General features: G+C 43.8%; 2 protein-coding genes and 1 long non-coding RNA gene across 7 annotated transcripts; 1 reads left to right on the top strand and 2 right to left on the bottom strand.

Moving 5' to 3' along the window:
* Positions 1–511: 511 nt before the first annotated feature.
* PPIL1 (peptidylprolyl isomerase like 1) lies at positions 512–19,322 on the bottom strand. Its single transcript, XM_040337766.1, has 4 exons — positions 19,141–19,322; positions 18,905–19,059; positions 8,688–8,759; positions 512–1,871 (listed from the first exon to the last, which is right to left on the bottom strand). Exons 1-4 carry the CDS (start codon positions 19,194–19,196, stop codon positions 1,654–1,656), a joined length of 501 nt encoding a protein of 166 aa, XP_040193700.1. The 5' UTR covers positions 19,197–19,322; the 3' UTR covers positions 512–1,653.
* A 38,719-nt stretch (positions 19,323–58,041) lies between these two features.
* Positions 58,042–238,190, bottom strand: LOC120927225 (cadherin EGF LAG seven-pass G-type receptor 2-like). Of its 5 annotated transcripts, none has more exons than XM_040337761.1 (36): positions 234,166–238,189; positions 181,946–182,217; positions 174,610–174,994; positions 172,731–172,953; positions 163,378–163,493; positions 156,616–156,704; positions 153,691–153,848; positions 148,489–148,652; positions 145,367–145,492; positions 135,087–135,253; positions 129,902–130,084; positions 128,404–128,517; positions 126,709–126,868; positions 119,418–119,550; positions 119,218–119,338; positions 117,859–118,042; positions 115,099–115,200; positions 114,804–114,898; positions 110,503–110,712; positions 108,839–109,022; positions 102,470–102,613; positions 91,117–91,288; positions 90,873–91,028; positions 89,437–89,566; positions 85,422–85,622; positions 84,227–84,401; positions 82,054–82,166; positions 77,560–77,639; positions 77,091–77,217; positions 76,896–77,012; positions 76,651–76,775; positions 72,035–72,108; positions 69,975–70,148; positions 63,943–64,044; positions 63,704–63,866; positions 58,042–58,389 (listed from the first exon to the last, which is right to left on the bottom strand). In XM_040337761.1, the coding sequence occupies exons 1-36, from the start codon at positions 237,647–237,649 to the stop codon at positions 58,362–58,364; spliced, it is 8,751 nt and encodes a 2,916-aa protein (XP_040193695.1). In that variant the 5' UTR covers positions 237,650–238,189; the 3' UTR covers positions 58,042–58,361. The 5 variants fall into 5 exon arrangements, with proteins under 5 accessions (XP_040193695.1, XP_040193696.1, XP_040193698.1 ...); XM_040337762.1 differs by having other exon boundaries at positions 58,042–58,259; XM_040337763.1 differs by having other exon boundaries at positions 58,166–58,389; positions 63,700–63,866.
* On the top strand, positions 238,122–275,050 carry LOC120927226. Its single transcript, XR_005747055.1, has 3 exons — positions 238,122–238,196; positions 273,964–274,021; positions 274,881–275,050. It is a non-coding gene; the product is annotated as an uncharacterized LOC120927226 (long non-coding RNA).
* Positions 275,051–288,358: the final 13,308 nt, after the last annotated feature.

Below are 288,358 nucleotides of genomic sequence, written 5' to 3'. Positions count from 1 at the left end.
CGGGAACGATATACACATCCCTCCTTACCGCTCCAAAGATGCGGCTAGCAGGACTTTTTTTTTACCATCCTGCTAGCACACCGCTCCAGTGTGAAAGCCCTCGGGGCTTAGGGTCGGTTTGCAGGCGCCATTTTTAGCGCAATAGCGCCTGCAAAACGACCCAGTGTGAAAGGGGTCTTAAGGAAATTTTCCTCCCCCCCCCCCTCAGTAAATATACAATCTTTTTTAGTGCATACAAACAAGATAATCTCCAAACGTCCTATATAACATCGAAATTGGATTTTGTAGTTGCATTAAACCCTTTTCTTGGGGTCCATTAAGAGCACTAGCAAAAACACACACACACACACACACGCACACGCACACACACGCGCGCGCACACACACGCGCGCGCTTGCGGGCACAGTAGGATGGATTATCCTGGTCTGCCCTACAATTTGTTTTTTGGTTGCCAGTGTCCCGTTCTCCTGTAGGCAGTAGTATAACTTGAAGGTGAAGACTTCCCATGGTCCCCAGTTTACAAGAAAGACAAATTTATTTATTTTTTTATATATAACATATTACATGAAGCTGAAAAAACTAAAAATAGCCAAAACTGTAAACAGTCAAAACAAATGGATCCTTTTAGATATGAACCCTGAAGTACTCGCCAGTCTCACGCAAAAGCAAGGAGAGTACCTAGCCAGGAACGGCTTCCATCTTGTTATGTAAAAGGTGATCAGGTGGCTTTACAGTTCCTAAATTACTTCTACCAAATATAGGAAAGTGCAATTAATTTTAAAAACAAGTTCATCCTTGTTTTCAGCTTTTGACTGCCTGCCAAAAAAGTAAAGATCCTGTGTCGCAGTGGTTTTGCACTCCTATACTAGTCTAAAGTAAAATGTAGGGCAGCTGCAGGTCACATACACCCATCAATAAATTCTGAATGATAAATGTCTCAAACTGATGCCAACAAGTTTAAAATTCATCAAATGGTCCCTTACACAGTGGTGGTACTTTAATGGTGCAGGCATTGAGGCTATTTAAGGCATGAACTGTTAAAGGCCTGACCTGAAATGAATATGCAGCCGGTGAAGATGTAAAAGTCTGAGCCTTGCATGTTTGTTCTAGGTCAATCAATAAGTGTCCAACTCGTCTTCAAGGGCCACATAAAAACCAGGATTGTCAAATAAACAGTAACTTCCTAGCTCCTGTTATAGGAATATAAATGTGTGTGGATCCTGACCCTGAAGGACTAGACTTGGTCCTTTGGACTAGCTTCTGAAGCAAAGATGCAGATCCTGCGACTACAGACATTGGCCTGAAAAAAAAAAAAATCCATCTTGACTGACCAACTTTCCTCTGAAGAGCCTCAGCCAATTAACACTAGCCAAGGTCATGGAGGGACAGACATGTTCCCCAAACCCAGCTATAGAAATCAGGGTTGGGGAAAATGTTGCGTCTGCATGAACCTTCAGAACAAAAAATAAATAAAAAGTTAACTACCAGTGCTGCTTGGAGCTTTGGCTGTGGACTAGTAAAAGTCACTGTGACCGATTCTAAAAGAAAAGGTTTAAACTTGGTTAGAAATATAAAAATGTCTGCCTGAATATTTGGCGCACACATATTTCAGTCAGTCTTAACGTAGTTCATAACAGCCGTGTTGTGAGGTTCTTATAACGAAGAAGCCCGGAGGATTTTGACTTCATCAAGTGCTCTGTCCTGGTTGTCCGTTTCCACCATGCCTAGTCTGTTCAGTGTTCCAAGGCCCTGGCAAACACGTCCAAAAATAGTGTGCTTCCCATCCAACCACTGGGTAGGGGCCAATGTCAAGAAAAACTGACTTCCATTTGTATCTGGTCCAGCATTTGCCATGGCGAGAATGCCTGCCCCTGTGAGGATAAAAAAAAAATATTATTATATTACTACACTCAAATCTACTGTAAAATGTTAAACAATACACAAAAGGTTTTCAATTTGGCTCAAACCACCCATCAGAGTGGTTCTTAAGCCACATCCTATGATGACAGAGCAGGGGGCAGGGCTGTGGCTATGAACACAGGCAGCAAAGCTTTGGCGTGAGCATGCACAAGTACCCCCTTTAGCAAGTGGCTTGGGGGGGGGGGGGGAATGATCACCTGCAGGGGGCCCAAAAAGAGGAGGATCAAGGCTGCTCTGTGCAAAACCACCTGCTCAACAGGTGGAAAAATAAAAAGAACATGAATGCAGTCATCACATCTAAGAATTGGGGTAAGCTGCAAAAAAAAACAAACAAAAGGTTTCCGGGTAAAAATATAAAAATCCTAACAGCTTACCTGTAAAATCCTTTTCTTGCAGTACATCACGGGACACAGAGAAGCATAGTAATTACTATGTGGGTTATAGAGTCTACCTTCAGGTGATGGACACTGGCACGCCCTTAAGGCAGGAAGTTCCCTCCCTTATATAACCCCTCCCATACCGGGAGTGCCTCAGTTTTTTCGTCAGTGTCTAAGGTGTTGGTCACGAGTGAACATGTGCTCTGAGGAGCTCCACTGGAGGGATTCAGTGCCTCAGTTTTGTAGAAAAGCAATAAGTGTCCCAATATCCCCATCAAGAGGGGCGGCAGCTCTGTGTCCCGTGACGTACTCCAAGAAAAGGATTTTACAGGTAAGCGGTTATAAAAATCCTATTTTCTTTATCATACATCACGGGACATAGAAGCATAGTAATTACTATGTGGGACGTCCCAAAGCAATGCCAAATGAGGGGAGGGAGACACCAAAGCCCACCGAGCACCATCAGATATGAGGAATCAAACTGCAGCCTGCAGCACACTGCGCCCAAAGGCGCTTTCCTCACTCTTTCGTATATCCAATTGGTAAAATTTTGTGAAAGTGTGGACTGACGACCAGGTCGCGGCCTTACAGACCTGAGCCATGGAGGCATGATGATGCACTGCCCAGGAAGTGCCAACCGCTCTAGTGGAGTGCTCTTTAACCTTAAGCAGAGGAATCTTTCCTTTCAAGCCATAGGCTTGAGTAATGACCTGTCGAATCCACTTTGAAATAGTGGAATTAGACGCTGCCTGTCCGCTTCTGGGACCATCTGGCAGAACGAATAAAATGTCCGATTTCCGAATCTGAGCAGTAGCTTTTAGATTTCTAGTGGAAAAATGGATATTACCGCGCTTATCAAAGGAGGGGAAACAGAGAGGGGAAGAAAGGGGGAGGGGAAATGAAAGTGATGAGAAGTGGAGGTACAGCTGCGGCACTGGAAGGTGTATCAAACCATAAGCAATTGAAAATGGGGAGGGTAGTGCTGCGCTAATCAGTGGTGAATGGATAAGTGAATAAACAGGTGGGGGAGGGGAATGAAAGTAGGTGTAATTGAAATGAGGAGCAATATAGCCCAAATGGCATCAGCATAAAAATAAATATAAATGATCAGTGAACAATAACAGTAATGGTGCAAATCATATAACTACACAGGTTCCTCTTAATGTGATGAAATACACTATAAGTAATGGTGCAAAAAAAATCCCAGGTAACTGTGCTAAGTGACACTCCTATACTGGTGATAAACAGTCCATCAACAGAGTTTGAAAAATATTAGCAAAAAATATAAGTAAAATTTCAAAAGTCCAAGAAAGCAAAAGTGCAAGTGTAGGTCCGCAATATGGAGTGAGAGGAAAATGGGTATCCAGTGATCCTTTTAGGGTAAGTAGGAAGGAAGTCACATGATAGTGACGAATGCGCATGAGTCCACTGAGAGGTATCGGAGGTGACGTTGGCGACAGATTGCCCCTCTTTTTTACATGCTCAATTGTATTTTGGATTATGTGAGTACCCCTGTCTATTTTCTTTGAGAATTAAAACTTTTAAAACGGTATCACACCATCGATGCTTTATTTCTTTGGGGCGAGAAACTGACCAATCTGGGACGAGAACTCCAAGGAGGACCTGCCGTTGTTGGATCAGAGCCCATCGAGTGAACCATCTAATGTGGTTGGATCTATATGCTGTTACCTTACAGCAGTAAGGTAAGGGGACATCCTTACTTACCCTAAAAGGATCACTGGATACCCATTTTCCTCTCACTCCATATTGCGGACCTACACTTGCACTTTTGCTTTCTTGGACTTTTGAAATTTTACTTATATTTTTTGCTAATATTTTTCAAACTCTGTTGATGGACTGTTTATCACCAGTATAGGAGTGTCACTTAGCACAGTTACCTGGGATTTTTTTTGCACCATTACTTATAGTGTATTTCATCACATTAAGAGGAACCTGTGTAGTTATATGATTTGCACCATTACTGTTATTGTTCACTGATCATTTATATTTATTTTTATGCTGATGCCATTTGGGCTATATTGCTCCTCATTTCAATTACACCTACTTTCATTCCCCTCCCCCACCTGTTTATTCACTTATCCATTCACCACTGATTAGCGCAGCACTACCCTCCCCATTTTCAATAGCTTTTAGATTTCTACTGCTCTCAGTACATCCAGAGTATGAAAACGATCTTTGTTGCAGAACTAGGTTCTAGAAAAAAAAGAAGGGAGAACCAGATCCTGGTTCAGATGGAAGTTTGAAACTACCTTGGGGAGGAAGGCCGGATGAGGCCGCAGGACCACTCTGTCCTTATGAAGAATTAGGTATGGCTCTTTACATGAAAGGGCCGCCAACTCCGATACCCTCCTAGCAGAGGCTATGGCTACCAAGAACACCACCTTCCTGGTCAAGAGGACCAAGGGAATGTGAGCCAGAGGCTAAAAGGGTTGCTTCTGTAGGGCAGAGAGAACCAGATTCAGGTCCCACGGGCACAAGGGGGTTTTAATTGGAGGATTAATAAGAATCACCCCCTGTAAGAAGGTCTTAACCAGAGAAGGTGTAGTCAGTGGCCTTTGAAAAAATATTGATAAGGCCAAGACCTGGCCCTTGATGTAACTCAAGGCTAATCTCATGTCTGCCCCTAACTGCAGAAACTCCAGTATTCTGCCAATGAGATACCTGCGAGGATGCCACCCTTTGGCTTCGCACCAGGCCACATATGCCTTCCAAACTCTGTAATAAATAAGCCTAGAAGCTGGCTTTCTGGCATTAATTAGCATAGACACTACAGAATTAGAGAAACCCCTCCTCTTTAGGATATGGGTTTCAACAGCCAGACCGTTAAATATAGAGACCTTAAGGAAGGGTGGAATATTGGCCCCGGTGAGAGCAGGTCTGGACGGAGCGGAAGAATCCTTACAATCTCTGTGTACCAAGCCCTTCTGGGCCAAACTGGAGTGACCAGAACTACTGGTTTTCCTTCCGACTTTATCCTGCGAAGGAGACGGGGTAACAATTGCAGTGGAGGAAGCGCGTAGATCAGGGAGAACCGATCCCACGGAAACACCAGCGCATCTATTCCCGCAAGCGAGCGGATCCCTCGTTCAGGACAGAAAATTGTCCACCTTCGTGTTGAACCTTGATGCAAAGAGATCCACATCTGGTGTTCCCCACCTCTGACAAATTCCCCGGAAGATGCCTGGGTGAAGAGCCCACTCTCCTGAGTCGCCATGCCAATTGTCTATTCCCGGAATGAAAAATAAAAAAATAAAAATCGCCGATATGCACGGGACATGCTTTTCTGCCCAAATCAGGATCTGATCCACTTCTTTTTGGGCCGCACGACTCATCGTGCCACCCTGGTGATTTATGTATGCCACAGCTGTGGCATTGTCGGATTGTATCCTGACTGGATACCCCCGCAACTTGCCTGTCCATGCTGATAGAGATTCGGGCAGCTCGTCTAGCCCTAACAGGTTGATGGGTAGAGATTTCTCTGAGACCGACTACTTTCCCCAGAGAGATAGCTGCTCCAGGACTGCACCCCAGCCTAGCAGGACTGGCATCTGTAGTCACAACCCACCAAAATATTGGAACAAAGGACATCCCTTAGCAAATTCTGGGGAACCGGACACCAGCAAAGGCTCTGGCGAACTGTAGGGGAGAGCAACATAGGGAAGTCTAAGGCTTGGGCTTTCTTGTTCCAAGCGGATAAGATGGCGTGTTGTAGTCTCCTTGATTGGAACTGGGCAAATGGGACGGCCGCAAATGGAAGGCTGACGCTTTGAACTGACCAACTGGGCTAGTTCCCTTAAAGAATCAACCTTCATTTGAGGCAAAGATATCTTACTCTGATCTGTGTCTATGAGCAGACCTAAATATTCTAGCCTCTTTACAGGAACTAAGGCGGACTTGTCCAGGTTGAGAATCCAACCCATGGACTCCAGGTACCTCATGGTCCTGCGTATTGCTTGATTCAGATCGGTAATTGAGCGATCTACCAGCAACAGATCATCCAGATAGGCTACTATAGAAATGCCGTGAGACCTTAGATTGGCCAACAGGGGGGCCCAGCACCTTCGTGAACACCCGAGGTGCCGTGGCTAGTCCGAAGGGTAAAGCCACGAACTGAAAATGGCGCTGATTTATCGCAAACCATAACAGCTTCTGATGGCCGAGAAGATAGGTATGTGTAGGTATGCGTCCTTGATATCTGTGGACGCTAATAGTTCCCCTCCTTGCAGGGAGGCGGTCACTGACCGAATTGATTCCATCCGAAAGGATTGGACATTTAGGAACTGGTTTAGGCCTTGAGATCCAGAATGGGTCTTGCGTCTCCGTTTGGCTTGGGGACGGTAAAAGGATTTGAATAGAAACCCAAACCTTGCTCTCAACCGGTAGTTCTATAATCACCCCTTGGGGGTTGATGGGTAGAGAAGAGCAGATGATCCAATGCCAACGCTAGAGACTTTTTTTCCCCCGGGTCTTTCGGGACGCTTGAGGCCAGGAAGCAGGGTGGAGGAAACTCTCGTAACTCCAGCCTGTACCCCTTGGAAACCGTAGAGAGGACCCAATTGTCTTGGATCCTTTCTTGCCAGGTCCCTGCAAACAGCTGAAATCTTCCCCCCACCCGGCTGAGTGGGGGTGAACCTTCATAATACTGACTTAGATGCAGGCTTGGCCGGCTTATGGCTCCAGGGTTTCTTGGGGGCCTGAGATTGCCCTTGAGGTTTTCCTCCTGCATTAAACCTTCTGGGAGGCCGTCAGGACTGCCTGGAGGCAGAAGGCCCAGGAACTGGAGAGGAGGACCCCTAAACCTCTTTTTAACTGGCAACGGCGTGCTTTTGCCACTGGAAATTTTCTGGATATCCCTATCCAAATCTTGCCCAAACAAACGCTCTCCGTGGAAGGGAAACACGGCTAGAAGCTTCTTGCAAGGGGTTTCAGCAGACCAGTTTTTCAACCAGAGCAGCCAACGCATATGTACTAGAAAGTAGCGTAAGCCGGGAGTACTGTTGTATAGAGTCCTTGATGGCATCTACTGCAAAGCATAATGCCTTGGGAAAGTCAGCCAACTCCTGAGCCGGGACATCTTTCAAGACCTGCTTCATCTAGACTTTTAAGGCTTGGCAGATACCAATAGCTGCTACTGCAGGTTGGGTTACCCCTCTGGCTGTAGCGGATGATGTTTTTAACAATGTCTCCAGTCGCTTATCTGTCGGGTCTTTAAACATCTGCACGTTGTCCACCGGACAGGTCAGAGTCTTGTTCACACAGGAGATGGCTGCGTCCACTGCAGGGACACTCCATTTTTTAGTGAACTTCTCCTCCATGGGAAAATTATATATATTTTTTTTTTTTTTTAGGAGGCAGAAACAATCTATGTGGATGTTCCCAATCCTGATACATAAGACCTTCTAGTAGCAGATGACCTGGAAAGGAATAACCCGCCTGAGGGGCTTTCAAAGAGCCCAAAGAATAGACCGAGCTAGAAGCTGGCTCTAATAGAGGTAACTTGAAGGCCGAACGGACCATCTCAGTAAGGGACTGTATTAACAACCTTTCGGACTAAGAAGACGAAAACGGTTCCTCCAGGGTAGAATCCTCAGAGTCAGACAACTGACTGACCCCCTGAGGGTAAATCAACTTCTTCCGGGGATAGTTGTTCTGTCAAAAGGAACTCTGCAGGGGGAGAGGGAGACCTGGTGCGTTTATCTCTTGAAAGAGAAGATGCAATTAAAGTCGCCAATCTTTTCTCCAGTCCACCCATGGATGAAGGCAACCCTTATTGTGGAACTTTTTTCCCTGAAACCCAAGTGGAGCACCAGGCTTTGGTTTTTTCCCATTGACTTGGTGTTTTTTTCTGCATTTATGGGCCAAAATGTATACTACTACATAGCAGTGGCAAAAATATTTTCTAAGAGCATAAAATTACACATCTCATTTCCTGACAACCTATCACACCTTTGAAGGCCCTGGAGTACAGGACAATGAAAACACCCACAAAACTAACCAATTTTGACAAGCAAACACAGGCACTGTACTTCACACCTCACCCCCGATCACAATGCTGCACACCGAGACTCAGCAGATGTCATGTGATTTCCACCCGGAGGGACGGAGTGTTCCTGCCGGTGTTATTTTACAATGGCCCGGTATGGAACTGGATAAGAAAGCAGTTAATTATTATTTTTTAATTTATAGACAGTCCATTACATATAAAAGGATAGTCCTGGAGACAGTAGCATAACCCGTTTCATAATTCTGTGTCCCTCAACGGGCAATGGAGAAACTTTTATCAAGATAAAAGCAGAAGAAAAAACAAAGGAGGGAGCAAAAGAACCCATTTAGCAACAGCACTGAAAAAGGAAAAAAAAAAGTACAAACCTGTAAATTTAAGGTCAGGATGTAATTCATCTGCAAAATGTTTGCCATCATATATAGAGCCTCCACCACGTCCTAAATGAGACGAGAACATTATCAATAAAAGCATTTGGGAATCCACAATATTAACTGTTACTTTAACCACTTAAGGACTGAGCCTTTTTCAGACTCTGTGTTTAGAAGTTAAAAACATGTTTTTTTGCTAACACCCTAGAAAATAAAATGGTAGTCATTGCAAAAAAAAATACTTTTTTGAATTACAAAATAAGACACCAGTAAAGTTAGCCCAATTTTTTTTTTATATTGTGAAAGATAATGTTACACCGAATAATTGATACCCAACATGTCACGCTTCAAAATAGCGCCCGCTCGTAGAATGGTGTCAAACTTTTACCCTTAAAAATCTCCATAGGCGACATTTAAAAAATTCTACCTCATGTGTGGTTTGAACACCAGTTTCATATGCAGGCGCTACTCATGCATTCTGCGTGGCAGGGTGCTTTAAAAAAAAATATATATAAAAATGATTTCACTTTATTTTATACATTTTTGCACCGTTTTTAAAAAAAAATAATTTTGGGTCACTTTTATTCCTATTACAAGGAATGTAAACCCATCCCTTGTAACAGAAAAAAAAAAGCATGACGGTCCTCTTAAATATGAGATCTGGGGTCAAAAAGACCTCAGATCTCATATTTAGACTTGAATGCAAAAAAATAAATAAAAACGGCCCTTTAAGATCTATGGGCGGAAGTGACGTTTTGACATTGCTACCGCCCTGCTATGAAGATGGGTGGGGAACATCTTGCCCTCACACGTATCCATACCCAACCACAGACAGGACCCGATCGCCTCTGCCGCTAACGACAACTCCGGTAAGCGGCGGAGGGCGCGGGAGAGTGGGGGGCCCTCTAGCGCCGCCGATAACTGTCATCTTGCACTGAATCAGCTGCAGATACCACCATCATCGTAAACCGGACCGCCGCCTGAAGAGATGATACCTCAAGTATCCAGCTGCTGCCATAACCGAGATATCCCTTCAAAGTGCCAACGTATATAGTCGTTCAGCAATCCAGAAGTGGTTAACTGCCAATTACATGGTCATGCAATGCTGTACCCAAATAAAATGTCCTTTTCCCCCCACAAATGGAGCTTTCTTTTGTTATTATTTGATCGCCTGTGCATTTAAATTTTTTGCAATACACCCAAGGAACGAGTACACGCCGCCCCCGTCTCTGACTCACAGGATGCCAGACATAATTCCTGGTGTCCCCGCTGTGTACTAGTTCCTTGGGTGTTTGGTTCACTTCCTCCCCGTAGGCGTTCATGTAGTCTTCTGCACCTGCTATCCATCACGGGTTGCTGTGTGTTGTCACTGCACATTGTGATATTTTCTTCCCACATCATGCTGCTATCAGCCTACTAAGGGTGTCCCCTATCAATACATTTTTAAGGAGTCACTGATTACAGCCACTGAACAAGTGTTTGTGGTAATATATAATTAATGAAAACATATATAGTTTGTGACATTATAGGTTCTGCTTTACTTATATATTTACATTTTTATTTTTCCTTGTATGTGGAGATATTTTCTATATATTAGGCTGGACATTTTTAAATGAATATCAATAATGTTTGATGGATATGAGCATGTATGACATTACTTCCTGTATCACGTCATTTCCTGTCTCCTCCCACAAGGGGGGGTGGCTTTAGTTTGTTGTATTTAAAAGCCAGCAGTATGGGGGTGCGGTGATATGCCCCTGTTGATGGCTTTTTAAGCCGAAACGTGTCGTTTTTTTTGCCATTTCAGCACCCCATACTGCTTTTATTATATGCTCACGTGATTTTATGCATTTTTACAAATAAAACATGTCATGGTTTAATTTGACCTGCACCATCTGGAGCACTCTTTATTTTTATGTTCACTTATGTTCTGCCTGCCAATTGAGGCACCCCTACATGACCAGCATCGGAAGTCGCATCTGTTTGGTTCCTGGTAGTATTCGTCTGATCGGATTGATACAGCCATCGCCGCCCCGAGTGACCATCTGTGCAGAGATCCAGGTCTGCTGAGACCATCACACAGTTTAGACTTGCTGTTAGTAGTAATAATGTGTGAGTCCACACCTGTCGGTAAGAGTACCCATTTCGTTTACTTTTCCAGTTGATACTTTGGATGATTGCTTCAGACAGCTATACACCTCATGTGGCTACACCCACCTATCACTCATTTATTGAACTGTGAATGCATCTACCTGCCGGAGTGATTCATTTACTTTCATCATTCTTTGAGATTTTATTTGGACTTTATTCACTAATTTTTTCACATATTGATTGTGGTGTTTAATTTACATGGATCATTATTTACCAGCGCTGCACTTTTTGTTTCACTATTGCTTTGTACTTTGTTCGTGTGCTAGCTGCTTTTCTACTTAATTGTGTTTGGTTTAGCGCAGTTTTTTCCCTTTCTTTCACGTAGCCTATCTGGTAGACATCTCATAAAAGGTTCTTTAATTAAAAGAGCTTGCAACTCACTTATTCTTCGAGCAGAAGTTACTGTTACCAGCAGAATAGTTTTGAGTGTCAAAAATTTTAATGAAGACTCTTCTAAAGGTTCAAATGGAGATATGACAGGGTTTTTTCCCCAAAAAAACTGATAAGGCAGCTACCTGCATCTTGGGGGTACTTGCTGCTAAACCTCTCTCCAATCCTTCTTGAAGAAATTCTAGAAATAGTATTACTAAAATTAAAGTTCTTGCTGGAACACCAGGTATTATAGACTTTCCAGACTTTAAAGTATATAGCTCTGGAGACTTCTTTTCTACTTGCCAGGAGGGTATTAATACGTTTTTCTGATAATCCCTTTCGTCTTAATATTTGTTCTTCAGAAACCAGGCTGTTAGATTGAGATAGCCTGGATCTGGATGAAGAATCTGATTCTGAGACAACAGATCTGCCCTGATCGGAAACCTCCAGGGTGGGTTTTGCTGAAAGGTTCATCAGGGTGGCAAACTAAGGCCTCTTTGGCCAGAAGGGGGCTATCAAGATTAGCTCCGTGGATTCCACTCTGAATTTTGCCAGTACCCTTGGTACCAGTTGGAACGGGGGGAAATGCGTAAGACAAAGGGAAGTCCTACTTGTGGACCAAACGCATTTATCCCGATAGCTTGATCCTGCCTCTGAAGAGAGAAGAAAGCCGGTGTCTTTGCATTTTCTTGTTTTGCAAAGAGGTCCACCTGAAGAAACCCCCACATTACTTGGATTTTCTCGAACACCTCCTGGTTCAGAGACCACTCGGTTTCTCTTACTTCTTTCCGGCTGAGGAAATCTGCTAGAGTGTTTTCCGTACCCTTCAGATGGACTGCCGATATTGAGGGCAAGTTGTTTTCTGCCCATCTCAGAATTTGATGAGCTAGGTCCATCAGTGTCCTGCTTCTTGTACCCCCCCTTGTTTTGTTAAATATATTACCGCCGTCATGTTGTCCGATAATATTTGTACATATTGATTCTTTAGGGTTACCTGAAAAGAGAGAAGACCTAGATGTGTAGCCTTCATTTCCCTCCAATTTGAGGATCTCCTTGCCTCCAACTTTGACCAGACTCCCTGAGTTGTCTGTTCTTCCAGGTGGGCTCCCCACCCCCATGCACTCGCGTCCGTTGTTACTCTAAGTTACTGGAAAGTTTCAAAGCAGTCCTTTTGAGATGTTTCTTTGGTTTCTCCACCACCAAACTGATCTTTTTGTCTTTTGTCCTATTTTGAACCTTATTTCTAGGGATTCCTGATAGGACCAATTCTTCGGGAATGTCTGCCTGCAGAGGACGGGCATAAAATCTGGCCCACTGAACTGAAGGAATTGCCGCTGTCAAGAGACAGAGAGTGGACATAGCTTGCCTTACCGAGATCTCTGGACCGCACTGAAGGGCTTTCAGAGCTGACTGCATTTTTTCTATCTTTTCCTGTGGAAGAAAAATTCTCTGTTTTACTGAGTCTATCTCGTAGCCCAAGAACCTCACCCTTTGAGATGGTAGAAGATTGGACTTTGAGGTTGAGAAGCCAACCCAAACCCCTTAGGTGTTCTTGGGTTATGTGCAGATTGACCTCCACCTGATCTCTTGAATCTGCAAACAGTAGTAAATCGTCCAGGTAAGGTATCATTGGAATTCCCTTCAGTCTCAGGGGTTCTAGAGACTCTGCCATCACTCTGGGAGAAGAGGAAGCTTTTTTCTTATCAGCTGTCCTGTCAAGGACCGACTAACTCTGGGCCAAACATCAGGTCTCCTGAAAAAGGAATTCCACATAATTTTACTTTGGAGTCCCCTGACCAGGTTTTTAGCCAGATGGCTCTTCTTGCTGAATTAACCAGCGCAGAGGATCTGGCCGTCATCCTGATAGATTCTGCTGAAGCGTCTGCCATATATTTGACTGCTTTTAGCAAAGTGGGAAAGGATTCCAATAGATCCTTCCTGGAAGTGCCTGCTATCACATGGTTTTTGAGTTGCTCCAACCAACACTCCATGTTCCTGGCCACAACTGTGGCCGCCATTGCAGGTTTCAGATTGGACAATACTGAGTCCCAGGATTTCTTCAGTAGCCCATCTGCCCTTTTGTCCATAGCATCTTTAAGAATGCCCATATCCTCAAAGGCTAAATCAGTCTTTCTGGATACTTGTGAGAAAGCGGCATCTATTTTTGTTTTTTATTCCAAACCAATTCTTCCTTTTCCTCAAAAGGAAATCGTCTTTTGAGGGCTTTGGAAAAGAACTGTCCTTTTTCTGGATCCTTCCACTCTCTTAATCGTATCTGTTAGGATCTTATGAACTGGGAAGACTATGTTTAACTTCTTCCATACCTTGGTACATTTTGTCATGTACCGACAGCTGAGGCTTTCCCTCTTGAATTTCCAAAGTGGTATATATTGCTTTGAGTAATTCTTCCACCTCTTCAAGCGATAGTTTATACCTAGAGGATCTAGCCTCATCCTCGGAATCAACAGTTGAGGGGGGGAACACTTTCTCTTTCATCCTCAGACTCACTCTCCACTGGTCTGGAAGTGGACGGAAGGAGATTGGATTGAGAACACTGTTCCTGGTTGTGACTCTGGCCTTTTTTCTCTACCAGGGAACGCACAGTCCCTAGGGTCTCTGCTAACTCTTTTCTTACAGGGGATAAGAGATCTTTACACTCCTGTGTAGATTCTTCCCTCACTAGGTCCGCAATGCAGGATCTGCACAGTGGTTTTGGCCAAGAATCTCTTAAAGGGTTTTTGCATGAGGTACATTTTCTTCCTGTTACTCTCTGATTTAGCTGTGGCTTTCTGAAACAACAATAAAACAGAAAAAACCCAGACCCTTTTTTAGGGTTAAATAAATCACCAATTAAGAGAACACACAGCACCCTTTAGCCGACACCCTATGTGCCACAGAGTCTCACTCCTTGCTGAACTGCTATTGGAGCATTAGAACTAAAGCAGACAGCTGCAGGTTTTAGTTAATAACACCAACACAAAAGAAAACACCCAGTGTCATAAACAAAAGGAAAGAGGTACCACTGTACCTTTCCTACCTGGGCCTGGCCGGGAACCTGGGTGCCTGCATCCGCCATTGCTGCTGAAGGTTCAGCTTCCTCCATTATGAACCACTGCTGCTGCCGCCACTGAGATTTAAACAGCTTCTTTTTTCCTTTGCTTAGCTCCTCCTTATGAGCGAAAGGAAGTCCCGGCCAGATGACCCGCCTCTTCCTCCTGCGTTCCAGCAGCTGGAACCAATTGCTGCTACGCCCTGCCGGAAGTCTCCCCCCACCGGAACCGACGTCACCCGCCGTCCGGGATTCGGCGCCGCCATGCAGAGACCTGGCATGGACGCTCAAACTGAGCACAACCGCGGCCCCCCCAACACTTTGGGTGGACAACCCCCGACCAACCATTACTTCTGTGAGCCGGCGAAGGAAGAGACATCGGAGAACCCCCCTCACGTACGGGAAGGAGCTGGGTTGGTCTAGGACAACAAAGCGAATGAAGGTACTGCCAAAACCCTCCTGGAGAGAGCGCAGCCCCTCTGGTTCCCCAGCAGTGCTTCCATGGCAGAGGAAACACTGAAACTGAAGGCATGGTGGAAGCAGCTGATTTTTAAAGGGGCGTTATCACGTAGTGTTTCCTGTGAAGGGGTGGAGCTGCGCTCTCTCCAAGGTGCTGTCCTGAAAGGCGAAGGGAGAAAAATGTCTTCATAAATTTAGGCCAATATGTATTCTTCTACATATTTTTGGTAAATAAGCATATATTGATTAGTTAGCGCAAAAATGTATATCGTCTACAAAAGATAGGATTTTTTTATTTATTTATTTATTTTATAAGCAACTTATAGCGGGACTGCGACATTGTGGCGGACAATCTGACACGGACACTTTTTGGGGACCAGTGACACGAATACAATGATCAGTGCTAGAAAATATGCACTGTCACTGTTCTAATGACACTGGCTGGGAAGGGGTTAACATCAGGGGCGATCAAATGGTTAATTGTGGAGGATGCTTTTACTAAGGGATGTAATTAAATTTATTCCCAGCTTGACAGGGACACAAATTCCATGCCTTCCCTCCTGTCAGAAAAGCGATCTGCTTGTTTACATAGATCGCTGTTCTGCCTCTCTGCCGAACAATCAGCAACACACGTGTGCTACCCGGAAATGTCAGATCACACATGATCTAGCGCACAGGTGCCGCCCTGTAGCAGTAAAATTGCTATAGGGCAGACCTTAAAGTGGAAGTAAACCCATCCATAAAAAATAAAAAAAATTCTGGTCACGTGCCGGAAATGTAACACTCCCATTGGTTGTGCTCTCAACCCAACAATCCAATGGCTGTTGCCATAACTGATCAAATGTGCAGCATCATGGAAGTTGTAGATTAAACAGGGGAAAAGATGGCATCTTCCTTGGCTGAAAACGATGGGAGGGGGGGGGGTGTTTACTTACACATTAATCACCTGCCGGTTTCCCGACTGGCTCACATTGAAATAGTGCGGCACAATGGCACCGCTGGGCGAAACCCCATATGGGTTACGGGGTCCTCTTTATGAGCCGCTAGAGGACGCGTGCCACTACCTTGCCGGGGATCAATGTGCGTGGCCGGCGGGTGCGATCGCGTGCAGGAGAGCCAGCATGGGGATTTGTGTGTGTAAAACACACAAATCCCTGTTGTGTCAAGGGAAGAGAAGACATATCGTTAGTTCCTACTAATCACTGATTGCCCCCATTGCTCAGAAAAAAAAGTCCCTAAATCTAGCCCATAGTTTGTAGATGGGATAACTTTTGCGCAAACCAATCAACATACGCTTATTGAGATATTTTTTTTTCCCCAAAAATATGTAGCAGAATACAAATCGTCCTAAACTGATAAATAAATTTGATTGTTTACATATTTTTATTGGATAGATTTGGTTTTATAGCAGAAAGTAAAATAAATAAAAATTCTCAAAATCGTTGCTTTCTTTTTTGTTAATAGCACAAAAAATAAAAACCGCATGGGTGATCCAATGCGACCAAAAAAAAAGCTCTATTTGTGAGGGGGGGGAGACAGCAATGTTATTTGGGCACAATGTTGCACAACCGCGCAATTGTCATTTAACCACTTAAGGACCCCCTTCACGAAGATATACGTCAGCAGAATGGCACGGCTGAGCACATCCACGTACATGTACCTTTAAGCCCAGGGGGCACGTGCACGCGACCCGGTCCGAAGCTCCGTGACCACGGCCGCGGGACCCGATCGCTGCTGGAGTCCGGCGATCGCGCGCCGGAGCTGAAGAACGGGGAGAGCTGTGTGTAAACACAGCTTCCCCGTTCTTCACTGTGGCGCCGTCATTGAAAATCGTGTGTTCCCTTTCATATGGAAACACAATCAATGACATCACACCTACAGCCACACTCCCCTACAGTTAGAAACACAGATGAGGTCACACTTAACCCCTTCAGCGCCCCCTTGTGGTTAACTCCCAAACTGCAATTGTCATTTCACAGTAAACAATGCATTTTTTGCTGTGAAAATTACAATGGTCCCAAAAATGAGTCAAAATTGTCCGAAGTGTCCACCATAATGTCGCAGTCACAAAAAAAAAAAAAAAAATTGCTGATCGCCGCCATTAGTAGTAAAAAAAAAAAAATTATAAAAATGCAATAAAACTATCCCCTATTTTGTAAACGCTATAAATTTTGCGCAAACCAATCGATAAACGCTTATTGCGATTTTTTTTACCAATAATAGGTAGACTACGTATCGGCCTAAACTGAGGAAAAAAATGTTTTTATATATTTTCGGGGGATATTTATTATAGTAAAAAGTAAAAAATATTGCATTTTTCTCAAAAATTTGTTTATAGCGCAAAAAATAAAAACCGCAGAGGTGATCAAATACCACCAAAAGAAAGCTCTATTTGTGGGGAAAAAAAGGACGCCTATTTTGCTTGGGAGCCACGCCGCACAATTGTCAGTTAAAGCGACGCAGTGCCGAATTGCAAAAACTGGCCAGGTCCTTTAGCTGCCTAAGGGTCCTTTCACACTAGCGGACCGTTCGTCCGCTCATTACAAGTCCGTTAACGGACTTGTAATGAATCCCTATGGGAACACGTCCGTTAGCGGATGGAGCATCCGCTAGCGTCCGCGTCAGTCGGGTTCCGCTTTTCCGAACAGAAGAAACCCTATTTTTCTTCCGTTCGGCGGAGCGGAACTGATGCAGACGGACAGAAGGTCCGTCTGCATCAGGTTCCCCATAGGGGACAGCGGAGCAGAGACAGGGCGGTCCCTGCACTGTGTGCGGGGACAGCCCTATCCGCCGACAGCTGAGCGGGGATCCCCGCTGAGCCGACGGAGACACACGGAGCGGACCCAGAAACGGTCCGCTCCGTGTGAAAGAGCCCTAAAGGTCCAGGTCGTAAGTGGTTAAAGTAATGCAGTGTCATACAGCAAAAAAAATTGGGCTGGTCATTAACCAATTAAACCCCGGACCATTTTGCTGGTCAAAGACGGGCCACTTTTTGAGGTTCGGAACTGTGTCGCTTTAACTGACAATTACACGGTCGTGCGACGTGGCTCATGAACAAAATGTACGTCCTTTTTTTCCCCACAAATAGAGCTTTATTTTGGTGGTATTTGATCAAAACTGCGGTTTTTAGTTTTTGCGCTATAAACAAAAATAGAACTAATAATAATAATAAATATCCCCCAAAAATATATTAAAAAACAGGCCGATGCGTATTCTTCTACATATTTTTGTTAAAAAAAAAAAAAAAATTGCAATAAGCGTTTATTGATCGGTTTGCGCACAAGTTATAGCGTCTACAAAACAGGGGATAGTTTTAAGGCATTTTTATTATTTTTTTTTTACTAGTAATGGCAGTGATCAGCGATTTTTATCGTGACTGCGACATTATGGCGGACACATCGGACACTTGACACATTTTTGGGACCAATGTCATTTTTACAGCGATCAGTGCTATAAAAATGCACCGATTACTGTGAAAATGACACTGGCAGTGAAGGGGTTAACCACTAGGTGGCATTGTAGGGGTTAAGTGTGCCCTAGTGAGTGATTTTTACTGTAGGGGGGATGGGCTGTGTGTGACAAGACAGTGATCACCGCTTCCGATTACAGGAAGCGGTGATCACTGTCATTGTCACTAGGCAGAGCAGGGAGATGCTTGTTTACATCAGCATCTCCCCATTCTTCCTCACCGTGAGACGATCGCGAGTACCCCCGCGGCGATCGGGCTCATGGAGCGCACGCACGTCTACAATGCCGATCTTAAAGGGGACATATATATATATATATATATATATATATATATATATATATATATATGTCCTTCTGCCTGTCCGTGCCACGCTGTCGACGTATATAGTCGTGCGCTCGTCGGCAAGCAGTTAAGGGGGTAAATCCTTACGGGCTGATCTCTTGGTGCCGGCTGCACGCATATATGCAGCGGTGTGTGGACCTTAACGGCGAGCGTGCTGAGAGCACACTACCTTTATGGTAAACAGTAGAGATTGGTAAGTTTCCGATGCTACTTGCAATTGGGAACTTTGCGACCACTGTGGCAGCCAATCGTAGCAGTCACATGACTCCCAGAACTCTGAAAATTACCAGGAGGCAGTCAGCACAAATGGGGTTAACAATGATGGGAACTGAAGTTCCTCTGTATCAAGGCCAGCTGACAAGAGCACCATACCAGTCCCTGTGGGGTCTCCTCCTTGAACCATGAAGTCTTTGATGATGCGATGAAACTTGGTTCCATTATAATATCCTCTCCGGGCCAGCTCTGCGAAGTTCGTACACGTTCTGGGGGCGTGGTTCCAGTACAGCTCCACCGTGATAGAGCCCATGCTGCGGAAAGACAATTAACAACATCACCCGTGAGCAACCTACCGACATCGCAACGCCCGAATCTCCCTTCCCAATACTCACCTGGTCTCCAAGCAGACATTGCTCGGGCGCCAATTATCCCCGGGAATCACCGACATTGTTTGAATGGCTCACGAGGGTTTCACCACACGCTGCAGAACACGTCACTTCCGCCTTCCGTCCGTGGAAGGGAAACTCTGAGCTCAGTGTAAAGAGCGACATCTAGAGGCGAGCGCATATCCCTTCTAGCAGCACGGTGCCTGTACCCGTCACACACACCCGCCGTTTGGGAAAAGCTGTGCTGCTGCGCGGAGATAAAGTCACATAAGTGACAGTGGCCTCAGTGCCATAGCGATGTCAGCTGCGGACTAATGTGTAGAAGAGTCTGAGCTGACTGCAACTGGTTGTGATACCTGCCTAAGTGCATCCTCCTCACCATAAAATTGGCGGGCATTGAGCATTAACAAGTCTGTTCAGGGCAGGGGTCATGTGACAAGGATGCTATAGAAAGTGCCAGGGGCGTACATAGAGCATTTGGCACCCGGGGCAGATCATGTTAAACACCCTCTGAAAAGTGATCCACTGTTCACTCTTAAGAGAGCAACACTGGTGTACCCTAATCTACAGAAATGCCCCTTGCAGAACTGATCCTGGGTGCAGAAGTATTTCTTGTGCCCCCGCATGGGTATGTATGGTCATGTTACTCACCAGTGGTATGGCTAGGTGGGGGCGGGGGTTGACACCTGCCAGAGGGGTGACACCCGTGGGTAGTGGCATGCACCGCTAACACTTCCCGCTGCCCTGATCTGCGCCTCAGATCTTGCTCTGTGTCCCTCAGCGGAGTAGACTGAAGCCGCCGCATTCCTCGGGTGGGGGGACGTCTTTGTGAATTTGCGACCCGGTGGACATCTCGGGTCTCCGACCGGTGGGTTCACGAGGTAGTCTCATCAGGGCACAAGATAGAGTTCCTATCTTGCCCACCAAACAGATTTTTTCCCTCAGACCTCCAGCTACAACCGGCTTGTCGGGAAGCCCTAGATGGGGCAGTTCAGGACCTGCTGGAACGCGGGGTGGTTATCCCTGTCCCAGTACAGGATCGGTTTCAGGGGTATTACTCCAATCTGTTCATAGTACCAAAGAAGGAGGGCAATCGTCCTATCCTGGACCTCAGGGCCCTCAATTGCTCACAAGGTCCCATACTGCAACCTACTTTACAGTCGCTGGCTTTAACGGCATGGCCATTGAAAGCCAGGTACTAAGAGACCGGGGCCTATCGGATTCGGTAATTTCTACCATGAGAAGGGCTAGGAAGTTATCCTCTAGGAGGATTTACTATCGCACCTGGAGGGCTTACTTAGCGCTTTGCGAAGAGATGAGGTGGAATCCACAGACTTATTTGTGTCCAGGGTGCTGCTGTTCCTACAGCGCGGGGTGGACAAAAGGCTTGCCTTAAGCACGATTAAGGAGCAGATATCTGCCCTGGCTGTTTTCTTTTAACGACCCCTGGCGACTTACTCTCTAGTGAGAACATTTGTACAGGGGGTTCGGCATGTGGCCCCTCTGGTCCGTCCTCCACTACCTCCGTGGGACTTAAACGTGGTTCTCTCGGTGCTTCAGAAGGCACTATTTGAAGAAATTAGTGAGATTCCCTTATTGACACTTTCTCAGAAGGTGGTCTTTTTGGTGGCGGTCACGTCAGTTAGACAAGTCTCTGAGCTGGCCCCCTTATCATGTAGGGCTCCCTACCTAATTTTCCACAAGGATAAGGTGGTGCTGCGTCCGCAGCCATCTTTTCTACCTAAGGTCGTCTCGGCCTTCCATCTCAATGAGGACATTGTACTTCCATCCTTGTGTCCTAATCCGTTGCACCCTAGGGAGACGACGTTGCATTCCTTGGATGTTGTCCGAGCGCTGAGAGTATACTTAGCTACCACTTCTCCATTCCGGAGGTCAGACTCACTGTTTGTTTCGGTGGCTGGTCCCAAGAAAGGCCTAACGGTGTCATCGGCCACCATCTCTAGGTGGATCCGACAGACAGTAATTCAGGCTTACGCCATAAGGGGTCAGGCGCCCCCCTTTCCTATCACGGCGCATTCGACCAGGGCAATAGGTGCCTCCTGGGCTTTCCGACATCAAGCGTCTGTTTCCCAGGTGTGTAAGGCGGCGACTTGGTCGTCCGCTCACACTTTCACCAAATTCTATAAGGTTGATGTGAGTGCATCTTCGGATGCTTCTTTCGGTCGCAATGTTTTGCAGGCAGCTGTTTAGAGTTGCAACTCCTCAGTGGAGGAGCTCTGTTTGTTTTGGGGTGAAGTTTAATTTTTTGCTGTTCCTACCCCTCTTTTTTTGACACTGCTTTGGGACGTCCCACTAAGTCAAGATTAAGGCTGTGTCCATCCATGAACGAGAGAGAAAATGGGATTTTATGCTCACCGTAAAATCTCTTTCTCTGAGTTCCCCTCCTTTTTATGTTTGTACTACTTTTTGACAAACTGATCTGCGAGATGCAGAGAGAGGGATTATACCCAGAGGGCCCACCCCCGGACGGGGTTATAGGGTGTGTATGATAAGTTAACCTTTTATATATAAGTTTCTGCCTAGTCACTCCTAAAGGAAGGCTAATACCCACTAAGTCAAGATTAAGGCTGTGTCCATCCATGAACTCGGAGAGAGAGATTTTACGGTGAGCATAGAATCCTATTTTTTCGGGAGCAGTGATTTTAATAATGCTTTAAGTGAAACAATAAAAGTGAAATATTCCTTTAAATTTCATACCTGGGGGGGGGGGTGTATAGTATGCATGTGAACTGTTTCCCATGTTTAGAACTGTCCCTGCACAAAGTGTCATTTCTGAAGGAAAAAAACATGCGGCTATAATGAATTGTCGACTCCCGGTAATACAGAGAAAAGTCATTCATAAAAAAAAAGCGTGGGGGTCCCCCAAAATTCAATTACCAGGCCCTTCAGGTCTGGTATAGATATTAAGGGGAACCCTGTGTCAAATTTGAAAAAAAAAATGGTGCGAAGTTCCCCCCAAAAATCCACACCAGACCCTTTATCCGAGCATGCAACCTGACAGTCCGCAGCAAAAGAGGGGGGGACAAGAGAGCGCCCCCTCTCCTGAACCGTAACAGGCCACATGCCCTCAACATTGGGAGGATGCTTTGGGGGTCTGTGACCCCTCAAAGCACCATGTCCCCATGTTGATGGGGACAAGGGCCTCATCCCCACAGCCCTTGCTCGTTGGTTGTGGGGGTCTGCGGACGGGGGCTTATCGGAATCTGGAAGGCCCCTTTACCAAAGGGGACCCCCAGATCCCGGCCCCCCATGTGAATTGGTAATGGGCTACATTAAACCTCTACCATTTAACAAAGAAAGTGTAAATAATAAAAAAGCAATGATAAGATCTCTTCTTCATCCAGTATCTAGCAATGAGATGTCCATCCAGCGCACGCATTACCTGTCTCCACTGGAGACAGCCCGGCGAATGACGCTTCTTCAGCAGTGACAGCTCTTATGTAGGTGACGGTGGGGCCACCCGTCACGTGACCCCGTTTCCCTCTGACGCAAGGAAAGCCCAGGCCCTGTTTATTTATTTTAAAAATAAATGCGGTTTTAGTGCAATAGGATTGCTAGACAATGGTACTGAAACACTCCTATTACTATAGTTTCTTCATTGCAGGTCAGAAACATTGCGGTATCTCCTTTTCCAGTCGGAATGGAGGCTTGATGTTCTGACCGGCGAGGGTGTGACCTTTTGGAAACAGTTATTTTTCTGCCCTCTATAGCAATCCTGTTACTAGTCAGCCCTGACAAACATGCTCATGCATCCTCTCTCTGCAAAGATATTAGCTGTGTGGCCTGCTCTCTGCCTCGTCTTTCTACCACACATGGTGGCGTCTCCAGCTTTCATATTTAGGGGGAGCACATGGGGGGACAGGGACAAAAGTAGGGGGGGCAACTATAAAATGCAAATATATATATATATATATATATATATATATATATATATATATATATATCCTGGGGCCCTTTACTACAATCCCACAACGGGCCCTTTCACATGTTCTGCAGTGAGCTCCCTCCAGGGTGGCAGAAAACAAGAGATATATGTCACCAGCACACCAAGAAAATATAAGGGTCCAAAGCAGTAGGAGAACTATCGGGGTTGCAAAGGTTGTCTTGCCACCGGGCCCTGGTGTTCTGCCACTGTGGGGTTCCCCTGCTTTCCTGTCCCTGCTATCGACAGCACTGGTCTGGCATTTGTCTCCTTGGCAGTGGCGGCAGTCTATTAGGACATAGTGCTGGTGACATTATGGGTACATGCAGGGGAAGGCTGGCACTATTGGTTATAGAGAGTCGAGCCCCCAGCTGGTCACCTAGCAGCAAGAATGCTGTATAATCTTCTCTGACATGCTGATCAGGATGTGATCCAGGTTCCCAGTCAGATCTAATAAACACAGTGGGCCTGATTTACTAAGCTATGTGCGCTGCGCTGGTTCATGCATTAATTAGTACTCCGGGTGGAGGCTTAATCAGGCGCATGAACCAGCGTAGCAGCCGGCGCATTGAAACTAATATGTAAAGCCGCGCCGAACTCCCTATAGAAGTCTATGGGAGAAATCAAAAGTGTTCATTTTAAAGGCTAATCTGCAAGTTTTGTCCTAAAAAGTGTTTGGGGACCTCAGTCCTGCCCCAGGGAACATGTATCAATGCTTTTTTTATTTTTTAAAACGGCCGTTTTTTCGGGAGCAGTGAAATTAATAATTCTTAAAGTGAAACAATAAAAGTGAAATATTCCTTTAAATTTCGTACCTAGGGGGGGTGTAATGTCAGCATGTGAAATAGCGCATTTTTCCCGCACTTAGAACTCCCCCTGCACAAAGTGACATTCTGAAGGAAAAAAGTCATTTAAAAATTCACACGCGGCTATAATGAATTGTCGGCTCTGACAATTCTAAAGGGATTGATTCATAAAAAAAACCAAAAAATTTGTAGGGGTTCCCCCAAATTAAATTACCAGGCCCTTCAGGTCTGGAATGGATATTAAGGGGAACCCCGCCGTAAAAACCAAAAAAAAAAAAGACGTGCGGTTCCCGGCAAATATCCATTCCAGACCCTTCAGGTCTGGTGTGGATTTTAAGGGGAACTCCACCCCAAATTGAAAAAAAAAATGGCGTGGAGTCCCCCTAAAAATCCACACCAGACCCTTATCCGAGCACGTTGACCTGGCCGGCCGCAGAAAAGAGGGGGGGACAGAGTGCGGCCCCCCCCCCTCTCCTGAACCGCACCAGGCCACATGCCCTCAACATGGGGAGGATGTCCCCATGTTGATGGGGACAAGGGTCTCATCCCCACAACCCTTGCCCGGTGGTTGTGGGGGTATGCGGGCGGGAGGTTTATCAGAATCTGGAAGACCCCTTTAACAAAGGGGACCCCCAGATCCTGACCCCCCCCCTGTGTGAAATGGTAATGGGGTACATTGTACCTCTACCATTTCACCCCAAAAAAATGTCAAAGTGTTAAAAATGACAGTAGCCGGTTTTTGACAAATCTTTTAATAAAATCTTCTTTTCTTCTTTCCTTCGGGCTTCTTCCGCTGCTTCTTTCTTCTCGTCAACATCTTGCCCGACGTGTTCTTCTATCTTCTCCGTCCGTCCTTCCGCCTTCTGGTCCCGCATCTTGCCCGTTGTCTTCTCCGTCCGCCTCCTCGTCCGCATCTTGGGTCTTCTGCGGTCTTCTTCTCGGTCCGCCACCTTCTCGTCCCCTGCGTTTGAATTGTAATTGGCCGCCGTTTTCCCGCTCCTGGGACCCGCCCCCCTCTGACGCCACAAGTAAACTCCTTAGAAGGTCATGTGCGTCAGAGGGGGGCGGGGTCACATGAGTGTGACACGGCGGGAACTTCTTCTCCGGGCGGCGCGATTGAAATTGAATTCCCCCGCTGTGTGACGCTCTGCGACCCCGCCCCCCTCTGACGCACATGACCTTCTAAGGAGTTTACTTGTGGCGTCAGAGGGGGGCGGGTCCCAGGAGCGGGAAAACGGCGGCCAATTACAATTCAAACGCAGGGGACGAGAAGGTGGCGGACCGAGAAGAAGACCGCAGAAGACCCAAGATGCGGACGAGGAGGCGGACGGAGAAGACAACGGGCAAGATGCGGGACCAGAAGGCGGAAGGACGGACGGAGAAGATAGAAGAACACGTCGGGCAAGATGTTGACGAGAAGAAAGAAGCAGCGGAAGAAGCCCGAAGGAAAGAAGAAAAGAAGATTTTATTAAAAGATTTGTCAAAAACCGGCTACTGTCATTTTTAACACTTTGACATTTTTTTGGGGTGAAATGGTAGAGGTACAATGTACCCCATTACCATTTCACACAGGGGGGGGGTCAGGATCTGGGGGTCCCCTTTGTTAAAGGGGTCTTCCAGATTCTGATAAACCTCCCGCCCGCATACCCCCACAACCACCGGGCAAGGGTTGTGGGGATGAGACCCTTGTCCCCATCAACATGGGGACATCCTCCCCATGTTGAGGGCATGTGGCCTGGTGCGGTTCAGGAGAGGGGGGGGGGCCGCACTCTGTCCCCCCCTCTTTTCTGCGGCCGGCCAGGTCAACGTGCTCGGATAAGGGTCTGGTGTGGATTTTTAGGGGGACTCCACGCCATTTTTTTTTTCAATTTGGGGTGGAGTTCCCCTTAAAATCCACACCAGACCTGAAGGGTCTGGAATGGATATTTGCCGGGAACCGCACGTCTTTTTTTTTTGGGGTTTTTACGGCGGGGTTCCCCTTAATATCCATTCCAGACCTGAAGGGCCTGGTAATTTAATTTGGAGGGACCCCCTTTTTTTTTTTTTTTTTTTAATGAGCAATGACTCTATTCTTTATAGCCATGAGTACTTTAACCACTTGCCCACCGGGTTAATTCTGGCACTTCTCTCCTTCATGTGAAAATCACAATTTTGTGGCTAGAAAATTAATCAGAACCCCCAAACATTATATATTTTTTTTTAGCAGACATCCTAGGGAATAAAATGGCAGTCATTGCAATACTTTTTGTCACACCGTATTTGCGCAGCGGTCTTACAAGCGCACTTTTTTTGGATAAAAATCACTTTTTTGAATTAAAAAATAAGACAACAATACATTTTGCCCAATTTTTTTCTATATTGTGAAAGATAATGTTACGCCGAGTAAAATGATACCCAACATGTCACGCTTAAAAATTGCGCCCGCTCGTGGCATGGCGTCAAACTTTTACCCTTTAAAAAACTCGATAGGCGACGTTTAAAAAATTCTACAGGTTGCATTTTTTGAGTTGCAGAGTAGGTCTAGGGCTAGAATTATTGCTCTCACTCTAACGATCGCGGCGGTACCTCACTTGTGTGGTTTGAATACTGTTTTCATATGCGGGCGCTACTCGCGTATGCGTTTGCTTCTGTGCGCGAGCTCGTCGCGACGGGGCGCTTTAAAATTTATTTTTGGGGTTTTCTTATTTATTTTTATTTAGTTTTATAATGTTTTACACTGAAATAAAAAAATAAAAAAAAAATGATCAGTTTTCTTCCTATTACAAGGAATGTAAACATCCCTTGTAATAGGACTAGTGTGTGACAGGTCCTCTTTATGGAGAGAGGCGGGGTCAATAAGGCTGGAAAGCATGGTATTGAAAAAAAAAAAAAAAGATCTCATGCTTTCAGCTGCAATCATGTTCGTTCACCACAGTGGTGTAGTGTATAGCACTTTGACCTAGCAGCAAAAGAGTCGTTGGTTCGAATCCCGCCCGTGACAGCATCTGCATGGAGTTTGCATGTTCTCCCTGTGCCTGCGTGGGTTTCCTCCCACAATATAAAAACACGCTGTAAATCGGTTCCGGTCTAAATAAGCCCTAATATGCAGTAGTATATTAAGGTTTGGTTCTGCCCTAGGCCTGACTACATATCTGCACCTCCTAATAGAAAAATGACCCACCCCTTCCTGTCAAGGTCACACCCTGTTTTTGTATAACCCCGCCCAGTAATTTTCAGGGGACCCACACACTAGTTCTGGGGGGGCACTGGATTCCCTTAACCACTTCCATACCAGGCACTTACGCACCTTCCCGCCCAAGCCAATTTTCAGCTTTCAACACTGTCGCACTTTGAATGGCAATTGCGCGGTCATACAACACTGTACCCAAACAAAATTGGCGTCCTTTTTTCCCCACAAATAGAGCTTTCTTTTGTTGTTATTTGATCACCTCTGCGTTTTTTTTTTTGCGCAACAACTAAAAAAAGACTGCAAATTTTGAAACAAAAAAACCTTTTTCTTTTTTTAGGTTAATTTTTTTGTAAATAAGTTTTTCTCTTTCAATTACGGGCACTGATATGGCGGCACTGATGGGCCCCGATGAGATGGCACTGATGGACATCGATGAGGTAGTACTGACGGCACAGATGAGGTGGCATTGATTGGCGGCGCTGCTATGCGGCACTGATGGGCACTCATAGGCGGCACTGATGGGCACTCATGGGCGGCACAGATGGGCGGCACTTATGGGTGGCACTGATGGATACTTATGGGCGGCACTTATGGGTGGCACTGATGGATACTTATGGGTGGCACAGGTGGGCACTGATAGGTGGGCACTGTGCATGGATGGGCACTGTGGGGTGGCACTGATTTTCCCAGTCAGTGCCCATTTGTGGGCACTGATTGGCATCTTTTTTCTTATTTTTTAATGCTTTTTGTTTTTTTGTTCTATTTTTTTTTTGTTTTTGCACACCCTGGTGGTCCAGGGTGGGCATCCCTGGTGGTCCAGTGTGGTGATCCGAGGGGGGGCTGCGCTGATAAACAATCAGCGCGAACGCCCCCTGTCAGGAGAGCCGCCGATCGGCTCTCCTATACTCGCGTCTGTAAGACGCGAGTGAGGAAGAGCCATCGATGGCTCTTCCTGTTTACATCGTGATCAGCCGTGATTGGACACGGCTGATCACGTGGTAAAGAGTCTCCGTCTCCGTGAGAGACTCTTTACCGAGATCGGAGATGCAGGGTGTCAGACTGACACCCCGCATCACCGATCGCCGCGCTGCGTGCCCCCACAGGCGCGTGCGGCATGAAATCCTGCAGGACGTCCTGTCAGGATTGTGTAACCACTTCCCGGACGTAAATCGGCCATAGGCTGGGCGGGAAGTGGTTAATTTGCATAGTTTTTCTCTCACTTCCTGTTTGGCTATGGGGCAGGAAGTGAAGGCAAATCTCCCCAATTGGACACAGATAATACAAAATAAACTGACAGGGCCTATAACCCTCCCTCACTCTATCCAAAATGAAAGAAAATAAAACTTGTTGATTATAGTTCTTGTCAGGGGCGGACTGACCATTGAGTCACTCGGGCACTGCCCGAGGGCCCCATGCCACTAGGGGGCCCCATCCGGGTTGCCAGGCTCAGTAAAACCAGGGACAGTATGTAAAAATCTGTGTTTTTTTTAGATCTGTCCCTGATATGTCCAAAAATGACATGCTTTTAATGTGAATATCCCAAGATTTTAGCTGCCCGCCTCTGCACTACCTCCTGGCGTGGTGGTCATCTGTAAGCCAGAGGGGCCCCATAATCTTCTATTGCCCGGGGGCCCCATGAGTTGTCAGTCCGCCCCTGGTTCTAGTTTAAGCACAAATTTCATAGAGTTTTATTGAGAGCCCTAAGAAAATATAACCATGCCAATAGGCCAGGATAGAGCGTTGCTAATATGTAGGAATGTGTGTGTTAGAGCACCCCACCCAATGTTAACTAAAAAATTATTAATTTGCAAATAAGTATTATCTGCTCATTTTTTTGGGGATGTCTGCACCCCTGATAGTGACAACATTTGTGAGGTGTCTTCACCCTTTCTAATTCATTCACTTCCTGTCACATAGCCAAACAGGAAGTGAGGGTAAAACCTTACTAATATATTTTCTTGTGGACACAGAGATCAATCTAAATAGTTTCCCATTATGTAAATTGCACTCTAGCATTTTGCTGTGTACACCCCAAATTATTAGGGATCTTGGACTTTGGGGTCCATTTACTAAAGGCAAATCCACTCCTACAAGTGCAAAGTAAGGAAGAAAACAAAACAACTTTGCTTCTACAGGATTGGATGTTAAAACCATCAGTGCTTCCTCTCAGATTTTCAGCAACTATGCTTGTACTGCAGAGTGGCTTTGCCTTTACTAAACCCCAAACTAAATAATCATTTGGGGCAGGGATCCTCAAACTACGGCCCTCCAGCTGTTGTAGAACTACACATCCCATGAGGCCTTGTAATGCACTGACATTCACAGACATGACTAGGCATGATGGGAATTGTAGTTCCTGAACAACTGGAGGGCCGTAGTTTGAAGACCCATGATTTGGGGTGTACACAGCAGTGCTGGAGTGCAATTTGCTTAATGGGGACACTAGTTAGATTGACCGGTGTCCCCAAGAAATGACACTGGTAGGGTTTTAACCTCACTTCCTGTTCAGCTGTGTGACAGGAAGTGAAGCCAATTTTAAGAAAAGGGACACAAAGCTCAACACAAAAATAAAAAAACACAAAGCAGGGGTTCTAACACTCACTTGGCTTCCCTCAAACACCCACAATTTGAATAGGATTGCCTTGCGCTAGATTTAAGCACAGTGCTGTAAATCAGCACGTCAAGCCTGTCCACCAATAGCAAACCCCCCCCCCCCCACAGGCCATGTTTGCAGGTTTTCCTTCATCTTGCACATGTGCTTTAAAATAGTCTGGACAGCAATTCTTGATAAGAGAAATCCCCAAAACATGTCCTGTCGGGGGTACTTGAGGGCTGAGGACCACTGCAGAACAAATAAAATACTTACCAGTTTTTGTCTTTAAAGTCAGGGAGAATAAACATGGCAAACATTTCATGATTACACACCAGGAAAGAAGCTTAGACAAAAATCACACATAATTTGTTAGGCCCAAACCTAGTTCAGCTGCAGCTGTCAACATATGTAGCATGAAAAAGTAACAAAAGACAAACTTAACAATTTTAAAGTAATTTTTATTGGTCAACAAAACAAGGAAAGCAAAAAAAGACAAACAAAAATACATTTCAAAATTCTAATTAACCATAGCTTTACACATTTTTCATAAAATAAGGCCACATAGACAAATACATCAAAGTGAACATTATTTAAAAATAAACCAAAACCATTGGCAAAATAAAACAAAACCCATGCAACAAACCACATTTGTGTTTAGCAACAGCATTTCTGCCAGCCTGCCCCTTCTGAGGGCAGCTGAGGACTGATCGATCCAAGCTTTTTATAACAGTGCTAGTAATGAAGCAATTGAAATCACATGAACAAATTGCAGTCTCTAGTTTGGGTGAGCTTGTAATTGGGCACACCTGCAATTAACCCAAACCACGCTCTATGAGCATCCAATGAGTGTTTTTCACCTTTTAAAAAGAAAGGATATTTTTTTTCTAAGTGTTTGAGCATGCTCAGTTCATCACACATGTAGGAACCAAGCTGCAATGGAATGAGAGCTTTTTTTTTTTGTTTCCCCTGATCTGATGCTTTCCAGCCTGAAGGGGAGGTGTTAAAGACAGAAGTAAACACGCACATTTAATAATCTATTTGTGTGAAAAAAAAGGTTGCCAATTTTGTTTGGGAGCCACGTCGCACGACTGCGCAATTGTCAGTTAAAGCGACGCCGCGCCGAATCACAAAAACTTGCCCGGTCATTGACCAGAAATATGGTCCGGGCTCAAGTGGTTAAAAATTAACAAAACACAAAAGTGAGCCCAATTTTTGGGGATAATGTGAAAGATGATGTTACACTGAGTAAATAGATACCTTACATGTCACGCTTTACTATTGGAAACACTCCTGCAATGGGGCCAAAATGAATTCCGTGAATATCCCCATAGGCGACCTTTTATTTTTTTTTCCAGGTTACCAGTTTATAGTTACAAAGAAAGTCTAGTGGTAAAAGTATTGCTCTCGCTCTAACGCACGCGTCAATACCTCACATGTGTGGTTTGAACGATGTTTATATATGTGGGCGGGACTTGCGTAAGTCCCGCCCACATATGTAAAAATTATTTTTACTTTTTGCTATAATAAATATCCCCAAAAATATATATTCAAAAAACTAAAAAACCCCTCAGTTTAGGCCGATACGTATTCTACATCTTTTTGGTTCCAAAAAATCGCAAATAGCGTTTAGTGTTTGGTTTTTGCAAAAGGTATAGCGTCTACAAATTTTTTTTTTTTGTTGTTTTAACTAGTTATTGGGGCGATCAGCGATTTTTATCGGTACTGCGACATTATGGCGGACACATCGAACACTTTTTTGGAACCATTGGCATTTTTCTAGCGATCAGTGCTGTAAAAAATGCATTGCTTACTCAAAAAATGCCACTGGCAGGGAAGGGGTTAACACTAGGTGCGAGGGAGGGGTTAAATATGTTCCCTGGGTGTGTTCTAACTGTAGGGGGGGGGATGGGACTGACATGTGTAAATGACAGATCGCTGTTCATGAAGGGGAACTCCAGACCCCCCAAAAAAAATAAGGTGGGTTCCCTCCAGGTGCATACCAGGCTCTTAGGCTTGGTCTGGAACATAAGGGGTTAAACCGGGGCCCAAAAAAATAGCGTGGGCCCCCCCCCCCCCCCCGACCCAAACCAAGCCCTTATCCCAGGCACGCAGTCTGGTCAGACAGGAATGGGGGTGGGGGACGAGCGAGCGCCCCCCTCCCTCCTGAGCCATACCAGACCACATGCCCTCAACATGGGGGAGTGTGTGCTGTGGGGGAGGGGGGCACTGCCCCCCCACCCCAAAGCACTCTTGCCCCCATGTCGATAGGGACAAGAGCCTCTTCCCGACAACCCTGGCCGTTGGTTGTCGGGGTATGCGGGCGGAGAGCTTATCAGAATCTGAGAGACCCCTTTAATAAAGGGGTCCCCAGATTCCGGCCCCCCACCCTATGTGAATGAGTATGGGGTACATCGTACCTCTACCCATTCACATGGGGGAAATGTAAAGTAAAAAAAACACACCACACAGAATAAAATATTTTATTAATCTGCTCCGGAGCCCCCCCTTTCTTCTTTAGCTCTCTTAGAAGGGGGGGTTTCTTCTCTCCCGATCTTCCGCCGGGACCCTGGGCTTCGGTGATTTCTGCCGGGGGAGGGCGCCATCCCTCGGTCCTCTCCGGAGCCTTCCGCCGGATGCCCCCACCCCATTTAAGCTCTTTTTCATTAGGGAGGGGCATCCGGACTTCGGGGTCTTCTGCCGGGGGATGGCGCCTATCCCCCGGTCTTTCCGGTGCCTTCCGCCAGGGTTCCGGTCTTCCTGGTCTTCTGCCGGGGGTGCGCCAACTCCCCGGTCTTTTCTCTTCTGTCTTCTCTGCTCCCTCTTCTGCCTGGCTCCCCCGCGGAGCCAGGGCTTTCTTCCGTCTTCTTTCTTCTCTCTTCCTTCTTCTGCCTGTCTCCTCCGGGAGCCCAGGGCTTGTCTCCGCTGTCTTCTTCCTTCTCTTCCATTCGATGTTGACACGACGAGGTTCCGCGCTGACATGCCGTGTCAGCGGCGGGCATGGACTTATATAGGGTAATGCCACCATGTGACCTCAACCCATGTGACATCACATTCCCTGGGCATGATGGGAATGTGATGTCACATGGGTTGAGGTCACATGGTGGCATTGCCCTATATAAGTCCATGCCCACTGCTCAGACGGCATTCCAGCGCCGGACCTCGTCGTGTCAACATCCAATGGAAGAGAAGGGAGAAGACAGCGGAGACAAGCCCTGTGCTCCGCGGAGGAGACAGGCAGAAGAAGGAAGGGAGAATAAAGAAGACGGAAGAAAGCCCTGGCTCCGCGGGGGAGCCAGGCAGAAGAGGGAGCAGAGAAGACAGAAGAGAAAAGACCGGGGAGTTGGCGCACCCCCGGCAGAAGACCAGGAAGACCGGAACCCTGGCGGAAGGCACCGGAAAGACCGGGGGATAGGCGCCATCCCCCGGCAGAAGACCCCGAAGTCCGGATGCCCCTCCCTAATGAAAAAGAGCTTAAATGGGGTGGGGGCATCCGGCGGAAGGCTCCGGAGAGGACCGAGGGATGGCGCCCTCCCCCGGCAGAAATCACCGAAGCCCAGGGTCCCGGCGGAAGATCGGGAGAGAAGAAACCCCCCCTTCTAAGAGAGCTAAAGAAGAAAGGGGGGGCTCCGGAGCAGATTAATAAAATATTTTATTCTGTGTGGTGTTTTTTTTTTACTTTACATTTCCCCCATGTGAATGGGTAGAGGTACGATGTACCCCATACTCATTCACATAGGGTGGGGGGCCGGCATCTGGGGGCCCCCTTATTAAAGGGAGCTCACAGATTCCGATTAGCCCCGCCCGCATACCCCGACAACCAATGGCAAGGGTTGTCGGGAAGAGGCTCTTGTCCCTATCGACATGGGGGCAAGAGTGCTGTGGGGTGGGGGGGCAGTGCCCCCCTCCCCCACAGCACACACTCCCCCATGTTGAGGGCATGCGGTCTGGTACGGCTCAGGAGGGGGGGGGCCGCTCGCTCGTCCCCTCCCCCATTCCTGTCCGGGCCAGACTGCATGCTTGGGATGAGGGCTTGGTTTGGATCTGGGGGGGACACCCGCGCCGAATCGGCGCGGGTTTAACCCCTCACGTTCCGGACCAAGCCTAAGAGCCTAATGTAGCCCTGAAGGGGGACCCGCGCCGATTTCAAGTTTGAAATTTGGCGCCGAGTTCCCCTTCAGGGCTGAAAACAGCTCGGAGATTCCCGTGCGCCGCGTCACGCAGCGCATTCACGGGTACGCCGCTTGGTATTTACCAAGATTTTCACGGCGTACTGACAGGGCGCACGGGAATCCCTGACTTTTCTCTCTGCGCATGCCCAGTATGCAAATGAACCTCCCGAGGTTCAGGCGCACTGTGCAAGCGTACGGGGATCTGTTTTCAAAAAACACTTTCCCTTTCAATTCGGCCCGCCAAACACTTCAAAACACATGTCACTTCACTTCCCCTGCATTCCCCCACCTCCCCCCTTAATAAACCCCCGCAATTTATAGTTTAATGTGCCGTGCGCCAGGTCTGTACTGGTGCACAATGCACCCTCTCCTGGGCGCACGGAGCACATTAGTAACTAGGGAAATACACTGCACTAGCAGCGTATTTCTTTAGTAAATGGCCAAACGGCTGCTACTCCTGCTTTTACTCCATGAGTCATGGAGTAAAGGCTTGGTAAATCAGGCCCAGTATTTATTAGCATCAAGAGTACAACCACATATATATACTGTATTTATTGGCGTATAACACTCACTTTTTTACCCTGAAAATAGAGGGTAAACCGTGCCTGCGTGTTATACACAGGGGGCTGTGGAATGTTTTTTCCCTGAAACTTCCCTCTTAAAGTTAGGGTGCGTGTTATATGCCTGTGCGTGCTATACGCCAATAAATACGGGTAATCAACCATATGTTCAGCAGCCATGTGGGCTCTATGCCTGTAAAGTGTGGGCTTTGATCAATAAAATCTCTGATATTTAACACTTATTTGACTAGGAGCATCACCTGGATTGCATCCCAATCATCATGTCAGAGAAAGCTCCACTGCTGCTAAGCAACTTACAGGGAGCTCAACTGTCTACCACCAATAGAGATGGGCTCGGGTGTGTTTGAAATCCCACATGCTCGATCCCGCCAGGAAGCCGACACTCCATAATGCTAATCACAGCCAGTGAGACATTTCCTGATCTGTGCCGCTGCGGACCGGGAAATGTCTCACTGCCTGTGATTAGCGCTGTGCAGTGTGGGCTTCCTGGCAGGCTCTGGCATGTGAAATTTTGAACATGCCCAGCCCATTTCTAACAACAAATTGTGCTGGCCCTCCTGTACATCGGCGCCATAAAGTAACCAGCACTGTGTTCCAATGTGCTGCCGCTGCTGCCATGGGGACAAAGACCAGTGCTGTGAATAGCTGGGACAGGAAAGCAACTCTGGTTGTTCCCGCACTAGTCCACACTGGGAGGATTCCCCCATCCATCTATAATGTGTAGATGGGGCAATTGGATCTTTTTTTTTTTTTCATTCAACCTAATAGTTGAATGAAAAAAGTGATCAATCATTGATCACTTTTTTTCATACATTAATCATCAATGTATGGGCTGCCTAAGAGCTAAGACCAGCCGTAGACAGTTTAAATCTCAGCTGGTTCAGCAGGAACTGGCTGAGATTTGAACCATTAATGAGCAGATTCTCTTATGATTATCACTAGTGGTTGCTGTATAGTCACTAGTGATAATCACTGTTTGTCGGGAGAATACAATTGCTGGGCAGGAGGGATATTCCCGTCACCACTGTCTGTGTTGATGGGGGAATCATGCAAGTTTCTTTCCTGCAATCTGTGGATGCAGGAAAGAAATTTGCACCGTATATTATATGCCTAACTGAAAGTAAATTGTGAATGTCTTGAAAGAACAGGAGAGGGGGAGGGAGACAGATGGTGGATAGAAGGGATGGAGATAATGCAGTTCAGTGATTACACTGTACTGCAGTGCACACACTTACCCACGGTCCAGGTGTAAGGGATTAGCTCTGTAGCGGGGGGGTGTGACCCCCTGGATGGGTTCACTACACACTGAACGATACAGAGAAACAGCCGAAGACGGTTGAAAACAGAGAATTTGGTTTATTCTTCCATCTTGCTGGAAACAATTGCAAGCATCCAAACAGCATAAACAAAATCAAACATAAAATAAACCCTGGCCACTTGGGGCGTCTACCTTCACCACACAGGAACCTATCTATGGAGTCTGGCACAGCCTACTGCTGAGCAGACACTGCTGGTCATACAGCAGAAAAACAAATAGTATTTTTGATTTTTATCACACAGACAAAATCAACAGCACCTCACCTCTTCAGAAGTATTTCTGTTCACTGCTCTCCCTAACTCAAAAAGCCTCAGGATGCAGCAATTAGTAGTAATCCTCTGGATTACTTATAGAGGCCTTAATTGCCTCATTCTGAACAGCTGAAGTTTTCCAATGCCCTTAAACCTTTCTGGCAACTTCTGCAGACGACACCCGATAATAATTGGTGTATTGTCTAAACAAGGCAGAAATTTATCTCCCGTCTGTGACAACACCCACAGATTTACCTGACTTCCTGTCACATACCTCCCCCTCTTGTTTCAACCCTAGGGTTGGGACACAGGTTGCCAGGCAGGCATGCACTCTGGACAACCCATCTGCATTCCCCATTTTAGCACCAGGGCGATGCGTTACCACAAAACTAAAGTCCTGGAGGGACAGGAACCACCTATTTATTCTCCTATTGGTCTCTTTGTTTTGTGCCATCCACTTCAATGGGGCATGATCCGTCACCAGTTCAAATTGTCTACCCACGAGGTAGTACCGGAGAGAATCCAAAGCCCATTTCACCGCCAAGCACTCTTTCTCAATGGTGGCATAATTCTCCTCATGGGCCTTCAACTTTCGACTGAGGTACATAACAGGGTGTTCCTCCCCCTTGATAATCTGGGACAGTACAGCTCCTAACCCCACATTTGACGCATCTGTCTGAACCACGAAGTCCTGTGAAAAATCAGGCGAATTTAAAACTGGCTGACTACATAAGGCCTGTTTTAAAGCATGAAAAGCTGTTTCTGCTTCGAGAGTCCATTTGGTCATGACAGACTCCTTCCCTTTGGTCAAATTGGTCAGGAGAGCAGCCTGTGAGGCAAAATGGGGGATAAAGCGGCGATAATAGCCCGCGATCCCCAAAAATGCACAAACCTGTTTCTTGTTGGTGGGACGTGGCCAATCCTGAATAGCCTCAACTTTGTTTATTTGGGGCTTGATTAGACCTCTTCCAATGGTATACCCCAGATACTTCGCCTCTTCTAGCCCAAGGGTACATGTTTTTGGATTGGCTGTAAACCCGGCTTTCCAGATGGAATCCAACACAGCCTGAACTGTTGGTAAGTGTGAGTCCCAATCCTCACTGTGGATGACAACGTCATCGAGGTATGCAGCAGCATAGGCTCGATGAGGCCGAAGGGTCTTATCCATGGTGCGTTGAAATGTGGCGGGAGCATTCTGTAACCCAAAAGGCATCCTCCGATATTGGAAAGATCCGTCTGGAGTTACAAATGCTGTTTTTTCCCTGGCCGACTCTGAGAGAGGAATTTGCCAATAACCCTTGGTCAGGTCTAACGTCGTCATGTACCGGGCAGTACCTAGGCAATCAATCAGTTCATCTATGCGGGGCATAGTATAGGTGTCAAACTTAGTGATTTGATTCAGGTGGCGAAAGTCATTACAAAACCGCCAACTTCCATCTGGTTTGGGCACTAAGACAATGGGACTGGACCAATCACTATTTGACTCTTCTATCACCCCCAGCTCAAGCATTTTTTTTACTTCCTGGCTAATTGCCTCTCGCCGGGCTTCAGGAATTCTATAAGGCTTCAACTTGACCTTATCCCCTGGTGTGGTGATAATGTCATTTTCAACTCCGGAGACCCAACCTGGCAGGTCTGAAAACTTCTCCTTATTACGGAAGCACAAATTCTTTAACCTCCTGTTGCTGAGTTTTGGATAGAGTCTCCGCTATCCCAACTTCAGGGACAGCCAGGTTAAATGGAGCAGTAAATCGGGTAGTCTTCACGACCAAGGACTCTCTATCCTTCCAGGGTTTCAGCAAGTTCACGTGATAGAGCTGCTCAGGTTTTCTTCTTCCCAGGTTGGCTAATTTTATAATTCACCACCCCCATTTTCTCCAACACTTCATAGGGACCCTGCCATTTGGCTAGGAATTTACTTTTGACCGTGGGGACCAGCACCAACACCCTATTACCAGGTGCAAAGGAACGGACCTGGGCCCCACGATTGTAAATCCTTTGTTGAGCCAATTGGGCTTGGGCTAAATGTTCCTTCACAATCGGCATCATTTGTACAATTCTATCTTGCATTTGGGCCACATGTTCAATCACACTTCGATGAGGGGAACTCTCACTCTCCCATGTTTCCCTGGCAATGTCCAGTAGGCCCCGGGGGTGCCTCCCATACAGTAGCTCAAACGGAGAGAACCCTGTGGACGATTGGGGAACCTCTCTTATGGCAAACATCAGATAAGGGAGCAGATAATCCCAATTCTTTCCGTCTTTATCCACCACCTTCCTCAACATTTGTTTTAAGGTTTTATTAAACCTTTCCCCTAACCCATCTGTTTGAGGGTGATATACTGATGTACATAATTGGGTCACTTTCAGAAGTTTACAAAGTTCTTTGGTCACCCTAGATATAAACAGGGTGCCCTGGTCAGTTAGGACTTCCTTGGGAAGAGCCACACGGCTGAAAACCTGAAATAACTCTTTGGCAATGGTTTTAGCAGAGGTGTTTCGGAGACGAATCGCTTCTGAGTAATGGGTGGCATAGTCCATTATTACCAACATGTGCTGGTGCCCTCTAGTGGACTTCAGTAAGGGGCCAACCAAATCCATGGCGATCCTCTCAAAACGGTGTTTAGTATTTTTGATTTTTATCACACAGACAAAATCAACAGCACCTCACCTCTTCAGAAGTATTTCTGTTCACTGCTCTCCCTAACTCAAAAAGCCCCAGGATGCAGCAATTAGTAGTAATTCTCTGGATTACTTATAGAGGCCTTAATTGCCTCATTCTAAACAGCTGAAGTTTTCCAACGCCCTTAAACCTTTCTGGCTATTTCTGCAGCCGACACCCGATAATAATTGGTGTATTGTCTAAACAAGGCAGAAATGTATCTCCCGTCTGTGACAACACCCACAGATTTATCTGACTTCCTGTCACACAGGCTAGAATTTCAGGCATCATTCACCCACAGCCAGAAATGCTGCTCATTTTTATATTTCCTGCCCACACATCCCCTCTCTTCAGATACAGCACGCCGGGATAGTGTGGGTGGGACTGGAAGGAGGAGGAGCTGTATTCCTCCCTGCTCATATGTGAGGAGAGTGGGGGGGGGTGGCTGGACTCACTGGGCTGTGAAAGAGTGTCATAGACAGACACTTGGCTCAGCTTGCAGTCACCACTCTCGGAATTTACAGGATGGTTCTCCTGTTCTAAGGTAACTTTTCAGTGACTGAGATGAAGGCTTGCCCCCCCCCCCCCGACAGTGCTCGTGGAGTCCTTCCTGCAACTCGCTCTTCTCTGTGCCAATGAGGATGCAGGGGAAGGAGCAGATCGGGCGGCTGTGGTTGTGTGAGCGCTCACATTATGCAGTGTCAGCGAGCAGAGGGAGGGGGGAATTCCCACAGAGCTGACTGAGGACGCTCTCCCTCTCATGAGAGACTGTGTTACTCCAGCGGTGGGGGGGGGCACATGGTGGGACACAGAATAATGTTGCCCCCTCTGGCCCCCCCTTGACGCCATTGACCACACATGCTCACCATAATCTCAAATTTTCTTTCTTCGTAAGGTACTGATTTTGACTATGCAGACAAGTTTATGACTGTTTCAGTATGGTAACAATTCTTTCTCTGCAAACATGTTTATGACTGTGGTCGGTTTACAGATTCTGTCTCTGCAGATATGCTGTTGATAGGATGACACCGATTTACTGTCACCAGATATATTTCTCCAGGTATTTCTAGTTGTGACAGTAGGGTACTAATTTAATTTCTTTGTGAAGGTTTCTTAATGTGACAGTCAATATGGAACTAATTCTGTCCCATTGTACGATTCAGTGGTAAGCGGTATAAGGTAACTGGACTAAGGGAGAAAAACTATAAAGCTGACCCTAATGGCATCAGGCAGGTACGTGCCAAATAACTAGCAAGTACTGGAAGGCATACCATTTTGAGGGACTGTCCCTCTGTCCCCCTTTCCTCCTCATTTGTCCCTCATTTTGGTCTGATGTATATACCTATAATAAAAATGCACTTTTAATCTACCAAAAAGTGTTTTACAGTGTTAAACCTTTAATGCAATTTCTAAACTGTTGCATTTCAAAAGCCAATATTAAAGATTAAGTGATAAAAAGCACTTGTGGGTTTGACCAATATTTTTTTGCATATTTAATCCCTTGTAAGGGGCCATGGCAGGGGATGTGTCCCAGTGGCGTCCCGTCCATTAGGGGCACCCGAGAAAGAGACAGAGATTGCCGCTCCAGGCAGGTCTTATTGGGTGTAATCTTCTTCTCAGGAACTGAGGGTGCTAGCAATGCACATGGCAAATAAGAACAAATTAATTAACACTGAAGTTAGTGTGAAACGCGTCAGATGTCCTAGGTTCCTATGCTGTGACTTGTGGTGCCTGTTTCCAGTTTTTTTACATTAAAGTTACGTTGGATTGGAGTGCGGCTGTCCTGATCATCTTTTGTTCTCATTAGGGGCACCCCCTCTCTCTTCGCCACCCCCTACATGCCTACATTCACAGCTGGCCCCTATTTATGTGTCCTTTCAGGGCACCGGGCACACGAATTACAGCGGCCAGTTTTTTTTTAAAGCACCTGATTAGAGCCAGAGACTCTAATAGGCTTCAAAGTAGGATGGGCTCGGGTCACAGAGGATGCGTCTGGAGCCCACCCAGGTGGGTTGCAACAGCAAATGAATATTCACTTTTTCAACACTGATCCTCCTCCTGACCAATCGAGAAGCATGTATGAAACCCATTTCCTGATTGGCCAATTTGTCAGGCGAGCCTGTTGGACGCCTAGCTCCGGGAGGAGCAGAGAGGAGAGGACACCGGAGCAGCCTTTCCTGAGCCCACCACTCTGGAAGATGGCCGCATAAGCTCCAACCGCTGCTCTCACCGCTCGCATTCAGGGTAAGGACATTGGGTGGTGGGGGTGTTAGTGCCATGCCGCGCGGGGGGTGTAGGTGGTAGTTGTGCTAGTGCTGCTCCACTGGCGGCCGGGGGGGTTGTTTGCCGCCCTCCCAAAAAAAACACCAGCGCCACTGGTGTGGCCTAAGAATACATACTTTTGCTTATAGGTGTCCCTCGTTCCCACCTCAGAGAGTTGTGAGGTATGCTGGAGGGCAGTAAGATTGTGTTTGCATATCTGGCCATTTTCCTGGGATGCTAAGCACCATAAGGTTTCCAGGAAATTTTTTAATGTTTTGATAGCACAGAGTAGATGAGTTTCCCAATGTCTTATAACCTTCAGCCGGATCCAGTCATGCATCACATTAAAGGACACCTATAGTTAGTTGCCGACTAGTATTTAAAACTGTACTCTGGAGCTGCCATGCTTTACAACCTTGTAAGTCATTGACCTAGAACAAGTTAAGACTTTTCTGGCTTCATGGGTTTCCAATTCAGTAGTTCAGAAGAAAGTAAAGCCAGGATCAAGGTAACAAGTCATTCATCTTTAAAATCAAATAAACAGAGACAGGTTTGTCTATTCTAATGGATACATTTTCAAGTCATATTGGCAGAGGCTGCTCTCAGGGTCAGTTACATGAAGCCAGACTGAAGAATGCTTTCACTTCGGGCTAGTTTACACTTTCTTCAAAACATGGCTCCTGACACGCTTTGTTAAAACCCTCTGAACGCCAGTCAAAACTCCTGTCACTAAATAAAATGGTTAGCTTACAGTCCTGTTTACACCTGCTTTTGCTTGGTGCTTCGATGAGGCTTCAGTGGAGCTTTGATGGAGCTTCGGTGGGGCTTCAGTGGGGCTTCAAGCAAGCTTTACCATAGATTTCTATGAAGGCTTTGAAGATGCTTTGAATCTACATAGGGTATGATTTTTGAACCAAAGACAAAATAAAGCAAAAGCAGGTGTAAACAGGACTGAAAGTTACCATTTAATTTAGTGACAGGAGCTTTGATTAGCGTTCAGAGAGCTTTAAAAAAGCCTGTCCGAAGCCTTGTTGAAGCAGAAGCAAGTGTAAATGAGCCCTTTCCTGGGAGGTTCAGGAGCTGCCTATGTGATGGCATTGTTTTTCATGTCAAAATATTATCAAGCCATGCGCAAATAACTCTTATGCCTCGTACACACGGCCAGACTTTCCGTGAATAAAAGTCTGACTAGCTTTTTTCCTCAGAAAGTCCGGCCGTGTGTAACCTCCATCTGACTTGGACGGACCTCAGATAAAAAACCTGTTTTCTATCTCCCGATCAGACTTCCGACAGATTAATGGCGGACTTTTGCATGGTCAAAAGTCCAACCATGTGTACGAGGCATAAGGATGCAAAATAAATCCAAGAAGCTTTTATTGAAATCACCATTAGGCCCCTTTCACACTGGGGCATTTTTCGAGCGTTATTCAAGTGTTTTTTGAGCGTTATTACAGAGTTTTCCGAGCGTTATTACAGCGAAGCCTCATCTGCAATCCCAATGTGTTGGTAAAGCACCGCTAAGACCCTAAAGTTTTAGGGCGTTTTTGCAGTGCCTCAGTGTGGGCGTTTTTACAGCGCTTTTCAATTCATTTCAATGGAGAGGGGCGTTTTTGGAGCGTTTTTTTCAGCGCTCAAAAGCTGCTCCAAAGATGCTGCTTGCTGGACTCAGTGTGAAAGGGTTCATTGAGATGCATGGAGAGCATTTTATTAGCGTTTTAAGAGCGCTATTTTTAACGCTAAAACGCTGTAAAAACGCTTCAGTGTGAAAGGGGTCCTAGAGGTACAGTACGTTTCCACAGTCATGATTGTACTGTTTCAACTGAAATAGTTGTACAGACTTCAGTGGGGTTGAGTACTCCAAACGAATGCCCCGTACACACCATCACTTTATGTGATGAAAACAAACGACATTTTCTGTGAAGTAAAAAATGACGTTTTTGAAACTTCAATTTTCAAATACGAAGTTGCCTACACACCATCGTTTTTCTCACAATGTTCTAGCAAAGCGAGGTTACGTTCCACCACGTTTTTCCATTGAAGCTCGCTTCATAAGTAGCTTCTGGGCATGCGCGGGTAAAAAAACGTTGTTTTAAACAACGTTTTTTACTACACACGGTCAATTTCTGTGAAGTAAAAAATGACGTTTTGAAAAACAACACATAAAATTGAAGCATGCTTCAATTTTTTTTGGTCGTTTTTTACAAGACATAAAATGACGTTTTCCCCCACACACGGTCAATTAAAGTGACGTTTTTAAAAACGTCGTTTTTTTTCATCACATAAAGTGATGGTGTGTACGGGTCATTAGATTTGTGGTGGTGGTGAGAGTTAAAGCAGAACTCCATGAATATAACAATTGTTTCCCCCGAGTTCTCCTTTACGTTTTTAGAGCTCTAGCTCTTACAATAGGCATCCTTGGAGGTAGCTGCAATGTAATGTAATCCCTTACCTCTGACAGCACTTTCAAATACTGCTTTTTGTCTAGATAAAACCTAAATTGCAGAAGTTGTACCAAATAAAGAGTAAAACAAGGCAAGCACAGATCAAAGGACTAGTTATCAGTATTGCCTGTAGGCTCCCTGCAGCTTATATTTTCCTGATTACTGATTTACAATACCCTGTAATGCGTCTCTATGTGGAGGCGACCATCATAGTAGAGGCGAGGCTTTACTTCATTATGGAGAAGATAGAAAAACTGCACTAATAGTGTAAAAAATATATTATATTATGTGCAATGAACAAGTGTGAAACCAATTGGTGCAACAAAGTCATGGAACTAATAAAATGCATACAAATAAATGGCAAAATGTAAAGTCTATCAACAAAAAAATGGATTGGTAAAATCAGAGCTGTGATTAATACCACTAAAAATGAATGCATGAACATTCAATAACTTCAAAATAAAAGTTCAAATAAAAGATAGTTCACCAAGAAATTGAAATCCTTGAAGTGAAGATGAAGATACCCATGTGAAAGCACAATAGGAAAAATACTGGTTTGTGCGATCCACCAATATAAAGTAAAAATGGGCACGCTTACCAGAGTATGGACTCATACTGGTTTGTAATCAGTCAAACAGGCATGTGTGGGGTAATACCTCAACCTTATCAAGCTGTATCGGATGGATAGTCTATGGACACCCTGTCACCAATTGTATGGAGAAGTTCCACTTAAAAAGAACAGGCTCCCAATATACAGCAAACTTCAGCAAGGAAGGCCACTCCCGAACATATACAGTACAGACCAAAAGTTTGGACACACCTTCTCATTCAAAGAGTTTTCTTTATTTTCATGACTATGAAAATTGTAGATTCACACTGAAGGCATCAAACTATGAATTAACACATGTGGAATTATACATAACAAAAAAGTGTGAAACAACTGAAAATATATTTCATATTCTAGGTTCTTCAAAGTAGCCACCTTTTGCTTTGATTACTGCTTTGCACACTCTTGGCACTCTCTTGATGAGCTTCAAGAGTTTTGATGCCTTCAGTGTGAATCTACAATTTTCATAGTCATGAAAATAAAGAAAACTCTTTGAATGAGAAGGTGTGTCCAAACTTTTGATCTGTACTGTATGTAGGGAATAAATGGCCGCACATAGTGTAAAACTGTATAAAATGTGTTTTATTGTAAAAACAGGTGTACACTTACACAAATCCACTTGAAAAGCTCTAAAAAGTCTAGAGATGAATCAGAAAAGGATTGCAATGACATCACGCGCGTCACCCGACATGTTTTGTCCTATTGGACATCATCTGGGGTGTGAGGGTCATGTACAATCATTGTTGCAGTATGTAGGTAAGCAATCCAATAAGAAATGGCCCCAAATTAGCAAATGGGGAAACCTGAACGCAGAACTTCATGACGTTCTAAGAAGGCGTCGGAGTGCGTTCCACACCTCGGCATCATTCTCCATTGTGATATAGGAAAAAGAAAACGTTGCATTCCAAGCCTCATTATCAGAATGTAAAACAGACAGGAAGGAGCCCGTGATCAAAACCGGAAACAACACATTCACAGGCCCCCTATGGTCACAGGAAGGAATAACACAGAAATAAACCATGTCATCCAAGCCTCGTTGTGGACACAGGCATTTCATACATTATATTAAAAATGATCTCTTAAGGCCCCTTTTACACTACTGCGACTTCAAAGTCACGAGATTTTGCCTCTAGAGGTCCAATTAAAAATATATTTTTTCAAAAGGGATACTCCCATGTTGATCTTGACCAAGAGATCCATAAAGTACGCAACTTAGACAGGCGTGAACTGTTCCAACCTAATCCCCGGAATCGCAATTCTATTGACCCTAAATGGTCCTTTTTTACATCCTTTTATATTCAACATTGGCAAATAAAAAATATCTTTAATAAACACTGGGAAGTTTTGAAGAACGACTGTATTATACGGCCATTTATACCTGAAAGAGCTGGCATCATTTATAGAAGTGCGCCATCATTACAGATGAGAGTTGCTCCCAATGTTATCAACCCTCCCTCTAAACCTAGCTTCTTTCACAACCTTATAGGCTATTATCCATGCAAAAAGTGTAATGTGTATCTTCATAACACACATGGTAGACGGAAAACAGAATAATTCACATCCAATATCACTCATCGTTCTTATCCTATTAAACAGTTTGTTACTTGTGGAAGGTCATGGAGTTCCACATTCAGGATTGCTTACCTACATATACTACAGTGATTGTACACAACCCTCACACCCCAGATGGCGTCCAATAGGACAAAACACATTGGGTGACGCGTGTGATGTCATTGCAATTCTTTTCTGATTTATCTCTGGACTTTTTAGCACTTTTAAAGTGGATTTGTGTAAGTGTACAACTGTTTCTACAATAAAACAAGTTTTATACAGTTTTACACTATGTGCGGCCGTTTATTCCCTACATATATGTTCGGGAGTGGCCTTCTTTGCTGACGTTTGCTGTATATTGGGAGCCTGTTCATTCAAAGTGGAACTTCTCTATACAATTGGTGATGGGGTGTCCATCCATTCGATACAGCTGGGTAAGGTTGAGGTATTACCTCACACATGCCTGTTTGACTCATTACAAACCAGTATATGAGTCCACATTCTCTGTCAAGCGTGTCCATTTTTTGCTCTTTGTTGGTGGATCACACAAATCAGTGACAAGTATTTTTCCTATTGTGCTTTCACATGGGTATCTTCATCTTCACTTCAAGAATTTCAATTTCCAGGTGGAATAGCTTCTATTTGAACTTTTATTTTATGTTTCAATAGTTTTTATTTAATATTTACAATACAAGGAACAAAGATCTTGACTTTTCGTTGTGCCGAATACAACGTGTTTAGGGAGCCATACATTGAATATTCTAATATACTTGATGATTCCTCCTCTTATAGCATACATGGACCATTATCAGCTCCTTATGTTTACTGTAACTTATTTGCTTGGATAAGCGTGGTATATATGCCTTTCTCACCTAAGAATGTTATACTGTACACAGTACCACAGCATCTATGACCTAAAGCAAATTTCCAATCCTAGGCCCTAACGTATGTTCCACCCACTAGGAAGAACCAGCTCCCCATCCGACTATCAGGGGAGTCTGGTTCCTCTGGTCAAGTGGGTATCTCCCTCCATAGCCCAAGTAGACAATGGTCTGCAAAGGGTGGATGAGAGAAACAACATAACTAATAAAACAAAAATTGAAACCCAATAATTAAAAATTATTAAAAGAGGGGGGTAAACAAGGTAGAGAAAAAGTGCAGAGAAGGGAAAGTTGAGGGGGGGGGGGCGTCACCGTGCCAAGAGATGCATTTCTCGAGAATAGGTCTAGTTTGTGACTATCCTGGGGTCATTTGTCAGGTATCTAATCCATGGATCCCATACTTTGTGAAACAACTTAATCTTATCTTGTACTATAGTTAACACCTTTCATTCAACATAAGCAATGACATTTTGTGTTTAAGCTGACCAAATGGCAGGGCAGCGGACCTCCAATTTCTGGCTATAGTTATTTTGGCTGAAATAAATATGAATGTAAGAAGTCGTCTTTGGAATGTGGAGACTTCCGCTATCCTGCCACCCAAGAGTGCGTGTTTTGCTAATTTCGTCAGGTTAATCAGGGTAAGGGTATATATAAAATTGTGAAACCTTGATCCAAAATCTTCTAACCTTGGGGCATGTCCACCATATGTGATAGGTGGATCCCACTAAATCACCCTTACGAGCTACAGTGTGTACATAATGGTGTATTTGAGTATATCTATAGCATTCTTGCGGATGGCATTTGATATTTGTCTATCAGAGATCGTTTGAATAGCATACCTTTGTGGTCGCAAAGATCGGCTATTCATATTAGGCCCTTGTTGGTCCACCATTCGAATATGAGGGGAGTGAGGCCCGGGGTGAGCTCTCTACTTTTCAATATAGGTTCTAGTGGATTGTGGGGTGACTTAAATTTCTGAGTCCTTGAGAGTCTGTCCCATATTTCTAACGAGGAGAGAGTAGGGCATAATATAATCGGTCTCTCTTTCATTGGGAGCCACATAATGTGAGAGATTGGTTCAGGGTGACAGGAATAAGATTCCATAGTCATCCATATTGCATGGGGTTTTTGGGAGTGAAACCTGGAGAGTTGGGCCAACTGGGCTGCGTAAAAGTATTTCTGTAGATCAGGCAGGCCAATTCCCCCTTTCTGTTTTGGAGTGTACATTGTACCTTTGTTCACCCTAGGCCTCTTATCTCCCCAGATGAACTGGAGGATTTTATTTTGAATTCTTTGGAGGTCCTTTCGAACCAATGTCACAGGTATGGTGCAAAATAAATATAGTACCCCCTGTAACATGCTCATTTTTAGCGAGTGTAGTCTGCCGCAACACGATGGGGGGTGAATCTGCCATCTAGCTAGATCCTCAGTCAACCGCTTGAACAGGGCAGGGTAATTTATTTTATATAGCATTTGAATTGATGAGGTCAATTGTATCCCAAGGTATGAAAGACCCTCCGGCTCCCATAGAAATTGGTAGGACTGTTCTAGCGTTTTCTGGGTGGAACTCTGCTATGAGAGATTCAATGCCCTGGATTTGCTATGGTTAATTTTTAGCCCAGAGATATGAGAGAATGGTTATAATATTGCATATAAATTGGGGAGGGAAGTGATCGGTGATGACAGAGTCAGCAGTAGGTCATCAACAAAGAGTAGGCATTTATGTTCATAGTCTCCACAAGCGATCCCCCTGATATCCTGGCATGTGCGAATCCTGATAGCCAGGGGCTCTATCGCTAGAGCGAATAATAGTGGGGACAATGGGCATCCCTGCCTAGTTCCCCTCCTAATAGCAAGGGGTTGGGAAGAGTACCCTCTAAGCATTAAAGAAGCCGATGGAGTGTCATACAGCGTCCGAAGGAGGGCCAGAAAGTGCTTGCCAAATTCAAAGCGACGTAATACGTTAAACAAATAATCCCAGGAGAGGGAATCAAACGCTTTCTGGATGTCCAACAAAAGCAGCATTCCCTGTCTAGGTCCCTTGCAGTCCCAGTCAAACTGGACCGGTGAAATTAGGTCTATTATCCTGCGGGTTTGATCTGATGCCTGTCGGTTCGGGACAAAACCAGCCTGGTCTGGGTGAATATAGTGTGGGCGGAAAGTATTTAATCTAAAGGCCAGTACTTTTTAAGTTCATGTTTATTAAGGTAATCGGGCAGTAATTGGCACAATCCCCATGATCCTACCCTGGTTTCTGTATTACATTTAGGTAAGCTGCATTCTCGTATCTGGGTATTTTATTTCCCCGCCTAAGGTCATTAAAATAAGAACATGTGTGGGGAGCAAGAATTTCTATAGTAGTGGGCAGAAAAGCCATCTGGTCCTGGGGCCTTAGAGGGGTGGATGGTCTTGATAGCCATCTTAATCTCTAATTCTGTAAAATCTTTGTCCATCAGTTCCATGTGAGCTTGTGTCAGTTTGGGCAGTTGGATATCGTGAAAGAACATTTCCGCTTTAGGTGGCTCGGTGGGCTATACAGTCTGGCGTAAAATTTATGGAATTCCTTGAGAATGAGTTTGGGGTTTTGAGTGGGGTGCCCAGTGGGGTAGTCGTAATTTAGGTAAAGTCGGCGTGTATGGACGGGGTACTAGCTTCCTGGCTAACATTGTCGTTGGTTTGTCTCCCATTATGTAATACTTATGCTTGGACCAGCTAATATGTTTCTCCGCTTGGGTGGTCAGACTTAGGTTGAGTGCCAGTCTTGCTTCATCTATTTTATGCCTAATGTCAATCTGAGGGATCCTATGCTGTTCCTCCATTAACGAGTCTAGATTCGCTTCCAATTGTTTAATTGTTTGTTCTTAGGACTGTTTCGCTCTGGCCGCTAGTTGAATCAATTTACCCGGGATCGTAGCTTTATGGGCTACCCAATTGATTGCGGGGATGTGTCCGACGACTTATTGTTTCTAAAATACGTGTCAGAGAAACAATCTTGCCAGCCATCGTCCTGCACGCATGCACGGTGCAATGGCACTTCGGCGCATGTGCGTGCGTGGGTCGGTAGAACGGCGTTCACACATGCGCGGTCCGGCGGCACGGCGTGCGCGCGCATGAGCGCACCAATCAGAATCCTGGCAGGCCTGTATAAGTCATCCCAGGCCCCATGACAGGTTGCTGGTTTGTTGTCAGCTCCGTCTTTACCTGACTTCCTGTTACCTGTACCTGAACTTGTTGTGACCCGGATCGGCTTGACTACTCTGCTCGCTCTCTCCTGGACCTGACCCCTGGTTTGTCTCTCAGATTTGCTGCTTATTTCCAGCCCCTGATCTTTGGCCTGTACCTGGGACCTGCTACTCTCTCCAGCCCCTGACCTCCTGCTTGCACCTCGGATCTGCCCATCTGTCTCAGCCCTTGATCTCCTGTTTTGGACTTATTGAACTGTCTTCCTGTCTCTGGTATCTGACCCACGGCCTGCCCTTAAGTGAACTCCCTCCAGATTTGCTCCCACAGTTCAGCGCTACCTGATCTTCTAGCAAGCTTCACCTTCCCTGCTGGTAGCCAGTGCCTCTTCGTGCCATCCTCCCTCTGTCTCACCTCCAGGGGGTGGAGTGTGCCAAGTCACAAGGGTGAGCCGCTCTCTGCATCTCGGCCTCGGTGAGTACATACCTGACAATACCCCTGTATTTATTTCTCAATTTCGGTATAGAGTATAGGGTCGTTCAGTAAGCTTGCATTAAGTCACCATGGAGAGGGGCTAGATTTCGTCCAGAGTCCCGTTGTGGAGAGTTTGATTGGGGAATGATCAGACCAGAGAGTGGACGGTATTTTAACCAAAGTTAGGTATGGAAGTAAGGGGGTACACACTAAGAGATGATCTATCCTAGGTGTGATGTACCTGTGAAAAATGTGTGTAGTCCCTGGCAGTGGGGTTACTCTCCCGCCAGGCATCAATTAGATCGTAGAAGTGAAATAGGCGTGCTACCTTACTGCTTCCGGTTGGTGGTTGTTTAAGAATTGGTTTGGTAGGGTCTGATTTGTCCATAATCCTATATAGCGGGATGTTGCTGTCTCCCCCATGATCACCTGTCCCTGCACTTTGGGCATCAGTATCCTGAGCATTTTACTAAAAAACTCTATCTGTCTCGTGTTCGGGGCATAGTATGATTGCAATGCCTTAGTTATTTTGGTTGGGGAGTTGAAACCGTGTACATTATGGGTAATTACCGAATAGTCAGTGGAGTATGTCTTAGCCATCGTGATAGGGCAGAGCACTCTTACCTTGTGTCACAGAAGGAGTGGGTGAGACTGCTGGGGCGGATGTAGTCTGCTTCTGTATCTACCAGGACCAGATGTGGTGGGGCACGGAACCAGAGCTCGGAAGGAAAGGAGGGAAGGGGGAGTGGGAAGAGAGTAAGGAACAGATGATTAAACAAAGAAAAAATATCCGGCCCTAGGCCTAAATGTACACACTTAATAATACTGAGTAAGTTAGCAACATTGTGGGGAATAACCCCTACCGGATGCAATGTCCGGAACTGCGTGAGCAAGGGTACCATCTTCCTCAGAGGAAAAGTAGTCTCACAGATGGGTGTCTTGTATTGCCGCCCTGACCCAAGAAACTAAAACTATGAAGCAGGTCAACCAGGGTTGAACTTAGACTAATATAGCCAAATAATCATTTAACACTGTGTAGGCGGTCTGCACCAACCCCTACCACCCAAGGGCCGCGACACCAGGACAGGCGGGTTCCCCATCGGTTACACCTCTCCCGAAGCTGCCGGCTCAGGGGGACTTAATTATCCCCCATGCTGAGGTGGCCAATGCAGCGACGTACTATATTAAAAAATAGACTATAACAAACGGTTAGCGATCAGATAATTGTTCAGATAGACAGGGAACTACACTGTACTTGTGCAACCAGGGTGACTGTGTGAAAACCACAGTCATTCATGGACTTGAACCAGTTCATCATGGCGGGACTTCAGTGATCCCCGCACGGGAAAAGTAGCGACTTCCATGTTCAGGTCATGCGAGAACTTCTGGCCTGTGAGTGCTTCCGGTCTTGCCACAGTGGGGAGAGGGGACGATAAGCTTGACATGAGGGGGAGGGGACTGGAGAGTCTCGTGTGATGATTCCCAAGTCCAGCAGCAGGTCCTCATCATCTTAAAACATTGAAAAGGAGTGGGATCTTCCTTTGTATGTGAAAGACAACTTAAAGTGAAATGCCCATCAGTATTTTATTTGTTTGTTAACAAGCTGTTGTAGCAAGGGCCTCAGGTTTCTAAGTTTTTGCACCATGGAAGGGGCTAGATCGGTAAAGAGTTGAATCGGTGCTCCAAATAATGACAACTCCTGTCTGTTGCGGGCTGCCAACATCAACCTCTCCTTTATGCGATAATAATGCGGCTTGACTATGATATCACGTGGCAGGCCATCCGTCCTTGGGGCTGTTAGGGCCCGATGGATGCAATCGAACTCCATTTGGTGCGAGTTAATGTCAGGAATCAGTTCTTTCATCAGCTCTCTCATGGCACCCTCCAAATCAGTGTGTGTTTCAGGGAGGCCGCGTATGCTCACGTTATACCTGCGAGAGCGGTTTTCTAAATCTTCAATTTTAGTATAGGCCTCCTCCAGCCTATTTTGGAGGTCAGTAATCATATTGGAATTCTGATTGACATTTTTAACAGTGCTGTCCACCTTAGTTTCTATTAGCTCAAATCTCTCTCTTTTTTTTTCTACCTCAGAGAACTCTGTAGGGAGACGTATTCAGTTTTGCGTTCATTCGCTGTGGTATTTCTTTGACACCTTTTTTTTAAATAAATATATATATCTTTATTACTTTATTCATTTTCCACTTGCACATCTCTTGGATACCTAATGCCCGACTTATCAAAAAAGATTACTAATACAAATGTGTCTCAGTAAAAAGTATCCCACGATTCCCCCCCCCCAGACCTCTCCCTTCCCATATATCACCGGCTTTCCAACTTCTCTCTTTAGTACGTACTCTTTCTAACCTCCCTACCTTCTCTTTCTTTCTTTTTTTCCCGGATTAATTTACAGTGTCCTGTCCTGTACTCCATCAAAAACGAACCGGTCGAACACGAGATAAAATACCCTATGTTATCCCTCCGAAACGCTACCTCATGCCATTAAATAATGAATTAAGTTATGTTAAGCACCCATCACTTCTGCATAGCCCATTGAATGCTTGTACCCCATCAATTCCTTCCACTTCTCTTCAAACTCCTCCTGTTTTTCCCCTTCCCTAAATCTCAGATATTCCATGTTGTAATATTCTACTTTTTTTGCACCACCCTATCAATGAGGGACTCTCCAGTTCTTGCCAGTTACGGGATATTTGGTTCTTTGCAGCGTTCGAGAGCTGTGGGAGTAATGTCTTCAAGTAGTGTTTAGTTGGCATTCGAGACCCATGTAACACGCATACCCACGGGTCGTCTGGGAGTTCATCGTTTGTTATTTCTCTAATTTTTTGTCTTATCTCCCCCCAGTATTTTCTAATTTTGGAGCAGGTCCACCAAATGTGTGCCATAGTTCCTACTTCATTGCAGCCCCTCCAACATAACTGTGTATTTATTTACCTTATCCGGGGTAAGGTACCGACGCACCAGGCATTTATAATTCAATCATATTACAGTTTATCGACATAGCATGTACCCTCTTTATTATTTGACTGATCTCGTACTCATTTACACAAGCCCAACTCCTCCTCCCATTTCTTGATGTATGGCGGGATGCCCCGCGATTTTGACTCATTCAAGATCTTATATATCTTAGAGATTGTCCCCTTTTCAGCCTTTCCCTCGCATAATTTTTCAAGGGGCCGAAGATTTACTTCTGATCGAATAGGCTGGGGGAGTCTTTCGAAAAAAAATATTTTATTGCGCGTACCGCCATTCATCAATCAAAATCATTTCCTTTTTATTTTTTAATTCCTGAAAAGTTAACAGGTTGTTTTGCTCCATAACATCTTTTAATTGAATGTTATCTTGAATTATCCATTTACCAAACATTTTTTTTCCCCTGGTAGAAATAATTTTGTATCAGTTAAAGGTATAAAGGGTGGGGGGCGTGGTCTGGACATGCTGCTGTGAGGACGAGTTTGCCTCGAGCTCCGGCGCCGACACATCTTTTAACTTACTTTTCATCAGCACAGCCGCTGTTTTTCCCTGTGAATCATGCGCAAGAGGACTGGCAAGTCTCTCCCCAAGGCTGGGACACAATCGGGCTCCATTAAAAGATTCCTGGCCACGGATCCAGACGAGGGTGAGGACTTGGATGGCTTAGGCCGCTCTCCACGTGGCACGAGCTCCGGCACTGGCTCCGCCTCCCGCCGCAAATCGGATCTCAGGCGCCATTCTCCTGTCTCGTCGGCTTGCTCGGATGGCGAAGGCAGCCCTTCCCGTCGCTCGGAGATACGGGTGGATGACCTGCCTACCAAATCTGAACTGACATCTATGTTCCAGGGCCTCGAGCGGTCCATCAAGAAAGAACTCTCTGCTGTGAGGGCGGACCTATCCCAGGTACTGGGTCGGGTTGAGGAGACTGAGCTCCGACTCGATCGCCATGCGACCGCTATCTGGAACCTGCAGGCCTCTACTCGTAGCCTCACTATTGCTCACAGAATGGCCCTCTACAAAATCAAGGACCAAGAGAACTGCAACAGGAGGAATAACATCCGCATTAGAGGCCTTCCGGAAGCGATGCGTGATGATGACCTCCTCCCTTCTGTCCGCGGTATCTTTTAAGCACTGAAGAGCCTGCTCCCATTTGTGCACACTTGCTTGCCCCATGTAACTACTGAACAGCTGGACACTAAAATTGGGACCTTGAGATGTACATACAGGGGTGAGCGTAACAAGGTCCTGGCTTCTCAGAGGTCTGGAGCAGCAGCAGGAAAGGTATATGTACCGTTGTTGTGGTACTACAGCAGAATGTTCTTTCTTGACGACCACCTTGAATCAAGGGCATCACTTTCCAGCCTTCCCCCCCAGAGTTCGCACCAGAAAAAGCTCCAGACTTTCCTCCAGCCAAGCCTCCAGCCTTCCCTGCAGCCAAGCTGATCCTTCTCAGGAGCAAGGTGAGCCTTCTCAGGAGCAAGAGGAGCCTTCCATCCTGGAGGAAGACCCGAATTTGGCTGTCTGGAGCCAGGTATAGTATTTTTAATTTATTTATTGTGGAAAAAAATTCTGTGACATAGATGTTAATATGTAAAAAATATCTAATGTTTGATCTATAAGTGTTTTCCATATCAATAGACAGTAGTGGTCCAAAAAGTTGGGTAGAAAAGAATGAAAACTGCTGGGGTCAGAATGATTGTCTTTTCTATTTATTTATTTTTAATCAATTTGCAACAGTCATGAGCTGAAAATTTTGTGTGATTGATGAACCCAAAACTCAAACTGTCCCTTTTTTAAACACAGGAGGACATCAGCCTGGACAAGGGTCTGGAAAGTGTCAGGCAGGAGGAGGCCAGGGTGAGTGGCAGAGAGGAGGTGGCAGGAGTGAGTGGCACAGAGGAGGGGGCAGGAGTGAGTGGCACAGAGGAGGTGGCAGGGCCAAGTGGCAGCACAAGGTGCCAGGTGCCTCCCATCTGCCTTCCTACAAGAAGGGCCAGGAGGGATATGAGGGTGAGTGAGGCAGCACTGGCCCTGATTAGAGAGGCACAGGCCACCCTCCAGCAACCTACCACCCCTGAAGAGGGCTATGGCACCCTTGTAATGGCCAAAATGAGCCAAATGTCCGTGGGACAACGCCTCATATTTGAGCCACTACTAAGTTTGATGAATAAGGGGGTGAGGGGGGTACTTACCGAGGACACGGTCATTTGTAGCCACGGCCATCCTCCCCCAAACAGCTTATTCTCAACCTCCTCCTCCACCTTCTTCTTCTCAACCTCCTCCGCCTTCATCTCCTCCACCTTCATCTTCTTCACCTTTATCTCCTCCACCTTCTTCTCCTCCACCTTCATCTCCTTCACCTTCTTCTCCTCCACCTTCATCTCCTCCACCTCCTTCACCTTCATTTCCTTCACCTTCATCTCCTCCACCTTCTTCTCCTCCTCCACCTTCTTCTCCTCCTCCTGGCACGAGTAAACCTTCAGAGGCACAGGCTCCAGCCAAGCGGAGAAGGAAGGCTGCAGAGAAAGCAGCAAGGAAGGCTGCAGGGAAGGCTACCAGGAAGACCAGAAAGTGATGGCCTTGCTTCAAGGTGGTCTGACAGAAGGCAGCCTGCTGTAGTACCACAGACTTGGGACATATTTCTGACCTGCTGCTGTTCATGACCTCTGGGAGTCCAGGACCAGATTGGCTCCCTCCTGTATGTGCTTCTCAATGCCCCAATTTTAGTGTTCACATAGAGTTGCACAAATGGCAGCCGGTTCTTCAGTGCTGCCTTGTATTTATTTTATTTCTATTCTTTACCAGAATAAATGGTCATTTTTTATTACAGTTCATACTTGACTATGTTTTTAATCAACCCAAAAATTTAGCTTGTGAGCAGGCAGGTTAACTTTAAAAAAAATACAAAAGGTCTAATTATAAAGGGACAGATCAGATAAGACCAAACAATAATGTTAAAATTGTGGTAACTTGACACAACAAAATTAAAAAATAAATCATGGAAATGACTAGAAATTAAATAATAATTAAAAATTAAGATCTGTATTTAAAAAAAAAAATCTTTCTTTATAAATTATTCAAAAATATTCATGAGATCAGCATGAAAAATGTTACAAAAAGTTAGTCAGAACTCTGTGTGAATATCAGCAGCAAAAGAAGATCATTTTTGTACCATTCTAAAGATGATTTAAATGCGCAGCATTTAAACAATGCAATATTTACAGCGTGACAAATGTGCTATCTCCATTACGAACGCTACTTTTACCGAAGGTGCGCTCCCATCCCATATTTTATTCTGAGCATGCGTGGGTTTCTAAGCATACACGCGAACGTGTTTCTCGTCGTAAACCAGCCCGACGAGAAACACGAAGAGGAAATTGAGACTCCCGACGAGAAAAAACATACGACAGTTTTCTCGACGAAAAACATACACACGACGGTTTTCCTCTGCAAAAAAAAGCTCTGCCACCAATTTTCTTGATGGATTTTGTCGAGGAAAACGGTCGTGTATACGAGGCCCAAGATGTAAAAAAAACTGTCATTCTGTTCTGCAAATATAGCCAACATTTCTTTGATAGATACAAACATACTGCAGTGAATCGCCCATATATTCTATAGTGGTAGTGCTAGGCACGCCAGGCATTAAAATGCTACATAAAGTAGTTTTCCAGCTTTATATTTCATTTATTTCATGCAACCTATGTAATTTTATCATTAGCGTGCCTATTATTATTAAAAAAGGCAGACACAAGGGAAGGTTACTGTACAGAGATACACTATTGTAGTACAGTTATATTGTCTGAGAAAATATTTTTTTACTGATAGTCTTAATAAAAACCATCAGGAAAAGCAGGGAGTTGCCCAGGAGGCTTTAGACCAAGAAGCATTGGAGATCACATTTTTGTTTTACAGTGGAACCTTGGATTACGAGCATAATCCGTTCCAGGAGAAGGCCTGTAATCCAAAGCACTCGCATATGAAAGCGAGTTTCCACCATAGAAGCCAATGTAAATGAAGATAATTCGTTCCACATTGACTTCTATTGCATGCAATACTGCATGTGGCCAGAGGTGGTGGGGGTGCCGGAGAGCCTCCGAAATACTCGGGACAGTTCGGGGGAACTCAGAAACCCACGGAAAGACTCGGGGACAGCGTTTTTCAGAGTGATTCTGAGTATTTCTGAACTGCTCCGAAACCGTTCCGAGTGTCGCCGGCTCCCCCACACCTCTGGCCAAATGCAGTACTGCACACCACATTAGCTTGAATTCTGCTCGTTTTGCAAGACAACAATCGCAAACTGAGTCAGATTTTTTTTTTTAAAGTTGTTCATCTTTCAAAAGGCTCGTTAACCACATTACTCATTAACCAAGGTTCCACTGTATATATTGTACTTCCACAATTTGTTGGAAGTTGTATTGGAGGCAGCTGTTGGACTGTGAATGTTTGCTTTCCCTCTTTAAGTTGCTTGAAATATATGTGGACTTCTTAATTGAAGATACTAACAGATTTAAAAAAAAGGAATATTAAAACTGGTATGTGAAGAGTCTGTCTTCTGTGTCTTAACAAAAAATAAAGGAAATACACCAGATCGCAACATCTCTATGTACAATCTCAACACCCGATGAATTCTGCCAGGGCTTAAATGGTGCACTGAGCCAATCGCCTTGAATATGACAGTTTAGTAAAGCATTTACCTCCAGACATTGATGCTGAAGCACCAAAAATATAAATGGCGCTAAACAGGCTATACCTCCTGCTGTGAAAGGCCACAGAGCCACTGGTACTGCCATTTAATGTTGTGAAATGAATCTTATGAAGTACATCTTTCACAGGTTCAGAACTGCATAAAAAAACACAAGGTGGTGGCACCCACCCACCATCTTAAAGCAACATTCATGGCATCTTCTTTGGGTTTAGCCTCATATGTTTACAGTGCCAATGAAACGTACATCCACTTTGGAAAACTTGATATCAGTTAATCTGTACTCAGTTACTTTGTATGGGTTAAATGCAGAAAAAAAAGCCATCAAGAACAACAAAAATATGTATTTTATTTCCATACAAACAGCAATAGCATTTTACAGCACAGTGCAAAAAACTGTAAATATTAATGGAAGTTGAAATCCTCCTTTTGTTGAGTAAGGATTAAAAGTCTTAGTCCGTTTTGGATTCTAGAACCCCAGTTGTTACTTCTTCTAGTAGAGAATAGGCTATTGTAGGCAGTGGATCAAATAGTTGTTTCGTTGCTCCTGAAGGTGATGGAAGGTAGGGGAAAACAACATAAAAAGTAGAATAAAAAAAAATATATATATAAAAAAAAAAAAAATCAGTTGTGGTTATTACAGAATGGATTAATGGGGAGAATCAGGGAAGACAAACCTGAATAGAAAAAGAGAGAGAAATTGAAATTAGATTAATCATATTGCAATTATAATAAACTATTAAATTGAAAGATCTACAATGTATGCATACAAATACAGGGCCAGATTCACATACAATTGCGGCAGGGTAACGTATCCCATTTACGTTACACCGCCGCAAGTTTTTAAGCGCAAGTGCTTGATTCACAAAGCACTTGCCTGTAAACTTGCGGCGGCGTAGCGTACATCCGTCCGGCGCAAGCCCGCCTAATTCAAATGGGGCGTGTATCATTTAAATTAGGCGCGTTCCCGCGCCGAACGTACTGCGCATGCTCCGTTTTGAAATTTCCCGCCGTGCTTTGTGTGAAATGACGTTGCACCGACGTAATCTTTTGAACGGCGACATGCGTTACGTCCTTTCCTATTCACGGACGACTTACGCAAAAAAAAAAATGTAAAATTCGACGCGGGAATGACGGCCATACTTTAACATGGGCAGTCTAAATATAAGCCACGAAATAGCAGCTGTAACTTTACGCCGGGAAAAGCCGACTAGCGACGACGTAAGAGAATGCGACGAACGCGCGTACCTTCGTGAATCGCCGTAAACAGCTAATTAGCATACCCAATGCGGAAACCTACGATCCGAAGGCGTACGAAGCTGTACGCCTGTCGGATCGAAGGCAGAAGCCGTCGTATCTTGGTTTGAGAATTCAAACTAAAGATACGACGCGGCAAATTTGGTGTTACTGCTATATTTAAAATGATTGTAAAGTCTGTTATTAAAAAAAAAAAAAATATATATATATATATATATATATATATATATATATATACACAAATATATACTTACCTGCTCTGTGCAGTGGCTTTGCACATAGCAGCTCAAATCCTCCTCTTCTCTGGTCCCTCTCTGGGGCTCCTGGACCCTCCCTCCTTTTAAGTGCCCCCACAGCAAGCCGCTTGCTATGGGGTCACCTGAGCCAAGCCACAGGTCCCTGTGTCCATTCAGACATAGATCCAGGGCCCAGCCATTCCTCACTCTTATTCTCATTGGCTGGCTGACTTTGATTGACAGCAGCGGGAAGCCAATGGCATCGTGCCGCTGTCTCAGCCAATGAGAAGGGGAGTCTTGGGCAGCTGAGACATTCCTACAACATCACTAAATCTAGATGGGGCTCAGGCAAGTATTATGGGGGCTGCTGCACACGCATTAAGAATGCGTTAAGCTAAAAAGACCTTCTACCTTTATAATCACTTTAACAATCACAGTTCGACCACCCATAATGGAGGGTCCTACTAGGGTTGCCACCTGTCCGGGATTCACCCGGACAGTCCTGGTTATGAATCATGTGTCCAGGTTTTAGGCAGGCTGAAACCGGACACATTATTCAGAACGGACTGTGGCTCCCCAAGTAACAAAGATAATTACACACAAATCTATTGCTGTTCGGGAGCTGCAGGCAGCTGTCTGGGGGCAGGTTTGGCATCACTAGGGGCAGGGTGATGATGTCAACAAGAGCAATTTGGCCACACCCACTGTTTGCTGCGGCACGCTATGCGCACCACATTACTACACTCCTTGGGGCGCCAAAAGCTGTCCCTGGCTGCTAAAGTGTTCGGGGTTTAGATTGAAGAAAATGTGGCAACCCTAGGTCCTACCCTTTCAGCAAACGTTCACATTTGGCACATGTGTTGGATTGAGTAGTGGAGCCAATTAGGAAGATTTCCCCCTGTGATGGATGGAGTCACATGAGGACTTTTTTCACTTTGAACACAGAGTTTGTCACAGTGGGGTAGATTTACTAAAACTGGTGTACCCAGAATCTGGTGTGCATGGTAGCCAATCAGCTTTTAACTTCAGCTTGTTCAATTAAGCTTTCACAATAAAACCTGGAAGTTACACCAGATTTTGCATCATGAAGTTTTAGTAAATAACCCCCAGAGGGACACCATTCACTTTGCTGCAATTTATCACATTGCTTATTTCTATTATTGTTCACCACATTGTTTTGTTCCATTAGAGATTAGTGCAGCACTTGTGTTTATGTTATATTCAATAATGTGCAAGCTGCTTTTCTGCTTTTCACACTCTTTTTTGTATTCTCATTTGCTTGAACCATAAGCGTGATTTCATTTTGAAGTTTATTTCTTTATAAGATTTGAAAATGATCATTACTACACCAAGACATGTTTTTAAACATGTTGTTAGGCCCCTTTCACACGGGGCGGATAGGTAATGATCTGTCTCTGTATGTCCGTAAGCTCAGCGGGGATCGTTCCGTAAATCCCCGCTGAGCCGGAGGCTGACAGGGCAGTCCCCGCACACTGTGCAGGTACCGCCCTGTCTTTTCTCCACTCTCCCCTATGGGGGTATCGGATGAACACGGACCGCGTGTCCGTGTTCATCCAATCAGGTCCGCAGACGGAAGAAAAAATAGGATCTTCTTCCGCCTGCAAAATCGGATCTTTGCAGAGGCGGGTGATTACGGGTGTCAGCGGATGTTTATCCGCTGACACCCGCAATCACATAGGGACCAATGTATGTCCCCTTTTCATCCGCAAACGGATGGATGAAAAAGCAGACATACGGTCCGTACGTCTGAAAGGGGCCTAAGAGTACACAACTATAATAAAACATCACTACCTGATTAAAGGTTTTGGTTGACATGGGACATTTCTTGGTCAGAGTAAAGTAAAAGCAAAGACGTGCCACTTAGAAAGAGAATCTATCCAGTGACTAGGCCTAAAGTGATATTAAAAGGTATAAGCTAGATTCTGGTAGGTCGCCGCATCTTTGCGGCGGCGTGGCGTAGCGTATCGTATTTACACTACGCCGCCGTAAGTTAGCTAGGCAAGTACTGTATTCACAAAGTACTTGCCTGCTAAGTTACGGCGGCGTAGCGTGAATAGGCCGGCGTAAGCGCGCTGAATTCAAATGAGGGTGTGGGGGGCGTGTTTTATGTAGATTAACTGTGACCCGACGTGATTGACGTTTCTTACGAACGGCGCATGCGCGGTCCATGTACATATCCCAGTGTGCATTGCGGCAAAGTACGCCGCAAGGACGTATTGGTTTCGACGTGGACGTAAATTACGTCCAGCCCTATTCACGGACGACTTACGCAAACAACGTAAAATTTTCAAATTTCGACGCGGGAACAACGGCCATACTTAACATTACTAGTCCAGCTATTTGATGGAATAACTTTACGTCTGAAAATGCCTTACGTAAACGGCGTATCTTTACTGCGACGGGAGCACGTACGTTCGTGAATAGGCGTATCTAGTCATTTACATATTTTATGCCGAACGCAATGGAAGCGCCACCTAGCGGCCAGCCTAAATATTGCACCCTAAGATTCCGAGTTAGGTCGGCGTATCTACTGATACGCCGACCTAACTCTTTGTGAATCTAGCTATATGTTTTTAAAATAAAAAACATGTTATACTTACCTGCTCTGTTTTTGCAGAGAGCAGCCCTATCTTCCTCTTCTCAGGTCCTCCCACCAGCATTCCTGGGCCCCTCCTCCTCTCCGAATGCCCCTATAGCAAGCAGGTACTTGTGCATGCTCGCTTCTGAGTGCCGCTCTATGTGCCCATAAGGCCCCTTTCACACAGACGGATAGAATGGTGCTTTTAGCTGCAGACTTTACCGCAGCTAGAAGCACACAATGCTTTCCTATGACATCATTCACATACTACGGTTACCTGCGGTTTTTGTTACCCGCGGTTTTGTGTGGATAGTAAAAATAGAACTGGATGCGTCCAGCTGCGAAATCCCGCAGCTATTGGCACATAACCGCAGGCAATCGCAGTGCACTGTGTCAGCTGTGTTTGGTATGAATCTTGAGGGGGAACTCCACGCCAAATTTCAAATAAAAAAACCGCATTGGTTCCCCCTACAGGAGCATACCAGGCCCTTGGGTCTGCTATGGATTCTAAGGGGAAACCCCGTACACAAAAAAAACGGCGTGGGGTTCCCCCAAAATCCATACCAGACCCGTATCTGAGCAGCAGCCCGGCCGCTCAGGAAAGGGGGTGGGGACAAACTAGCCCCCCCTTCTTAACTGTGCCAGGCCGCATGCCCTCAACATGGGGGGGGGGGGGGGAGGTGCTTTGGAGCAGGGGGGCGCCATGTGTCCCCCCCACCCCAAAGCACCTGTCCCCATGTTGATGAGGACAGGGCCTCTTCCCGACAACCCTGGCCGTTGGTTGTCGGGATCTGCGGGAGGGGAGCTTTTTCTGAATCCGGGCGCCTCCTTTTATAAGGGGGCACCCAGATGCCGGCCCCACCCTAGATGAATGAGTATGGGGGTGGGGGGCCGGCATCTGGGTGCCCCCTTATTAAAGGAGGCACCCGGATTCCGATAAGTTCCCCTCCCGCAGACCCCGACAACCAACAGCCAGGGTTGTCGGGAAGAGGCCCTGTCCTCATCAACATGGGGTCAGGTGCTTTGGGGTGGGGGGGCCACACGGCGCCCCCCTGCCCCAAAGCACCTATCCAACCCCCCATGTTGAGGGCATGCGGCCTGGCACGGTTAAGGAGGGGGGGCGCTCGTCCCCACCCCCTTTCCTGACCGGCCGTGCTGCTGCTCGCATATGGGTCTGGTATGGATTTTGAGGGAACCCCACGCCATTTTTCCTGCGTACGGGGGTTCCCCTTAAAATCCATAGCAGACCCAAGAGCCTGGTATGCTCCTGTAGGGGGAACCCATGCCGTTTTTTTATTTGAAATTTGGCGTGGAGTTCCCCCTCAAGATTCAAACCAAACACAGTGCTTGGTATTGGCAGGGATCGAAGCCGGATCCCCGTTCAATATCGCGCCGCAGCTAAACGCAACCGCAGCTAAAAGCACTGTACAAATACAGCTGACCACTGTGCCTGGAGTCTTGAATTCTAGCAAAACATAAACATGCTTTTAGCTGCGGCAAAACATCCGTTCGTGTGAAAGGGGCCTAAGACACACAGAATGTGGCTTGGCCCCTCCTCACTGGCTGTGAGCTGTGATAAAAAGCAGCAGGAGCCATTGGCTCTCTCAGCCAATCAGGAGGCAGAGACCTGGGAGAGCAGCCGCTCTCATGCCCATTGCTAGATCGTATTGGGGGAGCTGCATACTTTAACCTTTAAAACCACTTTAGCTGGCTGTCTGGTAATGGCAGTGCGGAGCAAAATATATTGTGGTGCCTGACAATTTATAACTGCAAACATAAATATTTACGTTGTACAAGTATTTTATTACAGAAGCATTCTGTCTTTTTTTTTTTTTTTTAACACCCCAGTTTATTTCTTGATTTGTTTCAAAATGCTCATGTCTTTGAATATTCACCTACTCCGATTCAGAGGACTCTTTCCTGCCTGTGTCAGTGACACTCATAGGTATGTTTGTGCCCCCATTTACTTGTCCCTGTATGCTTTGTTTTTCTCTACCAGAAGGCTTCTGTCCAAGTTCGTTATGGATCTGATTAATAACAGAACGCTGCTTCTTCAGAATTCCTGTAACAAGCAAGCACAAACGTAAGCATTTGGTGTCTGAATATAAAGTACCCCAGCTCCGTTTAGTTTTTCTTACCTTTCTGTGGCTGAAGTGCTGCTGGTTTAGGTGATGTGTCAGGTGGGGCCATTGGAAGTATCTCTCCATTAGCTATTATAGTCTTTTCAGGTGCAGGGTTATCTGTAGCATTTGAGGGAATAACAAGATCTTAAAACCAAAATGCCAAAGTGCATTTTTTTTATCAATAGATTTTTATTGAAAGTATTTAAATAACAATACATAATGTCATTGTCACGTTTAGTCATTTGTAACCAACTTAATTACACTGGTTCATAAGGTTGTTCGTAAAATAATACAATATTTGATAGTCCATACCAGCCTACACCTAATTGGTTCAAAATTCAAATATTTTAAGCAACAGACAGCATGGGTTCATTAAAGCGGAGCTCCACCCTAAAGTGGAACTTCTGCTCATCGGATTCCCCCCCTCCCCTCCGGTGCCACAATTTGTACCTTTCGGGGGGAATGGGGACAGGATACCTGTCTTTGACAGGTATAATTTCCCACTCCCGGGAGTCCGGGCGCGATGCGGCAGTGACATCACCGCGGGGCTCCCTCCTCCCCTGGCCACCGGGTTAATAGGAGAGAGGAGCGGGGCCTCGCGCATGCGCAGTAGGGTTCCCGGTTTGAAGCTGAAAGGCTACACTGCTGGGTTCCCTTACCCGCAATGGCAGCGGCAGTGTTGCCTTTCGGCTTCATGCCCTGAACCCTACTACCGACATTGAGGGGCAGCAGGACAGGTAAGTGTCCATTTATTAAAAGCCAGCAGCTGCAGTATGTGTAATTTTTTTTCCCCCCGGACCTCCTCTTTAACTTCTTGGGCCCAGATTCTCAAAGGAGATACGATAGCGTATCTCCAGATATATAGCAGGGGTAACTTTACGCCGGGAAAACCCTTACGTAAACGGCGTATCTGTACTGCGTCGGCCGGGCGTACGTTCGTGAATTTGCGTATCTAGCTGATTTAAATATTTCTTGGCGTAAATCAGCGTACACGCCCCTAGCGGCCAGCGTAAATATGCAGTTAAGATCCGACGGCGTAAGAGACTTATGCCGGTCGGATCTAATACAAATCTATGCGTAACTGATTCTATGAATCAAGCGCATAGATACGACCGCTCAGACTCAGAGATACGACGACGTATCTGGAGATACGCTATCGTATCTCCTTTGAGAATCTGGGCCCAAGAAGTTAAAGAGGAGGTCCGGGGGAAAAAAAAAGTACACATACTGCAGCTGCTGGCTTTTAATAAATGGACACTTACCTGTCCTGCTGCCCCTCAATGTCGGTAGTAGGGTTCACGGCGTGAAGCCGAAAGGCAACACTGCCGCTGCCATTGCGGGTAAGGGAACCCGGCAGTGTAGCCTTTCAGCTTCAAGCCGAGAACCCTACTGCGCATGCGCGAGGCCCCGCTCCTCTCTCCTATTAACCCGGCGGCCAGGGGAGGAGGGAGCCCCGCGGTGATGTCACTGCCGCATCTCGCCCGGACTCCCGGGAGTGGGAAATGATACCTGTCAAAGACAGGTATCCTGTCCCCCATCCCCCCGAAAGGTGCAAATTGTGGCACCCGTACTTGGGTAAATGGGAGGAGGAAATAGGCCCCCTACAGGGAGATAAACATAGGTATACGATTTTGAAGATAGCCTGTTGCGCCTCTAGTGATATTAGGACAGTAGAAATGTGCTACAAATTAATAGCAAGATGGTACATTACTCCACAGAGAGCACATAAATTGAATATAGAGGCCCCCCCCCCCAACTTGCTGGAGGGGCTGCGGCACCCCTGGGACTTTTGCACACCTATGGTGGGAGTGTGAGAAGATTCAGGTATATTGGGGGAGAATAATAGACAATATTTATCAAATAACAGGGGAATGGATTCCGAAAGAGCCGTGGAAATGTTTGTTCCACGATACAGATAAAAGGATAGCCCAATATAGGAACACCTTGGTCCCCCATATTTTGAACGCTGCTAAAAGTCTGATCCCAAGACTATGGCGAACTCCAGAAGCTCCTATTATGAAGGAATGGGCATTAAAAATTGATTGGCTGAGCTCAATCGAAGAAACAATACACAGAATGGAAGACTCTCTAGTAGCACATAACCATATATGGGAGAAGTGGGCTGAGTTAAAAAATCACGAATATGTGTTGTTGATGGAGGGTTAAAGGCATAAGGTACTGGGGGAAACTAGGGAGGGGGATGAGATAGGAATGATTAAGTCCAGGATGGATGGACGCGTGAAGGGGGGGGGGGGAGAGAGGGGGGGGGGTAGGACTTTATAATTGTTTTTATTAGGAGAGGGGGAGGAAATATATGCTTTGAATTATCCTGGAATTGAAAGGTGGAGACACCTATTGTACAATCTGTTATATTAAAACATTGATAAGTAAAAAGATAATATACATGTGGGTGCGGTGTGGGGAATTCTGAGATTGGAATGCATTAGTGTCTCACTGACACTTCCCTGCGCTGCTCTGCTCATGGGGGAGGGAGTCAAGTGCCGGCAAACGAGGCTTCGAGTGCCGCTTGCGGCACCAGTGTGGGGGGTTGCCTACCCCTGGCCTACAGGCTTGGAAAGATCAATTTGTAAATTGATAGAAAACTGGCTAAAATACAGAATTTGGAGAGTAGTGATTACTGATTCATACTCTGAATGATCTAGGGTTGTTAGAGGGGGTACCCCAAGGTTCAATGTTGGGACCCTTACTTTTTAATATATATATATTATATATTGGATCTGAGATTAAGAGCTCATTTACACTAGCTTTGGCTTCAACACACATTAATGGCTAGTTTAAACTTGCTTCAAAACAAGGCTTCGGACAGGCTTTGTTAAAGCTCTCTGAACACCAGTCAAAGCCCCTGTCACTAAATAAAATCTTTAGCTTACAGTCCTGTTTACACCTGCTTTTGCTTTGCTTTACTTCACAAATTATACCCCATGTAGCTTTAGTGGTGCTTCAAAGCGTCTTCAAAGCCTCCATAGAAGTCTATGGCAAAGCTCGCTTTAAGCCCCACCGAAGCTCCATAAAAGCCCTACCAAAGCCTTATCGAAGCCCAAGTGAAACCTCATCAAAGTACCAAGCAAAAGCAAGGTGTAAACAGGACTGTTAACTAACAATTTTATTTAGTAAAGGAGCTTTGACTGGCGTTCAGAAAGCTTTAACAAATATGCAGTTCAGTTTTGGGAACCAATTCACGGAAAATACATCTGGGAACTGGAGAAAGTGCAGAGCAAGGCTGTTTTTTTTGCCTTACTCTGGTTTAACTGTGGGTAGGGGACTGTGCACAGTAAAACCTTGGTTTGAGAGTAACTTGGTTTGAGAACGTTTTGTAAGACAAGCAAAATTTGTTAATAAATCTTGACTTGCTATACAAGCAATGTCTTGATATAAGAGTAGCGTCATGTCACAACTGAGTATAAAATAGAAGCGAGGCGCCTCTAAGCGTAGCAATATGGTTACATTTAATGAAGGTACAACATTTAGCAACTCACATGGTTGATAATTAAAACAGGCACATCTAAGTATGCAGGCATCCAGGGTGAAGCCGTCTACATAGACCATTCTCCTTACCGCCATTGATGTCGGATCTTCCACTAGCGGTTCAAGCCTCGCTTTCAGATCGCTGTACTGCAGGGTAGTCTTCCCGGTCACGATTGCAGACTGATAGCGGTGAGGAGGACAGTCTATGTGAACAGCTTTACCCCGTATGCCTGCATACTTAGATATGCCTCTTTTAGTTATCAACCATGTGAGTTGCTACCTTCATTAAATGTAACCATATTGCTACACTTAGAGGCGCCTCTCTTTTCTTATATACTCTGTAGCTCCTGCTGGATTTTGCTTCTATTCCCCTTTGGGAGGCTTCCATTTGTGGATATTTTATGGTTACACAACTTATCACATTGCTATAATCTTTTTATATGGACTATAAACTGAAGGACTTATGAATAAATGTTTGTGGAATGAATCGTTTAAGTTTCCATTATTTCCTATGGGAAAATTTGCTTTGATATACAAGTGCTTTGGATTACAAGCATGCTTCTGGAACAAATTATGCTTGCAATCCAAGGTTTTACTGTATATGGGATTGTACTAGATAGACTTGTTTTTTTTTCAACAGACTTATGCCGCGTACACACGATCAGAAATTCCTACAACAGAACCGTGGATTTTTTTCTGACGGAATGTTGGCTCAAACTTGTGTTGCATACACACGGTCACACAAATGTTGTCGCAAGAACCGTCAAGAATGCAGTGACCTACAACACTACAACGAGCCAAGAAAAATGAAGTTCAATGTTTGCATACAGACGATTGGAATTTCCGACAAGAACTTTTGTTGTCGGAAAATTTGAGAACCAGCTCTCAAATTTTTGTGGTCGGAAATTCTGACAGCAAATGTCCGATGGAGCCTACACATGGTCGGAATTTCCGACCAAAAGCTCACATCGAACATTTGTTGTTGGAATTTGCGATCGTGTGTACGTGTAAGTAACTATGGGCCAGATCCACAAAAGGGATACGCCGGCGTATCTACTGATACGCCGTCGTATCCCTGTTTCTATCTATGGAACTGATCCACAGAATCAGTTTCTCATAGATAGGCAGAAGATCCAACATGTGTAAGGGACTTACACTGTCGGATCTTAGGATGCAGTACCTCGGCCGCTGCTGGGGGCATTTCTCGTCGAAATGCCGCGTCGGGTATGCAAATTAGCACTTACGGAGATCCACAAAGCGGTTTCCCTTTGTGAAGTCTCCGTAAGTTGTTAGTTTGCAATCGCAAAATTAGGGCTACTTTTACATAGTGTAAAGTTAGTACACCATGTAAAAGTAGACCCTTCTTTCCCGCGACGCTGTCCAATTTTTTTTTACATTTTTTTTTTCCCGCCGCATCTCTTTTTTTCCCCGACGCAACTTTTTTTACCCGGCGTGATTCACAAAACTCGGCGTAACGTAATTTCGCGCAATGCACGTCGGGAAAATCGCGTCGGGAGCATGCGCAGTACGTCCGGCGCGGGAGCGCGCCTAATTTAAATGGGTCTCGCCCCATTAGATTGGGCACGCCTTGCGCCGGCCGGATTTAAGTTACATCGCAGAAAATTTCTAGGTAAGTGCTTTGTGGATCGGGCACTTAGGTAGAAATTTTCCGGCGGTGTAACTTAAATCCGAATATTTAAGTTACACCCGCTGGCTGTGGATCTGGCCCTATGTATTCAAACTGATTAGAGGCATGGAGGCAAAGTCAGCAGACAAATACTGTAGCTGCTGACTTTTAGTATAAGGACACTTACCTGTCCAGGGATCCTGCAATGTCGGCACCCTAAGCTGATTCGTCAATCGGCTTCGGGTGCAGGCACCGGCATTATAAGTAACGGAAACCAGCAGTAAAGCCTTCTGGCTTCACAGCCTGTTTCCAACTGCGCATGTGCAAGTCGCGCTGTTTTTTCTAAATGGTCCTGCTGTCTTCTGGGACCTGTGTGTGTCCCAGAAGGCAGCGAGGGAAGGAGGAGGGGCCAGAAATGTCATAGATCACCGATCAACTATCTTACCTGGAAGTGAGAGCGGGTACATGCCAAGTACCCGCTCCCCCCCAAAAAGTGCCAAATGTGGCAGTGGAGGGGGAGTGGGTGCTAACAAGCAGAACTTCCCTTTTTGGGCAGAGCTCCACTTTAAGGTCACCACAGAGGACAAGAGGGCACTCTTTACATCTGGAGGAAGAGAGATTCAATCTCCAAATACGCAGAGGTTTCTTCACAGCTGTGAAAATGTGGAATAGACTCCCCTCAAGAGCTGGTTCTGGCCAGTAGATTGCTTTAACCACTTCAATACCAGACACTTTCTCCACTTCCTGCCCAAGCCAATTTTCAGCTTTCACTTTTTAAATGACAATTGTGTGGTCATGCTGCACCGTACCCAAACACATTTTTTTATCATTTTGTTCCCACAAACTTCTTTCTTTCTGTTGGTGGTATTTGATCATCTCTGCGTTTTTTTGCTAAACAAATAAAAAAGACTGAAAACTTCTAACATAATTGTACCTTTTTGAGAATTTTGAAAATGTTTCTCATTGTTGAGGTTTGTTAAAATATCCCAACTTGGGACCCTTGGACTATCATCTTCTTCATCGCTGTCTGAGGACTGAGTGGATGCAAAGGAGCAGCTGTGGTCATCATCATCATCATCCACTGAGAAGTCACTTTCTGAGTCAGAATCTAAAAAAATACAAAGGACACATTAAACACTGCTTAAACTACTCCAGGACAGCTTTAGAGCTAAATCAGGTTTTTTTGTTACCCCCTCTTCAAACAAACTGTATATAGCTGGTTGCTAAGGAGGGGGCCAGAAAGCCAGGCGCGTGGCCTTAACAACCGATGAGTCATCAGCTGTTGCTGGCAAGAAAAATAATAAAATATAAAAAAATCGCGAAAAAAACGGTGTGCCCCCCCCCAGGTAAATATCAGGACCTGTGGGTCTAGTATGGATTTGGAGGGGATCCACCCACTTTTTTAAAAAAAAGTAAGAAAAATCCATACCAGACCCTTATTCGAGCATGCAGACCGGAAGGTCAGCAAATGGAGGGGACGAGCGAGCCACCCTCCCCCTCCTGAACCATATCAGGCCGCTTTCCCTCAACATGGGGAGGGGGGTGGGTGCTTTGGGGGACAAGGGCCTCTTCCCGACAACCCTGGCCGGTGGTTTCCGGGGCTGTGGGCGGGGAGCTTATCTGAATCTGGAATGCCTCAGATCCCGCCCCCCATGTTGAGGTCCCCTCTGAATCCATGCTAGACCCGAAGGGCTTGGGGGGGGCAATCAACGCCTTTTTTTGCCGCCTATTATGACATTTTTACATTCAGCTATCAGCGGGGAAGCCCTCCGTTATACGTTGGCTCTTTGAAGTGGAATATCTTTATGGCAGCAGCTAGCTGCCATAACCTCAGTATCCACTTATTCAGCAGGCGGTCGGCTTTCAGATAAAAGTGGTCTCAGTGGCAGATTCGCCACAAGATCACTTTTATTGGCCACGCTCCGTTGCCCTCCGCTGCTTACTGGAGCTGATGGAGGCGATCGGAACCTTCTCCCTGTGTTATATGGAGCTGAGTGAGGTGAAGATGGCCCCCAGCCAGTTCCATACCACTGCAGGGCAGAAGCGACGGCAAAAAAATCACTTCCATCTATCGCTCTTAAAGGGACATTTTTTTTTTTTTTGCATTTTAGTGTAAATATGAGATTGTCTTTTTGACCCCAGATCTCATATTTAAGAGTCATGCTGTCATGTCCTGTCATGCTTTTTTTCTATGCAATAGGAAAAAATTAACTCATTTTTATTTTATTTAAAAAGAACAGTTTAAAAAAAAAAATTAAAAAAAATAAGAAACAAGCAAACGCGTACGTGAGCAGCACCCACATATAAAAACGGTGTTCAAATCACACAAAAGTGTATTTTTTCCAAAAAGACCGCTGCGCAAATACGGTGTGACAAAGTATTGCAACGATCGCCATTTTATTCTCTAGTCTAGGGTGTTAGAAAAAAAGATATAATGTTTGGGGGTTAAAGTAATTTTCTAGCAAAAAAAATAAAGCTCTGTCCTTAAGTGGTTAAACAAGAAAGCCTCCGTGATGTCTATAGCTAAAGAGGTGAACGGGGGGTTGTTTTATGTTGTTTTAAAGTGTTTTAATTGTTCATTCAGCATGTAAATACTTTAGTTAGGGTTGCCACCTTTTCTTCAAGCAAAACCCGAACACTTTAGTGGCCTGGGACACCTTTGGGTGCCCCAAGGAGAGTAGTAATGCGGTGCGCATAGCCTGCCGCAGCGAATAGTGGGTGCAGCCAAATTTTTCTTGCTGACATCATTGCCCTGCCCCCTCCAGTAATGCCGAACCTGCCCCCAGACAGACAGCCACCCGCAGGCGCACGGACAGAAACAGATGTGTGTAACTATCTGGGTTACATGGGAAGCCACAGCCCAGTCTAAATAATGTGTCCAGGTTTCAGTCTGCCTGACACATGATTCAAAACCTGAACTGTCCAGGTGAATCCCGGACAGGTGGCAATCCTAACTTTAGTGTGCATAGTCAGATGAAAGCGTATATGTATTACCGTCTTGGTCATCCTTTCCATTAGGATCCTTTAACTCCAAAAGTGAATGACCATTCTTGAGTCCAGCTTCAGTTCTAAAGGTGAACAACATGGTTACAGTCAAATATCCAGATAAATATGTATTAATAACTAACTACTACACAAATAAATATCTGGGGAAGTATACTCTGTAGAGCTACAAAGTTGTAATAAGATTTTTGTACTCTAAAATATTTTTCTTGTAATCCACTGAGGGGCACAGAAGTCATTCATCTTCAGGTTAGACTGCCACCTACAGGGGCACTTGACAATGCCAAACAAAGAAAAAAAAACTGTAGGTCAGCTCAGAATAACCCCTCCTGGTAATTTCATGCTTCGGTTTTGTAGCAAAGCAGTACTAATGCCGCATACACACGATTGGAAATTCCGAAAGGAAAACCGTGGATTTTTTCTGACGAAATGTTTGCTCAAACTTGTGTTGTGCAACACACGGTCACACAATCTTGTCGGAGATTCCGACTGTCAAGAACGCGGTGACGTACAAGACGTACTACGAGCCGAGATCAATGAAGTTCAATAGTCAGGTCGGCTCTTCTGCTTGATTCTGAGCATGCGTGTTTTTTTGCTCGTTGGAATTACATACAGACGAGCGGATTTTCTGATAGGAACTTTTTCCGTCTGAAAAATAGAGAACCTATTCTCAATCTTTTGTTGGCAGAAATTCCGACAGCAAAAGTCCGATGGAGCATACACACGGTTGGAATTTCCAACCAAAAGCTCACATCGGACTTTTCTTGTCGGAATTTCTGATCGTGTGTATGCGGCATAAGAGCATGGTCATAAACACAAATGAGAGGGGCTGTGTCCTTCAATGGTTGCCAAAATTGCTGCTGCCTGTTCACTTCTTGGATTTACACAGACACACACCTCCAGCTCTGCAGCCCTGCAGCTCTCATTGGCCCTCTTATGACTTATCCCCCCTCCCTTCCAGCCAAACTCTGACAAGTGTGAGAGAGAGCTATGCATGATATCCATAAGCCTAGGCTAATGACCAGAGAAGAAACAGGAAATTGGCAGTATAAGGTATTTACTGGCAGAAAAAAAATGTTTTACTAGCCAAAGTTAAAACAAGGGCAAAAGATTAATAGATGGAAAATTAAAAAAATGACTGAAGGTCCGCTTTAAGGAAGTTAAAAAATCCTGACGACGTGGCAATCACGAAACGTACGTCGAGGCGCACTGGTCACACACAATCAACGTACTTCCGGTCACGCCTGCTCTCCTTCCTTGAGAGGTGGAACGCACGCTGCACGCTGCTCTGCAGGCTTCCAGAAGCGTGGGACCATCTCTCCACCTGTATCCAACGCCATTCAGCCTCAGTGCCGGTGAAAGGCACTATTCAAGTAAGGGGCCACTTGGCGTTGTTTGCTTTTAATCATTTTAAAATAAACGTTATTATTCTTTGGCAATCTCCTTCTTTGATTTACTTCATGTGGTGTGGAGTGTGGCGGTATCAAGATAGCAAGAATCAAGCCTGGAATCTATGGTTATGTCTTACGCCTTATTTGACCTCTTTTTAATTAAATTGGTCAACATCTTGCGGTAAGGTGCCATCCATGAGCACTTTTGCAGTGATTTTACCCTTTTTCTGGTGGAGGTGGAAACCTGTATTAATTAAGTGGAATCATCTTTTAAACATTTGTTGTTTATTTACTTCAATTTATGGACTTTTTTCTGCACATTATTTGTTTTAGTTATCTCCCATTTGGGAGCTTGCACTTTAATGGACAATAATGTATTGTTGTTGCAATTTTAATATTTACATTTGCATTATATTCACCACTTAAACTAATCACTTTTGCTGACATAATTATCTACTTGTTCACACCTAGGCCCCGTACACACGACCGGATCTATCCGCTGGGATTGATCCGCGGATCAGTTCCAGCAGATAGATCCGGTCGTGTGTACATCCGAGCGGACATTTCCCAGCGGATAAAAATCCAGCCGAAGGATTCCCAGCGGATAAAAATTTCTTAGCATGCTAAGAAATCTATCCGCTGGAATCCAGTCCAGCAGACTGATCCGGTCGTCTGTACAGACTCACCGGATCAGTCCTTCCGCTCCCATCCCTCGCATGCGTCGTAATGATTCGACGCATGCGTGGAAGTATTTACCTTCCAGGGTTGCGCACGTCACCGCGTCATCGTTGCCGCGACGGCGCGGCACATCACCGCGGATGTATTCCGCGGGGATTTCGATCTGATGGTGTGTACAGCCATCAGATCCAAATCCGCCAGAGGATTTATCCGCTGGAAACGGTCCGGTGGACCGTTTCCAGCGGATATCCTCTCGTCTGTACGAGGCCTTAGATGGTTAATATCTGCTAGCGCTCCCTTTCTTTCAATTATTTTCTTTCTTGCCCATTGAAGGACACAGAAATTCATATGCTTTTGAGGCATCCAAAAGCAGTCCAATTGAGAGGTTGGCAACACAGCAAAAAACACTAACAGGCCCAACGAAGAACTGCAGACTTGCCATAAGTTGCCTGACAGACCAATGTCCGAATCTGCAATCGGATGAGGCCAAGCCCCCTAGCAGATAGATGAATCTCTCTGTCTACTTTACACAGTCAGAGGGAAGGCACAGCAAATAAACCTGATGTTCAAGACCTAGATGGGGAGGTCATCCCGGAAGAGAGTAACCACAGAGAATCGACCAACCTCCCTTCTGTGTCTATGTGCAGACATATTGCACAGCATAGCAGTGTGTAACTACACCCAAAATGTGAAGTAGAACCTCAGGTTCTCTCAAACCTAGGCAGCTAATGAGGATTGAGCATCTGGATGTGTCCAGGTAGGGAAGGCAGCAGCAACAGAGTGGAGATCAGAGCAGCAGACTAGTGCTTTCTCTACACCGAATAGCAGGAATGAGAACATGTGACACTTTACCCAGCAGGTGACATCAGCACTCAGCTCCCCAGCATTAATGCATACCACAGTGAAACCAGCAGTGGTGGGAAATTTGAAACGTTCCCAATAGTGCAATATGGTATGGTGGTAGTTTCTGCCACTTCAAAATAACCAGCCTTACTTAATAAAAGTGAGTCTTCAGAAACAGGGTCATTGCCTGTGGAAATGACACAGCCCTGCGCAAAAAAAGTGCTCTGATGATTATTTTTTTCCAGTATACAAAGGTCTGGAACGCACCACAATGCAGAGCCGAGTGTGTTAAGGTCACATTCCAGGTTAGCTATACAAGTCCAGGCCAGCGGGAGTCTGGGTATAGCACTCCTAGGTGGAAAAGGCAGATTTGAAACAGCTAAAGCATCGATGTAGTGAGAAACCTTGACTGAAGTCAATGGAAGAATCCAAGGAAAAATGGGTGGAGAAAAGTGAAGACAAAAAGGCTAGCAAGGCTGGTTAGACCATTCTCAGCAGAACAGAAATAAATCTCACTCACCTTGCACGCTAGTAAAAAATTAGGCATACTGGAAAAAAGAGTGGTAACCCAGGGCTAGCTTACAATTTGTAATGCCAGGGCTGCCTACAGGGTACCAGTCCTCCTGTAGGCAACAGTATAACCTGACATTATCAGAATGTTTGCGTCCCTTCATGGACAAGAAAGAAAAATAGATTTCTTATAAGGAATGACTTGTGGACATGATGCCTTTAAAGAAAACAAAATGCTGAACTTGATTATATGCATTATGATTTAGTTTGTAGGGGACTATTTCTTCTGACTATAAGTAGCTCTATGCAATACAACACATTGGGGGCATTTATAAATTCTATTGCACAGCTATTGGATTCTAAACAGGAGCAATAAGGCAAATCTGAGACAGATGTATTATAATTAGACAACATCATTTATAAATCTTCCCTCAGCTGCTCTAAAATGGCACTGTGACAAAAAACAAACTGCTCCTGACCACTTCTTGTGTGCTTGTTTTAAATGAAAATATCTTGATAAACATCTGTGTCACCTCCAATGTTAAACCTGTCACAGACCTGCGCAAGTGCTGGCTGCCCCCCCCCCCCCCCAAAAAAAGACATAGTGGTCTCAAAACCATTACAATTAAGAGGCAGCCGGATTTGCATCTAAACGCATTGTTAACCGGAATTTTTTTCCCCCTAAATAGCTTCCTTTACCTTAGTGCAGTCCTCCTTCACTTACCTCATCCTTCGATTTTGCTTTTAAATGTCCTTATTTCTTCTGAGAAATGCTCACTTCCTGTTCTTCTGTCTGTAACTCACCACCGTAATGCGAGGCTTTCTCCCTGGTGGGAGGAGGCGAGCAGGAGTGTCAGGACGCCCACTAACACATAGCTCCTTTCTCTATCTGCAAAGTAGAGAGTGTCCCGACTTGTCTGCTCGCCCCCTCCCCCCTCAAGAGGCTTTCTCCACACCAGGAAGAAAGCCTTGCATTACGGTGGTGAGTTACAGACAGAAGAACAGAAAGTGAGGATTTCTCAGAAGAAATACGGACATTTAAAAGCAAAATCGAAGGATGGGGTAAGTGAAGGAGGACTGCACTAAGGTAAAGGAAGCTATTTAGGGAAAAATAAAAATTCCTTTACAACCCCTTTAAGTCTACAAGGCTTTACATGCTTGCCTTATGATATAACAGGGTCTCACCTGAGCAGGATTGGCAAGTAACAATGACTCCCTCTTGAAGGTATAGAACTGTGCAAAGAGCCAGTTGAAGAACCAAATGGCATATGATAGAGCTGACCATCCGCATAACTGTTATGTGGATGCGACTGTAAGAGACAATTCATTGTATCATTAGATGCATAATATACAGGGAATTACAAAAAACACACATACCACAGAGCAGAACAGAACTTAAAAAGGGAACAGAATCATAATGCAGCAGTTACCGAGGTTAGGGTGGACTTTGTGGTGACACTAGGTTCATTCATCTTACGAACGCTGTGTTTAAGTGACCTGTGTACATCTTTGCTGAATATCACACTGATCAAAAAGATGAGAGGACCCTGCCAAGAGACACCGTTATTAGATGAATAGTCACCAGGCCTTGAAATGCACCTAGTTACAAGAAAAATCTTAATTACCTGAGCACAGACAACGCCAGCATAAGTGTAGTGTAGGAACAGTAGATCGCTGTTAACCGACAACAGAGCAAGAATCCAGGACACACTAACAAGAAGAAGCAGGAATATGGAACATCGGAGTCCAGACCTACGAACAAACAACAGCAGATAAAAAATGTAATGTTTAATAATTTGCCATACTGTTGGATACATGACCACAGTCATAAAAAAAATCTTGAAAAAACATTTTCTATCATGTACAGAAGTAAACCAAGTCTTGGCCACGTGGGCCTGTGGCATTGTCCAGATTTTGCAAGGCTGAACCACTAAATAAGGAGAACAGGTTTAGCAACTAAATACAGATATAGGTATGCTTTGGTTAGTGTACACTGTTGTATATGGAGACAAAATCTGTCCACCAAGGGGAATGAAGAGTAAATAGAAGACAATACTGTCAATGGATAGTGAGATAATAGGAAGTGGGACTTACGCTGTCCCTTTCTTTTGGAATCCTTTCCTCTGTGCTGCACAGGATGCACGCCCAGAAACAATGCAAAGAAACAGTCCAGTCTGTAAAAAACACAAATATTTAAAGTTAAATCATTTTTTTTATTTAATATTTATTAACAAAACTGCAGCACAGATATATTTTTCCTTAGCATGGCAAGAAGTATTTTTTAATTTAAATTTACTATGAGAATCGTTAAAAAATATATATACATATATACTGTATATATATATATATATATATATATATACACACACACACACACACAGTCATGCTCGAAATTGTTGGCACCCCAGGAATTTTTCCAGAAAATCAAGTATTTCTCACAGAAAAGTATTGCAGTGACACATGTTTTGCTATACACATGTTTATTCCCTTTGTGTGTATTGGAACAAAACAAAAAAAGGGAGGAAAAAAGCTAATTGGACATAATGTCACACAAAACTACAAAAATGGGCCGCTCAAAATTCTTGGCACACTTAACCTAATATTTGGTTGCACACCCTTTGGAAAAAATAACTGAAATCAGTCGCTTCCTATAACCATCAATAGGCTTCTTATGCCCTGTACACACGATCAGTCCATCCGATGAAAACTGTCTGATGGACCGTTTTCATCGGTTAACCGATGAAGCTGACTGATGGTCAGTCGTGCCTACACACCATCGGTTAAAAAACTGATCGTGTCAGAACGCGGTGACGTAAAACACAACGACGTGCTGAAAAAAACCTCTCACCCTGAATTTTGGACCACTCTTCCTTTGCAAACTGCTCCAGGTCTCTGTTATTGGAAGGGCGCATTTTACCAACAGTAATTTTAAGATCTTTCAACAGGTGATCATGGGATTTAGATCTGGACTCACTGCTGGCCACTTTAGAACTCTCCAGCGCTTTGTTGCCATCCATTTCTGGGTGCTTTTTGACTTATGTTTGGGGTCATTGTCCTGCTGGAAGACCCAAGTTCTCGGACGCAAACCCAGCTTTCTGACACTGCTCTACAGTGCGACCCAAAATCCTTTGGTAATCCTCAGATTTCATGATGCCTTGCACTTTCAAGGCACCCAGTGCCAGAGGCGGCAAAACAACCCCAAAACATCATTGAACCTCCACCATATTTCACTGCAGGTACTGTGTTCTTTTCTTTGTAGGCCTCATTCTGTTTTCAGTTAACAGTAGAATGATGTGCTTTACCAAAAAGCTCTATCCTGGTCTCATCTGTCCACAAGACGTTTTCCCAGAAGGATTTTGGCTTACTCAAGTAAATTTTAGCAAACTGTGGTCTTACTTTTTTGTGTCAGCAGTGGGGTCCTCTTGGGTCTCCTGCCATAGCGTTTCATTTCATTTAAATGTCGTCAGATAGTTCGTGCTGACACTGATGCTCTCTGAGCCTGCAGGACAGCTTGAATTTCTTTGGAACTTGTTTGGGGCTGCTTATCCACCATCCGGACTATCCTGCGTTGCAACCTTTCATCAATTTTTCTCTTCCGTACACGCCCAGAGAGATTAGGTACAGTGCCATGGGTTGCAAACTTCTTGATAATGTTGTGCACTGTGGACAAAGGCAAATCTAGATCTCTGGAGATGGACTTGTAACCTTGAGATTGTTGATATTTTTCCACAATTTTGGTTCTCAAGTCCTCAGACAGTTCTCTTCTCCTCTTTCTGTTGTCCATGCTTAGTGTGGCACACACAGACACACAATGCAAAGAACTTCTCTCCTTTTTATCTGCTTTCAGGTGTGATTTTTATATTGCCCACACTTGTTACTTGCCCCGGGTGAGTTTAAAGGAGCATCACATGCTTGAAACAATCTTATTTATCCACAATATTGAAAGGGTGCCAAGAATTTTGAGCAGCCCATTTTTTGAGTTTTGTGTGACATTATGTCAAATTTGCTTTTGTTCCTCTTTTTTTTTTGTTTTGTTCCAATACAGACAAAGGGAATAAACATGTGTATAGCAAAACACGTGTTACTGCAATACTTTTCTGTGAGAAATACTTGATTTTCTGAAAAAAATCCTGGGGTGCCAACAATTTCGAGCATGACTGTATATATATATATATATATATATATATATATATATATATATATATATATAAGAATGTATATACACACACAGGGCTTTTTTTCAGCAGGGATGCGGGGGGAACACAGTTGTGGCACCTCCCGAACTGAATGTATGTAATGGAAAGAGGTCCTGGGGTGTGCTGGAGAGTCTATTGATGCTGGCTGCTGGGGGATCTATTGTTGCTGGAGGGGATCTATTTTTCAAAGGAAGGGAGTCTATTGTTGCTGGGAGTTTATTTTGTTGCTCGTGGGGGATCTATAGTTGCTGGGGGTCAGTCATTGCTAGAAGGGATGTACTGTTGAGGGAGGGTTTTTTGTTGCTGGCTGCTAGAGGGTCTATTGATGCTGGCTACTGGGGAATCTATTGTTGCTGGAGGGGATCTATTTTTGAAGGGGGTCTATTGTTGCTGGTGGGGGATATATTGTTGCTGGATGTGGGTCTTATGTTGCAGGAGGTCAATCGTTTCTGGGAGAGATTTGCTAGCGGCTGGAGGGTCTATTGATGCTGGCTACTGGGGAATCTATTTTTGCTGGAGGAGATCTATTTTTGCATCGGGGGCTATTGCTGCTGGTGGGGAATCTATTGTTGACAGGGTTGGGTCTTATGTTGCAGGGGGTCAATCGTTGCTGGGAGGGATCTGCTGGCTGCTGGATGGTCTAATGATGCTGGCTGTTGGGAGTCCATTGTTGCCGGTTGGATCTATTGTCGCAGGGGTGCCCATTGTTGCCAGATCTATTTTACTGCCTTTCTTGTTATCATGAACAAATTCACCACAAAATTATACTTGTTTCTGTATTCTCTAAAAGGGGTGGTACTGGGAGGTGGGTAAGGGGTGGAACCAAGGAAGGTGCTTGGAGGTGGGTAGGGGGTGGAGTCAAGGGTGACTTGGAAGAGAGGAGTTTGTGCACCTTTTCTCTGAGAAAAAAAGCCCTGTGTATTTATATATATATTTATTTTTGAAGGCAAAAAGATTTTCAGTTTATCCGATTACTCCCCCTCTCCTGTGCCACATTTGGCACCTTTCGGGGGGGAGCGGGGTACCTGTTTTTGACAGGTACCCTGTCCCCACTTCCATCGGATCTTTTGCCACTGTGAGGTCCGTCAGAAGTCTGGCCTTCCTCTTCCTTCCCCTGCTGCCGGGCCAGTAAGAGAGTGTAGCGCTCTTCGCGTATGCGCAATAGGGTCCCGGCTGTGAAGCCGGTAGCAGTACCCAACAGCTGGGGTGCCGACAGTAATGGATTCCAGGACAGGTAAGTGTCCTAATATTAAAAATCAGCAGCTACAGTATGTGCAGCTGCTGACTTTGAATTTTTGAAGGGGGAGGCCAGAACACCGATTTCAGAAAGTACAGAAAATATCCGGTGACCTTCCAGTGAGCTGAATTAAAAGCACAATCATCTGTAAACTATTTAGTCTACCCCCCCCCCCCCCATGTAATAAGATATACTGTATATATCTATTTATACAGTACTTTAAAAGAGAAGTATGGTCAATGATTTTTTGGCCATGCTTCCCCTATGGATCACAGAAGTACAGTTCATTCTGCGCTCCTGTGACCCGTTTTCAGCAGACAGTGGGCTAAGGTCTGCTGATGTCACTCAGTCAGCCCAAGCTCAAGAAATATCCTGACCATATGGTCAGTATCTGCCCAGAACCCTGGAACAGGACCTGGCCCAGCCTCTCGTGATCCGCTGAGAACCTGGGCCAGACCCCTCCTCCCCAGCCCAGAGCTACAGTGAGCGCAGCTCTCACAGCTCTCTGCTCAGAGTGGAGGGGAGAACCAAGTGATCAGCGCCTTTGATCACTCAGTTCTACCATTTTTTTTTTATCCTGAACTTCTCTTTTTCATTATATTTAGAAGTCAACATTTATTATTTAGTTTAAGCTTCACTCACTCAGACTTTCTCTTCTGCCTTCTCCTTTCTTGTACTCAATGTGGATAAAGACACCACAACCCACATACTGTATTAAATGAACATACTGCCGATCACAGCACTCGCTCCTGAAGAAACAGTACGGGCGGCCTTTTCTTCAGAGCGCATGCGCCGATGACATAGTTTAGGAGATGTTTACAGTTTCTATAGCTAAGCCTTATTCTAGGCTTACCTATAGGTACAAGTTACCCAGGGAGGTTTACAGCCTCTTTAAGAAATTTGCTAGAAGCAATCTTCTTTATACAGGTCATGTTCGTAAAAAGGCTACTATGTCACAAAACTATATATACTGGTTTACCAGAATACATTCTAATAGCTGGACAACAGTACTACAAGAAAATAAAATAAAAAGGTAGCTAGGTTGGTAGTGATGGGGTACAGTCAATGCTAGGATAATTCACCACAGCTTAATTATAGTGTCTCACTGAATCAAATGAGAAAACAGCTAATTTAATATGAAGTCGTTTTCCTTACTGATATGACAAAGCCAGCAGGCCCTGCAAAGCTCCAGATTAATGTGTCAGATACAGAAAGCCAACAGAAATCAGGGTTGCCATAACCTTCAGGGTCAAGCCCCACTGCCAGACCTAGGGGAATGAAGCATACAAAAAGGTGATATATGAACAAAACAGCAAAGCATATTCAAAATAAACCTTTATTCATAGGAAGAAGACATATTTAAATTCTAAACTCCAGGAATTATATGTATTGCATACTTACATTGGTCCAGCTTGGCACAATATAAGCATGCATTATTCATACCTGCTGGACAACTGGGGAAGTTGGAAATCACTGTAGTAGTCAGCACAACTACAATGATACTACAATCTTTCAGGTTTTATTCTTTATTGCATATAAGTGTAAATGTGAGATCTGAGGTCTTTTTGACCCTAGATCTCACATTAAAGAGGTCCTGTCATGCTTTTTTTCAAGGGATCTTTACATTCCTTGTAATAGAAATAAAAGTGATACAATTTATGTCCTCCACATGGAAAGTGAAGTCTTGTTAGGATAGAAAATGACTGGATCAACTACAGGGATAGACCAATTCCTAAGAAATCCCTCCTCAATAGGATAGAGCCAAGTCCTGGGAGTAAGAAACACTTGTCTGAATTAGGCCAAACGCCATACTCCACAGGGTGCAACAGGATAAACACCAGGAAGGTTTTTGCTGGCTCCAGGCTCCTAACGGAAACCAAACTGGTAAACTTAGAGAAAGATGACACAGACTGCTCCATGTCCAGATTGAGACTCCTCTGTTATGTAGAAGAGATAGACTCTAATAACGTGCAGGGGGATTGGGGATAGGATAAATTAGCCCATTTGCGACCCCATCATAGCTATCATGGCAGAAACCCTCGCTTATACACAGCGGCGAAGAGCTCCTCTCTAGATAAAGAAGCTTTGCCAGATGAAGTTAAAAGGGGGGCCTGATGGTGGGGACTCAAGCAGGGGGCAAATATCTGGGACACCAGCATCAGTTTTGCTAGAAGGTACACTCAAGGCTGTTAGTGGAACGCAAACTGGCAAGGCCCACGAAACCACACACCATTATAAAACTAAAACAAACAGAAAAATGTATTTTATTCTGAAAGACAAATAGAAAGAGAGAGGTATTGGTAGAGATGAGGAAAAGTGATGAGGGCAGCTGGATACATGTTGATCTCAGATGGCTTTAAGCAGTGCCAAAACTCTTAAGCACTATAGTATTTGCCTCCTGAACACCATTTTGCACAACGGATCATCTATTTTCTAGCAATGAATGACCAGCTTTAGATATACGGGGCCAGATTCATGTACAATGGTGCAGATTTGCACCGGCGTGGTGCATCATTTTTAGACTACACCGGTCCAGCGCGGAGCGGCAGTTAGGTGATTCAAGAAACTTTTTTTGTCTACGATGCCCCAGCTGGGCGGATTTTAGACGGCGTAAGGCGGGGTAAGGCCAAATGGGAGTCACCCTATGCTAATGAAGTGCCGACCATGGCGCAGGGGTCACGCCGGGGCGCATCTTAGACCGCACATGCTCAGTGACATCCAGGGGTAAATGCCCCAATGTGCACATGCTCAGAACTGCGCCCTGGCGTGACCCCTGAGCTACGCCGGCCCACTACCAACGCCCTGTCCATAAATCAGCCCAGACTTCCGCCCTGCAGGTGCAAATGTACTGAAGCTTTTTTTTTCCAAGCTAGGTCACTTGATGTGTTGTCCAGCAAGTGTTGTTGCTCAGCTCGTCTGTAACGCTGCTGCTTTAGCTGCTCTCCAGCTGACCTGTGCAAGTCTGGTGCAAAGTTACCCCTGCTTTTATGAGGGGTAACTTGGCGCCGGAAATTTCAGTTCCGCGCACCGGGAGTAGCCTGCGCCGATCAAGCTTAGGTTGATGAATCGGCCCAAAAAAACTCATTTGCATATTTAAAACACAAAAACCATGGCCGCGCCAGATCGGACCAGCGTAAATCTGTGCCAACGCCGCGCCGGAGGCGATGAAGTCTATTTGGAGGCGTAATCTGGGTCTCTGGGTACGGCGCAGCGATCCGCCGGCGCAAATCTGCACTTACGCCGCGCATCTCCCAAAAAAACGGTGTAAGTGCTACATGAATCTGCCCCACTGTATGTAGCCAAGCCCGTACAAGTGTTGTAGACTTACCAGTGATAAAGGCGGGTACACCCCAACCCAGAGCATAGTAGAATCTCATTGGACCAGTGTTGACATCTCGAACTTCACTCAGTCTGCGATATATGTGCAGAACTTCAAGAAAAACCCAAGAAAAGCAACACAGAGAGAGAAAATGGAGGAGGATAGCAATGATAGTGCATGAAAACTGAAACAGATGGATAATTTATAAACAAGAAGACAATGTACATGAAGCAAGTGTGTAGGGCAAGAGCAGACATGAAAAAATAAATATAGTGGGAAAAAATAACACGTCAGGGAGAAAAAGAAAAAAAGAAAATAGTTTAGTTAGTTTGTGTGTTGAAAATGTATATTAAACTAAAGCATTTGTGCATCAGTAACTGAGGCAGTTATTTTTTCAGCCTGTAAAAGCACCGCTATGTAAGCCTGTGTGTCCATGCACACATAGGCAATTACAGGCGTATTAGAAGAGGAACTTGCCTAAATGTAAGACACGTCTAATGTTTGAGCGTTAATGAATTCCAATGACCAGAATAAATAAATAGTCTGGCAACTGGAGTACAATGTCTAAACACCTGTGCAATACACAGTTTTTACCTCATTTTTCTAAGCAGCTTTTCTCCTGCCAGGAGTGTCTGCGGTCAAAAGGGCTAAACAGAAGCCATATGTGCACAAGGCCTAAAAGGTCCAAATGCAAAAACAGCTACTGTTATACAATGGTAAAGGTCAGGCCATACTCCAAGCACGTACAAGCTTTTGCAGATAATTACTTATGCCTCCATTATTCTGGTTGGTATTTGTGGAACACTTAAATTGTGGTGTGGTCTACAGCAAAGACTCTCAACCACTGGCACAGGTGACACTTCTTATAGGTTAAAACAGTTCTGTCTGGGTAACTAGAAGCAACTTGATGTCCAATGGGAATCGCAAACTGAAAACTTGAACCTAATAAAGTGATGGACCAAACAATATAGCCGACCTGCATAACTAAATGTAATTGTTAATGTTTAGCATCATCTATCTGCCCTAGCTTACTTGAAGCAAGCTAATTTCTTACTGTTATTATGACTAAACTTTTTTTATATTAAAGCTGAACTCCAGTCAGGAGGCAAAATGAGCCATGTTATGCTTGACCCATACTGTATATACATATCTTTGTCTTATAAGTGTACACAATTTTAAAAATGAGAACATATGCAATAGTTACCTCCAGGTCAGCCTGGTTGATACCCAGTATGAAGCTGAGCTGAGACAGGAAGAGAGCCAGTAGTAGGTTCCGATGGATGCTGTGTTGATTGAAACGCAGGGAACGTGGGATACACAGAAAAAGTAAAGTGAGAAGCAAAAAGCCCAGGGTTACACCTATGCAAGAGTATGTAATGATGCGCAAAGGAAGCACTTCTCCATTCTGTAAACAGATAAAAAAAAACATTTTAAGATCAAATCCTAGACATTTTTTCACAGGCTATTCATATGCAGAACATCATAATGGTCACTGAAAGTAAACATATTTATTGCTTTTTAATGCATTGGTTGGCTTACAGACTTGAACTGAATGAAGGAGCAGTTAAGCATAAATGTAAAGCAGGGAACCTAAGGCCCCTTTCAGACGTACAGGTCCTGTGAGGATCCGTACCTTTCTTGTCCGCTTGCTCAGCGGGGATCGCTCCGTTGATCCCCGCTGAGCCGGCAGATGACAGGGCTCTGTCCGTGTTCACCCGATCCGCTCTGCAGACGGTTGAAAAAATAGGATTTTCCTCCGTCTGCAGAATCATTGCATAGCGGACACCGATGAGATCGGGTGTCAGCGGATGTTCATCCGCTGGCACCCGCTATCCAATAGGGATAGTAAACGGATGGATGAAAAAACTGACATACGGTCTGCTGGTGTGAAGGGGCCCTAAGTGTGTAACAGACAGACATGCCTGCACCTGTACATACACTGTATAATTACATGCATAATCCATGGAAACAAATGTTAAAACATTGGCACACACTAGTAAAATTATTGACATAATTTTCCAATTACAGTGGTTTATGCAGCAGGTCACCATCCCAGCCTACATAACATAGTAGTCCTTTATTTATTTTTTCATTCTTCCACTAAGGGAAATAATTACTCTGTTTTCCTAGAGTTTGTAGACCTTATTATGACAAAATGCTCACTTTCACATCAAACATAACTAGGTGGGCCCATCACTAAAAAACTGAATTTGTATACTCCTCAAAAAATAAATTTTGTAGAAAGGCATTTGGGACTTGCACAAGGGAACTGAAAACATTATTATAAACACAGAGCTGTGGGATTTGCTTCCCTCAGTGGACACCAAGAAAAGGATTCCTATTTTCATTCTTGTTCATTAAGGGACACGGGAAGTCTTTAACCCTTCGGATGTCTGAAAGTAATGCAATTGAGGGATGCCAACACAGCTAGCAGGCCCTAAAAAGCAACAGAGAACTAGGAGCTGCTAGCAACTTAAAGGAGTTGTAAAGTCTTATGATTTTTCACCTTAATGCATTCTATGTTGTTCTATGTTCTATGTTGTAAACCTCTGAAAAACAAAACAACCTGCAAGACAAAGGCATAATGAGCTAGTATGCATCACATACTAGCTCATTATGAAATACTTACTTTAGAACGATGCACTGCAGTGCCACCTGCACTCTGCTTCCACAGCCGTCATCTTTTTTTACCGTAGTGGCTTCCAGGTTCGTGGGCTCCAGCACTGTGATTGACTGGAGCAGCGATGACGTGGTGCGGACACATGAGCCGGCGGTCATAGCACGCGCCGATGATGTCGGCAGCAGCGCATATAGTGACTATCTCCTAAAATGTGCAAGTTTAGGAGATATTTACAGTACCTACAGGTAAGCCATATTATAGGCGTTCCTGTAGGTTCAAGTGGTATAACAGAGTTTACAACCACTTTAAGGTGAAAAACATTTTGTGCCTCATCTCCCCAGTAAACCATGACCATGAAGGAGGATAGAAAATTGGTCGTTTGAGCAGAAATCCTAATGATGTTGAGTCATCCAAGCAACATCTGCCAGGAGACTTACTAGGTCAGTGTAACACATCTGCCGCGGCCAGTATGGAACAATGAGAATCAACAGAATGGCCCTAATCTAGATCCTGTAAAGCAGACAAGGGAGGAATCTCAGGGCAGAAAAGGTATAGACCAGGGTATACTGATCCCATGGAGCCATCACAACATCCATCTGCCTGAGTCTCCCTGTACCTCGAGACAAACCTGTCAAGTCTGCTATTGAACCTGATGTACGGACCACTCCACTGGGTCCAGGCATTGCTGGCTGAGAAAAAACTGCCTACCAAGTTTCTGAGTCTTATGCCTCGTACACACAATCAAAATTTCCGATTAAAAAAGTCTGACGGAACGTCAGTTGATATTTCGACCGTGTGTATGCCCCATTGGACTTTTTTCATCCGAAATTCCAACGGAATTAGAAAGAGAGCCGTAATTTCCGTTCGTCTGTATGGAACTCTGACGGAGAAGAAAACAGGCATGCTCGGAAACAAGTCGACGCATGCTCGTAAGCATTGAACTTAATTTTTCTCGGCTTGTCATAGTGTTGTACGTCACTTTTTTGGGCGGTCGGAATTTGATGTGTCTTTGTGTATGCAAGAGAGGTTGAGCGGAGTTCCGTCGGAAAAAACAGTCAAAGTTTATGACGACTGAAAAAAACGATCGTGTGTATATGACTGAGGGGCCTTTATAATGTCATCACGCTGGGAGGAGCTATGAGACACCTATGCAAGAGCTGTAGAGCATTTCTATGAAACAAGGATGCTGCTGTTTCTGTTGCTTGAGTTACAAGAGTGCTGTTGGCCACCTTGAGAAATTAAGGGGTCCCCTGCATCAAGTGAGGAAACACCCGATTGAGTACGTGGGTGACACTTTCGGTGGCATTGAATGGTGGAAGATATCAGATGGCGTGGAAGGATTTGCTTTGTGGCACATGAAGTTTGGTGATTGCTTATGGACACCCAATAAATTGGATTATGTATGGGACTATCTTTCATGTTTAGGAATACTTTACTTATAAATGGATTGAGTATTTGAGACTTTTTTCACTATTTACTTCAGTATTACACGATATATATTACTATGTGATTTGATGACATTATTCACATTTTAAGCTAATAAGTGCTGTTTGTTATCAAGGAGTGCTTCACTGTTGTTGTAATATATATTTTTATGTCCATTTTAAAAAACATGATTTTTTTTTAAGTTTAAAGTTTTAGGGCCAGATCCTCAAAAGGGATACGCCAGCGTATCTACTGACACGCCGTCGTATCCCTGTTTCTATCTTTGGAACTGATCCACAGAATCAGTTTCCAAGAGATAGACAGAAGATCCGACATGTGTAAGGGACTTACACTGCCGGATCTTAGGATGCAGTACCGCATCCGCCGCTGGGGGCATTTCGCGTCTAAATGCCGCTTCGGGTATGCAAATTAGCACTTACGGAGATCCACGAAGCTTTTACGCTTCGTTTTTTCTCCGTAAGTATTAAGTTGCATGTGTAAAATTAGGGCTGCTTTTACAAAGTGTAAACTGTTTACACCTTGTAAAAGTAGACCTTTCTGTCCAGCGACGCGTTTTTTTTTGTTTTAAAAATTTTTTTTTTTGCCGTATCTTTTTTTTTTTCGCCGCAACTTTATTGACCCGACGCGATCCACAAAGCTTGGCGTAACGTAATTTCGCGCTATGCACGTCGGGAAAATGACGTCACGAGCATGCGCAGTACGGCCGGCGCGGGAGCGCGCCTAATTTAAATGGGAATCGCCCCCATTTGAAGAGGAACGCCTTGCGCCGGCGGAATTTAAGTTACACAGCCGAAAATTTCTAGGTAAGTGCTTTGTGGATCGGGCACTTAGGTAGAAATTTTAAGGCAGTGTAACTTAAATGGGAAATGTTATGTTACGCCGGCTCTTTGTGGATCTGGCCCTCAATTTTCGTATGGTCTTTCGTTGTGTGTAAATTTAAGCTTGAGCTACTCAGCTGTGTGAACAGACCTTTTAACAATAAGCAAAAACTGGAAAACTGCCTAAATCACCCCCTTTTGGCCACGTGCAAAATACTATGCATTCATATACAATGTAAGTAAAACAATCTTTGTATGGTTTGGACCAAAACAAATAGAGGCAATGTACACTAAACTGCAATACAATCCCCTTAAAACAAACCTAACTCACTCACCTCTCTTCGTGACATATCCATTAACACTGCAAAACTGGTCATGTGATTGCACTGGCAGCTAATGTGTGTTTCGTTGCGAAAAACCAGCTCACAGCCCCGAGCTGACCAGCCACCCCCTGGTGTTGGTAACCTGAAAAATTATCATAGATATTTTAAAATCCTATAAAATGAAAATGAAGTCTGCACATTTAAAGTACAAGTACATGTATTATAAAATACAAATTTGGGTGGCCATAGCCTGAATCCATGATCTAAGCAAATGATCAAACACGGCCTTTCCCTAGAGGAAATAATGAGAATTTCCACTTGTTTTAAATGAGACATCTCTACATTAGTGGCCGGCTTAAAGTGTATTTGCACTTTAAAAGCCAAATTCGGATAACACCTACATTTATATTTAATACATGTTTATATACACATAACATAACTTTAAAAAAAATATTAAAAAAAATTGCAATTTTAATTTTAAATGTTTTTTTCTGGAAACTCTAACACTGAAAAATTCTACTATTTGTCATTGTTTATGAGGGGGGCATGGAGCTGTGCTTGCCATAATAAACCCTATCTATGATGTGCTAGCAGATTTCATATCATCCATTGTAAACGAGATTTGAACATTGTCTGTCCCAACAAAGGGTTAAATATTTCCAAACTGGGCTTGTATGTTAAGAGGGAGTTCATACCACTCCTAAGCCTTTCTATTGGGAAAAGTAACACTGAAATTGTTAAGAAATGCTTGCAAACAACCATGACACCTTCTAAGAGACATCTAAAAAGTAAGAAATATAGAAAAATAAATAAAGTCGAATTGAAGACAAAATAAATGTTTTTTTACAGATACTCTTGTTTACCGACTTATCTGTTTAACGACCGCTCAGACTTACAACCAGCTCTCCCCACCCGAACGACGCACTGTACATCATTGTATTGTACAGTACAGAATTTTCGTTGTTTATATTTTTGTGTTCTGTACTTATACCAATTAAAACAAGAATGCTTAATATAATAAACTAATTGAATATTAGTTTAACGACCCAGTCGCTGGAACGGAACGTGGTCGTTAAGTGAGGAGAGCATGTATTTTGGATAGAGCAAGGGAGGGTTATAATCCTTGTCAGATTTATTTTTGTCATATGTTTTTCCATTCCTGTGTCCCATAAACAGTTATAATGGTAAACTGGACAAATAGAGAGGGTGAATCTCCCCAACGTGGGCACAGACAGCGATAAAACCTGACAGGGATTCTAATCCCCCTTCACTCTGTCCGAAAACGAGAAAAGTTTTGCCTTTAGTTATAATTTAAGGTATGCTGAATGGGAACACATAAAAATATGGTGGATATACTGCAAACGTGAACGTGGAAATACACTTTAAGCCAATTTATTCGCAAAGGGAAACTTTATAAAACTGACAAATTGTGAAAAATATTTACTTACTGGAGAGAGTGATTCCAATGCACACAAATTGGTTTGGAACGTTCTTGTGTTTCTCGAAGTCTGAACTGCACTGTAATTGGTTGATCCAGTGCCCCATCTGCTTCATGAATATAAATGCTCACCACTGGAGAATTTATTACAGGACGTTTAGGCACCCTAATTAAAAATAAAATGAACATGGAAAGGTAAAGGTAAAATCGCACGGCATAAAAGCTACTCTACTGGTTATATTTAATGTCTGTACCTGAGACTTCTTTTGTCTGGATCCCATCTTTCAGGTAGTAAAGTCCCGAGGCCATGATATATTATAACAGTTACCACAGCTTCAAAATCCCTTTGTGCACCTTCTTTCCATGAAACTTTGTCCCTCTTTGCTCTGTTTTGATGTGAACGATCCATATGTAGTTTGTCAGTGCCTTGTTCAAAAAAAATAAAAAATGTATTACACTTAAGCATTAAATTTAGCAAGAGTGTAACAATTAATGAGCAATTATTAACATACTTTATTCTTATAATATAAAAATACATAAAGAAGTGAAGAAAAGCATGCAGGTCAAATAAAACCAAACTATAAATCTCATCTGCTTTACAGCAATGCTGACCCTCTGCCTCCAATGCTTTGACCCAGAACTAGCGTTTAGATCAGCAGACCCTGACTTTATCAGGTTCATAATTGTTCCAGGTCAGTAACTCAGGAGATCAGTGTAACAGCCAGGCAGCTAACAAGTTAAAAAGAAGCTCAGCTATGGCAGCCAAAATATTTTTTATGGGCCAGGTTTCCTTTATAAAGTAGAAAACAAAAAGCTTTTTTCCTGCACATATTGTAATGTGAGCACACACATGTCAAACAAAGGAGAGCAGAAGCTTGAAGTGCAACTTGGGTCCAAGGGACCATATGGGCTTAATGACAGCAGCAGCTTTTGTTTGGTCTGACGTTCTAGATTCCCAGTAGGACGCTAGACCTGCAGTGGCATCTTTACCACACTATCATCAAGGTTGAGATTAAAGTGTACTTTAAATAATATGTAATTTCAAATTACCCACAACATGTACAGAAACTAAAGTATTTTAGGATACTGCACAAGAACCGTATAGTACATGTTTGGTCCTTCATCAGTTAGGACTAATGCAAAGTAAGAGCGGTTCACACTGGGGCGGCACGACTTCGGGGACGACTCGGCAAGGCATCCTGAAGACGACTTCAGAGGCGACTTGCAAAATGACTTCTGTATAGAAGTCAATGCAAGTCGCCCCGAGTCGCCCCTAAAGTCGTACAAGAACCTTTTTCTAAGTCGGAGCGACTTGCGTCGCTCCTATTAGAACGTTTCTATTGAATAGAATGGGACGCGACTTGTCAGGCGGCTGAGTCGCCTGACGAGTCGCCCCAGTGTGAACCGGCTCTTAATGATTAATATTGATTCCTGGAAAGGTGTTTATTCACTATGTGAACACATAAACAATGTGTCGAGGTGACCAGACATGACACAATTATCTTATGTTTTAATCAATGATTTATAACTAACTAGCCAAAAATGATGTAAGATTTGAGAAGTTGGTCAAAAATCTAACAGGTTCAATGGAAGAAAATGACAAAATAATGGGGAAACAGCAATATAAACTGCCTAGAGTTTATATACTTCTACCTGCTCAACCCACAACTACAATACAAGTTTGGCTTATTTCCACTCTAATTTCCCATTCAAGTGACAGTCAGAGAAGTCAGGTGGTAAAAATGCTAACCTCAGAATTGTAATGGCTAAGATAAGCCACAGATTATGCAATTTTCTTTCCTTCTAACAGGAGTCAACGGGTGGTTTTCCTGCTGTCAGAATACAATGTTTACTGATTGCTTGAAAAAAAAAAAAAAAAGGTTGGTTGTACTGAATTCCAATGATAGATTGTTATCAGTAAACCAGCCTGCCCATAGATTGATTGAAATTTGGTTCCTGCTGAACTTGCCATATTTTGATCTATGGCCGGCTTAAACCTCCATGAATAACAAAAGCATGAAGGTGTGGAGCAAAAAAGGAGCTCTCAGTGTGGATAGAGTAGATAAAATGATGTGGGCTGAGGATGAATCCATAGGTGCAAAAAATGTTCTTATTGGCATCATCCCATATACATATTGTGGAAAAAACGTATGTGTGACTTCAATAAAAGTGTGTAACTCACACCTGAATCCTAGTAGTAAAAACATAGAAATGATGATGTAGATGGCATGTATATGTGTACACATATATATATACTGCTGAGTTCCAGGTCTGTATATATGCTCCCATTAGCCCATGGGAGCACTACACCAAAATAATGTAAATATGGGGTATATGTCCAAGAGATCAGGACTCAATTCCCATCTTATTAGGGTACTGCTCTAAATGACCAGTGCCCACATCATACTAAGGTCAGTCATCCTTAGAATGATGTGGACACCGGTCGTTTAGAGCAGTACTCTAATAAGATGGGGATTGTGTCCTAAGACTTACCAGTTACAAATAAGATCTCTTGGACATATACACTATCTTTAAATTATTTTGCTGTTGTGCTCCCATGGGCCGGTAGGCGCATATATACAGATCCGGGACTTGGCAGTATATATTGTGACAGGAAGTCAGGTAAATCTGTGGGTGTTGTCACAGACGGGACATACATTTCTGCCTTGTTTAGACGATACGCCAATTGTTATATTAAGCGTTGGCTGCAAAAAGTAGCCAGAAAAGGTCTAAGGGCGTTGAAAAACTTCAGCTGTTCAGAATGAGGCAATTAAAGCCTCTATAAGTAGTCCAGAGGATTACCACTAATTGGCTGCATGCTGAGGCTTTCTGAGTGAAAGAGAGCAGTAGCTGAAGGTCTTCTGAGGAGGTGAGGAGGGAATTGATTTTTCTGTGTGATAAAAATCAAAGGACTATTGTTTTTCTGCTGTATGACCAGCACTGTCTACCCAGCACTAGGCTGAGCCAGACTCCATAGATAGGTTCCTGTGTGGAAGGTAGACGCCCAAAGTGGCCAGGGTTTATTTTATGTTTGATTTTGTTTATGCTGTTTGGATGCTTGCACTTGTTTCCAGCATGAAAGAATAAACCAAAATCTTTGTTTTCAACCGTCTTCGACTGCCTGTCTGTATAAATTCAGTGTGTGGTGAACCCATCCAAGGGGTCACACACCCCGCTACCGAGCTAACCCCTTACAATATATTCATACACACATACACACACACACATATACATACCATCTACATCACCAGTTCTATGTTTTTACTACTAGGATTCAGGTGTGAGCAGAGCTTTTTTTCTCAGAAAATAGGTGCAGGAACCACGACCCCATTCAGATTTAAAAAACAGTAGAAGGGTCTTAAAGTGGCATTAAATACCAGGATTGCATTACATACAGAGTGCAGAGTTCAGGGGGTTACACACAGAGTGCAGAGCTGTCACTTGTAAACACAGAAACCAGACTTCTGTGTTTACAAGTGAATGTGGTGAGCAGGCAACAAAGGGTTTGAGCCAGAGGTGATGGAACTGAGTTCCCCCAAGTTCCCCCTGAAAAATGCCCTATGTGTGAGTAATACACTTTTATTGAAGTTACACATAAGTTTTGCTTGTATGGTCTCTGAAGAAGCGGAATTCCACAAAACGCGTCACCAGATCAAGCATATCTAAAAAATATATACTACCATGTGATTGTAAAGTTTGTACTATGCACAACTATGTGTTTTTTTTTCTATTGGGTATTTTTTAGCCATGTAGCAATTCAATATAATGTATATTTTTTTACCATAACAGAATTTTTTGGCATTCTATGTTCTTGGAGGCATATTTAAAGTCCCGCACTGCTTTTTCGCTGTATTTTTCTCATTTTTTTAGCTCTCATTGTGGACTTGATTTTAACCATTCCGAACCGGCTCATGCTGATATACCTCAGCACTTTGAAGAAAGATATCGTTGTTATAGCAGCAGCTAGCTACCATAACCCTGGCATCCTCTTCTTCAGTGAGTGGCCTGGTTTCCGATAAAAGTGGTCTCTGCAGCAGATTCGCCGCAAAATCACTTTTATCGGCGGCGGGAGAGGCTTACCGGAGCTGCTGGCAGCAGCAGAGGAGATCGGAAGTATGGAGACGAGTGAGAGGAAGATGGCCCTCACCCATCTCCATACCACTGCAGGGCGGAAGTGATGTCAAAACATCACTTCTGCCAAATGCTCTTAAAAAAAGGGACTTTTTTTTCTTCTTGTTATTGTATTTTAGTGTAAATATGAGATCGGAGGTCTTTTTGACCCCAGATCTCATATTTAAGAGGTCCTGTCATGCTTTTTTCTATTACAAGGGATGTTTACATTCCTTGTAATAGGAATAAAAGTGACACCATTTTTTTTAAAGAACAGTGAAAAAAAATAAAATAAAAAGTAAAATAAATAAAAAAAAATATATTTTTTTTTAATGCTCCCCATCCCGTTGAGCTCACGTGCAGAAGCAAACGCATACGTGAGCAGAGTCCACATATGAAAACGCACATGTGATGTATCACTGCGATCGTTAGAGTCAGGCCCCATACACACGAGAGGATTTATCCGCAGATACGGTCCAGCGGACCGTATCCGCGGATAAATCCTCTCGAGGATTTCAGAGGATTTCTATGCGATGGCGTGTACACACCATCGCATTGAAATCCGCGCTGAAATCCTCTGCCGATGACGTGTCGCGCCGTCGCCGCTATTATGACGCGGCGACGGGCGCGACGCTGTCATATAAGGAATTCCACGCATGCGTCAAATCATTACGACGCGTGCGGGGAATCCCTTTAGACGGATGGATCCGGTAAGTCTGTACAGACGAGCGGATCCATCCGTTGGAATGGATTCCAGCAGATGGATTTGTTGTGCATGTCAGCAAATATCCATCTGCTGGAAATCCATCCCAGGGGAGATTTCTCTGCGGATAAATATCCGTTGGCGTGTACACACCATAGAATCTATCCGCAGAAACCCATTTGATGGGATTTATCTGCGGATAGATTCTATGGTGTGTATGGGGCCTTAGAGTAATAATTATAGCCCTAGACCTCCTCTGTAACTCAAAACATTGGGCCAAATCCTCAAAAGGGATACGCAGGCGGAACTGCTGTTCAGCCTGCGTATCCCTGTGCCTATCTTTGGAACTGATCCTCAGAAGCAGTTTTCCAAAGATAGGCAGAAGATCTGACATCTGTAAGACACTTACACTGTCAGATCTTAGGATGCAGTACCGCATCCGCCGCTGGGGGCATTTCGCATTGAAATGTCGCTTTGCGTATGCAAATGAGGACTTACGGAGATCCACAAAGCTTTTCAGCTTTGTTTTTTCTGCGTAAGTTTACGTTTGCATACGTAAAATTAGGGCTGCTTTTACAAGGTGTAAACTGTTTACACCTTGTAAAAACAGACCTTTTTTTCGATCGCCGCGATTTTTTTTTAAATTTTTTTTTTTCGCCGTATCTTTTTTTTAACCCGTCGCAATTTTTTAACCCGGCGCGATCCTCAAAACTCGGCGTATCGTAAAAACACGCGATGCACGTCGGGAAAAATGACGTCACGGGCATGCGCAGTACGTCCGGCGCGGGAGCGCGCCTCATTTAAATTGTAATCGCCCCCTGGAGAAGAGGACCGCCTTGCGCCGGGAGAATTTAAGTTACACGGCCTGAAATTTCTAGGTAAGTGCTTTGTGGATCAGGCACTTAGGTAGAAATTTTAAGGCTGTGTAACTTAGATGGGAAAAGATAAGTTAGGCAGGATCTTTGAGGATTTGGCCCATTGAACCTGTAGAATTTTTTAAACGTCGCCTATGGACATTTTTAAGAGTAAAACTTTGACTCCATTCCAGGAGCGGGCGCAATTTTGAAGCGTGACATGTTGGGTGTCAATTTACTCGGCGTAACATTATCTTTCACAATATAAAAAAAATTGGGCTAACTTTAAAGTTGTCTTATTTTTTTATGCAAAAAAGTGTATTTTTTTAAAAAAAAGTGAGCTTATAAGAACGCTGCGCAAATACGGTGTGACAGAAAGTATTGCAACGACCGCCATTTTTTCTCTAGGGCGTTAGAAAAAATATATAATATGTTTGGGGGTTCTAAGTAATTTTCAACAAAAAAAAACTGTTTTTAACTTGTAAACACCAAATCTCAGAAAGAGCCTCGGTCCTTAAGTGGTTAAAAGGTACAGTATACATTTGTGAGTCTCATTTTGACCCTAATTGAGTTGTAAAATTAAAGCAATCATAACAGATTCAGACCCTGAGCACGTACTGTTAATAAGAAGTCATTGTTACCAACTCCCATAATTCTGTCCTCGCAGTAATCAATATTTCCATCAAAACTAAGCACTAATTTGGTTTTTATCTGATCTGTGCTAGAACAATATAAGTAAAATAACCTGACAATCAATGAACAGAGCTGCTATGTAAGAAAGGGATGAATTGTATCTGTAATTGTTTGCAGATATAAGAAAGAAAATAAAAAGCATCTGATGGTATGGCAAAACATTTCTTGGCCCTTATGACTTAAAGTGGATGTAAACCCCATGTGGATGTCACAATATAGAGAATAAGATTTCTTATCATCTGTGCCCAGTCTTGTCACACAGAGTTAATCCAGCTCTGAGCAATCCTCTTTTTATTCTTCAGGGAAATAAGTCCTTGCTTGAGTGACAGGTTATTTACATATCTCGTGCACTGCTTGCAGACATACACAGCTTCTGTAAAAAGCGCTCAATTCACATCCCCCTCCCCTCTTCCCTCCAGCTCTATGTATATTCTGATGGCTGTTGCATTTTCTCATGGCACTGAACTGTGACTCACCCCATATTTTGAAAACATTTAATCAAAACACAGGGGAGGGGATGAGAAGCAAGGACTTTGGTTTTTATCTGGAAGTCTGTTGTATTTCACTGAACAATAAAAGAGGATTGCTCAGAGCTGGATTAACTCTGTGTGGCAAGACTGGGCACAGATGATAGGAAATCTTATACTGTACATTGTGACATTAAAAAAAAAGATATATTTTTTTGGGGGGTTACATCCACTTTAATAATAGATATGTGTTACCTACATACCAGTCAGTCAGTCTCCAGTTATAGGACTTTCATTAACCTTGCAATGGTAAAATATATTTTCCTTCCTAAATAAAAAATAGGATAACCATTATTTACTCTTTTTATTATTTTTCTGTACATTTTCTCAATGCAGAATTGCCACTGAATAAAGTCCTTTGTAATTCTTTGCCACTGAGATCTCTGGTTTAAATAGACTTAGGTAATGCTTCACTTCTCACTCGCCTTGATAGCTGTCCTATGACAGCCTGAACTACAAACAAGGAAATGCAAGGCTTTTCAGTTTTACAATCAGACCATGACATTGTTTATTTTATTTTTTACTTTTTTTTTTTTTAACAAGCCACGAAGCACCATCCTAAGAACAAACCTATTCAACTGTATGTATAATTAGGAATTAGTTATGTATTATGTAAGGATCAGTACACTATGGACTCACACTAGGTGTGTTGAGTTGCCTTGCCCTGAATTGATCGACGCAGGCTCAGTGCAAGGACACTAAGAAAACTACTGTACTCCATGTTCACAAAATACAGATGCATTGGGGTGCGTTGCAAAAAAAGCAGCATATCTGCATTTTTATGAAGTACAGCACACAACGCCATGTTCAAAAGCACATCAACGTATCACAACGCACTATTGTGCATGGATGTAAAAATGCTTGCGGCAAGCATGCACAAGGTACACCAGTGCGCACTATGTGCATCATAACACACACCTAATGGTGTTTTATAAGGCCCTAATCTATAACCAGGGCTCTATTCACCAAAATTGCACTCATAGGCCAGTGCCTAGAATAGTTTTAGAATGAGCAGGACCAAGCTTCGATAACTTTTTCCTTATTGCTTGGCTTCTTATGTCCAGATGTGTTCTATGCATGCAGGAATGACTGTTCAGATCTTCCCAACTTCAGCCCTGCAGCCAGGCACACAACAGGCTCATTCACTTTTTCTCCGAAGATCAGTCTAGGGCACAGGTGTCAAACACAAGGCCCGTGGGCCGAATTCGGCCCTCCAGGCCATTTCATGTGGCCCTGTCCGCCTCCAGACCTTTCTGCTTTCAAGCAATGCATCTAGCTTCTTCCCAGCAGCAGCATAAAGAAAGGGGGGTGCTCTGTGATGTAAGGGAGAGTGGGGGACTCGACTTCTGATGGTGGAGGGGCTCTTGACATCTAATCTTACAGATACAACCGGCCCTTTTGAGGACAATCATAATGCTGATGTGGCCCACGTTGAAATTGAGTTTGACACCCCTAGACTCTACGGAATGTTGTTTTTGTTTTTATTTTTGGAGAACTTGGACAGTAATGAGGGTGGTGGTGGGATTCTCCAAGAATAAGAACTATGTACAACTGAGGACTTAGGGCCAAATCCTCAAAAGAGATACGACGGAGTAACTGCTGTTACTCCGTCGTATCCCTGGTCCTAACTATGGAACTGATCCACAGAATCAGTTTCCTATAGTTAGGACGAAGATCCGACATGTGTAATTGAATTACACTGTCGGATCTTAGGATGCAGTACAGCATCCGCCGCTGGGGGAATTTCGCGTCGAAATGCCGCCTCGGGTACGCAAAATTAGGGCTGCTTTTACAAGGTGTAAACTGTTTACACCTTGTAAAAACAGACCTTTCTTGCTCACGACGCGATTTTTTTTAAAATTTAAATTTTTTTTGGCGCCGTATCTTTTTTTTTACCCGACGCAACTTTATTGTCCCGTCGCAATCCACAAAGCCCGACGTAACGTAATTTCGCGCTATGCACGTCGGGAAAATGACGTCACGAGCATGCGCAGTACGGCCCGCGCGGGAGCGCGCATCATTTAAATGGTAATCGCCCCCTGGAGAAGAGGAACGCCTTGCGCCGGCCGGATTTAAGTTACACCGCTCAAAATTTCTAGGTAAGTGCTTTGTGGATCGGGCACTTAGTTAGAGATTTTGCGGCGGTGTAACTTAAATGGAAAAAGTTACGTTGCGCCGGGTTTTTGAGGATTAGGCCCTAAATCTTCCTTTTAGTGTAAGTAGTATTAGAGCCAGTAGAGCAAAGCCCCTTTAAGTAGTAAAGTAGCTGGACAGAGCTCTTCAGGACACCAGCCGGTGTCCTTTTTAATTGGCTAGAACCCAAGATTCAGCAATGTCTGTACTCACAAGGCCCAAGGACAAATGGATGGCTCCTTCTAATCTTACAAGCAATGCCCTCTAGTGATACCAGATAGATCTGTGGAAGACAGTTCCCCTCGGCTTCTTCTAAGCACCCGAGTCTCTGAATTTCTCCCTCAGGTCACTCACCTGACACATGGCAGCCTGTGCCTGAGAGGGCAGTGTGCCTCCCTCAGGCTGAACTCTTCCACACTGGGACAAGACCCAGAGCTCTGTGTGCTCTAAAAATAAATACAGTCTCCCAGCCTACCTTCAGAGCCTGGGATAGGCTGGGACTGTATCAATATTCATGTGCTCCACACCTATCATCCAGAAACTTCTCAAGTCGCCTGTAACAGAGGGAGCTATCCAGCAGACTAACAGCAGCACAGCACACAGATTAGGCCTGACTATTGCAGCTCCCTGAGCACAGTGAGCTAAACTATGCTTTTACCTCAATCAAAATTACAGCAATACTGACGACAGTGTGGCAACTAAATTTACCTGTCAAAAACAACTCTAATGCCGCGTACACACGATCATTTTTGGGCTTGTAAAAAACGAAGTTTTTCAGCCTCTAGAAAAAACGATTTAACATTTTTAAATTTTTAATGATCGTTAAAAAAAATGCTCTATTAAAGCGCGGTGACGTACAACGGCACTATAAAGGGGAAGTTCCATGCGGATGGCGCCACCCTTTGGGTTGCTTTAGCTGATTCCGTGTTAGTAAAAGACGATTCGCGATTTTCTGTCTGTTACAGCGTGATGAATGTGCTTACTCCATTCTGAACGCTAGTTTTACCAGAACGAGCGCTCCCGTCTCATAACTTGCTTCTGAGCATGCGCAGGTTTTTCACGTAATTTTAGCCCATACACAATCATTTTTTACAACCCGAAAAACGGCATTGTTTAAAACGTCGTTAAAAAATGCAGCATCGAATTTTTTTTTGTCGTTTTTCAGAACCCGAAAAATGATGCGACGCCCCCACACGATCATTTTAAATATATTTTTTTTTAAAAAGTTTTTACAAGTCGAAAAATGATCGTGTGTACGCGGCATAACACTTATCTAACTACCCTAGCACCTCGGAGGGTGCAACATACTAGGGGTACTGGAGGATAAGCTGTGTATACTGGAAAGCCAATCTCTCTTCTGATAAACTGTATGTACAGGGTGTACGAGCGCAGAACTTCTGCAATTGGCAAATACATGTACATGCCTGTGACATCCCGGGTGCAGAAAAATGAAACGGTTTGTACACTAGAGCAGATTTGTGCTGCAAACTGTGTGCTACATAGTTTTGTTTTGACTTACAGCAAACAATAATTTTAGCATAGACAACCACTATGTTTTGTAAGTCATAAACGATGAACAAAAGGTACTTCTGTAAAAAAACATCTTCTCTTTGAAGCTGAACTCTGGACACAAAAACTTTCTCTTAAATATATACCAAATTAATCTGTTACCCTATAAATGTAGCAGTGACATCATAATTTTGCAGACGCACCCACTTCAGGCTTCCTGCAGAAAATTTAAGGGGGGCGAATACAAGACCGGTCACCCTGCACAAGGAAAGAAAGCAGCAGTGACCTACTGTATCTATACCAGTGGTCTCCAAACTACAGCCCTTTGCTTGCCTTTATCCGACCCCTGGGGCACTAATAGGACACATTATTCCTGCCAGTGACAGCAACAAAGGGGCATAATTCCTACGACTGGACACCAAAAATGGGGCACTATTCCTCGCCCTAATTTCAATGATGGGGCATGGTTTACTCCCACTGATGCCAGGACAATTTCCCACTGGCCACAGTCTGCCCCCCCCTAAAGTCTGAAAGACAGTTTACTGGCACTTTGTTTAGAAAGTTTGGAGACCCTTGATCTATACCACAAGAAATTCCTGCGTAGAGGCAAAGCACAGAAACTGTTTTATGCTGAATTACTGCACAGATCTGAAAGATATAGGCAAATGAGAGGAAAATTCAAATAAGTGTGCTTATCTCTTGGCATTTTTTGTTTTAACCCAAATTTCAACTTGTGGCTCATTCACATGGGCGCAGAGCATATCGCGTGAAGAGCCATTTGTTTTTGGACTAGCAGAGAGCTGCATGCAGGCAGTCTATATAAGCAAATTAAGACGCAGTGGCTGTACGGACTCACCCGCACATGCCTAGTTTGACAGGTACACAGGAATGGGTGCACAGCCCCCGACACCTGTGCATGACCCTGGACAAAAAATACATAAAATAAGCTTTGCACCATATGCAATGCAAATTAACAAGTGTCCCTTAGTTGTTAAAGGGCATTCTACTGCTGCACAGTTTTCTCCTGGAGCATATAGTTTCACTTTAGTATTTTTTTTGTTATGTTATCACTTCTTACCATTGGTATTCTGGGACATGAAATTTGTGATTGGAAGAATAAGTGCAGTCTCCTGGTCACTCGGCTTTTCTCCACGTAGTGTCTCATACTGTGGTAGTGTGACACCAGCATAGTTTTCCTTATCTAAACGCGTCACTGACACAACTGTTGGGAAAGGAATACAATCATTAATTGAAAGGAAGCATATAGTCACTTTAGTGTTTTTTTTTTCTTAAAATATACTGTACGTAAGGCAACTTTATGTATATAACAACAAAACCTAGGGAATGCCCAGGGAAAAACCAAGCCTCCTTACTGACCAGCCTGCAGAACAACCAATTAACCTGTCTAACAGTATGCGTTAAAAACAGGGGTTTTGTCCGCACGCATTTGCAAACGCATGCGTAAGCCACAGAGCCGCGCCAAGGCACCTTGTAATCTGTGGTCCTAACACTAAACAATGAGTGGAGGCACATGCATTCTAATGGATAGATAGGGGCATGTGGACTGAAGGGGAGCTACCCCTCCTTAAAGGTACAGGAGCACACCAAACACCCAGCATATAGCACAATGGCTGAAAAGGTGTTGGTGCGCTGCTGGACCAATATAAGCACCACAGGTGAAACATAAACGTGTCCACCGCCCCCATCTATAGCTGGCAATCGCAGTAAGTGGCATAGGAAGGCTAAAGGAGATAACAACAAAACCTGGGGAATGCCCAGGGAAAAACCAAGCCAACTTTATGTATATCTCTTCAGTGTGAATTTTTTTGACCACCTCAATACCAGTATGTTATACCAAATTCCTTCCCAGGACATATTTAAATTTTGAGTGCTGTGTTAGTTTGACTGACAATTACTTAGTTCCCAGGACCCTTTTTTGCCACAATTGTAAATATCACCCACTGAAACCCAGTGCAAGTCTTCCAGTGGAAGAAAGTACTCTGAAGGATGAAATTGCATTGCACTGAAATTGTATTTTGTGCAATGGCTAGATGCCATGGATAAACCTAAACACAGTCCCGCCTCCTGTACCGGCTCCTATGATAGACAGCACACTGGACCAATGCTGTGAAATTGAAGTAGTGTGACGTCTATCATAGCAGCCGGGTTCAAGGGGAGGGACTTTGTTTGACAGCGGCTGGCATTTCAGATCCAAGCTGTGTCACAGAAGGAGATCCCCTCTTTGTGTAATCCGGCTGGCTCTCCCCTTCCTATCCTCTCCCTTTCCCACAGTTTCCTGGCCAATCACTGAGAAGAGAATCGGCTCCCATGAGGGTGCATTGATGGGCACTGATATTCTGCATTGATGAGGATGCGCTGATGGGCACTGATATGCTGCACTGATGGCCACTGACACGCTGCATTGATGGGCACAGATGAGGCTACACCGATGGGCACAGATGAGGCTGCACTGATAAAGTTGTTGTTGTTGTTAATATTTATTTTTGTAACTTAATTCTGCATTAAACTTTTAAACAGTGTCATTTTATGAGATCATTTACATGGGCGTGTTTAGGGCCAGAATTAGGGGTGGGGTAGGGGTTGGCTGGGGTAACTAGTGGAAAGCAACTCTTAAGGCCTGGCTAGTAGCTCAGGACTTACAATTTTGAGCCCTGGTATAGTGGTTTAAATAGTCATGACCTGACAATAATGTCTTCCTTGTGTACCATGCATGTATGAGTTAATGCAACATTTTGCTTTGGAGGAGAAATTTGATTTGGTCGGGGGAGTCTTAGATATTTTAAACATTTTAGGGAAATGGGCTTGGTGGGAAGGGAGTCATATATGGGAACTGGTGAGGGGGGGTGAATTATACTGGAGGGAGAGAGGGTTGTCCTGGGAGGGGCAACTAGATCTTTACACTGCTACAGGGGAGTACAACTGGGAGTGAGGGCAAGAAATAAAAAGAAGAGAAAGTAACAAAGGGGGGGATGCCTGTGATGTTCACACAAAAATACTAAAAGATGTTATGGATTGGGGAGTTTATGGTGGAAGAAATCAGGTTGGAGATGAAACATTTGTACTCTTCCGTGAAGAAGCAGGTTATCCAATAGTTCTAAGTGGCATGGAATTTTAAATCAGTATCTTTAAATAGAGCTGGTCCTCTAAGGTCTTTTATATTATTGATATGGTGGAATCATTGTTGTATTATAGGTGTGGTTGGGATTTTTTTTTTTTATAACGCAGGGATGTAGGAGCATGCAACATCGATCAGGTGGCTTACAATGGAATTGTGTATGTTTTAAATTGAGTGTATTATGCTGGAGTGGAAAGAAGGTGGGTTCCTTAGGCTTGATACAGTCAGTGAATTTGTGGGCGATGAGTGAAAAAAAATATATAGAAATGGGTAGGTCCAAAAATGTGGAGCATGTCTCTAGTTGAGGAACCATACAAGCAGCAGTTCCCAGGAACTGTTGGATAAATCAAGTGTAGCATACTAGGAGTTCTGTACCAGCGCGTAACAAGTTTGTAGCCTGATTCTTGATACTTGTTAAAAATGGAGGACTTCTATGAAAGGGTCAAGATTTTGGAACTCGCACATGGCTTATTCAAGGTTTCTTTGCCTTTGCCCTTGCCTGAAGGTAGGCCTGAGTGTTTTTTTTATTAAACGATTTAATAGGCGAAGGAAAATATGTGTCTTATTAAGCCAGTGAAGTGAATTTGAATTCAAACTGTGTCTTGGACCCTTTAAATAGAGGTCCCAAAAGGTAGGGGTTTGAGGTGCTGTGAGAGTTTAAGGTAGGCCTAAGCGGTTTTTTTTTTAAACGATTTTATAGGTGATAGAAAATATGTGTCTTATTGGGGCAGTGAAGTAATTTGAATTCAAACTGTGTCTTGGACCTTTTAAATAGAGGTGCCAAAAGGTAGGGGTTTGATGTGCTGTGAGAGTTGAAGGAAGCCTGGGTTATGGAGCATTTGGCCAGTTGTCAGCCAGAAGGAGTTCCTGATAAAAGGCGGGGCTCGAGATTTTTTGTTACATCGCAAAAGATTGAATGATTTGTTTTGTAGCCTGGGCATGGAAGCTGGCTCTTGCAAGATAAAAAGAAGGGAGATATTCCATGCACCAGGGATATTGCACTAGTCAGTTCCATGGACCAGGGAATTTGTTCAGTGAAGGATGGGGAGGCAGATTTCTCAATAGTGGTCCATAGTTTCAAGGTGCCAACTAATTGTAAGATGGGAGGCAATTTGGTACAGTTTAGCTGGTTTGCAGGACCAGCCAAAATTGTTAAATATAGATTGGATGGATTTGAAGTAGGACTGAGGAATATGAAACTGCTTGAAGAAGGGGTAGGATGTTTTGTTTGACTATATTGCATCTTTCCATCCAAGAAAAGCTCCTTTTCGCTCAGATCGCTAGGTTATTTTTACATGTTGCTAGAAGGCCAGCAAAGTTACCTGTGAAAAGTTGTTATAAGTCTTTGGGCAGTTCAATGCCCAGATATTTATTATAGGAGGAGGCCCACTTGAAAGTGAAATTGGTCTCAAGATGTTTTGGGGTGGCTGCTAACAAAGTGAAATTAATTTCTTAAATTTTCTGGCAGTTATACAGATATCAGACAGTTTCCCCAAATGTTAGGAAACCAGAAATAAGTAAATGTCAGGGTTAATCACAAAGAATGAGATGACAGGAATACTCAAAAAATGAGTCAGGCCTTGTACACACGATCAGTCCAAACTGATGAAAACAGACTGAGGTTCAGTTTCATCAGTCCAAACCTACCATGTGTATGGCCCATCAGACTTTTGTCCTTCAGTCCAAAGTTTTAGAACTTGCTTTAAAATCGGACTGATGGACGCCTGACCGATCGGTCAAAACCGATGGTTAGTACGCAAAAGCATCGGTTCAAAACCCGCGCATGCTCAGAATCAAGTCGACGCATGCTTGGAAGCATTGAACTTCGTTTTTTTCAGCACGTCGTTGTGTTTTACGTCACCGCGTTGGACTCGATCGGATTTTGAACTGATGGTGTGTAGGCACATCAGACCATCAGACTTCAGTCCGTTTTCATCGGATGGACTGATCGTGTGTACAGGGCCTCAGTGCAGGGGACAGCCTTGATGTTTTCTATTTCTAATCTGGAAGGGCTTGTACAGACCTCATGCTTACTCAGACATGGGCTGATAGTGAGGTGTACAGAGAGCCCATCAAAGATCATATGTTGGGGCCCAATCCTATGGTCATGAGTCTACCTGATCAAGGACCAGGGATTGACTGGCCATTGGGACCACAGGGAGTTTCCCGGTGGGCCGATGGCTCAGTGGGCCGGCTTCAGTGACAGCGGACCGCTGCCCCCCTCCGCTCCTCTGTCTCTCCCTCCCCGCAGCGCTCACCTCCGCTCCCTCCCCGCAGCGCTCACCTGGGGGGAACAAAGAAGCAGGGGGGAAGACAGAGGAGCATGGGGGGAGGGGACAGACAGCTGACTCAACAGCTATGGCCTGGGAGTTTCTCACTTCTGCCTAATCTTGTCCCATAAGGGGGGCACCGAACTGATTCTTTCCCCCGGGTGAAATAATATCTAGCTTCCCCACTGGTACTGCCTATAAGAGTACCAGTACCAGCCGTTCTACTCGGCTAGTGAAGGGGTAGAGGGGGCTTGAGTGGCCGGGGGGGGGGGTGCGGGAGTTGTCCGGCCGCCATGGGAGAGACCTGTCAAAGTGGGCCAGTCTGGATGAAGTCCAGGGCCAAATTTCTGTCCCAGTCCATCCCTGTCAAGGACCTTTTCGGCATCAACTGAGAATAAAGCCTAGAGTGGTCCATGACAGGGCTGAGTAAATAATGTTCATGGGCATGTTAGTGGGTATGGAGTAGAGGTCGACCGATATGGGTTTTTCTCTGGCCGATACCGATGCCGATATTTCAAAATTGGGGCGGCCGATGGCCGATATTTTAGGCCGATATTTTTTTTTTATTTTTATTATCTCAGAAAATCTAGGTAGGGGAGGAGGTTATTGTTTAGGGTGGAGAGGTGGAGTGCAGCCTATCAGTGTCCATCAGTGCCCACCAATGCAGCTCACCAGTGTAGCCTATCAGTGTCCATCAGTGCCACCTCATTAGTGCCCACCAGTGCAGCCCATCAGTGCCACCTCATAATTATTAAAAAAGAAAAAAAATACAATCTTAGTCATTTTAAGGAGGGGGGTACAGAGAGGTGGTTGTGGAGCAGGGGGGTACAGAGAGGTGGTTGTGGAGCAGGGGGGTACAGAGAGGGGGTTGTGGAGAGGGGTGGGTGGTGCTGGGCATGGGTGGGGATGCATTGTGGAGAGGGGTGGGTGGTGCTGGGCGTGGGTGGGGATGCATTGTGGAGAGGGGTGGGTGGTGCTGGGCATGGGTGGGGATGCATTGTGGAGAGGGGTGGGGATGCATTGTGGAGTGGGATGGATGGTGCTGGGCGTGGGTGGGGATGCGTTGTGGTGATGCATTGTGGAGAGGGGTGGATGGGAATGCGTTGTGGAGAGGGATGGATGGTGCTGGACGCGGGTGGGGATGTGTTGTGGAAAGGGATGGATGGTGCAGGGGATGCGTTGGAGTGGGGTGGATGGTGCTGGGTGGGGATGAAGATGATTGTGTTGCATTGTGAAGATGGATGAGGATGACTCTGTGTGGGGATGAGAGTTACATTGTGAGAAGGATCTCCACAATGTAACTCTCATTTCCACCCAAAGTCATCCTCATCCATCTTCTCAATGCCAGCCTCAGCCAGGTTTCCCTTTTAAAAGGAGTTTTAATAAATTCTGCAGGGGGGGCACAGTAGCACATAATTTGGGCAACTTACCCTCCATACATGCTGGTATCATAATCCAATTCTATCTGCATGCACCTAATAGGCTAGGTGCATGCTGATGAGCTGATCAGCCAATCATTGTTTAGAACTTGGTGTCATGCCAGCAGGGAAGGAAGACATTCCCGCTGGGGAGAGTTACATTAGTCAGGCAGCAGTTGTAAGCCAATGATTGTTTGTTTTTTCCCTGTCCCTAATACAGCAAGCCGAGGGAGGGGGCGGGGCACGGCTGGCGGCGCGATGCCAGTGAAATCTATGTCCCTTCTGTGGTGGCCGTGCAGATGGAGGAATCGGATACATGGGAGTGGGGTCAGTACTGCAGGGCAGGCGGCCATGCGGGCCGGACACTTTAGCCGCTAATCGGCCGATTCTTTCACAAAAATCGGCCGATGCCGATTTCACAAAAACGGCCAAATATCGGCCGATATATCGGCCGACCGATATATCGGTCTACCTCTAGTATGGAGTGCTGAAAGCATTGGAATTCCTTTCTATAGATCTGTCAATACTGTTTCAATAGCACTGACCACTGTGTCTCTAGATAAAATTATTTATTTTTTACATATATATACGGTATATCCACACACACGAATCACCATACGTACCAATGTTTGGTGTATTAATAGTAAAAGGGTTCAAATACGTATGCTTCATATTACGAGCCACATTCTTCATGTAGGTTTCATAATGTTTTAACAGGAGTGCGGTGCCAGCTTCTGAAGCCTGGATGAGGGCCCAGTGTTCTTTGGTATCAAGATCAAGAAGAAAACTCCCAATTTTAACAACATTCTGGTAAAAGAAGGCATGAAAAATATGAATGAAGTCATGCTTTAAAATGATTATAGAATGAAATACTGTGATAAAAATTCTTACACCTACCAGACATACAAATGAATAAACCTGCACTTTTATCTGGAAATTGATAAATAATTTTCTGATAATGCCTTAAATTTCAGAAGGTAAAAACTTTTTTTTTCTTTTTTTGGTGTGGGGTGTCCTGATATGAATATTACAACCAGCTTTCCTATTTGAGTGCCTGGCCTTTCTGTCAAGGTACACAGAGCCTAAAACTAGTGGTGTTCAGTTAAATAACGTCCATCACTATAGCACCTCTACAATATAGCGGCCCCTCTCCCAAAACACAACAATTTTTTTTTGTTTTAAGGTGGACATAAAATCACGAAGTTACCAGTTATAGATCCACAAAATAGCCAAACATGCAGATTGGGTCCTCTTAGTTACAAACAGACTAGACAACCTTCTGCCTGCTCAATGCATTTTGGGAGATTAAAGTCCAACTCCAGCTTTCGGAGTTTGTTACATCCATATTTACGGTAGTTCATTCTTTCACAGAGATCGGAGAATGAATGAACTACAAGTCACATCTACACTGCCATAGGTCTCACTGAAACACAAATGTGTTGATCAGTATATTTATAGACCGTTGACACTACCTCCAGCTCTCATACTACAAGCCAATACAAGGGTACAGACAAAGAGCTGGAATCTCTTGATCCATCCAGTGCAATCTTTTTCATAGAGATACACCAGTGGCCACCAAACTCTTTGCTTTCTTTTATCTGGCCCATGGGGCACTATAATTCCTGCCACTGACACCAACAATGGAAAACTATTCCTCCCACTGACATCAACAATGGGGCATAATTTCTGTCGCTGACACCAACAGTGGGGGCACTATTTCTCCCACGGTCACCAACGATGGGGCACTATTCCTCCCACTGATACCAAAGATGGAGCACTATTCTTCCCACTGATACCAACATTTGGGGACTATGCCTCCCACCGACACCAAAAACTGGGTACCATTCCTCCCACTGATACCACCAATTGGACACTATTCCTCCAAATGATATCAACAATGGTGCACTATTCCTCCCACTGACACCAACAAATGGGCACTATTTCTCCCACTGAAACCAAATGATGGGGCTCTATTCTCCCCCACTCATATCAATAATGGAACACTATTCCTCCCACTGATACCAAAGATGCATTGTTTACTTCCACTGGACACCAGGACCAGACCACAGTCTGGTCCCCCTAAAGTCCTAAGCACCGTAAACTGGCCCTTTGTATAGAAAGTTTGGAGACCCCACCCTACTTTTGCTTGAGAAAACACCGTTCTGCTTCATTGAATTATTGACAACATTGTCTTGTCAGATTTTGTGTAAATTTTTGTAATGCAAATAACAACGTACAAAAAAAGAAAGCAATCAGGAAGATAATATTGTATAGAATAAAGTGTCACCTCTGTAAAATGTACATCCTGGGTTGCGGCAAGATTGAAGCCACTTTCCTGGCTCTGTTTTTGTAGAATGGCATTAAGAAGTTGGTATGATATGAGCACATCACTGCCCAAAAAAGCATCTGCTTCTTGGGTGATATTCAGTAGATCATGTGCAGCGCTTTGGGCAACTGCAGGACTCAGCGTTGACATGTTACTTTTCAGAACATCCAACTAAAAAGCAAAGCAGAACAAACAGAACATATTTACATTCAAAACAAGTACATTAAAGACCCCCTCTAAAGAACACAAATAAAAAAGACTGCAGAATGCGTTTGGAGTGTACAAAACAAAAATAATAACTGTAGAAACCCAAAAAAAATAAAAATAAGATGGACATGTATGGAATGTAATCTTTGCTTGTGTGCTCTTATATATTAAATAATATGAATAAATACAGTTATATATAGTGTAACCCAGACACACTGAGGAAAAACTGTCAGGCCCCGTACACACGACCGAGTTTCTCGTCAGAATTCAGCCAGAAACTCGATCGGAGCCGTATTCTGCCGAGAAACCCGGTGGTGTGTACAATTTCGGCTAAGGAAGCCGACGGGGATCTCGTCGGGCCAAATAGAGAACATGTTCTCTATTTCCTCGTTGTTCAATGAGGAAAGTTGGCTCGCCGAGATCCTCGGCGGCTTCACAAGGAACTCAACGAGCAAAACGATGAGTTTTGCCCGTCGAGTTCCTCGGACGTGTGTACGGGGCCTCAGTGGTGTGTATATTTCACTGCAGCTACTTGCTTCTAGGCTCTCTCTCTCTTCAGTAATAGGTAAGGTGGTAAATTACAAGAAGCAGGCAAGTTATAAGAGTCCCAAAAGCTAGGATCTTTGAATAACACAGAAATATAAGTCCAAAAATCCTAACAACATCTACCATAATAAGGCCATTTCACACTTATGCGACTTGTTCTGAGACTTGGGACTGCAAAGTAGCATGACAAGACATACCCCATGATTTCCAATGAAGAAAAAGAGCGGTCTAAATACTGCCTCTTAATATGACACACCTCCATCCCTGAATACATATAATACAAAAAAGCTTAGCCCATGGGACTTTAAATGATTTGATCATAGAGGTCATAACAAGTGGATGGAATGAATTAATTCGAATTTATTGAAATTCCAAAAACATGATCATAAGATTAGCATAAAAACATCATGAAGCATATAGCCATGTTTGGTACAGTACTGGAGATACATAATATACATGTATATCTTTTATATTCAATGCGTTTCGCAAGCTCTGCTCAGTTCCTCAGGAGTTGATGCAAGATATCTAGAAAATAGTAAATATCAGTAAGATATATATTCAATGATGGTTAAGGTTAGAAAGGAAGCATGGAGCCTCTGTGGGGCACCCCATATTTACATTATGGTCAACTGGTCCAAAGGACTGATCCCCTGGTGAAGGGCCCTCGATTGGTTTCTGTGGGTCACACATTTTCAGCTCCCCGTTGGAGCATTTTCAGTTGTCATCTTTGGGGATCAGTCCTTTAGACCAATTGACCATAATGTAAGTATGGGGTGCCCCACAGAGGCCCCATGCTTTCTTTCTAACCTTAACCATCATTGAATGTTATATCTTACTGATATTTACTATTTTCTAGATATCTTGCACATACATCAACTCCTGAGGAACCGAGCAGAGCTCGCGAAACGTGTCGAATATAAAAGATGTATATGTATATTATGAATCTCCAGTACTGTACCGAACATGTCTATGGTTGTTTCATGATGTTTTTATGCTCATGTTTTTTGGAATTTCAATAAATTCTAATTATTTCATTCCATTCACTTGTTATGACCTCTATGATCAACTCATTTAAAGTCCCATGGGCTAAGCATTTTTGTATTACATGATTTCCAATTAATACCTTTCAACTACGACTTCAAGTCGCAGCGAATTCAAAGTAGTCCCTGCACTACTTTGGTCCGACTTTGATGTAACTTGAGATTTGAGACCTCAAGATTACACAGCATTGTTTTAAGTTGTGTCAAAGACGCATCAAAATCGCGGCAAAGTCACACGCCTTTCAGGCCGCCTAAGTGTGAAAGGGGCCTAAAAGGCATCTCCACTATTAGAATTATGCATCATAATATTATTGCCAACTATCATCTTGATAATAAATCAATCACAATGTATCTTTCTGCACCAAAGTATTATCAGCAAACACCATAAAATTCCCAAGCAATAAATCTGTAAGGAACATAATAATATCTCCCAGCACTATAACAGCTATACCACTGACACCATAATAAAATCACACCGCATTAGCACCTTAATATTATTCGGGGCTAAAAGAATCTCCTCCACAAAACTTTTATACAACCAGAACAATAATTAAATCCTCTGGCAATATATTATCTCTCACCCATAATAGAATATTATTTCAATGAACTGTCTAAATGTGCTGCATTATCATACTGGTACTAATTACTCACAGTCAACTAGACTTGTACTGTAATGTTACCGTCTAAGAACAGGATAGGAGGTATAAACATTGTGGAACCAACCTGTTCTAGTCACATAATCCCATCCTTGTTCTACTGCTTCCCCATTTTTCACACTTATCATCAGTGGCGGTTCGTCCATAGAGGGCGCTGGAGCGCCGCCCCCTCTGGCTCTCACCGCCACTGAAATAACATAGATTCATGCATTGGCTCATGTCCGGCCATCTGAATAACGCCAGCTGGTTGGCTGTACGGAAATGTCTATCAAAGCCAACAGCTCTGAGGCTTTCCCAATACAGCCCTCGGGTCCCGGAAGCTTATTCTCGGATGGCAAAAAAGACTGTACGCCCCTTGGATAAGATGACAGGCGTCTCAGCCAATCAGGTTGGCCAGTTCTGGCTACCGGTAACCTGATTGGCTGAGACGCCTGTCAGTCATCGAGGGCGGGAGAAGACATCGTGGGACGTGGATGCCTGACTCCAGTAAAGGTAAGTGCCGGGCGGAGGGGGGAGAAAGCAATTTACAGGGCACAGTGGGGACAATTGGCACAGCGGCGACCATTAAAGGGCACAGTGGTGACAATTGATGACACAGTGGCTGCGTTTAATGGCATGGCACAGTGGTGACAATGGATGGCACAGTGGCTGCATTTAATGGCATGGCACAGTGGTGACAATGGATGGCACAGTGGCTGCGTTTAATGGCATGGCACAGTGGTGACAATGGATGGCACAGTGGCTGCGTTTAATGGCATGGCACAGTGTTTACAATGGATGACACAGTGGCTGCGTTTAATGGCTTGGCACAGTGGTGACAATGGATGGCACAGTGGCTGCGTTTAATGGCATGGCACAGTGGTGACAATGGATGGCACAGTGACTGCGTTTAATGGCATGGCACAGTGGTGCGAATTGATGGCACAGTGAGTGCATTTGATTGCATGGCACAGTGACTGCGTTTAATGGAATGGCACAGTGGTGACAATGGATGGCACAGTGACTGCGTTTAATGGCATGGCACAGTGGTGCGAATTGATGACACAGTGGCTGCATTTGATGGCATGGCACAGTGGTGCAAATTGATGGCACAGTGGCTGCGTTTGATGGCATGGCACAGTGGTGCAAATTGATGGCACAGTGGCTGCGTTTGATGGCATGGAACAGTGGCTGCGTTTGGGCACAGTGAGACTGCAATTTTTTTTTTCCTTTGCGCCCCCCCAAAAATTTTGAGCACCAGCCGCCACTGCTTATCATCCTGTTTACGGACAAGGACATCTGCCTGATGATTGAATTAAGATATCTGTGCTGGGGTATTTTCCTGAACCGAATAAGTGGCTTGGATAATCTAAACAATGGGGGTTATTTCCTAAAGGCAAATCCACTTTGCACTACAAGTGCACTTGGAAGTGCAGTCGGTGTAGATCCGAGGGCGACATGCAAGGAAAATAAAAAAACAGCATTTTAGCTTTCACATGATTTGATAATAAAATCAGCAGAGCTTCCCCTCATTTCAGATCTACCCCTCAGATTTACAGCGACTGCACTTCCAAGTGCCCTTGAAGTGCAATTTCAAGTGCACTTTGCACTTGTAGTTTGCGCTTGTAGTGCAAAGTGGATTTGCCTTTCGTAAATAACCCCTTCAACATTCAAACCTTCAACATTACAGAACAAGCCCAGTTGAATGTTATTAACTACTACTAGCTATACCATGACCTGGATAAGTGAGAATGCTCACAAACCTATAATTTCAAACTCTTAAATAAAAAAGAAATGCAGATATTTATGAGAATGTCATGGATACATAACATACCAGTCCTTTCAGCGGTATGAGTGACCGGGAGGTGCAGTTTGACAAGTTTGAAGGTAGCCAGCCTCGGTGTTCATCGCAGTGACGAATAGCAGTACCTGTATGAAGAAGCAAATATGTAATATCTATATCACAAAATGATTGATAACATTGCTTCAAGTACCAAACTTTTAAAATGATACAGTGTTTTAAAGCGGACATTATAACCACATTTTTGTTTTATTGTAATCATTTTTTTGTTTCCAGATAACTGATGTACAATAATGTCTATATTTGACGTAGAGAGCATATGCTTTACCTACAGAACCTTTTGGACATGACACAGCTGTTGGCAATCCAAAACGTGTTCTTGGCCACCAAATCTCAGCTTCCACAGCTCTGGGGCAGCTGTCATAGTTTACTGTGAAAAGAAGGAAGGAGAAAAATAAAGTGCTTTTCATAGAAATTAAAAAATACAGTACACAAAACAATTAATGTGCTCATGCAGACCTCTGCACTGAGAACTGCTTGTCGAAAAGACCAAGGGGCAGATCCACAAAGAAATTACGCCGGCGTATCTATTGATACACAGTCGTAATTTCAAAATTCCTGCATCGTAGCTCTGTTTTGAATCCTCAAAACAAGATACAATGGCATCGCGGCTAGATCCGACAAGCGTACGTCTTCGTACGCCTTCGGATCTTAGATGCAATTTTTCGGCGGCCGCTAGGTGGCGTTTCCGTCGTAATCTGCGTTGAGTATGCAAATTAGCTATTTACGGCGATTCACGAACGCACGTCGGCCCGGCGCATTTTTTTCCGTTGTTTGCGTTCGGCTTTTTCCGGCGTATAGTAAAAGCTACTATATGGTGGCGTACTCAATGTTAAGTATGGCCGTCCTTCCCACGTACAATTTTGAATTTTTTGCGTCGTTTGTGTAAGTCGTTTGCGAATAGGAATTTGCGCAGAATGACGTCACCGTCGTAAGCATTGGCTGGTTCCGGTTTAATTTCGAGCATGCGCACTGGGATAACCCCAGGGACGGCGCATGCGCAGTTCAAAAAACTTTGTTTATGTCGGGTCACGACGTATTAACATAAAACACGCCCCCATCACTTCCATTTAAATTCCGCGCCCTTACGCCGCAAAAGATACGCTACGCCGCCGTAACTTACGGCGCGGATTCGTTGTGGATTCAAACAAAAGAAAAGTAAGTTACAGCGGCGTAGCGTATCTTAGATACGCTGCGCCCGGCGCAGATGTATGTGGATCTGGCCCCAACTGTTTTTAGAAGAACAATTTGGTGCAGTAATGGTAGAGGACAACTGGTGTGGTCTTTTAGGAACACAATTATTGCATCTTCAACACAGCACCTCAAAAAACAACTTGTGGAAGTTTGGAAAACACTACATAATATAATGAACACAGCATTTGTAGAAGTTTATCCCAAAGGTAACCACTCATATCTGTGCGACTTCAAGTCGCACAGTCTTCAAAGTAGTCCCTGTACTACTTTGGTCCGACTTTGATGCAAGTTTACACAGGCATTAAACAACCATTTTGTTTTTGAAAAAAAAAGTAAAGGAGTACAAACTGCCAACCCACCATGGTCACAATTATCATACATAGAATGTGCTAGATGCTATGGGCCAGATTCTCAAAGAGTTACGCCGGCGTATCAGCAGATACGCCGACGTAACTCCGAATCTAAGCCCGTCGTATGTTTAAGTGTATTCTCAAACTGAGATACACTTAAACATGCCTAAGATACGACGGCCTGCGCCGTCGTATCTTAGGGTGCAATATTTACGCTGGCCGCTGGCGCTTCCATTGCGGTCGGAGTAGAATATGCAAATGAGTCGTTACGCCGATTCACGAACGTACGCTTGCCCGTCGCAGTAAATTTACCCGGTTTCCGTAAGAGATACGCGGCGTAAAGATAAAGCTGCCCCCTAGGTGGCGTAGCCAATGTTAAGTATGGCCGTCGTTCCCGCGTCAAAATTTTACGTTGTTTGCGTAACTGGTCCGTGAATGGGGCTGGACGCCATTTACGTTCACGTCGAAACCAATGATGTCCTTGCGACGTTATTTAGCGCAATGAACGTCAGGAAAATTTAGGGACGGCGCAGTACGTTTGGCGCGGGAACGCGACTAATTTAAATGATCCATGCCCCCTACCCGGATCATTTGAATTAGGCGGGCTTGCGCCAGGGGGGATTTACGCTACACCGCCGCAACTTTACAGGCAAGTGCTTTGTGAATCAAGCACTTGCCCGTAAAACTTGCGGCGGCGTAACGTAAATGCGATACGTTACGCCGCCGCAGATCTACGTGAATCTGCCCCTATGGATTCAAAAATACAGGCCAGTGGAACAATGTGTGTGTGACCACATTATCTGTGAAAATAAATTAGACTAATAATGCGCTAATACCAACATTTGTTGCTGTAAGTACAATAGACAACTTGCCGCAAGATACCAAAAAAAAACTCCAAGGGAGGGGGTAAGGGTATCAATAAAGTGCAAATTAAACATGTGCAATGTGACTAAAGAAATATATATAATATGCATATATGGATAACAGAGCATAAGAAAGATGTCCTTGATAATGCAAAGGAGGACCTCCCCCCTTCCAAACACAGATCAGTGCGGATAAGGCCAGGAAGGAGTAATCCTATGGTATACTAGGACTGATCACAATGCTTGATTCAGCTCCAGCTGGTGCTCAATGCTTCAAGATGACACAGCTCATGTAAACAAGAAAGAAACAAGATATGGTGCAAATTTTGTAGGGCAAAAGGAAGAACACATAGGCGGTGTCTGCAGATGCACTCACGTAACCCCCTGATCAAAGACAGCTTCAAATGCAGCCTTGTTTGCTGCTCAGTGTAGCGATCTTCTCTAGGCTCCTCCCCCACGCGTTGCGTCACTCGGCACGTGACTTAGTCATGGGTATATCATATTTGACCACATTATCTGACCACAATCCATGCAATATTTCGTAACCTAGAGGTGCTCCTTTATAGTATTAAAATATCACTAAGGAAAGAAAACATGCACAATTATTACAGAAAACGATACCTTCACATCCATTGGCTGTGACTTCTGCAAAAGGATTGTCGCATCGATCACACTGGCGCCCTATGACTCCAGATTTACAAGGGCACTGTCCTGTGATTGGATCACATGTTCGACTAAGGGAACCAGTGGCATAGCAATCACACTGTATACAGGCCTCAGCTCCAGGTGGATGGAAATGATTATCCTTAAAAAGGCAAAGAGGGGAAAAAATTTAGAATTAAAAGTCTTAATTAAGATGGTAATAAACTAGATCAGTGTTTCTCAACTCCAGTCCTCGAGGCGCCCCAACAGGTCATGTTTTCAGGATTTCCCTCAGATGAATTGGCTGGGGTAATTACTAAGGCAGTGAAACTGATCAAATCACCTGTGCAAAAAAATGGAAAGCCTGAAAACATGACCTGTTGGGGCGCCTCGAGGACTGGAGTTGAGAAACCCTGAACTAGATAACTATTATTATTATTATTATATAGGATATATATAGCGCCAACAGTTTATGCAGTGCTTTAAAACATAAAAGGGAGACAATACAATAAAATACAAGAGGATTAAGAGGGCCCTGCTCAGAAGAGCTTACAGTCTAATAGGGTGGGGCAGGCGGTACAAAAGGTTGTAACTGTGGGGAATGAGCTGATGGAAGTAGTAAAAGATTAGTTGGAGATGTGATAGGCTTCCCTGAAGAGGTGAGTTTTCAGCTATCGCCTGAAGGTAGCAAGAGTAGGGGATAGCCGGATAGGTTGAGGTAGTGAGTTCCAGAGGATGGGAGAGGCTCTGGAGAAATCCTGGAGACGAGCATGGGAGGAGGAGACGAGAGAGCTTGACAGTAGGAGGTCTTGAGAAGAGCGGAGAGGACGGTTTGGGATATGTTTGGAGACAAGATTGGTGATGTAGCTCGGGGCAGAGTTGTGGATGGCTTTGTAGGTTGTGGTTAGTATTTTGAATTTAATTCGCTGGGTGATTGGGAGCCAGTGCAGGGATTGGAGGAGAGGTTTGGCAGACACTGAGCAGTTGATAAGGTGGATAAGTCTGGCAGCAGCATTCATGATAGACTGAAGAGGGGATAGCCAATAGAGAGGCAGGCCAATAAGAAGGGAGTTGCAACTAGAAGTAAAATCAGTGCATTCCTGTTACCGAACTGAATTTCTCACTAACACTTTTTTTTTACGGTCAGGTAAATATTCATTATCTTCATATTGCCTATCCCTATCAGAGACAAGGCAGACCTGATGAGAAATCTTTCAGAGTTCCCTATCAGGTGCAGCGGCCGGGGGATTGAGTCATTGGGTGGGAGGAGCATGATCATTCAGTGAACGCTAGTCTTTGTCTGTTCTAAACATAATGTTAAATCAATATATTCCCTACCTTGCAATGACATTCTCCTGTTGTTTTGTTACATTCTGTATCAAATCCTTTGCTTGCATCACAGTGACATGGACCGCAGACAGGGTGACCCCACCAACCCCGTGCACACGGCTGATCAAGCCTGTAAAATATAATTCAGTCACATAGGATGCTTGCGGAATTTATCTCAAGTGAAAAACAGGTGCAAATAGTCATTTTACCTGCTCTCACAGTGTGGACCGTAGTATCCTGAAGAACATTCACATATATATCCATTTACTTGCATTACACATGTAGACTGGTGCTTACATGGATTCAGGTCACATGCACTGATACAGCTATTACCATAATATCCTGCAGTAAAAAAAAAGTTCATAATTAATGTCAACCTAAAATCACATTTGTATGTACAAAACAAAAAAATGCTCTTTTGTGTATGAGGAACATTTAAAGCTGTAATCAAAATAACTAAGCAGAATGAGTAATTCCAAAATATTACACTTCACGTTTCTGCCTACAAAGAGGGAAAATGGTATTTGATCCCCTGCTGATTTTGTACGTTTGCCCACTGACAAAGAAATGATCAGTCTATAATTTTAATGGTAGGTTTATTTTAACAGTGAGAGACAGAATAACAACAAAAATATCCCCAAAAAACGCATTTAAAAAAAAGTTATAAATTGATTTGCATTTTAATGAGTGAAATAAGTATTTAACCCCTTTGCAAAACATGACTTATGCCTCGTACACATGGCCGGGAAAAGATCTGTCGGAAATCCTGGGGGAAAACCGAGAACCTGCTCTAACTTTTCCCCCGTACACACAAGAGGTTTTCCCGTCAGGAAAACTCAGATGAGAGCTTTGGTCGGGAATCCCGACCGTGTGTATGCTCCATCGCAGTTTTTCCCCATAGGAAAACTGCCAAAAATTTCTGGGAAAAAGTCGGCCGGGAAAAAAAAGAGCAGGTTCTCTTTTTTTGTCCATCGGTTTTTGGGCAGTTTTCCCATCTGAAAAACTGCGAGGAGCATACACACGGCCGGGATTCCCATGCATTGCGCTAAATGACGTCGCAAGGACGTCATTGGTTTCGACGTTAATGTAAATGGCGTCCAGCGACATTCACGGACGACTTACACAAACGATGTTAAATTTTCAAATTTCGACGCTGGAACGACGGCCATACTTAACATTGGCTACGCCACCTAGGGGGCAGCTTTATCTTTACGCTGCGTATCTCTTATGGAAACGGCGTAAATTTACTGCGACGGGCAAGCGTACGTTTGTGAATCGGCGTAACGATTCATTTGCATATTCTACACCAACCGCAATGGAATCGCCACCTAGCGGCCGGCCTAGAATTGCAGCCTAAGATCCGACGGTGAAAGTCACTTACACCTGTCGGATCTTAGGGAGATCTATGCGTAACCTGATTCTATGAATCAGGCGCATAGATACGACCGTCGGATCTCAGAGACACGACGGCGTATCAGGAGATACGCCGTCGTATCTCTTTTTGAATCCGGCCCTTGGTTTGCACACATCTCAGGAGGGATTTTGTCCCACTCTCCTTTGCAGATCCTCTCCAAGTCATTAAAAGATGTTTTTAAATGCATTCTATGCATTCAAATATAAATCCTTTTTTGTGTAGCAGCCTCCCCAGCATCCCCTAATACTTACCTGAACCACATGTCTCTCCAGCGATGTCCATGAAGGTCTGATTGATGAGACACAGCAGCTGCACCGGCGTCTGACAATCAAAGTCAGTCAGCCAATCAGGGGAGAGGGGGGGCCGGGTCGGGGCTCCATGTCTGAATGGACACACTCCAGTGCCCCCCATAGGATGCTGCTGACTGTGGGGGCATGTGATAGGAGGGAGGGGCCAGGAGCAGCAAAGAGGGACTCGAGAAAAGGAGGATCCAGGCTGCTCTGTGCAAAACCAATTGCACAGAGGAGGCAAGTATAACATGTTTGTTATTTTATTACATTTTTTTAAACAAGAGTTTATAATCACTTTATGGTTTGAAAAGGCTGACGTTTTGTAACTTGAACCTTCAGCTCCCACCCCATATTTTCTATGGGATTAAAGTCTGGAGACTGGCTAGGCCACTCCAGAACCTTAATGTGCTTCTTCTTGAGCCACTCCTTTGTTGCCTTGGTCGTGTGCTTTGGGTCATTGTCATGCTGGAATACCCATCTACGACCCATTTTCAATGCCCTGGCTGAGGGAAGGAGGTTCTCACCCAAGATTTGATAGTACATGGCCCCGTCCATCGTCCCTTTGATGTGGTAAAGTTGTCCTGTGCCCTGAGCCGAAAAACACCCCTAAAGCATAATGTTTCCACCTCCATGTTTGATGGTTGGGATGGTGTTCTTGGGGTTATAAGCAGCATTCCTCCTTCCCCAAACATAGCGATTTAAGTTGATGCCAAACGGCTCGATTTTGGTCTCGTCTGACCACAGTACTTTCACCCTGTTTTCCTCTGAATCATTCAGATGTTCATTAGCAAACTTCAGAGGCCTGTACATGTACTTTCTTGAGCAGGGGGACCTTGCAGCGCTGCAGGATTTAAGTTCTTCACAAAGTAGTGTGTTACCGATTGCTTTCTTGGTGACTATGGTCCCAGCTGCCTTGAGATCATTGACAAGATTCTCCCGTGTAGTTCTGGGCCGATTTTTCACTTGTCTCATGATCATTGAAACTCCACTAGGTGAGATCTTGCATGGAGCAAAAGACTGAGGGAGATTGACAGTTATTTTGTGTTTCTTCCATTTGCAAATAATCGCACCAACTGTTGTCACCCTCTCACCAAGTTGCTTGGCGATGGTCATGTAGCCCATTCCAACCTTGTGTAGGTCTACAAACTTTCCTCTGACATCCTTGGACAGCTTTTTGGAAACGGGGGAGAAATTGGAATCTGATTGATTGAAAAGACTGCTTCTGTGGACAGGTGTCTTTTATACAGGTAACAAATTGAGATTAGGTGTACTTCCCTTGAGGGAGTACTCCTAGGGCTCTTTCACACGGAGTGGACCGTTTCTGGGTCCGCTCCGTGTGTCTCCGTCGGCTCAGCGGGGTCCCCGCTGAGCTGTCGGCGGATAGGGCGGTCCCCGCACACAGTGCAGGGACCGCCCTGTCTCAGCTCCGCTCTGCCCTATGGGGAACCTGATGCAGACGGACCGTCTGTCCGTCTGCATCAGTTCCGCTCCGCCGGACGGAAGAAAAATAGGGTTTTCTTCCGTCCGAAAACCGGATCCCGACGGACGCGGATGCTCCATCCGCTAAAGGACGCGATCCCATAGGGATGTATTACAAGTCCGTTAACGGACTTGTAATACACGGACGAGCGGAACTGACGTCTGAAAGGGGCCCTAATCTCCACTTCTTACCTCTATAGAAGACACCTGGGAGGCAGAAATCTTGCAGATGGGGAATCAAATACTTATTTCATTTATTAAAATGCAAATCAATGTATAACTTTTTTGAAATGCCGTTTTCTGGATATTTTTGTTGTTATTCTGTCTTTCACTGGTAAAACAAACCTACCATTAAAATTAAAGTCAGAAATTAAAGGGAAAGCAGGGGAAAGGAAAAGGGGAAGGGGACCAAGGGAAGGGGAATTTTCGGCCAGCTTTGAGCAACACTATAATGATCGAGAAGGAAAACAATGATACAATTGATTTAGTTTATTAGTATCAAAAGGTAAAAAGTGAGCATTATGGTGTTAGAACTACATGAAAAATAGGTGGCCGTAAATGTGGTATGGCTACCTTATGTTAAAAAAGACAGCACATTGACAAAAAAATATATAACAAGACACAGACAAACATTAAACGATTAGCGTGATCCGGACACGTTTGTGTTCAGCCTAGACATGTATCATACACTCATGTTAATACATATAGAAAATTTAATGCAGCAGTCAATTGGCTATAAGAGTAGGGACAAGTATAGTCCCTGCAAATGTTGCAATATGTGTTGAGCTAAATGAAAAGGCTGGACACTGGCTAGATAAGAAGTGGTAGGGAGTGGAGGGGATGGGAGGGTTGGATGGATGGCATGGATCCATGCAAGAGTAGTTGATCAAATAGTTCTCAACGTAACAAGTAACTCACTGAAAATTCCATAAATAACCGAAACTATCTAGTCATGGCAAAGTACTGTATTTTTAGAAATTGATTGGCATATGGAGTTCATAGGAGCACTGGTAACTTGCAAGATACTTTTATGATGCACTGGTATTATGATCACAGTGATATTCAGTTGAGAAGGGTGATGACTAAACAGCATTAACTGTATTCAGGTCCACCATCAAATTGCTGAAATCAATAGCATTTGAAAACGAATATCAAGCATTAAAATTATAGGCTGATCATTTCTTTGTCAGTGGGCAAATGTACAAAACCAACAAGGGATCAAATACTATTTTCCTTCACTTTGTATGTACCATAGGATTACCCACATTAAAAGTAAAACTCTAGGTAAAAAGTTGAATACATGCTGTATATATGTAGTGTTTTACCTGCAAACATTTTTTTATTTACCCAGTCCTGCCTATGATATGCACACCTTTGCTATTCAAAACAGTTAGGCCCCATACACACGACCGAGTTTCTCGGCAGAATTCAGCCAGAAACTCGATCGGAGCTGGATTCTGCCGAGAAACCCGGCCGTGTGTACACTTTCGGCCGAGGAAACCGACGAGGATCTCGTCGGGCCAAATAGAGAACATGTTCTCTATTTCCTCGTTAGTCAACGGGGAAACTTGGCTCGCCGAGATCCTCGGCGGCTTCACAAGGAACTCGACGAGCAAAACGATGTGTTTTGCTCGTCGAGTTTCTCGGCCGTGTGTACGGGGCCTTAGTCTGGCCATAGATGATTCGAATCTCAGCAGGTTCAGCAGGGACCATCTGAGATACGATCCATGTATGGGCAGGCTGATTGTATCCAAACGATTTGGGTACAACCAGCATGTTGCATTTCTAGCAGCTGCTAGCAATAATAACTGAGTTGTCCTGGCAGGGATGGCACTCCGACCCCCCTCACCGGGCAAACACAAAAGCTCTGCAGGAGGGGGAATCCTGATGGCCTGCCTAAAGGCTAGTACACACTAGTAGTTTTTTTTTCAATCCAGCAGGATCGAACGAAAGAAAAAAAATGACAGCTCAGAAGGAGCCGCTGTACTTACTATCCGTTAGCGTAGTGATCTCCCCTGCTGTGCTATTGTGTTCTGACGGGGATGGCCCCCCTACCAGAAAACCCTCCTTTGTACTATACTCATGCAGCTGGACAGAATGAGAACTGCATCATTTGCAAGATTTATGATATTGAAATGTAAGTAAGGCTGGCCTTCAATATACCAAAACAATATACAATTAGGTCAAACCGAAATACTTTGCATGCAAATTGAATCAGGCAGGTCCTTACACAACATAGTTGAAGGTAAACCTAAAGGGAATTGAACAATTGTATAATTTATGGCCAGCTTTAGCTGCATAGGGTCAATACTCCTGCTGCATTTTGAAATTTTTACAGAACGGTACAGATCTGCTGTAAGGGGGAACTATAGTCAAATATGAAAAGCTTATGAGCATGCATGCTATTTATTGCAGAAGAAAAATGCAATGTCCCTTCTGCAATAAAATTAGCTTACTTGACTGCTTACAATGTACTGCGAATGGGCAGCTCAGTTTTCATTTCCAGCACAGTGCCTGAGCTCTGGGATGACTGAACTCCTGAGTAAGCATTGGAGCTACATCATCCTGTGCCCGCCAATCAAGGACAGACACCCGGAAAAAGCAAGGAAGAAGATGCCGACGCCAGAGAGGAACCTTGTGGAGGTAAGTGTAAGTTTGGTTCTGCTTTAAAGGGTTTGTAAATCCTTGTTTTTTTTTCACCTTAATTTCCTAGTGCATTAAGGTGAAAAAACACCTGGCAGTCACTGACCCCCCAGCCCCCCCGTTTTACTTACCTGAGCCCCAAATTTCCCTCAGCGGGGATGCGATGTCCCTCTCTCCACGGGGACCCGGCTCTTGATTGGATAGATTGATAGCAGCACAGCCATTGGCTCCCGCTGCTGTCAATCAAATCCAATGACGCAGGCGCTGGGTGGCCGGCAATGGACGCCAAATGAATGACTTGGTAGCGCACCTGAAAGCTAACCCCCCTGGGAGAGCGCTTCTCCAAGGGGGTTATCTGATGTGGGGAGGAGCCACGAGAGCCACCAAGGGACCCCAGAAGATGGTGTTTGGGGCCACTCTGTGCAAAACGAACTGCACAGTGAAGGTAAGTATGACATGTTCGTTATTTTTTTTTTTTTTTAAGCTTTACAACCCCTTTAAGTAAGTGCAGCAGAAAGAATGAGCTAAGGTACAGCTAAGTAAGGCCCCGTACACACCATAGAATCTATCCGCAGATAAATCCCATCGAATGGGTTTCAGCGGATAGATTCTATGGTGTGTACACTCCGGCGGATATTTATCCGCGGATATTTCCGAATTCCAGCAGATAAATATTTGTCGACATGCACAGAATATCTATCCGCTGGAATCGGATCCCACGGATGGATCCGCTGGTCTGTACAGACTCACCGAATCCATCCGTCCGAAGGGATCCCCCGCATGCGTCGTAATGATTTGACGCATGCGTGGAATTCCTTATATGACAGCGTCGCGCACGTCGCCGCGTCATAATCGCGGCGACGGCGCGACACGTCATCGCAAGAGGATTTCGGCGCGGATTTCAATGCGATGGTGTGTACACACCATCGCATGAAAATCCGCCGAAATCCACAAGAGGATTTATCCGCGGAAACGGTCCGCTGGACCGTATTCGCGGATAAATTCTATCGTGTGTATGGGGCCTAAGAGTTCGATTCTAGGGCTAAGTTAAAGCTGCACTCCGGGATAGGCAAATAATGTCTAAAGACAAAGGGCATGTGTATTTCTACCTGAGTCTTGGTGTACTTTGTGTATTTATTTCAGATATGTGCAGTAATCCAGAGTAAAAATGTAACTTTGTGCAGGAGCTTCCTGTAATAAAGACCAGTCACTGCTGCTCTCTCTTCTTGTGCAGGGTGACTGGTCTTGTATCCTCCCCTCCTGTAGTTTTCTGCAGGCAGCCTGCAGTGGGTGGAGCCTACTGGGCCCCTCCCACAGCTCTGCTCTTTGCACAAGCTATGTACAGCAGTGATGATGTCACTTCTAATTTTCAAGTTAATATCTGGGTTTACAGAGGGATTTGGCGCACACAAAGTGGATTTACAGCCTTGGCCACTATTGGGGGAATATATTTGAAAGAAAGTTTTTGTGTCTGGAGTTCAAAGATTAATTAAAAAGTTTATACATTTATTTCTTCACATATACATTCTAAAAGTTCATATGTCTTACCCAGATTTTAGATGTAACTTATCCAGGTTAAAATATTATTTTGTTTTTAGTCATACAGGCCTTCAAAAGTGTGTCTATTATTAGTATCATTGTTGTGAATTCACTGTTATGTGTGAAAATCCTTACCTGGGTGACAAGCACAAGAGTAGTTGTCCCAGTCATCCCTACAGTAGCTGTGAGCAGGACATGGGCTGGAGTCACATGGGTCTGGAAAACTACAGCCTGGCTCTATATTCAAAAGCAACGCACTGTCTATAGGCAGTGGAGAGGCACCAACCCGCACACCCTGCAGGAGAAAAATAATTCACGAATAACAATTCAAAGATAAAAATGGTTTAAATAGAAATTACTGGGTTCATAAGACAACATTTTAGGGACATGCGACAAAATCTCCCTTTCCTGTGAAGCCAGATCGGCTCACGCTCCAGAGGCTATGAGGAAATCATGCGACGCCTCCTCACCACCTGTTTTAACCCCATTTTTACCGACCAACATGCTGCAACCATGTGCATTGCACGTAGTTGTGGGGCGTTTGCTGCGCTTACTTAAATGTGTAACATTTGGCGGGCTGAACTTGAACACAAAATACAGGGATGTGGGAAATGATTATCGACACTGAAACACGTACACCTACACAGGTGGAACTGGATGGACTATTGTCTTTATTCAACCTTACCTATTATGAAACGATGTAACTTTGCCGGGGGTGTGAAGCGAAGCATGGCAACCACGGCATGTAAACACCCCCGTCCGCTGCCTATTGCAGCTTAATGGGGTGCGGTTGGCAGATGGCAAAAAAAAATAATGGTTCAACCGTGCATGTTTGCCGCTCCCCCCCTAAAAGACAATTACACCAGCAAGACCCGAGACAGAGAACTGCAGCATACAGGTAAGTAAAAAAGGTAATTAAACTGTACAGATAGACATTTGATTTAATTATTTATTTTATATTTTGATTTGTTTACCGTATTTTCCGGCGTATAAGACGACCTTTTGCATCTAAAATAATGCCCCAAAAGTCAGGGGTTGTCTTATACGCCGGGTACCTGTGTGTCAGATGGCGGCCATCCATTTTTTCAAAAACCGCGCCTCCTCCTCAGACTGTTCCGTGATAGGCGGAACACTAATTTTCCCAGCAGAGCTTCTGTTCAGTGTTCCGCCTATCACAGATGCCTTCTCATCCTCGGCCTCGGACGAGAGGACATCCGTGATAGGCGGAACACTGAACAGATGCTCTGCTGGGAAAATTAGTGTTCCGCCTATCACGGATGCCTTCTCATCCTCGGCCTCGGACGAGAGGACATCCGTTATAGGCGGAACACTGAACAGAGGCTCTGCTGGGAAAATTAGTGTTCCGCCTATCACGGAACAGCCTGAGGAGGCGCGTTTTTTGAATAATGGATGACCGCCGTCTGACACACTCTGTAAACAGGAGAAGGTAGGGAGATTGTCGAGGCAGGCAATGGAATGGTACAGTGAGGTCGGGAATGGCACAGTGAGGCATGTAATAATGGCACAGTGAGGCATGTAATAATGGCACAGTGAGGTATGTAATAATTGCACAGTGAGGCATGTAATAATGGCACAGTGAGGCATGTAATAATTGCACAGTAAGGCATGTATAATGGCACAGTGAGGGGTTGTCTTATACGATGAGTATATCCCAAAACCAACATTTCAGCTGGAAAATTAGGGGGTCGTCTTATACGCCCAGTCGTCTTATACGCCAGCAAATACGGTATTACAAATGTGTAGAATTAGTAGTAGTTAGGTTCTTTACTCTTTTACTGGCTATAAAAATTTGAGCACAGGACTGCTCACCTGTAAACAACCACGGAAACCTTGTAAAATGATGTCTCCATTACTTGCTGCAGCACCGATACTAAGATTACTCAGTGTTGTGCCTATGAGATCCTTGGGAAATTCACCTTTAACCTTCAAAAGAGGAATACCACAATATGCATCAGTCATTTTTCTCTATTAAAATACAGAAACCAAACATCTATTGAATTATAAACTCCATTTTTCTTTTTCATACATATAATAAAAAGATAATAAAAGATGCATCTAAGCTGTTTAGAACCTAAAATACATGGCAGAAAACCAGGAAACTAAACTGTAACTAAACGGATAAAGCTTGAAATTCCAAATCAAATATAAGAAGCCAATTCAGATATTGGTAGAAAGAAAAAGCAGTTTTGTAAAAAACAGATACATTGCTTTATATATTGCTTTTGTAGTAGTCATATTATGGGCAGGCATTCCAGTTTTGCACTAAGGCCCATTTAAAATGGGGTTAATTTACTAAAACTGGAGTGCAAAATCTGGTGAAGCTGTGGCCAATCAGCGTCTAACTTCAGCTTGTTCAATTAAACTTTGACAAATAAAATTCTGGAAGCCGATTGGTTTTCATGAAGAGCTGAACCAGATTTTGCACACTACAGTTTTAGTAAAACCAGTTTTTGCACAATGTCAGAAGTCACACATGTGTGTTTTTTTTTTACTGTGCTGTTGCTTGTCACACCTACGGCAAACAATTCACTTCAATGTGCTGTCTCATGCACGACAAACATGTCAAAGAAGCTCACACAACCTTTTTGTCTTTATGTTTTTTTTTCATGCAAAAATCATTTCTTGCTTGCCAAATTTGGGGCGCCATTAACACCACAAGCCCAAAATGCGTTTTTAGTGCATTTTGTGAACTATAGTGTGAATACTGAAGGGATACTAAAGTCTTGTTTTTTTTGTTAAAAATAACAAACACGTCATACTTACCTGCTCTGTGCAGTGGTTTTGCACAGAGCAGCCCAGATCCTCATCTTGGGTCCCTCTTTGGTGCTCCTAGCCACTCCCTTCTGTTGAGTACCCCCACAGCAAGCAGCTTTCTATGGGGGCACCCAAGCCCATCTGCAGATCCCTGTGTCCATTCAGACACGGAGCCGGGGCCTGGCCTCGCCCCCTCTCTCTCTCCTTATTGACTCACTGACTTTGATTGGCAGCAACGGGAGCCAATGGCCTATCGCTACTGTCTCAGCCAATGGGGAGGGAGAGTCTCCTGTGCAACATCGCTGGATCTAGATGGGCTCAGGTAAGTATTAGGGGGCTGAGGGGGGCTTCGGCACACAGAAGGTTTTTAAGAAAAAAACCTTCTGCCTTTACAACCACTTTAAGAGATTCATTTTTGGTAAAATACTTAAAAACACGCTACACATATAACACAAAATATTGTTGTACAGCATTGCTTTATCTCATTCATTGTACAGTATCCCATTTTAACACATGGCAAAATTCAATGCAACACAAATTAAGAATGCAATACCTCCTCTTGGCCGTAGTCAATCTGAAAGAGCAGAAGGTGGTTCTCAGTCAACTTAGGGTCACTTTGAAGCTCTAGAGAAATGTGATGCCACACCCCGTCATTTAATTTTACATGAGGTAGATAAAACAAGGCATGGATGCCAGATGGGCCACGGAGGGACAGCAATGGGGAAGCTTCGCTCATCTGAAATTCATGAATAATATACTTCACATAATGCCAAACTATACAGAAAGACAGGGAAATGCAGTGCAAAAAATGAAATGCAGCTCTTTGAATTTAACAACACAAAAAGTGGGGAGGATCTAAGAAGACAGATAATGTACAACGGAATAAATACAGAAATATACTGCAAGTGTACAGATTTGATAATCCTTATAGTACAGTAGCTGCAAAGATAATGCAACTTTCATGTACAAAAACTACTATGAGGAGTTAAAGTGACACTAAAAACAAATACAAATGAATGCAATGGCCCAGATTCACAAAGCACTTACGCCGACGTATCTCGAGATACGCCGCGTAAGTGTAAATATGCGCTGTCGTATCTATGCGCCGGACTCTGAAACCAAGATACGCCTGAAAATAGGCTTCATCCGACCGACGTAACTTTCCTACACCAGCGTATCTTGGTCGCATATCTATGCTGGCCGCAAGTGGCACTCCCATTGATTTCCTATTCACATATGCTAATGAGGGAGATACGTCGATTAACAAACGTAAATGCGCCCGGCGCATAATATACGCGGTTTACGTAAGTCGTACGCCCGGCGTAAAGTTATTCCCCATATATGAGGTGCAACTCATGCAAACGTATGGACCAGGGAATACAGCCGTTGTATTTTACGTCGTTTACGTAGTACGTGAATAGGGCTGGGCGAAGGTTACGTTCACGTCGTAGGCAGTGATCCGTCGTATCTTAGGGAGTAGTTTTGACGTGATTCTGAAAATGCGTACTGGGATACGTCCACGGGACGGCGCATGCGCCGTTCGTTTTAAGTACTTCTATGACGCTTGGCCCATCATTTGCATGGGGTCACGCTTCATTAGCATGGCTCACGCCCACTTCCACCAACGCCGGCTTACGCCGAGGAAACCCAGCGTAGATTTAAGAGCGAGTGGGAGCAAGTGTTTTGTGAATACTGTGCTTGCCTCTCTGCGCTGCATCGGCGTAGCGTATATTAGATAAGCTATGCCGGCATAAATATGCGCCAATGTATGTGAATCCGGGCCAATATGTTTAAATATAAGTAGAATGTACCTCATATCTCTCTATTTCTTTATTTCATCTGTGAAATACAACACAACCTTCCTGGCTCACCTCAAGATGGACTACCCATCTACAGTGCATGCAGATGCATTCGGTGCTATGGGAGTTGTAGTCTGCATAGAGCAGTGACCGGAAATTATGGGCACTGCTCACTCTACAATAGTTAAAGTGAAGTGCATCAGCGGAGGATTGGGAGCGTGCACAGGACTAAACACAGCGGCTACTTGATATCTTAGGCAGGGGCAGACTGACCATTGGGATTTTCGGCCAATGCCCGAGGGCCCCATGCCACTAGGGGGCCCAATCAGGGTTGCCAGGCTCAAAAAAAAAAACAGGGACAGTATGTAAAAATCTGTGTCTTTTTTACATCTGTCCCTGCTATGTCTTAAACCGACATGCTTTTGATGTGAAAATCCTGAGATTTTAGCTGCCCTGCCTCTGAACTGCCTCCTGGCGTTGTGGCCATCTGTAAGCCCAGGGGCCCCATAATCTTCTATTGCCCGGGGGCCCCATGGGTTGTCAGTCCACCCCTGATCTTAGGACAACTGATGTAATTATCCAAGCATGTTAAAGCAGAGGCAAAGAATGAAAATCTGTCAACAGGCCGATATGCAAGGTCACTTATGCAATAACATATAATAATAATAATAATAATAATAAAATTTATTTGCGCGCATATGCGTTCGCACACGAAAACATATTTTAGCGTTTTTTGTTCTGCACAATATGTAAATGGACATTTGAACACATGTTGAGTGCAATCACGCACTCGCACAATTTGTGCACAATCGCGTGTATTTGCACGCATGAGGCGTAAATTACTGACCAAAAATGAGTTTTCTATGCATTTATTTTTACTGAAGAATGCACAGCTCTTGTTTACACGTCTGTGTGCATAGGCACATTACAATTAATGGGCTGCATTTAAGCTCAGTAAAAAAAAGCTGTACTGAGCTTTTTCAAGCTGCAGTGTGCAAAAGGCCTAAAACATATCCTAAGCCAAACCTTTGTTTGTTTTTTTACGCTGGATAGATTAGGAAATGTTTGAACTCCCTTATGTTTCCCATTGGATCTCGGTCTTCACTTCCTGTTTCAAAGACACAACAGGAAGTAAGATGAAATCTCCCTAACGTGAAGACTTTAGAACAAGTGCCTCCATTGAAAGACTTCTTGTTTTCTATTCTGGATTTTCAATTCTTTTTAGGGCCACCTATACAAATAAAGATAAATCTCCACAGTGGGGACATAACCAGCAATAAAAACCTCACAGCGGTTCTATCCCCTCCCTACTCTATTTAAAATGTTTTTTCATTTTAATTATTATACAGGATTTATATAGCGCCAACAGTTTGCGCTTTACAACATGAGGGCAGACAGTACTGTTACAATACCATTTAATACAGGATGAATTAGAGGGCCCTGTTTTAATGCCAATTCGCTGCTACCAAAGTAATAATTAACCACTTGCCGCCCGCCAATGACAAATTGACGTCGGCAAAGTGGTTGTAGAATCCTGACTGGACGTCATATGACGTCCTCAGGATTCTGAGCCGCTGCGCGCCCCCGGGGGCGCGCATCGCGGCGATCGTTGTTGCAGGGTGTCAGTCTGACACCCCGCAACACCGATCTCGGTAAAGAGTCTCTCACGGAGACTCTTTACCACGTGATCAGCCGTGTCCAACCACGGCTGATCACGATGTAAACAGGAAGAGCCGTTGATGGCTCTTCCTCACTGGCGTCTGACAGACGCGAGTAGAGGAGAGCCGATCGGCGGCTCTCCTGACAGGGGGGGTTCGCGCTAATTGTTTATCAGCGCAGCCCCTCCTCGGATCGCCACATGGACCACCAGGAAAGCCCACCAGGGAAGGGCAAAAAAATTAAAAACAAAAAGTTTGGGGGAAAAAAAAAGATGCCAAAAAAAAGATGCCAATCAGTGCCCACAAATGGGCACTGACTGGCAACATAAGTAAATCAGTGCCGCCCCACAGTGTCCATCAGTGCCACCCCACAGTGTCCATCAGTGCCACCCCACAGTGCCCATCAGTGCCACCCCACAGTGCCCATCTGTGCCACCCATAAGTGCCAACCCACAGTGCCCATCTGTGCCACCCATAAGTGCCGCCTATGAGTGCCCAGTGCCACCCATGAGTGCCCATCAGTGCCGCCCATGAGTGCCCATCAGTGCCGCCTATGTGTGCCCATCAGTGCCGCCTATGTGTGCCCATCAGTGTCGCCTATGAGTGCCCATCAGTGCCGCATAACAGCGCCGCCAATCAGTGCCACCTCATCTGTGCCTGTCAGTACTACCTCATCGATGTCCATCAGTGCCATCTCATCTGTGCCCATCAGTGCCACCATATCAGTGCCCGTAATTGAAAGAGAAAACTTACTTATTTACAAAAAAAATTACAGAAAAAAATAAAAACTTAATTTTTTTTCAAAATTTTCAGTCTTTTTTTAGTTGTTGCGCAAAAAAAAAAAATCGCAGAGGTGATCAAATACCACCAAAAGAAAGCTTTATTTGTGGGGAAAAAAGGACGCCAATTTTGTTTGGGTACAGTGTAGCATGACCGCGCAATTGCCATTCAAAGTGCGACAGTGCTGAAAGCTGAAAATTGGCTTGGGCGGGAAGGTGCGTAAGTGCCCTGTATGGAAGTGGTTAAGGGCAATAATAAAGTAAAACAATATGAGCAAAAATAGTACCAGTATTATATCAGTTGATTTGATCAATATAAAATTAAACACATTTCATCCAAAAAACGGTAGTACCCTAAATTACCATTACAAAAAAAAATTTAAAACCTCATTAGAAAGTGCCCTTCTTCAGTCAGTAACGGAACCACATTTTTTATTTTTTACCAATAATAAATCACCAATTTAGGTGTAGCCTAATTCTGGTAAAATTGGTGTCCTTACCAAGGCATTCCTGGCATTATATTTTACAAAACTAAAGAGCCTACATTGTCAAACAAGATCATCACACTGTTTATTAAGGAAACCCTGACCACATTGGGCTGTTATTCAGAGATATATTCCTCTGTATAGTAAAGGAAGGTGCTAACGTCTTCTCCTCTGTTGGCACATCCTTTTTCAGGGGGTTAGGGGCACAGACTATTGACCTAAACATTTACAGATAAAGGGGCAGATCCACATACATTTGCGGCGGCCGCAGCGTATGCAAGATACGCTACGCCGCTGTAACTTACTTTGATTTTGTTTGAATCCTCAACGAATCCGCGCCATAAGTTACGGCGGCGTATCGTATCTCTCGCAGCGTAAGGGCGCGGAATTCAAATTCGGGGAGTAGGGGGCGTGTTTCATTTAAATGATGCGCGTCCCCACGCTGAACGAACTGCGCATGCGCCGTCTGTAAAAACTCCCAGGGTGCATTGCTCCAAATGACGTTGCAAGGACGTCATTGTTTTCGACGTGAACGTAAATGGCGTCCATCCCCATTCACGGACGACTTACGCAAACGACGTAAAATTTTCAAAATTAGACGCGGGAACGACGGCCATACTTAACATTGAGTACGCCACCATATAGCAGCTTTAACTATACGCCGAAAAAAGCCGAACGGAAACAACGTAAAAAAATGCGACGGCCGCTCGTACGTTCGTGGATCGTCAGAAATAGCAAATTTGCATACTCGACGCAAAAAACGACTGAAACGCCACCTAGCGGCCGCCAGAAAATTGCATCTAAGATCCGACGGCGTACTAAGATGTACCAAAACATAGATACGACGCGGGAAATTTTAAATTACACGCCGTATCAAGAGATACGCCGGCGTAATTTCTTTGAGGATCTGCCCCACAATATGCAGGAAACCAATTGCCTAATCACCTTCAGTTATCATATATTAGTGCCCCAATAAACATTTTGTATATAAGACAAGCATAAATGTCTTCTAGATACCTGCAGTGTGACAGAACAATTCTGTTCACCTTCTGCTTGCAGTAAAAGGGCATCTGACTGCTGTGTACGAATCATGAGGCTCAAATGCCAGGGCAGATTTAGAGGTAGTGACAAGCTTCTCCATAATATTTCGCCATCTCCCAGAAAACGAAAGGTGGATTGCATATCTAGAAGATAAAAATAAGGTCAGAGCAAAAACAAAGACAGGCAGCTTTGATTAAAACATACAAAAAGTTAAAACATAGTAAGTAGAAAAATACATCATCAGCAAAATATTAACGTACTTTGTAAAATTTTATGTAAAATTCAAAAAAATTTATGTAAAATTCAAAAAATTTCCCTACGGTTTCACTATATGGGCTAACACACTAGGAATGTTATAATGCACAGTATTCAGCCAACTAAGGCCCATTTTTTTTAGAAACCACTGCAGCAGAAACATAGCGGCACTGACCACTCATTTTCTAACCTGCTTACAAAGAATGGAAACTAAAATCCAAATTATTACAAAAGGCAGCAATTTCACTTTTTACATCTTTTTAGACCTTTTTGGCTAGATTCAAAGAGATGGCCGCAACTTTGCGGCGGCGTAGCTTAGCGTGTTTAGGCTACGCCGCCGTAAGTTAGCGAGGCAAGTACTTGATTCTCAAAGTACTTGCCTGCTAAGTTACGGCGGGATAGCCTAAAGCGGGAGGGCGTAAGGGCGCCTAATTCAAATTTGTCTGAGGGGGCGTGTTTTATGATAATGAGGCTTGACCCGACGTGATTGACGTTTTTTTTTGACTGCGCATGTGCCGGGCGCCTACATTTCCCAGTGTGCATTGCGGTTAAGTCCGCCGCACGGGCCTATTGATTTCGACGTGGACGTAAACGACATAAATCCCTATTCACGGACGACTTACGCAAACAACGTAAAATTTTCGAATTTCGAATCGGGAACGGCGGCCATACTTTAACATTACTATTCCATCTATTAGATGGAATAACTTTAGGCCTGATAATGCGTTACGGAAACTGCGTAAATGTACTGCGGCGGCCGGGCGTACATTCGTGAATAGGCGTATCTACTGATTTACATATTCTACGCCGACCGCAATGGAAGCGCCACCTAGCGGCCAGCCTAAATATGGCAACCTAAGATAGGACGGCGAAAGCCGTCGTATCTTAGATATGTTTAAGCGTATCTCTGTTTGAGAATACACTTAAACATAGGTCGGCGCAGATTCTGAGTTAGGTCGGCGTATCTACCGATACGCCGGCCTAACTCTCTCTGAATCTAGCTATTTGTGTTTATCAAACTGACCACATTTCCCTGCAACCAAACAAAAAAGGAAACTCTATGCTAAGAATCTAAGAAATGTATTAAAATTGGCACAACTACCAGTATATTTACTTTTTATCTAGAATTGCTTCTCATATGTCAAGCAATCAAGCTATTCTTAAAGCGGAGGTTCCGTGGGTTGTGGATTTTTTCTTAATATCTGAAATGCTTATTAATGTAAATTGCAATCTACCACTCACCTGCTAGCCGCTTGTACGTCTATCCGTTCTTTTTCCGTGATAAATAGTAACTTTTAAAAACAAATCCAGGGCTTTTCCATCTTGCTTGTGGGCAGTGTGAAGCCCACAAGCAAATACTTCCTGGATTCCGTGATGCGATGACCCCACCATGCACCGCAGGATCTCGCGCATGCGCGGTGTTGACGGTGAGCAGCGTGAGGCTCGCCGTCAACACTTCCTGATTAACATCATTACTATGCCAACGGGTGACGTCATTTAGGATACACGCCCCGTACTCCCAGGAGACCTTGCGCACAGCTCCCATTACGCCTCGAGTCGTCGGGGAAAAGGAGCGACACGCCCACTCCCCGCAGGGAAGAAGACCCGGAAGTCATGCTGTATACAGACAGGTAAGGGTACAGATGCAGAAAAAAATTAAAACGCTACAGGCATTTATTAAGGCAGAAGAAATGATAGATAGAAAGTTCTGTTTGAGGGTGAACCTCCGCTTTAAAGTTGCATTACACAGGTGGAATATAGAACTAGCTGCATTTATTAAATCAGAAAATAGATTTTTCGGTTGTTGTGAATAGAAGTGAATAATCTCTACTGCCTTAAAGAAATCTGCACTGAGAAAAAACAGGGGCTACTATTGCTGACCTTCATTTAAAAATTATAGTTACCTTGCTTTCTCTCTCCTCAATACTTTAGGGCCAGTATCAATCGACTTTGGGCTTATGTTGATGGCATTAGTTTGAGAAGTTATTCAGGATTCAATGACAGGCAGGGTGGATAAAAATCAATGATTGAAAAAAAAAAAAAAAATCTGATTTTTTTAATTGAAATCATATTTTGGGGATTTTTTATCAAACTTAGTTTAATAAAATGCTTTTGGAGTAAAAATCTATATTTTCTATTTAAGATACATTATTAATTTAGTTTTCAGCATATATTTACATTCTTGATAAACGATTCAATGAATCCAAGCTCTGCAAGCTGAGATAACATGCACTGCATTGATGCATTCACACAGTTACACAGTAACCATGAGATAAAACAAAGTTCAGGAATATTCCTTTATCCCATTGTACACTACAAACTGTATGATTGAATCAGTTCTAATATCCCTGTTTTACTAACCTGACAGCTTATTATTCTAAATAATTTTATTTTAAAATATTAAAGTTTTTAACTACTAGCAAGAATAAGTCCTTACATTTAAATAGCAGCTGTCATTTCAGATCCATCATGGCTGCGCCTGTTACCTCACCTTGATGTGTCACTGCCGCATTACCAGCCGTCCCATTAAAGTGAATAGGACTGTCGGTGAGTCAACAGCGGGTCAGAGGAGGAGCTGCTGCAGGATAACGATGACAGTTGCTCTTTAACCACTTACGATTTACGTCCGGGAAGTGATTCTGAAATCCTGACTGGACGTCTATGGGCGTCCTGCAGGATTTAATGCCGCACGCGCCCGTGGGGGCGCGCAGCGTGGCGATCGGTGATGCGGGGTGTCAGTCTGACACCCTGCATCTCCGATCTTGGTAAAGGCGAAGGCTCTTTACCACGTGATCAGCCGTGTCCAACTACGGCAGATCACGATGTAAACAGGAAGAGCCGTTAATCTGCCCTTCCTCACTCGCGTCTGACAGACATGAGGAGAGCTGATTGGCGGCTCTCCTGACAGGGGGGGTTCGCGCTGATTGTTTATCAGCGCAGCCCCTCTCGGATCGCCACACTGGACCACCAGGGAAGCCCACACTGGACCACCAGGGAAGGGCAAAAGAAAAGGGGCAAAAAAAAAGGCAGTAAAAAAAAGATGCCAATCAGTGCCCACAAATGGGCACTGACTGGCAACATGGATACATCAGTGCCACCCCACAGTGTCAATCAGTGCCACCCCACAGTGCCCATCCATGCCCAGTGCCCATCTGTGCCACCCATAAGTACCCATCAGTGCCACCCATAAGTGCTGCCCATGAGTGCCCATCTGTGCCGCCTATGAGTGCCCATCAGTGCCGCCCATGAGTGCCCATCAGTGCTGCCTATGAGTGCCCATCAGTGCCGCCTATGAGTGCCCATCAGTGCCGCCTATGAGTGCCCATCAGTGCCACCTATGAGTGCCCATCAGTGCCGCATACCAGCGCCGCCAATCAGTGCCCATCAGTGCCACCTCATCGGTGCCCATCAGTACTACCTCATCGATGTCCATCAGTGCCATCTCATCAGTGCTGCCATATCAGTGCCCGTAATTGAAAGAGAAAACGTACTTATTTACAAAAAAAATAACAGAAATTTTTTTTTTTTCAAAATTTTCATAATTTTTTTAGTTGTTGCGCAAAAAATAATAATCGCAGAGGTGATCAAATACCACCAAAAGAAATCTCTATTTGTGGGGAAAAAAGGACGCCAATTTTGTTTGGGTACAGTGTAGCATGACCAATTGCCATTCAAAGTGCGACAGTGCTGAAAGCTGAAAATTGGCTTGGGCGGGAAGGTGCGTAAGTGCCTGGTATGGAAGTGGTTAAAAATGATTATTTAAATCGAGTTGATTTAAATCAAGCATTTTTACTAGTGATCAAATCCACCCTGATGACAGGTACATCTAACCTGCAGTTGACCTTCTTCAAGCAGTTTTTGCATCCCCACAGACGTGGGCCCCTTTCACACAGGCACTGTACGTTTTGCAGGCGGACCCAATCAAACACTCTCTTGTCTTTTATGAAGCGGCGGATGTAAACAGACATGTGTCCATTTATAACTGCCAACAAAAAAATGGGGATCCGTCCCCCATCAGTATGGTGGATCGGATTGGATGGCAGTCAGATGTAAACGGACAGGCGGTCCGTTTACATCTGACCACTCATAGAGGAGAGCGGGCTGTGTCTGGGTCCACTCTGCATAAGCGGAGCAGACACGGACCAATCATCCGCCTGCTCAGTAGGGATCAGCAGCCAGAGTCCACCCCATGTGAAAGGGGCCTTATTTGGGAATGCAAAACTTGTTGAAAAGCAAACAAAAGCAATCAACACAAATCCTTTGTCAGACCACCAGGGTAATGCAGCTTAGTGAAGGCACAGGAAAGGCAGAATTTATTTACTTACATGCATGTTCCAGGTCAGTGACTCAGAAACCTACCCCCAAATCTTCCCTGATCCCACGGGACTGTCTCAGAATTTGAATAAAATTCCGGAGCTCCGAAGAAAGAAAAGTATATTCTATGGTAGTCTATTTTTTCCTGATTTAAAAAAAAATGATCCATTCCCCTAAGGTTTTATGCATTTCTGACACTTGTGGTGCAGAAATTGGTGTGTATAAGGGCTGCAGCATATATGTGTGCAGTGTAAACCTGCAAGCAGGCTCAGACATAATTTATATAATCATACTTCTTATATACTTCAATATTAAAGCGGTATTACACTCAAAAGCAAACATTAATTCTATTGTATGGCTGCATTCGTTTTCTTTTTTAGGCTTTCTTTTCACCTGGTGATCCGGTCATTAAATATGTTGTTTTTCAACAGAACAAAGCTTTTCTAAAAATGTAACAGTTTAGTGTGTTGAGACAAACAATTTACCACTGGCAGGGGTGTTTAAAAAAAATCATTTATTCATATTAAACCTTTATCCCAAAAGAAAAACTCCATAACTTAAGTGTGAAATGGAATTTGGCTTACATTTTTTAGTGTATCTAAATCTGCTAGTACATCTAACACTCCCCTCCCCACAGACTGAAAGGTGCCCCATGTTCATTCATCCAGAGTGGAGACACTAAAACATAAGGGGCCAGATTCACAAAGAGATACGACGGTGTATCTCCTGATACGCCGTCGTATCTCTGAGTTCTGCCGGTCGTATCTATGCGACTGATTCAGAGAATCAGTTACGCATAAATATTCCTAAGATCCGACAGGTGTAACTGTGTTACACCGTCGGATCTTAGGCTGCAATTCCAGGCCGGCCGCTATGTGGCGTTTCGTTTTTTTTACGCGACGAATATGCAAATGAGGAGATACGCCGATTCAAAAACGAACGACCACCCGGCGCTTTTTTTTTACGTCGTTTGCGTTCGGCCTTTTCCGGCATATAGTTACCCCTGGGTCTATGAGGCGCAGCCAATGTTAAGTATGGCCATCGTTCCCGCGCCGAAATTTTAATTTTTTACGTCGTTTGCGTAAGTCGTTCGCGAATACGGATGGACGTAATTTACGAAAACGTCGAAACCAATGACGTCCTTGCGACGTCATTCGGAGCAATGCACGCTGGGAAAATTTCCGGACGGCGCATGCGCTGTTCGATCGGCGCGGGGATGCGCCTGATTTGAATAGTACACTCCCCCTAGCCGCGGAATTTGAATTACGCCGGGGGGTTTACGATACGCCGCCGCAAGTTTTGAGGTAAGTGCTTTGTGAATAAAGCACTCGCCTCAAAAACTTGCGGCGGCAAATCGTAAATCAGATAGGTTACGCGGATCTAAAGATCCGCTAACCTATCTGAATCTAGCCCAAGATGTGTTACTGGTCAGATCATCAGGTGAAAACAGGGAAAAAAGCCTAAAAAAAGAAAACAGATGAAACCACCACATCTAAGGCCTCGTACACACGACCGAGGAACTCGTCGGAAAAGACACATCGTTTTCCTCGACGAGTTCCTTGTCAGGCTTGTGGAGAAACTTGACAACCTTCCTTTGCGTACACACGGCCAAGACCAAATCTCCTCGTTCTCAAACGCGGTGACGTAGAACACATACAACGGCTGGGGAAGTTCGATTCCACTGGCACAACCCTTGGGGCTGCTTTTGCTAATCTCATGTTACTGCGTGTTAAGTAAAAGTTTGGTAAGAGACGATTCGCGCTTTTCAGTCTGTTACAGCGTGACAAATGTGCTATCTCCATTACAAACGCTACTTTTACTGAAGGTGCGCTCCCGTCTTATACTTTATTCTGAGCATGCACGGGTTTCTTAGCATACACACGAATGTGTTTCTCGTCGAAAACCAGCCCGACGAGGACATTTTTTTTTCTCATCGAGTTCCTTGACAGTTTCCTCGATGAAAAACATACACATGACCGTTTTCCTTGGCAAAAAAGCTCTGCCACCAAGTTTCTTGATGGATTCTGTCCAGGAAAACGGTCGTGTGTACGAGGCCTAAGGATTGTAATCTGCAATATATAACATTTTTGGTTTTGGGTTTAATACCGCCTTAAGCACAATGTATTGTAGCTATAAACATTTTCCATTGTTCCACACTCCATATGCCACATATCATACCCATGCCAAAAATCTCCTCTTTCTCCTATTTTGGATCAGTTTATTAGCCAGATAATAAGCATTTTTAGATAATAGCAGCCTACATACTTTCTAAGTAAAATAATACAGTACATCTTCATTATCTTTAGTTTTGGATAGGGGGAAGGAACGATTTTTAAGCTATGACCTTTTTGGCAAGACTTCCGCTGTTTTGAAGGCAAATGGTGATCACACCAAATATTGATTTGATTTGGATTTCCCTTCTGTTCATTTACTTTCCATTTTGTTAATTGATAAAAATAAACTATTAAAGGAGCAGTTTTAAAAAAAAGAATCAATCAATCATACTCACTAGATGGCCGTAGCACCAATCCCAAATGCAGTTGTCCCCCGCTGGCTCTAGACCATGAAGTGAGCATTTAAAGGCCACTGATCACTCAGTTTCTTTTATTCAGTCTGCAGAGAGTAGCCAGATCTCTGCTCTGCCCCTCCAGCGCTCACTGGAGCACCCGGCTGTAGAGGAGACGGAAGCGTCTGGTCCAGGTCACAGTGGCCTGTGAAGGCTGAGCCAGCTGGCAGTCCAGGCAACTGGGTGGATCTCGACTGTAAAATCAGGATCTTTCCAGAGCCTGGATCAACTGAGTGACGTCAGCCAATGGCAGGCTTTAGCCCACTGACAGCTGAAAACGGGTCACAGGAGTGCAGAATGAATAGCACTCCTGTTATCCATTGGAGAAGTAGGGCCAAAAGAGCTTTGGCCCTACTTCTCCTTTAAAACGTAAATTTCTGAAAGCATTCTTAATTCACAGCATTTTTTCACACTTTGCTAAACTTCTTGCATAGTACTGTACAGTATCTCACAAAAGTGAGTAATTTTTGTAAATATTTTATTCTATCTTTTCATGTGACAACACTGAAGAAATTACACTTTGCTACACTGTAAAGTAGTGAGTGTACAGCTTGTGTAACAGTGTAAATTTGCTGTCCCCTCAAAATAACTCAATACACAGCCATTAATGTCTAAACCATTGGCAACAAAAATGAGTACACCCCTAAGTAAAAATTTCCAAATTGGGCCCAAAGTGTCAATATTTTGTGTGGCCACCATTATTTTCCCGCACTGTCTTAACTCTCTTGGGCATGGAGTTTACCAGAGCTTCACAGGTTGCCACTGGAGTCCTCTTCCACTCCTCCATGTTGACATCACGGAGCTGGTGGCTGTTGTAGACCTTGCGCTCCTCCGCTTTCCATTTGAGGATGCCCTACAGATGCTCAATATGGTTTAGGTCTGGAGACATGCTTGGCCAGTCCATCACCTTTACCCTGCGGCCCAATCTCCGAAGAGAGGAGATCATGCTCTGCTTAAAGGGGTTGTTTTTTATTTTCTAAATAGGTTCCTTTAAGCTAGTGCATTGTTGGTTCACTTACCTTTTCCTTCGATTTCTCTTCTAAATGTTTTTTTTTGCTTGACTGCAGGCAAGACACACTTGTCTTCGAACTCCTCACCTGGTTGTCACCACACATGCTTGACACCATCGGAACCAAATAAGTTTGTCTTGGTCTCATCAGACCACAGGACATGGTTCCAGCAATCCATGTGCTTAGTCTGCTTGTCTTCAGCAAACTGTTTGTAGGATTTCTTGTGCATAATCGTTAGAAGAGGCTTCCTTCTGGGACGACAGCCATGCAGACCAATTTGATGCAGTGTGCCGCGTATGGTCTGAGCACTGACAGGCTGACCCCCCACCCCTTCAGCCTCTGCAGCAATGCTGGCAGAACTCATATGTCTATTTCCCAAAGACAACCTCTGGCTATGACGCTGAGCATGTGCACTCAACATCTTTGGTTGACCATGGCGAGGTGGAACCTGTCCTGTTAAACCACTCTATGATCTTGGCCACCATGCTGCAGCTCAGATTTAGGGTCTCGGCAATCTTCATATAGCCTAGGCTATCTTTATGATTTTTTCAGATCCTCAGAGTTCTTTGCCATGAGGTGCCATGTTGAACGTCCAGTGACCAGTATGAGAGAGCGATAACACCAAATTTAACACACCTGCTCCCTATTCACAGCTGAGACCTTGTAACAAGTCACATGTGGGAGGGTAAATGGCCAATAGGGCCCAATTTGTACATTTTCACTTAGGGGCGTACTCACTTTTGTTGACAGCGGTATAGACATTAGTGTCCAGTTATTTTGAGGGGACAGCAAATTTACACTGTTATACAAGCTGTACACTCACTACTTTACATTGTAGCAAAGTGTCATTTCTTTAGTGTTGTCACATTAAAATATATAATAAAATATTTACAAAAATGTAAAGGGTGTACTCACTTTTGTGAGATACTGCATGTACAAACTGAGTGCATCTCCTCTGAATTACTATGTAAAGAGGCCTTAAAGCATACTGGCATTCATAATATAAAAATAAAAAAAATCACCTTGTTGTATGGCTTATAACTATAATATTGCATCTTATTTGTTACACTCTTTGGCATCTTACATGGAAAGAAAACAACAGTCTAAAAGTTGGTTTTAAGGCATGATCACCATATTTAAAAACAACTGTGCATTTTTGGCATACGGAATTGTATTACAATTGGTAAAGAATCATTCACAATGTATACATTTCAGTATTTCGGTCAATGTTGTAAGTACAAGATCTTATAATGGACACTATTTTATATGCAGCTTAGAACTTCACATATGGCCTGCAGGGGGTGTGACATAATCATACCACAATTATTCAATTAGTCATATGCAGTAATGAAATTACTTTTACTGCATACTGGACAAACTTTTATCTATACTTTTAAAAGAAAAAATATCCCAGGCCTTTCTTAATTTCTATTCAGGTATGCACATATGCACTTTGATGGCATCATTTAATCCAAAGCATTTGACTTAATTAATATTTTCGGTAATAATAATAATAATCGACAGCTACTTGCATGTAAATATGCTCAGATAGCCATGTGTCTATTACTTTGGGTGGTAACTTCATAAAATTTACTGTTCTCATTTTTCTGTTTTTCTTATTAAGTGTTCTTCAATTAGGGAAAATATATGTTAATGGCATAAGCATGATATATTTTAATGGCATAGTTTTAAATAAATTCTGTCCTTTGCATATTTTTCATATTATCATTACATTTCTGATGGATGTGTGTGTGATCATGTGAGACGCAGATGCACTGACAGAACTGAGATTGCTAAAGCAGCATGGAAAGAGCAGTGACAGATGTGTGTGGGCTGGCAAAAACAATAATTGGAAGGTGGGAGCTGCCATAAAACAACGTGCTTATGCTTAAAGAAAACCTGTCCTCAAAGAATCACGAAGGCTGCATTTGCCGACTTCTCTTTAGTCTTCTGCTTGCCTTGTTCTGAGGTTGCCAATGGGTTCCCTCTCTCAAGACAGGTGTATTTTAAAATAACCATTTTCTATGGGTTAATGACAGATGGTTAAAATAATACATAAAAAGCAGGGATAAAATGTGTGCAAAACTATGTGCATATCATTAATTTCTTACCCTTTTCACAGTTTTTGCCTCCATACCCCAATGGGCATTCACACGAATAACCATTCCATCGGTTAACACATGTTCCTCCATGCTGGCACCTTTCTCCTTCACAGTGATTTCTTTTAGCAGGACAACCTGCAAAAAGGCATTAAAGGTTACAACATTATACCGGTAATTAGTTTCGTATAGGTTCTAATCATAATCTCCCAGATTTTCCCCACTGGGATTAATTCCTGAAAATTGTGGTGGCCAAAAAAAAGAACACGTTCCAAAAGTACAAATCAGTAGTAATGGCTCGTTTATTGTACTCACAATAGAAATCAAAACCCTGGTGAAACATAAACACACCAGATTCCATCCAACTCTGAATTTTTATCACTATGAGCACCACTGAATCCAGTTATGCATTACATATCATTTTACATACAAGTAGCAATAATTACCTAAATGCCTCTTGATACCACCCTTATATGATCTTCTGTAAAGACTGGGCGAGAAAGGGGCAATGCTAAGGGCACTACACTTATGCCTTGCACACACGATCGGAATTTCCGATGGAAAAAGTCAGACAGAATTTTTTCATCGGATAATCCGATCGTGTGTGTGCCCCATCTGAGTATTTCCATTGGAAATTCCGACAGACTTAGAAAGAGAACATGTTCTCTTTTTTCCTGATGAAAAAAAATTCTAGCGGAAATTCCGTTTGTTTGTATGGAACTCCGACGGAGAAAAAAAACATGCATGCTCAGAATCAAGTCGACGCACGCTCGGAAGCATTGAACTTAATTTTTCTCGGCTCGTCGTAGTGTTGTACATCATCGCGTTTTGGACGGTTGGAATTTGGTGTGACCGTGTGTATGCAAGACAGCTTGAACGGAATTCCATCAGAAAAATCCCTCAGAGTTTATCCCGATGGATATTCTGATCGTGTATATGGGGCATAACTGTATATAAAATACATGTTCATAAGGGGGTCGATTTACTAAAATTGGAGAATGCTAAATCTGGTATAGCTGTTCTTGGTAGCCAATCAGCTTCAAACTTCACCTTGTTTAATGAAAGTGTTACTAAACCCTGGACCCTGCATTTACTATATATGGTCTCTCGCGGTACACAGAACATGGAAATGCAATTGTTTTAGTAAATATAAACTGCTAAATACCTTTTCTCATTAGCACTATATAACAGTCTTGTGGCTTCTATCAGTTTTTGATAAAACTTGTAGGAGGAGTTTTTATACTGCACTGAGCTGTCCTATCAGGATGCAGGACCCCTGACCCTCTGTCTGGACAGTGCTGATAGCATACACTCTTCCAAGAAAAAAAAAATCTCCCTACAAATGCACACCAAACTGAGCATGTGCAGCCTGACTCCAAAGATTCTGTATTAGATGGACATGTTCTGGAGTCAGTGGAAGAAGGAGAGAATCAGAGACTTTTTAAACAATGCAGAGGATTACCCCTTAGGTTCCACAGTGAGTATAACAAGCATGCTTTTCTGCATATACAGACTGATTTTACTGTTGTGGGTTTAGTAACACTTTAAGTTTTGGCAAAAAACCTGGAAGCTGATTCACAGAGAGTTGGGGGTATAGGAGGCAGAAAGGAGGCTAACCGCCAACCATGATGTAAGGAAGAGGGGCACAATGGCACTGTACTAGTTGTGGGTAGAAAAATATGTATGCCAACCAGTTGTCGGGCAACATCTGACAATGGAACACTCAGAAGCAGAGAAGGCATGGTGGTAGCTGATCAGTAAAAAAGTAAGAGAGGGAGAGCATGAGCTGCCTGAATACTGGAAACCCTGAGAGAAGACAGAGGGTAGATGTTTATAGACTGGTGACAAAGAGAAAAGATAACCTAGGGGCCAATCGAGGACAGGGGGAAATGAAGGAGTTGAGGAAAAGAGGAAGGGCAGTGTGATCTGATAGCAGAAAGGGAACTGATTTTAGACAGGGGATAGAAGCTGAACATGATCTGCTCAATGATCAATAGAAGAGTACATACATTGGGCGTGAACATGGTTGGGGCACAGAGGAAATGATGATTGGGGGACAGGAAGTAGGGACATTAAGCTGACATGGATTATGGACAGAGGAGAAAGGGGGCAGGGAGAGAACTGATTCTGATACTGATACTGAGGGGTGGAGGGAAAAGAGGAACAGCAGTTGAACATGTCCCACTGGTAGATGATGCAGAAGAGAACGTGACCATAAACTGGAGCATGAAGAGAGAAGATACAGTATGAACTGTCAATGAGTGGACATTGGTTAGAGACAATTTATGACAGAAAAGACAACATTTTGGAGAAAGGGGGGTGCAGAGCACCAGGGACCTTGGAAAACAAAAGTGTTGACAAGGCAAATGTCTTAGGCCCCGTACACACGGCCGAGGAACTCGACGTGCCAAACACATCGAGTTCCTCGGCCAGTTCAGCCCTGAAGCCGCCGAGGAGCTCGGCGGGCCGAGAGCTCCCATAGAACAACGAGGAAATAGAGAACATGTTCTCTATTTCCTCGTCGAGCTCCTCGTCGGCTTCCTCGGCGAAATTGTACACACGGCCGGGTTTCTCGGCAGAATTCAGCCAGAAACTCGGTCGGAAGCTGAATTCTGCCGAGGAAACTGGTCGTGTGTACGGGGCTTTACAGTTGAGGTACATAATATACACCCAGGATCTGAGAGTCTGTGCGGCTGAATGCAGATAATATAATTAAGGTGAGAGATCAGGTTGGGGCAGAGATGATTATATGTGATGTGGCAATGAAAGGACAGTTGTCTTAGAACAGGGGTCTCCATACTTTTAAAGCTAAGGGCCAGTTTACAGTCTTTCCGACTTGAGGGGGGCCGGATTCTGACCCCAGGGCCAAGCATCAGTGAGAATAAACGTGGCCCCAGTGTTGGTGGGCAATAGGAGGAGGAATAGTGCTCCATCATTGCTATTAGTCTAAAAAATATTGCCCCATTGTTGGTGCTATTGGGAGGAATAGTGCATCATATCATTGGGAGACATACTGCCCCAAAGGGCCAGATGAAGGCTAGCAAAGGGCCACATCCGGCCCTTGGGCCGCAGTTTGGAGACCCCTGTCTTAGAACATAGTGTGGATGGTTATGGATGCAGCTTTTATTACTTACCTGGAACGGTTCCGTTGTTTGCAATGTACTCCCCAAGGTCTACTGCTTTGTTATCTATAATAAGGTCTTTCATGCAGCCCACAAAGTACTTGTGCCTCACAGGAAAATCCTCAGGTAGATTAGGAATTCCCCCCAGTAAAAGGGGGCCTGTAAGATCCAGGGACCTGTGATAGAAATTTTTTTTTTTTAAGAAAATCATGTTTTGCACACCAATTATTAATCACTATGCTAATAAATGATTTCATAGGTGCTTAAACCCTAACAGACCTTCCCTAGTCTTAAAGTGGAGTTCCACCCATTTTTTTATGTTTGTCTGTGCTGCATGCTCTAATCTCATAGTGTTCAGAATGGACAATTTTTATTTAATTTGTTGCTTGTAAATACCTTTATTTTGTAGTCCTTCATTACTTCCTCCTCCTTATTTGCCTAGGCTATTTGCAAGGGTTTCTGGGATAGGCATCATGTTTCCCAGTAGTCCTTGCAAACCTGACTGAAACCTATTACATTGCTTGTGCACTGAGCATGTGCGAGATATGCAAAGCTGAAATCCAGGAAGTCATACAGTCTGGCTTCATGATGCCCACACTTAAGATGGCCACGGTCTATTTCTAGATTATAAACTATTTAAATGCTGTGACTACCTAACAAAACGGACCTTAGTTTACAGACTAACTTTACTAGAATACATTAAGCTTGTGTATTACAGGGGTATTTATATTTAAAAAGTGAAATTGTGGGTGGAACTCCACTTTAAATACGGGAGGTCCGGATTCACTATGGGACACAGTAGGCCGTGTCTATAAACAGAAGAGGGAACAAGTGGCTTTCCACTGTATGAACATTTGCCACAAATGTATCCCAATTAAAAGCAATACAGATATCTCATATAATATTATTTACATAATGTCACCATATTCTTTAGAATTGTAGAATAAGAAAATTTTCTGTTGATAATTGTAGCACAGAACTGCTTTGGCTACCACAGACTGCCTACCTACAGTCTCTAGACACAGAAATGTGTCCCTGTGAATAACCTAAGATTATTACATAAGCAAGCATTACCAAACAAATTCTTTGCTCCACTTTGTATAATATTAAAAAGATGTAGTTTAATAAATCCAATCAGAGGTAAAACTAGACATTATTTCACCTGGGGCAAAGACTAAGTTCAGTGCCCCCCACATGCCACACACTTCCAGCGCCCTGCCCCGAGAGGGAAGTGTAATATATACACAGATAAGCCATAGGATGGCAATAGTAGTTTATTGGTTGTTCTTCCTTCCCGGAGGTGCGCTTCCAATATGCCTTGGGGTGAGGCTTGAAATCTCCACATAAAGTGCATAAAGCGCTGCTCTGCTTTCCTTTTGGCATTGTGACTAGGGTTGCCGCCTTTTCTTTATTTTATATTTTTGTAGTATACACTATAGGATTGTAAAAGACCTGGGACACCTTTGGTTACCCCAAGGAGAGCAGCAATGTGGCCCACGTAGCGTGCCACAATAAACAGAGGGTCTTGACAAAGGGGCTTAAAGAAGCATGGTTATATAAAACAAAAGCATTCTTGCACCCCTAAAATATACCAAGACTACTAAAAAAAATGCCTACCTTGTAAGTTGACAGTATCAGTCAGTAAAGCATTGAACAGTGTGAGGACAGTGTCAGTAGAGTAGTGGACAGTGTGTGGACTTTGAGCAGACAGTGTCAGTAGAGCAGTGGATGGTGTGTGGACAGTGTCAGTAGGGAAGTGGATAGTGTGTGGAAAGTGTCAGTAGGGCAGAGATTGGTATCAGTAGGGCAGTGGACAGTATCAATAAAGCAGTGGATTGTGTCAGTGGAGCAGTGGAAGGCGTCAGTAGGTGAAAGGTTGGTGTAAGTAGGGCAGTGGATGGTGTCAGTAGAGCAGCAGAAGGGGTCGATAGGGGAGAAGTTAGTGTCAGCAGGGAAGTGGATGGTGTCAGTAGATAAGTGGACATTGTCAGTAGAGCAGTGGAAGGGGTTATTAGTGGAGAGGTGGGTGTCAGTATATCAGTGGACAGTGTCAGTAGAGCAGTGAAGGGTGTCAGTAGGGCAGAGGCTGGTGTCAGTAGGGGAGAATTTGGTGTTAGTGGGGCAGTGGACAGTGTCAGTAGGGGAGAGGTTGGTGGCAGTAGGGCAGTGGACAGTGTCACTAGGGCAGTGGATGGTGTCAGTTGGGCAGTGGACAGTGTCAGTAGGGCAGTGGATGGTGTAAGTAGGGCAGTGGACATTGTCAGTAGGGCAGTGGACAATGTCAGTAGGGCAGTGGACAATGTCAGTAGGATAGTGGACAATGTCAGTAGGGCAATGGATGGTGTCAGTAGGGCAGAGGTCGGCGTCAGTAGGGCAGAGGTTGGAGTCAGTACGACAGTGGACAGTGTCAGAAGGGGAGAGTTTTGTGTCAGTAGGGCAGTGGACAGTGTCAGTAGGGGAGAGTTTTGTGTCAGTAGGGAAGTGGACAGTGTCAGTAGGGAGAGGTTGGTATCAGTAAGGCAGTGGACAGTGTCAGTATGGCAGAGGTTGGCATCAGTAGGGCAGTGGATTGTGTCAGTCATTAGAGCAGCGGATGGTGTAAGTAAGGCAGTGGATGGTGTCTGTAGGGCAGAGGACAGTATCAGTATTTTAATTTATTTTTAACAATTTTTAGGTGCCTGTTTTGGTGAATTATCAAGGGTCTAAATAGGACCCTGATGTCTCACGGCCAGCGTAAGAATGCACCCTAAGATACGACGGCGTAAGGTACTTATGCCAGTCGTATCTTAGGCTGATGTCGGCGTATATTGCTTTCTGAATACAGAAAGAAGATACGCCGGCGCAGATTTGAATTTACGCGGCGTATCTATAGATACATCGGCGTTAATTCTTTCTGAATCTACCCCAATAACTTTTTCAAACTTGGTAAAGTAATAGGAAAGTGTACATTTACATAAAACAGTTTGCATTAAAGAAATTTCTTTTTTTATGACCTTATTTTGGCAATTGTGCTATGACACTTCTGGTTTCTGTTTACTTTATTTCTCACCAGCACTGGTTGCTTTTATCACTTCATCACCTTCTGCTATTTACACTTTGTTTCTACTTTCAACAGTTCCCTGTAATAATTTTCACTGAAAAAACAGCTACAGTGTCCAACAGTTTTCAATGGATACTATTGTATTTGTCACCTATATACCATGTCAGAAAATAAAGCGGCCCATAGATGAGTCACTTTTTTGAGCAAAAAAAAAAAAAGTTAAACTGTGGATGGGGGAATCTTCTCAAATGTGCCATTGTATTCTGACATCGGGGAGACTTCCCTGCCGTCAGAATTCACTGATCAGCGCTGATCAAGTGAGGAACGGTACGGTAGATGGATATTTGTACAACCACCCTGCCCATAGATGGTTCGAAATTTGTCACTGAACCGGCCGAACTTCAATCCATATATGGCCAGCTTTATAAATTGTAGCACAGATACCAAACTTTAAAGCTGAACTCCAGCTTTTGATACACATTTACATTGTTCATTTGGGCCAAGCTAGTCCAAATAAACCATGTCCCTCACTAACATGTGAGGCCGCTGGATGTGCGGTAAAAACTGTATGTAGCTGAGGTTACATACAGCACTGTGTTCCAGGTTCAAGCCGAGACTTCCTGTCTCATACCCGGAACACAATAGTCTATCTGATCGTTGCTCAGCCATTCAGAGAAAGTGATGTATTCTACCAATTAATACAAAGCTTTCTCTGATTGGCTGAGTCAGAGGTTGTGACATCATCAGCCTGCCTCTCTGACTCTCTGTGACCAATTAGAGGAAGCTTTGTATTCATTGCTAGAATACATCCCTTTCTCTGAATGGCAGCGCGACGATCGGATAGACTCTACTGTGTTCCGGGTATGAGACAGGAAGTCTTGGCTCACACCCAGAACACAGTGCTGTGTGCTGTATGTAGCCTCAGCTACATACAGTTTTATGCGGCACATCCAGCGGCCTTACATGTTAGGGGAACATATTTCATTTGTGCCAAGCTGGCCCAAACTATGTAAAGTAGGGTGACCAGACATCCCCAGTTTCAGGGGACAGTCCCCTGATTGAGGACACTGTCTCCGACCAAGTCTGTCCCTGGTTTTGTCCCCAGATTGGATTTAATAGGGGACAGGGGCAATTTCAAAGACAGTCAGTGCAGAATTAAAATAAAAAAATTAGAATTACACCGCCATGCCTACTAGCATAGGTGGGGTTGTATTTTTCCCATTATCTGTGCACCCTGATGATCATGTGATGGTCTGAGCAGAGGCAATAGTTCTTCAGTTTCGGGCGCATGCCCATTTAGCTCCGCTTGCTTGTTCTTCTGTCTTGGCTCAAATCCTGGCCAGCCACTTGTCTATCTCCTTGCCTTCCTTGGCGGAGTAATCTTCCTCCGCTCCCCATCCAGTAGTAGCCGAGGCCCGGAGAGTAAAACTTGAGAGGCTGTGAGGCGGGCGGGGACGGGCAGAGAGTTGCTGATTCTTGCCATTACTAGTAAAGAAAAAATGTCCCCGGTTTTCATTTAAAAAATCTGGTCACCTTAATGTAAAGGGTACCAAAAGCTGGAGTTCGGCTTTAAACTTTTAATAGTGTAAATAGTAAATTCTAAGTACTATTTCTCATTAAAGACTAAAATTGATAAATGGCAGACCTCTCAGTTTTTAAATGCAGCATACTCAAATGTTGGTTTTCTGTATCTGTGAAGGCCATCAAAATGCATATGTGCCTCCCTCCTTATAAATACAACTAAAATAATCTGAGCCTGCCAACAGCTATCAAATTTTATACACATATTTCCTAGGTGTCCAAAAATTACTAAACTACTCAAACAGAAGCATCTGTTACACAGTAAATTCGTTTTTGCAAACGTATAGTACATCATTACATGTATTAAAAAAAACACCTGTGTCCGCAGAAATCAACCTTACAAAAAAAAAAGAAGAAATCCCAGGACTATATAAACAGACAATTTTCTGTTCAGATGATACTTGCACAGTTTTAAATGAGTGATAACATGCTAAGTAGCAAAAACCATGCCCCTTTTAACGAACTGACAAAATCACATTCTCCTATCGCGTGCTTTCTTTGCATGGAGTCATTCTATTTTATTACCATGAGTTCTCTCGTTAAAAATTGTTTTATATTGTTAATGCATTAATAAAAATTTATATGCAACTCACTTTTTTGTTCCTGATTGCATCCCTTGTGCAGCACAAGTGTAGTTTTCCAAGACATCTCCAAAACGCAAGGACATTTCAGTGTTACAGTTGTCAACAGTTATCACGGCCACCTTCTGTTCTGAGGGTCCAAGCAAATCCCCAGATTTGGCTACAACTGGCTAAATAAAAATAGACATGAACATCATATCACTACATCACTACATATTCCCTTCTACAAGACTATCACCTTGATTTACCATTAAGAACTGTGCTAATGCAAATCTAGAAAATTTCAGTCTTATATTATTATACTTCTATAGGTTTACGAATGAAATATGTGCACTTGCTACCTTATTTAACTTATTCCGTCTAAACCCGACTCTCCAGCTTGCTAGTTTACATTTGATTCAAAACAAGTCTTCGGACACGCTTTGTTAAAGCTTTCTGAACACCAGTCAAAGCTCCTGTCACTAAATAAAATGGTTAGCTTTTAGTCCTGTTTACACCTGCTTTTGCTTGGTGCTTAGATGAGGCTTCGGTGGAGCTTCGGTGGGGCTTTGGGCGAGCTTTGCCATAGACTTCTATGGAGGCTTTAAATATGCTTTGAAGCACCACTGAAGCTGCATGGGGTATAATTTTTTACGCAAAGCCGATGTAAAAGCAAAAGCAAGATGTTAACAGGACTGTAAGCTAGCCATTTTATTTAGTGACAGGAGCTTTGACTAGTGTTCATAGAGCTTTAGCAAAGCCTGTCCGAAGCCTTGTTGAAGCCTTAACAAGTGTAAATGAGCCCTTAGGGGATAAAGGCCATGTGAAGTTTACAGCCACTGGCCCATCAACACCAACCTCACACAGTTAACTTTAAGGCCGGGTTCACACCGCTGTCGCAAGTGGCGCACAGCGGGGGTCCAGTGCGTGCTGGTTCACCGGTTCAGATCCGATTTCAGCCCGAATTTTGAGCTGAAATCGAACTGAAAACGCAGCAAAAAAGGTACACGTTTTTCTGGCGCCCACTGCGGAGATATGTGAACCGCCTCCATAGGGAGCCAGTCACATTCTCCTGCTATGCAAATTGAATGTGGGGAAACGCATGGCTGGCTTTTAATTGTATTATTTTTTTGGCTGGAACACCGCTTTAATAAAATGGGGCTGATTTATGAATGCAGCTGTGCATGGTAGCCAATCAGCTTCTGATTTCAGCTTGTTCAATTAAATCCTGGAAGCAGATTGCATTCTATGCAGCTGAACCAGATTTTGCACGCTCCAGTTTTAGTAAATCAACCCCAATGCACCAAAAGGAGTAGGAGTGAATGGGCTCTGTGTGAAGTAAGATTTGACTGTTCACCCTTTTAAGCTGAAGAATCAAAGCCACCAATCAAATTCAAAACTTTCATTCTGCACCTGTCATTTTTCAGTGCAGGTTTCTTCAAGTCTCTTCTGCAATGAAAAAAAACCGACCTGCCTGCTTGCAGTCTTCTTTGGCATGTACACTGAGCTGTACAAGCGCAACTCAGTTTACATTCGGACACAGCGTATGTGCAGGAGTGAAGCCATCCTAAGCCGGCCAATGAGAAAAGCTGCAGCCCGACACCCGAAAGAAGCCAGTTAGAAGCTGCTGGTGCTGGCAAGGAAAGCTGAAATGTTGAAGGGAGGTAAATATCCCTAAGTTTACCTTGGCATTAAAATTGACCTGCAGCTGTGGAGAAACAGGGATTGCTTCTTAAATGCTAGGTTAACTTTTTCCAGAAAATAGGCTATGTAGCCAATTGTGCCGCTTTGTAAAATGTTCATTAATTTTACTGTCAAGTCTGTAGGATGTTTGGGCCCGCCTGGAAGCCTGGCCAAAAAACTCCTAGTTAGTCATCTCAAGATCCTTCAATTTTTCTAGGTCATTGCTTTTCACTCTTGCAACGCTGGGAGTGAGTGTTCAACAGTTTTCACATACTAGGGCAGGATGTGGGGATTGCTAAATGATTTTTTCCACTAGGCTTCCAGACAGGTCCAAATTGCCTACACAGGTATGAATTAATGAACATTTACAAAGCTGTTGTATTTTAACACCCAACGAGGCCCCTTGACAGCATAGGCAATTTTTCTGGAAAAATGTAACTTAGCTTTTAATAAAACTAACCAAAATAAAGACTATACTTTGATGTGTTTATTATATGCAAATCAAATATTTAATACATTATTTTTTTATTATTATTTCAAGCGTCTTTACTTATATTTTTCTTTCCATTACATGCAGTCCTAATCATTTGTTCTCCCTTGCAAATGCTTTCACGCAGGAACAATAAATAGCATGAATTCGACCATCCAATCTAGCAGAAAATAGCTGGATTAGATGTTTAATATCTCTTATCTATAGCTACTGTAGCTTTAAGATTTCCAAGCTTTGAGGTGGGAGCAGGAGACACTGCTAGTAATGGCTTATCTATGGGGAACAATATTGATTATGCAAGGTGTTCAAACCTGTCCAATCACCTGTACCTTCTGAAAAATTGTTTGTTCATACAGTATATATATGAGCCTGAAGGCACTTTTAAACAGAAAGCTTGTATAAGTAATGAGTAAATCTCTAAGGCCTCGTACACACAACCGAGTTTCTCGGCAAAAACCAGCAAGAAACTTGCTGGGAGATATTTTTTTGCAGAGGAAACCGGTCGTGTGTACATTTTCGTTGAGGAAACTGTCGAGAAACTCGACGAGCCAAAAAGAGAACATGTTCTCTATTTACTTGACGGGAATGGAGAAAATTGGCTTGTCGAGTTTCTCGACAGCCTAACAAGGAACTCGACGAGGAAAACGATGTGTTTCGCTTGTCGAGTTCCTCGGTCGTGTGTACGAGGCTTCATAATTATGAACTATGCACAAAAACAAGGTTTAACACAAACACTAAAATATTTGATAGTAAATAAGGCTTGCAGCTATACCCTGCTGTCTCACCTTGTTAAAATAATGAAGATGGACTGTGTGCCACTGTCCATCACTTACTCCACCAGGAATAAAAGGGGAAACTGTTGTAGTAAATTCACCTAGACAAAAAAAAAAAACACATCTTACTGGTATTCTAAAATACTAGGAATCAAGTCCTTTATTTTAAACATAAGTATATGAGAAGCAGCCAGACTTCTTCTCCTGTAGCCCGATGTAACCACACCATTTTCCAAATATGGAGAAGAGTTATAAAAAAAAAAAATCATTGCCTCCACTATTTGTTAAAACCTGAAGTTCCAGTACTATACAACATGTTACCACAAATTTGGGCAGAAAGTAGCTTTAGGGAGTTCCCATTTAATTAATTTCTAGTAGAGAGCTGGATAATTATCTACTGCACATTCACAGCTTCTAACTTTTCCAATAAAAAAATAAAGGCCCAGATTCAAGTAGAATTGCGCGATATTTGCGGGGGAGCAGGGCAACGATTTTGCCCTGCGCCCCCGCAAATATTTTGCGCTGCCCTCGATTCACGGAGCAGTAGCTCCGTGAATTGCGAGGGCGCGCCGGCAAATTTGCCCGGCGTAAGCGCGCGCAAGTTAAATCATTTAAATTAGGCGCGCTCCCGCGCCGAGCGTACAGCGCATGCTCCGTCGGGAAACTTTCCCGACGTGCATTGCGGCAAATGACGTCGCAAGGACGTCATTTGCTTCTAAGTGAACGTGAATGGCGTCCAGCGCCATTCACGTTTCACTTACGCAAACGCCGTTAAATTCAAATTTCACGGCGCGGGAAGGCCGGCTATACTTTAGCATTGGCTGCCCCTACTATTAGAAGGGGCAGCCTTGCGCTAAATGTAGCCGTACGGAAACTCCGTACCTGGCTTGCGCGGGGCCCGCGCAAGCTTGTGAATCAGTGGTAGTATGCAATTTGCATACTACACGCTGATACACAATGGGAGCGCCCCCTAGCGGCCCCCGCAAGAATGCAGCCTAAAATCTGCGAGGCATAAGAGCCTTATGCCGCACAGATTTTAGCCTGCAGTCGGTGTAACGAGGTTCCTGAATCAGGAGCACTCGTTACACCGGAGCAAGTAAGCACTTGCGCTGCGTAACCTATGGTTGCGTGGGCGCAAGTGCTTCTTGAATCTGGGCCTAGAGTGGAAAGGGAAGGAAGATACTGTGGGTCTTCTGCTGCACACACTGAACACATTTATTTTTATTCCACATCTGACCATACTGTATATCCGAAATTAATACAGCCCATTCAATCATCAGATCACTATGTATCAATGTTCTACGACCAAATAATTTGCCAAATATTTAACTGCAGATTGTATGTGATCTGATTTCATAAGGGAGATTAGAGGAAGTCATATGATGCCCATTTAATACAATTTAAAATGTTGCCCTATGCAAAAAAAAGAAGGGAAAGTAAAAAGTTAGAGGAAAGGGTAATGAGGAGATGTGTCAAGAAATGCAGAGCAAAAAGAAGGCAAAGAAAAGAGGAAACCATGAAAATACTAAGGGTGGTGGATGGATCATAGGTGGGGTACAAATCTTTTACCAAGTCAATAAAATACTAAAATAACAGTGTTGTCCAGAGCTGGGTCATCAACAAGGTAACCTGGGCAGGAGCCTAAGGTCCGTTTGAAGTCCAAGAAGCCCGGAACAATTATTTTCCTGCAATACACCTAGACGCAGGGATAAGCAATTAGCGGACCTCCAGCTGTTGCCAAACTACAAGTCCCATCATGCCTCTGCCTCTGGGTGTCATGCTTGATGCTGTCAGAGTCTCGCTATGCCTCATGGGACTTGTAGTTTGGCAACATCTGGAGGTCCGCTAATTGCTTATCCCTGACCTAGAGGATAGCGCATCTGGTAAAAGCTTTGCCTCTGCCTGTCACTTGTAGGGAGGATTTACTTGTAGGTTGCAGGCTGCTGTTGTTCAAACACTTAAAGATTTAAAGGGTATGTAAACCTGAACAATGAACTTCTCTTATTTAGGTCTGTTAACTATACCACTGAAAGTGTTTTGTTACATCTGTTCAAAAAGTGCAAAATATACCTGTTAATTCCCTAAGAAACCTTGTGAGCTTACAATTTTCTCTCCTCTATGCCTGTGAATAAGTAAAGATCAATGGAGATGAATAGAGGAGGAAGAGAAGAGGAGAGGTCTTTGTGCTTTCTAATTTACCAGAAAATGTAAGTGGTTTTAAAGGCTGAAGGTTTTTTTATCTTAATACATTCTCTGCAATAAAGTGTTACTAAACCCACAACAGTAAATTCAGTTTGTATATGCAGTAAAGCATGGGTGCTCAACTAGTGGGCCTCTAGCTGTTGCCAAACTACAATTCACATTATGCCTTTGGGTGTCATGCCTGTAACTATCAGCTTTGCAATGCCTCATGGGACTTGTAGATCTGCAACATCTGGAGGGTTGAGCACCCATGCAGTAAAGCATGCTTGTTATGCTCACTGTGGAACCTAAGGGGTTAATCATCAGCATTGTGTAAGAAGGCTGTTCGATCCTGTCTTCTCTGATCCTCCCAAATCTATCTGTTTATAGAACAAACCCTTAGGAGGCAAGCTGAACATGCTCAGTTTAGTGTGTATTGCTAGAGAGTTTTTAATTTTCTTGGAAGAGTGCACTGTGATCAGCAAAGGGCTAATCAGCTTTATCCAGACTGAGGGTCAGGGGTCCTGCAGCCTCATAGGACAATTGGGAGAGAATGAAAACTCTTAAGTCCCGTACACACGATCGAATAAACTCAGACGGGTTTTACAGACGGAATTCCGCTCAAGCTGCCTTGCATACACATGGACACACCAATTTCCGACCGTCAAAAAAAAAGCGGTGACGTACATCACTACGACGAGCCTAGAAAAATTAAGTTCAATGCTTCTGAGCTGCGTCGACTTGTTTCCGAGCATGCGTGTCTTTTCTCCGTCTGAGTTCAATACAGACGAACGGAATTTCCGATGGGGCATACACCCGGTCAGAATATCCGATAAAAAAATTCCGTCTGACTTTTTTCATCGGAAATTCCGATCATGTGTACGAGGCACTACAAGCTTTAACCAGACACTGATAGAAGTCACAAGACTGCTCTAACTGCTGATGAGAAAGGTATTTAGCAGTATATATTTACTAAAAGAATTGCATTTCCATGTTCTGTGTACTGTGGGAGATCAGATATAGTGAATGCAGGGTCCTGGGTTTAGAAAAACTTTAAGGGTAAAAAAAAAAAAAATAGATTTACCATGTTTCAACTCTCAGGCCTTCACAAACTGAGAGAAAAGAGAGAATATGTTTGGAAGAGAAGTATGTTTAAGTATGTGGTGCAGAAAGACACATCGGCATGTCATCATAATTCTTCACTGTCCATTCTAGGCATTTTATATTAGTGTATTGTCTCAGGGAGATCACCTAAGTGCCGGTTCACACAGCGGCAGCGTCAAAGTCGTCCGACTCTGAAGCTGCCCTGAACAGCGCAACTTCAGCGCGGCTTGCAAAACGACTTCTGTACAAAAGTCAATGCAAGCCGCTCTAAAGTCACCCCAAAGTAGTACAGGAACCTTTCTCTAAGTGGTAGTGACTTGAGTCGCTCCTATTAAAACGGTTCTATTGCAATGCATGGAGTGCGACTTGTCAAGTCACCTGAGAGGTAGTCCCTGTGTGAACCGGCACTAAGGCTCCAGCATGACTAGGGGGAGTGGGAAACCTTGCCTAGTACCTAACTTTATAGGGAAAGTGATTCTAACTTTTATATAGGCCATCATTGGGGTAAAATAGAGGGCAAATAACCAAAAAAGGAATGTATACATAAGGCACCCTTTGCAAAGGATGTAATGTAGGTAAACCTACAAGTACAGACTGCCCTTAAAATCTCTGTCCCAGAATCATCTCTACGACATCTGAAAACCAATCTTCCATTCAAATGGGCATTTCCATTCAAAATTACATGGTGGCATGGAGTTATCCGATGTTTTAAATTATTGGCGCTCTTGCCATTTAAATAGGATAATTGACTGGTACCGACTTTGTGATCTCAAAACAATGTGTGTCAATGGAGCAGGCTGCTTCAATTGTTCCGTTATCCAGCCTCCTATGATGCTCGGAAGGAGTATCTCAAAACCTTAGGTCACATCCCACGATTGGGGAGACTTGGCACATTTGCTTCAAGGTCTTTAAAGATAACGTGATCTCTCCATGTCCTTCTGAGTTTTTTTCTTATTTTTGTCAATCAATCCTTCAGCCCGGTCTAATTGACCCATGGTTCATATCAAAATGTACTACAGACTAGGCACTGCAATTGCCTTCTGTGGCTCAGATGTCCTTACATCAGACTCTGTCTGATGTGATTTTTTGGTCCAAACTACAAGTATCGCTTTTTTTCCCTCCCGCTCACCGGCTTGTTACGATGCAAATGGAACAACTTTGTGACTCTACACCACCCTTACGTTATTCTATATCTCTGACACATTGTCTACTCAATTCTTCTTCAGCATTTATATTGCCATATATTTCTTGGTGGGAACAAGACCTCAGGGTTGAGCTGGAGCCCATGCTGAGTCCTATGTTCATGCCTGCATTACACATACTTCTGGTAAGGAGATTGAAGTGACACTGTGGTGTGCTTTGCAGTTCACACTGAAGCTGGTGAAGGGATTTCATCTTTTCCTCCTACAAAGACTGTTTGCTATATTTCCATTTCAGCGCCGCATGTGGACATTTTATTGTAATGTAATTGATGACCTGATGGCTACAGAGAGGGGTATGCGTGATAAATTCTTAAAAAAAAAATGTATTACTGGCATGAGTTTTCCTATTCATTTGCATATACCCTTTCTCTTTTAGTATTTTTTTAAAATAAAATACTGATTAAAAAGTACAGACTGCCCTAAGATTTATTGTCAGCTTATCTATGTAGTAAAAAGCCAACCTGATCTTTATGGACCAAAAAACAATGTCGGGTTGTCAGAATGTTTTCATAAAGCTTATTGTCCATGTTGATAAAAGAAATAGTATGATATTAGACTAGGTTTGTGTGTCTGTATCAAGTCATTACAATGCTGACCTCAAACTATACCTCTCGTGAAAGAAGTACAAGTCTGCAATTTCTGGTATGCTAAGGTATGAGCTAAGGTATGTGGGCTACTGTATCTAATATTTTTTATTGTAAAAAAGCAGGATCCCATTTGGGCCTAATCGCTTCCTTTGGGTTTTTAGGTATTTTATACATTTTTAAGTTGCTCATAAAATGAAGGCGACAAACTTTAGCTGTATAATTTAACCACTTAACGCCCACCGCACGACTATTTCAAAATGGCACGGACAGGCAGATGGGCGTATATATACGTCCTTGCCTTTCCACGGGTCGGGGGTCCGGTCGGGTCGGGACCCCCTCCGCTGCGTGTGGCATGCGGCTTACCTCGGGGAGCGAACCGGGACGACGGCGTGGCTATTCGTTTATAGCCGCTCCGTCGCGATTTCTCCCCGGAGCTGAAGAACGGGGAGAGCCGTATGTAAACACGGCTTCCCCGTGCTTCACTGTGGCGGCGCATCGATCGTGTCATCTCCTTTATAGGGGAGACACAATCGATGACATCAGACCTACAGCCACACCCCCCTACTGTTGTAAACACACACTAGGTGAAGCCTAACACATTCAGCGCCCCCTGTGGTTAACTACCAAACTGCAACTGTCATTTTCACAATAAAGAATGCAATTTAAATGCATTTTTTGCTGTGAAAATGACAATGGTCCCAAAAATGTGTAAAAATTGTCCAAAGTGTCCGCCATAATGTCGCAGTCACGAAAAAAATCGCTGATCACCGCCATTAGTAGTAAAAAAAAAAAATTAATAAAAATGCAATAAAAATATCCCCTATTTTGTAAACGCTATACATTTTGCGCAAACCAATCGATAAACGCTTATTGCGTTTTTTTTTTTACCAAAAATAGGTAGAAGAATATGTATCGGCCTAAACTGAGGAAAAAAAATGTTTTATATATGTTTTTGGGGGATATTTATTACAGTAAAAAATATTGCATTTTTTTCAAAATTGTCGCTCTATTTTTGTTTATAGCGCAAAAAATAAAAACCGCAGAGGTGATCAAATACCACCAAAAGAAAGCTCTATTTGTGGGGAAAAAAGCACGTCAATTTTGTTTGGGAGCCACGTCGCACGACCGCGCAATTGTCTGTTAAAGTGACGCAGTGCCGAATCGCAAAACCTGGCTTGGGCATTTAGCTGCCTAAAGGTGCGGGGCTTAAGTGGTTAAATTATACCCACAGAATTCCTACTAGATGTAGCTGATTCACAAATATATGTATATTTTATGATCCTCGCCTACCTATCAGCAACTATACAAAAAGAGTCAATATTGTTGATTGCATCTACCATACTATATTTTTTTGAACTAAGGTTTGATCAGACAACGATAAAATAAAGTTTAATAAGGGTGTTGTGTATATTTGGTTCACCAAACAAAAAACTTTTTACTTAGTTTACCCAAGACATCAATATTTGGGAGTTTATTGCCTATACATCTGTAGGTAACCTTTTAAAAACATACTTAAACTAGGCAGATACATAAATAATGTATTATTATAGCCACATTTATTTTTAATTCTTGAATTTTCCTTGGGAATAACAAAATATTATGTAAGGAATTGTATAAAACCAATGTGTGCAGAATCCATAATCAAGACATTTGCTTGTACAAGTGGAGAATGGGTTTAATTAAAAAAAAATTGTATTTACCTGCTGAGAAAGTCAACTGAACCTGTTCATCTTTCACTTCCAACACAATGAAGTCATGTCTTCCGTTAAACCTCCCGTTATACATGAGAAGACCATTCTGCTCCCGAGTAGCAAAGCTGATAAAAAAAGTTTGTGTTTTAGGTTTGTAAAATGTACATGATTTATTGAAGCTCACTGTAGAAGAAATTCATACAACTAAGATGACAAAGTAAACAACTAAAACTGGCCATTGACACCTATCATGTAGCTAGATATAACATCTGCTAACCCCTATTTTGATTGCCTGATTACCTAGCATTATGTGCACATATTCTTAGGCAGACCATATATGTTGCAATTTTTTTTTCTTGCAACCACAGGTTGCAGGAAAGAACTCTGCTTGATTCTCCCTATCAACACAGACAGTGTTGATGCAGGAATCTCTCGTGCCAAGCCATTGTCTGCCTGAGGAAGCTGTAACTATTGACAAAGCTGTGACAAAAACACAACGCACATGCTCAGCTCAGTGTACATAAATGTTGACAAGCAGGGAGAAGGAACTATGACTAAAGGGACTAACAGGCTCTCTTCTGTCTTAAAAATCCTGTCGTGTGTACGCTTTCCCCGACTTGTTCATTCCCCAACTTGTTCATTCTCCGACTTAGTTGGGGTAGGCGGTACACTTTGGTGGGGGTGGGTCAGCCATGCCCTGTGACCTTTGACCTCTGGGAACCCGCCTTCTGACCTTTGGGGGAGGTCCCTGTTCCAATTCCTGAATCCTAGCCATATTCTTCAATGGCAAACCCTAACCCTAACCCCTAACCATAACCCATCTAACAATAACCCTAACCCTAACCCCAACCCCTAACCCTAACCCCTTTTCTTGTGGGAAAAAAAAAATCCTGTCAGACGTCTTCTATTCTTCTTTACTTCTATATAACACTGAAAGCATTTTGTTAGCTGTAGCAGTCATAGAAGTATAAGTTCCCTGTTGAAGAAATTCACACCTGTCTTGTGCTCTATGTCTATATTATCACAAAAAAAATCTTGTCTTCCCAGTTCTTATCCTAGACTACAAGTTAATTAGTCCCTCTATAGAGATAGATGCAGGGCTGATACCACTCGGTCCACAAAAATACTGTGTGTTGTTACCCAGCAAGAGTACATTTCAGGCACATCAACAGGTATTTCTCAGTGTTTACTGCAAAGGGAAGGGGGAGGCATTTGCAAATACACTGAGACCTCGTACACACGACCAGTTTCCTCGGCAGAATCCATCAAGTTTTTTTGCCGAGGAAACTGGTCGTGTGTACATTTTTCATCGAGGAAACTGTCGAGGAACTCGTCGAGCCAAAAAGAGAGCATGTCCTCTTTTTCCTCGACGGGAATGGAGAAAATTGGCTCGTCGAGTTCCTCGGCAAGCCTAACAAGAACTCGACGAGGAAAACGATGTGTTTCGCACGCCGAGTTCCTCGGTCGTGTGTATGAGGCCTGATACTTCTTCATGGGCAAGCCGACATTGGGGATGATTTACTAATGGCAAATAGACAGTGTACATTGCAAGCGCAGTTATGCTCCGCAAGGGCATTTGCTCCAGAGCATAGTAAATGAGGTCAAGCTCTGCTAACTTCTATCATCCAATCATGTGCAAGCAAAATGCTGTTTTTTTTAGTTTTCCTAGCATGTGATTGGATATTCTTTGCAAAGTGAAGCTTCGCCTCATTTATTAAGTTCTGGAGAAAATGACTTTGCAGATTCAACTAATTAGGTAATTCCTTGTTAATTGTTAACAATGCATGCTTTCCCCAATGTACTGTGCATACCATCAGAACTGGAAAAATGTTCATGCTTGTTCGTTCCTTCACTAATTCATATATATAAATATATACACAGTATATTCATGTTTTTTCCTCAAAATCCTACTGCAGACTTATTTGTGAAACAAATATATACAAATAGCTAGATTCAGGTAGAGTTAGGTCGGCGTATCAGTAGATACGCCGACCTAACTCGGAATCTACGCCCACCTAAGTTTAAGTGTTTTCTCAAACAGAGATACACTTAAACCTATCTAAGATAGGACGGCTTGCGCCGTCCTATCTTAGGGTGCAATATTTAGGCTGGCCGCTAGGTGGCGCTTCCATTGCGGTCGGCGTAGAATATGTAAATCACTAGATACGCCTATTCACGAATGTACGCCCGGCCGACGCAGTACAGATACGCCGTTTCCGTAAGAGATAGGCCGCCTAAAGTTATTCCATCAAATAGATGGAATAGTAATGTTAAGTATGGCCGCCGTTCCCGCGTCGAAATTCGAAAATTTTACGTCGTTTGCGTAAGTCGTCCGTGAATAGGGATTTACGTTGTTTACGTCCATGTCGAAATCAATAGGCCCGTGCGGCGGACTTAGCCGCAATGCACACTGGGAAATGTAGGCGCCCGGCGCATGCGCAATTCAAAAAAACGTCAATCATGTCGGGTCAAGCCTCATTATCATAAAACACTCCCTCTCAGACAAATTTGAATTAGGCGCCCTTACGTCCGCCCGCTTTAGGCTACGCCGCCGTAACTTAGCAGGCAAGTACTTTGAGAATCAAGTACTTGCCTCGCTAACTTACGGCGACGTAGCCTAAACACGCTAAGCTACGCCTCCGCAAAGTTAGGACAGGGTACATGAATCTAGCTAAAACTGATTATACAAGTGCATCATATAATCAGGCAGAGCATGGAGTGTTTCACCTAAGACCCCTCTATGTGGGCTCCGGTGAAGCAAGGTGCCTTATCAGCAATGAGATCTGATACACTGACTCCTTAAAACAGTTTTTTTGCAATCCAGATATTTTTACCATCTTTCTGAACAATGGTAGACATAAATCCACCTCCAGGTTCTGCCAAGTTATAACACGCACTGGGCACTGTGTAATAAGCATAAAAGTTTATGCTGAGCACTTCCCTTTATTGCAACACAGTTTTCCAAATGTAGCTTTCTTTACCATTGCTTACTGAGCATATAAGAAAATACACGCTTATTACACATTTACACCCATCCCTGTAAATTTTATGTAGATAATCTCTTTGGGAATGCCATGTATATTGCGTGACAATATAAGGTCCTAACTGCTTGTTTTGTATGTTCTGAGAAAGGTAATTGGCACAGCAAAGCAGAATGTGCACATAACCGGACAATTTTGCCTCTGGTCCAGGTGTGGTTGTCGCACAACATGCTTTTGCTACCGGCTGGATTTGCCTCACAGTAGGAGATAAAGTAGCTCTCTCGGGAATTAACATATATCCTGGTAAAGAAGACTTTAGGCTTCAGTAAAAAGCCTTTTGGATCAAGTAAGGTAATTGGAATACCATTCGCTTTAACTAAATGCTTGTTGTGTAACAAAGTAATAAATAGGGGCAAACACAGAAGTGTTGCGTTTATAATTTTGCTCAGTGTGTGTATATATATATATTAGGGTTGTCCAGATACCGATACCAGTATCGGTATCGGGACCGATACCGAGTATTTGCAGGAGTACTCGTGCAAATACCCCCGATACCTAAATAGAATACTTCCCCCCCCTTCCCCCCCCGCCGCTGCATCGAGGGACATGGCTAGAGGGACATTGCTGCATATGTGAGGGACATGGCTAGAGGGACATTGCTGCATATGTGAGGGACATGGCTGCATATGTGAGGGACATGGCTAGAGGGACATGGCTGCATATGTGAGGGACATGGCTAGAGGGACATTGCTGCATATGTGAGGGACATGGCTAGAGGGACATTGCTGCATATGTGAGGGACATGGCTAGAGGGACATTGCTGCATATGTGAGGGACATGGCTAGAGGGACATGGCTGCATATATGAGGGACATGGCTAGGAGGGACATGGCTGCATATGTGAGGGACATGGCTGCATATGTGAGGGACATGGCTACATATGTGAGGGACATGGCTAGTGGGACATTGCTGCATATGTGAGGGACATGGCTAGAGGGACATGGCTGCATATATGAGGGACATGGCTAGGAGGGACATGGCTGCATATGTGAGGGACATGGCTAGAGGGACATGGCTGCATATGTGAGGGACATGGCTGCATATGTGAGGGACATGGCTAGAGGGACATGGCTGCATATGTGAGGGACATGGCTAGGAGGGACATGGCTGCATATGTGAGGGACATGGCTAGAGGGACATGGCTGCATATGTGAGGGACATGGCTGCATATGTGAGGGACATGGCTAGAGGGACATGGCTGCATATATGAGGGACATGGCTGCATATGTGGGGGACATGGCTGCATATGGGGGGACATGGCTGCATTTGGGGACACATTTAAAAAAAGTATCGGTATTCAGTATCGGCGACTACTTGAAAAAAAGTATCGGTACTTGTACTCGGTCCTAAAAAAGTGGTATCGGGACAACCCTAATATATATATATATATATATATATATATATATATATATACATACAGGGCTCAAAATTTCAAGTCCTGAGCTACTAGCCAGGCCTCAAGGCGTACTCGCCACCAGTTGCCCCGCCCAACCCCTATCATGTCCCACCCCCTAATCCCGCCCCCATAAATCTCATGAAATGACACTTAATATTTATTTTTATAACTTAATTCTGCATAAAACATTTAACAACAACTTTATCCGTGCCCAAAAATGCAGCCTGCCCATGCAGCATGTGTCCCCAGTGCAGCAAAATGTCCCCACTTTGCAGCCAGAGTTCCCCCACATTGCTGCCAGGCCCCCCCCCACATTGCAGTCAGAGTCCCCCCATATTGCAGCCAGAGTCCCCTCCCCCACATTGCAGCCAGAGTCCCCCCCCCCACATTGCAGCCAGAGTCCCCTTCCCACATTGCAGCCAGAGTCCGTCCCCCCCACATTGCAGCCAGAGTCCCCCCACATTGCAGCCTACCTGTGCTGGGTAGGAGAGGAGTTGGAGCCGCTGTGTTGTTTTTAAAGCGCGGGAAACATTACAGCTTTGATAGATAGATCACCCATCCAATCCTTGGGGTGATCTGTCTATCAAAGTGCCCGGACAAGGGGGAGGGGCTGTATATGACGCGCACGGCGCGGAAAACAGCTATTGAATTGAAAGCTGTAATGTTCCCCGCGCTCTGAACAACCAGACGGTGGTGGCGACAGCAGCTGCAGCGGCGACTCTGCTCTCCTTGCTCGCACCCCCCTGCTCCCAGGCAGTCCACACTCTCCAGCCCTCAAAATTTACTCGCAAAATGCGAGCAGGCGAGTGTAAATTTTGAGGGCTGTATAAATATATATATATATCTCCAAATCTGTCTACTTTTAGACAATTCCTGAAAACTTTTCTCTTTGGAGAAGCCTACCCTGCCTCCACCCAACAACTGTTCTTCTATTTTCTTCATCAGCTCATGCCCCACAGTTATTACCCTTTCGTATCACTTGACCCTCCCTCCTAGACTGTAAGCTCTAATGAGCAGGACCCTCTGATTCCTCCTGTATTGAATTGTATTGTAATTGTACTGTCTGCACTACTGTTGTAAAGCGCAGGGCAAATTGTTGGTGCTATATAAATTCTGTGTAATAATAATAAATCTCACACACACACATGGGTTAGTTTACTAAAATTGGAGAGTGTCTCCATAAAAATTAATCAGGTTTTTTGTCAAAACTTGAACAAGCTGATTGTCCACAATGCTCAGCTGCACCAGATTTTGCACTCTCCAGTTTTAGTAAATAAACCCCACAGAGTGAGTTTGTGTAATATTTTTAAAATGTATTGCAAACACCAATGCAAGGTAAAATATGCGCATGCAGTCATGCATTCTTTCTTTTCCGTGCTACCTTTTGCATTATCCAAATGATCAATATTGCCTAGTCACTTCCTCTGTATTGAAAGGGGGTGATGAGGGCATTGCTACCGCATGAGAGAAGTGATGTAATCATTCTCTCACAGGATATACATATGCTGCAGGTCATAGGCACCTTAAAATGTGAGTTGATTTACCTTTGTTCTTGTACTTACCTGTAAATAAATCCTACAGTTTTAGGCCTCGTACACACGACCGAGTTTCTCGGCAAAAACCAGCAAGAAACTTGCTGGGAGAATTTTTTTTGCTGAGGAAACCGGTCGTGTGTACATTTTCGTCGAGGAAACTGTCGAGAAACTCGACAAGCCAAAAAGAGAGCATGTTCTCTATTTCCTTGACGGGAATGGAGAAAATTGGCTTGTCGAGTTCCTCGACAGCCTAACAAGGAACTCGACGAGGAAAACGATGTGTTTCGCCCATTGAGTTTCTCAGTCGTGTGTACAAGGCTTAACACTGTGTTGTATCCCTCCACTGTTTCTTTCCCCATCCCTATCTCAGGAGCAACCCAGGAGCCTACCACCACAGTTTTAAAACATGTTCTATTTTTTTTCACCGATGGAAAACAAACCGATAGGGCCCACACACGATCGGTTTGTCTGATGAAAACGGTCCATTTTCATCAGACAAACTGATCGTGTGTACAGGGCTTTAGAGACACTTGACCTTTAATTAATTTCATTGGCCAGAATTAATGATTTATTCTGGCCGTTGAAATTAATTAACACTCAAGCGCTAAACATGCCTAGCGCTAACATGCGTTTAGATGAATTTACAAGCGTCATTTTTTTCCCTACCTCTAAACTCTCCTGCCACTAAACGCTGCTAAAAGTCTACGTGTGCATGGATACATAGGCCAACATGCAGGGGAGTTTATAGGCAAGAAGAAAAAAGCACAAGGCCCCTAGGACCCTAAATCTTCAGTATACATGAGGACTTAGAACACGTAGCAGGTAAGAATGGGCTCGGGCGTGCTCAAATCGAACCCGCCAAGAAGCCGACACTGCACACTGCAAATCATAGGCAGCATGTGTATGTGTATGTGCAGCTGCCGGTCAAAAAATGCCTCACTGCCTATGATTGGTAATGTGCGGTGACGACTTCCTGGCGTGTTTGATTTGAACATGCCCGAGCCCATCACTAATAGCAGGTTTTTCAATGCTGCTGGGAAAACACACCGTTCCCTACTCGTTTTGGTCATCATTGTTCCTGGGATAGAAAGTGATGGAAAATCGAAAAATGTTCCATTCGGGACAAATGTTCCAATCACAACTATATCCTTTTTCACTATGGAAAGCTTTGCTCTAAATATCAGTTGCATTTCTGGGGCAGGAAGCAAAGGAAAAACCTCAATGGGAGTGGAAAAAAATGTCAGGGTGTTAAACCAACCATTCTCTGTTCTATCCAAAACTACAAAGAAACATTTTATCTATAGATACACTTTAACGCTGCACATCACTGATGTCCCTCAATACATTGGGGTAGATTCAGGTAGGGGTGCGCACTACTACGGAGGCGCAGCGTACCGTTTTTACGCTACGCCTCCGGAAATTACATGCGCTACGCTTCATTCATTCATGCGCTCCGTAAAACTGGCCGGCGTAAGCGCGCGTAATTTAAGTGATCCCGTAGGGGGCGTGGATCATTTAAATTAGGCGCGTTCCCGCGCCGAACGTAGTGCGCATGCTCCGTCGGGAAACTTTCCCGACGTGCATTGCGGTAAATGACGTCGCAAGGACGTCATTTGCTTCAACGTGAACGTAAATGGTGTCCAGCGCCATTCACGATTCACTTACGCAAACAACATAATATTCAAAAATCGCGACGCGGGAACGACGGGTATACTTAGCATTGGCTGCCCTTGCTAATAGCATGAGCAGCCTTACGCAGAAACCGACGAACGCAAACGACGTAAAATGCGAACGCCGGGCGCGCGTACGGTTGTGAATCGGCGTGAGTATGCAATTTGCATACTCTACGCTGACCACTACGGGAACGCCACCTAGCGGCCAGCGTAAGAATGCAGCCTACGATACGACGGCATAAGAGCCTTATGCCAGTCATATCTTAGGCTGCAGTCGGCGTATCAAGCTTTCTGAATCAGGAGAAGTCGATACGCCGGCGCAACTAAGCAATTACGCTGCGTATCTATGGATACGCAGACGCAATTGCTTTCTGAATCTACCCCACTGTATTCTATTGACACTGCCTCTATATTTGGCATTAAGGCAAATGGACTGATATATTTTAATTTTTTTAAGTAGTAGTGGAAATAAAAGCGGACATTAAAAAGACAGAACAAAGACCAAGGCTACAAAAATATGTATACATTTTTGCAGGTTGGCAATAATATTATTATTTGCCACCAATAACCAAATTATTCATCTATGTGGGAAATAACATTTTAATACAGTACGATCAATAGGATCTAGAACATAGACATGTCAAAGTATGTGGTTGTATTTAGGGTATTTGTAAATTATAACAAAAAAAACTACAGTATACATCAAAAAATTGAGTTTTCATATTAGTTACGTATTGAATAGAAGTACACAAGCACTTCTGAAAACGACAGTATATTAAAACCATACAATTCCGAAAAATTTCAGAATTAGCAGTTTTATTCAGATTGTCATCAGTTATTAGTCCAAAGATTAGTGACAGCGTTGGGAGGGATTCACTAAAACTGGAGCACACAGAATCTGGTGCAGTTGTGCACAGTAACCAACCAGCTTCTAAATTCAGCTTGTTCAATTAAAGGGCTTGTAAAGGTAAAAAAAAATCCCCTAAATAGCTTCCTTTACCTTAGTGCAGTCCTCTTCACTTACCTCATCCTTCGATTTTGCTTTTAAATGTCCTTATTTCTTCTGAGAAATCCTCACTTCCTGCTGTGTATCGCTTCCGCCAGCGTGCGTTCCACGCCTCCGTAGCCGTGCGGATCAAAGGCAGGAGGTGACGTATGACGTATTATGTCCAACGTGCTACCCTCTACGCGTTTCGTCATCACCTTTGCGAAACGCGTAGAGGCTTCTGGGTAGCACATTGGACATAATACATCATACGTCATCTCCTGCCGTTTATCCACACGGCTACGAAGGCGTGTAATACACGCCAGCGGAAGAGATACACACACTGGTGAGCGTCTTTCGCTCGGCACTGCTGAAAGGACTTGGTGCCGGTCTGGAGGCACCGAACTTTGTGAGTGAGACCTTATATTTTTTACTTTTATAATAAACTGAAGACAACATTAAACATAAAGTCCAGTTAAATGTGACTAACTGCTAGCTTTATATGGCTTCCCAACTCACCTGCAATATCAGTGATCAACGGCTAAGAGAAAGTGGCATTGTAATTCTAAACATCATAAGAGGTTGAAGTGACCTGCATTGTTCTTTTGTTACATTATTGCATATTTATTAGTTTATTAAGAAAAAACACACTCAAGCTACCAAGCTTTTTACATGGTCTTGTCCATTACAAATAGTCAATTAGCAACCCATTATACGAAAGGTTGTACCTTACCTCAGTGACAGCTTAAAATGGAACCTCTGTCTTAGGCCACGGAAAGTAATAAACGATTCTCCATCAAAAGCCCGTGTGGTGACCATGCAGTATGGTGCTTCATATTCCCCAGGAGGACACTCACAATGAAAGCCACCCAGCAAAAGATTAACACACACTGCTCCATTTCGGCAAAGCCCAGCAGAGCAACGGGCAGATCGCAAAGAAATCTCACAGTGTGGACCTGAAATCAGGCAATGAAAGAAGTGGATTTAGACATTATAAACCAAACAGAGTCATCTATGTGTATATTTAAAGGTTAAAGTGGATGTAAACCCGAAATTGTTTTCTTGCTGTCACAATGTAGAGTATAATAAGATTTCCTGTGCCCAGTCTTGCCAGTTAATCCAGCTCTGAGCAATCTATTTTTTTGTGAGATAAAGGACAAACAGAAGAAAACTTTTGTCAATTCTTCCCCCTTGCTGTGAATGACAGGTTATTTACATATCTCATGCACTAGCCTGAGACAGGCATTATTTTTTAATTCCCACCCCCACTCCTTTTCTGAAGTCATGTGGTTACTTTTCTGGATTTTGACTGGATGTTAGTGATCATAGCAGAATTTAATGTAAGAAATACACAGGAGAAAATGCATGTTGACAAGGGGAGTGTAGAGGTGGGCAGGGAGTCTGACAGCACAACTCCACCCACCGAGCTCCAGACATCAGACCCACCCACAGAATCTGCAGTTTTTCAGTTCTCATAATAAATGAATGAAAAAAATTGTATAGCGCTACATATGCAAACTTAATCGATTCAAGGCGCTTGGTATCCATTTTCCTTCTAATTTTTTCCCCATAACAGACAGAGGGGAGACATTTGACAGGTAAGGATACATGCAGGAGGCATGTATATCCTTATAGATCAGCACTATGGCAGTTGTTTAGAAAGGATGAGAGTGGGTTTACATCCGCTTTAAGGAAATAATTATGGCTATACAAGGAGAAGAAGAAACCAATTCCAAGCATCTGAACAGTTGTTACTGCTGCCCTTATAGTGTCTAGAATAAACACAGAATACTATTTAATATATTGGACCTTCCAGATATCTGTACGTGAATGCTCCAACTACAAACAAGTGCAGGGTAGTAAACTTTCTATAATCTACTAATTAACTACTTCAGAAAGTCAACCAGGGATGGACTGGCCATTGGGACTACAGGGAGTTTCCCGGTGGGCCGATGGCTTAGTGGGCCGGCTTCAGTGACAGCGGACCGCCGCCCCCCTCCATTCCTCTGTCTCTCCCTCCCTGCAGTGCTCATCTGGGGGGGGGGGGGAACAGAGAAACAGGGGGGAGGACCAGAGGAGCAGGGGGGATGACAGAGGAGCATGGGGGGGGATCAGAAGGAGCACAGGGGAGGGGACAGACAGCTAAATTAACAGCTATGGCCTTGGAGTTTCTCACTTCTGTCTAATCTTGTTCCATGGGGGGTGGGGCACCAAACTGATTCTTTGCCCGGGTGAAATAATGTCTAGCTTCCCCACTGGTACTGCCTATAAGAGTACCAGTACCAGCCGTTTTACTCTAATAAACTAGAACGGCTAGTGGCTAGTGAAGGGGGAGTGGGGGCTTGGGTGGCTGGGGGGGGGGCATGAGTTGTCCGGCTGCCATAGGAGAGACCTGTCAAAGTGGGCCAGTCTGGATGAAGTCCAGGGCCAAATTTGTGTCCCAGTCCAGCCCTGAAGTCAACCGTGGGGGCCAGGTGGTTACGTACGTGGAGACACCTGCATAACTCATTTGCATTACGCTTTTTGTTTATTCCAGTCATTAAATATATTCCTGTACATACATTCCATTACCCAAATATTGTACTTAAGTTGCACAAATGGTTTATTCTCACCTGAATACTCTTCATTGCACTGACAGGTATAACCACCTTCATGACTAAGGCAAATGCCATGTTCTCCGCAGGGCCCAGTGTAACACAAGTCTACCTCTGTTTCACAAAATTCACCAGCAAAGCCTGTTGGGCATCGACAACGTAGCCCTCCTACAGGCATAATCGGACGAAAGAGCAATGTATCTGAGGCCAAGAATGGAGCAGAACTGTCAAAGCGTAGGGCAGACACACACAGCATATAATTGGGGCAGGGCTCTCGAAGGCAAACGTTGTCATCAAATGGCAACACCTTTTGTTGGGCCAATATGGCCAGCAAAGTGCGGTTCAAGTACAGTAACTCACGCAAGATCTCAGAAGGCAAAAATATCCCTTCAGGGCTATGGACCTGTGAGAATGATAAAAATTAATTAAGGAGTTTAAAAACTGTTTTAAAATAGAATGATAAACAGCTGGCAGATTAACTGCATAAACCATAGACATAAACATAGACATAAACAATATGGTCAATCCATATATATATATATATATATATATATATATATATATATATATATACAGGGCTTTTTTTCAGCGGGAACGCGGGGGAACGCAGTTCCGGCACCTCTAGCACTGAATGTATGTGATGTCATAGGGTGCTGGGTTGTGCTACAGTGTCGATTGCTGCTGGGGGATATAGTGTTGCTGGAAGGGATCTATTTTTGCAGGGAGAGGGTCCATTGTTGCGGAGGAGGTATATTTTTGCTGACGGGGCAGCTATCGTTGCTGGGGTGGGTCTTATGTTGCTGGGAGAGTCAGTTGTTGCCTGAAGGGATCTACTGTTGAGGGGGAATTCTATTGTAGCTGGCTGCTGGATGGTCTATCAATACTGTCTGCGGGGAGATCTTTTGTTGCTGCTGGTGGTCTGTTGCTAGGGGGGTTTATTTTGTTGAGGGTGGACTATTGTTGCCGGGGGATCTATTGTTGCTGGGGGGTCTTATGTTATTGGCTGCAGGGAATCTATTTTACTGTTTTTCTTGTTATCATTAAAGGGGCAGTACTAGGAGGTGGGTAGGAGGTGGGACCAAGGAACGGTGCTCAGAGGTAGATAGTGGTGAAGACGTGGTAACTCCAAAAGGGAGAGTTCCTGCACCTATTCTCTGAGAAAAAAAGCCCTGTATATATATATATATATATATATATATATATATATATATATATATATATATATATATATATATATATATATATATATATACACACATACACATACACACAGCGGGTAAAATAAGCATTGAACTCGTTCGGTAAATATATTTCTAAAAGGTGCTATTGACATGATATTTTTACCACATGTTGGTAACAACTCATGCAATCCATACATACAAAGAAAACAAAACAAGTTTTGTGTAAAAAAATGGAATGACACGGGGAAAAGGTATTGAACACGCTTATTTATTTTATACAGGGCTTGACAAATTGCTTTGAATTTAGGAGGCGGTTTGTGCACATGCATGGCAATATGTAACATCTGTACACAGCATTGGGTGCTGGAGTGTAACATTTTTACTTCACTTTTTTTTGGCTTCGAAGCTTTCACGGCATAGGTAGGGTGAAGCAAGTTGGCAGCGACGGCTTCGAATGTGACGAGCGCATTCTCGTCATACGCGATGACGTCACTGCGTTCTTTCCTTTTAAGAGAACCGCAGTTCTTTTGAAATGACAGTCAGTACACTCCGGCGGAAAGAGTTTCTTGGCAAGAATCTCGTCAGGGAAAACAACAGGTACGACGGCACTCTAAAGGGGAAGTTCTATTCGCCTTTGGACTGCTTTTAGCGGATTCCTTGTTAGTAAAAGACGATTCACGCTTTTTTGTCTGTTACAGCGTGATGAATGTGCTTACTCCATTATGAATGGTAGTTTTACCTGAACGAGCGCTCACGTCTCATAACTTGCTTCTGGGCATGCGCGGGTTTAAAATGTCGTATTTGCCCACACATTATCATTTTTAACAACACGAAAAACGACAATTTAAAAAACGACGTGAAAAAATGCAGCATGTTCGAATTTTTTTTTTTCATTTTTCAGAAGCCGAAAAAACGATGTGAAGCCCACACACAATCATTTTAAATGACGTTTTTAAAAACTTTGTTTTTTTTTTAATGCCGAAAAATTATCGTGTGTACGCGGCATAAGAGTCTGCCAGGCTTCAGTGCTGGATTGTCTTCAGCTTTGGTTCCTGTGTTCCTGATTCTAGTCCATGTCTCCTAACCTTGTTCCTGACTCCCCGGCTACATCTTACACCTCTCTTGGATCACCCCTGCCTGCTTTATCTGCTTCTCACTTATGCTACTAACCCGGTTTGGATTTATAACTGTCTCTGTTTCCTAATTTGGTACCCCACCTGCCAGCACATTACCAACTTCTGCCTGTCCCCGACCTTGAGCCTGATCCCGATTCTGCACCTGTCTGCCTGCCTCTCGCTAAACAAAGCTTGTGACCGGACTCCACACCTCTACTGGAAGTCACTTCCAGGTCAGAAACAAGATGGGGAGAAGCGCGGACGTGTATCCACTTTACTGGGCTCGCAAGTGGGCAAGTGGAGCCCGGGATACATAGAGGGGTGGGCGCACTTTACCCGCACGTGTGGAAGCAATACTTCCCCCTGACAAGTGAGCCCACAGCAGGGCTAAATGTAGAAAAAGACTACCTGCCCAGCACTCAGAACTGCATGTCATGGGCGTCAGCTATACAAATTGTGTATCCTTTCTTTGAAACCAATTGAGAGTTTCCTCAGCTTTGTGTTTGGGATCATGTCTTGCTGGAATGTCCACCCTCATTTCACCTTCATCATTCTGGTAGATGGCAGCAGATTTTTAGCAAGAATGTCTTGGTACATTTTTCTATTCATCCTTCAACGACATGAAGTTTGCCAGTACTGTATGCTGAAAAGCAGCCCCACTTCATGATGTTTCCATCCCCAAACTTTACTGTTGGTATGGTGTTTTTGGCGTGATGAGCAGTGACATTTGACCTCCAAACATGGTGTGTATTACTTCAACAAGATTTTTCTTCAGCAATTCTTGTGTAGTGAGCATGCATACAGGCCATGGCAGTTGAGTGCATTACTTATTGTTTTCTTTGAAACAATCTTCTCAGCTAATTCCAGGTCTTTCTGAAGCTCTCCACAAGTGGTCTTTGGCTCTTGGACCACTGTTCTGATAATTCTTTTCACTCCTCTGTCAGAAATCTTGCGAGGAGCACTTGGTCATTGCCGGTTTAAGGTGAAATTCCACTTCCAGATTGTGGTGCTCACTGGAACATTCAAAAATTTTGAAATTCTTCTGTAACCAATGCCATCAGTATGTTTTCCAACAATAAGGTCGCAAAGGTTTTGAGACAGCTCTTTGCTTTTACCCATTATGAGATGTTTCTAGTGAGAAGCCTTGGTAATGCCACACCTTTTTATAGGCCATCAGTTGAGACTGAACCAGCGGATAGTAATTTGCACTGACAAGGGGCAGGATTGCTTTCTAATTACCGATAGATTTCAGCTGGTGTGTTGGCTTTCCGTGCCTTTTTGTACCTTTCCTGTGTTTTTCCTTTTTGTTTACACATAACTTATATTCTGAACATATTTATTTTTTATGTTTGGATTGCATGGGTTGTTAGCGACATGTGGTGAAAATGTCATGTTAACAGCACCTTTAGTGTAAAATTCACACAGGGGCAACCCGACTTACAGTGCGACTTTGCAAGGCGACTTGGAGCAACTTACAACGTGACTTAAAGTTACCTCCAGGACAGGCGACTTTGGCTGTGGCCAATCACAGAATAATCAGCTCTGTGGGAGGGGTTAGCCTGGGTAAACAATTTTAATTTCCTGTAAAGTTGCTGCAGTTAAGACAGTGATCTGACTTTGAAGGCAACTTCCATTGAAATCAATGGGTACAAGTCGCCTTGAAGTAGTACAGGAACCTTTTCTGCAGTCGGAGCGACTTCAGTAGTGTGCATTAAGACCGCTCTCATTCACTTCAATTGAATTTCTAATGTCGCGCGACTTGGGGCGACACAAGTGGGATCCCAAATCGCGGTAGTATGAACTGGCACTTTTTTCACTATATTTACCTAGAAAAATGGTGGCATGTTCAATACTTATTTTGCCCGCAATATATATATATATATATATATATATATATATATATATATATATATATATATATGGATCTATCTATCGATATATAGATATATATATCTATATATATATATATCTATATATCGATAGATAGATATTTATTGTATAAGTAACAATTTTATTCATTTCACATCATAAAAACATGAAAAAGAATTTGTTATACATGGAATGAGCAAGGTACAGTGTCCCACTGCAGCCAATACTGACAAAGCAGCAATCTCTAATGATCTTCATGAAGTACATAAATCAGTGCCCAGGCAAAAGTCACTATATTTTTATTAGGATATCTATGTAACCCTTAATTACAACGTACATACAATCTAAATTAAAATAGCAGAGAGCACAAATCAACAAGGTATTATACTGTACAGTAGATAACCTGAGTGTAAGGCCCCGTACACACGAGAGGATTTATCCGCAGATACGGTCCAGCGGACCGTTTCCACGGATAAATCCTCTCAAAGATTTCCGCTGATTTCGATGGGATGGAGTGTACACACCATCGCATTGAAATCCGCGCGGAAATCCTCTGCCGATGACGTGTCGCGCCGTCGCCGCGATTATGACGCGGCGACGGGCGCGACGCTGTCATATAAGGAATTCCACGCATGCGTCAAATCATTACGACGCGTGCGGGGAATCCCTTTGGACGAATGGATCCGGTAAGTCTGTACAGACGAGCGGATCCATCCGTTGGAATGGATTCCAGCAGATGGATTTGTTGTGCAGCACAGCAAATATCCGATCTGCTGGAATCCATCCCAGAGGAGATTTCTCCGCGGAAACAGATCCGCTGGCGTGTACACACCATAGGATCTATCCGCAGAAACCCATTTGCTGGGATTTATCTGCGGATGGATTCTATCGTGTGTATGGGGCCTAAGGGCTAGCCCCGGATTTACCACTAAGCTCAATGTGGCTGTAGCTTTCATGTTGTGGTGTGGATGACAGCCGTTCCATACTTGCATCAATTGTGCCAGAAAAAGGCGTGCCACACATCAAGATGAAAAATAAAAACGTCCTTTATTAAAATAGACAGTAGGAAAACGTTTCTAACTTTCTATACTTTCATGTGGCTGTAGGCATTGTAAGCGCAACTATATATTTTTTATTCGTTTTATTTATTTATTTATTTTATTGCGTCGTTGGATTGTAGTTTATGTTTATACACATTCAGAGAATTTATGGAAATTAAGTTTAAATGATGGAAAAAAAGATCCTATACGCAATAATGCTATAACATTTTTTAAGCGCAATTCTCATTACATAAATACTTCTGTGAAGGCTTACAAGTATGGAGGGCAGATACCTCCAGTGCCTGTTCACACCAGAGCATGATGTGGGAAACCCGCAATCCGTGCATATTTCCAGCACCGTGTTCAAAACGCACTGCATTTGCAATGTGCAACAGGTGTCACTATTAAGTTTAAGGGGTTGTAAAGGTTCGTTTTTCATTTTCTAATTAGGTTCCTTTAAGCTAGTGCATTGTTGGTTCACTTACCTTTTCCTTCGATTTCCCTTCTAAATGTTTTTTTTCTTTTGTCTGAATTTCTCACTTCCTGTTCCTCCTCTAAGCTTGCCCCCATCATCCAAGCCGTTCTGGCTGGGGGCTAGTCAGCATGCTCACCCCCTTCCTTCGGACTACATCCCTGTGGGAACACAGCATCTCCCTGCAGGGATGTAGTCCCAAGGAAGGGGGTGAGCATGCTGACTAAGCCCCAGCCAGAACGGTTCGGATGATGGGGGCAAGCTTAGAGGAGGAACAGGAAGTGAGAAATTCAGAAAAAGAAAAAAAACATTTAGAAGGGAAATCGAAGGAAAAGGTAAGTGAACCATCAATGCACTAACTTAACCACTTAAGCCCCGGACCAAAATGCAGCTAAAAGACCAGGCCAGGTTTTGCGATTCGGCACTGCGTCGCTTTAACAGACAATTGCGCGGTCGTGCGACATGGCTCCCAAACAATGGCGTCCTTTTTTTCCCACAAATATAGCTTTCTTTTGGTTGTATTTGATCACCTCTGCGGTTTTTATTTTTTGCGCTATAAACAAAAATAGAGCAACAGTTTTGAAAAAAAATCAATATTTTTTACTTTTTTCTATAATAAATATCCCCCAAAAATATATATATTAAAAAAAAAATGTTTCCTCAGTTTAGGCCGATACATATTCTTCTACATATTTTTTGTAAAAAAATTCGCAATAAGCGTTTATCGGTTGGTTTGCGCAAAATTTATAGCGTTTACAAAATAGGGGATAGTTAAAACTATCCCCTATTTTGTAAACGCTATAAATTTTTTTTTTTTTTTTTTACTATTAATGGCGGTGATCAGCGTTTTTTTTCGTGACTGCGACATTATGGCGGACACTTCGGACAATTTTGACACATTTTTGGGACCATTGTCATTTTCACAGCAAAAAATGCATTTAAATTGCATTGTTTATTGTGAAAATGACAGTTGCAGTTTGGGAGTTAACCACAGGGGGCGCTGAAGGAGTTATGTTTCACCTAGTGTGTGTTTACAACTGTAGGGGGGTGTGGCTGTAGGTGTGACGTCATCGATTGTGTCTCCCTATAAAAGGGATGACACATTCGATGCAGCCGCCACAGTGAAGCACGGAGAAGCCGTGTTTACATATGGCTCTCCCCGTTCTTTAGCTCTGGGGAGCGATCGCGCGGGGGGGGGGGGGGGGTGTAATGGTTAGAAACGAATAGCTGCTCCCTCATCCCGGATCGCTCCCGGAGGCTTACCGACCGCCGCATGTACCGGGGGGGGGTCCCGATCGGACCACCGACCCATGTCTAGGCAGGGACGTACGGGTACGCCCATCTGCCTGTACGTGCCATTCTGTGGACCTTTATGTACATGCGGTGGTCGTTAAGTAGTTAAATGAACCTATTTAGAAAATAAAAAACAATCCTTTACAACCCCTTTAATGACACCCCAAATGCCACAAATGTGACAAATAAAAGTAGTGCACACAGTGCAGTGTGGTGCAAATTAATGGGTGAAATTGCACTGCGTAGAACCGCATGTGAAGTACCCATGTGACCTAGCCCTCAAATGTTACACTTCAGACTTTACACATTACAGTTATCATCTGATGTTGTAAGTTGCCATACTTGTGATGTATTAACTGTTCCATTTTCATATCTCATACTCACCAATAGACTGACATTCAGGATTTGTTCCTCTGTGGGTGAACCTAAAGTCAAAGCTGTAACCTCAGAGTCATCCAAAATACTAAAGACCACGACACCATGTGCAGGAACAGAGAGAACATAAGCCACAGAGCGGATAAACAAAGGCAACATGGGAGAAAGGAACTGTTGTTGAGACATTCCACCTAGGCGTAAGGTGATGCTGTGGGAGAGCATTTCATCAGTAATGATGGTCACTTGCAAAGTACACTGTGCAGTTACACGATGGACTCCATCTAGAAACCAAACATAAGACAGAAAATGTAAAATTGGACACAGAATTCAAATCTGTCATTGTTGTCTACAAGATACAGGAAATACCAGTGATTGTTGATTCCTACAAGATACAAAGAGAAGCAATTTATGATTTATCAAGTAACCAAGTAATTAAAAGTCCTGCGATTTACTGCATACCAGGGGTATCAGACTCAATTTCATCGCGGGCTACATCAACATTATCGTTGCCCTCAAAAGGCCAGTTGTATCTGTAAGACTAGTAGGTAGATTCAGGTACATGGGTGCAAACTTGCGGCGGCGTAGCTTAGCCTGTTTAGGCTACGCCGCCGTAAATTAGCTAGGCTAGTAATGATTCTCAATATACTTGCCTGCTAATATACGGCGGCGTAGCCTAAAGCGGGCGGGCGTAAGGGCGCCAAATTCAAATGTTTTGGAGGGGGGCGTGTTTGATGGTAATGAGGCTTGACCTCCCGTTTTTTAAGTTTTTTTTAACTGCGCATGCGCCGGGCGCCTACATTTCCCAGTGTGCATTGCGGCTACGTACGCCGCGCGGGACTATTGATTTCGACGTGGACGTAAACGCCGTAAATCCCGATTCGCGGACGACTTACGCAAACAACATAAAAAATTCGAATCTCGCGGCGGGAACGGCGGTCATACTTTAACATTGTTATTCCACCTAATAGGTGGAATAACTTTAGGCCTGCTAATGCCTTACGGAAACGGCGTAAATCGACTGCGGCGGCCGGGCGTACGTTCGTGAATCGGCGTATCCCCTCATTTACATATTCTACGCCGACCGCAATGGAAGCGCCACCTAGCGGCCATCCGAAATATTGCAATCTAAGATAGGACGGCACAAGCCGTCGTATCTTAGATATGTTTAAGTGTATCTCTGTTTGAGCATACGCTTAAACATAAGTCGGCGTAGATTCTGAGTTAGGTCGGCTTATCTACTGATAAGCCGGCCTAACTCTACCTGATTCTACCTATAGGTGTCTAAAGCACCCCACTCCCCCTTACATGAAATGTCAAGAGCCCCCCCACCATTCCTTTTTATCACAGTGTAACCCCCAAATACCTTGTGCTACTGTTTGGAAGAAGCTGGGGGCAGAGCTGGGAAGCAAAAGTACAGGGTCTAGAGGAGGACCAAAGAGGGGCTGGAGGGGCGGAGATGAGGGGGGTTCTGCAGCTCCAGGAGAGGTGCAAGGGCCACCTAAAATGGTCTGGGTTCGGCCTGTGGACCTTGTGTTTGACACATGTGCTGTATAATAAATAGTTAGTAAATGATTTTGAAAGTGGAATTTAACCCCAATATATATATATATATATATATATATATATATATATATATATATATATATACACACAGTATATATATATATATTTATATATATATAAAATAGTCTAACAAAAGAAAACAAAGGCTCCACATCTAATAATTGGTAAACTGCAATATATATATATATATATATTGCAGTTTACCAATTATTAGATGTGGAGGCTTTGTTTTCTTTTGTTAGACTTTTTTCCCTCTGTTTTCACCTGGTGATCTGGCCAGTAATACACCTCCTGTATAAGGCCCCTTTCACACGGGCAGTGGATCTGCCTGCTCAGCAGGGAATCTGTCTGCTGATCCCCCGCTGAGCAGGTGGATGACAGGTTGGACACAGACACAGCCCATTGTTCTCTTTGGTGCAGTCAAATGGAAAAGGACCAGCTGTCTGTTTCTATCCGACTGTCAATCGATCCAATCCCCAAGATGGATGGGGAACAGATCCATAGCCAACACTTTATAAGTAGTTACAGCAAAACAGTTTTTTCCTTTTGGTATAAATATTTTATATAAATAAATAAAAGTTTGTCATTGTAAGCATCCTGTCAGCAGTAAATTGGTATATTAAAGGGGTTGTAAAGGTAAAAAAAAAATCCCCTAACTAGCTTCCTTTACCTTAGTGCCATCCTTCTTCACTTACCTCATCCTTCAAATTTGCTTTTAAAGTGGAGGTTCACCGGGAAATAGCATGTTTTAACCTTAGATTCCTGCTCATTTTGTCTAGGGGAATCGGCTAGTTGTTTTAAAATCGAAGCTGTACTTACCGTTGTAGAGAGCGATCTTCTCCGCCGCTTCCGGGTATGGGCTGCGGGACTGGCCGTTCCTATTTTGATTGACAGTCTTCCGACAGGTTTCCGACGGTCGCATCCATCGCGTCACGATTTTCCGAAAGTAGCCGAACGTCGGTGCGCAGGCGCAGTATAGAGCCGCACCGACATTCGGCTTCTTTCAGCTACTCGTGACGCGATGGATGCGACCGGCGGAAGACTGTCAATCAAAATAGGAACGCCCAGTCCCGAAGACCCATACCCGGAAGCAGCGGAGAAGATCGCTCTCTACAATGGTAAGTACAGCTTCGATTTTAAAACAACTAGCCGATTCCCCTAGACCATTGGTGCTCAACCTGTGGCTCTCCAGCTGTTGCGGAACTACAATTCCCATGAGGCATTGCAAGCCGCTGACAGGTACAAGCATGTCTCCCAAAGGCTGAGGCATTATGGGAATTGTAGTTTTGCAACAGCTGGAGAGCCACAGGTTGAGCACCCATGCCCTAGACAAAATGAGCATCAATCTAAGGGTAAAACATTTTTTATGGGTGAACTCCCGCTTTAAATGTCCTTATTTCTTCTGAGAAATCCTCACCTGTTCTTCTGTCTGTAACTCCACACCGTAATGCAAGGCTTTCTCCCTGGTGTGGAGAAAGCCTCTTGAGGGGGGAGGGGCGAGCAGGCAAGTCAGGACACTCTCTACTTTGCAGATAGAGAAAAGAGCTGTGTGTTAGTGGGCGTCCTGACACTCCTGCTCACCCCCTCCCCCCTCAAGAGGCTTTCTTCACACCAGGGAGAAAGCCTCGCAATACTGTGTGTAGTTACAGACAGAAGAACAGGAAGTGAGGATTTCTCAGAATAAATAAGGACATTTAAAAGCAAAATGGAAGGATGAGGTAAGTGAAGGAGGACTGCACTAAGGTAAGGGAAGCTATTTAGGGATTTTTTTTTACCTTTACAACCCCTTTAAGGAAACCACAAAAGTTACAGGAAATGTGTGACGTTATTGCAAGTTATATGTATACTGTCATCACCTACAGACGGGGCATTTTGGCTCTGGCATGAGTCTGGCTGATTGCCACGTTGGCCAATGTGAAATAAAGATGGCTTTCCTAAAAGTTTGGTGTCCCGGAGTCGTTTCTGGCTATCTCCCGCTTTAATGGCTTCCTTTCCAGTAAGATAAGAAGCTCATGTATCTTTATACTTGAAAAAAATGTATACACCACTTAGTGATCGTCCCATGCACACACAAATCAACACCTATTCTGCTAGAATAACCTGACTTCACATAGTAGTACCATGTCATATCTTGACTCCATGCATTTACATTTAATGCCCTAACTCTTAATTTCTTAGATAATAATTCACAAATAAACCTGCTAGAATAAAAAAAAAGCACTCCTAAAACAAGAGGGACTTAAAAATGAGCATCTAGAAACACATACATGATGGATTGGGCAGCTTTATTACCATGGACAGACAAAAATTATCATCTATCAAAGCTTAATTGAAGAATTCCCAAAAAGCCAATAAATCAGTCTCTATATCCTCAACCACCAGCAGCCTTAAGCTGAACTTCAGGCAAATGACGAAATACACAGACAAAATGTAAATATAAGAGCTGTTTATTTGCCAAAAGGGTTTGTATTTCCGTTCATTTATTGCTGAAATTTACACAGCCCTGACAGACAGCAAAGCTATACTGGAGACCCGACCTTTACCTGCTGTGGTTGAGAAATAGAACGACTCCCTAGTAGTCTGGTGAGGTCATCTCTCTGTTACTCTGCTGTCTCCCTCTATCAGCATGTTATTTATTTGTTAGCACAACTGACTGGTTATTTGTGCCCCCACCCCACCACCCAAATACAAATGACTAAGAAAATAAATTACAGGTATAACTTATGCAAATAAATAAATATTACCTTCGCCTGTCTTCTTGAAGGAGGCCTGGGTGATGCCACTGTGCTTTTTAGGAGAACTGGGTGCTCAAAATCCCACAATGGGCTATAGCAAATTTTCACTGGACTCTCGGGGAAAGCTTGGCAAGACCACCTGCACCGCCAAAAGCTTTAGAGGCCAGGTACGTTTTTTAGAAGCTTAATATTTTTCTGGCTTTTTAAGGCCATTTACATTTGGGGATGGTGGGCTATTAGTAAAGTGGACCTACCATTTAAAGGGGTTGTAAAGGTAAAAAAAAATCCCTAAATAGCTTCCTTTACCTTAGTGCAGTCCTCCTTCACTTACCTCATCCTTCCATTTTGCTTTTAAATGTCCTTATTTCTTCTGAGAAATCCTCACTTCCTGTTCTTCTGTCTGTAACTCCACACAGTAATGCAAGGCTTTCTCCCTGGTGTAGAGTGTCATGCTCGACCCCTCCCTTGGACTACAGGAGAGTCAGGACGCTCTCTACGTTGCAGATAGAGAAAGGAGCTGTGTGTTAGGGGGCGTCCTGACTCTCCTGTAGTCCAAGGGAGGGGGCGAGCACGACACTCCACACCAGGGAGAAAGCCTTGCATTACTGTGTGGAGTTACAGACAGAAGAACAGGAAGTGAGGATTTCTCAGAAGAAATAAGGACATTTAAATGCAAAATTGAAGGATGAGGTAAGTGGAAGAGGACTGCACTAAGGTAAAGGAAGCTATTTAGGAAAAAATGTTTTTACCTTTACAACCCCTTTAATGCATGGTCAGTTTGAATCCTGAATATCTCAAGGGTTATCCCTAATATATGCATGTCTTTTGCCGATTTTTTTACAACACACATGGCCATCACAATATTATATCCCAGGCTTTTCTCAGAGTTCTGAACCTTGGGCTCTTCAGACATTCATGGAAGGGGTGTAGTAAAGGTTTTAACTTAGATGCAGACCTTCATTCAACAGGTTAATACAAATATGGCCTTTGTGGGTCCCAACTGACTTATATTATGCCTGTACTCTTATCTAAGCAATAAGCAACAGACTTTTGCTCCTACTTTCAGCTATGAAAGAGAGAGGGATTTGTTTTTTTTAAAGTGATACTAAAGTCTTGTTGTTTTTTTTTTGTTTAAAAATAAACAAACATGCTATACTTACCTGCTCTGTATAATGGTTTTGCACAGGTCAGCCCAGATCCTCCTCTTATCGGGTACCTCGCTGGCGCTTCTGGCCTCTCCCTCCTGCTTGGCGCCCCCACAGCAAGCAGCTTGCCATGGGGGCATCCAACCCGAGCCGCTGCTCTGTGTGTCTATTTAGACAAGGAGACACAGCTCGGCCCCACCCATCTCTCTTCTCCTCATTGGCTCACTGACTGATTGACAGCAGCGGGAGCCAATGGCACTCACTATGTGTCTCAGCCAATCAGGAGGAAGACAGCTTAGTGTCTTGCGCAACATCGCTGGATCGAGATAGGGCTCAGGTAAGTATTAGGGGGGCTGCTGTACACAGAATAGAATGCATTAAGATAAAAAAAAACTTCTGTCTTTAGAACCTTAACGCCTAGACATTAACTACTTTCTTTTGGGATTATTAACCATTTGCCGACCTCCTCATGTAAATATACGTCAGCAGAATGGCACGGACAGGCACATGTATGTACCCGTACGTCCTCTGCTTGACGTGGGTCGGGGGTCCGACCCCCCCCGGTACATGCGGAGGTCGGTAAGCCTCGGGGAGCGATCCGGGACGACGGCGCGGCTATTCGTTTATAACCGCCCCGTCGCGATCGTTCCCCTGAGCTGAAGAACGGCGAGAGCCGTATGTAAACATGGCTTCCCCGTGCTTCACTGTGGCGGCGCATCGATCGAGTGATCCCTTTTATTAGGGAGACTCGATCGATGATGTCAGTCCTACAGCCACACCCCCCATAAGTTGTAAACACACACCAAGTGAACACTAAATGTTACAGCGCCCCCTGTGTTTAACTCCCAAACTGCAACTGTCATTTTCACAATAAAGAATGCAATATAAATGCATTTTTTGCTGTGAAAATGACAATGGTCCCAAAAATGGGTCAAAATTGTCCGAAGTGTCCGCCATAATGTCGCAGTCACGAAAAAAATCGCTGATCGCCGCCATTAGTAGTAAAAAAAATAAAAAAAATAAAAGTGCAATAAAACTATCCCCTATTTTGTAAACGCTATAAATTTTGCGCAAACCAACCGATAAACGATTATTGCGACTTTTTTTACCAAAAATAGGTAGAAGAATACGTATCGGTCTAAACTGAGGAAAAAAAAATTATATATGTTTTTGGGGGATATTTATTATAGCAAAAAGTAAAAAATATTGCATTTTTTTCAAAATTGTCGCTCTATTTTTGTTTATAGCGCAAAAACTAAAAACCGCAGATGTGATCAAATACCACCAAAAGAAAGCTCTATTTGTGGGGAAAAAAGGACGCCAATTTTGTTTGGGAGCCACGTCGCACGACCGCGCAATTGTTAAAGCGACGCAGTCCCGAACTGTAAAAACACCTTGGGTCTTTAGGCAGCATATTGGTCCGGGGCTTAAGTGGTTAAACAAAAGTGTTCCAGATATAGAATGTAAAATCTAATCAAATATATTTATTTCCTGGCAGGTGTGTAAAGATACTGTAGAATATAATCAACTGTCACTTTAAGTATCGTAGTTCCCTATTTTCCAGACTTCCCTATAGGCCATACATGGTTTGAATTTCGAAAGAATTTTCTTTCGAAAATCGTATCAAAGAATTTTCGTACAAATTTCGCACCGTTAGTGGCCTGCAGCAACAGCCGATTTTCGTGCGGCAAACAAATTTGAGAAATCCGACATGTTGTAAATTTTTTGAAAAACAAACGTTTTTCTGATCAATGATGGGAGAATCGTGCGAGAAATGTAATAGAAAAAAAATGCGCATGTGCAAGAAAAGAATATTCCCGGAGAGAAACGAATATTCCCGGCAACATGAAGGTTTTGTCGGCTGAATTTCGAAAATCAATGGTGGCATCATCGGATCACAAAAAAACAAACTTTCTGATTTTGAAAAGAAAATTTGTTCGTAATTCGACAGTGTATGGCCTGCTTAAGAGTCTTTTTCCACTACCAATTTGCCTGTGCACATCCGGACCATTACGATTAGTGTAATCCTCAGTGACGCCCGTGCTGGTGGATTTCAGAGCTTCAGGGATGTTAATAGAATCAGGAATATAGGGATGAGGTTATTTAGAACAATATCACAAACATGAACAGATATAATATTTCTAATGGCCAAAAAATATAGCACCCAAACGTACCGTATTTATTTGAGTATAACGCGCACACGTGTATAACGCGCACCCCTAATTTTCGATTAAAAATCGGTATAAAATCATTGTAATTGCCAAAAATCATTTATTGACAATGTATTGACCCCTGTATATCCAGCCATGTCCCCTGTATATCCAGCCATGTCCCCTGTATGTCCAGCCATGTCCCCTGTATAACCAGCCATGTCCCCGTATGTCCAGCCATGTCCCCTGTATGTCCAGCCATGTCCCCTGTATAACCAGCCATGTCCCCGTATGTCCAGCCATGTCCCCTGTATAACCAGCCATGTCCCCGTATGTCCAGCCATGTCCCCTGTATGTCCAGCCATGTCCCCTGTATAACCAGCCATGTCCCCGTATGTCCAGCCATGTCCCCTGTATGTCCAGCCATGTCCCCTGTATAACCAGCCATGTCCCCGTATGTCCAGCCATGTCCCCTGTATATCCAGCCATGTCCCCTGTATAACCAGCCATGTCCCCGTATGTCCAGCCATGTCCCCTGTATGTCCAGCCATGTCCCCTGTATAACCAGCCATGTCCCTGTATGTCCAGCCATGTCCCCTGTATAACCAGCCATGTCCCCGTATGTCCAGCCATGTCCCCTGTATGTCCAGCCATGTCCCCTGTATAACCAGCCATGTCCCCGTATGTCCAGCCATGTCCCCTGTATGTCCAGCCATGTCCCCTGTATAACCAGCCATGTCCCCGTATGTCCAGCCATGTCCCCTGTATATCCAGCCATGTCCCCTGTATAAACAGCCATGTCCCCGTATGTCCAGCCATGTCCCCTGTATGTCCAGCCATGTCCCCTGTATAACCAGCCATGTCCCCGTATGTCCAGCCATGTCCCCTGTATATCCAGCCATGTCCCCTGTATAACCAGCCATGTCCCCGTATGCCCAGCCATGTCCCCTGTATGTCCAGCCATGTCCCCTGTATAACCAGCCATGTCCCCGTATGTCCAGCCATGTCCCCTGTATATGCAGCCACCTACTGTTAATCACCGCGGCGCGGGAACATTACAGACAGCGTTCGTTTGAACAGCTGTTTTCCCTGCCACGCATAGACACTCCCCCTTGCTCGCGATTGGACAGATCCGTCCAAGGGGGAGTGTCTACTCGCGGCGGGGGAAAACAGCTATTCAAACGAAAGCTGTCTGTAATGTTCCCCGCGCCGCGGTGATTAACGTTGTAGCGGCGTTGGTGGCTTCGGTGGCGGCGGCGGTAGCAGCGGCGGTAGCGGCAGCGGCGGTGGGGGGGGGGGGTGGTTCAAGGTGATACAAAAGGCTAGGTTTAAAGTGGAACGCCACTGCCACCCCACCCCAGTCCTCGTGTATAACGCGCACCCAAACTTTGATTTTTTTTTGGGGTATAAAATTTTGCGCGTTATACTCGAATAAATACGGTATATGGCACCATTTTCATAATTAAAGGAGACCATGTAAAATATCACAGTGGTCGAAAAATAACATCGATTTGACCCCACTAACGACTAGAAAATTGAATGAACCTTCTTAAAATGAAAATGTTCGAAGGAAAAAAAAATGTCATGTATGGCCAGCATAAGTGACAGCAGGAGCAGGCAGCTTGTATGTAGCTACCAGTCTATGACAAGGGAGTCTGTCACACATGGTATTATATTACAATCCTGTAGAGCTGCACGATTAATCGTTAAAAAAATTTAAAATAAAAATCGCAATCTCAATTCAACCCTCCTCCCAATCCTAATCAGCCATTTACACATTTCAATGTAAACAGTGCAGAGCCGAGCTGTCAAAAAAGAAGACAAATGTTTATCAACATTCCTCAGCTGAGAGATAGAGAAGAGAAGACATATAAAGTATCTTTTAAGCAGGGTGGATATAAATCAATGATTTAAAAAAAAAAAAAAAATAACAAATCTTTTTTTTTTCTTTAATCTGAATTTTTTATTTAAAATCGATTATTTTGATTTTTATCAAATTTATTTTAATAAAATGATTTTGGAGTAAAAATCTGTCTAATGATAGTTTTCTATTTAAGATACATTAATAATTTAGTTTATTCAGCATGAAATGGATCGTATTTGTGTAGCATGAGCATATATTCTGCAATATTAACATTTTTGGTTTTACTCATTTAATGAATCCAAGCTCTGCAAGCTGAGATAACATGCACTGCGTTGATGCATTCACACAATGTCACAGTAAGTATGAGATAAAACAAAGTTAGAAATATTCCTTTATCCCATTGTTTTGCAAATCTATGTACAATAAACTGTATGATTGAATCGCCACATCCCTCACCTTGTTGTCACTGCCACATCACCATCTCCGTCCCATTAAAGTGAATGGAACTGTTGGTGAGTCAACAGCGGGTCAGAGGAGCCAATGCCGATGCGAGACAGAGTTGACAGTTGCTCTTTAAAAATTATGATTCAAATCGAGTTGATATAAATCAAGACTTTTCCTTATTTCCCAATCTCTGCAGCCACGCATCGGGACAATGTCTCACTGCCTATGATTAGCGCAGGGCAGTGCCGACTTCCTGGCGGGCTCTGCACGTGGGATGTGCGAACTAGCCGGAGCTCATCCTTGATTTAAATCAAATCCACTGTGTCTTTTAGAGATCAAAGGGAAGAACTCAAGGCTGTAAACAAGGTTAGTTTAATCACTTAACCCCTTCCCGCCATCGCACGTCATACAGACACTGCCAGGGCGCATGCCATACTCTATGGACCCTCAGAAACAGCACATCGCACCTAATATACTTTTGTAACAGCCGCCTTTTCACTGGGTGTTCTCCTTTTAAAACAGGCGCTTTTAGCACCGTAATGCGTTCCATGCTGGAGCGCATACGGCGCTCGCACGATGACGTCATCGCCCGACGCCGTGATGCGTTCCAGCTTGGAACGCGGAAGTGCGCCGCACACGGCGCTCTGCTTGAATCAATGCTTATGCACTGCACCTGTACTACTCCCTATAAAGGCATCTACTTGGCTTCCATGCCTTGTTCTATTATTGTCAGCCGTAGCCTGTCAGCGCTAGCTCAGCAACCTTATACATGTAGATGTCTTTGCTCCCTTTGCCGGAACACCGCTCCAGGAAACAACTACTACTTTGCTGCTAAGACTTCCTCTACAACAACAGCATTACTGGAAACTACCTTAAACACCTTGCATCATGGACATTCCATCTCCTGCATAAAGATACTTACAAATGGATAAGTAGTCATTCCTTCACTTGTAGTTCTATAGGAAGATCTACAGCTAATGTTTCATCTATTACAATCGTAGTATTACAAATACCGTGTGGATATTATTATATCTTCTTGGAGATACTATTGTGCTAAAGCTTGTTTGCAAAGGAGTACCTTAAAGGGACAGTTACCTCTAAAATTATTACAACAATATTTAGTTCACGTATGCTACTATATTTACCTGAGCTATATTGCCTCTCATATGTAACCATTGCTACATCTACAAAATATATCTCATGTCTGCAACTATATTTACCTGAGCTATACTGCCTCTCATATGCAAATAGTATTATATCTACAAATACCTCAAGTATGCTACTATAATTACCTGAGCTATATTGCCTCTTATACGCAAGTACTATTACTCAAATAAAGTACCTGTCATATTCAAGTAACAGTTGTCACTACAACTTCTATGTAATACGAGCTCGACATAAGTACTAATCCCTTATAGGCCTTGTCCTAATTGTTTGAACATGTTCGCTCTAACTTTTCTATGCTAGAGGTTGATGCTATTTCATAGCATCTCCTCTAGTGGCCTAATACATCTCTACATGCACAAGTTGATATGTAGAGAACCCCCAAACTCCTGTTGCTAGGAGTGACGCCTGGGGTCCCTTACTGATAATCACTTGCATGTAGTGGTGTATTGGGATATTGACCTTGAACTATAATATTAAACGCTAAGCTCTGGTCGCATGTTGTGATGCGTCCATGCTTAGTAGCTCAACTTTATGCGACAAAGAGATGATGTATAGATCCCCCAAACTCCTGTTGCGAGGAGTGACGCCTGGGGCCTAATACTAAGTTGTCGCATAGAGAATCGCGTTGAAATTCCTGCTAACCGCAGTTATGGTTCACTCCGTTCACCAGTGCTGTTACATGTTTCCACCTCTCTCTTCAAACAAAGATTATGGAAAAGCCTGACCTGGGCTTTACTAGGATACTCTTGTTTGAATCTTCAAGCTACTCCTTCAAGCTGCATACCCTTTACATAGGAGGGAAGTGACACAGTAGCATCCGTAGGACGTGACAGGCTGAAAAAGAAGTTAAACCAGACTTCCAATCAAGCCACCCACTGACAGTGAGCATTTCAATCTTGCCTGATTAACTATGCACCATTCACCTCAAACAGAAATTTTAATTCTCCTACATAAATACCCCTGATGAAAGGGCTTTGAACGTGAAACGCGTCAGGTACTGAAGAGGTTTTCGGACATTGGAAAGCAACTATCAGACAATTGTATCTTTAATCTACCGCAGGATATTTTGTATTTAGTTTTTTTGTGTGGTTTGTCAAATGTATGTGTTTTAGCAACCATCATCATGTGATTGATGTTTTTTTATCTTAGGAATTAAATAAAATAAAAATTATTTTAATATATTTTCAGTGTTGTTGCCAATTTAAAGTCCCATTTAGAGACTACTTTGATTTTTCATATCACTTGGTCAGGTTTGAGCGGTGATATCTGAATGATGCTTGCATCTTCTTTTAGCACCAGCGATTCCCCACACCAAAAGAATGATCATTGCAGCTGTTCAGCCACTTGATTGTTCTTACAGGCGGCGAGAGGGGACATCCCCCCCTCTCGCTGCCCTCCGGTTGCTTCTAACGGCTCACCTCTGCAATCGGTGAGATTTTGAAGGGAACTGTTGGCACCGGATGCTGACAATAGTGATTTCAGGAGGAACCAGATGGTCCCCAAAGTCTCTATGATCGTTCAGGGGCCAGGCGCCATGTTATGACGTCAAATGTTGCTGCCTCGGCTTTGCACTAATTACTGTATAAATGTCACTGGAAGGGAAGGGAATAGCACAATCAAGGGGTTAAATGTATGTTCCCTAGGTGTGTTCTAACTGTATGGGGATAGGACTGACTAGGGGAGGAGACATAGTAGGAACAAATGTCATGTCTCCTCTCCCGACAGAACAGGGATTTGTGCTATCATGTGGCTCTGGCCACGTGCATCGGGTCCCCTGCCAGCTCTTAAAAGGAATCCCATACCCGTACAGGGTTTTCGCACAACGGTACCATTGTGCCACAGTATATGTGCGTGAGCCGGTTAAAGACTAAACCTTTTTTGACACTTGTTGCCTACAAGTTAGAATCCATATTTTTTGCTCGAAAATTACTTAGAACCCCCAAACATTATATATATTTTTAGCAGAGACCCTAGAGAATAAAATGGTGGTCTTTGCAATATTTTATGTCAAACTGTATTTCCCCAGTGGTCTTTCAAACTCAAGTCACCTTTTTGCGCCTAGCCGTAGATCCCCTGAACCCCAAACTTGGCACACATGTAGCCCCACTCTTCCTCTACAAGTGTGAAAAGCTTATTGTCCAGAGGACCTATGGCCGGAGAGCACAGTTTTTCAAATGCGGGCACCCCATCCATAGACTCCGATGTTAAACGGTTATATCTCCAGTGAATTTGGGGACCTGGTACCGGCCAGTCGTAGGTTCCCTGGACCCAGAACTTGGCACACATGTATCCCCATTTCTCCTCTACAAGTGTGCAAAGATTGTTGTCTGAAGGACCTACGACTGGGGAGCACTGATTTTTCAAAGCCGGGCACCCCTTCCATAGACTCCCATGTCAGGCCTCGTACACACGACCGGACATGTCCGCTGAAACTGGTCCGCGGACCAGTTTCAGAGGACAGATCCGATCGTGTGTACAGGCTAGCGGACAGATTTCCAGCGGACAAAAGTTTCTTAGTATGCTAAGAAACTTGTCCGCTGGAGAGCTGTTCGTCGGACATGTCCGCTGGGTAGTACGTCTAACCAGCGGAACGAAATCCCGCGCATGCGTCGAATTAATTCGACGCATGCGTGGAAGTATTGAACTCGCGCGATAGAGAACGTCGGTATCGTCTACGTCACTGCGTTCTCTGTCCGCGGGGATTTCGGTTTGATGGTGTGTACAGCCATCAGACCGAAATCTCTGAGCGGACATTTCAGATGAAAACGGTCCGCGGACCGTTTTCATCGGACATGTCCTGTGGTGTGTACGAGGCCTTAAACGTCTGTCTAGTCATGGACACAGTGAGGCATGGGCATAGTGAGCCATGGGCACAGTGAGGCATGGACGCAGTGAGGCATGGACACAGTGAGGCATGGACACAGTGAGGCATGGACACAGTGAGGCATTCACATGGACACAGTGAGGCAAAGTGAGGCACAGTGAGGCAAACAGATGGACACCCTAGGCTTATACTCGAGTCAATACGTTTTCCCAGTTTTTTGTGGTAAAATTAGGTGCCTCGGCTTATATTCGGATCGGCTTATACTCGAGTATATACGGTAGTTAACAGAACGCAATAATAAAAAAAACTTTGTTTTATTTCATTTCCATTTCAGTTATGAGGATTATAAAAAAAAAACGATGCTCAAGATTTTTTTTTTTCTGCTTGTCATAATTTAATAAAGTTTCATTAAACAGAAATGCTGAAACCGCAAAGTGGAAGTATTAGTGACCAAGGGTCAGGAAAAATCTAACCATGTGCCAGACTTTTCAAAGGAATTTTCGCTAATGGTGTGATAGCTAAAACATTGTAAAGTGGTATGAAGGAGATCAGACGGTACTGCCCCGTACACACGATCGGAATTCCGTTCAAGCTCTCTTGAACGCGGTGACGTAAAATACTACGACGAGCCGAGGAAAAATGAAGTTCAATGCTTCCGAGCATGCGTCGACTTGATTCTGAGTTCCACACAGACGATCGGAATTTTTTTTCAACGGAAAAAAATAAAACACGTTCGATTTCTAAACTACTACGTAAAAAAGTCAGATGGGGCCCACACGGTCGGAATATCCGATGACTTTTTTCATCGGAAATTCCGATCGTGTGTACAAGGCTTAAGGGTGGGGGACCCGTGGAAGGAACTGGATTGTTCCAACAAGGTTCTTTATTATAAAAATATAGCGAACGCATCAAAATATAGCTCATCGCTCAGTAAGCACTTTCTGTTCTTTGGTGAACCAAGCACTTCTTGACAAACCAACTAACTGCCCATGGTTTAGTAAATATTTTTCTCTAGCCCTTTTTTCTAGTTCAGTGCCATTTTTCATAAAGAATAAGAAGCGGCAACAAATTATTTTAATACATTTCATATCTATATAAACTCACGCACTGTATCATACTCAGAAGGAGAAAAGAGGAAAAGGTAAACTATACACACTAGGACAATCGTGCCAGTGGGTGTTTTTGATGTTCTTTCAAGCATCCATTTACCTGTTTAAAGCTTTTATCTTTTTAGTTTTGTGACTAGAGTATGGAATGGTTAACTCCTGTTTTTTTTTTTTTTTCCAACCATGGGAAGATTTCCTTTCACTCCCCTCACAGGTGTAAAGTCCCCCCTTAGGCAGTTGTCAAATAAACAGGTGTCAAGACTGAAAGATTTCTCCTATCATATGACAACTGTAACATTTTAGACTTTCCTTACTTTTTGTCACAATGAAAATTGCTCAGGACAAATATAGAAGGCAAATCTCCCCAGCAGGGACATACAGGAAAAAAACATAACAGAAATTCTAACCATTACCTCCTCTAACCAAACCTAAAAATAAAAAAATAAAAAAAGTTTGGCTTTAGATGTCCTTTGATCATTTAAAATGTCACTAAACCCACATCATTAAAAAAAACTGTCAGTACATGCTGTTCATACTCATTCTCAATGAGATTTGTTTTCTGTATACTGTAAAAAAAAAATGGTTGATCCTCCCTCCTTGCCTGGGTCCCCACTGCAGCCTGAGATTGTGTAATCCAGCTCCTGCCACATCTACTGAGCATGCTCCAGTTTCAGTTCCCTGGGCTGTGAAGCCGACATGACTACAGAGGCACATGTGGGCGTATTGGATAAATGACGGCCCACTCCATCCCTTCTTCTCTATGCCCACACAATTGGGGAGGACAATTAAATGCTGATTGATGGAGGATTCACCTCCCTGTAATTCTAAAACACATACAAGTAATAGACAACAGCTGGAGGGCCATGACACAGGCTGTGATTGGAAAAACCTCCTCCTAAATAGCCACCACCATGTTTTTGCACAAAAATATTAAAGATATGTGTTCAAATACATATTCAAATGACAATTTGAAACATTTGTTTGACATGAATTACTGTTTTGCACTGTATTTCGAAGGCTATTTTGTGATCAGAAGCACAGGACTGGAAGCTCCTCCTGCTGATGTTTCCTTGCAAATGGGCTGGGAAAGAGCTGGGTCATATGATAGCTGTATATTGATTATGAAAAAAGGTACTGCGATTTTTCTAACTAAAATAAATACAGCGCCATCATCCATATACATAAAGAGAAGGGATAATGTAAATTAAACAGGTAGAAGGCGGTGCTCACTAGAGGTCGACCGATATGGGTTTTTCTCTGGCCGATGCCGATATTTAGAAATCAGGGCGGCCGATGGCCGATATATGATGCAGATTTTTGCGGCCGATATTTTAGGCCGATTTTTTTTTTGTTGGCACTGGCTCGTGGCACTGGATGGCACTAATTGGCACTGGAAGATGGCACTAGCAGAAGGCACTGATTGGCAGGTGGCACTTATTGGCACTGGCAGGTTGCACTGGATGGCACTGAAAGATGGTACTAGCAGATGGCACTGATTGGCAGGTGGCACTTATTGGCACAGGCAGGTGGCACTAATTGACACTGGCAGGTGGCACTAGTTAGCATTGGCAGGTGGCACTGATTGGCAGATGGCACTGGTTGGCACTGGCAGATGGCATTGATTGGCATGTGGCACTGGCAGGTGGCACTAACAGGTGACACTGGCAAGTGGCACTGGCTGGCAGGTGGCACTAATTGGCACTGGCAGGTGGCACTGGATGGCAATAGTTAGCACTGGCAGATGGCACTGGTTGGCATTGGCAGGTGGCACTGATGGCTTTAGTTGGCACTGGATGGCACTGGCAGGTGGCACTGGATGGAAGGTGGCACTGGATGGTGGCACTGGTATTAGCACTAGCAGGTGGCATTGGCAGATGGCACTGGATGGCAGGTGGCACTGGTGCAAAAAAAAATGGTGTCACCCCCCTCAGTACAGACCCCCTCTCCCTCCAGTATAGACACCCCCCCTTGGTACAGACACCCCCCCTGGCCCCCGTAGTACAGACACCAGAGAGCGGTGTGTGTGTCCCACGAGCGCGGGCCCCTCCTCCTCTGTGGGTGTAAACAGAGAGGAGGGCCGCCGCGCTGGATGTACCAAGATGGCCGCGGCTCCGGAGCTAGGTCGAAGCCGCGGCCTTTCCTGATGCTGTGACCGTGGCGGCAATCCGCGGATCACAGTGTGCTGATCGGAAGGGTGCGTGGCACCACTAGCGGCCATGTTAAATATCGGCCTAATTTAGATGAAAATCAGCCGATGCCGATTTCTCCAAAACGGCCAAATATCGGCCTGCCGATATATCGGTCGACCTCTAGTGCTCACCCGATCAGTCGATTAGCTTTTTAAAGAAAATTATCCACCCTTTATTCAAAAGATGAGATCTTCACTAATTATGGGGAATAATGCAAAAACGACATCTGCGATGGTATCTAACTTAAAATTGTATCTCCAAATGTAACCCCCTTTCTTCCAATCTTTGCTGGAGGGGGTGGCCAGGTAGGCACACTATTCCACCAATTATGGAATCTAAATCAGGCTTAGGTAAGTATTTAGGGGTGGGGGGGTACTTAAAAACGTTTTTTTTTTTTACCTTGATGCAGAGAATGCATTAAAGTATTACTAAACCCACAAGAGTAAAATCAGTCTAGCCTGTATATGCAGTAAAGCATGCTTTTTATACTTACTGTGGAACATAAAGGGTTAGGCCTTCGCATTAAGTGAAAAGGCTGTTTGATCCTCCCTTTCTTTTACTGCCCCCAATCCATCTGCTTATAGAACAGAGTTTTGGAGGCACTCTGCACATGCTCAGTTTGGTGTGTATTGCTAGAGAGTTTTTTTGGGGGGGAGGGAGGGTCTATGTGACCAGCACAGAGCCAATCAACATCTGTCCAGACAGAGGGTCAGGAGTAATGCAACCTCACAGGACAGTCATAGGAGAATGAGAACTCCTCCTACAAGCTTTAACCAGTGCTCAGTCAGATACTGAAAAAAGTCACAAGACTGCTATATACTGCTGATGAGAAAAAGGTATTTAACTGTTTATATTTACTAAAATAATTGCAGTTCCCTGTACTGTGGGAGGCCAGATATAGGGAATGCCGGGTTCTGGGTTTAGTAACACTTTAAAGGTAAAAGAAACGTTTACCTTTACAACCACTTTAAACTTAAAAGTCCCACCTGTTCCGTAGATCACGGAAGCGATACTTCATAATGCAGCAGTTGAGCGGTCTATAAAAATCTTTCTAGCAACGTTATCAGGCTTTATTATCAGCCAAATTGGACCATGTTCTATTGGTCCTGAATCCTCTCGGTATAGGATTGTGTATATGGAGGTTTTCTATGCATTTATCTTTTTCTACTGGTTAAAGTAATATTAAAAGGTACTTTAAAAAAAAAATAACAAACATATCATGCTTACTTGCATAGAATGCATGAAGGTAAAAAAAAACCTTGAGCCTTTCCAACCTCTTTAACCACTTAAGGACCCCTTCACGCCGATATACGTCGGCAGAAGGGCACGGCTGGGCACAGGCACATACCTGTACGTTGCCTTTAAGAGCCCAGCCGTGGGGTCGAGAGCGCGACTTGGTCCGAAGCTCTATGATCGCGCCCGCGGGACCCGATCGCGGCCGGTGTCCCGAGATCGGTCACTGGAGCTAAAGAACAGGGAGAGGTGTGTGTGTTCCCTGATATAGGGAACGACGATCAGTGACGTCACACCTACAGCCACGCCCCCCTACAGTAAGAATCACTCCCTTAGGGCACACTCAACCCCTTAGCGCCTCCTAGTGGTTAACCCCTTAGCTGCCATTTTCACAGTAACCAGTGCATTTTTATAGCACTTTTTGCTGTGAAAATGACAATGGTCCCAAAAATGTGTCAAAGGTGTCCGATCTGTACGCCATAATGTCGCAGTCACGAAAAAAAATTGCTGATTGCTGCCATTACTAGTAAAAAAAAATTATTAATAAAAATGCCAAAAAACTATCCCCTATTTTGTAACGCTATAAATTTTGCGCAAACCAATCGATAAACGCTTATTGCTTATTTTTGGGGATATTTATTATAGCAAAAAGTAAAAAAACATTGTTTATTTTCAAAATTGTCACTCTATTTTTGTTTATAGCGCAAAAAAATAAAAACCGCAGAGGTGATCAAATACCGCCAAAAGAAAGCTCTATTTGTGGGGGGGGGGGAGGACACCAATTTTGTTTGGGAGCCACATTGCACGACCGCGCAATTGTCAGTTAAAGCGACGCAGTGCCAAATCGCAAAAAGGGGCAAGGTCCTTAACCTGCATAATGGTCCGGGTCTTAAGTGGATAAAGCGGAGTTCCACCAAAGTCAGCAGCTACAAATACTGCAGCGTCTGACTTTTAAAATAAGGATACTTACCTGTCCAGGGCGCCCACAATGTCGGCACCTGAAGCCAATCTGTCCCTTGGCTCTCGGGTGCTGCCGCTGCCATCTTCGATAAGGGAATCAGGAAGTGAATCCTACTGTGCATGCGCGACTCGCGCTGCGTGATCCCACTGGTTCCTGCTGTTGTCTGGGACCTGTGTGTCTCCCAGAAGTAAGCGGGGGGGACGGAGGAGGCGCCATAAGTGGGAGCAAAGGGCCAGATTCACAAATGAGATACGACTGCGTTTCTCCTGATACGCCGTCGTATCTCTGTTTCTATCTATGTGACTGATTCATAGAATCAGTTACGCATAGATATCCCTAAGATCCGACAGGTGTAATTGTTTTACACTGTCGGATCTTAGGATGCAGTACCGCGGCCGCCGCTGGGGGGAGTTCGCGTCGTAAACCAGCGTAGGGTATGCAAATTAGGAGTTAAAGCGGGGGTTCACCCTGTTAAAAAAAAAAAAAATGTTTTTTTTTATTAGACCATTACATTCGGCATCGTAGCGCGAGCTACGGTATGCCGGTCTTACATTTTTTATCCCCGTACTCACTGTGCTATCGATGATTGAAGAATCCGGGGAATGGGCGTTCCTATGGTGAGAGAAGGTGATTGACGGCCGGCCCTGGCACGTCACGCTTCTCCGGAAATAGCCGAAATAGGCTTGGCTATTCACGGCGCCTGCGCATAGCCTGTGCGCAGGCGCCGTGAATAGCGGAGACCTACTCCGGCTGTCTTCGGGGAGCGTGACGTGCCAGAGCCGGCCGTCAATCATCCTCCCTCTCCATAGGCACGCCCATTCCCCGCGGGAGTCGGATTCTTCAATCATCGATAGCACAGTGAGTACGGGGTTTAAAAATTTAAGACCGGCATACCGTAGCCCGCGCTACGATGCCGAATGTAATGGTCTAATGACATGAAGGAGGGTGAACTACCGCTTTAAGGCGGATACACAATGGATTTTCGCGTTTGCTACGTCGCCGCTAGTCTAGTTTCCCGTCGCAAAGTTAGTCGTTTTTTTTGGTGCTCTAACTTTAGTCAGCAAGCGTATTGCTGTCTAAAGTATGGCCGTCGTTCCCACGTCGAAATTCAAAATTTAACGTCGTTTGCGTAAGCCGTCCGGGAATACGGAAGTACGCTACGCGCGTCGCCGTTCAAAAAAATGACGTCACGGCGCGCAAAGCATGGCGGGAGTTAAGAAACAGAGCATGCGCAGTAGGTCCGGCGCGGGAGCGCGCCTAATTTAAATGGCACACGCCCATTTAAATTGGCCCGCCTTGCGTCGGAGGCCGCCGGCGTAGTTTTCATCGCAAGTGCTTGGTGAATCAGGCACTTGCGATGAAAAATTGCGGCGGTGTAACGTATCTAGGATACGTTACGCCGCCGCGATTCTACGTGAATCTGGCCCAAAATACCTGTATTAGACAGGTATCTGCTCCCCCCTGAAAGAAGCCAAAGGGGGGGTGGGGACCAAAAAGCGGAAGTTCCATTTTTGGGTGGAACTTCGCTTTAAACTAGATGGGCATGTGTAATTTTTCAACTATATGGAACTATAAGCTGCAATTCATTAATGCGCAAATTATTATACGTTTAATAGTGCTTATGTTATTTGTCAATCTGCTGTGGGTTTTTTTTTCTCCAACTTCCTGTATAATTCAGAATCCTGTTTTACATAAGTTTAACATACTAGATGGAAGAAATAAGAACATGAAGAAATCTAAAAACAAATGACTGCGATAAAGAGGTCTAAGCGACAAATATGCATTTCCACGAAGGAAAATATTTGTTCATCCATACTTTTTCGAAAACAGTCATCATTCTCCCCACCCATGAGCCTGCAGGTCTGGTTACAAGGCAGGATTTCACGACTATTTGCCCTTCCCCCAACAGGTGTCAATAGACAGGCAAGCTAGCTGCAAAGAAGTGCGATCAATTCATTACATTAAGAGTTTGTACACAAACATAAATTCCATTGCATGGTATTAGACAGTGGAGAAGACGCATACAACGATTATAAGAGCTTATGCATGATGCCTATGTGGTTATTCCAGAGTAGTATACGTACATACCCTGCAGAAAGGAGATCTAGTACACCTGCATATCAAAGGGGCCTAGTGATTAAGTAGTTCAGAACCTAAATGACTTTGCAAATTCTTGCTTCAATACTCTGACACAATATACTACTGTTTCTCCATGTATTTGTAAAACAATCTACAGCCTAACCAACTAAAAAATGTGGGAAAGGGGCTCCTGAAAGTTGAAATACAAAATGGTAAAAGGTTTTTGTTGGTGTGAAAATGAATAAACCAGAACAAAATCTGGAAGGGAAGTTTTCACAGAGGAAGAGAGAGAGGCTTAAAATCCATGCATTCTACGCATTAAAGTGATTGTTTTTTTCTCTATAAAAACAAACATGTTATATTTACATGCTCTGTGCAAGAATTAGCACAGAGCAGCCCAGATCCTCCTCTTCTCGGTTCCCTCTTTGCTGATCCTGGCCCCTCCCTCCCGTCGAGTGCCCCCACAGCAAGCAGCTTGTTATGGGGGCACCTGAGCTGAGTCACAGCTCCCTGTGTCCATTCAGACACTGAGCCTCAGCCTGGCTTCGCCCCCTCTCTTTTCTGATTGGCTGACTGATTTGGTCTCAGCTAATCAGGAGGGAGAGTCTCGGACGACCTGGAAAGAGATGGGGCTCAGGTAAGTATTATGCATAGAATCCATTAAGATAAAAAAACTTCCGACTTTACAACCCCTTTAAGGTAAAAAAAACTTCCAATACCGTAAACCTGTCTCGATCCAGCACTGTCCCCATCTGCATAGCCACTGCTCTCTCTTCCTGGTCTCACAGGAGACTCTGAAAACAGCGGAAGTCATTGGCTCCTGCTGCTGTCAGTCAAATCCTCTGAGGAAAAAGCAGAGGGTGTGGTCAAGCATCGCTGTGTGTGTCTAAGGGTGCACACAGCCCAGCTCAGCAGTGTGTCCACATGGGTGCCCCACAGCACATAGCTTGCTGATGGGGCACAAGCAGGAGAGGAGGAGCGCAGATTGCTGGCGGGAGGACTCCAGAAGAGGAGGTAAGAGAGCTCTCTGTGCAAAATACTATTGCACAGAGCAGGTAAGTATATATTTTTTTTATTTATTTAACCACTTAACGACCGCCCACTGTATATATACGTCCTATTTTTAAAGCTGAATATCTCGGTAACGGCAGCAGCTGCTGCCAGAACCGGGATATCCACCTTTACAGTGGGCTGCCGTGTAAACGATAACGGCGGTCTCCGCGGTGGATTCGCCGCGAGATCGCCGTTATCGGTGGCGGGAGAGGGGCCCCCCCCTCCCGCCGCTTTTCCGCGCCCTCCGCCGCTTACCGGAGCCGTCGGTAGCGGCGGAGGAGATCGGATGTTGCCGCCTGGAGAGTGAGGACTGTAGTGAGGGCAAGATGGCCCCCACCCGTCCTCATAGCTCTGCTGGGCGGAAGTGACGTCAAAACGTCAGTCCCGCCCAGCCTCTTAAAGAGAATTTTTTTTGTCATTTTTTTAAATGACAAATTTTCCTTTTTTTTTTTTTTTTCTTGCATTGAAGCCTAAATATGAGATCTGAGGTCTTTTTGACCCCAGATCTCATATTTAAGAGGACCTGTCATGCTTTTTTCTATTACAAGGGATGTTTACATTCCTTGTAATAGGAATAAAAGTGATAATTTTTTTTTTTTTTATTTCAGTGTAAAAAATAATAAAATTAATAAAAATACATAAGAAAACAAAAATTTTTTTTTTTTAAAGCGCCCCGTCCCGACGAGCTCGCGCGCAGAAGTGAATGCATACGCGAGTAGCGCCGCCATATGAAAACGGTATTCAAACCACACAAGTGAGGTATCGCCGCGATCGTTAGAGCGAGAGCAATAATTATAGCCCTAGAGCTACTCTGTAGCTCATAAAATGCAACCTATAGAATTTTTTAAACCTCGCCTATCAAGATTTTTAAGGGTAAAAGTTTGACGCCATGCACGAGCGGGCGCAATTTTAAAGCGTGACATGTTGGGTATCATTTTACTCAGCGTAACATTATCTTTCACAATATATAAAAAAATTGGGCCAAATTTATTGTTGTCTTATTTTTTAATTCAGAAAAGAAAATTTTTTCCAAAAAAAGTGCGCTTGTAAGACCGCTGCGAAAATACGGTGTGACAAAAAGTATTGCGATGACCGCCATTTTATTCTCTAGGGTGTTAGAAAAAAAATATATATAATTTTTGGGGGTTTTAAGTAATTTTATAGCAAAAAAAACTGTTTTAGTCTTGTAAATCCCGAATCTGAAAAACAGGCTTGGGGCTTAAGTGGTTAAAAAATAGCCTTTACAACAACTTTAATTAACACTTACAGGTCTCCCCCATCCCTGTGCCAGAAGAGTGAAAAAAAGGAGCAGCAGAATGATGAACTCGTCATTCAAGTGGATCTTCACTGTATATGAGCATCACAAACTGAAAACACTATTGATTTCATTTTTAATATTCAAAACAAACTCCTTTACTTATCCATGTCTCCATGCTTAGTTTTGTTGCATTTCTGGCTGTGGCCATCTTGAGTAAGGGCAAATGATTCCTCTAGCATTTACTTCCTGGAATCCATGTGCCCGTAGGTCAGGCATGCCTCCAGGAGAGTGTGCTTAGTTGAGAAAACCCATCCTCCTCTCCTAAAGACTCATGGGATCAGTCACGCGACCACTGCCAAATCTGCAAGATGGGTCGATCTGGTCCAAGCTCCCCATCATCCTCCTCATCCAACCGCCCTGTGAAATGGCACTGCTGCAAAGACAAAACCAATCCTTTCTTCGCCATGTGACACCTCGTTGGGAATAAGACTCGCCAAGAAAGGTCCAATCACATGAGACGAAAAACACAAGAACATTGATTTGCCAAAATAAAAAGAGGGTGGGTTCGGGGCACAGAGAACAAGCCAAACACAGAGCTCAGCCTCAAATCACATGGCCTTCAAAAGTCTACGGACCCAATAGACACCCATTAGTCCGTGCCGCACACACACATATGAAGGAACTACAGTTTCTATTTCTCTCGTTTTTTTAAGAAATGACAACATGACCAACAATGGAATAGACTAGTGTGTCTAAACTACTTCACCTCGTTACCAATTTGCGATAAATAATTGAACCAACTTTCAACATGTCAAAGCAGCACTCCTCCCTGGCAGACCTGGGGGTGGCCCCAATGCCCTCCTTATTGACCGGCCGCCACTGCTTGGGATGTATGACATGATTTTCCTAGGCAAAAAACGTTCTATACAACCAGGGTGTCGAAATACGGCTGGTTCAGCATGGAATTTTGATTCAAGTATGGCCGCCTTTAAGGTACAGCCTTTCTAAACTGTTTTATCTATTCTATTCTAATCCGAACAATGGTTTTGTGCTATTTGCTTATGTCGTTTTATCCTCACCATTAAATCCAGTAGACACCCAGAGTACCTTAGGAACCCAGTCATATAAGAAAACTGTAAATTCCAGAGATAGTAACTGGATCTCCATGTAAATGTACTGACATACTAGAGAAGTGGAAGAACTTTCAAATGCTGCAGGGCAACAAAAAATAAGTAGGGGAAGGAGAGGATACTTTGTGTTGCAATGTGCTTTGAACAGCTTAAAAGAAAGTTTGATTTTGGCAATTTTTTAAAAATTTCTGACCCACAGGTGTGATATAAGAAAAAAAAACAGCAATGATATAACCTTCCAAGGTTACAACTAAAGTCAGCCTTTCTAATCAACAGTTCTTAAAATTGCTTTTGCAGCTTCCTATTGTTATTACACTTCACAAGGGCCCAGCTTTGTAAATATTTTTTACGGTTGGCCAAAAAACACGACTTTTTTTTACACAAAAAGATAAACAGGGGCAAGTGGCTCATTACAGCCATCTTATTACAGTACAGTATTTGTTACCAGGAAGCTTCACATATGGCATAGATGAGTGCCAAGAGTAGTAGAAAAAGACAGCTGAGGAACAAACAAAAAAAAACCTTGGCGGGGGATGGAGAAAAGCTGTTGTATCAGCCATGGCATTGTTAAAGCCAATCTCTAGGGAAAGGAAGAAAAGCTCCCTCGCTGTGGGTTGTCCACGCACTGCAAGGGTTAAACCCTTGGGTCTAGGAAGCAGGGAAAAGCAATTTAAGGGCTCATTCACACCAGAGGACTAGGGAAATTGGTAAAACCAGGCAGATTCGCCCTCTACCTGCTTGCTGAACATTGATACGCAGCTGCTCAAGGCAGTATATATGGCGCAGTCCCAAAGCACAGCATTGGGACTGCGCCCAACATATTAGAGAGACGTATATTAGGGGAGTGCGCCACAACAGTTTAAAGCGGTTCTCCACCCTAAAGTGGAGTCCCGCTGATCGGAACCCTCCCCCCTCCGGTGTCACATTTGACACCTTTCAGGGGGGAGGGGGGTGCAGATACCGGTCTAAAGACAGTTATTTGCACCCACTTCCGGCCACACGCTACGGGCAAAAGACGGGTTTTTCTGACTTCCCGTCTGTCGCCCGTTGTGTGCTGGGAACACTCGGCTCCCAGCACACAGCGTGTGAGCCAATCGGCGGGCGCAGCGCGACTCGCGCATGCGCCGTAGGGAAACGGGCAGTGAAGCCGCAGCGCTTCACTTCCTGGTTCCCTCAGCGTGGATGGCGGGGGGAGCAGCAGAGAGACGAGCGATCGCTCGTTCTCTGCTGCGATCGGCGCTGGACTCCAGGACACGTAAGTGTCCTAATATTAAAAGTCAGCAGCTGCAGTATTTGTAGCTGCTGGCTTTTAATATTTTTTTCCCATGGCACATCCGCTTTAAAGAGACGTTACTCCCACCAAACGTGAAACATACAAGCCTAAGGGTCCCTGCTGCAACCATATGCAATGCACAAGGCAGAGTAGAGCGGTATTTACAGATGGTGAGGTGGCATGTAAAATGCCCTCTGAAGAGCATTCCGAATGCAGAGAGGAAGCTGTGGATAGAATTCAGCAGGTACCGTATATACACGAGTATAAGCCAAGATTTTCAGCCCTTTTTTTAGGGCTGAAAATAGCCCCCTCGGTTTATACTCGAGTCAGTGTACCTGTCGTGTTGTGCCCGTTCATTTTTCAAAAGTCGCGGCTTCCTCCTGGTCCATGATAGGCGTTTGAAACTGTGTTCCGCTACCGCCTATCATGGAGGTCTTCTCATCCTCGGACTTTCCCAGCAGACACTGTGTTCAGTGTTCCACCTATCGTGGACGTCCTCTTGTCCGAGGATGAAAGAAGGTCCCTGATTGGCGGAACACTGAACACAGTGTCTGCCAGGAGTCCGAGGATGAGAGGACCTCCGTGATAGGCGGTAGCCGAACACAGTGTCAAACGCATATCACGGACCAGGAGGAAGCTGCGACTTTTGAAAAATGGACGCCCGCGACCTGACAGGTACACTGACAATCATGGAACGAATGGGACCAGGGAGGAAGCCGCGACTTTTGAAAAACGGATGCCCACAGCCTATCAAGAATACATGTACACTGAGGCTGCAATGGGCACAGTGAGAATGGGCACAGTAAGGCTACAATGGGCACAGTAAGGCTACAATGGGCACAGTCAGAATGGGCACAGTAAGGCTGCAATGGGCACAGTAAGGCTGCAATGGGTACAGTGAGAATGAGCACAGTAAAGTTGCAAACGGGCACAGTGAAGCGTGCAAATGGGCACAGTAAAGCTGCAAATGGGCATTGTTGACCCTCTTTTCCGCTTACAGTAGCTGCTGCATTCTCACCCTAGGCTTATACTCGAGTCAATACGTTTTCCCATTTTTTTGTGGAAAAATTAGGGGGTCGGCTTATACTACATTATACAATTAATCGATTAAACGACAACTCATCGATTATGAAATTAATCGATTACAATTTTCATAATCGATTAATCGGCCAGTAACATAATGGGGTTAAAAAAACTAAAATTAGCCCTTTATAGTACAAAAAAAGCAAATCGCTACTGTAAATATTACTTTCACTGTCCCACAGTAAAAAAAATTAACCCCTTACAGTAGCGATTATTTGCTCTTTTTGTACTTCTTTTTGTTTTTTTAACCCCATTATGTTACTAAGCATCTTAGGCCTGGGTTCACACCTCTGTTTTTTTTGGTGCTTTTTGCAGAAACGCACTACAGTTCATTTACATGTTTTCCTATGGGACACGTCGTTCACATCCATGATTTTTTTTCAGCTGCTGCATATTTGGAAAGGGCAAGGACCTTTTAACGCAAAACGGTGCTATTTTGTTTTTTTTTTGGTTCAATATACTTCAATGGAGAAGCTGCAGAAAAGCATGTAATGTGTTTTTGCGGCACTTTGTGTTTTGTAATCTGCCCAACAACAAATTGGCCCAAAAAACTTTTTTTAATGCAATTTTTTTTTTAAGTCTATTATCCGATTAATCAAAACAAAAATCAGCCAACTAATCGATTATGAAAATAATTGTTAGTTGCAGCCCTTATATGCGGTATGCACACTACAGGCTGCCTGCAGAAAACTACAGTAGGGTGGATACAAGACCAGTCATCCTGCACAAGGAGAGATGGAGCAGCACTGACTGATCTTCATTACAAGCAGCTCCTGTTTATCTTAAAGTGTTACTAAACACAGGAGCCCACAGTACACATGTAAATGCAATAATTTTAGTAAATATAAACGGCAAAATATCCTTTCTCATCAGCAGTATATAGCAGTCTTGTGACTTTTATCAGTGCCTGGTTAAAGCTTGTAGGAGGAGTTTTCATACTGCACTGACTGTTCTATCAGGATGCAGAACCCCTGACCCTCTATCTGGACAGTGCTAATTGGCCCTGTGCTGATCACATGCACCCTCCCAAGAAGAAAAAAACTCTAGCAATACACACCAAACTGAGCACGTGCAGCCTGACTTCATTTACTCTGTCTTATCCGGACATGTTTTGGGGGCAATGCAAGAAGGGGAGGATCTGTGCTTACAGGATCAAACAGCCTTTTTGCACAATGCAGAGGATTGATCCCTTTCACGGTGAGTATAACAATCATGCTTTACTGCATATACAGTACAGTGCCTTGAAAAAGTATTCCTTATCCTTAAAAATGTTCACATTTTGTCATGTTAAAACCAAAAATGTAAATGTATTTTATTGGGATTTTATATGATAAACCAACACAAAGTGGCACATAATTGTGAAATGGAAGGAAAGGTGATAAATGTTTTTCAAAGCTTTTTACAAATAAATACATGAAAAGCGTGGTGTGCATTTATATTCAGCCACCTTTACTCTGATACCCCTAACTAAAATCTAGTGGAACCAATTGCCTTCAGAAGTTACCTAATTAGTAAATAGAGTCCACCTGTGTGTAATCTCAGTATAAATACAGCTGTTCTGTGAGGCCCTCAGAGGGTTGTTAGAGATTCTTAGTGAACGAACAGCATCATGAAGGCCAGGGAAAAAGTTGTGGAGAAGTTTAAAGCAGGATTAGGTTATTAAAAAAAATATCCCAAGCTGTGAACATCTCACGGAGCACTGTACAATTCATCATCCGAAAATGGAAAAAGTATGGGACAACTGCAAACCTACCAAGACATTTCCGTCCACCTAAACTGACAGGCCGGGCCAGGAGAGCATTCATTTGAGAAGCAGCCAAAAGGCCCATGGTAACTCTGGAGGAGCTGCAAAGATCCACAGCTTAGGTGGGAGAATCTGTCCACACTCCACAAATATGGCCTTTATGGAAGAGTGTATAATAAAGAGGACTACAGATCCTCAAGAGAAACATCAAAGAGGATTAATGTGGGATATATGAAAAATAGAAAAAGCTTTATTGAAAAACAAACACTAAATAAAAAAAATCAAACACCTTCACCGTTTCAGTTGTTAAAATATGAAATATTTTATAAATACACCTGAATCTAAGTACCCAATAAGGGAAGTAGGACTGATCTGTGTAGGAATGGCAGAGTCCCCGGTCCACAATAAATGTCAGTATGGAAAACCAGACCTTGGAGACGAGAGCCAAACACAAACATTGGTGGATGGGGTGGATGAAATGAAAAGGATCCTGCTCCGATCCCAATGCTGATCAATGATGTTAGGTTAGATCCACTGGTCTGCTCCAGGATCAGCCTTCAGGGCACTTTGATCGCCGCATCCACACTCGTCCTGTTATCTCGGCTTGATTCCCACCCATTTCACACTGGGGCCACGGCCATATTAGCACTAAAGTGGCACTCGTTTTAGAAATGCTTTATCGCTGTTTAAGCAGCGCTTTTCAGCCACTAGCAGGGCGCTTTCAACCCCAAAGAAGGGGTTAAAAGAACCGTGTTGCCCATTATTTATATTTACATCTTATTCTTACTAGGTCCAAAAAATGTTTTAACCAGTACGTGTTATCTTATAATAAGTAACATTATTCTTAGTAGTATTATCACTAATAGGGTTGTCCCGATGGGGCCGATACCAAGCATTTGCCCGAGTACTTGTACTCGGACAAATGCTCCCGATGCTTCACCCGATACTTGTCCTGTGTCCTCCTCCAGCCCCCCTCCCTTTTTCTGCAGTCTCTCTCCCTCTGTGCCCCCCCCCGCCGTGTTTTCCTTCTCCTCCGTGTCCCCTGCTGTTTCCTTCTCCCTCCGTGTCCCCCCCCGCTGTTTCCTTCTCTCCTCCGTGTCCCCCGCTGTTTCCTCCTCTTCCCCGTGCCCCCGCCGATGTTTCCTTCTCTCCTCCGTGTCCCCCGCTGTTTCCTTCTCTCCTCCGTGTCCCCCGCTGTTTCCTCCTCTTCCCCGTGCCCCCGACGCTATTTCCTTCTCTCCTCCGTGTCCCCCGCTGTTTCCTTCTCTCCTCAGTGTCCCCCGCTGTTTCCTTCTCTCCTCCGTGTCCCCCGCTATTTCCTTCTCTCCTCCGTGTCCCCCGCTGTTTTCTCCTCTCCCCCGTGCCCCCCCGCTGTTTCCTTCTCTCCTCCGTGTCCCCCGCTGTTTCCTTCTCTCCTCCGTGTCCACCGCTGTTTCCTCCTCTTCCCCGTGCCCCCGCCGCTGTTTCCTTCTCTCCTCCGTGTCCCCCGCTGTTTCCTTCTCTCCTCCGTGTCCCCCGCTGTTTCCTCCTCTTCCCCGTGCCCCCGCCGCTGTTTCCTTCTCTCCTCAATGTCCCCCGCTGTTTCCTTCTCTCCTCCGTGTCCCCCGCTGTTTTCTCCTCTCCCCCGTGCCCCCCCCCCCCGCTGTTTCCTTCTCTCCTCCGTGTCCCCCGATGTTTCCTTCTCTCCCCTGTGCCCCCCCCTGTTTCCTTCTCTCCTCCATGTCCCCTGCAGTTTCCTTCTCTCCCCCGTGCGTCCCCCGCTGTTTCCTTCTCTCCCCCATGCATCCCCCGCTGTTTCCTTCTCTCCCCCGTGCGTCCCCCGCTGTTTCCTTCTCTCCCCTGTGCCCCCCCGGAACTGTCAGGATGGAGAGCGGCGGTGGGAGCCGGAAAACCCGGCTCCTTACTCTTCCGAATGGACAGAGTCAGCGATGGCTCTGTCCATTCACAGAACTGAAACATCGTAAACTGTGATTACAATGTTTCAGTTTATGAATGAAGAGAAGACGCTGTCTTCTCTCCTTTCATTTTCAGCGCAGCTGAGGCTGCTGAGAAAGGGACAGGGGAATCTGTTTCCCTAGTCCCTTTCTCTGTCTCAAAGGGGAGATATCAGAGGTCTGTTAAGACCCTTGATATCTCACCAAAGCCCCCCCCAACAGGGCTGATTAACAAAAAAACAAAACAAATTGCAATAAATAAATAAAATAATAAAAAAAAAAAATGTAAATAGTAATAAAAAATTTAAAAACACACTGACAATCCACTACCCCCCCCCTCTAAAAAAAAAAAACGCCACTGTAAAAAAAAAAAAAAGAAAAAAACAAAAGAAAAAAACGCCACTGTCACATCACATTAAAAAAAAAAAAAGTATCGGTATTCGGTATCGGCGAGTACTTGAAAAAAAGTATCAAAAGTATCGGTACTCGTACTCGGTCTTAAAAAAGTGGTATCGGGACAACCCTAATCACTAATATAATTTTCATTACCTTTTGTACATCGTACAATGTATGGCTCAATTTATACGATTATCATTTTACTCAAGTTTTTATACATTAATTCCTTTTAGATCAATTTTATGCCAATAATGTAGTGATTATGACTATTATTGTCGGTAGTAATATCATTAATAATATTATTATAATGCCATTATTATAATTTTTTGTTTACATTTCTTATTTTATTTTTCTATTTACGGCAGTACAATCAGTGCCAGTTTACACAGGGGCAACCCGACTTTCAGCGCAACTTTGCAAGGAGACTTCAGTGCGACTTGGAGCAACTTACAACGCGGCTTAAAGTTGCCTCCAGGAAAGGTGACTTTGGCTGTGGCCAATCACAGAATAATCAGCTCTGTGGAAGGGAGGGGTTTGCCTGAGTAAACTATTTTCTCTTCCTGTAAAGTTGCTTCAGTTAAGACAATGATCCGACTTGGAGGCAGCTTCCATTGAAATCTACCAGTATGGGTACAAGTTGCCTAGAAAGTCGCCTTGAAGTAGTACAGGAACCTTTTCTGAATTCGGAGCGACTTCAGTATTGTACATAAGACGGCTCTCATTTACTTCAATTGAATTGCTCATGTCGCGTGACTTGGGGTGACACAAGTCGGAACCCAAGTCGCGGTAGTATGAACCTGTCTTCCTTTAAGAAATGAATGCCTGAAAGCAAGTAAATACCTTCTGTGAGAAATTCATTATTTTTCAGAAAAAAAAGATTCATGCATTAGGAAACACTTCCAGGAACTCTTATGCCCTGTACACACGATCGGTTAGTCTGATGAAAACGGACCGATGGATTTTTTCATCAGATATCTGATGAAGCTAACTTTCATCAGTCTTGCCTACACACCATCGGTTAAAAATCCGATCGTGTCCAACGCGGTGACGTAAAACACAAAGACGTGCTGAGAAAAATGAATTTCAATGCGTCGACTTGATTCTGAGCATGCATGGAGTTTTGACCGATGGATTTCCCCACAGACGATCGTTTTTTTCTATCGTTTTTTTAACCACAAGTAAAATTTAAAACAGGTTCTATTTTTTTACACCGATGGGAAAAAAACTGATGGGGCCCACACACGATCGGTTCGTCCGATGAAAACGGTCTGTTTTCATCAGACGAACCGATCGTGTGTACAGGGCATTACTCTCTAATGTGCTCTGTGCCTGCAACTTAGAAAGTGTAATAAGAATACAAAACTGCATGTACAAAGGGGAAAATATATCCCATGAACATGTGCTAAAGGGGAAAAAGAGAAAAAGAGAACTGGCTCCTTTTGGCCTCCATATTCACATAACATGAAACATGTTCAGAGTCTGTAGCCCCCACCCTCCTTACAGATTTTAGGCATCTATAAATGAACCAAGTTGAAGAAGAGGGACTCAAAGTTCTTAGCGGAAAACAAGTGTGATGACGTCAGTCCCCGTAACTAAAGGTTGAGGCCTCGTACACACGACCAAGTTTCTCGGCAAAAACCAGCAAGAAACTTGCTGGGAGATATTTTTTGCCGAGGAAACCGGTCGTGTGTACATTTTCGTCGAGGAAACTGTCGAGAAACTCGACGAGCCAAAAAGAGAGCATGGTCTCTATTTCCTTGACGGGAATGGAGAAAATTGGCTTGTCGAGTTCCTCGACAGCCTAACAAGGAACTCGACGAGCAAAACGATGTGTTTCGCCCGTCGAGTTCCTGGGTCGTGTGTACGAGGCCTCATTCATCAGTTTGGATCTACGGCTGGAGCAATAGTCTTCAAGAGCCGGAGGACTGCACCCACTATTCACTGATTGTAGTTGCAGTACGGATGCAAGCTCCAATGCAAAAAAATTTAAAATTTATTTTTTTATTAATATGGGTGCATTTATAATTTTTTTTTGCAAAAGGCGCACTATGTCTTCAAGTACTTTAACTAGGCTAAATAATGCTTCCTTTACTGACTTGTATAAACAGCTATGTAAGAAAATACAAAACAAGCGTCTGCAGGGGCCCTTAGGGCCACACAGTAAATGCTGAAGGGCAACAGGTTAGGCATTAGAGATATAGAGGGTTTTGTTTTAAAAGGAAAAATAAAATAAGAAATAAAATAAATTCTATACAAAAGGGAAAATTTGATTCCACGTACAAACATGTAATAGAATGCTTGCTTAAAAGTCACACAGTATGAAAACTATGTTGAGGCAAGAGAGAAAAAACCCTACAGCAGATCGGTAGGTGAAGAAATACAAAAGGTATACAGAAGAACAGGTTCCATGTCACTGTAATTGGATATGTGCTAAGAGGTCATTACTTTATGTCTATTGAAAACCTGGGCGTAAATGCTGAAAGCTGAGCCAAGGAAAACCAATGAGTATTCAAATTTATCCCAACTCCATAAAAGTATAAGCAGACTCCTCTATAGCCCCCGTTCACAGCGGAGCAATCTGTCACGCGTTTCCTGAAGTGTGACAACGATCAATGTAAAGATTCCAAAAAAATACAGCAGTGCCTGTTTATATCTGAGCATCATGCTGCCGCTTGTCGCACAAAAAAGTACATGAGCTATTTTTTTGAGGGCAGAATTGCATGTTTTTGGCCTCAGATCTCAATAAGAACAAACTGTGGGATTTAGGAGTGTCCATGTAGATATTAAAGGGACACTAAAGGTACATGTTTTATTGCATCCTATGCATTAAGGTGAAAAAACATCCGACAATACCGCCCAGCCCCCCGTTTTACTTACCTGAGCCCGTTCACCTGCGGCGCTCGTCTCTGACGTCCTCTTCGCCGCTTAGCCTGGTCGTTAATTGGCTAGAGTGGATGGATTGAAAGCAGCGCAGCCATTGGCTCGCACTGTCAATCATTCAATGTCGCAGCGCGCCAGGGGGGCGGGCCCGAGTGATACAGTGAGCGGCTATAGCCGCCGGCTTTATCACGAGAGCGTGCCCGCAAGAACTTACCACCATGCAAGCTTGCTCGCATGAAGGTGGAAAGTTCTTGCGGGCAGGACCAGAGACAGCCGCCGAGGGACCCCAGAAGATGTGGATCGGGGCCACTCTGTGCAAAATGAGCTGCACAGTGGAGGTAAGTATAACATGTTTGTTATTTTAAAAAAAAAATGTTCTCTTTACAGCCCCTTTAAGACTTTCATCTGACTGGTGAGGGCCCACAAGAACCTCCACAGCACCACCTGAATGACCACAACATACAGGGATATACAAGGTAATACTGACATATAATCACACAGGTTGGACTTGTGTCTTTTTTCAACCTCACCTACTATGTAACTATATATGTAACCAGTCCTGCCCATTACAGGAAACAAGGCATAGCGGACATGGCTCAAGAGCTTTAATAGTACAAGACACCACAACATTAAAGCGAAGGTCCGGCTTAAAAAAATAATAATTAAAAGTCAGCAGCTATGACTGCTTCCTCATAACTGTATAATCCTTGTATAATGCTATACCCCTCTAACGATTTCATATTGTAAGCAAAGTTACTCTGTCTTGCCATTGTCTTCCAAATAAAGCTTTTGTAAACAAAAAAAAACACTGTAGCTGCTGACTTTTAATAAGGACACTTACCTGTCCAGGGTGCCCGCAATGTCGGCAATCGCTCGGGTGTCGGCTGCCCCGCCACCATCCTCGCTGAGCGAATCAGGAAGTGAAGCGTTGGCGCTTCACTGCCCGATTCCCTACTGCGCATGCGCGAGACACGCACGGCGCTATGTCAATGGGCGGATGTCTCCTGGGACCCATTTCCCAGGAGGCAACGCGACGAGGAGAAGAAAGAAGACCCACCGTGGACAAGGAAGAGACAGATTAGGAGATCTGCCTAGTAACAGCCACTTCTGGTAAGTATAAAAAAAATATTTATATTCTTTTCTAATTTATTGTAGCCTTTTTGGCTATTTTTTTTTTTTTTTTTTTTTTTTTTTTAGGGTGGACCTCTGCTTTAAAAAATAGAGGATTATATAAGGACCACCACAACATATGATGTCACACGATACTGCTTCCATTGGCCAGGACAAAAATGCTTGAAACTTTAAAACCATATGAAAAATGCGCAAAAGCACACAAAATGTGCCACAAACCTGTCTGAAAAAGTGTGTAACCTACAAACAAGAGCACAACAATCTGGTTCATCAAGCTACAGAACGAGCAGTTTTTACACATATTGCTTGCTTTTATCAAAGATGGAAGAAACATTTCATGGGATTCTCCTGTAAAAACACAGGAAACAAAAAATTGTATTGGACACGATTTGCTTTCTTTTTGCTACAAGCTCCGATCATGTTACAAGATGATACTTTTCATACAAAGCTCTCCTCCCACCCACTAGTCACCATAAGGTGCCAGATGGTAAGGAAATGCAAATTTCCCCTCTCCCAAGCTGTGCCACTGGAGCCTGGAGAAAAATGACAACTTCTGGGGTATAGGGAAAATAATGAACAACCCCTTCTCACTGCCCTCGGTGCCAGGGTGACATATTGCCAGGCCAAATTAATGTTAGGGTGTGGGGAGCTGCCAGGCCTATGCAAATGAAGTTATGCAAGGTGCAATGGCACAGCAGAGAGGGGGACAGTTTATAATTGGCCATATGAGGGGCAGTGGATTAGTTCCAAAGCCTGTAAAAGAAATGCTGGTAAGTATAAAAACAAGAAAAAAAAAAAAACACAACATTAAAATAATTATAAAATACTTCTCATATTGGTACTTTCAAATCCATCTTCGATTTAATGCCATAAAATGATTTAGGGTCCTTTCACACGTGCGGACCGTTTTTTAGATCAGTTTTTTATCATCAGTTGATCCGTTTTTTCATCCGTTTGTCATCCGTTTTTCATCAGTTTTCATCCGTTTTTCATCCGTTTTTTCATCCATTTTTTCATCCGTTTTTTTATCCGTTTTTTATTTTATTTTTTAGAACTTTATTTTTATTACATATTTTGATGAAAAACGGATGTTAGCGGATCGGATGTTAAACGGATCGTCCGCTAACATCCGTTTTTCGGAGCATAACGGAGACGGATGTTAACGGACGTTAGCGGATGCTCATCCGCTAACGTACGCTATCCCATTGGAAAGCATTGCAGTCCTTAAATGGACGTATAAAAAAACGGACGAATGGTCCGCACGTGTGAAAGGACCCTTAGGTTGCTTGGCACTGCTATGTTGCAAAACCGCGTATGCATTTTTTATGCATTTCCTGGGTGCCTATTACCCACCTTTGAAACGTAAACATGTGACTCAAAAAACGCACCAAAAATGCACTGCAGGTGCATTTTTGCCCCTTTTTCTATTCGCTTCAATGGGGACTTGCGTTTTTGGTGCAGTTTTGAAAACCACAGCAAACATGCAGCATGCAGGACTTTTCAAAATGCACTGCACCCACAGCGCAGTGGTGTGAAGAGTCCGATAGGATTTAAAGAGATTGCATTTTTGTTGCGTTCTCAGCACAGTAAAATCGCAGCAAAAACACATCAGTCTGAAAGCAACCTTAAAAATGTTGAAACTGATTTCATAAAAAAAAAAAAAAACACTATCAATATTTGTCAGATTCTACCTGAATACTGATACTTATGGAGCCAGCCTACGCCTTTAGCTATATTGCATAAGGCCCCATTCACACCTGTGAGATTTTTGTGCCGTTTAGGTTGTGCTGCTTAAAAAAAAAAGAAGGAAATGTGCATCTTTGAGGCATTTTCATCAAAAACGCACTTTCTACAGCGTTTAATGGTAACGTGCCTAAAGCCCCATACACACGATCAGACTTTTTGACAACAAACTTCAAAATGAGCAGGTTTTCAAAAAAATCCGACCGTGTTGGACAAACTTTCATCGGAAAAAGGTTCGCTCTGCAAACGGACAAACTTTTCGGCAACAAAAGTCCTACGGTGCAAAGTCCTATCGTGTGTACAGAAATCCATCGGACTTTAGTCCAAAGTACAAACATGCATGCCCAGAACCAATGTGAAAATCAATCAACAATAGCAGAAGTTGGCGGTAAAGAGCAGAAAAGAGCAGAAAAATCACATGATTTTGTGAAAGTTTGCAGAAAAAGTCCTTTCCGTGTGTATGCTATGGGTGTTCCTGGCCAACGCCCTTCAAACAAAAATCCACTGAAAAGTTTGTTTGAGCCCTGGTTCACACTGGGTACGATTTGGAACGATTTGAGATGCGATTTGACATGTCAAATCGCATCTCAAATCGGCGGCAATTGTCGGCAATGGCACTGTCCTAATCAGTGCGACGCCGCATCTGCGATTTCAAAAAGTAGTTCCTGTACTACTTTTTGCGATTTCGGGCCGCGATTTACATTAAATTGCGGCCGAAATCGCGGCAAAATCGCAGCCGCGAAATCGCGGTAAAACCGCAGCAGTGTGAACCTAGGCTGAAGTCCTACCGTGTGTATGGGGCTTAAAATGCAACATACCAAGAGCACACTGCACTGATATGAACCAATTCTAAAACCTGGTACACACGATCGGTTATTCCGCGGACAAAGCGTAGGTCCTAATTGCGTTGGCCAGGAACTTGTATTGCATACAAATGGCAAAGAATTGTTGGCCAACAAACACAAAACTACATGTTTTTTCAGCTCTTTAGCACCACCCTTTGGGCAACTTCTGCTAATGTTGTGTTATGGTTAGCATTGCTTCTGAGCATGCATGTTTGTACTTTGGAGTTTTGTTCATTGGACTTGTGCACACACGATCGGATAATCCGACAACACACATTTGTTGGCGGACAATTTTAAAGGATGTTATCCCACATGTGTTGGCGTAAAATCCGACAACAATTGTCCGATGGAAAATCCGACAACAGCCTGTCATCACACAATTCCCGTCGGATAGTCCGATCATGTGTACGAGGCTTAAGGCCTACCTATATAATCAATTCATAGGGGCAGATCCTCAAAGAAATTACGCCGGCGTATCACTTGATACGCCGCGTAATTTAAAATTACCCGCGTCGTATCTTTAGTTTGAATCCTCAAACCAAGATACGACGGCATCTGGGTTAGATCTGACAAGCGTACGGCTTCGTACGCCTTCGGATCTTAGATGCAATACTTCGGCGTCCGCTGGGTGGAGTTCACGTCGTTTTCCGCGTCGGGTATGCAAATTAGCGATTTACGACGAACGTACGAGCGGCCGTCCCATTCTGTTACGTCGTCTCTTGTCGGTATAGTTAAAGCTGGTGTTTTGCGGCGTATAGTTAGAATTGCCATGTTAAGTATGGCCGTCGTTCCCACTTTTAATTAAAATTTTTGTTTGCGCAAGTCGTCCGTGAATCGGAATGTACGTAAGTCACGTGTAAGTTAAAAAAAATGACGTCCTAGCGACGTCATTTAGCGCAATGCACGGCGGGAAATTTAGGGACGGCACGTGCGCAGTTCATTCGGCGCGGGGACGCGCTTCATTTAAATGAAACACGCCCCCTAATCGCCGATTTGAATTCCGCGCCGTTACGCCGCTTGAGATACACTACGCCGCCGTAACTTACGGCGCAAATTCTTTGGGGATTCGAACCAGCAAAAAGTAAGTTACAGCGGCGTAGCGTATCTCACATACGCTGCGCCGATGTATTTGTATGTGGATCTACCCCATATGGTTCAAATATGCATTTTGGAAAATAAGTCATATGTATCCAGTAGTGCATATGTCACCAGTCACTGCAAGTGTATCTTTCTGGTGCCTGTGTTTTACATTACAGTGATTGTTCCACCTACGGTAAATGTAAATAGGCCCCTACTCTGAGTTGGTACGGCCAATACGTTCCTTTTCTTTCTTTTTTTTGAACAAAAACACACAAAAGCCATCAGAAAAGCTGCAGCGTTCCAAGTTTTCTTTGTGGTTCATTTCATACAAATCACCTACTTAGAGATCCTCTAGCCATGCGTGCAAAAACAATAGATAGATCTCTGCAGTCACGTCCTATGTCTCTGAGCAATGCCCAGGGCAGACAATCCGATACTATACGGTGAGAACAAGCATTCAAGTATGACAAAACTCTTCAGCACCAGACAGTAACGCACGCATGATTACCTATTCATCATACATAAGAGAACTACCATAGCACCATGCAACATATAATAAATCAGAAACATGGCTTTATTGCAATGATAAAGCAGCAGGTTACAATAGATCTACAATACACAGCTGAGAAATATGGTGGCTACCATCGTGGACCACCTTAAAAGGTAAGTAGACTGGCTACTATGCTTATGAGTCACTGACCCATAACAAGCAGGCAGATCAGGAAAGTCAGCCTTATCTGCATACTTCTGGGTTAGCGAAACAAAGCATTGAGGCCAACTGGTCAACACATCAGCCAGGCAAGTAGCAACTGCAGAATAAGACGACTGCAATGGAATCCTTTACATTAGGTCCCAGGAATGAGATCTTTTAAGGGCCGGTTCATGCCAGAATCGCAAACGCAGTACATTTGCAGGCACCAGATCTCATGGTACTGCAGTATCATGCAATTTGGTGCTGCGAGTTTTCCAAAAGTTTTCCAAAAGTAGGACATGCACTCAAATAAATAACTGTCAAATCGTACTGCAGGCGAATGTACAGGAATCGCACAAGTACATAGACCACCCTTTTGTGCGATTCTTGTGTGCTCCGCTGCAGTGCGATTTGACTGATCATTCATTTGAACGGGCTGTAAATCGCACCGGACCGCACAGAAATTAGTACAAACGCTACTTCTAAAAAACGCACCGTACCACTTTGCATGGTACTGTGGAACAATGCGATCTGGGACCCGGAAAACCACTGCGTTTGTAATCTGTGATTAGAGTTAGGGCCCTTTCACACGTACGGACCGTATGTCCGCATTTTCATCCGTCCGTTGCGGATGAAAACGGGATATACATGGGTCCCTATGTGACTACGGGTGTCAGCGGATGACCATCCGCTGACACCCGTAATTGTCCGCCTCCGCAAAGATCCGCATTTGCGGACGGAAGAAAATCCTATTTTTCTTCCGTCTGCCGGATCGGATGAACACGGACATACGGTCCGTGTTCATCCGATCCCCCATAGGGGAGAGCAGAGGAAAGACAGGGCGGTCCCTGCACAGTGTGCGGGGACCGCCCTGTCAGCTGCCAGCTCAGCGGGATTTTACAGAGGTTCCCCGCTGAGCTTTTACGGACACACGGAGCGGATCATTACTGATCCGCCCGTGTGAAAGGGCCCTTAGGGCTCTTTCACATGGGCGGCCCGTTCAGGTCTGCCTGCCAGTTTTTTTGGCGGACCTGAATGGGCGCTCCGTGCTCCTCTATGGAGCCGCGGATGTCAGCGGTGACATGCCCGCTGACATCCGACCCGCTCCGATCCGCCAAAGTGTGACGGAGGAAAAACCTACTTTTCCATCCACCTGGCGGATCGGGTCTGTCCGTGTTCTTCCGATCCGCCCATAGGGGAGAGCGGAGAAACGACAGGGCGGTCCCTGCACAGTGTGCGGGGACCGCCCTGGCATCCGCCCGCTCAGCGGGGATCAACAGGGCAATCCCCGCTGAGCAAGCGGGGGTTCACGGGGCGGATCATTACTGATCTGCACCGTGTGAAAGGAGCCTGAAGCCTCGTACACACGACCGAGGAACTCGACGGGCGAGACACATCGTTTTCCTCGTCGAGTTTCTTGTTAGGCTGTCGAGGAACTCGACAAGGCAAGTTTCTCCATTCCCGTCGAGGAAATAGAGAACTTGCTCTCTTTTTGGCTCGTCGAGTTTCTCGACAGTTTCCTCTACGAAAATGTACACACGACCGGTTTCCTCGGCAAAAAAATATCTCCCAGCAAGTTTCTTGCTGGTTTTTGCCGAGAAACTCGGTCGTGTGTACGAGGCCTTAGAGTGCCATTAATAATGTTTTGGTACCGCCAAAGATTGCAAAGGCAGTGTGTTTTAAACAAAATGTGGGAAACGCGTACAAAACACACGTTTCCAGTACCGCATTCTGGTGTGAACCAACCCTAGGAAAATTAGCATAAAACAATGTGATCGGATCAACAGCAGTAAAAAATAAAAAAACAGTCCTTTGATATGGCGGCTGCAGTTTTTTTTTTTTTTTCCTGTATTTGCACACAGTGATCTTCTTAGCAACAAATGCCCTGTTCTATGGTGACAATGCTCACACAACATAATGGGGTTTATTTATTAAAACTGGCGAGTGCAAAATCTGGTGCAGATCTGCATAGAAACCAATCAGCTTCCAGGTATTTTTGTCAAAGCTAAATTTAACAAGCTGAAGTTAAAGCAGAGGTCCAGCGGAAAAAATAAATAAAATAAAAGTCAGCAGCTACAAACACTGTAGCTGCTGACTTTAAATAAGCACACTTACCTGTCCAGGTTGCCTGCGATGACGGCCGCCCGAGGCAGATCCGTCCCTCGGACCGGGTCCTGGTGCCGCCATCCTCACTAAGGGAAACAGGCAGTGAAGGCTATTTGTGAATGGGAACACCGTCCTGTGTGTCCCAGAAGGCAGCACGTCTCCATTTCCCAGAAGGCAACGCGAGAAGGAGAACACAGAACCTCACAGCGGAAGAGGCAGATTAGAACGATCTGCCTAGTAACAGCAATTTCTGGTAAGTATACATTTTTTTTTTTTAGGGTGGACCTCCACTTTAAGATTGGCTACCACTGAGGCCTTGTACACACGACCGAGTTTCTCGGCAAAAACCAGCAAGCTGCTGCTTTATTTTTTTTGCAGAGGAAACCGGTCGTGTGTACATTTTTCGACGAGGAAACTGTTGAGGACCTCGACGAGCCAAAAAGAGAGCATGTTCTCTTTTTCCTCGACGGGAATGGAGAAAATTGGCTTGTCGAGTTCCTCGACAGCCAAACGAGGAACTCGACGAGCAAAACGATGTGTTTCGCCCGTCGTGTGTACGAGGCCTCACAGCTGCACCAGATTTTGCACTCTTCGCCCAGGTTCACACTGGGCTGCGGGAGTGAAGCCGTGCGAGTTCAGCTGAACTCGCGCAATTTCACTCCCGCTGGCAGTCCCGATTTCGGCCGCGATTATAGAGACATCTGTGCAGGTTTCTGCACAGATGTCAATGTAAATCGCGGGCCGAAATCGCAAAAAGTAGTACAGAAACTACTTTTTGGAATCGGTGCAGCGCCGCACCGATTAGGATGGTGCCATTGCCGGCAATTTGTGGCAAATACCGCCGTTTTGACATGCGATTTGACATGCCAAATCGCATGTCAAAACGCACCAGTGTGAACCAGGCCTTCAGGTTTTAGTACAATAAACCCAAAGTAGTTAATGAGTATTATCACCTCAGGCTGCTTTCCTGATCTGGTATACAAACACCTCGCCCTCTCCTCACTTCATTACATAGGGGTTAAACAAGACTATATGAACAGATTAATATATAATTAATATAGGGTACCCACATCCCCTTTAACAAATTAATTTCACCTTCAACAAAATGGGACTTTCAAGGTACCAAAAAATATCTCAATACTTTAAATTAGTACATTTATATAGAAATTGTTTTATGTATAAATTACATAAAAAGCAAATACGCTTTACATGTTTTACAAGTAACAATTAGGCCTCATGCACACTGGACATTTTTTTCTGCTGCTCCTGGGAGCTTTTGGGGCTTTTTTTTCTGCGTCTGAACGCCCCTGCATGTTAGCCTCCATGCACACATAGGCGTTTAGTAAAGATCAGAGCCATTTAGGGTACTTTCACACTGGGGCGGTGCTGGTGTTAGCAGTAAAGTGACGTTAGTTTTAGCGGCGCTTTACCGCTGTTATCTGTTATTTGGCGCTTTTCAGCCACTAGTGGGGTCCTTTAGTGTCCGAACACAGCCAGTGCATCCAGCAACTGTAGGGTTTTGGCACAGAAAACACTTGATGCACCTTAAAGCGGTGGTTCACCCTAATAAAACATTTTTTTTTTTCCATCATTAAATTAGGCATAGTAGCGCGAGCTACAGTATGCCTGTATTTATTTTTTTAGCCCGGTACTCACTGTGCAATCCTAGCGAGATGATTCCTATCCAGAGGCAGCATGATTGACGGCTGGCTATGGCGCGTCACGCTTCTCCGGAAATAGCCGAAATAGGACTTGGCGCTTCACGGCGCCTGCGCATAGTCTGTGCACAGGCGCCGTGAAGAGCCGAGACGTACTCCTGCTATCTTCGGGGAGCGTGACGTGCCATAGCCGGCCGTCAATCATGCTCCCTCTGGATAGGAACGCCCATTCCCCGTGGGGAGTCGGAATCTACTATAGAGGATTGCACAGTGAGTACCGGACTAAAAAAATAAATACAGGCATACTGTAGCTCGCGCTACTATGCCGAATTTAATGATGGAAAGTTGTCAATAAGGGTGAACCACCGCTTTAACGTTTGTAAACGTGTCTAAACCCTCCTAAGGCCCCTTTCACATGGGGCAGTGGAGGTGCGGTGACGTTATAGCGGCGCGATTTTTAGCGCCAATATACCATCGTGTTTACCGCGATATTCGGTAGCTAGCGGTGCGGTTTTAACCCCCGCTAGCAGCCGAAAAAGGGTTAGTACCGCCCGCAATGCGCCTCTGTAGAGGCACATTGCGGGCGGTATTACCACGGTTTCCCATTGATTTCGCTCCTATACCGCTCCAAAGATGCGGCTAGCAGGACTTTTGGAGCGGTCCTGCTAGCGCACCGCTTCAGTGTGAAAGCCTTCGGGCTTTCACATTGAAGCCTGCAGGGCACGATTTTTTCAGGCGGTATAGCAGCGCTATTTTTAGCGCTGAACCGCCTGAAAAACGTGTCAGTGTGAAAGGGGTCTAAGTGCTATGTACATTTAGCGCTTGAGCTTTAATTTATTTCAATGCCCAAAATAAATTATTATTCTGGCCAATTAAAAGATATAATGCTCAAGCATTTGACATTCCTATTGTGTTATATGAGTTTACAAGCGTCACCAACCGCTACTCCTGAAGAAATTAAAAGTCTCTAAAGAAAAGCTGCTCTGTTGGTCTTCCACCATTGTTGCTATGGTTTAATGAGTATATTATGAAATGGTATTGTGCTAAACAAACAACCACAATTGTGTATGCATATTTAAACATGGTATGTAACAAGACACTAGCTGTGGAAACGTAACAGAATTTATTTTCTTGCACTTGAGTACACTTTTTTATGTAAATTATAGATTTTCAGCTAGATTCACAAAGAGTTAAGCTGGCGTATCAGTCGATACACCGTCGTAACTCTGAATCTAAGCCGTCGTACATTTAAGTGTATTCTCAAATTGAGATACACTTAAATGTAGCTAAGATACGACTGCCTGCACCGTTGTATCTTAGCTGTCTAGTTCCGCTGGCCGCTAGGGGCGTGAACGCTGATTTACGCCTAGAATGCGTAAATCAGCGAGATATGCCTATTCACGAACGTGCGCTTGCCCGTCGCAGTAAAGACGTAAGGCGTTTTCAGGCGTAAAGTTAGTCGAACAAATAGCTGGCCTAGCCAATGTTAAGTATGGACGTCGTTCCCGCGTCGAATTTTGAAAATTTTTACGTCGTTTGCGTAAGTCGTCCGTGAATGGGGCTGGACGTAATTTACGTTCACGTCGAAACCAATACGTCCTTGCGGCGTACTTTGGAGCAATGCACACTGGGATGTGTCCACGGACGGCACATGCGCAGTTCGTTAAAAACGTCAATCACGTCGGGTCACGAATCATTAACATAAAACACGCCCCCCTGTTGCACATTTGAATTAGGCACGCTTAGGCCGGCCCATTTACGCTACGCCGCCGTAACTTAGGAGGCAAGTGCTTTGTGAATACAGCACTTGCCTCTCTGACTTACAGCGGCATAGCGTAAATACGATACGCTACGCCGGCTAAAACATATGTCGCCCTACGTGAATCCAGCAGCTAATATATATATATATGTATATATAATATATATATATATATATATATATATATATATATATATATATATACACACACATATGTGAACAAATTTTATTTTGAGACTTTTTTTTTTTTTAGTACCTTGAAGGGTCCCATTTTGTTGGGACTTCATTACACAGGGAGGAGTTGTTCTCTATGTCACATAAGCAAGCTGAGAAGTGTGATATAACATTGTTAAAAGAAGTATGGGATTGTTTTTTTAAATCGTACTTACCTAAGTGGATGCCGCATTGGTGCGATGCTGCATCTGTCCCCCGCCATCTCTAAGGCTGAGAACTGAGCGTTCAAACACCGCTCATCGCTCAGTTCTCCCCGCCGCTCTGAGCAGAAAGCCGTGACTGTTAGTCACCATTGTCTGCTCTGCCCCTCCAGCGCTCACTGTGGCACTGAGCTGTGGAGGGGGTGAGAGCGGCTGGCTCAGGCTCTCAGCGGCTCACTGAAAGGCTGACCCAGGTGCCAGTCTAGGCATATGGTCGCAATGTCTCCCCAGCCTGGACCAGCTCTGTGACATCAGCTGACAGCGGAAAACGGGTCACAGGAGTGCAGAAAGAACTGCCTGTGATCCACAGGAGAAGTACAGCCAATCGAGCTCCAATAAGGCAGAACTTCACTCTCTCAATCAACATTGACTATTTTTAATCCTTACGCTGCTAGCATTAGTGAAAAGTATATTATATTCACTTTTTCTTTTTTTTACATCTCTTTGGATACTTCCTGGTTTCCAGGCCTAAACAAATGTCGCACATCCTAGCAGTTTTCAGGAGGAGAGGAGGGGTGTTCCCAGCTAAGCACACCCTCCTGTCCGCATGACTACACTAAGGACAGATGGATTCCAGGAAGTAAATGCTACATGAATAACCAGCCCTTGGCCAGCAGATGGCCACAGCCAGAAATGCTAGGGGGTGTTTTTCAAGTGATTTCACAGCAAAATAGAGCATGGAGACATGGATGGATGGGGGGGTTTGTTTTGAATACTAAAAATGAATAAATAGCGTTTTTGGTTTGTGGTGCTCCGATACCATGTAGTTCTGCTTTAAATATACCAGTTTACAAGAACACAAGATTTATGGCTCAATAGGTATTTTTCTGTACTTACAGAAATTGTACTTTGTTTAAAAAAAAAAAAAAATGTAATGCTGCCAGCACATCTAAAGCTCATGTGCACAACGTATTTTGGTTGGTTCTTGATGAACTGGCCAATATTTGCCCTGCCACCCAACATCCTGCCACCCAACATCCTTTGAATGACGAAAGCTGACACTATTTAGGTATTTTGATAGCCAGCAGTGCCAGCTGTCCGAATACAAGAGACGTGGAGGGGGATTGGTACATGCGCTCAATTTGTAGCTTTACCATCAATTTCGCTGCACTATTTGGCTGCTACGGGGCAGTTTAAAAACCACTGCAAAGGGTTAAAAACCACCGCAAAGCGCCTCTGCAGAGGCGCTTTGCTGGCGGTATAGCCGCGGTGCCCCATTTATTCCAATGGGCAGGAGCGGTGGAGGAGCGGTTTACACATTGCTTCTTCATCGCTCCAAAGATGCTGCTAGCAGGTTTTTTTTTTACCGTCCTGCTACCGCACCGCTCCAGAGCTTTCACACTGGAGAAACTGAAACGGCTGTTACAGGTTGGTTTGCAGGCGCTATATTTAGTGTTGTAGCGCCTGCAAAGCGACCCAGTGTGAAAGGGGTCTCATGACACTAGCCACTTGATGATTTGACAGTTTGGTTGAAAGCACAAGCAAATGTGACAGTTACATTCCTGGCATATGCAGGGAATGCTAACTTTTTTTTTTAAACAGTTAAATTGATGGGTTTAGTTCCGCTTTAACAAGACTGTGCGGGTTTAGTTCCGCTTTAACAAAACAGCTGACAGCTGATTGGGCTGGCTGTTATAACACTCCTAGCTGCATAGCTAACAGCACCCTAGCAACCAGTGAGGGGGATACACTGACAGTGGGCGAGCCTCATGTGGAACGAAAGGCGAAAGGTGGCAGATTCTAGCGGCTACGAAATCTGCCTACTGTCAATCACAAGGAAATCAGGTCACCAGGAAGGAATTTTTTCTCCTGCTAGAGCAAATTGGACCATGCTTTTTCGACTTCTGGAGGAACTATGGGTCTATAATTGTGTATATAGAGGTTTCAATTTTCTTTTCTATTGGTTGAAAAAGATGGACTTTTTTTAATTTGACTATGTAACAAGGGAGGTGGACCTGATGAAGAGCTAGTCTTACCACACAACTAAACGTATTGCCCTCTGTGCCTATCTGTGTGTGATGGACACAGTGGCTGGGAGGTTAGTAATGCTGAGCCTGCGGTTTTTGTAAGGTCAGCATCTGAGGACGGAGTGTCCATTCAGTGTGAAGACTCTGGCCTCAGTGCCACCACTTCCTGCAACAGATTCATACACCTTCTCTGAGGACGGAGTGTCCATTCAGTGTGAAGACTCAGGCCTCAGTGCCACCACTTCCTGCAACAGATTCATGCACCTTCTCTGGGGACGGAGTGTCCATTCAGTGTGAAGATTCAGGCCTCAGTGCCACCACTTCCTGCAACAGATTCATGCACCTTCTCTGAGGGCGGAGTGTCCATTCAGTGTGAAGACTCAGGCCTCAGTGCCACCACTTCCTGCAACAGATTCATGCACCTTCTCTGGGGACGGAGTGTCCATTCAGTGTGAAGACTCAGGCCTCAGTGCCACCACTTCCTGCAACAGATTCATGCACCTTCTCTGAGGGCGGAGTGTCCATTCAGTGTGAAGACTCAGGCCTCAGTGCCACCACTTCCTGTAACAGATTCATGCACCTTCTCTGAGGACGGAGTGTCCATTCAGTGTGAAGACTCAGGCCTCAGTGTCACCACTTCCTGCAACAGATTCATGCACCTTCTCTGAGGGCGGAGTGTCCATTCAGTGTGAAGACTCAGGCCTCAGTGCCACCACTTCCTGCAACAGATTCATGAACCTTCTCTGAGGACGGAGTGTCCATTCAGTGTGAAGACTCAGGCCTCAGTGCCACCACTTCCTGCAACAGATTCATGCACCTTCTCTGAGGACGGAGTGTCCATTCAGTGTGAAGACTCAGTCTTCAGTGCCACCACTTCCTGTAACAGATTAATGCACCTTCTCTGAGGACGGAGTGTCCATTCAGTGTGAAGACTCAGGCCTCAGTGCCACCACTTAATGCAACAGATTCATGCACCTTCTCTGAGGACGGAGTGTCCATTCAGTGTGAAGACTCAGGCCTCAGTGCCACCACTCCCTGCAACAGATTCATGCACCTTCTCTGGGGAACGGAGTGTCCATTCAGTGTGAAGACTCAGGCCTCAGTGCCACCACTTAATGCAACAGATTCATGCACCTTCTCTGAGGACGGAGTGTCCATTCAGTGTGAAGACTCAGGCCTCAGTGCCACCACTCCCTGCAACAGATTCATGCACCTTCTCTGGGGAACGGAGTGTCCATTCAGTGTGAAGACTCAGGCCTCAGTGCCACCACTTCCTGCAACAGATTCATGCACCTTCTCTGAGGACGGAGTGTCCATTCAGTGTGAAGACTCAGTCTTCAGTGCCACCACTTCCTGTAACAGATTAATGCACCTTCTCTGAGGACGGAGTGTCCATTCAGTGTGAAGACTCAGGCCTCAGTGCCACCACTTAATGCAACAGATTCATGCACCTTCTCTGAGGACGGAGTGTCCATTCAGTGTGAAGACTCAGGCCTCAGTGCCACCACTCCCTGCAACAGATTCATGCACCTTCTCTGGGGAACGGAGTGTCCATTCAGTGTGAAGACTCAGGCCTCAGTGCCACCACTTCCTGTAACAGATTCATGCACCTTCTCTGAGGACGGAGTGTCCATTCAGTGTAAATACTCAGTCCTCAGTGCCACCACTTCCTGTAACAGATTCATGCACCTTCTCTGAGGACGGAGTGTCCATTCAGTGTGAAGACTCAGGCCTGAGTGTCACCACTTCCTGCAACAGATTGATGTACCTATCCTCAACAGGTACACAAATCTGTCGCAATCACTTATTTGTGGTGTTGAGGGTCTGCAGTAAAGAGAAATGTAAACGACTACAGAGCATGGTGTTTAAGACTGCTATGGTAACTCAGGCGTTGGGGGACATGGTATTTGTATTTTTTTTTGCAATAAGTAAGCCTGTACAACTGTAACCCTCTAAGATGAAATAGTTAGACTCCTATATAAACCATATAGTCCATCTCCGGACCACTGCATGTTGTTTTTGTGCACTGCCTCATCGGCTCAGAAGAAAAAAACAAAAGCATAACATGCATGCAACAGAATCAGAACCCCATGCACCCTGCTTTCTGACATACAGCAGACCAGTGCACTATGTACGTTGTGTGGTTTATATTTATGTTATATAGTCTGGACCACTGCAATACATTACCTATGGGTCACTACAATCTGTACGCTGCAGTATACGCCACATAACTCAAACCGCTGAACTCTGTATTCAATCCTCATACCATAATTTATATTTTTTTATATAATTCAGTTTTTCATCCCATTTAACTAATGGGCACACGTTGTCTAACTGCTGCCTAAACCTAATAATGTTTGGATTGTATGCAACCATTTAAGCAAAAGGTGGTAACTGCATCATATTAGCAAAGATTGGATTAGGAACGGCTCCTACCCCTTGTCTCACAAGCATGGAGGAGAAGATCAACTCCCAATAACACTGCATTCAGCATATCAAAACACTACTCTAACAAAAGCTTAATTCATATGCAAGTCGTTTTCTTCTGCAAGTAAAAGCATGTTGAAGCAAGGAGCAAAATACAAATGTGTTTTTCTTTTTTGCCTCAGTATTTATTTATTTATTTTTTGCTTTCTTTTTATATGCTTTTACATAATTTACCATGACTGGCATTTAATCACATATATTATTATTGGTTATGCATTTTCTACAAAATTAGTTGAGTGCTGTCTGTGTCACTTTGGGGGTTATTTACTAAAGGCAAATCCACTTTGCACTACAAGTGCAAAGTGCATTTGAAATTGCACTGAAAGTGCACTTGGAAGTGCAGTCGCTGTAAATCTGAGGGGTAGATCTGAAATGAGGGGAAGCTCTGCTGATTTTATTATCCAATCCTGTGCAAGCTAAAATGCTGTGGTTTATTTTCCTTGCATGTCCCCCTAAGGCTGCATTCACAACTGAGCGACAAAACGCCCGACGCCGAACGCTTCTGCCGCTAGAGGGGAGAATTCCCATTGCTGTCTATGGAGATGGTTCACATCTCATAGACGCCGAATGCCTGAAAAAAAGTCCCGGACCCTTTTTTTCAGGCGACAGTGGCGTTTTCCCATTGACAGCAATGGGACCAACTTTGCACTTGTAGTTTGCAGTGTATTTGCCTTTCGTAAATAACCCCCTTTGTTTATTTGCATGGCCGGGTAAATTATTAGGACAAGCTTTCAGGGCAAATCCCCTTCAATACTTCATGAACTGAGAAGAAGGGAATACACCCCCAAAATCTTATACTGAAAATGTAACTGTGTTGTTACAAGTGCACTAATATACAAAAAAAAACATTAAAATAAATAAACACACACAAGCCAACAACATGTAGGCTTGCTTCATTGTACACAGTAAATGTATTGCTTATGGAAGTATGACATCACTAAAAATGTGAATTACATCTTTTTTTTTTTAACATTACGCTTTAAGCACACAACACATTAGCAAAACTGTGTTGTTCTGACGTGAAGTCCAAGACATGTCATTTGCATTACTGATCGCCTTAACTTGACTGCAACTACCAGGCACATAGTGCAAAGCATTGCAGGTCACAGAAACTTCAATAGAAAAGTTGTGCATACAGGAAATAGATAATATTTTTTACAACCATCCTAAAAAAAAGTCATTTAAAAAAAGTATGGAAGAAAACACATACATTAGAAGCAGCTTGCAGCACCACCTTTTTTTAAACAAAAAGGTAAATGGACAGTAAGGGCAAAAATGTAATTGAAATAATATAACCAAGTGTTAAAGTTTAATAAGTGATTTTATACGAGATTGACTTTCACCCAGAATTCTCACATTTTTCTTTTTAAATCCATATATTAGATCATGGGTGAAAGTTGTGTAAATCTTGAGTGAAAACAGTTATAAAGAGTTAGGCCCTGTACACACGATCAGTCCAAACTGATGAAAACGGACTGAAGTTCAGTTTCATCGGTCCAAACCGACCGTGTGTACGCCCCATCACTCTGTTATCCTTCGGTCCAGAAATTTAGAACTTGCTTTAAAATTGAACTGATGTACTGGTAACCGATAGGTCAAAACCGATTGTTAGTACGCAAAAGCATCGGTTCCAAACCCGGGCATGCTCAGAATCAAGTTGACGCATGCTTGGAAGCATTGAACTTTGTTTTTTTCAGCACGCCGCTGTGTTTAACGTCACCTCATTGGACTCGATTGGTTTTTGAATTGATGGTGTGTAGGCACATCAGACCATCAGTCAGCTTCATCGGTGAACCGATGAAACTGAACTTCAGTCCGTTTTCATCAGTTTGGACTGATCGTGTGTACAGGGCCTAAGAACCCTGGGTGAAAGGTTCAGGAATCTTGTATGAAAACATATATAATAGGACCCGTAAGTAAGAATTCTGGGTGAAAGGTATGTGAATCTTGTGTGAAAACATTTATAAATAGATGCTTTTACACATTTTTTGGGGCTATTTTAGAAAAAGCTAACATATTCCTTTATTACACAATGATAATCAACTACCTTGAAAGATTTAAATCATTTTTAAATGATTTCCAAACCATATATTTATAAAGTATAAAATAAAACTCACCTGTAACTGCCACTTCCATTGCTGCTTCTAGTGGTCGGTTGCTGTCAAGGTCACGACTTAACTGTAACTCCCCAGTACTTGCATTAAGTAGAAGAAGGCCTAATTCATTCCCTTGGAGGAAAGTAAAGCTCAATGAATCACTTATATCAGGATCCTGTGCTGGTACTTTTCCAATTACTCCACGTGGAAAGCTGCCACCACCACCACCAACATAGTGGTTAAAGGCAACCCTGAAATTACTAAGAGTTGGAGCATTGTCATTAACATCTACTAAGCGCACTCTAACAGTGGCTCTGCTGACTAAAGGAGCTGAGGTGGCTTGCACCACTATAAGATACTCCGGTCGTTCTTCATAATCCAAGTCAACCAATGCATTGAGCTCTCCAGAAAATATATCCAACTGAAAAACTTCTGGAATGTTGCCTTCAACAATCTGATACATAATTTGAGCATTAACACCCTCATCTGGGTCAGTGGCTGTAATTGTGGCAAGTGGTAGACCAAGTGGGCTGTTCTCCAACACCATTACTTCCAGTTCATCTCTAGCAAATACTGGGGCATTGTCATTAACATCTAATACTGTGATGATTATTTCAGTAGGTGTGCGATGTGGTGTTGGATGACCCTTGTCAACTGCAAATGCTTTGAGTCGATATTGTACCACATTCTCTCGATCCAGCTGTCTTAGTGTTCTCACAATACCTGAAGTATACTCCACTGTAAAGTCTCCATCACCATCATCTCCACCAGTAAAGGTGTAGAAGACCCTTCCATTAAGGCCCGAGTCACGATCAGTGGCAGATATCTGAAGGACACTTGTGTAAACAGGTGCATCTTCAGTAATTGTACCACTGTAGGATGCTCGCTGAAAGACTGGGGGGTTGTCATTTACATCAGTTACTAGAATTTCAAGATAAGTAGTATCAGACTTTTGGGGAATGCCATTATCATGAGCAGTTATGGCTAATGTGTATGACACCTGAACTTCATAATCTAACTCCATGGTTGTTGTAACTGCCCCCGTGTCAGGGTCAATGGAAAATTGTGGCATTCCTTCTTCTGCCAGATAGGTTATACGAGCATTCTCTCCAGTGTCCTCATCTGAAGCACTGATGATTACCACAGTGGTTCCTGCAGGCTGGTCCTCTTTTACACTCACTGTGTAATGAGAGCTCTGAAAGACAGGTCTGTGCGTGTTGGCATCAGTCACATTCACCACTACACGTGCAGTATCAGTTCTCATTCCATCTGATGCTGTTATAGTCAATATAAATTGTTTTTCTAATTTATAATCCAGAGGCAGTGCCAATGTTAAGAGGCCACCACCTCCTGCTAAGCTTGAGATGGAGAAGCGATGTCGAGTATTACCAGATGTAATCTGGTAAGTAATGGTGGCCTGGAAATCCCTATCCAATGCTAAAACTGTCATAACACTGGTGCCAACAGCAGCATCTTCATTCAGTCGTGCTTGATACTCGCTTTGAGTGAATTCTGGAGCATTGTCATTAACATCCAATATCTGAACATTTACAGCAGCAGAAGAGGACAGAGATGGATGGCCATGGTCACATGTTTCTACTTCAAAATTGAAAAATTCAATATCTTCCCTATCCAACTCTGATTGTACTATAATCCAGCCGGTGCTATTATTGATAGAAAATGGTCCAGCTTCTCCTGTAAGTCTGTATTCCAGTCTGGAGTTTTCACCAGCGTCTGCATCAAGTGCTTGAACCTGTAGTACTGAATAACCTAAAGGAGAATTCTCTAAAACAGCAGCTTGAAATGGGCCACTTACAAAAACAGGCGCATTGTCATTTACATCTAGAACCTGAACGGTAACCAAGCCAGTCACATTGGACAATGGAGGCCGCCCGCCATCTTGTGCTCTTATCCTTAACGTGTGTTCTCTTCCCGTCTCAAAGTCAAGAGCGCCAGCCAAAAAGATGGCACCAGACTGAGGATCGATGGAAAATAGGCCACGAGCATTGCCGCTCAGAATACTATAGTGCACTACTGCATTAATTCCTTGATCTTTATCTGTTGCAGTTACAACTAGGATTTGCGAGTCAGGTATAGTGTCTTCAGGTGCACGTGCCACATAGTGCTTCTCACTGAACTGCGGTGCATTGTCATTTTCGTCTTCGACTGATATATACACAGTGGTTGTAGAACTGCGGGGCCCAGGATCACGTCCTTGGTCATCTGCCTCAATAACTAGCTGGTAAAATGCTCTTTCCTCTCTGTCCACAGAGTCTTTCATCCTAATAACTCCTGAACGGGAGTCAATTTCAAAAGCTTCCCCTGTTTCAGATACAATACGATAGGCTATATTGGCATTGATCGGGGAATCCCCATCAGTAGCACGTACAGTCATTACTTCATAGCCAACCTCCATATTCTCTCTTACACTTTCTCTGTATTCAGATTGCTCAAACACTGGGTCGTGGTCATTTGTGTCACTGACTGTTACAGACAGTGTGGCCATGGCGGTACGACGGGGGATGCCAGCATCCGTTACAATCACCTTAAAAACATGTGTGGCCTTGGTCTCTCTATCCAGTTCCTTTGTAGTGGTCACCACACCAGTGTTTCGATCCAAAAAGAAGAAATGTGATGAGCGACTATCAAACAGTGCATCCATGGAGTACTCCAGTTGGCCAAATTCACCAGCATCTGGGTCTGTAGCCCTCAGTTGCACCACAAACGTCCCTGCAGGTTTGTTTTCAGGTACAGACACTTGATATGTTAGTGTTTGAAACTGTGGACTAATATTAATATTTCTTTTCCCTCTAGGCACCCTGTGTGCATCAGCTACTTCCATGAATGACTGAGGCAGAATGATTCTCCAATACAACACAAACGCTTCACTTGGCGGCTTACCGCACATCTGGCAATGAAGTTTCAAATCAAGAGGACTATGGTGATTAAGGCAGTGGTAACGTGAAGTAAACAGTATCCCATTCGAAAACATTGCTCCGTGATCGCTGATCGTTTGGCATCTCAATTGGCATGAGCCCCATGGCGACGGTTGCACATCTGGAAGAGTTAATAGCGCTAATTTGGGCATGAGGCAAACCTGAGAGGGTTTGCCAAGAGCACCAGGTCTTGGATGAAGCATGGTAAGGATATTTAGATGGGAACGTGGTCTCAACGGGACCGTTGCGTGAATTAGGCTGGTAATCGTTAAGATGGACGGGACGGTGGTGGGGACAGGAGATGTGCACGTCCATGACAGCATTAGCGATGAGGTATCTGTGAAGACCACTTTAGCACTTTCCTCTTGTACTACAGACAGCGAACAGTTTCCCTGCGAAACAGTATGGGGGCTGCCCAAAGCCATGGTTAAAAACAGTAATAAAAAAACGGTAGCAGTTCTAATAGAGTCACATCTCCAAGGGCCCGGGAATGGGCCTCGATGGGATACAGGTGCCATAAATGGATTCCCTGCCCCGCTAAATAAGCACGACCTACAGAAGATATCCATATTCTCTTGGTTTTTTTCTAGCCTTTGCTGGAAGAATGTCCTTCCAAACACAAGAGGTGACTAATGTTCTAGGCATATAGGACTGAAGGTCTCCAATCACAAGATCCAGTGGTGAGCAGGAAGCCTTGCCAGAATACCAGTCCCAGTGGCCAGCAGTGCAGGTGATGGGGCCCAGTCCTTCTCCATCACAGGAGGATATTGGGCTGGATGGGGGCTCTCAAGGTCCAGCACTGGTCTCCAGGCAATCTCCTCCTGTGTACACCGTGTGATCACAAAGCTCAATCCAACCACCGAGCCGAGTTTGTAAATAAACTAAGCCGTCTCCACGTCTACCTTCCACCTTCAGCCGGAATCGCTGCTGCCGAGAAGGATCGTGCTCAGGTTAAAATCCAGCAAAGGTGCATTTCCTTCAAAGTGGTAATTGCAGGTGGTCTCCGCCAGGGTACGCAGGTTGTTATGTCGGCCCCTCTAATGCCATGCCACCCACAATGGAAGGTCCGGGACCGGAGATAGACAAGTGTCTGCACGCAGCATCATACTGCGGGAGGTATGGAGCTCAGCTGCAGAATGAATGAGGAGGATTGGGCATGAGGAGGGAGGGTGAGAGAGAGAGGGAGGGGAGGATGGACACGGGAGGGGGAGGGGAGCACAGGGCTGGAAATTTAAATGTACTATTCTCTGTACAAGTGCACTGCATAGGACAACATCGATTGTCACCAATAGATCGGGGACTGCAATAATCACTCATTTACATAGCAATATAATCTCTGCTGCAGGGTATAGACGGAAATAGGACTTGTATAGAGGGAGATAGGGATTTGAAATAATTATAAATAAATATATATATATATATATATATATATATATATATATATATATATATATATATATATATAGAATACATGTATGCAGATTATATCTATCTATATATAGAATCACAGGCAAAATGCAGCTGCTAACGAAAAAGAGAAATATATATACAGTGTATTAAATATATAACATTTTAAATGGTATATATTTTTTAATATACACATTATATATATATATATATATATATATATATATATATATATATATATATATATATATATATATATATATATAATGTGTATATTAAAAAATATATACCATTTAAAAAAAAATATATAAATATATATATATATATATATATATATATATTGTGTATATTAAAAAATATATACCATTTAAAATGTTATATATTTAATACACTGTATATATATTTCTCTTTTTCGTTAGCAGCTGCATTTTGCCTGTGATTCTATATATATATATATATATATATATATATATATATATAATACATGTATGCAGAATATATATATATATATATATATATATATATATATATATATATATATATATATAATTTTAAATGGTATATATTTTTTAATATACACATTATATATATATATATATATATATATATACATATATATATATATATCATTTTAATATATATCATTTTAAATGGTATATATTTTTTAATACATACAGTATATATTATTATTATTATTATTATACAGGATTTATATAGCGCCAACAGTTTACGCAGCACTTTACAATATAAAAGGGAGACAATACAGTTATAATACAATAAAATACAAGAGGATAAAGAGGGCCCTGCTCAGAAGAGTTTACAATCTAATAGTATATATATATATATATATATATATATATATATATATATATATATATATATATATATATATATATATATATACTATGTAGTACATGTATATTATATCTATAAATCTCTCTCTCAATATAATCTCTGCTGCAGGGTATGGATGGAAATAGGACATGTATAGAGGGAGATATATATATATATTTATATTTATATTTAAAATGAAAAATGAAAAAAATATAATTTAAAATTGTATATATGTTTTAATACATACAGTATATTTGTATTTTATATATATATATATATATATATATATATATATATATATATATATACTGTATATATGAAAACATATATGCCATTTTAAATTTATATATATATTTATATATCTATATATATATATATACTGGGGCAGATCCACAGAGAGAGTACACCGGCGTATCTACTGATATGATGGCGTACTTTCAAATTTCCCCGCGTCGTATCTTTGTTTTGAATCCTCAAAACAAGATACGACGGCATCTGGGCTAGATCCGACAGGGCTAGATCCGTCTTCGTACGCCTTCGGATCTAAGATGCAATTCTTCGGCGTCCACTGGGTGGCGTTCCCGTCGTAATCTGCGTCGAGTATGCAAATTACCTATTTCCGATGATCCACGAACGTACGAGCGGCCGTCGCATTCTTTTACGTCATCTCTAGTCGGCTTTTTCCGGCGTATAGTTAAAGCTGCTAATTGGTGGCGTACGCAATGTTAAGTATGGTCGTCGTTCCCGCGTATAATTAAAAAAAAATGTTTTAGTTTGCGTAAGTTGTCCGTGAATCGGGATGGACGTAATTTGCATCCACGTCAAAACATTGTCGTCCTTGCGACATCATTTAGCGCAATGCACGGCGGGAAATGTAGGGACGGCGCATGCGCAGTTCGTTCGGCGCGGGGACGCGCTTCATTTAAATGAAACACGCCCCCTACTCACCGATTTGAATTAACTTAAAGCGGTAGTTCACCCCCCCCCGACACATTTTACCATCGAGACAGGCATTGTAGCGCGAGCTACAGTATGCCTGTCCCGATTTTTTTAACCCCGTACTCACCTTGTACTCGGACATCGTAGATTTCGGCTCCCGCGGGGAATGGGCGTGCCTATGGAGAGGGAGGATGATTGACGGCCGGCCCTGGCACGTCACTCTCCCCGAAGACAGCCGGAGTAGGTCTCGGCTCTTCACGGCGCCTGCGCACAGGCTATGCGCACGCGTCGTGAAGACCAAGCCTATTTCGGCTATTTCCGGAGAAGCGTGACGCGCCAGAGCCGGCCGTCAATCATCCTCCGTCTCCATAGGCACGCCCATTCCCCGGTATCTTCGATGGACGACTACAAGGTGAGTACGGGGGTAAAAAATTCGGGACAGGCATACTGTAGCTCGCGCTACAATGCCTGATTTTAAGGTAAAAGAAAAATTTTTTTTTTTTTTTCGTCGTTAGGGTGAACCCCCGCTTTAACGTAACTTACGGCGCAAATTCTTTCTGGATTCGAAGCAAACAAAAGTAAGTTACGGCGGCGTAGCGTATCTCAGATACGCTGCGCTGGGGCAGATCTTTGTGGATTTGCCCCTCTGTATATATATTTTTCCTTTTCGTTTGCAGCTGCATTTTGCCTGTGATTCTATATATATAATCTACATACATGTATTTTTTATATATGTATATTATATTTAGTACATGTATATTACCGGTATATCTTTAAATCTCTCTATATAAATATATATTTATATATATTAATATGTAATATATATATATATAAGCACATACATACATGTATGTATATTATATCTGTCTATTTATAGAATCACAGGCAATCAGCAGCTGCACTCCACAGGACGTTGGGCTCTTTCAGACAGGCAGCCCTAAAAACAGTTGATCACGATGCCATTTTACCACCTTTCCCAATTGTAACAATACAGCCACAGAATGCTGTACTCATGGCATGGCTGCAATGTTTTGCTTCAGGGCCGCGGCCTTTTTTTTTATTCAGGGTGCAGAAATTGCCATTCGGCAATTAAAAAAATCAAAGTTAAATGAAAAAAAAAACAGCTGTTCAGGAGGCAACAGTGGCGCCTCCTAAACACTTGTCAGACGCTACTATATCGCTCCCTGAAAAGCGATCCACTGCGGATTGCTTTTCCGAGGGTGGTATGCAGTATCGCCAGATTGAAAGAAGTCTTAAAGAGTAACTAAGAGTAGAACATTTTTTTTGTGTGGATAGAGTGGAGGGGATTAGAACACCTGTCAGGTTTTTATAGTGGTCTGTAGGGATGCTAGGTTTGGTAACTATCAGGGATTCCCTCACTTTCGAGGGATTTCTTCTCACTTGAAGTGAAGTACAGATGGCAAACAAAAATCTGAAAGGGTGTATAAAGTTTTTGCCAGCATATAAGGCAGCTGGGCATATAAGACAACCCCCTACTTTTCTGTTTTAAATGTTGGTTTTGACTTATAGTTAACGTATAAGATGACCCCCTTACCGCCGTATGTTCAGAAAAGAAGAGGCCGCCAGATGCCAGATGCATATCAGCCGCCAGGTGCTCTGTAAAGCTGTATGTATTCAGGACATGCAGCGCTCAGCCAATCCCGGCAGACGATGCACTCTGTTGATGACTACAGAGCCTGCTAAGCCTGCTCGGATTGGAGTAACAACCTCTGCCAATCCGAGCAGGCTTAGCAGGCTCTGTAGTCATCAACAGAGTGCATTGCCCACCGAGACTGGCTGAGCGGCGCATGTCCTGAATACATACAGCTTTCCAGAGCACCCGGCGGCCTAATATGCATCGGGCAGCTGCTTCAGCCGGTGTGTAAGATGACCCCCCGGTTTTTGGCTGTGTAATTCCGGTGTAAACAGGTCATCTTATACGCCAGAAAGTACGGTAACACTCCCTTACTCTATCCAAAAGGAAAACAAAAAGTTTGGCCTTCAGTTCTACTTTTTGCTCAGTTCTCTAATGCCGCGTACACACGATCAGTCCATCCGATGAGAACGGACCGATATACCGTTTTCATCGGTTAACCGATGAAGCTGACTGATGGTCCGTCGCGCCTACACACCATCGGTTAAAAAAACGATCGTGTCAGAACGCGGTGACGTAAAATATAACAACGTGCTGAAAAAAACGAAGTTTAATGCTTCCAAGCATGCGTCGACTTGATTCTGAGCATGCATTGATTTTTAACCGATGGTTGTGCCTACTAACGATCGTTTTTTTCCCATCGGTTAGGAATCCATAGGTTAAATTTAAAGCAAGTTGGCTTTTTTTTAACCAATGGTTAAATAACCAATGGGGCCCACACACGATCGGTTTTGAGCGATGAAAACGGTCCATCAGACCGTTGTCCTCTGTTTAACCTATCGTGTTTTATACGCGGCCTTAGGCGCCTTACCTCCTGGCAGCGTGGTTTGGCAGAAAAAATGCTTGAGGCTTATAAACGTGGTTTAGTTATGTTTAGGTGTGGCAATCGCTTAGGCGTTTATTCTTTTTTTTTGGCCAGAATAATCATTTATTTTGGCGAATTAAATTACTTAATACTCAAGCGCTAAACGCTTTTGGCATTAATGCGGGCTTAGACACATTTACATGGGTTATATATATATTATAGCAGTAGGGCAATGGGCAGTGTCAGTAGAGCAGTAGACATTGTTAGAAGGGCAGAGAGTGGCTTTGGTAGTTTATTTTTCATTACTTTTTACAATTTCATTTAATTTTTTTTTTCAATTTTTACAATATTGTTTTACAATCATTTTTTTTTTCCTTTTACAATTTTAAGAGCCCCATTGGGAAGCTTTGGTAAAAAAAAATCAGTGGTCTAAACAGACCCCTGATGCCTCACTTTTGGGACAGAGAAAGGGAATGAGGACAGAGATCCTCCAGTCCCTTTCTTTGCAGCCAAGCAGCAGAGGAAATCTGTGCAGCTCAGGGTGATTAGGGTGTGCCCAGGCACACCTGGCACACCCTGTGCGCACGCCTATGTGTCCAAGGAGTATCTGCCTAGGTGCACTGCAGCAAAGTAACATCAGTAGGTTAATAGAAAGTAGAAGAGGCGCTCATGGGTCTTGAGCAGGAGTGTGTCCAAACAAAAGGAGCTTATTCTGGCCAACCTCTCGATGGATTGCAGTCAGGGCTGGACTGGGACAAAAATTTGGCCCTGGACTTCATCCAGACTGGCCCACTTTGACAAGTTTCTCCCATGGCGGCCGGACAACTCCCGGCCACCCAAGCCCCCTCTCCCCCTTCACTAGCCACTAGCCGTTCTACTTTATTAGAGTAGAACGGCTGGTACTGGTACTCTTATAGGCAGTACCAGTGGAGCTAGACATTATTTCACCCGGGGCAAAGAATCAGTTCGGTGCCCCCCCTTATGGGACAAGATTAGGCAGAAGTGGGAAAATCCCAGGCCATAGCTGTTGAGTCAGCTGTCTGTCCCCTCCCCCCCCCCCCATGCTCCTCTGGTCCTCCCCCTGCTTCTCTGTTCCCCCCAGGTGAGCGCTGCGGGGAGGGAGAGACAGAGGAGCGGAGGGGGGCGGCGGTCCGCTGTCACTGAAGCCGGCCCACTGAGCCATCAGCCCACCGGGAAACTCCCTGTAGTCCCAATGGCCAGTCCATCCCTGATTGCAGTCCATCTTTGTCAATGGCCTTGAGATGGACTGGGATTCATAGGAAATTTGAACAGAATAAACTCCTCTTGTGTGAACATATGCTCCTGTTCAAAACTCATAAGTGCCTCTAGCACCTTATATTTATATATAAAAAAAATAGTAAGAAAATAGAATATATTTTTTACAGGAATATACGTATATTTGTTATTTAAAAAAAATATTATTTTATTTATTACAGGAATAAATATACTGTATATATATATATATATATATATGTATATATATATATATATATATATATATATATATATATATATATATATATATATATAAATAAAAAAAACAATATATATATAAAAAAACTCTGTATATATATATATATATATATATATATATAAAACAATTGTTTCACCTTTTGCAGTTTTATGGGTGTTGTGGTGGCTAATAGTGGCCCGGAAATTGTTCACTGTAAAAAGCTGGCAGAGCGAGTATCCTCCTTGCATTTAGTTGTTGAACAATCTAGTCCAAGAACCTGCAGGCACGATTGAGCCTTTTGAAAGGCTTTCAGAATTTTAAAAGGGAAATGCCTGACTGTCCCTGGGAGGGAATGGGGAGGTTGGATCACAGCTCATTTATGTTATCTGATATTAGCATTTGAATAGGTGGAGACCAGAAGGGCGAAGCTGGGAATTATTCACGGTTTGGAATGCTTTTTTCACCCAGTTTTTTTTTTTTTTTTTTGTTATCTTGCTGCACTGGTCTATAGGGGTTGTTATGACGAACAAGCCAAATAGATGCTGTGGAGGCATATTTAATTTTGCCACTTAACTGCATGTTTATTAGGCGGCATCAGTCTGCTTAACAGATTCTGGATATAGTGATACAAGTGACGACTCCTTTGTTAAAATGATTTAGTCAAGGTTTATTTTTTATTTTAATTTTTTTTATTTTTTTCCGAGTATGTTTGTGTAGTAAAAATTAAACAGATTTTTCTTTTGTTAAAAAAAATAAAAATGAAACTCATTTTTAATAATAACTTTCAATAAAATGTATTAAAAATGATTTCAAACCAATATGGTTCATGCACTTTATTGTATAACAATAACAGGTTTAGAGAAATTAAAAGCTTAGAGGAACTGCAGTCTGCTCACAGAATTTGTAATAAAATCATCTTTGCCATTCAGAAGCTTCCCTCCAACCACTTTGTATATTATTTTATATATACTGTGATTCTGTACTTGCCAATTATGCTGCAGAAATCTCCCTACTCTGAGTCTGGCTGCTTCCATTTTAACTGTGGGCAGCTGAAGCTGCTGCCAGTTCACTTCCTGGATTTACACAGACACACAGAGGCACACCTCTAGCTCTACAGCTCTCATTGGCCCTCTTAAGCCTCGTACACACGATAGGTTAACCAGAGGACAACGGTCTGAAGGACCGTTTTCATCGGTCAAAACCGATCGTGTGTGGGCCCCATAGGTTGTTTAACCTTTGGTTAAAAAAAAAACAACTTGCTTTAAAATTTAACCGATTGATTGCTAACCGATAGGTCAAAACAGATCGTTAGTATACAAAACCATTGGTTAAAACTCCACGCATGCTCAGAATCAAGTCGACGCATGCTTGGAAGCATTGAACTTCATTTTTTTCAGCACGTAGTTGTGTTTTACGTCACCGCGTTCTGACACGATCGTTTTTTTTAACCGATGGTGTGTAGGCGCGACGGACCATCAGTCAGCTTCATCGGTTAACCTAAGACAACGGTCCTTCAGACCGTTGTCCTCTGGTTAACCTATCGTGTGTATGAGGCCTTATGACTATCCCTTCCTGGCAAACTCTCACGAGAGTGAGAGAGAGCTGTGCATCATGTCATAAGCCTAGGCTAATGACCAGACAAAAAACAGGAATTGGGCTGTATAATGTATTTACTGGCAGAAAAAAAAAAAGGTTTTACTATCCAAAGATAAAACAACAAGGGCAGAATATTTAATAGATAAAAATATGAAACAATTACTGAAGTTCTGCTTTAAATACCTTGAATATTGGCATTGAGATTCAAACTCAACTCAACTAAAATTTTATATAAGCTTTAATGTGTTAGGCCCTGTATACACGGGCAAGAATCTCGTCAGGAAAAAAACGTTGTTTTCCCTGACGAGATTCTTGGCAAGAATCTCTTGCCCCCTGAGTGTACACACAGACCTTTTCAAAAGAACTGCGGTTCTCTTGAAAGGCAAGAACGCAGTGACGTCATCGCGTACGATGAGCATGCGCTCATCACATTTGATGCCGCCGCCGCCGCCTTGCTTCACCCTACCTATGTCGTGACTTCACCCTACCTATGACGGCGACAGGTAAGTATACACACTCTCTGGTTTCTCATCTGGAAACAGGCTGACAAGAATCTCGACGAGTAAAAAGAGCGCAGGTTTTCTTTTTTTCTCGTCGAGATTCTGGCCAAATTTCCTGACGAGAAACCTGAAAGCCGCGTACACACGAATGATTTTCTCGGCAAGAAAGCTCCGGTCGTGTGTACGAGGCCTTAATGTCAATTAAGATGTTGTTTTCAACCTTTCTAATCTTTTTTTCATTAAAAGCATTTAATACCATTTAAAACACATTTTATATGTGCAATGACATTCATTTGCATGGGCTGCTTTTTTTGCAACGCAACAGGACGCCAAGGTCTGAATGGACCCTGAGGCCCCGTACACACGACCGAGTTTCTCGGCAGAATTCAGCCAGAAACTCGGTCGGAGCTGGATTCTGCCGAGAAACTCGGTCGTGTGTACACTTTTCAGCGAGGAAGCCGTCGGGCCGAAAAGAGAACATGTTCTCTATTTCCTCGTTGTTCAATGAGGAAAGTCGGCCCGCCGAGCTCCTCGGCGGCTTCCACACTGAACTCGCCGAGGAACTTGATGTGTTTGGCACGTCGAGTTCCTCGGTCGTGTGTACGGGGCCTTAGTGATCCTAAAATGAAGGTCCTTGTTGAGATACTTCCTGTTATAGAGTTGGTGTCTCCCAATTGTGCTTCCGAGTTGTCAATCTGTGACATGTTTCCCTGGTTGAGACTACAAGCATCCAAACTCTCTTTTACTGCAGAGACATGGTCTACTCTTTATAACCAGCCAGTCCAGATCATGATGATTTGCAGCCAACACTAGGGTGCATGCATGTAGACAAAGGGGCAGATCCACAAAAGAATTAGATACGCCGGCGTAATTTTAAATTCCCCACGTCGTATCTTTGTTTTGTATCTTCAAAACAAGATACGACGGCATCTCGGATCGATCCGACAGGCGTACGTCTTAGTACGTCGTCGGATCTAAGATGCAATTTTTCGGCGGCCGCTAGGTGGCGTTACCGTCGAATTCCGCGTCGAGTATGCAAATTAGCTAGTTACGGCGATCTACGAACGTACGTCCGGTCAGCGCATTTTTTTACGTTGTTTGCGTTCGGCTTTTTCCGGCGTATAGTTAAAGCTACTGTTATGAGGCGTACTCAATGTTAAGTATGGCCGTCGTTCCCGCGTAGAAATTTGAAATTTTTACGTCGTTTGCGTAAGTCGTTCGCGAATAGGGATTTGCATAGAATGACGTCACCGTCGGAAGTATTGGCTTGTTCCGGGTTAATTTTGGAGCATGCGCACTGGGATACCCCCACGGACGGCGCATGCGCAGTTAAAAAAAAACTTTGTTTACGTCGGGTCACGACGTATTAACATAAAACACGCCCCCATCACAGAGATTTGAATGCCGCGCCATTACGCCGCCAATGATACACTACGCCACCGTAACTTACGGCGTGGATTCTTTGTGGATTTGAAAACAAAAAAGTAAGTTACGGCGGCGTAGTGTATCTTAGATACGCTACGCCCGGCGTAATAATGCGCCGTTGTACGTGGATCTGCCCCAAAGTGGCTAAAAGGGGCTTGTGGAAATCAGCATCATGAAGATACAAAAGATAACAAAAAAGTATTTTACGCAAAAAAATGTTCATTGTTTTTAATACACAATGGATATAGCCCCCTATGTGTAAACACATTTGTATGGTCTCTATGTTATTGTCACCTATACACAGAAATGGTATTCAAATGTACATTGTACTTCAAGACCGCAATACGTATATATACATTGCGGCTTTGAAGTGGTTTACCGTGGTTATCAGCCATAACCCCAGTATTTTTAGCTGGTGGCTGGCTTTTCTATGAAAGTGTTCCAAGTCCCCCTCCTGCCACTCGCTGGTATTTCTTGGGCACAACGATTCCGCCGGCTCATCTGAAAAATTATTAGACTGTGCCGCTGGCTAGTTCCAGAGGCGATCAAAGAGTACATTGTCTTTGATTATCTCTATGGCCATGGAGGACCCGAGCGACATCATGACGTCACTTCCGATCCAGGGTGGAAGTAAAAAAAATATTTCTTTTTAAGGCAAAAGATAAAAAAAATGTTTTTGATCTTTTGCTTTCAAAGGTAAAGGAGAGACTTTGGGTCATTTTGACCCCGGATCTCTCCATGACCTGTCATCTTTATTTCTATTACAAGGGATGTTTACATTCCTTGTAGCAGGAATAAAAGTGCTAAAAAGGGACAGAGTAAGAAAAAAAAAATTAAAACATCCCCCCATCCCTCCGTGTTCACGTACAGTTGGGAACGCATATGTAAATGGTATTTGCACCACACATGTAAGGTATCGCCGCAAATATTGGAGCAAGAGCAATAATTTTATTGCTAGACCTCCTCTATAAATTTACTCTGCATAACATCATATTTCACATTTTACTAAAAACAAATCGAATATATATTGTGTTTTGTTTATTTTAAATTCATTAAAGTGTATTTTTTTTTTAAATTGCGTTTGCAAAACTGCTGCGCAAATACCACATGACATAACAAAATTGCAACAATCGCCATTATATTCCCTAGGGTCTCTGCTAAACAAAAAAAGTATAATGCTTGGGGGTTATAAGTAATTTTCTAGCAAAAAATATTGATTTAAGCTTGTAAACAAAAAGTGCCAGAAAAAGATTGGTCTTCAAGTGGTTGAAAAATGGCATTGTTAAAAAGGATCTGCACCCGCCACCCCAGTTTTCTATTTTTTTATTTCAGCCCCCCCTTACCTTAAGGTGGTATCTGCAGATTTTAGATACTCACCCATCCAGCAGATCCAGCAATGTTATGCTGAGATCCTCTCATGCATGTCCACAGCTCTGTCCCATGCCGCCATGTTCTTTCTGACATCATCGAGAGGCCCCCTGTCATCTCTTCCTGGTCCAGGGGGCGATGATTCCTGATGACACACCTATGAGATGCTTATGCCCACTTCCCTCCTCCTTTTTGAATTAAAGGCTATGCCTCCTGGGCAGGGCTTTTTTTCAGGGGGAACTTGGGGGAACTCAGTTCCACCACCTTTGGCTCAGACCCTTTGGTGCCTGCTCACCACAATCACTTGTAAACACAGAAGTCTGGTTTCTGTGTTTACAAGCAACAGCTCTGCACTCTGTGTGTAACCCCCTGAACTCTGCACTCTGTATGTAATGCAATCCTGGTATTTAATGCCCCTTTAAGACCCTTCTACTGTTTTTGAAATCTGAACGGGGTCGTGGTTGAGTTTCTGCACCTATTTTCTGAGAAAAAAAGCTCTGCTCCTGGGATATGTGACGTGCATATCCCAGGAGGCACAGCGGACAGTGTGCATGTCATTCGCCTAAGGCGACTGATGTGCATGGGGAGATGGGGCTGGACATTTGTAACAAAAAAAAAGGTAAAACAAAATATAGTGCATTACATACAGAGGATGTCAGTTGTTTATAATACACACTGCTCTAGCAAAGTAAATGCCATTCAGTTAGGGTTTACATCCACTTTAATATTGCACTGGTATTTAAATAACCATACCTGCTGCTACTAACCAAAATACTAAAAATCCTTTGAAAAAAGTTCAAACTAAATGCTAGCTGAGAAAATCATGATTTATGAAAACTTTGGGCCAGATTCACAAACGAGATACGACGGCGTATCTACTGATACGTCGAAATGTAAACATCAACGTCTTTGCGTAAGACATCCGTGAATGGCGCTGGACGCCATTTACGTTAACGTGTAAGCAAATGACGTCGGTGCGACGTCAGTTAGCGCAATGCACGTCGGGTAATTTAACCGACGGAGCATGCGCATTACGTCCGGCGCGGGAGCGCGCCTAATTTAAATGGGACTCGCCCCATTCGATTGGGCCCGCCTTGCGCCGGACGGATTTAAGTTACACCGCTGCAAATTTCCAGGTAAGTGCTTTGTGGATCGGGCACTTAGGCAGAAAATTTGCGGCGGTGTAACTTAAATCGGAAAAGTTAAGTTGCGCCCGGGCTACGTGAATCTGGCCCTTAAAAACTAAGGACAGTAGAATTGTTGTCAATCCAACGCCAGGTTTTAATTTTAACATTTTATAATTAGGTCTGTTTTCATATTGATAGTTTCATAATCATGCCGAGGGCTCAGTGAAGTTACATAATATAGTTTCCAGATACATTTTCATAGTGACAGATCATTAAGTAAAGGCAAATGATAGAATGGAGGATACGCTTTTCAAGCATGTGATATTGAGTAGGTGTCTATTTGCAGTGCCACCTTTCCATTTGCTAAATGCAACGTCTTGCTGCTAATTTTGCATGTGTGTGGGATTCAGCTTGTGACTTCTGAAAGCTGGATGCTTTTTTATTCCAGTAGCTAACAAGTGATGTTAACACTTTCTTTACCAAAGAGTAATTTAAAGGGTATTTCCACTCAACAATAGAACAACTAATCACATCACTGATTATTCCCACACTCCTCCCCCCTCTGTGCCCTTTGTGCGTTCACCTCTGCCTATCAATAAGCCTAAGGGCCCTTTACATCTCGGAATTGCCTCTGGTGTAACGCATGTGTTTTTCTTTAATACAGATACAGCGCAAAATTAATGCATATTATCTATGTGTGTGGATTACCATGTTATACAGCAAAGCAGTACAAAAGAATCCTTTCTAAAAAAAAAAAAAAAAACAGCTCAGCTGTAATGCTTCATAGAGGTCCATGGTAATAAATGATAATGCTTTTACAACATAGTGACGTAGACTATCCTTTATGCCTATTATACCCTATTTAGAAAAATAGTACCATGCAATCTGGTTGCAATGCATTTTAAAAGTAGTACATGCACTACTTTTAATGCTATCCGGTACAATTTCAGCCCATTCAAATATATAGGCTGAAAATCGCACCACAGTCCAGTATTATCCTTTAGCCTATGTGAAAACACATGCAGTAACTCTACTTAGAGATCCCATTATTTGATTTGCATAAGAAAGAGCCATTAGGCCTGCGTCACACTTGCAATCCTGTTGTTGGCCACAAGTTGCCAGCAGCAGGATAACTAGGGAAGGCAGAGAAACCACTCCTGTGTTCACAGCATCGTAAATTGTGGCTACATTCATTAAGGACACGGCTTAATGAAAAGATGTTGAGCAGACATTTGAAGTTGTGCAATGCACTTACTAAATCAGAACGGATACAAAGTCAATGATTTACTAATAATAGGGAATTTTCCAAAAAGCTTAGTAAATGTGGTAAAATTTCACTTTGCAAAGAACACAACCCAATCATGTGCAAGGAATGTTTTAACAAAAATTGCATTTTTGTTTTCACATAGTTGGATGATGAAAGTCAGCAGAGCTTCATCTCATTCACTAGTCTCTGGGGAAAATTCCCTTTGCAAAGTGGACAGCTTGAGAGAAGTGGCACTTAACCTCCCTGGCGGTATGATTCTTTCAGAAAAAACATGCTGAAAGCTGTACCATTATTTGCAAGGAAATTTGGCGTTTTATATTGTAGGTCTGTAATTTTTAGAAATAACTCACTTAAATCTGACTAAACAAGATTCTAATAGGCATCCCGGGTATGACATTTTTTTAAAAACAAAATTATAAATTATATTATAATAAATAATTATAAATAATTATAACAAATAATAATATAATTATAATAAAAATTATTCAATAATGTAATCAAATCAAAATCACTGAAATTTGCTCAGTTGCATAATTGTTGCTGTCATTATTTTTTTATTTTTATGACGAATTTCCCCACAAATCGCTATCGCACAATTCTGCAAGTGATTATAATTTATTATCGCTGTTTTTTAGCTGATCTAAAACCATTTTTGACATAAAGGGACACTTTTGGTTGCTATGGACAATCTACAGTTTGCAGGGAGAAAGAAACGTTTTTATTATATAAAATGACATGCATGACACAGGACAGACCACTAGGGACAAGGGGGGTGTGTTTTTTTTACATACAGTACTGTAATCTATAAGATTACAGTATACTGTATGTAAAGTGTTTGTTTACTTTTTTGAATTTGGCGCCGTTCTCGGTCCCCGTGCGTCGTAACGTCGCAGGGAACGGAGATCGGCGGCACAGGAGGACGCTGTGTGAATCGAGCGAGGTCCCGCTCGCTCACACAGCGCGGTGGCATCGCTGGATCCAGGGACAAGGTAAGTAAACACTCCCTGTGGATCTAGCGAGGCAAGCCCGAGTCTGACTCGGGGTTACCGCTCGCAGCAGGAAAATCTAACCCCGAGTCAGACTCGGGAACACCGCCAGGCAGGTTAATAATGTATACAGGAAATTAAACCTAGTTCACAAAATAGGAGTAGTGCTAGAAGGTAGCATCTAATACATATTGAATAAGAATGGATACTGAGAATTAGACAAGTATACAAAGGACGTGACCCCAAAATATTGGGGTTAAGCTGGGAGTGATGAAGTGTGAACTTGGCTAACGGCAAGGGTATGAGAGCGCACTTGTGATGGAATAAAGCTGCTATCACTGAAGGAACAATGATGCAAAAAACAGAAGTGGAGACTGCTCAATGTAGCCAATGTTCAGGGCCGGTGCTATCACTAGGCAAACTAAGCAGCCGCCCGGGCACTGGTGTTCCTTCTCTTTTCTCTTTGCAAAAATCAACAAAGTCTCAGCATCAGCAGGTGGCCGCCGCTCAGTTTACACATAGTGTCAGAGGCACAGCACCGGCAGAGGACTGTGTCTGTGTCCCGACTCCCGAATGAATGAAAGCAAGCAAACATTCATGATGGGCACTGGTAGGCTGCATTGATGGGTGCTGGTGAGGCTGCATTTGATGGGCGCTGGTGGGACTGCATTTGATGGGCGCTGTTGGCGCTGCATTAGATGGGTGCTGGTGAGCCTGCATTGAAGGGTGCTGGTAGGCTGCATTGATGGGCGCTGGTGAGCCTAATTTAATGGGCGCTTCATTAGAAAGGTGGGGTATACATGGGCATGGCAAAGGGGGTGGAGCCAAGGGGGTCGGCAAAATTATGTTTCGCCTAGGGCAGGGGTCTCTAAACTTTTCAAGCAAAGGGCCAGTTTATTGTCCTACAGACTTAAGGAGGGCCGGATTGTGGCTAGCAAGGGCAGAAAATGTCACAGGCCCAGCATGAGTGAGAATAAATATGGCCTTAGGGTTGGTGGTCAATAGGAGTAGGAGTAGTGTCCCTATTAGTAAGAGGAATAGTACCCCATCATTGGTATCGGTGGAAGCAATAGTGCCCCATTTTTTGGTGTCAGTGGGAGGAATAGTGCACCAAGGGCCGGATAAAGACTAGCAAAGGGCCACATCTAGTGAATCGTCTTTTACTAACACGGAATCAGCTAAAGCAGCCCAAAGGCGAATGGAACTTCCCCTTTATAGTGCCGTCGTATGTGTTGTATGTCACCGCGCTTTGCTAGATCATTTTTTAAAAACGATGGTGTGTAGGCAACATTGTTTTAATGATGAAGTTGGGAAAATGTTCTTTCGACATGCTGAAAAACAACGTTTTTTTTCATGCTGAAAAATGATTGTGTGTATGCGGCATAAATGCTGCAGAATTTTTTTTTTTTGAAAGTCCAGAATGTAGGCAAATTCTTGACACCCTGGGTTCAAAAAAAGTGGGTTGAATGACAGAAAGTAGGTTAAAAGGAGAATGGAGTATTCGATGAACCTGCGCATGACACAACCATTTATAGCACCTGGAACCCCTGTTTTTGCATTTAGTGCCCAAACTGGAGTTGAACTTTATAGTACACCTGTTCAAGAGATCAAGAAGCAAGAGCGTTATCTTGTATCTTAGGATTGTATAGCAATCACTCTAAGGCCGTGTACACACAATCGGTTAAACCGATGAGAAATGTCTGATGGACCGTTTTCATCGGTCCAAACCGATCGTGTGTGGGCGCCATCGGTTATTTATCCATCGGTTAAAAAAAAGCAAACGTGTTTTAAATTTAAGCAATGGATTCCTAACCGATAGAAAAAAAACGATCGTTAGTAGGCACAACCATCAGTTAAAAATCCACGCATGCTCAGAATCAAGTCGACGCATGCTTGGAAGCATTGAACTTTGTTTTTTTCAGCACGTCGTTGTGTTTTACATCACCGCGTTCTGACACAATCGTTTTTTTAACAGATGGTGTGTAGGCACGACTGACCATCAGTCAGCTTCATCGGTTAACCGATGAAAATGGTCCATCAGAACGTTCTCATCGGATGGACCGATCGTGTGTAGTTGTCCCTTCCTATGGTTTTAAGTGCTGCCCAGTGTCACCACTGAAATCAACTAATGCTGGCCATACACTCTACGAAAAATCTTCCGAACAAACTTTCGAAAGACGAACATTCGGCCGTGAGCGCAAACGATAGTGCCATCATGTAATGACCGATAAATCGTTCAGTGGACATAAATAAAAAAACATTTTTTATTTATTTTTTACATTTACCTAGTGCAGAAAGACAGTTCGGACGGAAAACACATTAACCTTCCCATTTATCAAAGGGAGAAAGGGGAATATATTGCACCAATCTAAAATAAAAAACAAACTAACAGCTGCTACACAACAATGTGACAAATATTGAACAGTGATGTGGAGAAAAAATGTAGTGCTAGTGATGACAAAGAAACAATAGTTTCTCTGAGTGGATATGTGAAGAAATAAATAAATAATCACTGTACTGAAACAGTGATAAAAGTGACAAAAACAAATGTGGGGTAAATGAATGAACAAGTAGAACAAACAAACACAACCCACAATAACAGTGTAAAGTCCATCAGATAAAACTTGTGGAGAAATGAATGAGGGGAAATGGTATTATACCCCTTAGGGCAGTGGTCCCCAACCTTTTTGGCACCGAGGACCGGTGTTGTGGCATAGAATCGGGCCAAGGCCCGGGGGGTTGGGTTATTATGTAGCTTTTCGCGGGCAATTTGTCGAGGAAATGGCTGGTGTTAGCGCTTCAATCATCACAAAACAATGGCTGATATGGTGTTGGGATGATTGAAGTGCATTGTTTCTGTCATTGCATTGTAATGTAAAATGAAATAGTTCAAACTCACCATAATGCAGAATCTGCCACCAGATGCAGTTTGTCACTTGCCTTTTTCGTGTGACACCTGTTCAGGAGAGTGCATAACGTATTTGCTTCAGGGCTCAGGATACTGCACAGAGTGAAGGGGTCTGGAGTGCGTGGGGCACAAAGTGCAGGGGTGCATAATACAGAGTGCAAGGGTCAGTACACACCACCTCCTCACTACAAACCCCCAGTACAGACCACCTCCTTTCCTCAATACAGGCCATCTTTTTAGTACAGACTACCTCTTCAGTACAAGTCACCAGAACTAACCACCTCCTCGGTGCAGACCATCTCCTCAGTACAGACCCCCGGTGCAGACCATCTCCTCAGTACAGACCCCCAGTGCAGACCATCTCCTCAGTACAGACCCCCAGTGCAGACCATCTCCTCAGTACAGACCCCCAGTGCAGACCATCTCCTCAGTGCAGACCATCTCCTCAGTACAGACCCCCAGTGCAGACCATCTCCTCAGTACAGACCCCCAGTGCAGACCATCTCCTCAGTACAGACCCCCAGTGCAGACCATCTCCTCAGTACAGACCCCCAAGTGCAGACCATCTCCTCGGTACAGGCCACCTCCTCAGTACAGACCCCCAGTGCAGACCATTTCCTTTGATTTCCCTTCTGGGCGGAAGTGCCGTGTTCCAGTATTGCAGCCCCGCTGTGTGGGCGGAAGTGCATCTCTCTGCTCCCGCACCTCGCTGCAGTGTAGCAGCCCCGCTGTGTTGGTGGAAGTGCTGTGATCCAGGCGGGCGGTGATAGATGTCATCTCTCTGTTTGCCAGCCGCCGCACCAAACACAGTGCAGCCTTCGTGGCCCAGCTGTAAATAGCCCACGGCCCGGCAGTGGGCCGCGGACCGGGGGTTGGGGAACACTGCCTTAGGGGATAGGGTAAAATAGACCTGGAAGGCTCCAAAGATGAAGATCCCGTTGGGATCTTCATCTTTGGAGCCTTCCAGGTCTATTTTACCCCGTTGGGATCTTCATCTTTGGAGCCTTCCAGGTCTATTTTACCCCGTTGGGATCTTCATCTTTGGAGCCTTCCATGTCTATTTTACCCTATCCCCCAAGGGGTATAATACCATTTCCCCTCATTCATTTGGGGGCACACACCTTGGAAAATCCGGGGCACCATTCCAGGACATCGTGCATCCACGGCCCTCCACTGAAGACCTGCTTAAGGGTCCTTTCACACATGCGGACCATTCATCCATTTTTTCATACGTCCGTTTACGGACTGCAATGCTTTCCAATGGGATTGCGTACGTTAGCGGATGAGCATCCGCTAACGTCCGTTAACATCCGTCTCCGTTAAGCTCCTTTTTTTTGAACGGAAGAAAACCCTATTTTTCTTCCGTCAAAAAAACGGAACGGACGAAAAACGGATGTTAGCGGACGATCCGTTTAACATCCGATCCGCTAACATCCGTTTTTCATCAAAATATGGGCTCTTTCACACGTCCGTTCCGTTCGTCCGTTTTTTGGACGTCCGTTAACGGACTGCAATGCTTTCCTATGGGTTAGCGTCCATTAGCGGATGAGCATCCGCTAACGTCTGTTAACATTCGTCTCCGTTAAGCTCCGTTTTTTTGAACGGAAGAAAACCCTATTTTTCTTCCGTCAAAAAAACGGAACGGACGAAAAACGGACGTTAGTGGACGATCCGTTTACCATCCGATCCGCTAACATCCGTTTTTCATCAAAATATGTAAAAAGCCTGAAAAAAATAAATAAATAAAAAAACGGATGAAAAAACGGATGGAAAAAACGGATGGAAAAACGGACGAAAAACGGACGTTAACGGACGAAAAACGGATGTAAACGGACGGAAAACGGACGAAAAACGGATGAAAAAACGGATCAACTGATGAAAAAAAAAATGATCTAAAAAACTGAGCGGACGTGTGAAAGAGCCCTATGTAATAAAAAGTTCTAACAAAAAAAAAAAAAACGGATGAAAAACGGATGAAAAAACGGATGAAAAACGGATGAAAAACGGATGACAACTGATGAAAAACTGATGAAAACGGATCAACTGATGATAAAAAACTGATCTAAAAAATGGTCCGCACGTGTGAAAGAGCCGTTGATCCAGTTTGGGGAAGCCGAGCAGATCGTGCCCTGAGAGTTTCATGCCTGACAGGCAGATCCACGTCTTTTGGTAAGCGCATTCATATCTTCATTGAGTTTAAGAAAGGATTGTTTGCCCTTGAGGATCTACGTGGTCATTCCATCATCCATTTCTCCATAAGTTTTATCTGATGGACTTTACACTGTTATTTTGGGTTGTGTTTGTTTGTTCTACTTTTTCATTCATTCACCCCACATTTGTTTTTGTCACTTTTATCACTGTTTTAAGTACTGTGATTATTTATTTATTCACATATCCACTCAGAGAAACTATTGTTTCTTTGTCATCACTAGCGCTTCATTTTTTCTCCACTTCCCATTTATCGTTCGTTCGCCAGAAAATTTCCAAACTTGTCCTTCGTTTTTTTGGCTCAAAAACGTCCCAACGATTATCGGTTTTGTGCCCATTAACGGTTCGAAAAACAAACTGTCTGAACAACCGAATTTCGGACGATTTTTCGTATAGTGTATGGCCAGCATTAAGCCTCGTACACACGATACGATTGTTGGCAGTGCATTGTCTGTTGACAGACAGTAAATTTTTGGCAGACAGCGGTCTATTGTCTGATTTTCGTATGGTCAGTACACAAGTTCATCACACAAAAGTCGAAAAGTACAAACAGGCATATTCTGAATCGGTGCTCACCAAACACGAAATTAGCAGAAGGGGCCCAAAGGGTGGCGATCAAGAGCTGAAATTCCTCGTAGTACATCACTACGTTCGTGTTTGTGGCACGACAATTGTGTAACATTAGTATGCAAGATAAGATCCTGGCACATGCCCTTTTGACAAAAATCAGACGCTCAGTTGGCCAACAATCGTACAGTGTGTACGAGGCTTTAGGCTGGCCATAGACGGTTCGAACCATGTTTAAGCAGGCTGAATGTACCAAGTATATTGATCGATAAACTGGATTTTTACATGGGATTACCGCCAGCAGCTACCATAGCAGCTAGAAATAATCACTGTCTTCCCCCGGCAAAGACGACTTCCTTTTCCCAGGAGAATACAATGGCTAAGCAGGATTGATTCCATATGTTCCATGTATGGGCTGCATTAGACAAATACTAACTTTTTGAAAGACAGTATTTGCAGGACTAGGCAACCCCATGTCTCATTATAGGGTGCAGGGGGCATGTACATATGTGTACAGTACATGTGTAACAAGAATCATTTCTTAACCACTTCCGGACCGCCGCATGTACATATACGTCGGCAGAATGGCACGGACAGGCACATTGGCGTACCTGTACGTCCCTGCCTAGATGTGGGTCTGGGGTCCGATCGGGACCCCCCCCCGGTACACACGCGGTTCCCGTGGCTGTCCGAGCGATCCGGGATGACGGGGCGGCTGTTCATTTTTGTCCGCCCCCTCCGGATCGCTCTCAGCCAATCCGCGCGCTCCCCCTGCGTGTCACTTCCTCCTCCTGTGTAAACACAGGAAGAGGGAAGTGATGTGATCTCTCCTCTCGGCAGTATTTTCAACTGCCGCTGAGGAGAGATCACATCACACAGTGAGTCTGCACAACACTACACTGACACGCAGGCACATTAACCCCTTGCGATCATCCCCCCCCACCCCCCTGTCACAGTGTCACTGAATATATGTACTGATCACTGCATTTAGTGTCAGTGTGACAGGCAGTTAGTGTTAGGTCCAGGGTAGCCCCCATACCCCCCCTAATAAAGTATTAACCCCTTGATCACCGCCCTAGTTAACCCTTTCACTCCCTATTGCCAGTGTCACTAAGCGATCACTTTTCTGATCGCTGTATTAGTGTCGCTGTTCCCGCTAGGTAGCTATTTTTTTTTCATTGCATTTTTTTGTTACTAAAGACATGTGGCTGAATAAATTTTGGCCTAAATGTTTGACTAAAATTTCGTTTATTTGATTTTTCCTATAACAAAAAGTAAAAAATATTGTTTTTTTTTCAAAAATGTCACTCTATTTTTGTATATAGCGCAAAAAATAAAAATCGCAGAGGCGATCAAATACCACCAAAAGAAAGCTCTATTTGTGGGAAGAAAAGGACGCAAATTTTGTTTGGGAGCCATGTCGCACGACCGCGCAATTGTCTGTTAAACGAATTGTAAAAACCCCTTGGGTCATTTAGCAGCATATTGGTCCGGTCCTTAAGTGGTTAAAGGGGAAATCAAGTAAATGTTGGGTTTAGTTGATAAATCCAACAAAACCCTCCAGGTGCAGATAATAAAAGATTATGTTAATCTTAATTCGATACATATATATATATATATATATATATATATATATATATATATATATATATACCGGTATATGAGAGATTAGCATGACTATTAAACTTTCAACTGCTAGAGGGAATTCCCTCATTAAAACAAAACTGTTTCTTTTGGAGTAGTTACATGCAAAGAAATTAATAAATGTTTGGCTAGACGTTTGCACTCTTCAGAAGTAAATATTAAAGCGCTCTGACTTGAGGACTTTAGGAAATAATGAAGTTAAACCTGCTATTTGAAGGACAGATTAAATATTTGCACAAATTCCAGTGTCCATTCCACTGTTTAACTCCTTTATAACAGAGGGGTAGGGATTTTTTTGTTCTAGTCTTAACTCATGGATCAAGGCAAAAAAGGCAACAGCAGGTACGTAATGGTGCCAGCTATATAATGTCCCCCCTAATTTGGCTTTTTGATCCCTTGCATAGGTTCATTTTAGGGTTAAACACAACAGTTTTTAATTCCTGCTATTTCATATCTGATTTTCCAGACCTAGAGCCCTGAGACTGAGAGTACAAGTCGCTGCTGATGGTAATATTAATAGCTAGAGACTTGCCCAACACCCTCTGGTCACTGATTCAGAAGTGAAAGTCTGTGTTTGCAGTCTCCGTGCTCATTCAATGCAAGGTTACGCCTGGATTTGAATCCTGTTTGGTTTGACGTTGTTTGAACTGCTAAAATACACATATAGAATTTGAACTGCTGAAACCACCTAAGGTATGAATGCTAGCTGGGGAGTGTTACAGATCATTGTCCCCCGCAAGCTGCTTATTTGGTATTGTCCCATTCTGGTGGTCTTTGGAGGTGACTGGGAATAGAACTCATCAACTCAGTTACCAGCTGACAATAATGTCACCATGAATCCTCATGAGAGTATGCCTATCTTTAGGGCCCTTTCACACGGGCGGATCAGTAATGATACGCTCCGTGTGTCCGTAAAAGCTCAGCGGGGATCCTCCGTAAAATCCCTGCTGAGCCGTCGGCTGACAGGGCGGTCCCCGCACACTGTGTAGGGACCGCCCTGTCTTTCCTCCGCTCTCCCCTATGGGGGATCGGATGAACACGGACCGTATGTCCGTGTTCATCCGATCCGCCAGACGGAAGAAAAATAGGATTTTCTTCCATCCGAAAAATTGGATCTTTGCGGAGACGGACGATTACGGGTGTCAGCGGATGGTCATCCGCTGACACCCGCAATCATATAGGGACCAATGTATGTCCTGTTTTCATCCGCAACGGATGGATGAAAATGCGAACATACGGTCCGCACGTCTGAAAGGGCCCTTAGATGTATTGATGGATTATATTTTACATATTCCTATTTTATCGGCGTATAACACGCACCCTAACATTAAGAGAGAAGTTTCAGGAAAAAAGCTTTCCACAGCCCCCTGTGTATAACACGCAGGCACAGTTTACCCTCTATTTTCAGGGTAAAAAAGTGAGTATACATTTCTCAATATCTATTAAATATTTCAATAATAAATCTATTAAATTAATTAATTTGGATCCTATAAGGAAAACAGGTACAAAGACTTGTACACAGCTTTTGGAATTGGTGAAGGGATTGTGTGAGGTTGTGTATCCTGTTTTTGTACAATTTGCACAAGAGATGCCTAGCCTACTGACTTGCAACTTGCTATAGATGATTTAAAATATTTTAGGCCTAATTGTCCTATTTACAGTCAAACATAAAACTGTACAAAAAGTAGCAACGAGGTTTCCAGCAATGAACAGATTGAGCCAGTCCCTGTGAATAAATCAACTTAGGAAGTATTGGTGAAGGATTCCTTTGGACCACTTAGCATTTAAAGCGCTAGTAAACCGCAAAAAAACAATAACAAAAATCTTCCCCCTGCAAGTTAAAGCGGGGGTTCACCCTTAGAGGGCACTTTTCCCCCTTAGATTCCTGCTCGTTATTACTAGGGGAATCGGCTATTTATTTTAATATATGTGCAGTACTTACCCGTTTACGAGACGCATCCTCTCCGTCGCTTCCGGGTATGGGCTTCGGGAATGGGCGTTCCTTCTTGATTGACAGGTTTCCGAGAGGCTTCCGACGGTCGCATCCATCGCGTCACGATTTTCCGAAAGAAGCCGAACGTCGGTGCGCAGGCGCAGTATAGAGCCGCACCGACGTTCGGCTTCTTTCGGCTACGAGTGACGCGATGGATGCGACCGTCGGAAGCCTCTCGGAAGAATGTCAATCAAGAAGGAACGCCCGCTCCCGAAGACCCATACCCGGAAGCGACGGAAGAAGATGCAGCTCGAAAACGGGTAAGTACTGCACATATTTTAATATAAATAGCCGATTCCCCTAGACCGAACGAGCAGGAAGCTAAGGGGAGATTTTTTTTTTTTTTTAAATGGGTGAACTCCCGCTTTAAGATCATGATTTGCTAGTATGTTTACATTATAAAAAACATACCTTGAAACAGCCCTTCCAGCGGCAAGCTGTCACCACTGACAGGGCTTCCAACTTCATCCGGCTTTCCTTCCGGGTTTGCGGGCTCTGGCCGTGGCACAGCTCCCCCAATGAACGGTATGCTGTCCATTGAGAACACAGTGCATATGCATCAGTGATGTCACCAGCTGTTACTTAAAGCGGGGGTTCCACGGGAATACGTGTTTTTTTTTTATCTGTTATTCTCCCGCTGTTACATTAGCAAACAGTGTACTCACCAGTCCTATTTTTCCAGCCGCCAGCATTGTCATTTCCCCAAAAAAGATGTGAAGCCCACCAGGAGAATCTTCCGGGATGTGGTGAATGCCGATGTCCCAGCATTCACCGCTCTATCCCGCGCCTGCGCAGTGTTGACGGCGAGCCGCGCGGTCAACACTGCACAGTTACCATCACAACAGCGGCCGGTGACTTGTCGTTTTGGTTCCCCTAACGAGCTGGTTCCTCTAAGGCAGGGGTCTCAAACTCAAATTACCTGAGGGCCACAAGACAAGTTGTCATATGCCATGGGGGGCCGCATGCAAACTTTCAAAAACAACAGTACTGGTGTCAGCGAACACATTATTAACCCCCAGCACTGGTGTCAGCGAGCGCATTATTACCACCAGCACTGGTGTAAGTCAGGGTTTGACAAATTTGCTTGGAATCTAGGAGCCAGCTAAAAAAGTTAGGAGACAGAAAACGCACCCCGTCCCGACGAGCTTGCGCGCAGAAGCGAACACATACACGAGCAGCGCCCGCATATGTAAACGGTGTTCAAACCACACATGTGAGGTATCACCGCGATTGGTAGAGCGAGAGCAATAATTCTAGCACTAGACCTCCTCTGTAACTTAAAACATGCAACCTGTAGATTTTTTTAATTGTCGCCTATGAAGATTTTAAAGGGTAAAAAAGTTTGTCGGCATTCCACAAGCGGACGCAATTTTGAAGCGTGACATGTTGGGTATGAATTTACTCGGCGTAACATTATCTTTCATAATATTAAAAAAAATGGGGATAACTTTACTGTTGTCTTATTTTTTAATTGTTAGGATAAAAAATATATATAATGTTTGGGGGTTCTAATTAGAGGGAAGAAGATGGCAGTGAAAATAGTGAAAAATGACATTAGAATTGCTGTTTAACTTGTAATGCTTAACTTGTAATACCAACGGCCACCACCAGATGGCGCCAGCTCACATTTGGTGGTAATAACTTGTAATACCAACGGCTCACCACCAGATGGCGCCAGCTCCCCCCCACTTCCACCCTGCCTGCGGGCCATTTATAACTGGTCCGGTACTTTGAGACCACTGCTCTAAGGACTGCACAGGCGCAATCCTATCACCGGCATCCTGAATCAACACTCACTCGCAGGAGACAACGCGCGCTTTCTCGGGGAAAATGATATACATGCCCATTCCCCGTGGGGAAAGATTGATTGACAAGGTACTCAACGCTCAGTAACAAAGGTAAGGAAACGTAAAAAAAAAAAAAGCAGTGTGCTTACACAACGGCGGTTGTTCCATTAAGACAAAGATGTAAAATAGGGTGAACCACCGCTTTAAGTAAATATCTCCTAAATGGTGCACGTTTGGGGGGATATTTACTGTGCCTACAGGAAAGCCTTATTATAGGCTTACCTGTAGGTGTAAAAAAAGCAGCAGACTTTATTATCACTTTAAGACCTCTGAAGGCTGTACCAAAAACAGGGCAGGGAGACGGTAAAGGACTAGAAAGCAATATTACCTGTGATCTCCCTACAGCTGATATTTCCTCCATTACTGACCTACCATGCTTTTTCTGCCCTGTGTATCTATATGGAGGAGGCCATCTTGGTAGAGGCAGGGCTTTCCTTCCTCATGACTGAACCTCCAGAATAGAGGTTAATACGATCTTACATACAATGTATGGTGTGACCAAAATTAAAAAGCAGAAAAATCTGAATAAATAACATAACATAACTTACTGTCATTTGGGTATCTCCCTTGTGCTGATTCCTCTAGTGTTATTCATAGAAGCTTGTTACTACAGCTATTATTATGAAGGGAAGGGGTGTACCCATCAATAATCTGCCCGTCCTCCATTTTTAAGCCTAGTTAGTACACACTATTCATTTTTTCAGTTCAACCCAGCTTCGTCAAAGCAACTGTACTCACGATCCCTGATTAATACAGCGATCTAACCCGCTAAGCTGTTGTGTTCTGACAGGGGGAGAGCCCCCCACCAGAACACTCCGATCAGCGATCTCTGCCATTGGCTGTGAGCAGGTTCAGCCTTAATGCTGTTTCTTGAATTAAAGCTGAATCCTGGGCATAACACCCTCTCCCCCATTATTAACAGATCATTACATTTAATAATAATAATAAAAAAAAAAAAACAACTTGAACTAAAAGCCCCATTTATAAATCTAAATACATGGTTATGTAATGTGTGGGGTCCCAAGTCTTCCACCTTCTGCACTGCAGAGGAGCCAGGTCTTACTTCAGGTGTTTATGTCGCTGTCTGGGTGACATGGGCACTTCCTATTGGCTATCCAGCAGTGGGGTCCTCTCTAGAAGAATGCAGTGGATATATGGCATCAAAAAGAGGCGACCAATCAGGTGAAAACTGCAACGATGGATCGCTGATTTAAGCTGCTGGATTGGGTAGGAGGGGATTCTGTATTGTACAGAAATGGGCTTTAATGTTAAGCAAGGCTTCTCTCCCAATATGTACTCCTTTAACCACTTAAGGACCGCCTCATGTACATATACGTCAGCAGAATGGCACAGGCAGGCACATCAACGTATATATACGTCCTCTGCTTGACGTGGGTCGGGGGTCCGATCGGGACCCCCCCCACGGTACATGCGGCGGGGGGTCGCTCCCCGGAGCTGAAGAACGGGGAGAGCCGTGTGTAAACACGGCTTCCCCGTGCTTCACTGTGTCGGCGCATCGATCGCGTCATCACCTTTATAGGGAAGACACGATCGATGACGTCATTCCTACAGCCACACCCCCCTACACTAGTAAACACATACACAGTGATCCCTAAATGTTACAGCGCCCCCTGTGTTTAACTCCCAAACTGCAACTGTCATTTTCACAATAAAGAATGCAATTTAAATGCATTTTTTGCTGTGAAAATGACAATTGTCCCAAAAATGTGTCAAAATTGTCCGAAGTGTCCGCCATAATGTCGCAGTCACGAAAAAAATCGCTGATCGCCGCCATTAGTAGTAAAAAAAAAAAAAAAATGCAATAAAACTATCCCCTATTTTGTAAACACTATAAATTTTGCGCAAACCAACCGATAAACGATTATTGCGATTTTTTTTACCAAAAATAGGTAGAAGAATACGTATCGGCTTAAACTGAGGAAAAAAAATGTTATATATGTTTTTGGGGGATATTTATTATAGCAAAAAGTAAAAAATATTGAATTTTTTTCAAAATTGTCGCTCTATTTTTGTTTATAGCGCAAAAAATTAAAACCGCAGAGGTGATCAAATACCACCAAAAGAAAGCTCTATTTGTGGGGAAAAAAAGACACCAATTTTGTTTGGGAGCCTCGTCGCACGACCGCGCAATTGTCTGTTAAAGCGACGCAGTCCCGAACTGTAAAAACCCCTTGGGTCTTTAGGCAGCATTTTGGTCCGGGGCTTAAGTGGTTAAGAATGAGCTTGTACTGTCCAAGAAAACGCTTTGACCAATCTATGTTTTTATATGCCATTTTGTCTAATATTGTGATATGTACTGTATTATACTACTATAGAGCTAATTAACAGTAGCATATGTTAATTGTGTGTTTGTCTTTTATCACCTTACTTCTTGATACACATGTAATTTGTTTTCCTGGACACTTGCCGACAATAGTGTGGAACAAGTCATGCAGGTATTTTCTACTCAAACTCTCTTTAAAGGTACACACAAAACACCAATCATAGCACCCAATTGGTCTGCTTGCATATGCTAGTAGCAGCTTTTGGGCCAGATCCACGTAGAACGGCGTAATTTTATGCAGGCGTAGCGTATCGTAGTTATGCTACGCCACCGCTACTTTGACAGGCAAGTGCAGTATTCTCAAAGCAAAGTTGCGGCGGAGTAGCGTAAATAGGCCGGCGTAAGCCCGCCTAATTCAAATATGGAACATGTGGGCGTGTTTTATGGTAATGTATTGTGACCCCACGTAAATGACGCTTTTTAGGAACAGCGCATGCGCCGTCCGTGAAAGTATCCCAGTGCGTATGCTCCAAATTAACCCGCAAAAAGCCAATGCTTTCGACGTGAACGTAAATAACGCACAGCCCTATTCGCGAACGACGTACGCAAACGACATAATCGACGGAAAAATTCGACGCTGCCCCGACGTTCATACTTAACATTGGCTGCGCCTCATATAGCAGGGGCAACTTTACGCCGGAAAAAGCCTAACGTAAACGGCGTATCTGTACTGCGATGGCCGGGCGTACGTTCGTGAATTGGCGTATCTAGCTGATTTACATATTCTAGGCGTAAATCAGCGTACACGCCCCTAGCGGCCAGCGTAAATATGCAGTTAAGATACGACGGCGTAGGCGACTTACGCTGGTCGTATCTTAGCAAAATTCTGGCGTATCTGATTCTTTGAATCAGGCGCCAAGATACAACGCCTCAGACTCAGAGATACGACGGCGTATCTGGAGATACGCCGTCGTATCTCCTACGTGGATCTGGCCCTTTATGTTTATTTAACCCCAGTTTTTTCAAAATTTTGAGTATGTGCTTGCCATAATCAAAGTTATTGATGATGGCAGTAATGTTAAAAAAAATTGTAAAATATTGTAAAATTATTGTAAAATTGCACAAATTTACAATATTCTTCTGTTTCAACCGTTTTTATTGGGCTTTCAGCATTTTAGGGATAACAAAGGCATTAAAGTGGTTGTAAACTCTCTGTGGGAAGTTACACCTACAGGTAAGCCTAGATTAAGGCTTACCTGTAGGTGTTTGCAATACCTACACGGTTTAGGAGATATTAGCCAAAAGGAATACACTGTTGTCTACGGCGCATGCGCGCCATAGACAACGGTGCAGGCGCACTGAGAATGCAGTTTTTCTCAATGTCTAATGCCGGCTCCCGGCGCAGTGATTGGGCGGAGCGGCGATACCCGGAGGGGGAGACGAGGATGGCTTTGGGGGCTTCGATCTAAGGTAATTCATAATGAGCTAGTATGTGGGGGGGGGGGGGGTTTACAACTGCTTTAATACAAGAAAAATTTGCAATCTTTGTGTTGCACTCAAAATAACATAATACTGTATTTAGGAAGTTACATAGAACTGTCTTTCAACACAATGAGGCAAGTTGTCTTACAACATTTGGAATGTATACTAGAAATAGTATTTTTGTTCAAATTTGGAGTTCCTGTGAAAGGACTCAGCTGAGGATTTACTGTTCATATGGCGTTTATTTGTGTCAGCAGCAGGGTGGATTTGATTTGAATCACAACCAAAAAGGCTTGATTTAAATCAACTTAATTTTAATCATAATTTTTAAAGAGCAACTGTTATCTCTGTCCTGCAGCGGCTCCACATCTGACCCGCTGTTGACTCAACGACAGTTCCATTCTCTTTAATAGGACGGCTGGTGATGCGGCAGTGACACAAGGTGAGGGACATGGCGGCAGCAGGTGAGTGGATGCCCGCTAACAAGCGCTGCCATGATGGATCTGAAAGGACAGGTGTTCTTTACATGTAAGGACTTATTCTTGCTGGTAGTTTAAAATCTTTAATATTTTCAAACAAAATTAAGGTTTCTTGAAGGTTTATCTTATGGTTAATGTGAAGCTTGGATTCATTGAATGAGTACCAAAAATGTAAATATTGCAGAATATACAGCCATTTTGCTACATAACTAAGCATTTCATGCTGAATAAATTCAATTATTAAAGCGGGGGTTCACCCTATTAAAAAAATGGGCGTTCCTATGGTGAGAGAAGGTGATTGACGGCCGGCCCTGGCACGTCACGCTTCTCCGGAAATAGCCGAAATAGGCTTGGCTCTTCACGGCGCCTGCGCATAGCCTGTGCGCAGGCACCGTGAAGAGCCGAGACCTACTCCGGCTGTCTTCGGGGAGCGTGACGTGCCAGAGCCGGCCGTCAATCATCCTCCCTCTCCATAGGCACGCCCATTCCCCGCGGGAGTCGGAATCTTCAATGATCGATAGCACAGTGAGTACGGGGATTAAAAATTTAAGACCGGCATACCGTAGCTCGCGCTACGATGCCGAATGTAATGGTATAATGATGTTAAGGAGGGTGAACCACCGCTTTAAGGTATCTTAAATATAAAACTATCTTTAGCCGCTTAAGGACCGCCTCCTGCACATTTTACGTCGGCAGAATGGCATGGCTGGGCACATGCACGTACAGGTACGTCCTTTGCTAGTGCCCAGCCGTAGGTCGCGCACCTGCGACCCGGTCCGAAGCTCCGGGACTGCGGGACTGTGTAAACACAGCTTCCCCGTTCTTCACTGTGGCGCCGTCATCGATCGTGTGATCCCTTTTATAGGGATACACAATCGATGATGTCACACCTACAGCCACACACCCCTACAGTTAGAAACACATATTAGGTCATACATAACCCCTTCAGCGCCCCCTTGTGGTTAACTCCCAAACTGCAATTGTCATTTTCACAGAAAACAATGCATTTTAAATGCATTTTTTGCTGTGAAAATGACAATGGTCCCAAAAATGTGTCAAAATTGTCCGAAGTGTCCGCCATAATGTCGCAGTCATGAAAAAAACCACTGAACGCCGCCATTAGTAGTAAAAAAAAAAAAATTAATAAAAATGCAATAAAACTATCCCCTATTTTATAAACGCTATAAATTTTGCGAAAACCAACCGATAAACGCTTATTGCAATTTTTTTTTACCAAAAATAGGTAGAAGAATACGTATCGGCCTAAACTGAGGAAAATATATATATTTTTTATATATATTTTTGGGGGATATTTATTATAGCAAAAAGTAAAAAATATTGCATTTTTTTCAAAATTGTCGCTCTATTTTTGTTTATAGCGCAAAAAATAAAAACCGCAGAGGTGATCAAATACCACCAAAAGAAAGCTCTATTTGTGGGGAAAAAAGGACGCCAATTTTGTTTGAGAGCCACGTCGCACAACCGCGCAATTGTCTGTTAAAGCGGCGCAGTGCCGAATCGCAAAACCTGGCCTTTAGCTGCCTAAAGGTCCGGGTCTTAAGTGGTTAGATAGATCTTTCCAAAAAAGCATTTTATTTTAAAAAAATCTGATTTAAAAAAAAAAATATTTAAATAAAAAAAATCTGATTTAAAAATGTTTTTTAATTTTTTTTTTAAATCATTGATTTATATCCACCCTGGTGAGAAGACTCCTATTCTGGGTCAGTTCAGATGACCATAGCCAATGGTCTTAAGTGGTTAGATAGAACTTTCCCAAAAAGCATTTTATTTAAAAAAAATCTGATAAAAAAAAAAATGTAAATAAAAAAAATCTGATTTAAAAAAATAAATGTAATTTTTTTTTAAATCATTGATTTATATCCACCCTGGTGAGCAGACTCCTATTCTGGGTCAGTTCAGATGACCATAGCCAATTGTGTAACATGGACAGAGCCATGATCAATTAAAGTGTGGGAAAAGCATTAACAATAGATTTATTTTAGTGGCTTGGAAAGAGTTAATACTATTCATTTACAGGGTCATGTATACAAATGGCTGATTTCTGGGGTAACCTCATGGATGCTGACCTCTGGTTGGATACTTTAACTTTACAGTAGTATTTTGTAAGCCATAAACTGTGTTAACATATTATTATGCAAGTTTAACAGTTATAAATGTAATGTTTTACATTGGGATTTAAAATCTTTTTTAAGAAGCAAATAAACTAAATAGGTATAAACCTTTTTTTCTAATAAATAGAATGGTGGCATTATATAATACAATTAATTAATGCAGTTTTAGGACTGTGATCTATTAGGTTGTAATTGACAGCATCTAGTATTTTATCACCACAAATATAAGCATTGTTATAACTGGTACTTAGAAGGGTTATGCTGTTCTGTTCTAAAACTGAAAACTTTTTTTGCAATGTAGAATCTTTGCTCGATGTCCATTGCCCTGTGCTGTATCCTAGCTGTGCAGTGGACTGGGAAATCCTTTCTTCTCTGTCTTTGGTCTCCACGGTTCCCTCCACAGTACGCTTTAGAATGGCAGAGTGGGCACATTTCTCCCCATTGTTCTATTATCCTGTCCTCTTTTATAAATCTCCTGCTCTAGGGAGTGGAAAGAAGGAGGGTCGAAGGCAGCAGAGAAAAGAGAAAGGGATGGGGGGCACTGAATTTTGGCTACCAAAATGCAATAGATCCAAGGGGCAAGAAAGAGAAGCTTCTATGACAACTGCTTGTTTAAAGAAAGATTAACATGCTCACAGCACTGGACTCTTCTGAGCTATTTCAAATATAAAACTTTGTGGCAAGGAACTTGTGTTTGCTATTCTGAAGCAGATAACCACGAAAACAATACTTCTAAACATTTAATGATTACAATTTATAATTTTGTAACTACTAGAACAATATCAATGGAAACTTGATATAAACAAAGACCAACTGTCTCTTTTAAAGGGATGTTCCCTTTGTTAAGTAACTTCTTAAGCTTGCCATAGATGGTTAGGGTAGAACTAACAGATTCCTCCGTCCGCACAAATGAAGTGGAAGGAGGAATCCCCCTGCCCCCCCTGACATTGTATTCTGACATCAGCATCTGGAAAAGTCACAATACACTGATCAGCTGCTGCAGCCACTAATCGACAAATCTTTTCTACTTGTCCCTTTGACACAAGTTGATTAAATGATCGAGTTCTTTCGAGCAAGGGCAGCCACACATTGATCAAAATTTAGCCAGTCCCTCCTAAACTGGTTTCGAATTTTGATCGGTGCATGACCAGCTTTACTTTCACAATTACTCTTTAACCACTTGCCATATGCACTTTGCCGAATGACGGTTACAGCACGGTCGTCCAGTTCTGGGAGGCAGGGCTGTCTTAATAGCATCATGGTCCCCTGGGCAAAGTAATTCTCTGGGGCCCCTACAATGATGACAATGCAGGTAAACAGACATCAAGTAGGTAGGAGGCAGACTGCCTCCCCTGTGTATCTATTACTTAGTGCCACCATGGGGCCCCCAATTTCGGGGCAGCATGGGCTTAAGGACCAGCTGCTTTGGGGAATGTGCAGGGCCCCCCCCATGCAGCTGGGGCCCCTGGGCAGTGCCCAGGTGTGCCCTTTCATTAAGACAGCCCTGCTGGGAGGGCATCTATTGATGTCCTCCCAGAACTGAGCCCCCACCCGGCATGCTCTGTGATTGCTGCCTTCCTTGGAAACAGCTGATCACAGATCAGGGTAAAGAGCCTACCACATGCGGCTTTTTACCATGTGATCAGCTGTGTCCAATCACAGCTTATCACGATGTAAACACACTTGCCGGTTAACTGGCTAGTGTGAAAGGGGACATCTGCACTTAACATCAGTGCCCTGATGATTAGTGCACGCAGCCCCAGCAGTGCCCACCAGCTGCCAATCAAGTGCCTCATATCAGTGCTGCTTCATCGGTGCCCATCAGTGCCCATAAATGCAGCCTATCAGTGCCCATCAGTGCTACCTATTAGTTCCCATCAGTGCAGCCTCATCAGCACACATTAGTGAAGGAGAAAAATTACCTGTTTGCAAAATCTTGTAACAGAAACTAAGAAAAACTTTTTTTTTTTTTTTGGTCTTTTTAAATACCACCAAAAGAAAGCTCTATTTGTGTGAAAAAAAATATAAAAATGTCATATGAGTTATAAAAATGTCATATGAGTTCAGTGCTGAAAACCGAAAATTGGCCTGGGCAAGAATGGGGTAAAAGTGGCCAGTAGGCAAGTGGTTAAAAAGAGTAACTCCACTTTTGTTGATTTTTTTCCCCCCTCTGGGGGAATCCTTGTACATTGCTGTTCTACCGGTTTCTATTTTGAGGAAAAAGCTGTTTGTTGTTTGCAGAGTGAAACTGATAGGGTTGGACTTTTTCATTAATAATCAGCTGGTGTATTTGCAGTGTTCTAATGAAGAAAGTTGCAGGGTCGACATCCATTTAGAAATAGTTAATCTTTTGGAAGTACCCTTGCAGAGGATGCCTAAAATCTGACTTGTATCTTAGTGCAGTGACTTCTGGGAAAATCAGTGAGCCAATCACACAAGCAGGAAAGGATATTTCTTGAGGACGTTCTGTACACCATCTGGGTACAGAACATCTCCAAGTTGCCATAGTGCATTGAATTATACAGAAAATGACAGTGTTGCAGAATGACTGAGCCCCTAGCGCTTATGTGGGTCTCCATGGGACAGTACAGAGGGCTGCCTTCCTTCCCCAGTTCTCTTCTCCCCTCTTCTCATTTTAGGTTGCTCCGGGTAATGGCAGAATGTGGAGCTGCATAGCAACAGGTCCCGGGCGGGACTGAGCCAGGCATAGGTTACAAAAGCTGGTGACAGTTCCAGCAGTTTCGAGAGATCGCTCCAGAGGCCGATCAGAAAGATTTCCCGGAATTTCTCTGGGGTCTGATTTCGGACTAATCAAGGCTAATTTAAGGAATTCCATTGCTTAAAAACTTGGAAAGAATGCTTACAAGCTTTGTCTAAATGGTGTAATTTTTGTTCAGAGTCTAATCATTCTTTCAATTCAGTTAACGCCTATACGGGTTTATGCTTTGTTTCCTCTCTAATCCAAGCTAAACTGAAGCCTCGTACACACGACCGAGTTTCTTGGCAAAAACCAGCAAGAAACTTGCTGGTTTTTTTTTTGCCGAGGCAACCGGTCGTGTGTACACTTTTCGACAAGGAAACTGTCGAGGATCTCGTCGAGCCAAAAAGAGAGCATGTCTTCTTTTTCCTGGACGGCAATGGAGAAATTTGGCTCGCCGAGATCCTCGACAGCCTAACAAGGAACTCGACGAGCAAAACGATGTGTTTCGCCTGTCGAGTTCCTCGGTCGTGTGTACGAGGCTTCAGTCCTGCTTTGGGTAACAAGATTTTAGTTGGAGCCTCATTCTTTCTTACATTTTCTGGACTTCCTGCTCTTTCTTCCTTTTTTCTAGTCGAACAAGTGCTGAAAGGTTTCAGAAGGTCTTCCCCAGCTATTGACAGACACCCAATTTCTTCTGAATTATTGGCGAAAACGGATGTCTGCACTGGAATTAGTTTGCTTTTCCTCATTTGAGACTTTGCTGTTCAGAACGGCTTTCGTTATTGCCTTTTTGGTGCTTTTAAAATTGGGGAGCTCACAGAACCAAATAAAGCTTCTTCTTCTTCTTCTTCTTTTTTAGTGTTTTTAGATATCTCTGTTATGAAAGATTTGATTAGGATTTTTCTCCGTAGATCCAAGATGGACCAATTAGGGAAAGGTCGATGGATAACTCTTTATAGAGCTCCTTTTCAGATCATCTGTCCAGTTTTTAGAGTTATGCAATATCTTTCTGTTAGACCCCCCTTTCAGATAATTTTTTTATTCATATTAATCTGTCTCCATTAACTAGATTCCAGTAAAAAAAACTAACCTTTCTGGCTTTCATTTCTCCTCACATTCTTTCTGGATAGCTGCGGCTACTGAAGCCAGCCTTCTCGGTTTCTCTAATGACGACTTAAAAAAATCAGGATGTTGGGATATTGATAGGTTTAAATCGTATGTTCGTCCTGATCTTGTTATTGTCTAATTTTTCTTAGGTTCTACCAAGCATGTCATGTGGATAGTGGGACATTCCTTTATATTTTGGGCTAAAAGGTGAGCTTCCATCAGGAATTTCAAAACCAATCTTGGTTTGGATGAAGGACGATTTCGGGTTTTATGGTGAGGAATAAGGGGGTTGAGATGGAGAAACCTGAAGGATCATTTAATTTTCTTACTAGGAACAATGGCCTTCTCTTGATGTACCTATTATTCACACCGGGGCTACTGACTGGGAAGAATTAAAATTTGGGATTTGATTTGCGAGATGAAGAGGGATTTACAGTATCTTCCTTTAAGTTGTTTTTTCCTTTCGCAGTCATAGTATTTTCGGAAATGGTACCACGACTCCTTTGGTCAGATTCAAATAACCTTCATTATTTAGATTGGATTAGGAAATGTATAAATAGAGCAATACGCAACTTACCGCCACATAGACCTCAAGGGTTTCCTTCCTGGTCTGTACAGAGTTGATTTTGTACACCTGTTGGATGTCGCGTTAGACATTTTTGTTTTAGGCTTACAAAACATGGTTTGAGCAGGCCACAGAGTTTGGGGGGGCTTCAGCCACTCAGTTTCTGAGTGGCTTTTGGCTGGTGGGGTTTGTCATCCAGTTCAGTTCTGGATGGACTAGGTGATATTGTTAATAAATAAATGATTTATGAGTATGTCATTTTAAGATTAAATATATTGCTGTTATGGATTATTAAAGTTCAATTTTGGGTTACACCTTAAAAAAAGCCATGACCATTATAGCCAACATGAATTAAATTGTGTTATGCCTCTCTATTCACTTATCTTTGAGTTCTTTTTGCTGTCCCATGACTGAGCCCCTATCGCTTATGCGGGGCTCCATGGGACGGTACAGAGGGCTGCCTTCCTTAACCAGTTCTCTCCTCCCCTCTTCTCATTTTAGGTTGCTCCGGGTGACGGCAGAATGTTGAGCGGCATAGCAAAGGGTCCTGATTGGTTGATTCGGTCGGGATTGAGCCAGGCATAGGTTATAAATGCTGGTGGCTTTACCGCTCTGTTCACCGCCTGAGGAGACCCCCCGCTGAAGACAGAGCCCCATGCTGTTCCCACCCACTCTCCATTATATATATATATATATATATATATATATATATATATATATAAATTTCTGTCATGGCGTTTGTTAATGGGGGTTTGTCATCCAGTTCAGTTCTGGATGGACTAGGTGATAGTATTAAATAAATGATTTATAGTTATGTAATATTAAAATTAAATATATTGCTGTTATGGATTATTATTGTTCAATTTTGGGTTACCCCTTAATAAAAAGCCATGGCCATTATAGCCAACACGAAATAAAAAGTGTTATGTCTCTTTATTCAATTATCTTTGAGTGCTTTGTACTGTCCCGTGAACAGGAAAGCTAATTTTTAATAACATTGAAATACAAGATGGCTTGTGTAGCAATTGTAAATGCTATATACTGTATATATTTTTTATACTTTCAATTTTTTCCCACAAAGGTGGAGTAACCCATTAAATCAGAATTTCAAGCATATGTAAACAAGGATCTTGCACTTAAAGTGGTTGTAAAGGTAAAAGATTTTTCCCTTAATGCATTCCTTGCATTAAGGTAAAGAGTATTTTGGACAGACTAAGCTGTAGTCAGTTTTTTTTGCTATCTGTGTTCCATTAGGGAGAGTTATCTTCACTTCCTGTCCCATGCCCAAAACAGGAAGTGAGGGGAAATCCCTAAAAGTCAAGTAACCCCTGGTTGTCATCAGTCACCAGAACTGGAACCCACTGGAAGATTTACACTCCTGTTCTGGTAAAAACTCAAATTTGTAATTTTCTGTAATTTTCACTCTTTAACAGTTTAACAGGACAAAGAGATTTTCCCTTTCTATAAAGAAGACACAGACAGCAATAAAAACCTGACTGGTGTTCCAATCTCTCCCAAGTTCCCACTCTACTGCCTTTAGCTATACTTTAACTGCTTCTTGCTCAGGCCATTGTAAAATTATGTTCAGGCCGTATCCCTATTTTTCTGGAAGGACATCCTATGACGTGCTCCTGAGAACTGATCAGTGTATCGGCCCGCTGCCGGTAACACGTGATCGCTTTGACCAATTATAGCAGATCACATGACATTGTAAACAATGAGTGGCTTCCTTTCATGCCGTTTTTTTCATTTATGTTATTTTCGTTTTTTTTACTTTTTCGTAAATTCAGGAAATTCGAAAAATTATTTTTTTCCATTTTTGTTTAATTCGTTATTTTTATTTTTTTCGGAAATTCTAAAATTTCGAAAAAAAGTATTTGTTTTTTGTTTTTTTGCTTTTTTCGTAAATTCTGGAAATTTTAGGATTTCCGAAAAAGCAAAAAATGGAAAAAACGAATGAAACTAAAAAAACGAATGAAACAAAAAAAAAAATGAAACGAAAAAAAATAAAGTATTTTTAGAAATTCCGAAATTTTTCAATTTTCGAAATTTCGATTTTTTTTACATTTCGAATTTTTCAATTTTCGAAATTTCTAATTTTTCAATTTTCGAAATTTCGAATTTTTCAATTTTCGAATTTTTCAATTTTCGAATTTTTCAATTTTAGAAATTTCGTATTTTCGAAGTTTCGTATTTCGAATTTTCGAATTTTTCAATTTTCGAAATTTCGAGTTTTTTATTTTTCAATTTTCGAAATTTCGAAATACGAAAATACGAAAATATTTGGAAATACGAAAATTCGAAAATTGAAAAATTCGAAATTTCGAAAATTGAAAAATTCGAAATTTTTCAATTTTCCAATTTTTCTAATTTCGAATTGAAAAATTAATAATTTTTCAATTTTCCAATTTTTCAATTTCGAATTTTCGAAATTCGTAAATACTAAAATTTTGAAATACGAAAATTCGGAAATACGAAAATTCAAAAATTCGGAAATTTAAAAATTCAAAATTTGAAACATTTTTTTCAATTTTCGAATTTTTCAATTTTCGAAATTCGGAAATACAAAAATTCGAAAATTTAAAAATTCCAAATTCCAAAAATTCCAAATTTGATAAATTCGAAATTTGAAAAATTCACCTGGCCTCAACTGCTCGTGTTCGGCTGGCTTCTCTGGTAAGACTAAGCAAGCATTAATCTTCCTATACAATGGGGGAATGGGGGTGGGTTCTTCTGGGATATGCTAGGCACTAGCACTAGCCCAGGCACATGGGGTACCTTTGCTTGAACAGTCGAGTGAGCTCTTATAAACTCTCTTGATGTAATGTACATCACCACGGTCACTGATGTATTTAGAGGGAACATGCTGAGTCCTTCTCTCCACCTGTCCAGTGTATCACTGCTACCTCACTTACAGTAACAGTATGGAGTCCCGCTGTGCACCTAGCCATGACCCAATGATTAACTGTTCCATACCTGTCTACAGGTTTGAGACCTCTGTGGTGCTCCCCTTACTATTGGAGACAGAAATCAAAAACATACCGAGCCACCTGGCTCTCTGGTCAGCAGTACATCTGTTCTCAACAGAGACTTCTGGATTTCCTCCAGCCTCCTGGACTGGTTTCCTCAGCTTCCTCAGTCTCCCAGATTCCCGTAGCTGGCCAGGCTTTCTCAGTCCTTGGGCACAGATTCCCCCCCCACACGGGCGGCAGTCTCCAACGTGGGCAGACAGTTTTCCTGACAGGGACCTGTCTTCAAACAGCACAATTGTGTTGCTTGCTGCGAGTGGTCACAGTGATCACATGGTACAGACAGGGCCAATCACAGTCCATTTTCACCATGTGATTAGCTGTGGCTAATCACAGCTAATCACAACAATACACAGTGGGGTTGATTTACTAAAATTAGAGAGTGCAAAATCTAGTGCATAGAAACCAATCAGCTTCCAGATTGTTTCAAAGTGTCAAAGCTTAAAAGAGAAGTAAAGCCACCCTGGCTGGTGCTTGTGGGGGTCTGCGGGTGGGGGGCTTATCGGAATCTGGAAGCCCCTTTTAACAAAGGGGCCCTTTGGATCCCTGCTCCCCCTTGTGAATGAGTATGGCTTACTCATCCACCAAAAAAGTGCTCAGGGAGGACATAAAAACACAACAGTTTTTGACAAGTCCTTTATTTTAAAAAACAAGCACGCTGACGCGAACGGGTGTCAATGTAAAGTTAATTACACCCCAGATCGGTTCACAGATCGCAGTGCGATCTGATTCCAGTGTGGCCCAAAAAAAAAAGGGTCCTGCACCATTTTGGTGCGAATGTGATTTCAGCCATACAGTTTGGATGGCTAAATTCGCATTGCACAGACATTGCATGTGATCTGCCCAGGAATGCGGTGTGAATCACATGCAATGTCTGTGATCGCACAAGTGGGAACCCAGCCTAGGTTTTTTTTAACACAGTTTGGCTATCTGATCAGTAGATCAAGTTCTTGCATAGGTGGGATGCTGAGGTGCTGAACTACTGCATTAAATGTAGAATTTTAGGGCCAGATCCACAAAAGGGATACGACGGTGTATCTACTGATACGCCGTCGTATCCCTGTTTCTATCTTTGGAACTGATCCACAGAATAAGTTTCCAATAGATAGGCAGAAGATCCGACATGTGTAAGGGACTTACACTGTCGGGTCTTAGGATGCAGTACCGCATCCGCCGCTGGGGGCTTTTCGAGTCGAAATGCCGCTTCGGGTATGCAAATTAGCACTTACGGAGATCCACCAAGCTTTTCAGCTTCGTTTTTCTCCGTAAGTATTAGTTTGCAATCGTAAAATTAGGGCTGCTTTTACAAGGCCTAAACTGGTTTAGGCCTTGTAAAAGTAGACCCTTCTATCCCGCGTCGCCGTCTTTTTTTTTTCACATTTTTTTTTCCCGCTGCAACTCGTATTTTTTTTTTTACGCCCGTCGCGATTCTCAAAACCCGGCGCAACGTAAAACCGCGCAAAGCACGTCGGGAAAATGACGTCGTGAGCATGCTCAGTACGGCCGGCGCGGGAGCGCGCCTAATTTAAATGGGACTCGCCCCATTTGAATAGGAACGCCTTGCGCTGGCCGGATTTAAGTTACACAGCCGAAAATGTCTAGGTAAGTGCTTTGTGGATCGGGCACTTAGGTAGAAATTTTCCGGCAGTGTAACTTAAATGGGAATATTTAGAGTTGAAAATATGTTTATTAGAATTTTAACATGTTATACATGAACAGCATGAGGTGTCACAATTAGGGTACAGTCATAAATAGGTAGTGGTAGAGAGTCAGCCCAATGGCTATCGCCCACAGCAGGACTCCCACCAGCATATAACATAACAGGAACAATTATGACAAGAACCCGAAACAAAAATTGTGAGCGGCCAAAATGGCCTCTTAGTAGGTGACAACATTGCAACCAGAGTCTCCAGGAAGGAAACAATAAAATCAAAAGAAAAAATGACACATAAGACAAAAAAGAACCATAAATGGGAATATTTAAGTTACGGCTGCTGGCTGTGGATCTGGCCCTTAGTTCCTGTAATTGTTGCACTTCATATGGCCTGTGGTAATTGGTTCTGTATGAGTCATGCACTGAGCAAGGTCTGATGCAACAGTTCTTCAGGTCTTGTCGCGGCAGGTATTATTCTTCACCGTTGTTGGAGGTGGCAGTATCTAATCCATAAGTATTGGAGAAGGAAATGAAGTAGTAGATTCGTTTAGACTAAATGAAGGCTTGACACCTGGAGTTATCTTATTACGGGTCTCAAGACCTGTGAGACCGGTCCCAGGGTATTTTGAGGTAATTTGGTGAGCTGGAATCAAAATGGTCTGTTATGACACGCTTTGATGTGTAGGATGTTTGGGAGACAGAGATGTGTCCAATGTGCTGGGGTGAGCTTTGTAGTTCACTGCTGCAGCTTCTCCTGCTGGTGAATGCACTGAATGCAGGCGTTCTTTGTTGTGGCCTAGGATGAATAGCAAAGTTCGTCTTTCAAGGTCTTCTTGTTCAAAGGCTGTGGGCTCGGCTAAGGCTGCTGCTTCCTTTCATTCCTTCTGAAGAGCTTCAAGCTGGGATTCTGCCTAAATCACTTCTGCCTTGTATGCATGCTTGAGCAGCTTCCATTTCTGCCTGTGCTTGTGCCTGGGCAGTTTGCATCTCTGGGCCGGATTCAGATAGGAGATACGACGGCGTATCTCCTGATACGCCGTTGTATCTCTGAGTGCCGGCCGTCGTATCTATGCGCCTGATTCAGAGAATCAGTTACGCATAGATATCCCTAAGATCCGACTGGTGTAAGTGTCTTACACCGTCGTATCTTAGACTGCATAATCCCGCTGGCCGCTAGGTGGCGCTTCCGTATAGTTACGCGAGGAATATGCAAATTAGTATTTACGTCGATTCAGAAACGAACGACTGCCCGGCGCTTTTTTTTTACGTCGTTTGCGTTCGGCTTTTTCCGGCGTTAAGTTACCCCTGCTATATGAGGGGTATGTGCGGCGTATCCTATGTTAAGTATGGCTGTCGTTCCCGTGTCCAATTTTGAAAATTTTACGTCGTTTGCGTAAGTCGTTCGCGAATAGGGCTGGACGTCATTTACGTTCACGTCAAATCCAATATGTCCGTGCGGCGTACTTCGGCGCAATGCACACTGGGATATTTTACGGATGGCGCATGGGCTAGCACAAAGGTATACCATAATAAACACACAACACACCAATATAATACAACAACTTTATTAAGTTTGGATTAAATTTTTGGCCACGGTGTCATCCACCAGGATGGGGGGTTACAATTATAATAAATTAATAAATAATTAAATAAGCCCTTTTTTGGCTGAAACTCTTATGACATAAATGCTGTCCATCCAGCCGAAGCTGGACGACTACTCCCCACCGGCCCCAGCCGGCCGCAAAGCTGCCGGCTGTGGCCCCCCCACCACTGTGGCCGATTCAATTAAACTTTGGAGACCCATATTAAAAATATCCAAACCTATTATGGATAAATGCACCTTATCCTTCCTGAATAATCCTGGCAAAAACCCCTCCAACTCAGTGTGACGAAAGGAAACCCCCCCAATGGAGGAAATGAAACTATGTACCGTCCTATTCAGGCGCCTACGGATCCTATCCACATAAAAAAGGCTGCCCTGAGGGGACCATAGGAGCCTAGGGATCATCTCCGAATAAGCCAGCACCACCCCCGGGTACATTAGGGTTATAGAGTGTAAGTCTCTCTTCATCTCACACAGTAAATCCCAAGTTCTGTATTTTCCCAGGTCATTCGCCCCAGTGTGTAAGACTAATACCTGAGGGGCGGGCCATATGCCAGATAAGTAGGACAGATGCTCTAACAAGCCCCGCCATCTCATGCCCCTGACTCCAGACCAAAAAATCATAAATAAATCTGTGTCCAGACCTAACGCAGTCGAGTAAGATCTAGCTCCAGCCTGCCTGGCGGCCCAAAAGATGTAGGAGTGGCCTACGATCCATACGACTGTCCTGGGATGATCTGAAAAAGAAATTCAAGGGGTTAAGAGACCCGGGCGGACATAGATCTTGTATTATCTGTCACTGCCCCAACATCCTATACTCTTTACCTTGTTAACAGACAAACCCAGAGAGTCAGCAGTAGTGGCCGCCCCGATTCTGAACGAATGCGATGAAAAGTGTAGACCGGATAAGTTCAGATACTTCAGACAGGCGGCCAAAACAGCCGAGAACTGAAACCTGGTCAGTGAAGATAAGTCCTTATGTATAAAAAATGACCCGCCGGACGCGGGCCTAGCAGCAACATAATTTGATGTGTGAAGAACCGGACAGATGGCCCTATTTGGGGAACTGGACAAACGAAACCAACGACCCTGACCTGGTTGGGATGTCTTGGACCTACACATAAAAAAGTGAAGGGAGCCTCCCTCTAAACGGACGTGCGAAAAAAGCAAAAAAGACAATGACTTCCTATTGGGTGCTGTGAATCCAAACCCGCCTCGCGACAGAACAAACACCACTTGCTCCAAGAGTGCCTGTAGTCCATCCATGTTTTCTCCGATACCGAGGCCTTGAGGTTGGTGAAGATTAATCCCAGATTAAGCCCCAGAGGAAGTCTGGGCAGGGGGTGCCATGCGGATCCGCTGACAGGGCCAACTCCCGGAACCTCCTGAGCTGTGAACGAGATAAAGCGTCAGCTATATTATTCACTTTTCCCGCTATGTGTTCAGCCTTCAACCAAATATTAAACCGCATGCAATGAAGTACTAAAAACCGTAGTAATTTAATAACTGGTTCAGATTTTGAAGATAACGTGTTAATTGCAAAAAGGATGCCTTTGTTGTCCGTATGGACCAAAATACTTCGGTTCGCAAAGGCGTCCTTCCAAATCACAACAGCAACGATGACCGGAAATAACTCCAGAAGGACCAGGTTCTGCAATATTTCCTTCTGTTGCCAATCCAAGTGCCACCTGCTAGAACACCAATGACCCTGCAAAAAGGCCCCGAAACCGACGGACCCTGACGCGTCCGTGAAGAATTCCAATTGCGTGCTATCCATGAAATCTACTTGCCAGGCCGAAGCACCGTTGAAATTACTTAAAAAGGAATCCCATATTTTCAAATCCTCCTTAATACTCTTGGAGATTCGCACATGAGCATACGGGCTCTTGTAACCCCGCAGGGCTAAGGAGAATCTCCGCGAAAACACCCTAGCCATTGGGATGATCCTGGCCGCAAACGCAAACAGCCCCAGCAAGGACTGGGCTTCTTTCAGCGAAACCTTCTTCCTAGCTAGAAAACCCGTAATCTGCAAGGACATCCTCTGCACCTTTTGCTCCGGTAACCTGAACTCCATCTTTTGAGCGTCAATGGTAATACCCAGGAATTCTATGGAAACTGCGGGTAGAACCGTCTTCTCATGCACCAGAGGAACCCCGAACTCCTTACAGACATCGGAAAACACCTGGAGCGATTCCATGCATAACGACGACCCCGCCGGGCCAATAAATAAAAAATCATCCAGATAGTGTAGGATGAAACTCCGTGGTATCGCCTCTGACGCTACCCAATGCAAAAAAGAAGAAAAAGCTTCGAAATAATAACATGAAAGAGAAAACCCCATGGGCATGCATTTGTCAAAATAAAATTGCCCCATGCAATGGAAACCCAGGGAGTTAAATCCCTGGGGGTGAACTGGGAGGAGGCGAAAAGCCGCCTTAATGTCCGCCTTTGCTAAGAGTGACCCTTGGCCTGACTGCCTTAGCAAGGCTAGCGCTTCATCAAATGAAGCGTAACACACTGGTGCATTGACATTAGCGACTTCGTTATTCAAAGAAAATTTGGGAGGGTAGGAAAGATGGTGGATCAATCTAAAGCTGCCGACCTCCTTCTTTGGCACAATGCCTAGGGGGGACACCCGAAAATCGGAAAACGGAGGGTCGGAAAAGGGGCCGGCAATTCTGCCCTCCAAAAGCTCCTTGTAAATCTTGTCCCGGACGATGTCCAAATGCGTAACCGCCGATTGTAAGTTCCGTACCACTGTACACCCTGGACCTCTGAAAGTGGGTACCAGGAAACCATCTGTAAACCCATCAGATAGCAGGGCTGCCATCTTGCGGTCGGGATAACGATCTAGCCACGGGCGCATTTTTGCCAAGCTCACTGGCGTCGGGGCCCTTCCCCAAGCTGCTGGAACCTGACTGGAAAGAGCTCGCGGCAGCTTTGCGGAAACATCTTGTCGCCGCATGAGTACCGCTGCAGTATGAGCATTCATGCTTAAACCTGCAGTTTGAGAGGAATTTACATTGTCCCTCATTGAATGCGAAGCAAAACCCCTTCCGAAATGTGCTCTGAGCGGCCGTCTGGGGTCGGGGGGTAAACTGTGGCTTTGGTAGCATCAGATTGAGCCATAGGCCCACATCTTTGGACCCCCAGTGCAACGAGGGATGGACCGCTAGCTTTTGACGAAAATTCTCGTCATACGTGAACCATGCCGAGCCGCCAAAATGGCGGAAAGCCTCAGCGATTATATCCAGATGCTGGAATAATCCGGAGCACTTACCAGGAAAGCGTTCGCCCATGACTGCGGCATATATACAGAAAGCCTGCAGCCAATTCTGAAACGTCTTGGGGATTGCCCTCCTCCTATCCTCCTCCGCTCTCTCCCCTGCCTGCTTGTCCGACTTGGACAGAAACTCCTTAGAGGCAGGCAGTAGTGACAAAATATCAAGATACTCCCCCCTCCATATTTTTTCTTTCACTGCTTTAGATAAATGAAAGCCCAGTGGCGATAAAGCGCATGGGAGGGGCTCTTTAAAAGAGGACTCGCCGACCGTCATGGCAGAAGGCCTAATCGGCAACATAGGGTTAACCGACATTGGTTGGTATCCACTGGCATGTGATAAATAAGTATCATTGACCTGCATTGCGGGGTCACCTAAATCTTGCCATACCGCACTGATATCATCATGCATGTTAACACCATTAAACTCATTACCAGACATATGTTGCATTCTTTGAGCACCAACAAACTGTGTGCATGAAACATCACCATCACTTCTTAATACATTACCTCTGGCACCGGACCCCCGTGCACCCTGTGTGACACCACTCATATCCGCACCACTATCGTGTGCCCCTTTAAACTGCTTCAACACTTCAGAAAAAGAATCCATCAAACTTGACAATTTAGTAAAATGATTAACATAAAGATTCTCACCGCCAGGAACGTGCCCACTCGTGGACCCCGCAGGGGGGGGAGTAGCGCTGCCCCCTTGTTGGCAAGGGGCACCCTGTGCCACAGCTCCCTCTTGGCTGGCAGGCTGCAGAGGAGCGTTCGTTTTCTGTTTTTTATTTCTCCTGGCAGGCTGCTTCCTAGTACCGCCCCCGACCGCTTTCACCTCTGGGATAGGTGGAGTGAAGCAAGAGCCGCCCTCATCACCCAAGCACCGCCTAAGCCATTCCTCCCCCCCTCCGCTCTCCGCCCTCTCTAGCAACTTGCAGAGAAGCTCCTCACGGGCTCTGGAGGGATCCATGGCTGCGACGGTGAGGCGAGGTGACGCTCGTTGCTGCGTGTCGGAAGAAGCAGCCTGAGCGGTCACCTCACGCAGGGGTATATATAGGCTCTTCAGCGCGGGCTCCCGCCGCACGCCACGACCAATGGGGTGCCGCCTTCTTCCGACCAATCACGGGAGGGGGCGGTCCCGCCCCGCGAACTCCGATCCTGTGCACGAGACAAGCAGGGGAAAAGGGAGAAACAACATCTCCCCTTTGAGCCATCCCATGCCGGTCCAGCATAGTGCTGTGACCCCTCATGCGGCGTTCAAAAAAAAATTGAAAAACGTGGGGTCAAGTAAAATTTAAATACAACACGCCCCCAACATCCCCATTTGAATTAGGCGGCTTTACGCCGCAACACATACATGTGACGCAACCTCCCCCATATTGCGTAGGCGCGTCACGAGTCACGGCTTTTCCGAAAGAAGCCGAACATGCATTGCTGCGAGTCGCGTCTATACGGCGCCTGCGCAGTCTGCTCTACACGGCTCCTAGTCGGTGCGCAGGCGCCGTATAGAGCCGACTCGCAGCTCTGCATGTTCGTTTTTTCAGAAACGCCGTGACTCGTGGCGCGCCTACGCAATACGGGGGACGGGGCCTTATCCGCCGGGGGGAACTTTTTCTGAAAGGACGTCAATCATCTGGGCGACCTCCCAGATGAGATTCCTCCTCAGCATAGAAACGCCTACTCCCGCGGGGAGAAGTACCCGAAGCCGGATTGAAAATATAGATTATAAGGTATGTACAGCCTAAAAAATAAAAATAAAATGCGGACTGTACATGTTAGAAGTATAAAGAAGTTGGTCTGATATAGATGTTATTTGGGTGAACCTCTGCTTTAAGCCTCATACACACGTTTGGACTTCAAACAAACTTTTCCATGGATTTTTGTTTGAAGGGCCTTGGCCGTGAACTTGATATGCATGCACACGGCAGGACTTTTTCAGCGAACATTCCCAAAATCACGTATTTTTTCAGCTCTTTTTTGCTCTTTACCGCCACCCTTTGGTCAACTTCTGCTATTGTTGGTTGATTTTAACATTGGTTCTGAGCATACGTGTTTGTACTTTGGACAGAAGTCCGATAGGACATTGCACCTTAAGACTTTTGTTCGGTTGCAGAGCGAACTTTTGTCCGATGAAAACTGAAAAAGTTTGTCCGATGGAGCGTACACACGGTCAAATTTTTTCGAAAACCTACTCAATTTGAAGTTTCTTGGCAAAAAGTCCGACCGTGTGTATGGGGCTTTAGGCTTTGTTAATAGAGAGAGAATTTTATCAGTCTCTTATAGCTCTTTTTGACTTTTGCAAGTGCACTGTCTAGTTGCATATTTCATCAGCAAAAGTAATACCTTAGGAGAGGTGTAGGTGTGGCGCTGTTTATATAAAGCCTAAAAGTGACAGCGTGATCATTTATGAGGATTAAAGTGTTTTAAAGTGACAAATGCTTACAATTGACATCATAAATAAAAATTGAAAAGTAATGAGTGTGTGTTTTTTTTCATGCTGCTACTGTTGAATAAAAACCTTTAAAGGGGAGTTCCACCCACAATTTCACTTTTTAAATATAAATACCCCTGTAATACACAAGCTTAATGTATTCTAGTAAAGATAGTCTGTAAACTAAGGTCCGTTTTGTTAGGCTGTTACAGCATTTAGATAGTTTATAATCTAGAAATAGACCGTGGCCATCTTAAGTGTGGGCATCATGAAGCCAGACTGTATGACTTCCTGGATTTCAGCTTTGCATATCTCGCACATGCTCAGTGCACAAGCAATGTAATAGGTTTCAGTCAGGTTTGCAAGGACTACTGGGAAACATGATGCCTATCCCAGAAACCCTTGCAAATAGCCTAGGCAAATAAGGAGGAGAAAGTAATGAAGGACTACAAAATAAAGGTATTTACAAGCAACAAATTAAATAAAAATTGTCCATTCTGAACACTATGAGATTAAAGCATGCAGCACAGACAAACATAAAAAAATGGGTGGAACTCCACAAGTGATAAATATTCCAAGTGCATATGTGTTACACCCCCTGCATTAGATATACAACATTTAAAAAATATTAGTGCAGTTCATATTTATGTAGTTGCAGTCCATCAAACATATAGGAAAACTTCCTTGCAAAAACATATATAATATATGTTCCAAAAAATAAATAAAGAGACTGGTGCTCTTCAGATAAAAAAGTGACTTCTCGTGCGTTCTTTTTTATCCGAAGAGCACCAGTCACATTAAGGAACACTTGTCACTTAATTTATTTTTTGGAACATATATTTTTTTGCAAGGAAGTTTTCTCTTATATATATATTGTTTGATGGACTGCAACTACATATATGAACTGCATTAATATTTTTTAAATGTTATATCTTAATTTTTATATATCTAATGCAGGGGGTGTAACACATATGCACTTGAAATATTTATCAATTTAAGGTTTTTATTCAACAGTTGCAGCACGGAAAAAACACACACTCATTACTTTTCAATTTTTATTTATGATGTCAATTGTTAGCATTTGTCACTTTAAAACACCTCAATCCTCATAAATTATCACACTGTCACTTTTAGGCTTTATATAAACAGAGCCACACCTACACCTCTCCTAAATAATTCCTGTACTCCACCTAGGTTGCTGTATCTGTAGGGGCAGAGGCGGCTCTTTAATTAGGCGGTCGCCTAAGGCCTCACACTCACAGGGGTCTAACTTACCCAATGCATTACCCCAGTTTTGAGGGACAGTGGACCCTAACGCTGCTGTGCTCAGGCAGCGTTAAGAGAGCTGACTCAGGAACGGGGCCGCCAGCGTCCCTAACAACCAGTGAATATCGGTGACACCACCCCTTGTGGCATCAATGACCCAGCATGCCCTCAGTCAATGACGTTACAAGGAGGCGGGTTCACCAGGTGACCCCCGCCTCTTAGTTATTAAAGAGCAGGATCTGGGGGGCACCTTGTTAAAGGGGGCTTCCAGATTCCGATAAGCCCCCTGCCAGCAGACCCCCACAACCACCGGCCATGGTTGTGGGGAAGAGGCTCTTGTCCTTGAATTATTTTTCCCATCATTGGTGTGAGTGGGGCCCCATGTTAAGTTTTGCCTAAGGCCTCACAAAGCCTAGAGCCGCCTCTGTGTAGGGGCAGCAGTTTTTGTTTCTCAAATCTATTGTGCGGAACCACACACAACAATTTTAATAAAAGTAATACCTTGTACAGCTTTGTTCCACAGACTGGATAAATTAACAGACATTTCTTCCCTGTTTGTTTCATAATGCTCTTTACAAGTGGTGTAAACCCCTACGCACAGTATACCCTAGTAGTGTATTTAGGTTTTGTGCTGCCCTAGGCCTGACTAAACTCATGCACCCCCTAATTGAAATATGATACACCCCTTCCTGTCAAGGCCACACCCCTTTCTG

Source organism: Rana temporaria, chromosome 2 (assembly GCF_905171775.1).
Source record: "Rana temporaria chromosome 2, aRanTem1.1, whole genome shotgun sequence".
Lineage (NCBI taxonomy): Eukaryota > Metazoa > Chordata > Amphibia > Anura > Ranidae > Rana > Rana temporaria.
This window is presented reverse-complemented; position numbering and strand designations above follow the sequence as displayed.

Excerpts from the sequence above, each read along its gene's own strand:
- PPIL1 (XM_040337766.1), bottom strand. The coding sequence starts at position 19,196 with ATGTCGGTGATTCCCGGGGATAATTGGCGCCCGAGCAATGTCTGCTTG. Across the intron at positions 19,060-19,140 it reads AATGTCTGCTTGGAGACCAG|CATGGGCTCTATCACGGTGG; the intron begins GTGAGTATTGGG and ends GTCTTTCCGCAG. Across the intron at positions 8,760-18,904 it reads AGGAGACCCCACAGGGACTG|GACGTGGTGGAGGCTCTATA; the intron begins GTATGGTGCTCT and ends CGTCTCATTTAG.
- LOC120927225 (XM_040337761.1), bottom strand. The coding sequence starts at position 237,649 with ATGGATATCTTCTGTAGGTCGTGCTTATTTAGCGGGGCAGGGAATCCA. Across the intron at positions 91,029-91,116 it reads CCAGACAAAAGAAGTCTCAG|GGTGCCTAAACGTCCTGTAA; the intron begins GTACAGACATTA and ends ATTTTTAATTAG. Across the intron at positions 72,109-76,650 it reads TACTTGCCAATCCTGCTCAG|AACTGAAGCTGGACTCAAGA; the intron begins GTGAGACCCTGT and ends GTTCACCTTTAG.